The sequence below is a fragment of the Vicugna pacos genome, unplaced genomic scaffold, assembly GCF_048564905.1.
Source record: "Vicugna pacos unplaced genomic scaffold, VicPac4 SAC-SAT, whole genome shotgun sequence".
Classification (NCBI taxonomy): Eukaryota; Metazoa; Chordata; class Mammalia; order Artiodactyla; family Camelidae; genus Vicugna; species Vicugna pacos.
Genome location: NW_027328721.1, coordinates 8,896,593 through 9,176,743, shown reverse-complemented (window position 1 = coordinate 9,176,743; position 280,151 = coordinate 8,896,593).

Genomic DNA, 280,151 nt, shown 5'->3' with positions numbered 1-280,151 from the left:
CTGACAATGGTTCCGGAATCCTGAGCGTGGGGAGGTTCCACCAACGGTCGGCATCGCGTGGGTTCTAACGGAATTCCTAAGCTCGCCTCCCCTGAGGGTTTTCCTAATGTCTCTGTGCCAGGGAATGCTAGGGGGGTTTGCAGGAAGTCCCAAGGACAGAGGCTGCCTCCCCAAGTTCAGGGAAGCTATTTCTCGGTCTGCCCCAATCAGGGAAAACCTGTGACTGAAGAGAGCTGCGTGGAGTTGTCTCTCGAACTCCCCCACGCACTGACAATTTATCCGGAATCCTGAGCGTGGGGATGTTCCACCAACGGTCGGCAGCGCGTTGGTTCTAACGGAATGCCTAAGCTCGTCTCTCCTGAGGGTTTTCCTAATGTCTCTATGCCAGGGAATGCTAGGGGTGTTTGCAGGAAGTCCCAGGGACAGAGGCTGCCTCCCCAAGGTCAGGGAAGGTATTTCTCGGACTTCCCCGAAAAGGGACACCTGTGACTGAAGAGAGCTGCGTGGAGTTGTCTCTCGAGCTCCCCCACAAACTGACAATGGTTCGGGACTCATGAGCGTGGGGAGGTTCCCCCAACGGTCGGCAGCGCGTGGGTTCTAACGGAATGCCTAAGCTCGTCTCCCCTGAGGGTTTTCCTAATATCTCTGTGCCAGGGAATGCTAGGGGTGTTTGCAGGAAGTCCCAGGGACAGAGGCAGCATACTCAAGGTCAGGGAATTTATTTCTCGGACTTCGCCGAACAGGGAACACCTGTGAATGAAGAGCGCTGCGTGGAGTTGTCTATCGAACTCCCCCACGCACTGACAATGTTTCCGGAATCCTGAGCGTGGGGAGGTTCCACCAACGGTCGGCAGCGCGTGGGTTCTAACGGAATGCCTAAGCTCGTCTCCCCTGAGGGTTTTCCTAATGTCTGTGTGCCATGGAATGCTAGGGGGTTTTACAGGAAGTCCCAGTGACAGAGGCTGCCTCCCCAAGGTCAGGGAAGGTATTTCTCGGACTTCCCCGAACAGGGAAAACCTGTGACTGAAGAGAGCTGCGTGCAGTTGTCTCTCGAGCTCCCCCACGCACTGACAATGGTTCCGGAATCCTGAGCGTGGGGAGGATCCACCAACGGTCCGCAGCGCGTGGGTTCTTACGGAATGCCTTAGCTCGTCTCCCCTGAGGGTTTTCCTACTGTCTCTGTGCCAGGGAATGCTAGGGGGGTTTGCAGGAAGTCCCAGGGACAGAGGCTGCCTCCCCATGGTCAGGGAAGATATTTCTCAGACTTCCCCGAACAGGGAACACCTGTGACTTAAGAGCGCTCCGTAGAGTTGTCTCTCGAGCTCCCTCACGCACTGACAATGGTTCCGGAATCCTGAGCGTGGGGAGGTTCCACCAACGGTCGGCAGCGCGTGGGTTATAACGGAATGCCTAAGCTCGTCTCCCCTGAGGGTTTTCCTAATGTCTCTGTGCCAGGGAATGCTAGGGGGTATTGCAGGAATTCTCAGGGACAGAGGCTGCCTCCCCAAGGTCAGGGAAAGTATTTCTCGGACTTCCGCGAACAGGGAACACCTGTGACTGAAGAGAGCTGCGTGGAGTTGTCTCTCGAGCTCCCCCACGCACTGACAATGGTTCCGGAATCCTAAGCGTGGGGAGGTTCCACCAACGGTCGGCAGCGCGTGAGTTCTAACGGAATGCCTAACCTTGTCTCCCCTGATGGTTTTCCTAATGTCTCTGTGCCAGGGAATGCTAGGGGGGTTTGCAGGAATTCCCAGGGACAGAGGCTGCCTCCCCAAGGTCAGGGAAGGTATTTCTAAGACTTCCCCGAACAGGGAACACCTGTGACTGAAGAGAGCTGCGTGGAGTTGTCTCTCGAGCTCCCCCACGCACTGACAATTTTTCCGGAATCCTGAGCGTGGGGAAGTTCAACCAACCGTCGGCAGCGCATGGGTTATAACGGAATGCCAAAGCTCGTCTCCCCTGAGGGTTTTCCTAATGTCTCTGTGTCAGGGAATGCTTGGGGTGTTCGCAGGAAGTCCCAGGGACTGAGGCTGCCTCCCCAAGGTCAGGGAAGGTATTTCTCGGACTTCAGCGAACAGGGAACACCTGTGACTGAAGAGAGCTGCGTGGAGATGTCTCTCGAGCTCCCCCACGCACTGACAATGTTTCCGGAATCCTGAGCGTGGGGAGGTTCCACCAACGGTCGGCAGCGCGTGGGTTCTAACGGAATGCCTAAGCTCGTCTCCCCTGAGGTTTTTTCTAATTTCACTGTGCCAGGGAATGCTAGGGGGGTTTGCAGGAAGTCCCAGTGACAAAGGCTGCCTCCCCAAGGTCAGGGAAGGTATTTTTCGGACTTCAGCGAACAGGGAACACCTGTGAGTGAAGAGAGCTGCGTGGAGTTGTCTCTCGAGGTCCCCCACGCACTGACAATGGTTTCGGAATCCTGAGCGTGGGGAGGTTCCACCAACGGTCGGCAGCGCGTGGGTTCTAAAAGAATGCCTAAGCTCGACTACCCTGAGGGTTTTCCCAATGTCTCTGTGCCAGGGAATGCTAGGGGGGTTTTCAGGAAGTCCCAGGGACAGAGGCTGCCTCCCCAAGGTCAGGGAAGGTATTTCTCGGACTTCCCCGAACAGGGAACACCTGTGACTGAAGAGAGCTGCGTGGAGTTGTCTCTCGAGCTCCCCCACGCACTGACAATGCTTCCGGAATCCTGAGAGTTGGGAGGATCCACCAACGGTCGGCAGCGCGTGGGTTCAAACGGAATGCCTAAGCTCGTCTCCCCTGAGGGTTTTCCTAATGTCTCGGTGCCAGGGAATGCTAAGGGGGTTTGCAGGAAGTCCCAGGGACAGAGGCTGCCTCCCCAAGGTCAGGGAAGATATTTCTCGGACTTCCCCGAACAGGGAACACCTTGACTTAAGAGCGCTCCGTGGAGTTGTCTCTCGAGCTCCCTCACGCACTGACCATGGTTCCGGAATCCTGAGCGTGGGGAGGTTCCACCAACGGTCGGCAGCGCGTGGGTTATAACGGAATGCCTAAGCTCGTCTCCCTTGAGGGTTTTCCTAATGTCTCTGTTCCAGGGAATGCTAGGGGGTTTGCAGGAAGTCCCAGGGACAGAGTCTGCCTCCCCAATGTCAGGGAAAGTATTTCTCGGACTTCCCCGAACAGGGAACACCTGTGACTGAAGAGAGCTGCGTGGAGTTGTCTCTCGAGCTCCCCCACGCACTGACAATGGTTCCGGAATCCTCAGCGTGGGGAGGTTCCACGAACGGTCGGCAGCGCGTGGGTTCTAACGGAATGCCTAAGCTCGTCTCCCCTGAGGGTTTTCCTAATGTCTCTGTGCCAGAGAATGCTAGGGGTGTTTGCAGGAATTCCCAGGGACTGAGGCTGCCTCCCCAAGGTCAGGGATGGTATTTCTCGCACTTCCTCGAACAGGGAACACCTGTGAATGAAGAGAGCTTCGTGGAGTTGTCTCTCGAGCTCCCCCACGCACTGACAATGGTTCCGGAATCCTCAGCGTGGGGAGGTTCCACCAACGATCGGCAGCGCGTAGGTTTTAACGGAATGCCTAAGCTTGTCTCCCCTGAGGGATTTCCTAATTTCTCTGTGCCAGGGAATGCTAGGGGTGTTTGCAGGAAGTCCCAGGGACAGAGGCTGCCTCCCCAAGGTCAGGGAAGGTATTTCTAAAACTTCCCCGATCAGCAAACACCTGTGACTTAAGAGAGCTGCGTGGAGTTGTCTCTCGAGCTCCCCCATGCACTGACAATGGTTCCGGAATCCTTACCGTGGGGAGGTTCCACCAACGGTCGGCAGCGCGTGGGTTCTAACGGAGTGCCTAAGCTAGTCTCCCCTGAGGGTTTTGCTAATGTCTCTGTGCCAGGGAATGCTAGGGGGGTTTGCAGGAAGTCCCAGGGACAGAGGCTGCCTCCCCAAGGTCAGGGAAGTTATTTCTCGGTCTTCCCCGAACAGGGAACACCTGTGACTGAAGAGAGCTGCGTGGAGTTCTCTCTAGGGCTCCTCCACGCACTGACAATTTTTCCGGAATCCTGAGCGTGGGGAGGTTCCACCAACGGTCGGCAGCGAGTGGGTTCTAACTAAAAGCCTAAGCTCGTCTCCCCTGAGGGTTTTCCTAATATCTCTGTGCCAGGGAATGCTTGGGGGGTTTGCAGGAAGTCCCAGGGACAGAGGCTGCCTTCCCAAGTTCAGGGAAAGTATTTCCCGGACTTCCCCGAACAGGGAACACCTGTGACTGAAGAGAGCTGCGTGGAGTTGTCTCTCGAGCTCCCCCACGCACTGACAATGGTTCCGGAATCCTGAGCGTGGGGAGGTTCCACCAACGATCGGCAGCGCGTAGGTTCTAACGGAATGCCTAAGCTCGTCTCCCCTGAGGTATTTCCTAATTTCTCTGTGCCAGGGAATGCTAGGGGTGTTTGCAGGAAGTCCCAGGGACAGAGGCTGCCTCCCCAAGGTCAGGGAATGTATTTCTAAGACTTCCCCGATCAGCGAACACCTGTGACTGAAGAGAGCTGCGTGGAGTTGTCTCTCGAGCTCACCCACGCACTGACAATGGTTCCGGAATCCTTACCGTGGGGAGGTTCCACCAACGGTCGGCAGCGCGTGGGTTCTAACGGAATGCCTAAGCTCGTCTCCCCTGAGGGTTTTGCTAATGTCTCTGTGCCAGGGAATGCTAGGGGGGTTTGCAGGAAGTCCCAGGGACAGAGGCTGACTCCCCAAGGTCAGGGAAGTTATTTCTCGGTCTTCCCCGAACAGGGAACACCTGTGACTGAAGAGAGCTGCGTGGAGTTGTCTCTCGGGCTCCCCCACGCACTGACAATTTTTCCGGAATCCTGAGTGTGGGGAGGTTCCACCAACCGTCGGCAGCGCGTGGGTTCTAACGGAATGCCAAAGCTCGACTCCCCTGAGGGTTTTCCTAATGTCTCTGTGCCAGGGAATGCTAGGGGGGTTTGCAGGAAGTCCCAGGGACAGAGGCTAACTCCCCAAGGTCAGGGAAGTTATTTCTCGGACTTCCGGAACTGGGAACACCTGTGACTGAAGAGAGCTGCGTGGAGATGTCTCTCGAGCTCCCCCACGCACTGGCAATTTTTCCGGAATCCTGAGCGTGGGGAGGTTCCACCAACGGTCGCCAGCGCGTGGGTTCTAACGGAATGCCTAAGCTCGTCTCCCCTGAGGGTTTTCCTAATGTCTCTGTGCCAGGGAATGCTAGGGGGGTTTGCAGGAAGTCCCAGGGACAGAGGCTGACTCCCCAAGGTCAGGGAAGGTATTTCTCGGTCTTCCCCGAACAGGGAACACCTGTGACTGAAGAGAGCTGCGTGGAGTTGTCTCTCGAGCTCCCCCACGCATTGACAATGGTTCCGGAATCCTGAGCGTGGGGAGGTTCCACCAACGGTCGGCATCGCGTGGGTTCTAACGGAATTCCTAAGCTCGCCTCCCCTGAGGGTTTTCCTAATGTCTCTGTGCCAGGGAATGCTAGGGGGGTTTGCAGGAAGTCCCAAGGACAGAGGCTGCCTCCCCAAGGTCAGGGAAGCTATTTCTCGGTCTGCCCCAATCAGGGAAAACCTGTGACTGAAGAGAGCTGCGTGGAGTTGTCTCTCGAACTCCCCCACGCACTGACAATTGTTCCGGAATCCTGAGCGTGGGGAGGTTCCACCAACGGTCGGCAGCGCGTAGGTTCTAACGGAATGCCTAAGCTCGTCTCTCCTGAGGGTTTTCCTAATGTCTCTATGCCAGGGAATGCTTGGGGTGTTTGCAGGAAGTCCCAGGGACAGAGGCTGCCTCCCCAAGTTCAGGGAAGGTATTTCTCGGACTTCCCCGAAAAGGGACACCTGTGACTGAAGAGAGCTGCGTGGAGTTGTCTCTCGAGCTCCCCCACAAACTGACAATGGTTCGGGACTCATGAGCGTGGGGAGGTTCCCCCAACGGTCTGCAGCGCGTGGGTTCTAACGGAATGGCTAAGCTCGTCTCCCCTGAGTGTTTCCTAATGTCTCTGTGCCAAGGAATGCTAAGGGGGTTTGCAGGAATTCCCAGGGACAGAGGCTGCATCCCCAAGGTCAGGGAAGTTATTTCTCAAACTTCAGCGAACAGGGAACACCTGTGACTGAAGAGAGCTGCGTGGAGTTGTCTCTCGAGCTCCCCCACGCACTGACAATGGTTCCGGAATCCTGAGCGTGGGGAGGTTCCACCAACGGTCGGCAGCGCGTGGGTTCTAACGGAATTTCTAAGCTCGCCTCCCCTGAGGGTTTTCCTAATGTCTCTGCCCAGGGAATGCTAGGGGGGTTTGCAGGAAGTTCCAAGGACAGAGGCTGCCTCCCCAAGGTCAGGGAAGCTATTTCTCGGTCTGCCCCAATCAGGGAAAACCTGTGACTGAAGAGAGCTGCGTGGAGTTGTCTCTCGAACTCCCCCACGCACTGAGAATTGTTCCGGAATCCTGAGCGTGGGGAGGTTCCACCAACGGTCGGCAGCGCGTGGGTTCTAACGGAATGCCTAAGCTCGTCTCCCCTGAGGGTTTTCCTAATGTCTGTGTGCCATGGAATTCTAGGGGATTTTGCAGGAATTCCCAGTGACAGAGGCTGCCTCCCCAAGATCAGGGAAGGTATTTCTCGGACTTCCCCGAACAGGGAACACCTGTGACTGAAGAGAGCTGCGTGGAGTTGTCTCTCGAGCTCCCCCACGCACTGACAATGTTTCCGGAATCCTGAGCGTGGGGAGGTTCCACCAACGGTCGGCAGCGCGTGGGTTCTAACGGAATGCCTAAGCTCGTCTACCCTGAGGGTTTTCCTAATATCTCTGTGCCAGGGAATGCTAGGGGTTTTTGCAGGAAGTCCCAGGGACAGAGGCTGCCTCCCCAAGGTCAGGGAAGGTATTTCTCGGACTTCCCCTAACAGGGAACACCTGTGACTGAAGAGAGCTGCGTGGAGTTTTCTCTCGAGCTCCCCCACGCACTGACAATGGTTCCGGAATCCTGAGCGTGGGGAGGTTCCACCAACGGTCGGCAGCGCGTGGGTTCTAACGGAATGCCTAAGCTCGTCTCCCCTGAGGGTTTTCCTAATGTCTCTGTGGCAGGGAATGCTAGGGGTGTTTTCAGGAAGTCCCAGGGACAGAGGCTGCCTCCCCAAGGTCAGGGAAAATATTTCTCGGACTTCCACGAACAGGGAACACCTGTGACTGAAGAGAGCCGCGTGGAGTTGTCTCTCGAGCTCCCCCACGCACTGACAATGATTCCGGAATCCTGAGCGTGAGGAGGTTCCACCAAAGGTCGGCAGCGCGTGGGTTCTAACGGAATGCCTAAGCTCGTCTCCCCTGAGGGTTTTCCTAATGTCTCTGTGCCCGGGAATGCTAGGGGCGTTTGCAGGAAGTCCCAGTGACAGAGGCTGCATTCCCAAGGTAAGGGAAGGTATTTCTCGGACTTCCGCGAACAGGGAACACCTGTGACTGAAGAGAGCAGCGTGGAGTTGTCTCTCGAGCTCCCACACGCACTGACAATGGTTCCGGAATCCTGAACGTGGGGAGGTTCCACCAACGGTCGGCAGCGCGTGGGTTCTAACGGAATGCCTAAGCTCGTCTCCCCTGAGGGTTTTCCTAATGTCTCTGTGCCAGGGAATGCTAGGGGGGTTTGCAGGAATTCCCAGGGACAGAGGATGCCTCCCCAAGGTCAGGGAAGTTATTCCTAAGACTTCCCCGATCAGGGAACCTGTGACTGAAGAGAGCTGCGTGGAGTTGTCTCTCGAGTTCCCCCACAAACTGACAATGGTTCGGGACTCATGAGCGTGGGGAGGTTCCCCCAACGGTCGGCAGCGCGTGGGTTCTAACGGAATGGCTAAGCTCGTCTCCCCTGAGGGTTTTCCTAATGTCTCTGTGCCAAGGAATGCTAAGGGGGTTTGCAGGAATTCCCAGGGACAGAGGCTGCATCCCCAAGGTCAGGGAAGTTATTTCTCAAACTTCAGCGAACAGGGAACACCTGTGACTGAAGAGAGCTGCGTGGAGTTGTCTCTCGAGCTCCCCCACGCACTGACAATGGTTCCGGAATCATGAGCGTGGGGAGGTTCCACCAACGGTCGGCAGCGCGTGGGTTCTAACGGAATGCCTAAGCTCGTCTCCCCTGAGGGTTTTCCTTATGTCTCTGTGCCAGGGAATGCTAGGGGTGTTTGCAGGAAGTCCCAGGGAAAGAGGCAGCCTCCTCAAGGTCAGGGAAGTTTTTTCTCGGACTTCCCCAAACAGGGAAAACCTGTGACTGAAGTGAGCTGCGTGGAGTTGTCTCTCGAGCTCCCCCACGCACTGACAATTGTTCCGGAATCCTGAGCGTGGGGAGGTTCCACCAACGGTCGGCAGCGCGTGGGTTCTAACGGAATGCATAAGCTCGTCTACCCTGAGGGTTTTCCTAATGTCTCTGTGGCAGGGAATGCTAGGGGGGTTTGCAGGAAGTCCCAGGGACAGAGGCTGCCCCCGCAAGGTCAGGGAAGGTCTTTCTCGGGCTTCCCCGGACAGGGAAAACCTGTGACTGAAGAGAGCTGCGTGGAGTTGTCTCTCGAGCTCCCCCACGCACTGACAATTGTTCCGGAATCCTGAGTGTGGGGAGGTTCCACCAACGGTCGGCAGCGCGTGGGTTCTAACGGAAAGCCTAAGCTCGTCTCCCCTGAGTGTTTTCCTAATGTCTCTGTGCCAGGGAATGCTAGGGGGGTTTGCAGGAAATCCCAGGGACAGAGGCTGCCTCCCCAAGGTCAGGGAAGTTATTTCTCGGACTTCCCCGAACAGGGAACACCTGTGACTGAAGAGAGCTGCGTGGAGTTGTCTCTCTAGCTCCCCCACGCACTGACAATGGTTCCGGAATCCTGATCGTGTGTAGGTTCCACCAACGGTCGGCAGCGCGTGGGTTCTAACGGAATGCCTAAGGTCGTCTCCCCTGAGGGTTTTCCTAATGTCTCTGTGCCAGGGAATGCTAAGGAGGTTTGCAGGAATTCCCAGCTACAGAGGCTGCCTCCCCAAGTTCAGGGAAGTTATTTCTCGGACTTCCGGAAACAGGGAACACCTGTGACTGAAGAGAGCTGCGTGGAGTTGTCTCTCGAGCTCCCCCACGCACTGACAATGGTTCCGGAATCCTGAGTGTGGGGAGGTTCCACCAACGGTCGGCAGCGCGTGGGTTCTAACGGAATCCCTAAGCTCGTCTCCCCTGAGGGTTTCCCTAATGTCTCTGTGCCAGGGAATGCTAGGGATGTTTGCAGGAAGTCCCAGGGACAGAGGCTGCATCCCCAAGGTCAGGGAAGGTATTTCTCGGACTTCCCCAAACAGGGAACACCTGTGACTGAAGAGAGCTGCGTGGAGTTGTCTCTCGAGCTCCCCCACGCACTGAAAATGGTTCCGGAATCCTGAGCGTGGGGAGGTTCCACCAACGGTCGGCATCGCGTGGGTTCTAACGGAATTCCTAAGCTCGCCTCCCCTGAGGGTTTTCCTAATGTCTCTGTGCCAGGGAATGCTAGGGGTGTTTGCAGGAAGTCCCAAGGACAGAGGCTGCCTCCCCAAGGTCAGGGAAGCTATTTCTCGGTCTGCCCCAATCAGGGAAATCCTGTGACTGAAGAGAGCTGCGTAAGTTGTCTCTCGAACTCCCCCACGCACTGACAATTGTTCCGGAATCCTGAGCGTGGGGAGGTTCCACCAACGGTCGGCAGCGCGTGGGTTCTAACGGAATGCCTAAGCTCGTCTCTCCTGAGGGTTTTCCTAATGTCTCTATGCCAGGGAATGCTAGGGGTATTTGCAGGAAGTCCCAGGGACAGAGGCTGCCTCCCCAAGGTCAGGGAAGGTATTTCTCGGACTTCCCCGAAAAGGGACACCTGTGACTGAAGAGAGCTGCGTGGAGTTGTCTCTCGAGCTCCCCCACAAACTGACAATGTTTCGGGACTCATGAGCGATGGGGAGGTTCCCCCAACGGTCGGCAGCGCGTGGGTTCTAACGGAATGCCTAAGCTCGTCTCCCCTGAGGGTTTTCCTAATATCTCTGTGCCAGGGAATGCTTGGGGGGTTTGCAGGAAGTCCCAGGGACAGAGGCAGCATACTCAAGGTCAGGGAATTTATTTCTCGGACTTCCCCAAACAGGGAACACCTGTGACTGAAGAGCGCTGCGTGGAGTTGTCTATCGAACTCCCCCACGCACTGACAATGTTTCCGGAATCCTGAGCGTGGGGAGGTTCCACCAACGGTCGGCAGCGCGTGGGTTCTAACGGAATGCCTAAGCTCGTCTCCCCTGACGGTTTTCCTAATTTCTGTGTGCCATGGAATGCTAGGGGGTTTTGCAGGAAGTCCCAGTGACAGAGGCTGCCTCCCCAAGGTCAGGGAATGTATTTCTCGGACTTCCCCGAACAGGGAACACCTGTGACTGAAGAGAGCTGCGTGGAGTTGTCTCTCGAGCTCCCCCACGCACTGACAATGTTTCCGGAATCCTGAGCGTGGGGAGGTTCCACCAACGGTCGGCAGCGCGTGGGTTCTAACTGAATGCCTAAGCTCGTCTCCCCTGATGGTTTTCCTAATGTCTGTGTGCCAGGGAATGCTAGGGGTGTTTTCAGGAAGTCCCAGGGACAGAGGCTGCCTCCCCAAGGTCAGGGAAAATATTTCTCGGACTTCCACGAACAGGGAACACCTGTGACTGAAGAGAGCAGCGTGGAGTTGTCTCTCGAGCTCCCCCACGCACTGACAATGGTTTCGCATCCTGAGCGTGGGGAGGTTCCACCAACGGTCGGCAGCGCGTGGGTTCTAACGGAATGCCTAAGCTCGTCTCCCCTGAGGGTTTTCCTAATGTGTCTTTGCCAGGGAATGCTAGGGGGGTTTGCAGGAAGTCCCAGTGACAGAGGCTGCCTCACCAAGGTCAGGGAAGGTATTTCTCGGACTTCCCCGAACAGGGAACACCTGTGACTGAAGAGAGCTGCGTGGAGTTGTCTCTCGACCTCACCCACTCACTGACAATGTTTCCGGAATCCTGAGCGTGGGGACGTTCCACCAACGGTCGGCAGCGCGTGGGTTCTAACGGAATGCCTAAGCTCGTCTCCCCTGATGGTTTTCCTAATGTCTCTGTGCCAGGGAATGCTAGGGGGGTTTGCAGGAAGTCCCAGGGACAGAGGCTGCCTCCCCAAGGTCAGGGAAGGTATTTCTCGGACTTCCCCGAACAGGGAACACCTGTGACTGAAGAGAGCTGCGTGGAGTTGTCTCTCGAGTTCCCAGATGCACTGACAATGGTTGAGGAATCCTGAGCGTGGGGAGGTTCCACCAACAGTCGGCAGCGCGTGGATTCTAACGGAATGCCTAATCTAGTCTCCCCTGAGGTTTTTCCTAATGTCTCTGTGCCAGGGAATGCTAGGGGTGTTTGCAGGAATTCCCAGGAACAGAGGCTTCCGCCCCAAGGTCAGGGAAATTATTTCTCGGACTTCCTCGTACAGGGAACACCTGTAACTGAAGAGAGCTGCGTGGAGTTGTCTCTCGAGCTCCCCCACGCACTGACAATGGTTCCGGAATCCTGAGCGTGGGGAGGTTCCAACAAAGGTCGGCAGCGCGTGCGTTCTTACGGAATGCCTTGGCTCGTCTCCCCTGAGGGTTTTCCTAATGTCTCTGTGCCAGGGAATGCTAGGGGGGTTTGCAGGAAGTCCCAGTGACAGAGGCTGCCTCCCCAAGTTAAGGGAAGGTATTTCTCGGACTTCCCCGAACAGGGAACACCTGTGACTGAAGAGAGCTGCGTGGAGTTGTCTCTGCAGCTCCCCCACGCACTGACAATGGTTCCGGAATCCTGAGCGTGGGGAGGTTCCACCAACGGTCGGCAGCGCGTGGGTTCTAACGGAATGCCTAAGCTCGTCTCCCCTGAGGGTTTTCCTAATGTCTCTGTGCCAGGGAATGCTAGGGGTGTTTGCAGGAAGTCCCAGTGACATAGGCTGCCTCCCCAAGGTCAGGGAAGGTATTTCTAAGACTTCCCCGAACAGGGAACACCTGTGACTGAAGAGAGCTGTGTGGAGTTGTCTCTCGAGCTCCCCCACGCACTGACAATGTTTCCGGAATCCTGAGCGTGGGGAGGTTCCACCAACGGTCGGCAGCGCTTGGGTTCTAACGGAATGCCTAAGCTCGTCTCCCCTGAGGGTTTTCCTAATGTCTCTGTGCCAGGGAATGCTAGGGCAGTTTGTAGGAAGTCCCAGGGACAGAGGCTGCCTCCCCAATTTCAGGGAAGGTATTTCTCGGACTTCCCCGAACAGGGAACACCTGTGACTGAAGAGAGCTGCGTGGAGTTGTCTCTCGAGCTCCCCCACGCACTGACAATGGTTCCGGAATCCTGAGCGTGGGGAGGTTAGACCAACGGTCGGCAGCGCGTGGGTTCATACAGAATGCCTAAGCTCGTCTCCCATGAGGGTTTTCCTAATGTCTCTGTGCCAGGGAATGCTAGGGGGGTTTGCAGGAAGTCCCAGGGACAGAGGCTGCCTCCCCAAGGTCAGGGAAGGTATTTCTCGGACTTCCCCGAACAGGGAACACCTGTGACTGAAGAGAGCTGCGTGGAGTTGTCTCTCGAGCTCCCCCACGCACTGACAATGATTCCGGAATCCTGAGCGAGGGGAGGTTCCACCAAAGGTCGGCAGCGCGTCGGTTCTAACGGAATGCCTAAGCTCGTCTCCCCTGAGGGTTTTCCTAATGTCTCTGTGCCAGGGAATGCTAGGGGCGTTTGCAGGAAGTCCCAGTGACAGAGGCTGCCTTCCCAAGGTAAGGGAAGGTATTTCTCGGACTTCCGTGAACAGGGAACACCTGTGACTGAAGAGAGCAGCGTGGAGTTGTCTCTCGAGCTCCCCCACGCACTGACAATGGTTTCGCATCCTGAGCGTGGGGAGGTTCCACCAACGGTCGGCAGCGCGTGGGTACTAACGGAATGCCTAAGCTCGTCTCCCCTGAGGGTTTTCCTAATCTCTCTGTGCCAGGGAATGCTAGGGCACTTTGCAGGAAGTCCCACTGACAGAGGCTGCCTCCCGAAGTTCAGGGAAGTTATTTCTCGGACTTCCCCGAACAGGGAACACCTGTGACTGAAGAGAGCTGCGTGGAGTTGTCTCTCGAGCTCACCCACTCACTGACAATGGTTCCGGAATCCTGATCGTGGGGACGTTCCACCAACGGTCGGCAGCGCGTGGGTTCTAACGGAATGCCTAAGCTCGTCTCCCCTGAGTGTTTTCCTAATGTCTCTGTGCCAGGGAATGCTAGGGGGGTTTGCAGGAAGTCCCAGGGACAGAGGCTGCCTCCCCAAGGTCAGGGAAGGTATTTCTCGGACATCCCCGAACAGGGAACACCTGTGACTGAGGAGAGCTACGTGGAGTTGTCTCTCGAGGTCCCCCGTGCACTGACAATGGTTCCGGAATCCTGAGCGTGGGGAGGTTCCACCAAAAGTCGGCAGCGCGTGGGTTCTAACGGAATGCCTAATCTCGTCTCCCCTGAGGGTTTTCCTAATGTCTCTGTGCCAGGGAATGCTAGGGGGGTTTGCAGGAATTCCCAGGGACAGAGGCTTCCGCACCAAGGTCAGGGAAAGTATTTCTCGGACTTCCTCGTACAGGGAACACCTGTAACTGAAGAGAGCTGCGTGGAGTTGTCTCTCGAGCTCCCCCACGCACTGACAATGGTTCCGGAATCCTGAGCGTGGGGAGGTTCCACCAACGGTCGGCAGCGCGTGGGTTCTAACGGAATGCCTAAGCTCGTCTCCCCTGAGGGTTTTCCTAATGTCTCTGTTCCAGGCAATGCTAGGGCAGTTTGCAGGAAGTCCCACTGACACAGGCTGCCTCCCCAAGGTCAGGGAAGGTATTTCTCGTACTTCCCCGAACAGGGAACACCTGTGACTTAAGAGCGCTCCGTGGAGTTGTCTCTCGAGCTCCCTCACGCACTGACCATGGTTCCGGAATCCTGAGCGTGGGGAGTTTCCACCAACGGTCGGCAGCACGTGGGTTATAACGGAATGCCTAAGCTCGTCTCCCTTGAGGGTTTTCCTAATGTCTCTGTTCCAGGGAATGCTAGGGGGTTTGCAGGAAGTCCCAGGGACAGAGGCTTCCTCCCCAATGTCAGGGAAAGTATTTCTCGGACTTCCCCGATCAGGGAACACCTGTGACTGAAGAGAGCTGCGTGGAGTTGTCTCTCGAGCTCCCCCACGCACTGACAATGGTTCCGGAATCCTGAGGGTGGGGAGGTTCCACCAACGGTCGACAGCGCGTGGGTTCTAACAGAATGCCTAAGTTCGACTCCCCTGAGTGTTTTCCTAATGTCTCTGTGCCAGGGAATGCTAGTGGGGTTTGCAGGAAGTCCCAGGGACAGAGGCTGCCTCCCCAAGTTCAGGGAAGGTATTTCTCGGACTTCCCCGAACAGGGAACACCTGTGACTGAAGAGAGCTGCGTGGAGTTGTCTCTCGATCTCCCCCACGCACTGACAATGGTTCCGGAATCCTGAGCGTGGGGAGGTTGCACCAACGGTCCTCAGCGCGTGGGTTCTAACGGAATGCCTTAGCTCGTCTCCCCTGAGGGTTTTCCTAATGTCTCTGTGCCGGGGAATGCTAGGGGGGTTTGCAGGAAGTCCCAGTGACTGAGGCTGCCTCCCCAAGGTCAGGGAAGGTATTTCTCGGACTTCAGCGAACAGGGAACCCCTGTGACTGAAGAGAGCAGCGTGGAGTTATCTCTCGAGCTCCCCCACCCACTGACAATGGTTCCGGAATCCTGAGCGTGGGGAGGTTCCACGAACTGTCGGCAGCGCGTGGGTTCTAACGGAATGCCTAAGCTCGTCTCCCCTGAGGGTTTTCCTAATTTCTCTGTGCCAGGGAATGCTAGGGGTGTTTGCAGGAATTCCCAGGGACAGAGGCTGCCTCCCCAAGGTCAGGGAAGTTATTTCTAAGACTTCCCCGATCAGCGAACACCTGTGACTGAAGAGAGCTGCGTGGAGTTGTCTCTCGAGCTCCCCCACGCACTGACAATGGTTCCGGAATCCTTACCGTGGGGAGGTTCCACCAACGGTCGGCAGCGCGTGGGTTCTAACTAAAAGCCTAAGCTCGTCTCCCCTGAGGGTTTTCCTAATGTCTCTGTGCCAGGGAATGCTAGGGGGGTTTGCAGGAATTCCCAGGGACAGAGGCTGCCTTTCCAAGGTCAGGGAAAGTATTTCGCGGACTTCCCCGAACAGGGAACACCTGTGACTGAAGAGAGCTGCGTGGAGTTGTCTCTCGATCTCCCCCACGCACTGACAATTGTTCCGGAATCCTGAGCGTGGGGAGGTTCCACCAACGGTCGCCAGCGCGTGGGTTATAACGGAATGCCTAAGCTCGTCTCCCCTGAGGATTTTCCTAATTTCTCTGTGAAAGGGAATGCTAGGGGTGTTTGCAGGTAGTCCCAGGGACAGAGGCTGCCTCCCCAAAGTCTGGGAAGATATTTCTCGGACTTCCCCAAACAGGGAACACCTGTGACTGAAGAGAGCTGCGTGCAGTTGACTCTCGAGCTCCCCCACGCACTGACAATGTTACCGGAATCCTGAGCGTTGGGAGGTTCCACCAACGGTCGGCATCGCGTGGGTTCTAACGGAATGCCTAAGCTCGTCTCCCCTGAGGGTTTTCCTAATGTCTCTGTGCCAGGGAATGCTAGGGGGGTTTGCAGGAATTCCCAGGGACAGAGGCTGCCTCCCCAAGGTCAGGGAAGGTATTTCTAAGACTTCCCCGATCAGGGAACCTGTGACTGAAGAGAGCTGCGTGGAGTTGTCTCTCGAGCTCCCCCACGCACTGACAATGGTTCCGGAATCCTGAACGTGGGGAGGTTCCACCAACGGTCGGCAGCGCGTGGGTTCTAACGGAATGCCTAAGCTCGTCTCCCCTGAGGGTTTTCCTAATGTCTCTGTGCCAGGGAATGCTAGGGGGGTTTGCAGGAAGTCCCAGGGACAGAGGCTGCCTCCCCAAGGTCAGGGAAGGTATTTCTCGGTCTTCCCCGAACAGGGAACACCTGTGACTGAAGAGAGCTGCGTGGAGTTGTCTCTCGAGCTCCCCCACGCACTGACAATGGTTCCGGAATCCTGAGCGTGGGGAGGTTCCACCAACGGTCGGCAGCGCGTGGGTTCTAACGGAATGCCTAAGCTCGTCCCCCCTGAGGGTTTTCCTAATGTCTCTGTGCCAGGGAATGCTAGGAGGGTTTGCAGGAAGTCCCAAGGACAGAGGCTGCCTCCCCAAGGTCAGGGAAGCTATTTCTCGGTCTGCCCCAATCAGGGAAAACCTGTGACTGAAGAGAGCTGCGTGGAGTTGTCTCTCGAACTCCCCCACGCACTGACAATTGTTCCGGAATCCTGAGCGTGGGGAGGTTCCACCAACGGTCGGCAGCGCGTGGGTTCTAACGGAATGCCTAAGCTCGTCTCCCCTGAGGGTTTTCCTTATGTCTCTGTGCCAGGGAATGCTAGGGGTGTTTGCAGGAAGTCCCAGGGACAGAGGCTGCCTCCCCAAGGTCAGGGAAGGTATTTCTCGGACTTCCCCAAACAGGGAACACCTGTGACTGAAGAGAGCTGCGTGGAGTTGTCTCTCGAGCTCCCCCACGCATTGACAATGGTTCCGGAATCCTGAGCGTGGGGAGGTTCCACCAACGGTCGGCATCGCGTGGGTTCCAACGGAATTCCTAAGCTCGCCTCCCCTGAGGGTTTTCCTAATGTCTCTGTGCCAGGGAATGCTAGGGGGGTTTGCAGGAAGTCCCAAGGACAGAGGCTGCCTCCCCAAGTTCAGGGAAGCTATTTCTCGGTCTGCCGAATCAGGGAAAACCTGTGACTGAAGAGAGCTGCGTGGAGTTGTCTCTCGAACTCCCCCACGCACTGACAATTTATCCGGAATCCTGAGCGTGGGGAGGTTCCACCAACGGTCGGCAGCGCGTGGGTTCTAACGGAATGCCTAAGCTCGTCTCTCCTGAGGGTTTTCCTAATGTCTCTATGCCAGGGAATGCTAGGGGTGTTTGCAGGAAGTCCCAGGGACAGAGGCTGCCTCCCCAAGGTCAGGGAAGTTATTTCTCGGACTTCCCCGAAAAGGGACACCTGTGACTGAAGAGAGCTGCGTGGAGTTGTCTCTCGAGCTCCCCCACAAACTGACAATGGTTCGGGACTCATGAGCGTGGGGAGGATCCCCCAACTGTCGGCAGCGCGTGGGTTCTAACGGAATGCCTAAGCTCGTCTCCCCTGAGGGTTTTCCTAATGTCTCTGTGCCAGGGAATGCTAGGGGGGTTTGCAGGAAGTCCCAGGGACAGAGGCTGCCTCCCCATGGTCAGGGAAGATATTTCTCAGACTTCCCCGAACAGGGAACACCTGTGACTTAAGAGCGCTCCGTGGAGTTGTCTCTCGAGCTCCCTCACGCACTGACAATGGTTCCGGAATCCTAAGCGTGGGGAGGTTCCACCAACGGTCGGCAGCGCGTGAGTTCTGACGGAATGCCTAACCTTGTCTTCCCTGATGGTTTTCCTAATGTCTCTGTGCCAGGGAATGCTAGGGGGGTTTGCAGGAATTCCCAGGGACAGAGGCTGCCTCCCCAAGGTCAGGGAAGGTATTTCTAAGACTTCCCCGAACAGGGAACACCTGTGACTGAAGAGAGCTGCGTGGAGTTGTCTCTCGAGCTCCCCCACGCACTGACAATGGTCCCGGAATCCTGAGCGTGGGGAGGTTCCACCAACGGTCGGCAGCGCGTGGTTTCTAACGGAATGCCTATGCTCGTCTCCCCTGAGGGTTTTCCTAATGTCTCTGTGCCAGGGAATGCTAGGTTGTTTAGCAGGAAGTCCCAGGGACAGAGGCTGCCTCCCCAAGGTCAGGGAAGTTATTTCTCGGTCTTCCCCGAACAGGGAACACCTGTGACTGAAGAGAGCTGCGTGGAGTTGTCTCTCGAGCTCCCCCACTCACTGACAATTTTTCCGGAATCCTGAGCGTGGGGAAGTTCAACCAACCGTCGGCAGCGCATGGGTTATAACGGAATGCCAAAGCTCGTCTCCCCTGAGGGTTTTCCTAATGTCTCTGTGCCAGGGAATGCTTGGGGTGTTTGCAGGAAGTCCCAGGGACAGAGGCTGCCTCCCCAAGGTCAGGGAAGGTATTTCTCGGACTTCCCAGAACAGGGAACACCTGTGACTGAAGAGAGCTTCGTGGAGTTGTCTCTCGAGCTCCCCCACGCACTGACAATGGTTCCGGAATCCTAAGCGTGGGGAGGTTCCACCAACGGTCGGCAGCGCGTGGGTTCTAACGGAATGCCTAAGCTTGTCTCCCATGAGGGTTTTCCTAATTTCTCTGCGCCAGGGAATGCTAGGGGTGTTTGCAGGCAGTCCCAGGGACTGAGGCTGCCTCCCCAAGGTCAGGGAAGGTATTTCTCGGACTTCAGCGAACAGGGAACACCTGTGACTGAAGAGAGCTGCGTGGAGATGTCTCTCGAGCTCCCCCACGCACTGACAATGTTTCCGGAATCCTGAGCGTGGGGAGGTTCCACCAACGGTCGGCAGCGCGTGGGTTCTAACGGAATGCCTAAGCTCGTCTCCCCTGAGGTTTTTTCTAATTTCACTGTGCCAGGGAATGCTAGGGGGGTTTGCAGGAAGTCCCAGTGACAAAGGCTGCCTCCCCAAGGTCAGGGAAGGTATTTTTCGGACTTCAGCAAACAGGGAACACCTGTGACTGAAGAGAGCTGCGTGGAGTTGTCTCTCGAGCTCCCCCACTCACTGACAATTTTTCCGGAATCCTGAGCGTGGGGAAGTTCAACCAACCGTCGGCAGCGCATGGGTTATAACGGAATGCCAAAGCTCGTCTCCCCTGAGGGTTTTCCTAATGTCTCTGTGCCAGGGAATGCTTGGGGTGTTTGCAGGAAGTCCCAGGGACAGAGGCTGCCTCCCCAAGGTCAGGGAAGGTATTTCTCGGACTTCCCAGAACAGGGAACACCTGTGACTGAAGAGAGCTTCGTGGAGTTGTCTCTCGAGCTCCCCCACGCACTGACAATGGTTCCGGAATCCTAAGCGTGGGGAGGTTCCACCAACGGTCGGCAGCGCGTGGGTTCTAAAAGAATGCCTAAGCTCGTCTACCCTGAGGGTTTTCCCAATGTCTCTGTGCCAGGGAATGCTAGGGGGGTTTTCAGGAAGTCCCAGGGACAGAGGCTGCCTCCCCAAGGTCAGGGAAGGTATTTCTCGGACTTCCCCGTACAGGGAACACCTGTGACTGAAGAGAGCTGCGTGGAGTTGTCTCTCGAGCTCCCCCACGCACTGACAATGCTTCCGGAATCCTGAGAGTTGGGAGGATCCACCAACGGTCGGCAGCGCGTGGGTTCTAACGGAATGCCTAAGCTCGTCTCCCCTGAGGGTTTTCCTAATGTCTCAGTGCCAGGGAATGCTAAGGGGGTTTGCAGGAAGTCCCAGGGACAGAGGCTGCCTCCCCAAGGTCAGGGAAGATATTTCTCGGACTTCCCCGAACAGGGAACACCTTGACTTAAGAGCGCTCCGTGGAGTTGTCTCTCGAGCTCCCTCACGCACTGACCATGGTTCCGGAATCCTGAGCGTGGGGAGGTTCCACCAACGGTCTGCAGCGCGTGGGTTATAACGGAATGCCTAAGCTCGTCTCCCTTGAGTGTTTTCCTAATGTCTCTGTTCCAGGGAATGCTAGGGGGTTTGCAGGAAGTCCCAGGGACAGAGGCTGCCTCCCCAATGTCAGGGAAAGTATTTCTCGGACTTCCCCGAACAGGGAACACCTGTGACTGAAGAGAGCTGCGTGGAGTTGTCTCTCGAGCTCCCCCACGCACTGACAATGATTCCGGAATCCTGAGCGTGGGGAGGTTCCACCAACGGTCGACAGCGCGTGGGTTCTAACGGAATGCCTAAGCTCGTCTCCCCTGAGGGTTTTCCAAATGTCTCTGTGCCAGGGAATGCTAGGGGGGTTTGCAGGAAGTCCCAGGGACAGAGGCTGCCTTCCCAAGTTCAGGGAAAGTATTTCCCGGACTTCCCCGAACAGGGAACACCTGTGACTGAAGAGAGCTGCGTGGAGTTGTCTCTCGAGCTCCCCCACGCATTGACAATGGTTCCGGAATCCTGAGCGTGGGGAGGTTCCACCAACGGTCGGCATCGCGTGGGTTCTAACGGAATTCCTAAGCTCGCCTCCCCTGAGGGTTTTCCTAATGTCTCTGTGCCAGGGAATGCTAGGAGGGTTTGCAGGAAGTCCCAAGGACAGAGGCTGCCTCCCCAAGGTCAGGGAAGCTATTTCTCGGTCTGCCCCAATCAGGGAAAACCTGTGACTGAAGAGAGCTGCGTGGAGTTGTCCCTCGAACTCCCCCACGCACTGACAATTGTTCCGGAATCCTGAGCGTGGGGAGGTTCCACCAACGGTCGGCAGCGCGTGGGTTCTAACGGAATGCCTAAGCTCGTCTCCCCTGAGGGTTTTCCTTATGTCTCTGTGCCAGGGAATGCTAGGGGTGTTTGCAGGAAGTCCCAGGGACAGAGGCTGCCTCCCCAAGGTCAGGGAAGGTATTTCTCGGACTTCCCCAAACAGGGAACACCTGTGACTGAAGAGAGCTGCGTGGAGTTGTCTCTCGAGCTCCCCCACGCACTGACAATGGTTCCGGAATCCTGAGCGTGGGGAGGTTCCACCAACGGTCGGCATCGCGTGGGTTCTAACGGAATTCCTAAGCTCGCCTCCCCTCAGGGTTTTCCTAATGTCTCTGTGCCAGGGAATGCTAGGGGGGTTTGCAGGAAGTCCCAAGGACAGAGGCTGCCTCCCCAAGTTCAGGGAAGCTATTTCTCGGTCTGCCGAATCAGGGAAAACCTGTGACTGAAGAGAGCTGCGTGGAGTTGTCTCTCGAACTCCCCCACGCACTGACAATTTATCCGGAATCCTGAGCGTGGGGAGGTTCCACCAACGGTCGGCAGCGCGTTGGTTCTAACGGAATGCCTAAGCTCGTCTCTCCTGAGGGTTTTCCTAATGTCTCTATGCCAGGGAATGCTAGGGGTGTTTGCAGGAAGTCCCAGGGACAGAGGCTGCCTCCCCAAGGTCAGGGAAGGTATTTCTCGGACTTCCCCGAAAAGGGACACCTGTGACTGAAGAGAGCTGCGTGGAGTTGTCTCTCGAGCTCCCCCACAAACTGACAATGGTTCGGGACTCATGAGCGTGGGGAGGTTCCCCCAACGGTCGGCAGCGCGTGGGTTCTAACGGAATGCCTAAGCTCGTCTCCCCTGAGGGTTTTCCTAATATCTCTGTGCCATGGAATGCTAGGGGGTTTTGCAGGAAGTCCCAGTGACAGAGGCTGCCTCCCCAAGGTCAGGGAAGTTATTTCTCGGACTTCCCCGAACAGGGAACACCTGTGACTGAAGAGAGCTGCGTGCAGTTGTCTCTCGAGCTCCCCCACGCACTGACAATGGTTCCGGAATCCTGAGCGTGGGGAGGATCCACCAACGGTCCGCAGCGCGTGGGTTCTTACGGAATGCCTAAGCTCGTCTCCCCTGAGGGTTTTCCTAATGTCTCTGTGCCAGGGAATGCTAGGGGGGTTTGCAGGAAGTCCCAGGGACAGAGGCTGCCTCCCCATGGTCAGGGAAGATATTTCTCAGACTTCCCCGAACAGGGAACACCTGTGACTTAAGAGCGCTCCGTGGAGTTGTCTCTCGAGCTCCCTCACGCACTGACAATGGTTCCGGAATCCTGAGCTTGGGGAGGTTCCACCAACGGTCGGCAGCGCGTGGGTTATAACGGAATGCCTAAGCTCGTCTCCCCTGAGGGTTTTCCTAATGTCTCTGTGCCAGGGAATGCTAGGGGGTATTGCAGGAATTCTCAGGGACAGAGGCTGCCTCCCCAAGGTCAGGGAAAGTATTTCTCGGACTTCCCCGAACAGGGAACACCTGTGACTGAAGAGAGCTGCGTGGAGTTGTCTCTCGAGCTCCCCCACGCACTGACAATGGTTCCGGAATCCTAAGCGTGGGGAGGTTCCACCAACGGTCGGCAGCGCGTGAGTTCTAACGGAATGCCTAACCTTGTCTCCCCTGATGGTTTTCCTAATGTCTCTGTGCCAGGGAATGCTAGGGGGGTTTGCAGGAATTCCCAGGGACAGAGGCTGCCTCCCCAAGGTCAGGGAAGGTATTTCTAAGACTTCCCCGAACCCGGAACACCTGTGACTGAAGAGAGCTGCGTGGAGTTGTCTCTCGAGCTCCCCCACGCACTGACAATGGTCCCGGAATCCTGAGCGTGGGGAGGTTCCACCAACGGTCGGCAGCGCGTGGGTTCTAACGTAATGCCTAAGCTCGTCTCCCCTGAGGTTTTTTCTAATTTCACTGTGCCAGGGAATGCTTGGGGGGGTTTGCAGAAAGTCCCAGTGACAAAGGCTGCCTCCCCAAGGTCAGGGAAGGTATTTTTCGGACTTCAGCGAACAGGGAACACCTGTGACTGAAGAGAGCTGCGTGGAGTTGTCTCTCGAGGTCCCCCACGCACTGACAATGGTTTCGGAATCCTGAGCGTGGGGAGGTTCCACCAACGGTCGGCAGCGCGTGGGTTCTAAAAGAATGCCTAAGCTCGTCTACCCTGAGGGTTTTCCCAATGTCTCTGTGCCAGGGAATGCTAGGGGGGTTTTCAGGAAGTCCCAGGGACAGAGGCTGCCTCCCCAAGGTCAGGGAAGGTATTTCTCGGACTTCCCCGAACAGGGAACACCTGTGACTGAAGAGAGCTGCGTGGAGTTGTCTCTCGAGCTCCCCCACGCACTGACAATGCTTCCGGAATCCTGAGAGTTGGGAGGATCCACCAACGGTCGGCAGCGCGTGGGTTCTAACGGAATGCCTAAGCTCGTCTCCCCTGAGGGTTTTCCTAATGTCTCGGTGCCAGGGAATGCTAAGGGGGTTTGCAGGAAGTCCCAGGGACAGAGGCTGCCTCCCCAAGGTCAGGGAAGATATTTCTCGGACTTCCCCGAACAGGGAACACCTTGACTTAAGAGCGCTCCGTGGAGTTGTCTCTCGAGCTCCCTCACGCACTGACCATGGTTCCGGAATCCTGAGCGTGGGGAGGTTCCACCAACGGTCGGCAGCGCGTGGGTTATAACGGAATGCCTAAGCTCGTCTCCCTTGAGGGTTTTCCTAATGTCTCTGTTCCAGGGAATGCTAGGGGGTTTGCAGCAACTCCCAGGGACAGAGACTGCCTCCCCAAGGTCAGGGAAGATATTTCTCGGACTTCCCCGAACAGGGAACACCTGTGACTGAAGAGAGATGCGTGGAGTTGTCTCTCGAGCTCCCCCACGCACTGACAATGGTTACGGAATCCTGAGCGTGGGGAGGTTCCACCAACGGTCGGCATCACGTGGGTTCTAACGGAATGCCTAAGTTCGAATCCCCTGAGTGTTTTCCTAATGTCTCTGTGCCAGGGAATGCTAGTGGGGTTTGCAGGAAGTCCCAGGGACAGAGGCTGCCTCCCCAAGTTCAGGGAAGGTATTTCTCGCACTTCCCCGAACAGGGAACACCTGTGACTGAAGAGAGCTGCGTGGAGTTGTCTCTCGAGCTCCCCCACGCACTGACAATGCTTCCAGAATCCTGAGCGTGGGGAGGTTCCACCAACGGTCGGCAGCGCGTGGGTTCTAACGGAATGCCTAAGCTCGTCTCCCCTGAGGGTTTTCCTAATCTCTCTGTGCCGGGGAATGCTAGGGGGGTTTGTAGGAAGTCCCAGTGACTGAGGCTGCCTCCCCAAGTTCAGGGAAGGTATTTCTCGGACTTCCCCGAACAGGGAACACCTGTGACTGAAGAGAGCTGCGTGGAGTTGTCTCTCGAGCTCCCCCACGCACTGACAATGGTTCCGGAATCCTGAGCGTGGGGAGGTTCCACCAACGGTCGGCAGCGTTTGGGTTCTAACTGAATGCCTAAGCTCGTCTCCCCTGTGGGTTTTCCTAATGTCTCTGTGCCAGGGAATGCTAGGGGGGTTTGCAGGAAGTCCCAGTGACAGAGGCTGCCTCCCCAAGTTCAGGGCAGGTATTTCTCGGACTTCCCCGAACAGGGAACACCTGTGAATGAAGAGAGCTGCGTGGAGATGTCTCTCGTGCTCTCCCACGCTCTGACAATGTTTCCGGAATCCTCAGCGTGGGGAGGTTCCACCAACGGTCGGCAGCGCTTGAGTTCTAACGGAATGCCTAAGCTCGACTCCCCTGAGGGTTTTCCTAATGTCTCTGTGCCAGGGAATGTTAGGGGGGTTTGCAGGAAGTCCCAGGGACAGAGGCTGCCTCCCCAAGATCAGGGAAGGTATTTCTCGGACTTCCCCGAACAGGGAACACCTGTGACTGAAGAGAGCTGCGTGGAGTTGTCTCTCGAGCTCCCCCACGCACTGACAATGGTTCCAGAATCCTGAGCGTGGGGAGGTTCCACCAACGGTCGGCAGCGTGTGGGTTCTAACGGAATGCCTAAGCTCGTCTCCCCTGAGGGTTTTCCTAATGTCTCTGTGCCAGGGAATGCTAGGGGGGTTGCAGGAAGTCCTAGTGACAGAGGCTGCCTCCCCAAGGTCAGGGAAGTTATTTCTCGGACTTCCCAAGACAGGGAACACCTGTGAGTGAAGAGAGCTGCGTGGCGTTGTCTCTCGAGATCCCCTACGCACTGACCATGGTTCCGGAATCCTGAGCGTGGGGAGGTTCCACCAACGGTCGGCAGCGCGTGGGATTTAACGGAATTCCTAAGCTCGCCTCCCCTGAGGGTTTTCCTAATGTCTCTGTGCCAGGGAATGCTAGGGGGGTTTGCAGGAAGTCCCAAGGACAGAGGCTGCCTCCCCAAGTTCAGGGAAGCTATTTCTCGGTCTGCCGAATCAGGGAAAACCTGTGACTGAAGAGAGCTGCGTGGAGTTGTCTCTCGAACTCCCCCACGCACTGACAATTTATCCGGAATCCTGAGCGTGGGGAGGTTCCACCAACGGTCGGCAGCGCGTGGGTTCTAACGGAATGCCTAAGCTCGTCTCTCCTGAGGGTTTTCCTAATGTCTCTATGCCAGGGAATGCTAGGGGTGTTTGCAGGAAGTCCCAGGGACAGAGGCTGCCTCCCCAAGGTCAGGGAAGTTATTTCTCGGACTTCCCCGAAAAGGGACACCTGTGACTGAAGAGAGCTGCGTGGAGTTGTCTCTCGAGCTCCCCCACAAACTGACAATGGTTCGGGACTCATGAGCGTGGGGAGGATCCCCCAACTGTCGGCAGCGCGTGGGTTCTAACGGAATGCCTAAGCTCGTCTCCCCTGAGGGTTTTCCTAATGTCTCTGTGCCAGGGAATGCTAGGGGGGTTTGCAGGAAGTCCCAGGGACAGAGGCTGCCTCCCCATGGTCAGGGAAGATATTTCTCAGACTTCCCCGAACAGGGAACACCTGTGACTTAAGAGCGCTCCGTGGAGTTGTCTCTCGAGCTCCCTCACGCACTGACAATGGTTCCGGAATCCTAAGCGTGGGGAGGTTCCACCAACGGTCGGCAGCGCGTGAGTTCTAACGGAATGCCTAACCTTGTCTTCCCTGATGGTTTTCCTAATGTCTCTGTGCCAGGGAATGCTAGGGGGGTTTGCAGGAATTCCCAGGGACAGAGGCTGCCTCCCCAAGGTCAGGGAAGGTATTTCTAAGACTTCCCCGAACAGGGAACACCTGTGACTGAAGAGAGCTGCGTGGAGTTGTCTCTCGAGCTCCCCCACGCACTGACAATGGTCCCGGAATCCTGAGCGTGGGGAGGTTCCACCAACGGTCGGCAGCGCGTGGTTTCTAACGGAATGCCTATGCTCGTCTCCCCTGAGGGTTTTCCTAATGTCTCTGTGCCAGGGAATGCTAGGTTGTTTAGCAGGAAGTCCCAGGGACAGAGGCTGCCTCCCCAAGGTCAGGGAAGTTATTTCTCGGTCTTCCCCGAACAGGGAACACCTGTGACTGAAGAGAGCTGCGTGGAGTTGTCTCTCGAGCTCCCCCACTCACTGACAATTTTTCCGGAATCCTGAGCGTGGGGAAGTTCAACCAACCGTCGGCAGCGCATGGGTTATAACGGAATGCCAAAGCTCGTCTCCCCTGAGGGTTTTCCTAATGTCTCTGTGCCAGGGAATGCTTGGGGTGTTTGCAGGAAGTCCCAGGGACAGAGGCTGCCTCCCCAAGGTCAGGGAAGGTATTTCTCGGACTTCCCAGAACAGGGAACACCTGTGACTGAAGAGAGCTTCGTGGAGTTGTCTCTCGAGCTCCCCCACGCACTGACAATGGTTCCGGAATCCTAAGCGTGGGGAGGTTCCACCAACGGTCGGCAGCGCGTGGGTTCTAACGGAATGCCTAAGCTTGTCTCCCATGAGGGTTTTCCTAATTTCTCTGCGCCAGGGAATGCTAGGGGTGTTTGCAGGCAGTCCCAGGGACTGAGGCTGCCTCCCCAAGGTCAGGGAAGGTATTTCTCGGACTTCAGCGAACAGGGAACACCTGTGACTGAAGAGAGCTGCGTGGAGATGTCTCTCGAGCTCCCCCACGCACTGACAATGTTTCCGGAATCCTGAGCGTGGGGAGGTTCCACCAACGGTCGGCAGCGCGTGGGTTCTAAAAGAATGCCTAAGCTCGTCTACCCTGAGGGTTTTCCCAATGTCTCTGTGCCAGGGAATGCTAGGGGGGTTTTCAGGAAGTCCCAGGGACAGAGGCTGCCTCCCCAAGGTCAGGGAAGGTATTTCTCGGACTTCCCCGTACAGGGAACACCTGTGACTGAAGAGAGCTGCGTGGAGTTGTCTCTCGAGCTCCCCCACGCACTGACAATGCTTCCGGAATCCTGAGAGTTGGGAGGATCCACCAACGGTCGGCAGCGCGTGGGTTCTAACGGAATGCCTAAGCTCGTCTCCCCTGAGGGTTTTCCTAATGTCTCAGTGCCAGGGAATGCTAAGGGGGTTTGCAGGAAGTCCCAGGGACAGAGGCTGCCTCCCCAAGGTCAGGGAAGATATTTCTCGGACTTCCCCGAACAGGGAACACCTTGACTTAAGAGCGCTCCGTGGAGTTGTCTCTCGAGCTCCCTCACGCACTGACCATGGTTCCGGAATCCTGAGCGTGGGGAGGTTCCACCAACGGTCTGCAGCGCGTGGGTTATAACGGAATGCCTAAGCTCGTCTCCCTTGAGTGTTTTCCTAATGTCTCTGTTCCAGGGAATGCTAGGGGGTTTGCAGGAAGTCCCAGGGACAGAGGCTGCCTCCCCAATGTCAGGGAAAGTATTTCTCGGACTTCCCCGAACAGGGAACACCTGTGACTGAAGAGAGCTGCGTGGAGTTGTCTCTCGAGCTCCCCCACGCACTGACAATGATTCCGGAATCCTGAGCGTGGGGAGGTTCCACCAACGGTCGACAGCGCGTGGGTTCTAACGGAATGCCTAAGCTCGTCTCCCCTGAGGGTTTTCCTAATGTCTCTGTGCCAGGGAATGCTAGGGGGGTTTGCAGGAAGTCCCAGGGACAGAGGCTGCCTTCCCAAGTTCAGGGAAAGTATTTCCCGGACTTCCCCGAACAGGGAACACCTGTGACTGAAGAGAGCTGCGTGGAGTTGTCTCTCGAGCTCCCCCACGCATTGACAATGGTTCCGGAATCCTGAGCGTGGGGAGGTTCCACCAACGGTCGGCATCGCGTGGGTTCTAACGGAATTCCTAAGCTCGCCTCCCCTGAGGGTTTTCCTAATGTCTCTGTGCCAGGGAATGCTAGGAGGGTTTGCAGGAAGTCCCAAGGACAGAGGCTGCCTCCCCAAGGTCAGGGAAGCTATTTCTCGGTCTGCCCCAATCAGGGAAAACCTGTGACTGAAGAGAGCTGCGTGGAGTTGTCCCTCGAACTCCCCCACGCACTGACAATTGTTCCGGAATCCTGAGCGTGGGGAGGTTCCACCAACGGTCGGCAGCGCGTGGGTTCTAACGGAATGCCTAAGCTCGTCTCCCCTGAGGGTTTTCCTTATGTCTCTGTGCCAGGGAATGCTAGGGGTGTTTGCAGGAAGTCCCAGGGACAGAGGCTGCCTCCCCAAGGTCAGGGAAGGTATTTCTCGGACTTCCCCAAACAGGGAACACCTGTGACTGAAGAGAGCTGCGTGGAGTTGTCTCTCGAGCTCCCCCACGCACTGACAATGGTTCCGGAATCCTGAGCGTGGGGAGGTTCCACCAACGGTCGGCATCGCGTGGGTTCTAACGGAATTCCTAAGCTCGCCTCCCCTGAGGGTTTTCCTAATGTCTCTGTGCCAGGGAATGCTAGGGGGGTTTGCAGGAAGTCCCAAGGACAGAGGCTGCCTCCCCAAGTTCAGGGAAGCTATTTCTCGGTCTGCCGAATCAGGGAAAACCTGTGACTGAAGAGAGCTGCGTGGAGTTGTCTCTCGAACTCCCCCACGCACTGACAATTTATCCGGAATCCTGAGCGTGGGGAGGTTCCACCAACGGTCGGCAGCGCGTTGGTTCTAACGGAATGCCTAAGCTCGTCTCTCCTGAGGGTTTTCCTAATGTCTCTATGCCAGGGAATGCTAGGGGTGTTTGCAGGAAGTCCCAGGGACAGAGGCTGCCTCCCCAAGGTCAGGGAAGGTATTTCTCGGACTTCCCCGAAAAGGGACACCTGTGACTGAAGAGAGCTGCGTGGAGTTGTCTCTCGAGCTCCCCCACAAACTGACAATGGTTCGGGACTCATGAGCGTGGGGAGGTTCCCCCAACGGTCGGCAGCGCGTGGGTTCTAACGGAATGCCTAAACTCGTCTCCCCTGAGGGTTTTCCTAATATCTCTGTGCCATGGAATGCTAGGGGGTTTTGCAGGAAGTCCCAGTGACAGAGGCTGCCTCCCCAAGGTCAGGGAAGTTATTTCTCGGACTTCCCCGAACAGGGAACACCTGTGACTGAAGAGAGCTGCGTGCAGTTGTCTCTCGAGCTCCCCCACGCACTGACAATGGTTCCGGAATCCTGAGCGTGGGGAGGATCCACCAACGGTCCGCAGCGCGTGGGTTCTTACGGAATGCCTAAGCTCGTCTCCCCTGAGGGTTTTCCTAATGTCTCTGTGCCAGGGAATGCTAGGGGGGTTTGCAGGAAGTCCCAGGGACAGAGGCTGCCTCCCCATGGTCAGGGAAGATATTTCTCAGACTTCCCCGAACAGGGAACACCTGTGACTTAAGAGCGCTCCGTGGAGTTGTCTCTCGAGCTCCCTCACGCACTGACAATGGTTCCGGAATCCTGAGCTTGGGGAGGTTCCACCAACGGTCGGCAGCGCGTGGGTTATAACGGAATGCCTAAGCTCGTCTCCCCTGAGGGTTTTCCTAATGTCTCTGTGCCAGGGAATGCTAGGGGGTATTGCAGGAATTCTCAGGGACAGAGGCTGCCTCCCCAAGGTCAGGGAAAGTATTTCTCGGACTTCCCCGAACAGGGAACACCTGTGACTGAAGAGAGCTGCGTGGAGTTGTCTCTCGAGCTCCCCCACGCACTGACAATGGTTCCGGAATCCTAAGCGTGGGGAGGTTCCACCAACGGTCGGCAGCGCGTGAGTTCTAACGGAATGCCTAACCTTGTCTCCCCTGATGGTTTTCCTAATGTCTCTGTGCCAGGGAATGCTAGGGGGGTTTGCAGGAATTCCCAGGGACAGAGGCTGCCTCCCCAAGGTCAGGGAAGGTATTTCTAAGACTTCCCCGAACCCGGAACACCTGTGACTGAAGAGAGCTGCGTGGAGTTGTCTCTCGAGCTCCCCCACGCACTGACAATGGTCCCGGAATCCTGAGCGTGGGGAGGTTCCACCAACGGTCGGCAGCGCGTGGGTTCTAACGTAATGCCTAAGCTCGTCTCCCCTGAGGTTTTTTCTAATTTCACTGTGCCAGGGAATGCTTGGGGGGGTTTGCAGAAAGTCCCAGTGACAAAGGCTGCCTCCCCAAGGTCAGGGAAGGTATTTTTCGGACTTCAGCGAACAGGGAACACCTGTGACTGAAGAGAGCTGCGTGGAGTTGTCTCTCGAGGTCCCCCACGCACTGACAATGGTTTCGGAATCCTGAGCGTGGGGAGGTTCCACCAACGGTCGGCAGCGCGTGGGTTCTAAAAGAATGCCTAAGCTCGTCTACCCTGAGGGTTTTCCCAATGTCTCTGTGCCAGGGAATGCTAGGGGGGTTTTCAGGAAGTCCCAGGGACAGAGGCTGCCTCCCCAAGGTCAGGGAAGGTATTTCTCGGACTTCCCCGAACAGGGAACACCTGTGACTGAAGAGAGCTGCGTGGAGTTGTCTCTCGAGCTCCCCCACGCACTGACAATGCTTCCGGAATCCTGAGAGTTGGGAGGATCCACCAACGGTCGGCAGCGCGTGGGTTCTAACGGAATGCCTAAGCTCGTCTCCCCTGAGGGTTTTCCTAATGTCTCGGTGCCAGGGAATGCTAAGGGGGTTTGCAGGAAGTCCCAGGGACAGAGGCTGCCTCCCCAAGGTCAGGGAAGATATTTCTCGGACTTCCCCGAACAGGGAACACCTTGACTTAAGAGCGCTCCGTGGAGTTGTCTCTCGAGCTCCCTCACGCACTGACCATGGTTCCGGAATCCTGAGCGTGGGGAGGTTCCACCAACGGTCGGCAGCGCGTGGGTTATAACGGAATGCCTAAGCTCGTCTCCCTTGAGGGTTTTCCTAATGTCTCTGTTCCAGGGAATGCTAGGGGGTTTGCAGCAACTCCCAGGGACAGAGACTGCCTCCCCAAGGTCAGGGAAGATATTTCTCGGACTTCCCCGAACAGGGAACACCTGTGACTGAAGAGAGCTGCGTGGAGTTGTCTCTCGAGCTCCCCCACGCACTGACAATGGTTACGGAATCCTGAGCGTGGGGAGGTTCCACCAACGGTCGGCATCACGTGGGTTCTAACGGAATGCCTAAGTTCGAATCCCCTGAGTGTTTTCCTAATGTCTCTGTGCCAGGGAATGCTAGTGGGGTTTGCAGGAAGTCCCAGGGACAGAGGCTGCCTCCCCAAGTTCAGGGAAGGTATTTCTCGCACTTCCCCGAACAGGGAACACCTGTGACTGAAGAGAGCTGCGTGGAGTTGTCTCTCGAGCTCCCCCACGCACTGACAATGCTTCCAGAATCCTGAGCGTGGGGAGGTTCCACCAACGGTCGGCAGCGCGTGGGTTCTAACGGAATGCCTAAGCTCGTCTCCCCTGAGGGTTTTCCTAATCTCTCTGTGCCGGGGAATGCTAGGGGGGTTTGTAGGAAGTCCCAGTGACTGAGGCTGCCTCCCCAAGTTCAGGGAAGGTATTTCTCGGACTTCCCCGAACAGGGAACACCTGTGACTGAAGAGAGCTGCGTGGAGTTGTCTCTCGAGCTCCCCCACGCACTGACAATGGTTCCGGAATCCTGAGCGTGGGGAGGTTCCACCAACGGTCGGCAGCGTTTGGGTTCTAACTGAATGCCTAAGCTCGTCTCCCCTGTGGGTTTTCCTAATGTCTCTGTGCCAGGGAATGCTAGGGGGGTTTGCAGGAAGTCCCAGTGACAGAGGCTGCCTCCCCAAGTTCAGGGCAGGTATTTCTCGGACTTCCCCGAACAGGGAACACCTGTGAATGAAGAGAGCTGCGTGGAGATGTCTCTCGTGCTCTCCCACGCTCTGACAATGTTTCCGGAATCCTCAGCGTGGGGAGGTTCCACCAACGGTCGGCAGCGCTTGAGTTCTAACGGAATGCCTAAGCTCGACTCCCCTGAGGGTTTTCCTAATGTCTCTGTGCCAGGGAATGTTAGGGGGGTTTGCAGGAAGTCCCAGGGACAGAGGCTGCCTCCCCAAGATCAGGGAAGGTATTTCTCGGACTTCCCCGAACAGGGAACACCTGTGACTGAAGAGAGCTGCGTGGAGTTGTCTCTCGAGCTCCCCCACGCACTGACAATGGTTCCAGAATCCTGAGCGTGGGGAGGTTCCACCAACGGTCGGCAGCGTGTGGGTTCTAACGGAATGCCTAAGCTCGTCTCCCCTGAGGGTTTTCCTAATGTCTCTGTGCCAGGGAATGCTAGGGGGGTTGCAGGAAGTCCTAGTGACAGAGGCTGCCTCCCCAAGGTCAGGGAAGTTATTTCTCGGACTTCCCAAGACAGGGAACACCTGTGAGTGAAGAGAGCTGCGTGGCGTTGTCTCTCGAGATCCCCTACGCACTGACCATGGTTCCGGAATCCTGAGCGTGGGGAGGTTTCACCAACGGTCGGCAGCGCGTGGGATTTAACGGAATGCCTAAGCTCGCCTCCCCTGAGGCTTTTCCTAATGTCTCTGTGCCAGGGAATGCTAGGGGGGTTTGCAGGAATTCCCAGGGACAGAGGCTGCCTCCCCAAGGTCAGGGAAGGTATTTCTCGGACTTCCCCGAACAGGGAACACCTGTGACTGAAGAGAGCTTCGTGGAGTTGTCTCTCGAGCTCCCCCACGCACTGACAATGGTTCCGGAATCCTGAGCGTGGGGAGGTTCCACCAACGGTCGTCAGCGCGTGGGTTCTAACGGAATGCCAAAGATCGTATCCCATGAGTGTTTTCCTATTGTCTCTGTGCCATGGAATGCTAGGGGGGTTTGCAGAAAGTCCCAGGGACAGAGGCTGCACCCGCAAGATCAGGGAAGGTTTTTCTCGGGCTTCCCCGGACAGGGAACACCTGTGACTGAAGAGAGCTGCGTGGAGTTGTCTCTCGAGCTCCCCCACGCACTGACAATGGTTCCGGAATCCTGAGCGTGGGGAGGTTCCACCAACGGTCGGCAGCGCGTGGGTTCTAACGGAATGCATAAGCTCGTCTACCCTGAGGGTTTTCCTAATGTCTCTGTGGCAGGGAATGCTATGGGGGGTTTCCAGGAAGTCCCAGGGACAGAGGCTGCACCCGCAAGATCAGGGAAGGTGTTTCTCGGGCTTCCCCGGACAGGGAACACCTGTGACTGAAGAGAGCTGCGTGGAGTTGTCTCTCGAGCTCCCCCGCGCACTGACAATGGTTCCGGAATCCTGAGTGTGGGGAGGATCCTCCAACGGTCGGCAGCGCGTGGGTTCTAACGGAAAGCCTAAGCTCGTCTCCCCTGAGGGTTTTCCTAATGTCTCTGTGCCAGGGAATGCTAGGGGGGTTTGCAGGAAATCCCAGGGACAGAGGCTGCCTCCGCAAGGTCAGGGAAGGTATTTCTCGGACTTCCCCGAACAGGGAACACCTGTGACTGAAGAGAGCTGCGTGGAGTTGTCTCTCGAGCTCCCCCACGCACTGACAATGGTTCCGGAATCCTGAGCGTGTGTAGGTTCCACCAACGGTCGGCAGCGCGTGGGTTCTAACGGAATGCTTAAGGTCGTCTCCCCTGAGGGTTTTCCTAATGTCTCTGTGCCAGGGAATGCTAAGGAGGTTTGCAGGAATTCCCAGGGACAGAGGCTGCCTCCCCAAGGTCAGGGAAGTTATTTCTCGGGCTTCCGGAAACAGGGAACACCTGTGACTGAAGAGAGCTGCGTGGAGTTGTCTCTCGAGCTCCCCCACGCACTGACAATGGTTCCGGAATCCTGAGCGTGGGGAGGTTCCACCAACGGTCGGCAGCGCGTGGGTTCTAACGGAATCCCTAAGCTCGTCTCCCCTGAGGGTTTCCCTAATGTCTCTGTGCCAGGGAATGCTAGGGATGTTTGCAGGAAGTCCCAGGGACAGAGGCTGCCTCCCCAAGGTTAGGGAAGGTATTTCTCGGACTTCCCCAAACAGGGAACACCTGTGACTGAAGAGAGCTGCGTGGAGTTGTCTCTCGAGCTCCCCCACGCACTGACAATGGTTCCGGAATCCTGAGCGTGGGGAGGTTCCACCAACGGTCGGCATCGCGTGGGTTCTAACGGAATTTCTAAGCTCGCCTCCCCTGAGGGTTTTCCTAATGTCTCTGCCCAGGGAATGCTAGGGGGGTTTGCAGGAAGTTCCAAGGACAGAGGCTGCCTCCCCAAGGTCAGGGAAGCTATTTCTCGGTCTGCCCCAATCAGGGAAAACCTGTGACTGAAGAGAGCTGCGTGGAGTTGTCTCTCGAACTCCCCCACGCACTGACAATTGTTCCGGAATCCTGAGCGTGGGGAGGTTCCACCAACGGTCGGCAGCGCGTGGGTTCTAACGGAATGCCTAAGCTCGTCTCTCCTGAGGGTTTTCCTAATGTCTCTATGCCAGGGAATGCTAGGGGTGTTTGCAGGAAGTCCCAGGGACAGAGGCTGCCTCCCCAAGGTCAGGGAAGGTATTTCTCGGACTTCCCCGAAAAGGGACACCTGTGACTGTAGAGAGCTGCGTGGAGTTGTCTCTCGAGCTCCCCCACAAACTGACAATGGTTCGGGACTCATGAGCGTGGGGAGGTTCCCCCAACGGTCGGCAGCGCGTGGGGTCTAACGGAATGCCTAAGCTCGTCTCCCCTGAGGATTTTCCTAATATCTCTTTGCATGGGAATGCTAGGGGGGTTTGCAGGAAGTCCCAGGGACAGAGGCAGCATACTCAAGTTCAGGGAATTTATTTCTCGGACTTCCCCGAACAGGGAACACCTGTGACTGAAGAGCGCTGCGTGGAGTTGTCTATCGAGCTCCCCCACGCACTGACAATGTTTCTGGAATCCTGAGCGTGGGGAGGTTCCACCAACGGTCGGCAGCGCGTGGGTTCTAACGGAATGCCTAAGCTCGTCTCCCCTGAGGGTTTTCCTAATGTCTGTGTGCCATGGAATTCTAGGGGGTTTTGCAGGAATTCCCAGTGACAGAGGCTGCCTCCCCAAGATCAGGGAAGGTATTTCTCGGACTTCCCCGAACAGGGAACACCTGTGACTGAAGAGAGCTGCGTGGAGTTGTCTCTCGAGCTCCCCCACGCACTGACAATGTTTCCGGAATCCTGAGCGTGGGGAGGTTCCACCAACGGTCGGCAGCGCGTGGGTTCTAACGGAATGCCTAAGCTCGTCTACCCTGAGGGTTTTCCTAATATCTCTGTGCCAGGGAATGCTAGGGGTTTTTGCAGGAAGTCCCAGGGACAGAGGCTGCCTCCCCAAGGTCAGGGAAGGTATTTCTCGGACTTCCCCTAACAGGGAACACCTGTGACTGAAGAGAGCTGCGTGGAGTTTTCTCTCGAGCTCCCCCACGCACTGACAATGGTTCCGGAATCCTGAGCGTGGGGAGGTTCCACCAACGGTTGGCAGCGCGTGGGTTCTAACGGAATGCCTAAGCTCGTCTCCCCTGAGGGTTTTCCTAATGTCTCTGTGGCAGGGAATGCTAGGGGTGTTTTCAGGAAGTCCCAGGGACAGAGGCTGCCTCCCCAAGGTCAGGGAAAATATTTCTCGGACTTCCACGAACAGGGAACACCTGTGACTGAAGAGAGCCGCGTGGAGTTGTCTCTCGAGCTCCCCCAGGCACTGACAATGATTCCGGAATCCTGAGCGTGAGGAGGTTCCACCAAAGGTCGGCAGCGCGTGGGTTCTAACGGAATGCCTAAGCTCGTCTCCCCTGAGGGTTTTCCTAATGTCTCTGTGCCCGGGAATGCTAGGGGCGTTTGCAGGAAGTCCCAGTGACAGAGGCTGCATTCCCAAGGTAAGGGAAGGTATTTCTCGGACTTCCGCGAACAGGGAACACCTGTGACTGAAGAGAGCAGCGTGGAGTTGTCTCTCGAGCTCCCCCACGCACTGACAATGGTTCCGGAATCCTGAACGTGGGGAGGTTCCACCAACGGTCGGCAGCGCGTGGGTTCTAACGGAATGCCTAAGCTCGTCTCCCCTGAGGGTTTTCCTAATGTCTCTGTGCCAGGGAATGCTAGGGGGGTTTGCAGGAATTCCCAGGGACAGAGGATGCCTCCCCAAGGTCAGGGAAGTTATTCCTAAGACTTCCCCGATCAGGGAACCTGTGACTGAAGAGAGCTGCGTGGAGTTGTCTCTCGAGTTCCCCAAAAACTGACAATGGTTCGGGACTCATGAGCGTGGGGAGGTTCCCCCAACGGTCGGCAGCGCGTGGGTTCTAACGGAATGGCTAAGCTCGTCTCCCCTGAGGGTTTTCCTAATGTCTCTGTGCCAAGGAATGCTAAGGGGGTTTGCAGGAATTCCCAGGGACAGAGGCTGCATCCCCAAGGTCAGGGAAGTTATTTCTCAAACTTCAGCGAACAGGGAACACCTGTGACTGAAGAGAGCTGCGTGGAGTTGTCTCTCGAGCTCCCCCACGCACTGACAATGGTTCCGGAATCATGAGCGTGGGGAGGTTCCACCAACGGTCGGCAGCGCGTGGGTTCTAACGGAATGCCTAAGCTCGTCTCCCCTGAGGGTTTTCCTTATGTCTCTGTGCCAGGGAATGCTAGGGGTGTTTGCAGGAAGTCCCAGGGAAAGAGGCAGCCTCCTCAAGGTCAGGGAAGTTTTTTCTCGGACTTCCCCAAACAGGGAAAACCTGTGACTGAAGAGAGCTGCGTGGAGTTGTCTCTCGAGCTCCCCCACGCACTGACAATGGTTCCGGAATCCTGAGCGTGGGGAGGTTCCACCAACGGTCGGCAGCGCGTGGGTTCTAACGGAATGCATAAGCTCGTCTACCCTGAGGGTTTTCCTAATATCTCTGTGGCAGGGAATGATAGGGGGGTTTGCAGGAAGTCCCAGGGACAGAGGCTGCCCCCGCAAGGTCAGGGAAGGTGTTTCTCGGGCTTCCCCGGACAGGGAAAACCTGTGACTGAAGAGAGCTGCGTGGAGTTGTCTCTCGAGCTCCCCCACGCACTGACAATGGTTCCGGAATCCTGAGTGTGGGGAGGTTCCACCAACGGTCGGCAGCACGTGGGTTCTAACGGAAAGCCTAAGCTCGTCTCCCCTGAGGGTTTTCCTAATGTCTCTGTGCCAGGGAATGCTAGGGGGGTTTGCAGGAAATCCCAGGGACAGAGGCTGCCTCCCCAAGGTCAGGGAAGTTATTTCTCGGACTTCCCCGAACAGGGAACACCTGTGACTGAAGAGAGCTGCGTGGAGTTGTCTCTCGAGCTCCCCCACGCACTGACAATGGTTCCGGAATCCTGATCGTGTGTAGGTTCCACCAACGGTCGGCAGCGCGTGGGTTCTAACGGAATGCCTAAGGTCGTCTCCCCTGAGGGTTTTCCTAATGTCTCTGTGCCAGGGAATGCTAAGGAGGTTTGCAGGAATTCCCAGCTACAGAGGCTGCCTCCCCAAGTTCAGGGAAGTTATTTCTCGGACTTCCGGAAACAGGGAACACCTGTGACTGAAGAGAGCTGCGTGGAGTTGTCTCTCGAGCTCCCCCACGCACTGACAATGGTTCCGGAATCCTGAGTGTGGGGAGGTTCCACCAACGGTCGGCAGCGCGTGGGTTCTAACGGAATCCCTAAGCTCGTCTCCCCTGAGGGTTTCCCTAATGTCTCTGTGCCAGGGAATGCTAGGGATGTTTGCAGGAATTCCCAGGGACAGAGGCTGCATCCCCAAGGTCAGGGAAGGTATTTCTCGGACTTCCCCAAACAGGGAACACCTGTGACTGAAGAGAGCTGCGTGGAGTTGTCTCTCGAGCTCCCCCACGCACTGAAAATGGTTCCGGAATCCTGAGCGTGGGGAGGTTCCACCAACGGTCGGCATCGCGTGGGTTCTAACGGAATTCCTAAGCTCGCCTCCCCTGAGGGTTTTCCTAATGTCTCTGTGCCAGGGAATGCTAGGGGTGTTTGCAGGAAGTCCCAAGGACAGAGGCTGCCTCCCCAAGGTCAGGGAAGCTATTTCTCGGTCTGCCCCAATCAGGGAAATCCTGTGACTGAAGAGAGCTGCGTGGAGTTGTCTCTCGAACTCCCCCACGCACTGACAATTGTTCCGGAATCCTGAGCGTGGGGAGGTTCCACCAACGGTCGGCAGTGCGTGGGTTCTAACGGAATGCTTAAGCTCGTCTCTCCTGAGGGTTTTCCTAATGTCTCTATGCCAGGGAATGCTAGGGGTGTTTGCAGGAAGTCGCAGGGACAGAGGCTGCCTCCCCAAGGTCAGGGAAGGTATTTCTCGGACTTCCCCGAAAAGGGACACCTGTGACTGAAGAGAGCTGCGTGGAGTTGTCTCTCGAGCTCCCCCACAAACTGACAATGTTTCGGGACTCATGAGCGATGGGGAGGTTCCCCCTACGTTCGGCAGCGCGTGGGTTCTAACGGAATGCCTAAGCTCGTCTCCCCTGAGGGTTTTCCTAATATCTCTGTGCCAGGGAATGCTAGGGGGGTTTGCAGGAAGTCCCAGGGACAGAGGCAGCATACTCAAGGTCAGGGAATTTATTTCTCGGACTTCCCCAAACAGGGAACACCTGTGACTGAAGAGCGCTGCGTGGAGTTGTCTATCGAACTCCCCCACGCACTGACAATGTTTCCGGAATCCTGAGCGTGGGGAGGTTCCACCAACGGTCGGCAGCGCGTGGGTTCTAACGGAATGCCTAAGCTCGTCTCCCCTGACGGTTTTCCTAATGTCTGTGTGCCATGGAATGCTAGGGGTGTTTGCAGGAAGTCCCAGTGACAGAGGCTGCCTCCCCAAGGTCAGGGAATGTATTTCTCGGACTTCCCCGAACAGGGAACACCTGTGACTGAAGAGAGCTGCGTGGAGTTGTCTCTCGAGCTCCCCCACGCACTGACAATGTTTCCGGAATCCTGAGCGTAGGGAGGTTCCACCAACGGTAGGCAGCGCGTGGGTTCTAACGGAATGCCTAAGCTCGTCTCCCCTGATGGTTTTCCTAATGTCTGTGTGCCAGGGAATGCTAGGGGTGTTTTCAGGAAGTCCCAGGGACAGAGGCTGCCTCCCCAAGGTCAGGGAAAATATTTCTCGGACTTCCACGAACAGGGAACACCTGTGACTGAAGAGAGCCGCGTGGAGTTGTCTCTCGAGCTCCCCCACGCACTGACAATGATTCCGGAATCCTGAGCGTGGGGAGGTTCCACCAAAGGTCGGCAGTGCGTGGGTTCTAACGGAATGCCTAAGCTCGTCTCCCCTGAGGGTTTTCCTAATGTCTCTGTGCCAGGGAATGCTAGGGGCGTTTGCAGGAAGTCCCAGTGACAGAGGCTGCCTTCCCAAGGTAAGGGAAGGTATTTCTCGGACTTCCGCGAACAGGGAACACCTGTGACTGAAGAGAGCTGCGTGGAGTTGTCTCTCGAGCTCCCCCACGCACTGACAATGGTTTCGCATCCTGAGCGTGGGGAGGTTCCACCAACGGTCGGCAGCGCGTGGGTTCTAACGGAAAGCCTAAGCTCGTCTCCCCTGAGGGTTTTCCTAATGTCTCTGTGCCAGGGAATGCTTGGGGGGTTTGCAGGAATTCCCAGGGACAGAGGCTGCCTCCCCAAGGTCAGGGAAGGTATTTCTCGGACTTCCCCGAACAGGGAACACCTGTGACTGAAGAGAGCTGCGTGGAGTTGTCTCTCGAGCTCCCCCACGCACTGACAATGGTTCCGGAATCCTGAGCGTGTGTAGGTTCCACCAACGGTCGGCAGCGCGTGGGTTCTAACGGAATGCCTAAGGTCGTCTCCCCTGAGGGTTTTCCTAATGTCTCTGTGCCAGGGAATGCTAAGGAGGTTTGCAGGAATTCCCAGGGACAGAGGCTGCCTCCCCAAGGTCAGGGAAGTTATTTCTCGGACTTCCGGAAACAGGGAACACCTGTGACTGAAGAGAGCTGCGTGGAGTTGTCTCTCGAGCTCCCCCACGCACTGACAATGGTTCCGGAATCCTGAGCGTGGGGAGGTTCCACCAACGGTCGGCAGCGCGTGGGTTCTAACGGAATTTCTAAGCTCGCCTCCCCTGAGGGTTTTCCTAATGTCTCTGCCCAGGGAATGCTAGGGGGGTTTGCAGGAAGTTCCAAGGACAGAGGCTGCCTCCCCAAGGTCAGGGAAGCTATTTCTCGGTCTGCCCCAATCAGGGAAAACCTGTGACTGAAGAGAGCTGCGTGGAGTTGTCTCTCGAGCTCCCCCACAAACTGACAATGGTTCGGGACTCATGAGCGTGGGGAGGTTCCCCCAACGTTCGGCAGCGCGTGGGGTCTAACGGAATGCCTAAGCTCGTCTCCCCTGAGGATTTTCCTAATATCTCTTTGCCAGGGAATGCTAGGGGGGTTTGCAGGAAGTCCCAGGGACAGAGGCAGCATACTCAAGGTCAGGGAATTTATTTCTCGGACTTCCCCGAACAGGGAACACCTGTGACTGAAGAGAGCTGCGTGGAGTTGTCTCTCGAGCTCCCCCACGCACTGAAAATGGTTCCGGAATCCTGAGCGTGGGGAGGTTCCACCAACGGTCGGCATCGCGTGGGTTCTAACGGAATTCCTAAGCTCGCCTCCCCTGAGGGTTTTCCTAATGTCTCTGTGCCAGGGAATGCTAGGGGTGTTTGCAGGAAGTCCCAAGGACAGAGGCTGCCTCCCCAAGGTCAGGGAAGCTATTTCTCGGTCTGCCCCAATCAGGGAAATCCTGTGACTGAAGAGAGCTGCGTGGAGTTGTCTCTCGAACTCCCCCACGCACTGACAATTGTTCCGGAATCCTGAGCGTGGGGAGGTTCCACCAACGGTCGGCAGTGCGTGGGTTCTAACGGAATGCCTAAGCTCGTCTCTCCTGAGGGTTTTCCTAATGTCTCTATGCCAGGGAATGCTAGGGGTGTTTGCAGGAAGTCCCAGGGACAGAGGCTGCCTCCCCAAGGTCAGGGAAGGTATTTCTCGGACTTCCCCGAAAAGGGACACCTGTGACTGAAGAGAGCTGCGTGGAGTTGTCTCTCGAGCTCCCCCACAAACTGACAATGTTTCGGGACTCATGAGCGATGGGGAGGTTCCCCCTACGTTCGGCAGCGCGTGGGTTCTAACGGAATGCCTAAGCTCGTCTCCCCTGAGGGTTTTCCTAATATCTCTGTGCCAGGGAATGCTAGGGGGGTTTGCAGGAAGTCCCAGGGACAGAGGCAGCATACTCAAGGTCAGGGAATTTATTTCTCGGACTTCCCCAAACAGGGAACACCTGTGACTGAAGAGCGCTGCGTGGAGTTGTCTATCGAACTCCCCCACGCACTGACAATGTTTCCGGAATCCTGAGCGTGGGGAGGTTCCACCAAAGGTCGGCAGCGCGTGGGTTCTAACGGAATGCCTAAGCTCGTCTCCCCTGACGGTTTTCCTAATGTCTGTGTGCCATGGAATGCTAGGGGTGTTTGCAGGAAGTCCCAGTGACAGAGGCTGCCTCCCCAAGGTCAGGGAATGTATTTCTCGGACTTCCCCGAACAGGGAACACCTGTGACTGAAGAGAGCTGCGTGGAGTTGTCTCTCGAGCTCCCCCACGCACTGACAATGTTTCCGGAATCCTGAGCGTGGGGAGGTTCCACCAACGGTAGGCAGCGCGTGGGTTCTAACGGAATGCCTAAGCTCGTCTCCCCTGATGGTTTTCCTAATGTCTGTGTGCCAGGGAATGCTAGGGGTGTTTTCAGGAAGTCCCAGGGACAGAGGCTGCCTCCCCAAGGTCAGGGAAAATATTTCTCGGACTTCCACGAACAGGGAACACCTGTGACTGAAGAGAGCCGCGTGGAGTTGTCTCTCGAGCTCCCCCACGCACTGACAATGATTCCGGAATCCTGAGCGTGGGGAGGTTCCACCAAAGGTCGGCAGTGCGTGGGTTCTAACGGAATGCCTAAGCTCGTCTCCCCTGAGGGTTTTCCTAATGTCTCTGTGCCAGGGAATGCTAGGGGCGTTTGCAGGAAGTCCCAGTGACAGAGGCTGCCTTCCCAAGGTAAGGGAAGTTATTTCTCGGACTTCCGCGAACAGGGAACACCTGTGACTGAAGAGAGCTGCGTGGAGTTGTCTCTCGAGCTCCCCCACGCACTGACAATGGTTTCGCATCCTGAGCGTGGGGAGGTTCCACCAACGGTCGGCAGCGCGTGGGTTCTAACGGAAAGCCTAAGCTCGTCTCCCCTGAGGGTTTTCCTAATGTCTCTGTGCCAGGGAATGCTTGGGGTGTTTGCAGGAAATCCCAGGGACAGAGGCTGCCTCCCCAAGGTCAGGGAAGGTATTTCTCGGACTTCCCCGAACAGGGAACACCTGTGACTGAAGAGAGCTGCGTGGAGTTGTCTCTCGAGCTCCCCCACGCACTGACAATGGTTCCGGAATCCTGAGCGTGTGTAGGTTCCACCAACGGTCGGCAGCGCGTGGGTTCTAACGGAATGCCTAAGGTCGTCTCCCCTGAGGGTTTTCCTAATGTCTCTGTGCCAGGGAATGCTAAGGAGGTTTGCAGGAATTCCCAGGGACAGAGGCTGCCTCCCCAAGGTCAGGGAAGTTATTTCTCGGACTTCCGGAAACAGGGAACACCTGTGACTGAAGAGAGCTGCGTGGAGTTGTCTCTCGAGCTCCCCCACGCACTGACAATGGTTCCGGAATCCTGAGCGTGGGGAGGTTCCACCAACGGTCGGCAGCGCGTGGGTTCTAACGGAATTTCTAAGCTCGCCTCCCCTGAGGGTTTTCCTAATGTCTCTGCCCAGGGAATGCTAGGGGGGTTTGCAGGAAGTTCCAAGGACAGAGGCTGCCTCCCCAAGGTCAGGGAAGCTATTTCTCGGTCTGCCCCAATCAGGGAAAACCTGTGACTGAAGAGAGCTGCGTGGAGTTGTCTCTCGAGCTCCCCCACAAACTGACAATGGTTCGGGACTCATGAGCGTGGGGAGGTTCCCCCAACGGTCGGCAGAGCGTGGGGTCTAACGGAATGCCTAAGCTCGTCTCCCCTGAGGATTTTCCTAATATCTCTTTGCCAGGGAATGCTAGGGGGGTTTGCAGGAAGTCCCAGGGACAGAGGCAGCATACTCAAGGTCAGGGAATTTATTTCTCGGACTTCCCCGAACAGGGAACACCTGTGACTGAAGAGTGCTGCGTGGAGTTGTCTATCGAGCTCCCCCACGCACTGACAATGTTTCCGGAATCCTGAGCGTGGGGAGGTTCCACCAACGGTCGGCAGCGCGTGGGTTCTAACGGAATGCCTAAGCTCGTCTCCCCTGAGGGTTTTCCTAATGTCTGTGTGCCATGGAATTCTAGGGGGTTTTGCAGGAATTCCCAGTGACAGAGGCTGCCTCCCCAAGATCAGGGAAGGTATTTCTCGGACTTCCCCGAACAGGGAACACCTGTGACTGAAGAGAGCTGCGTGGAGTTGTCTCTCGAGCTCCCCCACGCACTGACAATGTTTCCGGAATCCTGAGCGTGGGGAGGTTCCACCAACGGTCGGCAGCGCGTGGGTTCTAACGGAATGCCTAAGCTCGTCTACCCTGAGGGTTTTCCTAATATCTCTGTGCCAGGGAATGCTAGGGGTTTTTGCAGGAAGTCCCAGGGACAGAGGCTGCCTCCCCAAGGTCAGGGAAGGTATTTCTCGGACTTCCCCTAACAGGGAACACCTGTGACTGAAGAGAGCTGCGTGGAGTTTTCTCTCGAGCTCCCCCACGCACTGACAATGGTTCCGGAATCCTGAGCGTGGGGAGGTTCCACCAACGGTCGGCAGCGCGTGGGTTCTAACGGAATGCCTAAGCTCGTCTCTCCTGAGGGTTTTCCTAATGTCTCTATGCCAGGGAATGCTAGGGGTGTTTGCAGGAAGTCCCAGGGACAGAGGCTGCCTCCCCAAGTTCAGGGAAGGTATTTCTCGGACTTCCCCGAAAAGGGACACCTGTGACTGAAGAGAGCTGCGTGGAGTTGTCTCTCGAGCTCCCCCACAAACTGACAATGTTTCGGGACTCATGAGCGATTGGGAGGTTCCCCCAACGGTCGGCAGCGTGTGGGTTCTAACGGAATGCCTAAGCTCGTCTCCCCTGAGGGTTTTCCTAATATCTCTGTGCCAGGGAATGCTTGGGGGGTTTGCAGGAAGTCCCAGGGACAGAGGCAGCATACTCAAGGTCAGGGAATTTATTTCTCGGACTTCCCCAAACAGGGAACACCTGTGACTGAAGAGCGCTGCGTGGAGTTGTCTCTCGAGCTCCCCCACGCACTGACAATGTTTCCGGAATCCTGAGCGTGGGGAGGTTCCACCAACGGTCGGCAGCGCGTGGGTTCTAACGGAATGCCTAAGCTCGTCTCCCCTGATGGTTTTCCTAATGTCTGTGTGCCAGGGAATGCTAGGGGTGTTTTCAGGAAGTCCCAGGGACAGAGGCTGCCTCCCCAAGGTCAGGGAAAATATTTCTCGGACTTCCACGAACAGGGAACACCTGTGACTGAAGAGAGCCGCGTGGAGTTGTCTCTCGAGCTCCCCCACGCACTGACAATGATTCCGGAATCCTGAGCGAGGGGAGGTTCCACCAAAGGTCGGCAGTGCGTGGGTTCTAACGGAATGCCTAAGCTCGTCTCCCCTGAGGGTTTTCCTAATGTCTCTGTGCCAGGGAATGCTAGGGGCGTTTGCAGGAAGTCCCAGTGACAGAGGCTGCCTTCCCAAGGTAAGGGAAGGTATTTCTCGGACTTCCGCGAACAGGGAACACCTGTGACTGAAGAGAGCAGCGTGGAGTTGTCTCTCGAGCTCCCCCACGCACTGACCATGGTTTCGCATCCTGAGCGTGGGGAGGTTCCACCAACGGTCGGCAGCGCGTGGGTTCTAACGGAATGCCTAAGCTCGTCTCCCCTGAGGGTTTTCCTAATTTGTCTTTGCCAGGGAATGCTAGGGGGGTTTGCAGGAAGTCCCAGTGACAGAGGCTGCCTCACCAAGGTCAGGGAAGGTATTTCTCGGACTTCCCCGAACAGGGAACACCTGTGACTGAAGAGAGCTGCGTGGAGTTGTCTCTCGAGCTCACCCACTCACTGACAATGTTTCCGGAATCCTGAGCGTGGGGACGTTCCACCAACGGTCGGCAGCGCGTGGGTTCTAACGGAATGCCTAAGCTCGTCTCCCCTGATGGTTTTCCTAATGTCTCTTTGCCAGGGAATGCTAGGGGGGTTTGCAGGAAGTCCCAGGGACAGAGGCTGCCTCCCCAAGGTCAGGGAAGGTATTTCTCGGACTTCCCCGAACAGGGAACACCTGTGACTGAAGAGAGCAGCGTGGAGTTGTCTCTCGAGTTCCCAGATGCACTGACAATGGTTGAGGAATCCTGAGCGTGGGGAGGTTCCACCAACAGTCGGCAGCGCGTGGATTCTAACGGAATGCCTAATCTAGTCTCCCCTGAGGTTTTTCCTAATGTCTCTGTGCCAGGGAATGCTAGGGGTGTTTGCAGGAATTCCCAGGAACAGAGGCTTCCGCCCCAAGGTCAGGGAAATTATTTCTCGGACTTCCTCGTACAGGGAACACCTGTAACTGAAGAGAGCTGCGTGGAGTTGTCTCTCGAGCTCCCCCACGCACTGACAATGGTTCCGGAATCCTGAGCGTGGGGAGGTTCCAACAAAGGTCGGCAGCGCGTGCGTTCTTACGGAATGCCTTGGCTCGTCTCCCCTGAGGGTTTTCCTAATGTCTCTGTGCCAGGGAATGCTAGGGGGGTTTGCAGGAAGTCCCAGTGACAGAGGCTGCCTCCCCAAGTTAAGGGAAGGTATTTCTCGGACTTCCCCGAACAGGGAACACCTGTGACTGAAGAGAGCTGCGTGGAGTTGTCTCTGCAGCTCCCCCACGCACTGACAATGGTTCCGGAATACTGAGCGTGGGGAGGTTCCACCAACGGTCGGGAGCGCGTGGGTTCTAACGGAATGCCTAAGCTCGTCTCCCCTGAGGGTTTTCCTAATGTCTCTGTGCCAGGGAATGCTAGGGGTGTTTGCAGGAAGTCCCAGTGACATAGGCTGCCTCCCCAAGGTCAGGGAAGTTATTTCTAAGACTTCCCCGAACAGGGAACACCTGTGACTGAAGAGAGCTGCGTGGAGTTGTCTCTCGAGCTCCCCCACGCACTGACAATGGTTCCGGAATCCTGAGCGTGGGGAGGTTCCACCAACGGTCGGCAGCGCGTGGGTTCTAACGGAATTTCTAAGCTCGCCTCCCCTGAGGGTTTTCCTAATGTCTCTGCCCAGGGAATGCTAGGGGGGTTTGCAGGAAGTTCCAAGGACAGAGGCTGCCTCCCCAAGGTCAGGGAAGCTATTTCTCGGTCTGCCCCAATCAGGGAAAACCTGTGACTGAAGAGAGCTGCGTGGAGTTGTCTCTCGAGCTCCCCCACAAACTGACAATGGTTCGGGACTCATGAGCGTGGGGAGGTTCCCCCAACGGTCGGCAGCGCGTGGGGTCTAACGGAATGCCTAAGCTCGTCTCCCCTGAGGATTTTCCTAATATCTCTTTGCCAGGGAATGCTAGGGGTGTTTGCAGGAAGTCCCAGGGACAGAGGCAGCATACTCAAGGTCAGGGAATTTATTTCTCGGACTTCCCCGAACAGGGAACACCTGTGACTGAAGAGTGCTGCGTGGAGTTGTCTATCGAGCTCCCCCACGCACTGACAATGTTTCCGGAATCCTGAGCGTGGGGAGGTTCCACCAACGGTCGGCAGCGCGTGGGTTCTAACGGAATGCCTAAGCTCGTCTCCCCTGAGTGTTTTCCTAATGTCTGTGTGCCATGGAATTCTAGGGGGTTTTGCAGGAATTCCCAGTGACAGAGGCTGCCTCCCCAAGATCAGGGAAGGTATTTCTCGGACTTCCCCGAACAGGGAACACCTGTGACTGAAGAGAGCTGCGTGGAGTTGTCTCTCGAGCTCCCCCACGCACTGACAATGTTTCCGGAATCCTGAGCGTGGGGAGGTTCCACCAACGGTCGGCAGCGCGTGGGTTCTAACGGAATGCCTAAGCTCGTCTACCCTGAGGGTTTTCCTAATATCTCTGTGCCAGGGAATGCTAGGGGTTTTTGCAGGAAGTCCCAGGGACAGAGGCTGCCTCCCCAAGGTCAGGGAAGGTATTTCTCGGACTTCCCCTAACAGGGAACACCTGTGACTGAAGAGAGCTGCGTGGAGTTTTCTCTCGAGCTCCCCCACGCACTGACAATGGTTCCGGAATCCTGAGCGTGGGGAGGTTCCACCAACGGTCGGCAGCGCGTGGGTTCTAACGGAATGCCTAAGCTCGTCTCCCCTGAGTGTTTTCCTAATGTCTCTGTGGCAGGGAATGCTAGGGGTGTTTTCAGGAAGTCCCAGGGACAGAGGCTGCCTCCCCAAGGTCAGGGAAAATATTTCTCGGACTTCCACGAACAGGGAACACCTGTGACTGAAGAGAGCCGCGTGGAGTTGTCTCTCGAGCTCCCCCCGCACTGACAATGATTCCGGAATCCTGAGAGTGAGGAGGTTCCACCAAAGGTCGGCAGCGCGTGGGTTCTAACGGAATGCCTAAGCTCGTCTCCCCTGAGGGTTTTCCTAATGTCTCTGTGCCCGGGAATGCTAGGGGCGTTTGCAGGAAGTCCCAGTGACAGAGGCTGCATTCCCAAGGTAAGGGAAGGTATTTCTCGGACTTCCGCGAACAGGGAACACCTGTGACTGAAGAGAGCAGCGTGGAGTTGTCTCTCGAGCTCCCCCACGCACTGACAATGGTTCCGGAATCCTGAACGTGGGGAGGTTCCACCAACGGTCGGCAGCGCGTGGGTTCTAACGGAATGCCTAAGCTCGTCTCCCCTGAGGGTTTTCCTAATGTCTCTGTGCCAGGGAATGCTAGGGGGGTTTGCAGGAAGTCCCAAGGACAGAGGCTGCCTCCCCAAGGTCAGGGAAGCTATTTCTCGGTCTGCCCCAATCAGGGAAAACCTGTGACTGAAGAGAGCTGCGTGGAGTTGTCTCTCGAGCTCCCCCACGCACTGACAATGGTTCCGGAATCATGAGCGTGGGGAGGTTCCACCAACGGTCGGCAGCGCGTGGGTTCTAACGGAATGCCTAAGCTCGTCTCCCCTGAGGGTTTTCCTTATGTCTCTGTGCCAGGGAATGCTAGGGGTGTTTGCAGGAAGTCCCAGGGAAAGAGGCAGCCTCCTCAAGGTCAGGGAAGTTTTTTCTCGGACTTCCCCAAACAGGGAAAACCTGTGACTGAAGAGAGCTGCGTGGAGTTGTCTCTCGAGCTCCCCCACGCACTGACAATGGTTCCGGAATCCTGAGCGTGGGGAGGTTCCACCAACGGTCGGCAGCGCGTGGGTTCTAACGGAATGCATAAGCTCGTCTACCCTGAGGGTTTTCCTAATGTCTCTGTGGCAGGGAATGCTAGGGGGGTTTGCAGGAAGTCCCAGGGACAGAGGCTGCCCCCGCAAGGTCAGGGAAGGTATTTCTCGGGCTTCCCCGGACAGGGAAAACCTGTGACTGAAGAGAGCTGCGTGGAGTTGTCTCTCGAGCTCCCCCACGCACTGACAATGGTTCCGGAATCCTGAGTGTGGGGAGGTTCCACCAACGGTCGGTAGCGCGTGGGTTCTAACGGAAAGCCTAAGCTCGTCTCCCCTGAGGGTTTTCCTAATGTCTCTGTGCCAGGGAATGCTAAGGAGGTTTGCAGGAATTCCCAGCTACAGAGGCTGCCTCCCCAAGTTCAGGGAAGTTATTTCTCGGACTTCCGGAAACAGGGAACACCTATGACTGAAGAGAGCTGCGTGGAGTTGTCTCTCGAGCTCCCCCACGCACTGACAATGGTTCCGGAATCCTGAGTGTGGGGAGGTTCCACCAACGGTCGGCAGCACGTGGGTTCTAACGGAATCCCTAAGCTCGTCTCCCCTGAGGGTTTCCCTAATGTCTCTGTGCCAGGGAATGCTAGGGATGTTTGCAGGAGGTCCCAGGGACAGAGGCTGCATCCCCAAGGTCAGGGAAGGTATTTCTCGGACTTCCCCAAACAGGGAACACCTGTGACTGAAGAGAGCTGCGTGGAGTTGTCTCTCGAGCTCCCCCACGCACTGAAAATGGTTCCGGAATCCTGAGCGTGGGGAGGTTCCACCAACGGTCGTCATCGCGTGGGTTCTAACGGAATTCCTAAGCTCGCCTCCCCTGAGGGTTTTCCTAATGTCTCTGTGCCAGGGAATGCTAGGGGTGTTTGCAGGAAGTCCCAAGGACAGAGGCTGCCTCCCCAAGGTCAGGGAAGCTATTTCTCGGTCTGCCCCTATCAGGGAAATCCTGTGACTGAAGAGAGCTGCGTGGAGTTGTCTCTCGAACTCCCCCACGCACTGACAATTGTTCCGGAATCCTGAGCGTGGGGAGGTTCCACCAACGGTCGGCAGCGCGTGGGTTGTAACGGAATGCCTAAGCTCGTCTCTCCTGAGGGTTTTCCTAATGTCTCTATGCCAGGGAATGCTAGGGGTGTTTGCAGGAAGTCCCAGGGACAGAGGCTGCCTCCCCAAGTTCAGGGAAGGTATTTCTCGGACTTCCCCGAAAAGGGACACCTGTGACTGAAGAGAGCTGCGTGGAGTTGTCTCTCGAGCTCCCCCACAAACTGACAATGTTTCGGGACTCATGAGCGATGGGGAGGTTCCCCCAACGGTCGGCAGCGCGTGGGTTCTAACGGAATGCCTAAGCTCGTCTCCCCTGAGGGTTTTCCTAATATCTCTGTGCCAGGGAATGCTTGGGGGGTTTGCAGGAAGTCCCAGGGACAGAGGCAGCATACTCAAGGTCAGGGAATTTATTTCTCGGACTTCCCCAAACAGGGAACACCTGTGACTGAAGAGCGCTGCGTGGAGTTGTCTATCGAACTCCCCCACGCACTGACAATGTTTCCGGAATCCTGAGCGTGGGGAGGTTCCACCAACGGTCGGCAGCGCGTGGGTTCTAACGGAATGCCTAAGCTCGTCTCCCCTGACGGTTTTCCTAATGTCTGTGTGCCATGGAATGCTAGGGGGTTTTGCAGGAAGTCCCAGTGACAGAGGCTGCCTCCCTAAGGTCAGGGAATGTATTTCTCGGACTTCCCCGAACAGGGAACACCTGTGACTGAAGAGAGCTGCGTGGAGTTGTCTCTCGAGCTCCCCCACGCACTGACAATGTTTCCGGAATCCTGAGCGTGGGGAGGTTCCACCAACGGTCGGCAGCGCGTGGGTTCTAACGGAATGCCTAAGCTCGTCTCCCCTGATGGTTTTCCTAATGTCTGTGTGCCAGGGAATGCTAGGGGTGTTTTCAGGAAGTCCCAGGGACAGAGGCTGCCTCCCCAAGGTCAGGGAAAATATTTCTCGGACTTCCACGAACAGGGAACACCTGTGACTGAAGAGAGCCGCGTGGAGTTGTCTCTCGAGCTCCCCCACGCACTGACAATGATTCCGGAATCCTGAGCGAGGGGAGGTTCCACCAAAGGTCGGCAGTGCGTGGGTTCTAACGGAATGCCTAAGCTCGTCTCCCCTGAGGGTTTTCCTAATGTCTCTGTGCCAGGGAATGCTAGGGGCGTTTGCAGGAAGTCCCAGTGACAGAGGCTGCCTTCCCAAGGTAAGGGAAGGTATTTCTCGGACTTCCGCGAACAGGGAACACCTGTGACTGAAGAGAGCAGCGTGGAGTTGTCTCTCGAGCTCCCCCACGCACTGACAATGGTTTCGCATCCTGAGCGTGGGGAGGTTCCACCAACGGTCGGCAGCGCGTGGGTTCTAACGGAATGCCTAAGCTCGTCTCCCCTGAGGGTTTTCCTAATGTGTCTTTGCCAGGGAATGCTAGGGGGGTTTGCAGGAAGTCCCAGTGACAGAGGCTGCCTCACCAAGGTCAGGGAAGGTATTTCTCGGACTTCCCCGAACAGGGAACACCTGTGACTGAAGAGAGCTGCGTGGAGTTGTCTCTCGAGCTCACCCACTCACTGACAATGTTTCCGGAATCCTGAGCGTGGGGACGTTCCACCAACGGTCGGCAGCGCGTGGGTTCTAACGGAATGCCTAAGCTCGTCTCCCCTGATGGTTTTCCTAATGTCTCTGTGCCAGGGAATGCTAGGGGGGTTTGCAGGAAGTCCCAGGGACAGAGGCTGCCTCCCCAAGTTCAGGGAAGGTATTTCTCGGACTTCCCCGAACAGGGAACACCTGTGACTGAAGAGAGCTGCGTGGAGTTGTCTCTCGAGTTCCCAGATGCACTGACAATGGTTGAGGAATCCTGAGCGTGGGGAGGTTCCACCAACAGTCGGCAGCGCGTGGATTCTAACGGAATGCCTAATCTAGTCTCCCCTGAGGTTTTTCCTAATGTCTCTGTGCCAGGGAATGCTAGGGGTGTTTGCAGGAATTCCCAGGAACAGAGGCTTCCGCCCCAAGGTCAGGGAAATTATTTCTCGGACTTCCTCGTACAGGGAACACCTGTAACTGAAGAGAGCTGCGTGGAGTTGTCTCTCGAGCTCCCCCACGCACTGACAATGGTTCCGGAATCCTGAGCGTGGGGAGGTTCCAACAAAGGTCGGCAGCGCGTGCGTTCTTACGGAATGCCTTGGCTCGTCTCCCCTGAGGGTTTTCCTAATGTCTCTGTGCCAGGGAATGCTAGGGGGGTTTGCAGGAAGTCCCAGTGACAGAGGCTGCCTCCCCAAGTTAAGGGAAGGTATTTCTCGGACTTCCCCGAACAGGGAACACCTGTGACTGAAGAGAGCTGCGTGGAGTTGTCTCTGCAGCTCCCCCACGCACTGACAATGGTTCCGGAATACTGAGCGTGGGGAGGTTCCACCAACGGTCGGCAGCGCGTGGGTTCTACCGGAATGCCTAAGCTCGTCTCCCCTGAGGGTTTTCCTAATGTCTCTGTGCCAGGGAATGCTAGGGGTGTTTGCAGGAAGTCCCAGTGACATAGGCTGCCTCCCCAAGGTAAGGGAAGGTATTTCTCGGACTTCCGTGAACAGGGAACACCTGTGACTGAAGAGAGCAGCGTGGAGTTGTCTCTCGAGCTCCCCCACGCACTGACAATGGTTTCGCATCCTGAGCGTGGGAAGGTTCCACCAACGGTCGGCAGCGCGTGGGTTCTAACGGAATGCCTAAGCTCGTCTCCCCTGAGGGTTTTCCTTATCTCTCTGTGCCAGGGAATGCTAGGGCACTTTGCAGGAAGTCCCACTGACAGAGGCTGCCTCCCGAAGGTCAGGGAAGTTATTTCTCGGACTTCCCCGAACAGGGAACACCTGTGACTGAAGAGAGCTGCGTGGAGTTGTCTCTCGAGCTCACCCACTCACTGACAATGGTTCCGGAATCCTGAGCGTGGGGACGTTCCACCAACGGTCGGCAGCGCGTGGGTTCTAACGGAATGCCTAAGCTCGTCTCCCCTGAGTGTTTTCCTAATGTCTCTGTGCCAGGGAATGCTAGGGGGGTTTGCAGGAAGTCCCAGGGACAGAGGCTGCCTCCCCAAGGTCAGGGAAGGTATTTCTCGGACATCCCCGAACAGGGAACACCTGTGACTGAGGAGAGCTACGTGGAGTTTTCTCTCGAGGTCCCCCGTGCACTGACAATGGTTCCGGAATCCTGAGCGTGGGGAGGTTCCACCAAAAGTCGGCAGCGCGTGGGTTCTAACGGAATGCCTAATCTCGTCTCCCCTGAGGGTTTTCCTAATGTCTCTGTGTCAGGGAATGCTAGGGGGGTTTGCAGGAAATCCCAGGGACAGAGGCTTCCGCCCCAAGGTCAGGGAAAGTATTTCTCGGACTTCCTCGTACAGGGAACACCTGTAACTGAAGAGAGCTGCGTGGAGTTGTCTCTCGAGCTCCCCCACGCACTGACAATGGTTCCGGAATCCTGAGCGTGGGGAGGTTCCACCAACGGTCGGCAGCGCGTGGGTTCTAACGGAATGCCTAAGCTCATCTCCCCTGAGGGTTTTCCTAATGTCTCTGTTCCAGGCAATGCTAGGGCAGTTTGCAGGAAGTCCCACTGACACAGGCTGCCTCCCCAAGGTCAGGGAAGGTATTTCTCGTACTTCCCCGAACAGGGAACACCTGTGACTTAAGAGCGCTCCGTGGAGTTGTCTATCGAGCTCCCTCACGCACTGACCATGGTTCCGGAATCCTGAGCGTGGGGAGTTTCCACCAACGGTCGGCAGCACGTGGGTTATAACGGAATGCCTAAGCTCGTCTCCCTTGAGGGTTTTCCTAATGTCTCTGTTCCAGGGAATGCTAGGGGGTTTGCAGGAAGTCCCAGGGACAGAGGCTGCCTCCCCAATGTCAGGGAAAGTATTTCTCGGACTTCCCCGATCAGGGAACACCTGTGACTGAAGAGAGCTGCGTGGAGTTGTCTCTCGAGCTCCCCCACGCACTGACAATGGTTCCGGAATCCTGAGGGTGGGGAGGTTCCACCAACGGTCGACAGCGCGTGGGTTCTAACAGAATGCCTAAGTTCGACTCCCCTGAGTGTTTTCCTAATGTCTCTGTGCCAGGGAATGCTAGTGGGGTTTGCAGGAAGTCCCAGGGACAGAGGCTGCCTCCCCAAGTTCAGGGAAGGTATTTCTCGGACTTCCCCGAACAGGGAACACCTGTGACTGAAGAGAGCTGCGTGGAGTTGTCTCTCGATCTCCCCCACGCACTGACAATGGTTCCGGAATCCTGAGCGTAGGGAGGTTCCACCAACGGTCGTCAGCGCGTGGGTTCTAACGGAATGCCTTAGCTCGTCTCCCCTGAGGGTTTTCCTAATGTCTCTGTGCCGGGGAATGCTAGGGGGGTTTGCAGGAAGTCCCAGTGACTGAGGCTGCCTCCCCAAGGTCAGGGAAGGTATTTCTCGGACTTCAGCGAACAGGGAACCCCTGTGACTGAAGAGAGCAGCGTGGAGTTATCTCTCGAGCTCCCCCACCCACTGACAATGGTTCCGGAATCCTGAGCGTGGGGAGGTTCCACGAACTGTCGGCAGCGCGTGGGTTCTAACGGAATGCCTAAGCTCGTCTCCCCTGAGGGTTTTCCTAATTTCTCTGTGCCAGGGAATGCTAGGGGTGTTTGCAGGAATTCCCAGGGACAGAGGCTGCCTCCCCAAGGTCAGGGAAGGTATTTCTAAGACTTCCCCGATCAGCGAACACCTGTGACTGAAGAGAGCTGCGTGGAGTTGTCTCTCGAGCTCCCCCACGCACTGACAATGGTTCCGGAATCCTTACCGTGGGGAGGTTCCACCAACGGTCGGCAGCGCGTGGGTTCTAACTAAAAGCCTAAGCTCGTCTCCCCTGAGGGTTTTCCTAATGTCTCTGTGCCAGGGAATGCTAGGGGGGTTTGCAGGAATTCCCAGGGACAGAGGCTGCCTTTCCAAGGTCAGGGAAAGTATTTCACGGACTTCCCCGAACAGGGAACACCTGTGACTGAAGAGAGCTGCGTGGAGTTGTCTCTCGATCTCCCCCACGCACTGACAATTGTTCCGGAATCCTGAGCGTGGGGAGGTTCCACCAACGGTCGCCAGCGCGTGGGTTATAACGGAATGTCTAAGCTCGTCTCCCCTGAGGATTTTCCTAATTTCTCTGTGAAAGGGAATGCTAGGGGTGTTTGCAGGTAGTCCCAGGGACAGAGGTTGCCTCCCCAAATTCTGGGAAGATATTTCTCGGACTTCCCCAAACAGGGAACACCTGTGACTGAAGAGAGCTGCGTGCAGTTGTCTCTCGAGCTCCCCCACGCACTGACAATAGTTCCGGAATCCTGAGCGTGGGGAGGTTCCACCAACGGTCGGCAGCGCGTGGGTTCTAACGGAATGCCTAAGCTCGTCTCCCCTGAGGGTTTTCCTTATGTCTCTGTGCCAGGGAATGCTAGGGGTGTTTGCAGGAAGTCCCAGGGACAGAGGCTGCCTCCCCAAGGTCAGGGAAGGTATTTCTCGGACTTCCCCAAACAGGGAACACCTGTGACTGAAGAGAGCTGCCGGAGTTGTCTCTCGAGCTCCCCCACGCACTGACAATGGTTCCGGAATCCTGAGCGTGGGGAGGTTCCACCAACGGTCGGCATCGCGTGGGTTCTAACGGAATTCCTAAGCTCGCCTCCCCTGAGGGTTTTCCTAATGTCTCTGTGCCAGGGAATGCTAGGGGGGTTTGCAGGAAGTCCCAAGGACAGAGGCTGCCTCCCCAAGTTCAGGGAAGCTATTTCTCGGTCTGCCGAATCAGGGAAAACCTGTGACTGAAGAGAGCTGCGTGGAGTTGTCTCTCGAACTCCCCCACGCACTGACAATTTATCCGGAATCCTGAGCGTGGGGAGGTTCCACCAACGGTCGGCAGCGCGTGGGTTCTAACGGAATGCCTAAGCTCGTCTCTCCTGAGGGTTTTCCTAATGTCTCTATGCCAGGGAATGCTAGGGGTGTTTGCAGGAAGTCCCAGGGACAGAGGCTGCCTCCCCAAGGTCAGGGAAGGTATTTCTCGGACTTCCCCGAAAAGGGACACCTGTGACTGAAGAGAGCTGCGTGGAGTTGTCTCTCGAGCTCCCCCACAAACTGACAATGGTTCGGGACTCATGAGCGTGGGGAGGTTCCCCCAACTGTCGGCAGCGCGTGGGTTCTAACGGAATGCCTAAGCTCGTCTCCCCTGAGGGTTTTCCTAATATCTCTGTGCCAGGGAATGCTAGGGGGGTTTGCAGGAAGTCCCAGGGACAGAGGCAGCATACTCAAGGTCAGGGAATTTATTTCTCGGACTTCGCCGAACAGGGAACACCTGTGAATGAAGAGCGCTGCGTGGAGTTGTCTATCGAGCTCCCCCACGCACTGACAATGTTTCCGGAATCCTGAGCGTGGGGAGGTTCCACCAACGGTCGGCAGCGTGTGGGTTCTAACGGAATGCCTAAGCTCGTCTCCCCTGAGGGTTTTCCTAATGTCTGTGTGCCATGGAATGCTAGGGGTTTTTGCAGGAAGTCCCAGTGACAGAGGCTGCCTCCCCAAGGTCAGGGAAGGTATTTCTCGGACTTCCCCGAACAGGGAACACCTGTGACTGAAGAGAGCTGCGTGCAGTTGTCTCTCGAGCTCCCCCACGCACTGACAATAGTTCCGGAATCCTGAGCGTGGGGAGGATCCACCAACGGTCCGCAGCGCGTGGGTTCTTACGGAATGCCTAAGCTCGTCTCCCCTGAGGGTTTTCCTAATGTCTCTGTGCCAGGGAATGCTAGGGGGGTTTGCAGGAAGTCCCAGGGACAGAGGCTGCCTCCCCATGGTCAGGGAAGATATTTCTCAGACTTCCCCGAACAGGGAACACCTGTGACTTAAGAGCGCTCCGTGGAGTTGTCTCTCGAGCTCCCTCACGCACTGACAATGGTTCCGGAATCCTAAGCGTGGGGAGGTTCCACCAACGGTCGGCAGCGCGTGAGTTCTAACGGAATGCCTAACCTTGTCTCCCCTGATGGTTTTCCTAATGTCTCTGTGCCAGGGAATGCTAGGGGGGTTTGCAGGAATTCCCAGGGACAGAGGCTGCCTCCACAAGTTCAGGGAAGGTATTTCTAAGACTTCCCCGAACAGGGAACACCTGTGACTGAAGAGAGCTGCGTGGAGTTGTCTCTCGAGCTCCCCCACGCACTGACAATGGTCCCGGAATCCTGAGCGTGGGGAGGTTCCACCAACGGTCGGCAGCGCGTGGTTTCTAACGGAATGCCTATGCTCGTCTCCCCTGAGGGTTTTCCTAATGTCTCTGTGCCAGGGAATGCTAGGTTGTTTAGCAGGAAGTCCCAGGGACAGAGGCTGCCTCCCCAAGGTCAGGGAAGTTATTTCTCGGTCTTCCCCGAACAGGGAACACCTGTGACTGAAGAGAGCTGCGTGGAGTTGTCTCTCGAGCTCCCCCACTCACTGACAATTTTTCCGGAATCCTGAGCGTGGGGAAGTTCAACCAACCGTCGGCAGCGCATGGGTTATAACGGAATGCCAAAGCTCGTCTCCCCTGAGGGTTTTCCTAATGTCTCTGTGCCAGGGAATGCTTGGGGTGTTTGCAGGAAGTCCCAGGGACAGAGGCTGCCTCCCCAAGGTCAGGGAAGGTATTTCTCGGACTTCCCAGAACAGGGAACACCTGTGACTGAAGAGAGCTTCGTGGAGTTGTCTCTCGAGCTCCCCCACGCACTGACAATGGTTCCGGAATCCTAAGCGTGGGGAGGTTCCACCAACGGTCGGCAGCGCGTGGGTTCTAACGGAATGCCTAAGCTTGTCTCCCATGAGGGTTTTCCTAATTTCTCTGCGCCAGGGAATGCTAGGGGTGTTTGCAGGAAGTCCCAGGGACTGAGGCTGCCTCCCCAAGGTCAGGGAAGGTATTTCTCGGACTTCAGCGAACAGGGAACACCTGTGACTGAAGAGAGCTGCGTGGAGATGTCTCTCGAGCTCCCCCACGCACTGACAATGTTTCCGGAATCCTGAGCGTGGGGAGGTTCCACCAACGGTCGGCAGCGCGTGGGTTCTAACGGAATGCCTAAGCTCGTCTCCCCTGAGGTTTTTTCTAATTTCACTGTGCCAGGGAATGCTAGGGGGGTTTGCAGGAAGTCCCAGTGACAAAGGCTGCCTCCCCAAGATCAGGGAAGGTATTTTTCGGACTTCAGCAAACAGGGAACACCTGTGACTGAAGAGAGCTGCGTGGATTTGTCTCTCGAGGTCCCCCACGCACTGACAATGGTTTCGGAATCCTGAGCGTGGGGAGGTTCCACCAACGGTCGGCAGCGCGTGGGTTCTAAAAGAATGCCTAAGCTCGTCTACCCTGAGGGTTTTCCCAATGTCTCTGTGCCAGGGAATGCTAGGGGGGTTTTCAGGAAGTCCCAGGGACAGAGGCTGCCTCCCCAAGGTCAGGGAAGGTATTTCTCGGACTTCCCCGTACAGGGAACACCTGTGACTGAAGAGAGCTACGTGGAGTTGTCTCTCGAGCTCCCCCACGCACTGACAATGCTTCCGGAATCCTGAGAGTTGGGAGGATCCACCAACGGTCGGCAGCGCGTGGGTTCTAACGGAATGCCTAAGCTCGTCTCCCCTGAGGGTTTTCCTAATGTCTCAGTGCCAGGGAATGCTAAGGGGGTTTGCAGGAAGTCCCAGGGACAGAGGCTGCCTCCCCAAGGTCAGGGAAGGTATTTCTCGGACTTCCCCAAACAGGGAACACCTGTGACTGAAGAGAGCTGCGTGGAGTTGTCTCTCGAGCTCCCCCACGCACTGACAATGGTTCCGGAATCCTGAGCGTGGGGAGGTTCCACCAACGGTCGGCATCGCGTGGGTTCTAACGGAATTCCTAAGCTCGCCTCCCCTGAGGGTTTTCCTAATGTCTCTGTGCCAGGGAATGCTAGGGGGGTTTGCAGGAAGTCCCAAGGACAGAGGCTGCCTCCCCAAGTTCAGGGAAGCTATTTCTCGGTCTGCCGAATCAGGGAAAACCTGTGACTGAAGAGAGCTGCGTGGAGTTGTCTCTCGAACTCCCCCACGCACTGACAATTTATCCGGAATCCTGAGCGTGGGGAGGTTCCACCAACGGTCGGCAGCGCGTTGGTTCTAACGGAATGCCTAAGCTCGTCTCTCCTGAGGGTTTTCCTAATGTCTCTATGCCAGGGAATGCTAGGGGTGTTTGCAGGAAGTCCCAGGGACAGAGGCTGCCTCCCCAAGGTCAGGGAAGGTATTTCTCGGACTTCCCCGAAAAGGGACACCTGTGACTTAAGAGAGCTGCGTGGAGTTGTCTCTCGAGCTCCCCCACAAACTGACAATGGTTCGGGACTCATGAGCGTGGGGAGGTTCCCCCAACGGTCGGCAGCGCGTGGGTTCTAACGGAATGCCTAAGCTCGTCTCCCCTGAGGGTTTTCCTAATATCTCTGTGCCAGGGAATGCTAGGGGGGTTTGCAGGAAGTCCCAGGGACAGAGGCAGCATACTCAAGGTCAGGGAATTTATTTCTCGGACTTCGCCGAACAGGGAACACCTGTGAATGAAGAGCGCTGCGTGGAGTTGTCTATCGAGCTCCCCCACGCACTGACAATGTTTCCGGAATCCTGAGCGTGGGGAGGTTCCACCAACGGTCGGCAGCGCGTGGGTTCTAACGGAATGCCTAAGCTCGTCTCCCCTGAGGGTTTTCCTAATGTCTGTGTGCCATGGAATGCTAGGGGGTTTTGCAGGAAGTCCCAGTGACAGAGGCTGCCTCCCCAAGGTCAGGGAAGTTATTTCTCGGACTTCCCCGAACAGGGAACACCTGTGATTGAAGAGAGCTGCGTGCAGTTGTCTCTCGAGCTCCCCCACGCACTGACAATGGTTCCGGAATCCTGAGCGTGGGGAGGATCCACCAACGGTCCGCAGCGCGTGGGTTCTTACGGAATGCCTAAGCTCGTCTCCCCTGAGGGTTTTCCTAATGTCTCTGTGCCAGGGAATGCTAGGGGGGTTTGCAGGAAGTCCCAGGGACAGAGGCTGCCTCCCCATGGTCAGGGAAGATATTTCTCAGACTTCCCCGAACAGGGAACACCTGTGACTTAAGAGCGCTCCGTGGAGTTGTCTCTCGAGCTCCCTCACGCACTGACAATGGTTCCGGAATCCTGAGCGTGGGGAGGTTCCACCAACGGTCGGCAGCGCGTGGGTTATAACGGAATGCCTAAGCTCGTCTCCCCTGAGGGTTTTCCTAATGTCTCTGTGCCAGGGAATGCTAGGGGGTATTGCAGGAATTCTCAGGGACAGAGGCTGCCTCCCCAAGGTCAGGGAAAGTATTTCTCGGACTTCCCCGAACAGGGAACACCTGTGACTGAAGAGAGCTGCGTGGAGTTGTCTCTCGAGCTCCCCCACGCACTGACAATGGTTCCGGAATCCTAAGCGTGGGGAGGTTCCACCAACGGTCGGCAGCGCGTGAGTTCTAACGGAATGCCTAACCTTGTCTCCCCTGATGGTTTTCCTAATGTCTCTGTGCCAGGGAATGCTAGGGGGGTTTGCAGGAATTCCCAGGGACAGAGGCTGCCTCCCCAAGGTCAGGGAAGGTATTTCTAAGACTTCCCCGAACAGGGAACACCTGTGACTGAAGAGAGCTGCGTGGAGTTTTCTCTCGAGCTCCCCCACGCACTGACAATGGTCCCGGAATCCTGAGCGTGGGGAGGTTCCACCAACGGTCGGCAGCGCGTGGTTTCTAATGGAATGCCTATGCTCGTCTCCCCTGAGGGTTTTCCTAATGTCTCTGTGCCAGGGAATGCTAGGTTGTTTAGCAGGAAGTCCCAGGGACAGAGGCTGCCTCCCCAAAGTCAGGGAAGTTATTTCTCGGTCTTCCCCGAACAGGGAACACCTGTGACTGAAGAGAGCTTCGTGGAGTTGTCTCTCGAGCTCCCCCACACACTGACAATTTTTCCGGAATCCTGAGCGTGGGGAAGTTCAACCAACCGTCGGCAGCGCATGGGTTATAACGGAATGCCAAAGCTCGTCTCCCCTGAGGGTTTTCCTAATGTCTCTGTTCCAGGGAATGCTTGGGGTGTTTGCAGGAAGTCCCAGGGACTGAGGCTGCCTCCCCAAGGTCAGGGAAGGTATTTTTCGGACTTCAGCGAACAGGGAACACCTGTGACTGAAGAGAGCTGCGTGGAGTTGTCTCTCGAGGTCCCCCACGCACTGACAATGGTTTCGGAATCCTGAGCGTGGGGAGGTTCCACCAACGGTCGGCAGCGCGTGGGTTCTAAAAGAATGCCTAAGCTCGTCTACCCTGAGGGTTTTCCCAATGTCTCTGTGCCAGGGAATGCTAGGGGGGTTTTCAGGAAGTCCCAGGGACAGAGGCTGCCTCCCCAAGGTCAGGGAAGGTATTTCTCGGACTTCCCCGAACAGGGAACACCTGTGACTGAAGAGAGCTGCGTGGAGTTGTCTCTCGAGCTCCCCCACGCACTGACAATGCTTCCGGAATCCTGAGAGTTGGGAGGATCCACCAACGGTCGGCAGCGCGTGGGTTCTAACGGAATGCCTAAGCTCGTCTCCCCTGAGGGTTTTCCTAATGTCTCGGTGCCAGGGAATGCTAAGGGGGTTTGCAGGAAGTCCCAGGGACAGAGGCTGCCTCCCCAAGGTCAGGGAAGATATTTCTCGGACTTCCCCGAACAGGGAACACCTTGACTTAAGAGCGCTCCGTGGAGTTGTCTCTCGAGCTCCCTCACGCACTGACCATGGTTCCGGAATCCTGAGCGTGGGGAGGTTCCACCAACGGTCGGCAGCGCGTGGGTTATAACGGAATGCCTAAGCTCGTCTCCCTTGAGGGTTTTCCTAATGTCTCTGTTCCAGGGAATGCTAGGGGGTTTGCAGCAACTCACAGGGACAGAGACTGCCTCCCCAAGGTCAGGGAAGATATTTCTCGGACTTCCCCGAACAGGGAACACCTGTGACTGAAGAGAGCTGCGTGGAGTTGTCTCTCGAGCTCCCCCACGCACTGACAATGGTTACGGAATCCTGAGCGTGGGGAGGTTCCACCAACGGTCGGCATCACGTGGGTTCTAACGGAATGCCTAAGTTCGACTCCCCTGAGTGTTTTCCTAATGTCTCTGTGCCAGGGAATGCTAGTGGGGTTTGCAGGAAGTCCCAGGGACAGAGGCTGACTCCCCAAGTTCAGGGAAGGTATTTCTCGCACTTCCCCGAACAGGGAACACCTGTGACTGAAGAGAGCTGCGTGGAGTTGTCTCTCGAGCTCCCCCACGCACTGACAATGCTTCCAGAATCCTGAGCGTGGGGAGGTTCCACCAACGGTCGGCAGCGCGTGGGTTCTAACGGAATGCCTAAGCTCGTCTCCCCTGAGGGTTTTCCTAATCTCTCTGTGCCGGGGAATGCTAGGGGGGTTTGCAGGAAGTCCCAGTGACTGAGGCTGCCTCCCCAAGTTCAGGGAAGGTATTTCTCGGACTTCCCCGAACAGGGAACACCTGTGACTGAAGAGAGCTGCGTGGAGTTGTCTCTCGAGCTCCCCCACGCACTGACAATGGTTCCGGAATTCTGAACGTGGGGAGGTTCCACGAACGGTCGGCAGCGCGTGGGTTCTAACGGAATGCCTAAGCTCGTCTCCCCTGAGGGTTTTCCTAATGTCTCTGTGCCAGAGAATGCTGGGGGTGTTTGCAGGAATTCCCAGGGACTGAGGCTGCCTCCCCAAGGTCAGGGATGGTATTTCTCGCACTTCCTCGAACAGGGAACACCTGTGAATGAAGAGAGCTTCGTGGAGTTGTCTCTCGAGCTCCCCCACGCACTGACAATGGTTCCGGAATCCTCAGCGTGGGGAGGTTCCACCAACGATCGGCAGCGCGTAGGTTTTAACGGAATGCCTAAGCTTGTCTCCCCTGAGGGATTTCCTAATTTCTCTGTGCCAGGGAATGCTAGGGGTGTTTGCAGGAAGTCCCAGGGACAGAGGCTGCCTCCCCAAGGTCAGGGAAGGTATTTCTAAAACTTCCCCGATCAGCAAACACCTGTGAATTAAGAGAGCTGCGTGGAGTTGTCTCTCGAGCTCCCCCACGCACTGACAATGGTTCCGGAATCCTTACCGTGGGGAGGTTCCACCAACGGTCGGCAGCGCGTGGGTTCTAACGGAGTGCCTAAGCTAGTCTCCCCTGAGGGTTTTGCTAATGTCTCTGTGCCAGGGAATGCTAGGGGGGTTTGCAGGAAGTCCCAGGGACAGAGGCTGCCTCCCCAAGGTCAGGGAAGTTATTTCTCGGTCTTCCCCGAACAGGGAACACCTGTGACTGAAGAGAGCTGCGTGGAGTTGTCTCTAGGGCTCCTCCACGCACTGACAATTTTTCCGGAATCCTGAGCGTGGGGAGGTTCCACCAACGGTCGGCAGCGCGTGGGTTCTAACTAAAAGCCTAATCTCGTCTCCCCTGAGGGTTTTCCTAATATCTCTGTGCCAGGGAATGCTAGGGGGGTTTGCAGGAAGTCCCAGGGACAGAGGCTGCCTTCCCAAGTTCAGGGAAAGTATTTCCCGGACTTCCCCGAACAGGGAACACCTGTGACTGAAGAGAGCTGCGTGGAGTTGTCTCTCGAGCTCCCCCACGCACTGACAATGGTTCCGGAATCCTGAGCGTGGGGAGATTCCACCAACGGTCGGCAGCGCGTGGGTTCTAACGGAATGCCTAAGCTCGTCTCCCCTGAGGGTTTTCCTAATATCTCTGTGCCAGGGAATGCTAGGGGGGTTTGCAGGAAGTCCCAGGGACAGAGGTTGCCTCCCCAAGGTCAGGGAAGGTATTTCTCAGACTTCCCCGAACAGGGAACACGTGTGACTGAAGAGAGCTGCGTGGAGATGTCTCTCGAGCTCCCCCACGCACTGACAATGGTTCCGGAATCCTGAGCGTGGGGAAGTTCCACCAACGGTCGGCAGCACGTGGGTTCTAACGGAATGCCTAAGCTCGTCTCCCCTGAGGGTTTTCCTAATATCTCTGTGCCAGGGAATGCTAGGGGGGTTTGCAGGAAGTCCCTGGGACAGAGGCTGCCTCCCCAAGGTCAGGGAAGGTATTTCTCGGACTTCCCCGAACAGGGAACACCTGTGACTGAAGAGAGCTGCATGGAGTTGTCTCTCGAGCTCCCCCACGCACTGACAATGGTTCCGGAATGCTGAGCGTGGGTAGGTTCCACCAACGGTCGTCAGCGCGTGGGTTCTAACGGATTGCCTAAGCTCATCTCCCCTTAGGGTTTTCATAATGTCTCTGTTCCAGGGAATGCTATGGGGGTTTGCAGGAAGTCCCTGGGACAGAGGCTGCGTTCCCAAGGTCAGGGAAAGTACTTCTCGGACTTTTCCGAACAGGGAACACCTGAGTCTGAAGAGAGCTGCGTGGAGTTGTCTCTCGAGCTCCCCCACGCATTGACAATGGTTCCGGAATCCTGAGCGTGGGGAGGTTCCACCAACGGTCGGCAGCGTTGGGTTCTAACTGAATGCCTAAGCTCGTCTCCCCTGTGGGTTTTCCTAATGTCTCTGTGCCAGGGAATGCTAGGGGGGTTTGCAGGAAGTCCCAGTGACAGAGGCTGCCTCCCCAAGTTCAGGGCAGGTATTTCTCGGACTTCCCCGAACAGGGAACACCTGTGAATGAAGAGAGCTGCGTGGAGATGTCTCTCGAGCTCTCCCACGCTCTGACAATGTTTCCGGAATCCTGAGCGTGGGGAGGTTCCACCAACGGTCGGCAGCGCTTGAGTTCTAACGGAATGCCTAAGCTCGTCTCCCCTGAGGGTTTTCCTAATGTCTCTGTGCCAGGGAATGTTAGGGGGGTTTGCAGGAAGTCCCAGGGACAGAGGCTGCCTCCCCAAGATCAGGGAAGGTATTTCTCGGACTTCCCCGAACAGGGAACACCTGTGACTGAAGAGAGCTGCGTGGAGTTGTCTCTCGAGCTCCCCCACGCACTGACAATGGTTCCGGAATCCTGAGCGTGGGGAGGTTCCACCAACGGTCGGCAGCGTGTGGGTTCTAACGGAATGCCTAAGCTCGTCTCCCCTGAGGGTTTTCCTAATGTCTCTGTGCCAGGGAATGCTAGGGGGGTTGCAGGAAGTCCTAGTGACAGAGGCTGCCTCCCCAAGGTCAGGGAAGTTATTTCTCGGACTTCCCAAGACAGGGAACACCTGTGAGTGAAGAGAGCTGCGTGGAGTTGTCTCTCGAGATCCCCTACGCACTGACAATGGTTCCGGAATCCTGAGCGTGGGGAGGTTCCACCAACGGTCGGCAGCGCGTGGGATTTAACGGAATGCCTAAGCTCGCCTCCCCTGATGCTTTTCCTAATGTCTCTGTGCCAGGGAATGCTAGGGGGGTTTGCAGGAATTCCCAGGGACAGAGGCTGCCTCCCCAAGGTCAGGGAAGGTATTTCTCGGACTTCCCCGAACAGGGAACACCTGTGACTGAAGAGAGCTTCGTGGAGTTGTCTCTCGAGCTCCCCCACGCACTGACAATTGTTCCGGAATCCTGAGCGTGGGGAGGTTCCACCAACGGTCGTCAGCGCGTGGGTTCTAACGGAATGCCAAAGATCGTATCCCATGAGTGTTTTCCTATTGTCTCTGTGCCAGGGAATGCTAGGGGGGTTTGCAGGAAGTCCCAGGGTCAGAGGATGCCTACCCAAGGTCAGGGAAGGTATTTCTCGGACTTCTCCGGAAAGGGAACACCTGTGAATTAAGAGAGCTGCATGGAGTTGTCTCTCGAGCTGCCCCAAGCACTGACAATGGTTCCGGAATCCTGAGCGTTTGGAGGTTCCACCAACGGTCGGTAGCGCGTGGGATCTTACGGAATGCCTAAGCTCTTCTCCCCTGAGGATTTACCTGATTTCTCTGTGCCAGGGAATGCTAGGGGTGTGTGCAGGAAGTCCCAGTGACAGAGGCTGCCTCCCCAAGGTCAGGGAAGATATTTCTCAGACTTCCCCGAACAGGGAACACCTGTGACTGAAGAGAGCTGCATGGAGTTGTCTCTCGAGCTCCCCCACGCAATGACAATGGTTCCGGAATCCTGAGCGTGTGGAGGTTCCACCAACGGTCGGCAGCGCGTGGGTTCTAACGGAATGCCAAAGATCGTATCCCATGAGGGTTTTCCTATTGTCTCTGTGCCAGGGAATGCTAGGGGGGTTTGCAGGAAGTCCCAGGGACAGAGGATGCCTCCCCAAGGTCAGGGAAGGTATTTCTCGGACTTCTCCGGAAAGGGAACACCTGTGAATTAAGAGAGCTGCATGGAGTTGTCTCTGGAGCTCCCCCACGCACTGACAATGGTTCCGGAATCCTGAGCGTTTGGAGGTTCCACCAACGGTCGGTAGCGCGTGGGATCTTACGGAATGCCTAAGCTCATCTCCCCTGAGGATTTACCTGATTTCTCTGTGCCATGGAATGCTAGGGGTGTGTGCAGGAAGTCCCAGTGACAGAGGCTGCGTTCCCAAGTTCAGCGAAGTTATTTCTCGGACTTCCCCGAACAGGGAACACCTGTGACTGAAGAGAGCTGCGTGGAGTTGTCTCTCGAGGTCCCCCACGCACTGACAATGATTTCGGAATCCTGAGCGTGGAGAGGTTTCACCAACGGTCGGCAGGGCGTTGGTTCTAACGGAATGCCTAAGCTCGTCTCCCCTGAGGGTTTTCCTAATGTCTCTGTGCCAGGGAATGCTAGGGGGGGTTGCAGGAAGTCCCAGTGACAGAGGCTGCCTCCCCAAGGTCAGGGAAGGTATTTCTCGGACTTCCCCGGACAGGGAACACCTGTGACTGAAGAGAGCTGCGTGGAGTTGTCTCTCGAGCTCCCCCACGCACTGACAATGGTTCCGGAAGCCTGAGCGTGGGGACGGTCCACCAACGGTCGGCAGCGCGTGGGTTCTAACGGAATGCCTAAGCTCGTCTCCCCTGAGGGTTTTCCTAATGTCTCTGTGCCAGCGAATGCTAGGGGCGTTTGCAGGAAATCCCAGTGACAGAGGCTGCCTCCCCAAGGTCAGGGAATGTTTTTCTCGGACTTCCCGGACAGGGAACACCTGTGACTGAAGAGAGCTGCGTGGAGTTGTCTCTTGTGCTCCCCCACGCACTGGCAATGATTCTGGAATCCTGAGCGTGTGGAGGTTCCACCAACGGTCGTCAGCGCGTGGGTTCTAACGGAATGCCTAAGTTCGACTCCCCTGAGGCTTTTCCAAATGTCTCTGTGCCAGGGAATGCTAGGGGGGTTTGCAGGAAGTCCCAGGGACAGAGGCTGCCTCCCCAAGATCAGGGAAGGTATTTCTCGGACTTCCCCGAACAGGGAACACCTGTGACTGAAGAGAGCTGCATGGAGTTGTCTCTCGAGCTCCCCCACGCACTGACAATGGTTCCGGAATGCTGAGCGTGGGTAGGTTCCACCAACGGTCGTCAGCGCGTGGGTTCTAACGGATTGCCTAAGCTCATCTCCCCTTAGGGTTTTCATAATGTCTCTGTACCAGGGAATGCTATGGGGGTTTGCAGGAAGTCCCTGGGACAGAGGCTGCGTTCCCAAGGTCAGGGAAAGTACTTCTCGGACTTTTCCGAACAGGGAACACCTGAGTCTGAAGAGAGCTGCGTGGAGATGTCTCTCGAGCTCCCCCACGCATTGAAAATGGTTCCGGAATCCTGAGCGTGGGGAGGTTCCACCAACGGTCGGCAGCGTTTGGGTTCTAACTGAATGCCTAAGCTCGTCTCCCCTGAGGGTTTTCCTAATGTCTCTGTGCCAGGGAATGCTAGGGGGGTTTGCAGGAAGTCCCAGTGACAGAGGCTTCCTCCCCAAGTTCAGGGCAGGTATTTCTCGGACTTCCCCGAACAGGGAACACCTGTGAATGAAGAGAGCTGCGTGGAGATGTCTCTCGAGCTCTCCCACGCTCTGACAATGTTTCCGGAATCCTGAGCGTGGGGAGGTTCCACCAACGGTCGGCAGCGCTTGAGTTCTAACGGAATGCCTAAGCTCGTCTCCCCTGAGGGTTTTCCTAATGTCTCTGTGCCAGGGAATGTTAGGGGGGTTTGCAGGAAGTCCCAGGGACAGAGGCTGCCTCCCCAAGATCAGGGAAGTTATTTCTCGGACTTCCCCGAACAGGGAACACCTGTGACTGAAGAGAGCTGCGTGGAGTTGTCTCTCGAGCTCCCCCACGCACTGACAATGGTTCCGGAATCCTGAGCGTGGGGAGGTTCCACCAACGGTCGGCAGCGTGTGGGTTCTAACGGAATGCCTAAGCTCGTCTCCCCTGAGGGTTTTCCTAATGTCTCTGTGCCAGGGAATGCTAGGGGGGTTGCAGGAAGTCCTAGTGACAGAGGCTGCCTCCCCAAGGTCAGGGAAGTTATTTCTCGGACTTCCCAAGACAGGGAACACCTGTGAGTGAAGAGAGCTGCGTGGAGTTGTCTCTCGAGATCCCCTACGCACTGACAATGGTTCCGGAATCCTGAGCGTGGGGAGGTTCCACCAACGGTCGGCAGCGCGTGGGATTTAACGGAATGCCTAAGCTCGCCTCCCCTGAGGCTTTTCCTAATGTCTCTGTGCCAGGGAATGCTAGGGGGGTTTGCAGGAAGTCCCAGGGACAGAGGCTGCCTCCCCAAGGTCAGGGAAGGTATTTCTCGGACTTCCCCGAACAGGGAACACCTGTGACTGAAGAGAGCTTCGTGGAGTTGTCTCTCGAGCTCCCCCACGCACTGACAATGGTTCCGGAATCCTGAGCGTGGGGAGGTTCCACCAACGGTCGTCAGCGCGTGGGTTCTAACGGAATGCCAAAGATCGTATCCCATGAGTGTTTTCCTATTGTCTCTGTGCCAGGGAATGCTAGGGGGTTTTGCAGGAAGTCCCAGGGTCAGAGGATGCCTACCCAAGGTCAGGGAAGGTATTTCTCGGACTTCTCCGGAAAGGGAACACCTGTGAATTAAGAGAGCTGCATGGAGTTGTCTCTCGAGCTCCCCCACGCAATGACAATGGTTCCGGAATCCTGAGCGTGTGGAGGTTCCACCAACGGTCGGCAGCGCGTGGGTTCTAACGGAATGCCTAACCTTGTCTCCCCTGAGGTATTTCCTAATGTCTCCGTGCCAGGGAATGCTAGGCGGGTTTGCAGGAAGTCCAAGGGACAGAGGCTGCCTCCCCAAGGTCAGGGAAGATATTTCTCGGACTTCCCCGTACAGGGAACACCTGTGACTGAAGACAGCTGCGTGGAGTTGGCTCTCTAGCTCCCCCACGCACTGACAATGGTTCCGGAATCCTGAGCGTGGGGAGGTTCCACCAACGGTCGTCAGCGCGTGGGTTCTAACGGAATGCCAAAGATCGTATCCCATGAGGGTTTTCCTATTGTCTCTGTGCCAGGGAATGCTAGGGGGGTTTGCAGGAAGTCCCAGGGACAGAGGATGCCTCCCCAAGGTCAGGGAAGGTATTTCTCGGACTTCTCCGGAAAGGGAACACCTGTGAATTAAGAGAGCTGCATGGAGTTGTCTCTGGAGCTCCCCCACGCACTGACAATGGTTCCGGAATCCTGAGCGTTTGGAGGTTCCACCAACGGTCGGTAGCGCGTGGGATCTTACGGAATGCCTAAGCTCATCTCCCCTGAGGATTTACCTGATTTCTCTGAGTCATGGAATGCTAGGGGTGTGTGCAGGAAGTCCCAGTGACAGAGGCTGCGTTCCCAAGTTCAGGGAAGGTATTTCTCGGACTTCCCCGAACAGGGAACACCTGTGACTGAAGAGAGCTGCGTGGAGTTGTCTCTCGAGGTCCCCCACGCACTGACAATGATTTCGGAATCCTGAGCGTGGAGAGGTTTCACCAACGGTCGGCAGGGCGTTGGTTCTAACGGAATGCCTAAGCTCGTCTCCCCTGAGGGTTTTCCTAATGTCTCTGTGCCAGGGAATGCTAGGGGGGGTTGCAGGAAGTCCCAGTGACAGAGGCTGCCTCCCCAAGGTCAGGGAAGGTATTTCTCGGACTTCCCCGGACAGGGAACACCTGTGACTGAAGAGAGCTGCGTGGAGTTGTCTCTCGAGCTCCCCCACGCACTGACAATGGTTCCGGAAGCCTGAGCGTGGGGACGGTCCACCAACGGTCGGCAGCGCGTGGGTTCTAACGGAATGCCTAAGCTCGTCTCCCCTGAGGGTTTTCCTAATGTCTCTGTGCCAGCGAATGCTAGGGGCGTTTGCAGGAAATCCCAGTGACAGAGGCTGCCTCCCCAAGGTCAGGGAAGGTTTTTCTCGGACTTCCCCGGACAGGGAACACCTGTGACTGAAGAGAGCTGCGTGGAGTTGTCTCTTGTGCTCCCCCACGCACTGGCAATGATTCTGGAATCCTGAGCGTGTGGAGGTTCCACCAACGGTCGTCAGCGCGTGGGTTCTAACGGAATGCCTAAGTTCGACTCCCCTGAGGCTTTTCCAAATGTCTCTGTTCCAGGGAATGCTAGGGGGGTTTGCAGGAAGTCCCAGGGACAGAGGCTGCCTCCCCAAGATCAGGGAAGGTATTTCTCGGACTTCCCCGAACAGGGAACACCTGTGACTGAAGAGCGCTGCGTGGAGTTGTCTCTCGAGCTCCCCCACGCACTGACAATGATTCCGGAATCCTGAGCGTGGGGAGGATTCACCAACGGTCGGCCGCGCGTGGGTCTAACGGAATGCCTAAGCTCGTCTCCCCTGAGGATTTTCTTAATGTCTCTGTGCCAGGGAATGCTAGGGCAGTTTGCAGGAAGTCCAACTGACACAGGCTGCCTCCCCAAGGTCAGGGAAGTTATTTCTCGGACTTCCCCGAACAGGGAACACCTGTGATTGAAGAGCGCTGCGTGGAGTTGTCTCTCGAGCTCCCCCACGCACTGACAATGGTTCCGGAATCCTGAGCGTGGGTAGGTTCCACCAACGGTCGGCAGCGCGTGGGTTCTAACGGAATGCCTAAGCCCGTCTTCCCTGAGGGTTTTCCTAATGTCTATGTGCCAGGGAATGCTAGGGCAGTTTGCAGGAAGTCCCAGGGACAAAGGCTGCCTCCACAAGGTCAGGGAAGGTATTTCTCGGACTTCCCGGAACAGGGAACACCTGTGACAGAAGAGCGCTGCGTGGAGTTGTCTCTCGAGCTCCCCCACGCACTGACAATGGTTCCGGAATCCTGAGCGTGTGGAGGTTCCACCAACGGTCGGCCGCGTGTGGGTTCTAATGGAATGCATAAGCTCGTCTCCCCTGAGGGTTTTCCTAATGTCTCTGTGCCAGGGAATGCTAGGGCAGTTTGCAGGAAGTCCCACTGACACAGGCTGCCTCCCCAAGGTCAGGGAAGTTATTTCTCGGACTTCCCCGAACAGGGAACCCCTGTGACTGAAGAGCGCTGCGTGGAGTTGTCTCTCGAGCTCCCCCACGCACTGACAGTGGTTCCGGAATCCTGAGCGTGGGTAGGTTCCACCAACGGTCGGCAGCGCGTGGGTTCTAACGGAATGCCTAAGCTCGTCTCCCCTGAGGGTTTTCCTAATGTCTCTGTGCCAGGGAATGCTAGGGGGGTTTGCAGAAAGTCCCAGGGACAGAGGCTGCCTCCCCAAGGTCAGGGAAATGTATTTCTCGGACTTCCCCGAACAGGGAACACCTGTGACTGAAGAGAGCTGCGTGGAGTTGTCTCTCGAGCTCCCCCACGCACTGACAATGGTTCCGGAATCCTGAGCGTGGGGAGGTTCCACCAACGGTCGGCAGCGCGTGGGTTCTAACGGAATGCCTAAGCTCGTCTCCCCTGAGGGTTTTCCTAATGTCTCTGTGCCAGGGACTGCTAGGGGGGTTTGCAGGAAATCCCAGTGACAGAGGCTGCCTCCCCAAGGTCAGGGAAGTTATTTCTCGGACTTCCCCGAGCAGGGAACACCTTTGACTGAAGAGAGCTGCGTGGAGTTCTCTCTCGAGCTCCCCCACGCACTGACAATGGTTCCGGAATCCTGAGCGTGGGGAGGTTCCACCAACGGTCGGCAGCGCGTGGGTTATAACGGAATGCCTAAGCTCGTCTCCCCTGAGGATTTTCCTAATATCTCTGTGCCAGGGAATGCTAGGGGGGTTTGCAGGAAGTCCCAGTGACAGAGGCTGCCACCCCAAGTTCAGGGAAGGTATGTCTCGGACTTCCCCGAGCTGGGAACACCTTTGACTGAAGAGAGCTGCGTGGAGTTGTCTCTCGAGCTCCCCCACGCACTGACAATGTTTCCGGAAACCTGAGCGTGGGGAGGTTCCACCAACGGTCGGCAGCGCGTGGGTTCTAACGGAATGCCTAAGCTCGACTCCCATGAGGGTTTTCCTAATGTCTCTGTGCCAGGGAATGCTAGGGGGGTTTGCAGGAAGTCCCAGTGGCAGAGGCTGCCTCCCCAAGTTCAGGGAAGTTATTTCTCGGACTTCCCTGAACAGGGAATACCTGTGACTGAAGAGCGCTGCGTGGAGTTTTCTCTCGAACTCCCCCACGCACTGACAATCGTTCCGGAATCCTGAGCGTGGGGAAGTTCCACCAACGGTCGGTCGCGCGTGGGTTCTAACGGAATGCATAAGCTCGTCTCCCCTGAGGGTTTTCCTAATGTCTCTGTGCCAGGGAATGCTAGGGCAGTTTCCAGGAAGTTCCACTGACACAGGCTGCCTCCCCAAGGTCAGGTAATTTATTTCTCGGACTTCCCCGAACAGGGAACACCTGTGACTGAAGAGCGCTGCGTGAAGTTGTCTCTCGAGATCCCCCACGCACTGACAATTGTTCCGAAATCCTGAGCGTGGGTAGGTTCCACCAACCGTCGTCAGCACGTGGGTTCTAACGGAATGCTTAAGCTCGTCTCCCCTGAGGGTTCTCCTAATTTCTCTGTGCCAGGGAATGCTAGGGGGGTTTGCAGGAAGTCCCAGTGACAGAGGCTCCCTCCCCAAGGTCAGGGAAGGTATTTCTCGGACTTCCCCGGACAGGGAATACCTGTGACTGAAGAGCGCTGCGTGGAGATGTCTCTCGAGCTCCCCCACGCACTGACAATGGTTCCGGAATCCTGAGCGTGGGGAAGTTCCACCAACGGTCGGCAGCACGTGGGTTCTAACGGAATGCCTAAGCTCGTCTCCCCTGAGGGTTTTCCTAATGTCTCTGTGCCAGGGAATGCTAGGGGGGTTTGCAGGAAGTCCCAGGGACAGAGGTTGCCTCCCCAAGGTCAGGGAAGGTATTTCTCAGACTTCCCCGAACAGGGAACTCGTGTGACTGAAGAGAGCTGCGTGGAGTTGTCTCTCGAGCTCCCCCACGCACTGACAATGGTTCCGGAATCCTGAGCGTGGGGAAGTTCCACCAACGGTCGGCAGCACGTGGGTTCTAACGGAATGCCTAAGCTCGTCTCCCCTGAGGGTTTTCCTAATATCTCTGTGCCAGGGAATACTAGGGTGGTTTGCAGGAAGTCCCAGTGACAGAGGCTGCCTCCCCAAGTTCAGGGAAGGTATGTCTCGGACTTCCCCGAGCTGGGAACCCCTGTGACTGAAGAGAGCTGCGTGGAGTTGTCTCTGGAGCTCCCCCACGCACTAACAATGGTTCCGGAATCCTGAGCGTGGGGAGGTTCCACCAACGGTCGGCAGCGCGTGGGTTCTAACGGAATGCCTAAGCTCGTCTCCCCTGAGGGTTTTCCTAATGTCTCTGTGCCAGGGACTGCTCGGGGGGTTTGCAGGAAATCCCAGTGACAGAGGCTGCCTCCCCAAGGTCAGGGAAGGTATTTCTCGGTCTTCCCCGAACAGGGAACACCTTTGACTGAAGAGAGCTGCGTGGAGTTCTCTCTCGAGCTCCCCCACGCACTGACAATGGTTCCGGAATCCTGAGCGTGGGGAGGTTCAACCAACGGTCGGCAGCGCGTGGGTTCTAACGGAATGCCTAAGCTCGTCTCCCCTGAGGGTTTTCCTAATATCTCTGTGCCAGGGAATGCTAGGGGGTTTTGCAGGAAGTCCCAGAGACAGAGGCTGCCTCCCCAAGTTCAGGGAAGGTATGTCTCGGACTTCCCCGAGCTGGGAACACCTGTGACTGAAGAGAGCTGCGTGGAGTTGTCTCTCGAGCTCCCCCACGCACTGACAATGGTTCCGGAATCCTGAGCGTGGGGAAGTTCCACCAACGGTCGGTCGCGCGTGGGTTCTAACGGAATGCATCAGCCCGTCTCCCCTGAGGGTTTTCCTAATGTCTCTGTGCCAGGGAAAGCTAGGGCAGTTTCCAGGAAGTTCCACTGACACAGGCTGCCTCCCCAAGGTCAGGGAAGTTATTTCTCGGACTTCCCCGAACAGGGAACACCTGTGACTGAAGAGCGCTGCGTGAAGTTGTCTCTCGAGCTCCCCCACGCACTGACAATTGTTCCGAAATCCTGAGCGTGGGTAGGTTCCACCAACGGTCGGCAGCACGTTGGTTCTAACGGAATGCTTAAGCTCGTCTCCCCTGAGGGTTCTCCTAATGTCTCTGTGCCAGGGAATGCTAGGGGGGTTTGCAGGAAGTCCCAGTGACAGAGGCTCCCTCCCCAAGGTCAGGGAAGGTATTTCTCGGACTTCCCCGGACAGGGAATACCTGTGACTGAAGAGCGCTGCGTGGAGTTGTGTCTCGAGCTCCCCCACGCATTGACAATGTTTCCGGAATCCTGAGCGTGGGGAGGTTCCACCAACGGTCGGCAGCGCTTGAGTTCTAACGGAATGCCTAAGCTCGTCTCCCCTGAGGGTTTTCCTAATGTCTCTGTGCCAGGGAATGTTACGGGGGTTTGCAGGAAGTCCCAGGGACAGAGGCTGCCTCCCCAAGATCAGGGAAGTTATTTCTCGGACTTCCCCGAAAAGGGAACACCTGTGACTGAAGAGAGCTGCGTGGAGTTGTCTCTCGAGCTCCCCCACGCACTGACAATGGTTCCGGAATCCTGAGCGTGGGGAGGTTCCACCAACGGTCGGCAGCGTGTGGGTTCTAACGGAATGCCTAAGCTCGTCTCCCCTGAGGGTTTTCCTAATGTCTCTGTGCCAGGGAATGCTAGGGGGGTTGCAGGAAGTCCTAGTGACAGAGGCTGCCTCCCCAAGGTCAGGGAAGTTATTTCTCGGACTTCCCAAGACAGGGAACACCTGTGAGTGAAGAGAGCTGCGTGGAGTTGTCTCTCGAGATCCCCCACGCACTGACAATGGTTCCGGAATCTTGAGCGTGGGGAGGTTCCACCAACGGTCGGCAGCGCGTGGGATTTAACGGAATGCCTAAGCTCGCCTCCCCTGAGGCTTTTCCTAATGTCTCTGTGCCAGGGAATGCTAGGGGGGTTTGCAGGAAGTCCCAGGGACAGAGGCTGCCTCCCCAAGGTCAGGGAAGGTATTTCTCGGACTTCCCCGAACAGGGAACACCTGTGACTGAAGAGAGCTTCGTGGAGTTGTCTCTCGAGCTCCCCCACGCACTGACAATGGTTCCGGAATCCTGAGCGTGGGGAGGTTCCACCAAAGGTCGTCAGCGCGTGGGTTCTAACGGAATGCCAAAGATCGTATCCCATGAGTGTTTTCCTAATGTCTCTGTGCCAGGGAATGCTAGGGGGGTTTGCAGGAAGTCCCAGGGACAGAGGATGCCTACCCAAGGTCAGGGAAGGTATTTCTCGGACTTCTCCGGAAAGGGAACACCTGTGAATTAAGAGAGCTGCATGGAGTTGTCTCTCGAGCTGCCCCACGCACTGACAATGGTTCCGGAATCCTGAGCGTTTGGAGGTTCCACCAACGGTCGGTAGCGCGTGGGATCTTACGGAATGCCTAAGCTCTTCTCCCCTGAGGATTTACCTGATTTCTCTGTGCCAGGGAATGCTAGGGGTGTGTGCAGGAAGTCCCAGTGACAGAGGCTGCCTCCCCAAAGTCAGGGAAGATATTTCTCAGACTTCCCCGAACAGGGAACACCTGTGACTGAAGAGAGCTGCATGGAGTTGTCTCTCGAGCTCCCCCACGCAATGACAATGGTTCCGGAATCCTGAGCGTGTGGAGGTTCCACCAACGGTCGGCAGCGCGTGGGTTCTAACGGAATGCCTAACCTCGTCTCCCCTGAGGTATTTCCTAATGTCTCTGTGCCAGGGAATGCTAGGCGGGTTTGCAGGAAGTCCAAGGGACAGAGGCTGCCTCCCCAAGGTCAGGGAAGATATTTCTCGGACTTCCCCGTACAGGGAACACCTGTGACTGAAGACAGCTGCGTGGAGTTGTCTCTCTAGCTCCCCCACGCACTGACAATGGTTCCGGAATCCTGAGCGTGGGGAGGTTCCACCAACGGTCGTCAGCGCGTGGGTTCTAACGGAATGCCAAAGATCGTATCCCATGAGGGTTTTCCTATTGTCTCTGTGCCAGGGAATGCTAGGGGGGTTTGCAGGAAGTCCCAGTGACAGAGGCTGCCTCCCCAATGTCAGGGAAGGTATTTCTCGCACTTCCCCGAGCAGGGAACACCTGTGACTGAAGAGAGCTGCGTGGAGTTGTCTCTCGAGCTCCCCCACGCACTGACAATGGTTCCGGAATCCTGAGCGTGGGGATGTTCCACCAACGGTCGGCCGCGCGTGGGTTCTAATGGAATGCCTAAGCTCGTCTCCCCTGAGGGTTTTCCTAATGTCTCTGTGCCAGGGAATGCTAGGGCAGATTGCAGGAAGTCCCAGGGACAGAGGCTGCCTCCCCAAGGTCAGGGAAGTTATTTCTCGGACTTCCCCGAACAGGGAACCCCTGTGACTGAAGAGAGCTGCGTGGAGTTGTCTCTCGAGCTCCCCCACGCACTGACAATGTTTCCGGAAACCTGAGCGTGGGGAGGTTCCACCAACGGTCGTCAGCGCGTGGGTTCCAACGGAATGCCTCAGCTGGTCTCCCCTGAGGGTTTTCCTAATGTCTCTGTGCCAGGGAATGCTAGGGGGGTTTGCAGGAAATCCCAGGGACAGAGGATGCCTACCCAAGGTCAGGGAAGGTATTTCTCGGACTTCTCCGGAAAGGGAGCACCTGTGAATTAAGAGAGCTGCATGGAGTTGTCTCTCGAGCTGCCCCACGCACTGACAATGGTTCCGGAATCCTGAGCGTTTGGAGGTTCCACCAACGGTCGGTAGCGCGTGGGATCTTACGGAATGCCTAAGCTCTTCTCCCCTGAGGTATTTCCTAATGTCTCTGTGCCAGGGAATGCTAGGCGGGTTTGCAGGAAGTCCAAGGGACAGAGGCTGCCTCCCCAAGGTCAGGGAAGATATTTCTCGGACATCCCCGTACAGGGAACACCTGTGACTGAAGACAGCTGCGTGGAGTTGTCTCTCTAGCTCCCCCACGCACTGACAATGGTTCCGGAATCCTGAGCGTGGGGAGGTTCCACCAACGGTCGTCAGCGCGTGGGTTCTAACGGAATGCCAAAGATCGTATCCCATGAGGGTTTTCCTATTGTCTCTGTGCCAGGGAATGCTAGGGGGGTTTGCAGGAAGTCCCAGGGACAGAGGATGCCTCCCCAAGGCCAGGGAAGGTATTTCTCGGACTTCCCCGAACAGGGAACACCTGTGACTGAAGAGAGCTGCGTGGAGTTGTCTCTCGAGGTCCCCCACGCACTGACAATGATTTCGGAATCCTGAGCGTGGAGAAGATTCACCAACGGTCGGCAGGGCGTTGGTTCTAACGGAATGCATAAGCTCGTCTCCCCTGAGGGTTTTCCTAATGTCTCTGTGCCAGGGAATGCTAGGGGGGGTTGCAGGAAGTCCCAGTGACAGAGGCTGCCTCCCCAAGGTCAGGGAAGGTATTTCTCGGACTTCCCCGGACAGGGAACACCTGTGACTGAAGAGAGCTGCGTGGAGTTGTCTCTCGAGCTCCCCCATGCACTGACAATGGTTCCGGAAGCCTGAGCGTGGGGACGGTCCACCAACGGTCGGCAGCGCGTGGGTTCTAACGGAATGCCTAAGCTCGTCTCCCCTGAGGGTTTTCCTAATGTCTCTGTGCCAGGGAATGCTAGGGGGGTTTGCAGGAAATCCCTGTGACAGAGGCTGCCTCCCCAAGGTCAGGGAAGGTATTTCTCGGACTTCCCCGGACAGGGAACTCCTGTGCCTGAAGAGAGCTTCGTGGAGGTGTCTCTCGAGCTCCCCCACGCACTGACAATGCTTCCAGAACCCTGAGCGTGGGGAGGTTCCACCAACGGTCGGCAGCGCGTGGGTTCCAACGGAATGCCTGAGCTGGTCTCCCCTGAGGGTTTTCCTAATGTCTCTGTGCCAGGGAATGCTAGGGGGGTTTGCAGGAAATCCCAGTGACAGAGGTTGCCTCCCCAAGGACAGGGAAGTTATTTCTCGGACTTCCCCGGACAGGGAACACATGTGCCTGAAGAGCGCTGCGTGGAGGTGTCTCTCGAGCTCCCCCACGCACTGACAATGCTTCCGGAACCCTGAGCGTGGGGAGGTTCCACCAACGGTCGGCAGCGCGTGGGTTCCAACGGAATGCCTGAGCTGGTCTCCCCTGAGGTTTTTCCTAATGTCTCTGTGCCAGGGGATGATAGGGGGTTTTGCAGGAAATCCCAGTGACAGAGGCTGCCTCCCCAAGTTCAGGGAAGGTATTTCTCGGACTTCCCCGGACAGGGAACTCCTGTGCCTGAAGAGAGCTTCGTGGAGGTGTCTCTCGAGCTCCCCCACGCACTGACAATGCTTCCAGAACCCTGAGCGTGGGGAGGTTCCACCAACGGTCGGCAGCGCGTGGGTTCCAACGGAATGCCTGAGCTGGTCTCCCCTGAGGGTTTTCCTAATGTCTCTGTGCCAGGGAATGCTAGGGGGGTTTGCAGGAAATCCCAGTGACAGAGGCTGCCTCCCCAAAGTCAGGGAAGGTATTTCTCGGACTTCCCCGGACAGGGAACACCTGTGCCTGAAGAGAGCTGCGTGGAGGTGTCTCTCGAGCTCCCCCACGCACTGACAATGCTTCCTTAACCCTGAGCGTGGGGAGGTTCCACCAACGGTCGGCAGCGCGTGGGTTCCAACGGAATGCCTCAGCTGGTCTCCCCTGATGGTTTTCCTAATGTCTCTGTGCCAGGGAATGCTAGGGGTGTTTGCAGGAAATCCCAGGGACAGAGGATGCCTCCCCAAGGTCAGGGAAGGTATTTCTCGGACTTCCCCGGACAGGGAACACCTGTGCCTGAAGAGAGCTTCGTGGAGGTGTCTCTCGAGCTACCCCACGCACTGACATTGCTTCCGGAACCCTGAGCGTGGGGAGGTTCCACCTACGGTCGGCAGCGCGTGGGTTCCAACGGAATGCCTGAGCTGGTCTCCCCTGAGGGTTTCCCTAATGTCTCTGTGCCAGGGAATGCTAGGGGTGTTTGCAGGAAATCCCAGTGACAGAGGCTGCCTCCCCAAGGTCAGGGAAGGTATTTCTCAGACTTCCCCGGACAGGGAACACCTGTGACTGAAGAGAGCTGCGTGGAGTTGTCTCTCGAGCTCCCCCACACACTGACAATGCTTCCGGAACCCTGAGCGTGGGGAGGTTCCACCAACGCACGGCAGCGCGTGGGTTCCAACGGAATGCCTGAGCTGGTCTCCCCTGAGGGTTTTCCTAATGTCTCTGTGCCAGGGAATGCTAGGGGGGTTTGCAGGAAATCCCTGTGACAGAGGCTGCCTCCCCAAGGTCATTGAAGGTATTTCTCGGACTTCCCCGGACAGGGAACTCCTGTGCCTGAAGAGAGCTTCGTGGAGGTGTCTCTCGAGCTCCCCCACGCACTGACAATGCTTCCAGAACCCTGAGCGTGGGGAGGTTCCACCAACGGTCGGCAGCGCGTGGGTTCCAACGGAATGCCTGAGCTGGTCTCCCCTGAGGGTTTTCCTAATGTCTCTGTGCCAGGGAATGCTAGGGGGGTTTGCAGGAAATCCCAGTGACAGAGGCTGCCTCCCCAAGGTCAGGGAAGTTATTTCTCGGACTTCCCCGAAAAGGGACACCTGTGACTGAAGAGAGCTGCGTGGAGTTGTCTCTCGAGCTCCCCCACAAACTGACAATGTTTCGGGACTCATGAGCGATGGGGAGGTTCCCCCAACGGTCGGCAGCGCGTGGGTTCTAACGGAATGCCTAAGCTCGTCTCCCCTGAGGGTTTTCCTAATATCTCTGTGCCAGGGAATGCTAGGGGGGTTTGCAGGAAGTCCCAGGGACAGAGGCAGCATACTCAAGGTCAGGGAATTTATTTCTCGGACTTCCCCAAACAGGGAACACCTGTGACTGAAGAGCGCTGCGTGGAGTTGTCTATCGAACTCCCCCACGCACTGACAATGTTTCCGGAATCCTGAGCGTGGGGAGGTTCCACCAACGGTCGGCAGCGCGTGGGTTCTAACGGAATGCCTAAGCTCGTCTCCCCTGACGGTTTTCCTAATGTCTGTGTGCCATGGAATGCTAGGGGGTTTTGCAGGAAGTCCCAGTGACAGAGGCTGCCTCCCCAAGGTCAGGGAATGTGTTTCTCGGACTTCCCCGAACAGGGAACACCTGTGACTGAAGAGAGCTGCGTGGAGTTGTCTCTCGAGCTCCCCCACGCAGTGACAATGTTTCCGGAATCCTGAGCGTGGGGAGGTTCCACCAACGGTCGGCAGCGCGTGGGTTCTAACGGAATGCCTAAGCTCGTCTCCCCTGAGGGTTTTCCTAATGTCTGTGTGCCAGGGAATGCTAGGGGTGTTTTAAGGAAGTCCCAGGGACAGAGGCTGCCTCCCCAAGGTCAGGGAAAATATTTCTCGGACTTCCACGAACAGGGAACACCTGTGACTGAAGAGAGCCGCGTGGAGTTGTCTCTCGAGCTCCCCCACGCACTGACAATGATTCCGGAATCCTGAGCGTGGGGAGGTTCCACCAAAGGTCGGCAGTGCGTGGGTTCTAACGGAATGCCTAAGCTCGTCTCCCCTGAGGGTTTTCCTAATGTCTCTGTGCCAGGGAATGCTAGGGGCGTTTGCAGGAAGTCCCAGTGACAGAGGCTGCCTTCCCAAGGTAAGGGAAGGTATTTCTCGGACTTCCGCGAACAGGGAACACCTGTGACTGAAGAGAGCAGCGTGGAGTTGTCTCTCGGGCTCCCCCACGCACTGACAATGGTTTCGCATCCTGAGCGTGGGGAGGTTCCACCAACGGTCGGCAGCGCGTGGGTTCTAACGGAATGCCTAAGCTCGTCTCCCCTGAGGGTTTTCCTAATGTGTCTTTGCCAGGGAATGCTAGGGGGGTTTGCAGGAAGTCCCAGTGACAGAGGCTGCCTCACCAAGGTCAGGGAAGGTATTTCTCGGACTTCCCCGAACAGGGAACACCTGTGACTGAAGAGAGCTGCGTGGAGTTGTCTCTCGAGCTCACCCACTCACTGACAATGTTTCCGGAATCCTGAGAGTGGGGACGTTCCACCAACGGTCGGCAGCGCGTGGGTTCTAACGGAATGCCTAAGCTCGTCTCCCCTGATGGTTTTCCTAATGTCTCTGTGCCAGGGAATGCTAGGGGGGTTTGCAGGAAGTCCCAGGGACAGAGGCTGCCTCCCCAAGGTCAGGGAAGGTATTTCTCGGACTTCCCCGAACAGGGAACACCTGTGACTGAAGAGAGCTGCGTGGAGTTGTCTCTCGAGTTCCCAGATGCACTGACAATGGTTGAGGAATCCTGAGCGTGGGGAGGTTCCACCAACAGTCGGCAGCGCGTGGATTCTAACGGAATGCCTAATCTAGTCTCCCCTGAGGTTTTTCCTAATGTCTCTGTGCCAGGGAATGCTAGGGGGGTTTGCAGGAATTCCCAGGAACAGAGGCTTCCGCCCCAAGGTCAGGGAAATTATTTCTCGGACTTCCTCGTACAGGGAACACCTGTAACTGAAGAGAGCTGCGTGGAGTTGTCTATCGAGCTCCCCCACGCACTGACAATTGTTCCGGAATCCTGAGCGTGGGGAGGTTCCAACAAAGGTCGGCAGCGCGTGCGTTCTTACGGAATGCCTTGGCTCGTCTCCCCTGAGGGTTTTCCTAATGTCTCTGTGCCAGGGAATGCTAGGGGGGTTTGCAGGAAGTCCCAGTGACAGAGGCTGCCTCCCCAAGTTAAGGGAAGGTATTTCTCGGACTACCCCGAACAGGGAACACCTGTGACTGAAGAGAGCTGCGTGGAGTTGTCTCTGCAGCTCCCCCACGCACTGACAATGGTTCCGGAATCCTGAGCGTGGGGAGGTTCCACCAACGGTCGGCAGCGCGTGGGTTCTAACGGAATGCCTAAGCTCGTCTCCCCTGAGGGTTTTCCTAATGTCTCTGTGCCAGGGAATGCTAGGGGTGTTTGCAGGAAGTCCCAGTGACATAGGCTGCCTCCCCAAGGTCAGGGAAGGTATTTCTAAGACTTCCCCGAATAGGGAACACCTGTGACTGAAGAGAGCTGTGTGGAGTTGTCTCTCGAGCTCCCCCACGCACTGACAATGTTTCCGGAATCCTGAGCGTGGGGAGGTTCCACCAACGGTCGGCAGCGCTTGGGTTCTAACGGAATGCCTAAGCTCGTCTCCCCTGAGTGTTTTCCTAATGTCTCTGTGCCAGGGAATGCTAGGGAAGTTTGTAGGAAGTCCCAGGGACAGAGGCTGCCTCCCCAATTTCAGGGAAGGTATTTCTCGGACTTCCCCGAACAGGGAACACCTGTGACTGAAGAGAGCTGCGTGGAGTTGTCTCTCGAGCTCCCCCACGCACTGACAATGGTTCCGGAATCCTGAGCGTGGGGAGGTTCCACCAATGGTCGGCAGCGCGTGGGTTCATACAGAATGCCTAAGCTCGTCTCCCATGAGGGTTTTCCTAATGTCTCTGTGCCAGGGAATGCTAGGGGGGTTTGCAGGTAGTCCCAGGGACAGAGGCTGCCTCCCCAAGGTCAGGGAAGGTATTTCTCGGACTTCCCCGAACAGGGAACACCTGTGACTGAAGAGAGCTGCGTGGAGTTGTCTCTCGAGCTCCCCCACGCACTGACAATGATTCCGGAATCCTGAGCGTGGGGAGGTTCCACCAAAGGTCGGCAGCGCGTCGGTTCTAACGGAATGCCTAAGCTCGTCTCCCCTGAGGGTTTTCCTAATGTCTCTGTGCCAGGGAATGCTAGGGGCGTTTGCAGGAAGTCCCAGTGACAGAGGCTGCCTTCCCAAGGTAAGGGAAGGTATTTCTCGGACTTCCGTGAACAGGGAACACCTGTGACTGAAGAGAGCAGCGTGGAGTTGTCTCTCGAGCTCCCCCACGCACTGACAATAGTTTCGCATCCTGAGCGTGGGGAGGTTCCACCAACGGTCGGCAGCGCGTGGGTTCTAACGGAATGCCTAAGCTCGTCTCCCCTGAGGGTTTTCCTAATCTCTCTGTGCCAGGGAATGCTAGGGCACTTTGCAGGAAGTCCCAATGACAGAGGCTGCCTCCCGAAGGTCAGGGAAGTTATTTCTCGGACTTCCCCGAACAGGGAACACCTGTGACTGAAGAGAGCTGCGTGGAGTTGTCTCTCGAGCTCACCCACTCACTGACAATGGTTCCGGAATCCTGAGCGTGGGGACGTTCCACCAACGGTCGGCAGCGCGTGGGTTCTAACGGAATGCCTAAGCTCGTCTCCCCTGAGTGTTTTCCTAATGTCTCTGTGCCAGGGAATGCTAGGGGGGTTTGCAGGAAGTCCCAGGGACAGAGGCTGCCTCCCCAAGGTCAGGGAAGGTATTTCTCGGACATCCCCGAACAGGGAACACCTGTGACTGAGGAGAGCTACGTGGAGTTGTCTCTCGAGGTCCCCCGTGCACTGACAATGGTTCCGGAATCCTGAGCGTGGGGAGGTTCCACCAAAAGTCGGCTGCGCGTGGGTTCTAACGGAATGCCTAATCTCGTCTCCCCTGAGGGTTTTCCTAATGTCTCTGTGCCAGGGAATGCTAGGGGGGTTTGCAGGAATTCCCAGGGACAGAGGCTTCCGCCCCAAGGTCAGGGAAAGTATTTCTCGGACTTCCTCTTACAGGGAACACCTGTAACTGAAGAGAGCTGCGTGGAGTTGTCTCTCGAGCTCCCCCACGCACTGACAATGGTTCCGGAATCCTGAGCGTGGGGAGGTTCCACCAACGGTCGGCAGCGCGTGGGTTCTAACGGAATGCCTAAGCTCGTCTCCCCTGAGGGTTTTCCTAATGTCTCTGTTCCAGGCAATGCTAGGGCAGTTTGCAGGAAGTCCCACTGACACAGGCTGCCTCCCCAAGGTCAGGGAAGGTATTTCTCGGACTTCCCCGAACAGGGAACACCTGTGACTTAAGAGCGCTCCGTGGAGTTGTCTCTCGAGCTCCCTCACGCACTGACCATGGTTCCGGAATCCTGAGCGTGGGGAGTTTCCACCAACGGTCGGCAGCACGTGGGTTATAACGGAATGCCTAAGCTCGTCTCCCTTGAGGGTTTTCCTAATGTCTCTGTTCCAGGGAATGCTAGGGGGTTTGCAGGAAGTCCCAGGGACAGAGGCTGCCTCCCCAATGTCAGGGAAAGTATTTCTCGGACTTCCCCGATCAGGGAACACCTGTGACTGAAGAGAGCTGCGTGGAGTTGTCTCTCGAGCTCCCCCACGCACTGACAATTGTTCCGGAATCCTGAGGGTGGGGAGGTTCCACCAACGGTCGACAGCGCGTGGGTTCTAACGGAATGCCTAAGCTCGTCTCCCCTGAGGGTTTTCCTAATGTCTCTGTGCCAGGGAATGCTAGGGGGGTTTGCAGCAAGTCCCAGGGACAGAGACTGCCTCCCCAAGGTCAGGGAAGATATTTCTCGGACTTCCCCGAACAGGGAACACCTGTGACTGAAGAGAGCTGCGTGGAGTTGTCTCTCGAGCTCCCCCACGCACTGACAATGGTTCCGGAATCCTGAGCGTGGGTAGGTTCCACCAACGGTCGGCATCACGTGGGTTCTAACAGAATGCCTAAGTTCGACTCCCCTGAGTGTTTTCCTAATGTCTCTGTGCCAGGGAATGCTAGTGGGGTTTGCAGGAAGTCCCAGGGACAGAGGCTGCCTCCCCAAGTTCATGGAAGGTATTTCTCGGACTTCCCCGAACAGGGAACACCTGTGACTGAAGAGAGCTGCGTGGAGTTGTCTCTCGATCTCCACCACGCACTGACAATGGTTCCGGAATCCTGAGCGTGGGGAGGTTCCACCAACGGTCGTCAGCGCGTGGGTTCTAACGGAATGCCTTAGCTCGTCTCCCCTGAGGGTTTTCCTAATGTCTCTGTGCCGGGGAATGCTAGGGGGGTTTGCAGGAAGTCCCAGTGACTGAGGCTGCCTCCCCAAGGTCAGGGAAGGTATTTCTCGGACTTCAGCGAACAGGGAACCCCTGTGACTGAAGAGAGCAGCGTGGAGTTATCTCTCGAGCTCCCCCACGCACTGACAATGGTTCCGGAATCCTGAGCGTGGGGAGGTTCCACGAACTGTCGGCAGCGCGTGGGTTCTAACGGAATGCCTAAGCTCGTCTCCCCTGAGGGTTTTCCTAATTTCTCTGTGCCAGGGAATGCTAGGGGTGTTTGCAGGAATTCCCAGGGACAGAGGCTGCCTCCCCAAGGTCAGGGAAGGTATTTCTAAGACTTCCCCGATCAGCGAACACCTGTGACTGAAGAGAGCTGCGTGGAGTTGTCTCTCGAGCTCCCCCACGCACTGACAATGGTTCCGGAATCCTTACCGTGGGGAGGTTCCACCAACGGTCGGCAGCGCGTGGGTTCTAACTAAAAGCCTAAGCTCGTCTCCCCTGAGGGTTTTCCTAATGTCTCTGTGCCAGGGAATGCTAGGGGGGTTTGCAGGAATTCCCAGGGACAGAGGCTGCCTTTCCAAGGTCAGGGAAAGTATTTCGCGGACTTCCCCGAACAGGGAACACCTGTGACTGAAGAGAGCTGCGTGGAGTTGTCTCTCGATCTCCCCCACGCACTGACAATTGTTCCGGAATCCTGAGCGTGGGGAGGTTCCACCAACGGTCGCCAGCGCGTGGGTTATAACGGAATGCCTAAGCTCGTCTCCCCTGAGGGTTTTCCTAATTTCTCTGTGAAAGGGAATGCTAGGGGTGTTTGCAGGAAGTCCCAGGGACAGAGGCTGCCTCCCCAAAGTCTGGGAAGATATTTCTCGGACTTCCCCAAACAGGGAACACCTGTGACTGAAGAGAGCTGCGTGGAGTTGACTCTCGAGCTCCCCCACGCACTGACAATGTTACCGGAATCCTGAGCGTGGGGAGGTTCCACTAACGGTCGGCATCGCGTGGGTTCTAACGGAATGCCTAAGCTCGTCTCCCCTGAGGGTTTTCCTAATGTCTCTGTGCCAGGGAATACTAGGGGGGTTTGCAGGAATTCCCAGGGACAGAGGCTGCCTCCCCAAGGTCAGGGAAGGTATTTCTAAGACTTCCCCGATCAGGGAACCTGTGACTGAAGAGAGCTGCGTGGAGTTGTCTCTCGAGCTCCCCCACGCACTGACAATGGTTCCGGAATCCTGAACGTGGGGAGGTTCCACCAACGGTCGGCAGCGCGTGGGTTCTAACGGAATGCCTAAGCTCGTCTCCCCTGAGGGTTTTCCTAATGTCTCTGTGCCAGGGAATGCTAGGGGGGTTTGCAGGAAGTCCCAGGGACAGAGGCTGCCTCCCCAAGGTCAGGGAAGGTATTTCTCGGTCTTCCCCGAACAGGGAACACCTGTGACTGAAGAGAGCTGCGTGGAGTTGTCTCTCGAGCTCCCCCACGCATTGACAATGGTTCCGGAATCCTGAGCGTGGGGAGGTTCCACCAACGGTCGGCATCGCGTGGGTTCTAACGGAATTCCTAAGCTCGCCTCCCCTGAGGGTTTTCCTAATGTCTCTGTGCCAGGGAATGCTTGGAGGGTTTGCAGGAATTCCCAAGGACAGAGGCTGCCTCCCCAAGGTCAGGGAAGCTATTTCTCGGTCTGCCCCAATCAGGGAAATCCTGTGACTGAAGAGAGCTGCGTGGAGTTGTCTCTCGAGCTCCCCCACAAACTGACAATGTTTCGGGACTCATGAGCGTGGGGAGGTTCCCCCAACGGTCGGCAGCGCGTGGGTTCTAACGGAATGCCTAAGCTCGTCTCCCCTGAGGGTTTTCCTAATATCTCTGTGCCAGGGAATGCTAGGGGGGTTTGCAGGAAGTCCCAGGGACAGAGGCAGCATACTCAAGGTCAGGGAATTTATTTCTCGGACTTCGCCGAACAGGGAACACCTGTGAATGAAGAGCGCTGCGTGGAGTTGTCTATCGAGCTCCCCCACGCACTGACAATGTTTCCGGATTCCTGAGCGTGGGGAGGTTCCACCAACGGTCGGCAGCGCGTGGGTTCTAACGGAATGCCTAAGCTCGTCTCCCCTGAGGGTTTTCCTAATGTCTGTGTGCCATGGAATGCTAGGGGGTTTTGTAGGAAGTCCCAGTGACAGAGGCTGCCTCCCCAAGGTCAGGGAAGGTATTTCTCGGACTTCCCCGAACAGGGAACACCTGTGACTGAAGAGAGCTGCGTGCAGTTGTCTCTCGAGCTCCCCCACGCACTGACAATAGTTCCGGAATCCTGAGCGTGGGGAGGATCCACCAACGGTCCGCAGCGCGTGGGTTCTTACGGAATGCCTAAGCTCGTCTCCCCTGAGGGTTTTCCTAATGTCTCTGTGCCAGGGAATGCTAGGGGGGTTTGCAGGAAGTCCCAGGGACAGAGGCTGCCTCCCCATGGTCAGGGAAGATATTTCTCAGACTTCCCCGAACAGGGAACACCTGTGAATTAAGAGCGCTCCGTGGAGTTGTCTCTCGAGCTCCCTCACGCACTGACAATGGTTCCGGAATCCTAAGCGTGGGGAGGTTCCACCAACGGTCGGCAGCGCGTGAGTTCTAACGGAATGCCTAACCTTGTCTCCCCTGATGGTTTTCCTAATGTCTCTGTGCCAGGGAATGCTAGGGGGGTTTGCAGGAATTCCCAGGGACAGAGGCTGCCTCCCCAAGGTCAGGGAAGTTATTTCTAAGACTTCCCCGAACAGGGAACACCTGTGACTGAAGAGAGCTGCGTGGAGTTGTCTCTCGAGCTCCCCCACGCACTGACAATGGTCCCGGAATCCTGAGCGTGGGGAGGTTCCACCAACGGTCGGCAGCGCGTGGTTTCTAACGGAATGCCTATGCTCGTCTCCCCTGAGGGTTTTCCTAATGTCTCTGTGCCAGGGAATGCTAGGTTGTTTAGCAGGAAGTCCCAGGGACAGAGGCTGCCTCCCCAAGGTCAGGGAAGGTATTTGTCGGACTTCCCAGAACAGGGAACACCTGTGACTGAAGAGAGCTTCGTGGAGTTGTCTCTCGAGCTCCCCCATGCACTGACAATGGTTCCGGAATCCTAAGCGTGGGGAGGTTCCACCAACGGTCGGCAGCGCGTGGGTTCTAACGGAATGCCTAAGCTTGTCTCCCATGAGGGTTTTCCTAATTTCTCTGCGCCAGGGAATGCTAGGGGTGTCTGCAGGAATTCCCAGGGACTGAGGCTGCCTCCCCAAGGTCAGGGAAGGTATTTCTCGGACTTCAGCGAACAGGGAACACCTGTGACTGAAGAGAGCTGCGTGGAGATGTCTCTCGAGCTCCCCCACGCACTGACAATGTTTCCGGAATCCTGAGCGTGGGGAGGTTCCACCAACGGTCGGCAGCGCGTGGGTTCTAACGGAATGCCTAAGCTCGTCTCCCCTGAGGTTTTTTCTAATTTCACTGTGCCAGGGAATGCTAGGGGGGTTTGCAGGAAGTCCCAGTGACAAAGGCTGCCTCCCCAAGGTCAGGGAAGTTATTTTTCGGACTTCAGCAAACAGGGAACACCTGTGACTGAAGAGAGCTGCGTGGAGTTGTCTCTCGAGGTCCCCCACGCACTGACAATGTTTTCGGAATCCTGAGCGTGGGGAGGTTCCACCAACGGTCGGCAGCGCGTGGGTTCTAAAAGAATGCCTAAGCTCGTCTACCCTGAGGGTTTTCCCAATGTCTCTGTGCCAGGGAATGCTAGGGGGGTTTTCAGGAAGTCCCAGGGACAGAGGCTGCCTCCCCAAGGTCAGGGAAGGTATTTCTCGGACTTCCCCGAACAGGGAACACCTGTGACTGAAGAGAGCTGCGTGCAGTTGTCTCTCGAGCTCCCCCACGCACTGACAATGCTTCCGGAATCCTGAGAGTTGGGAGGATCCACCAACGGTCGGCAGCGCGTGGGTTCTAACGGAATGCCTAAGCTCGTCTCCCCTGAGGGTTTTCCTAATGTCTCAGTGCCAGGGAATGCTAAGGGGGTTTGCAGGAAGTCCCAGGGACAGAGGCTGCCTCCCCAAGGTCAGGGAAGATATTTCTCGGACTTCCCCGAACAGGGAACACCTTGACTTAAGAGCGCTCCGTGGAGTTGTCTCTCGAGCTCCCTCACGCACTGACCATGGTTCCGGAATCCTGAGCGTGGGGAGGTTCCACCAACGGTCGGCAGCGCGTGGGTTATAACGGAATGCCTAAGCTCGTCTCCCTTGAGGGTTTTCCTAATGTCTCTGTACCAGGGAATGCTAGGGGGTTTGCAGGAAGTCCCAGGGACAGAGGCTGCCTCCCCAATGTCAGGGAAAGTATTTCTCGGACTTCCCCGAACAGGGAACACCTGTGACTGAAGAGAGCTGGGTGGAGTTGTCTCTCGAGCTCCCCCACGCACTGACAATGATTCCGGAATCCTGAGCGTGGGGAGGTTCCACCAACGGTCGACAGCGCGTGGGTTCTAACGGAATGCCTAAGCTCGTCTCCCCTGAGGGTTTTCCTAATGTCTCTGTGCCAGGGAATGCTAGGGGGGTTTGCAGGAAGTCCCAGGGACAGAGGCTGCCTTCCCAAGTTCAGGGAAAGTATTTCCCGGACTTCCCCGAACAGGGAACACCTGTGACTGAAGAGAGCTGCGTGGAGTTGTCTCTCGAGCTCCCCCACGCATTGACAATGGTTCCGGAATCCTGAGCGTGGGGAGGTTCCACCAACGGTCGGCAGCGCGTGGGTTCTAACGGAATTCCTAAGCTCGCCTCCCCTGAGGGTTTTCCTAATGTCTCTGTGCCAGGGAATGCTAGGAGGGTTTGCAGGAAGTCCCAAGGACAGAGGCTGCCTCCCCAAGGTCAGGGAAGCTATTTCTCGGTCTGCCCCAATCAGGGAAAACCTGTGACTGAAGAGAGCTGCGTGGAGTTGTCTCTCGAACTCCCCCACGCACTGACAATTGTTCCGGAATCCTGAGCGTGGGGAGGTTCCACCAACGGTCGGCAGCGCGTGGGTTCTAACGGAATGCCTAAGCTCGTCTCCCCTGAGGGTTTTCCTTATGTCTCTGTGCCAGGGAATGCTAGGGGTGTTTGCAGGAAGTCCCAGGGACAGAGGCTGCCTCCCCAAGGTCAGGGAAGTTATTTCTCGGACTTCCCCTAACAGGGAACACCTGTGACTGAAGAGAGCTGCGTGGAGTTGTCTCTCGAGCTCCCCCACGCACTGACAATGGTTCCGGAATCCTGAGCGTGGGGAGGTTCCACCAACGGTCGGCATCGCGTGGGTTCTAACGGAATTCCTAAGCTCGCCTCCCCTGAGGGTTTTCCTAATGTCTCTGTGCCAGGGAATGCTAGGGGGGTTTGCAGGAAGTCCCAAGGACAGAGGCTGCCTCCCCAAGTTCAGGGAAGCTATTTCTCGGTCTGCCGAATCAGGGAAAACCTGTGACTGAAGAGAGCTGCGTGGAGTTGTCTCTCGAACTCCCCCACGCACTGACAATTTATCCGGAATCCTGAGCGTGGGGAGGTTCCACCAACGGTCGGCAGCGCGTGGGTTCTAACGGAATGCCTAAGCTCGTCTCTCCTGGGGGTTTTCCTAATGTCTCTATGCCAGGGAATGCTAGGGGTGTTTGCAGGAAGTCCCAGGGACAGAGGCTGCCTCCCCAAGGTCAGGGAAGGTATTTCTCGGACTTCCCCGAAAAGGGACACCTGTGACTGAAGAGAGCTGCGTGGAGTTGTCTCTCGAGCTCCCCCACGCACTGACAATGGTCCCGGAATCCTGAGCGTGGGGAGGTTCCACCAACGGTCGGCAGCGCGTGGTTTCTAATGGAATGCCTATGCTCGTCTCCCCTGAGGGTTTTCCTAATGTCTCTGTGCCAGGGAATGCTAGGTTGTTTAGCAGGAAGTCCCAGGGACAGAGGCTGCCTCCCCAAGGTCAGGGAAGTTATTTCTCGGTCTTCCCCGAACAGGGAACACCTGTGACTGAAGAGAGCTGCGTGGAGTTGTCTCTCGAGCTCCCCCACTCACTGACAATTTTTCCGGAATCCTGAGCGTGGGGAAGTTCAACCAACCGTCGGCAGCGCATGGGTTATAACGGAATGCCAAAGCTCGTCTCCCCTGAGGGTTTTCCTAATGTCTCTGTGCCAGGGAATGTTAGGGGGGTTTGCAGGAAGTCCCAGGGACAGAGGCTGCCTCCCCAAGATCAGGGAAGTTATTTCTCGGACTTCCCCGAACAGGGAACACCTGTGACTGAAGAGAGCTGCGTGGAGTTGTCTCTCGAGCTCCCCCACGCACTGACAATGGTTCCGGAATCCTGAGCGTGGGGAGGTTCCACCAACGGTCGGCAGCGTGTGGGTTCTAACGGAATGCCTAAGCTCGTCTCCCCTGAGGGTTTTCCTAATGTCTCTGTGCCAGGGAATGCTAGGGGGGTTGCAGGAAGTCCTAGTGACAGAGGCTGCCTCCCCAAGGTCAGGGAAGTTATTTCTCGGACTTCCCAAGACAGGGAACACCTGTGAGTGAAGAGAGCTGCGTGGAGTTGTCTCTCGAGATCCCCTACGCACTGACAATGGTTCCGGAATCCTGAGCGTGGGGAGGTTCCACCAACGGTCGGCAGCGCGTGGGATTTAACGGAATGCCTAAGCTCGCCTCCCCTGAGGCTTTTCCTAATGTCTCTGTGCCAGGGAATGCTAGGGGGGTTTGCAGGAAGTCCCAGGGACAGAGGCTGCCTCCCCAAGGTCAGGGAAGGTATTTCTCGGACTTCCCCGAACAGGGAACACCTGTGACTGAAGAGAGCTTCGTGGAGTTGTCTCTCGAGCTCCCCCACGCACTGACAATGGTTCCGGAATCCTGAGCGTGGGGAGGTTCCACCAACGGTCGTCAGCGCGTGGGTTCTAACGGAATGCCAAAGATCGTATCCCATGAGTGTTTTCCTATTGTCTCTGTGCCAGGGAATGCTAGGGGGTTTTGCAGGAAGTCCCAGGGTCAGAGGATGCCTACCCAAGGTCAGGGAAGGTATTTCTCGGACTTCTCCGGAAAGGGAACACCTGTGAATTAAGAGAGCTGCATGGAGTTGTCTCTCGAGCTCCCCCACGCAATGACAATGGTTCCGGAATCCTGAGCGTGTGGAGGTTCCACCAACGGTCGGCAGCGCGTGGGTTCTAACGGAATGCCTAACCTCGTCTCCCCTGAGGTATTTCCTAATGTCTCCGTGCCAGGGAATGCTAGGCGGGTTTGCAGGAAGTCCAAGGGACAGAGGCTGCCTCCCCAAGGTCAGGGAAGATATTTCTCGGACTTCCCCGTACAGGGAACACCTGTGACTGAAGACAGCTGCGTGGAGTTGGCTCTCTAGCTCCCCCACGCACTGACAATGGTTCCGGAATCCTGAGCGTGGGGAGGTTCCACCAACGGTCGTCAGCGCGTGGGTTCTAACGGAATGCCAAAGATCGTATCCCATGAGGGTTTTCCTATTGTCTCTGTGCCAGGGAATGCTAGGGGGGTTTGCAGGAAGTCCCAGGGACAGAGGATGCCTCCCCAAGGTCAGGGAAGGTATTTCTCGGACTTCTCCGGAAAGGGAACACCTGTGAATTAAGAGAGCTGCATGGAGTTGTCTCTGGAGCTCCCCCACGCACTGACAATGGTTCCGGAATCCTGAGCGTTTGGAGGTTCCACCAACGGTCGGTAGCGCGTGGGATCTTACGGAATGCCTAAGCTCATCTCCCCTGAGGATTTACCTGATTTCTCTGAGTCATGGAATGCTAGGGGTGTGTGCAGGAAGTCCCAGTGACAGAGGCTGCGTTCCCAAGTTCAGGGAAGGTATTTCTCGGACTTCCCCGAACAGGGAACACCTGTGACTGAAGAGAGCTGCGTGGAGTTGTCTCTCGAGGTCCCCCACGCACTGACAATGATTTCGGAATCCTGAGCGTGGAGAGGTTTCACCAACGGTCGGCAGGGCGTTGGTTCTAACGGAATGCCTAAGCTCGTCTCCCCTGAGGGTTTTCCTAATGTCTCTGTGCCAGGGAATGCTAGGGGGGGTTGCAGGAAGTCCCAGTGACAGAGGCTGCCTCCCCAAGGTCAGGGAAGGTATTTCTCGGACTTCCCCGGACAGGGAACACCTGTGACTGAAGAGAGCTGCGTGGAGTTGTCTCTCGAGCTCCCCCACGCACTGACAATGGTTCCGGAAGCCTGAGCGTGGGGACGGTCCACCAACGGTCGGCAGCGCGTGGGTTCTAACGGAATGCCTAAGCTCGTCTCCCCTGAGGGTTTTCCTAATGTCTCTGTGCCAGCGAATGCTAGGGGCGTTTGCAGGAAATCCCAGTGACAGAGGCTGCCTCCCCAAGGTCAGGGAAGGTTTTTCTCGGACTTCCCCGGACAGGGAACACCTGTGACTGAAGAGAGCTGCGTGGAGTTGTCTCTTGTGCTCCCCCACGCACTGGCAATGATTCTGGAATCCTGAGCGTGTGGAGGTTCCACCAACGGTCGTCAGCGCGTGGGTTCTAACGGAATGCCTAAGTTCGACTCCCCTGAGGCTTTTCCAAATGTCTCTGTTCCAGGGAATGCTAGGGGGGTTTGCAGGAAGTCCCAGGGACAGAGGCTGCCTCCCCAAGATCAGGGAAGGTATTTCTCGGACTTCCCCGAACAGGGAACACCTGTGACTGAAGAGCGCTGCGTGGAGTTGTCTCTCGAGCTCCCCCACGCACTGACAATGATTCCGGAATCCTGAGCGTGGGGAGGATTCACCAACGGTCGGCCGCGCGTGGGTCTAACGGAATGCCTAAGCTCGTCTCCCCTGAGGATTTTCTTAATGTCTCTGTGCCAGGGAATGCTAGGGCAGTTTGCAGGAAGTCCAACTGACACAGGCTGCCTCCCCAAGGTCAGGGAAGTTATTTCTCGGACTTCCCCGAACAGGGAACACCTGTGATTGAAGAGCGCTGCGTGGAGTTGTCTCTCGAGCTCCCCCACGCACTGACAATGGTTCCGGAATCCTGAGCGTGGGTAGGTTCCACCAACGGTCGGCAGCGCGTGGGTTCTAACGGAATGCCTAAGCCCGTCTTCCCTGAGGGTTTTCCTAATGTCTATGTGCCAGGGAATGCTAGGGCAGTTTGCAGGAAGTCCCAGGGACAAAGGCTGCCTCCACAAGGTCAGGGAAGGTATTTCTCGGACTTCCCGGAACAGGGAACACCTGTGACAGAAGAGCGCTGCGTGGAGTTGTCTCTCGAGCTCCCCCACGCACTGACAATGGTTCCGGAATCCTGAGCGTGTGGAGGTTCCACCAACGGTCGGCCGCGTGTGGGTTCTAATGGAATGCATAAGCTCGTCTCCCCTGAGGGTTTTCCTAATGTCTCTGTGCCAGGGAATGCTAGGGCAGTTTGCAGGAAGTCCCACTGACACAGGCTGCCTCCCCAAGGTCAGGGAAGTTATTTCTCGGACTTCCCCGAACAGGGAACCCCTGTGACTGAAGAGCGCTGCGTGGAGTTGTCTCTCGAGCTCCCCCACGCACTGACAGTGGTTCCGGAATCCTGAGCGTGGGTAGGTTCCACCAACGGTCGGCAGCGCGTGGGTTCTAACGGAATGCCTAAGCTCGTCTCCCCTGAGGGTTTTCCTAATGTCTCTGTGCCAGGGAATGCTAGGGGGGTTTGCAGAAAGTCCCAGGGACAGAGGCTGCCTCCCCAAGGTCAGGGAAATGTATTTCTCGGACTTCCCCGAACAGGGAACACCTGTGACTGAAGAGAGCTGCGTGGAGTTGTCTCTCGAGCTCCCCCACGCACTGACAATGGTTCCGGAATCCTGAGCGTGGGGAGGTTCCACCAACGGTCGGCAGCGCGTGGGTTCTAACGGAATGCCTAAGCTCGTCTCCCCTGAGGGTTTTCCTAATGTCTCTGTGCCAGGGACTGCTAGGGGGGTTTGCAGGAAATCCCAGTGACAGAGGCTGCCTCCCCAAGGTCAGGGAAGTTATTTCTCGGACTTCCCCGAGCAGGGAACACCTTTGACTGAAGAGAGCTGCGTGGAGTTCTCTCTCGAGCTCCCCCACGCACTGACAATGGTTCCGGAATCCTGAGCGTGGGGAGGTTCCACCAACGGTCGGCAGCGCGTGGGTTATAACGGAATGCCTAAGCTCGTCTCCCCTGAGGATTTTCCTAATATCTCTGTGCCAGGGAATGCTAGGGGGGTTTGCAGGAAGTCCCAGTGACAGAGGCTGCCACCCCAAGTTCAGGGAAGGTATGTCTCGGACTTCCCCGAGCTGGGAACACCTTTGACTGAAGAGAGCTGCGTGGAGTTGTCTCTCGAGCTCCCCCACGCACTGACAATGTTTCCGGAAACCTGAGCGTGGGGAGGTTCCACCAACGGTCGGCAGCGCGTGGGTTCTAACGGAATGCCTAAGCTCGACTCCCATGAGGGTTTTCCTAATGTCTCTGTGCCAGGGAATGCTAGGGGGGTTTGCAGGAAGTCCCAGTGGCAGAGGCTGCCTCCCCAAGTTCAGGGAAGTTATTTCTCGGACTTCCCTGAACAGGGAATACCTGTGACTGAAGAGCGCTGCGTGGAGTTTTCTCTCGAACTCCCCCACGCACTGACAATCGTTCCGGAATCCTGAGCGTGGGGAAGTTCCACCAACGGTCGGTCGCGCGTGGGTTCTAACGGAATGCATAAGCTCGTCTCCCCTGAGGGTTTTCCTAATGTCTCTGTGCCAGGGAATGCTAGGGCAGTTTCCAGGAAGTTCCACTGACACAGGCTGCCTCCCCAAGGTCAGGTAATTTATTTCTCGGACTTCCCCGAACAGGGAACACCTGTGACTGAAGAGCGCTGCGTGAAGTTGTCTCTCGAGATCCCCCACGCACTGACAATTGTTCCGAAATCCTGAGCGTGGGTAGGTTCCACCAACCGTCGTCAGCACGTGGGTTCTAACGGAATGCTTAAGCTCGTCTCCCCTGAGGGTTCTCCTAATTTCTCTGTGCCAGGGAATGCTAGGGGGGTTTGCAGGAAGTCCCAGTGACAGAGGCTCCCTCCCCAAGGTCAGGGAAGGTATTTCTCGGACTTCCCCGGACAGGGAATACCTGTGACTGAAGAGCGCTGCGTGGAGATGTCTCTCGAGCTCCCCCACGCACTGACAATGGTTCCGGAATCCTGAGCGTGGGGAAGTTCCACCAACGGTCGGCAGCACGTGGGTTCTAACGGAATGCCTAAGCTCGTCTCCCCTGAGGGTTTTCCTAATGTCTCTGTGCCAGGGAATGCTAGGGGGGTTTGCAGGAAGTCCCAGGGACAGAGGTTGCCTCCCCAAGGTCAGGGAAGGTATTTCTCAGACTTCCCCGAACAGGGAACTCGTGTGACTGAAGAGAGCTGCGTGGAGTTGTCTCTCGAGCTCCCCCACGCACTGACAATGGTTCCGGAATCCTGAGCGTGGGGAAGTTCCACCAACGGTCGGCAGCACGTGGGTTCTAACGGAATGCCTAAGCTCGTCTCCCCTGAGGGTTTTCCTAATATCTCTGTGCCAGGGAATACTAGGGTGGTTTGCAGGAAGTCCCAGTGACAGAGGCTGCCTCCCCAAGTTCAGGGAAGGTATGTCTCGGACTTCCCCGAGCTGGGAACCCCTGTGACTGAAGAGAGCTGCGTGGAGTTGTCTCTGGAGCTCCCCCACGCACTAACAATGGTTCCGGAATCCTGAGCGTGGGGAGGTTCCACCAACGGTCGGCAGCGCGTGGGTTCTAACGGAATGCCTAAGCTCGTCTCCCCTGAGGGTTTTCCTAATGTCTCTGTGCCAGGGACTGCTCGGGGGGTTTGCAGGAAATCCCAGTGACAGAGGCTGCCTCCCCAAGGTCAGGGAAGGTATTTCTCGGTCTTCCCCGAACAGGGAACACCTTTGACTGAAGAGAGCTGCGTGGAGTTCTCTCTCGAGCTCCCCCACGCACTGACAATGGTTCCGGAATCCTGAGCGTGGGGAGGTTCAACCAACGGTCGGCAGCGCGTGGGTTCTAACGGAATGCCTAAGCTCGTCTCCCCTGAGGGTTTTCCTAATATCTCTGTGCCAGGGAATGCTAGGGGGTTTTGCAGGAAGTCCCAGAGACAGAGGCTGCCTCCCCAAGTTCAGGGAAGGTATGTCTCGGACTTCCCCGAGCTGGGAACACCTGTGACTGAAGAGAGCTGCGTGGAGTTGTCTCTCGAGCTCCCCCACGCACTGACAATGGTTCCGGAATCCTGAGCGTGGGGAAGTTCCACCAACGGTCGGTCGCGCGTGGGTTCTAACGGAATGCATCAGCCCGTCTCCCCTGAGGGTTTTCCTAATGTCTCTGTGCCAGGGAAAGCTAGGGCAGTTTCCAGGAAGTTCCACTGACACAGGCTGCCTCCCCAAGGTCAGGGAAGTTATTTCTCGGACTTCCCCGAACAGGGAACACCTGTGACTGAAGAGCGCTGCGTGAAGTTGTCTCTCGAGCTCCCCCACGCACTGACAATTGTTCCGAAATCCTGAGCGTGGGTAGGTTCCACCAACGGTCGGCAGCACGTTGGTTCTAACGGAATGCTTAAGCTCGTCTCCCCTGAGGGTTCTCCTAATGTCTCTGTGCCAGGGAATGCTAGGGGGGTTTGCAGGAAGTCCCAGTGACAGAGGCTCCCTCCCCAAGGTCAGGGAAGGTATTTCTCGGACTTCCCCGGACAGGGAATACCTGTGACTGAAGAGCGCTGCGTGGAGTTGTGTCTCGAGCTCCCCCACGCATTGACAATGTTTCCGGAATCCTGAGCGTGGGGAGGTTCCACCAACGGTCGGCAGCGCTTGAGTTCTAACGGAATGCCTAAGCTCGTCTCCCCTGAGGGTTTTCCTAATGTCTCTGTGCCAGGGAATGTTACGGGGGTTTGCAGGAAGTCCCAGGGACAGAGGCTGCCTCCCCAAGATCAGGGAAGTTATTTCTCGGACTTCCCCGAAAAGGGAACACCTGTGACTGAAGAGAGCTGCGTGGAGTTGTCTCTCGAGCTCCCCCACGCACTGACAATGGTTCCGGAATCCTGAGCGTGGGGAGGTTCCACCAACGGTCGGCAGCGTGTGGGTTCTAACGGAATGCCTAAGCTCGTCTCCCCTGAGGGTTTTCCTAATGTCTCTGTGCCAGGGAATGCTAGGGGGGTTGCAGGAAGTCCTAGTGACAGAGGCTGCCTCCCCAAGGTCAGGGAAGTTATTTCTCGGACTTCCCAAGACAGGGAACACCTGTGAGTGAAGAGAGCTGCGTGGAGTTGTCTCTCGAGATCCCCCACGCACTGACAATGGTTCCGGAATCTTGAGCGTGGGGAGGTTCCACCAACGGTCGGCAGCGCGTGGGATTTAACGGAATGCCTAAGCTCGCCTCCCCTGAGGCTTTTCCTAATGTCTCTGTGCCAGGGAATGCTAGGGGGGTTTGCAGGAAGTCCCAGGGACAGAGGCTGCCTCCCCAAGGTCAGGGAAGGTATTTCTCGGACTTCCCCGAACAGGGAACACCTGTGACTGAAGAGAGCTTCGTGGAGTTGTCTCTCGAGCTCCCCCACGCACTGACAATGGTTCCGGAATCCTGAGCGTGGGGAGGTTCCACCAAAGGTCGTCAGCGCGTGGGTTCTAACGGAATGCCAAAGATCGTATCCCATGAGTGTTTTCCTAATGTCTCTGTGCCAGGGAATGCTAGGGGGGTTTGCAGGAAGTCCCAGGGACAGAGGATGCCTACCCAAGGTCAGGGAAGGTATTTCTCGGACTTCTCCGGAAAGGGAACACCTGTGAATTAAGAGAGCTGCATGGAGTTGTCTCTCGAGCTGCCCCACGCACTGACAATGGTTCCGGAATCCTGAGCGTTTGGAGGTTCCACCAACGGTCGGTAGCGCGTGGGATCTTACGGAATGCCTAAGCTCTTCTCCCCTGAGGATTTACCTGATTTCTCTGTGCCAGGGAATGCTAGGGGTGTGTGCAGGAAGTCCCAGTGACAGAGGCTGCCTCCCCAAAGTCAGGGAAGATATTTCTCAGACTTCCCCGAACAGGGAACACCTGTGACTGAAGAGAGCTGCATGGAGTTGTCTCTCGAGCTCCCCCACGCAATGACAATGGTTCCGGAATCCTGAGCGTGTGGAGGTTCCACCAACGGTCGGCAGCGCGTGGGTTCTAACGGAATGCCTAACCTCGTCTCCCCTGAGGTATTTCCTAATGTCTCTGTGCCAGGGAATGCTAGGCGGGTTTGCAGGAAGTCCAAGGGACAGAGGCTGCCTCCCCAAGGTCAGGGAAGATATTTCTCGGACTTCCCCGTACAGGGAACACCTGTGACTGAAGACAGCTGCGTGGAGTTGTCTCTCTAGCTCCCCCACGCACTGACAATGGTTCCGGAATCCTGAGCGTGGGGAGGTTCCACCAACGGTCGTCAGCGCGTGGGTTCTAACGGAATGCCAAAGATCGTATCCCATGAGGGTTTTCCTATTGTCTCTGTGCCAGGGAATGCTAGGGGGGTTTGCAGGAAGTCCCAGTGACAGAGGCTGCCTCCCCAATGTCAGGGAAGGTATTTCTCGCACTTCCCCGAGCAGGGAACACCTGTGACTGAAGAGAGCTGCGTGGAGTTGTCTCTCGAGCTCCCCCACGCACTGACAATGGTTCCGGAATCCTGAGCGTGGGGATGTTCCACCAACGGTCGGCCGCGCGTGGGTTCTAATGGAATGCCTAAGCTCGTCTCCCCTGAGGGTTTTCCTAATGTCTCTGTGCCAGGGAATGCTAGGGCAGATTGCAGGAAGTCCCAGGGACAGAGGCTGCCTCCCCAAGGTCAGGGAAGTTATTTCTCGGACTTCCCCGAACAGGGAACCCCTGTGACTGAAGAGAGCTGCGTGGAGTTGTCTCTCGAGCTCCCCCACGCACTGACAATGTTTCCGGAAACCTGAGCGTGGGGAGGTTCCACCAACGGTCGTCAGCGCGTGGGTTCCAACGGAATGCCTCAGCTGGTCTCCCCTGAGGGTTTTCCTAATGTCTCTGTGCCAGGGAATGCTAGGGGGGTTTGCAGGAAATCCCAGGGACAGAGGATGCCTACCCAAGGTCAGGGAAGGTATTTCTCGGACTTCTCCGGAAAGGGAGCACCTGTGAATTAAGAGAGCTGCATGGAGTTGTCTCTCGAGCTGCCCCACGCACTGACAATGGTTCCGGAATCCTGAGCGTTTGGAGGTTCCACCAACGGTCGGTAGCGCGTGGGATCTTACGGAATGCCTAAGCTCTTCTCCCCTGAGGTATTTCCTAATGTCTCTGTGCCAGGGAATGCTAGGCGGGTTTGCAGGAAGTCCAAGGGACAGAGGCTGCCTCCCCAAGGTCAGGGAAGATATTTCTCGGACATCCCCGTACAGGGAACACCTGTGACTGAAGACAGCTGCGTGGAGTTGTCTCTCTAGCTCCCCCACGCACTGACAATGGTTCCGGAATCCTGAGCGTGGGGAGGTTCCACCAACGGTCGTCAGCGCGTGGGTTCTAACGGAATGCCAAAGATCGTATCCCATGAGGGTTTTCCTATTGTCTCTGTGCCAGGGAATGCTAGGGGGGTTTGCAGGAAGTCCCAGGGACAGAGGATGCCTCCCCAAGGCCAGGGAAGGTATTTCTCGGACTTCCCCGAACAGGGAACACCTGTGACTGAAGAGAGCTGCGTGGAGTTGTCTCTCGAGGTCCCCCACGCACTGACAATGATTTCGGAATCCTGAGCGTGGAGAAGATTCACCAACGGTCGGCAGGGCGTTGGTTCTAACGGAATGCATAAGCTCGTCTCCCCTGAGGGTTTTCCTAATGTCTCTGTGCCAGGGAATGCTAGGGGGGGTTGCAGGAAGTCCCAGTGACAGAGGCTGCCTCCCCAAGGTCAGGGAAGGTATTTCTCGGACTTCCCCGGACAGGGAACACCTGTGACTGAAGAGAGCTGCGTGGAGTTGTCTCTCGAGCTCCCCCATGCACTGACAATGGTTCCGGAAGCCTGAGCGTGGGGACGGTCCACCAACGGTCGGCAGCGCGTGGGTTCTAACGGAATGCCTAAGCTCGTCTCCCCTGAGGGTTTTCCTAATGTCTCTGTGCCAGGGAATGCTAGGGGGGTTTGCAGGAAATCCCTGTGACAGAGGCTGCCTCCCCAAGGTCAGGGAAGGTATTTCTCGGACTTCCCCGGACAGGGAACTCCTGTGCCTGAAGAGAGCTTCGTGGAGGTGTCTCTCGAGCTCCCCCACGCACTGACAATGCTTCCAGAACCCTGAGCGTGGGGAGGTTCCACCAACGGTCGGCAGCGCGTGGGTTCCAACGGAATGCCTGAGCTGGTCTCCCCTGAGGGTTTTCCTAATGTCTCTGTGCCAGGGAATGCTAGGGGGGTTTGCAGGAAATCCCAGTGACAGAGGTTGCCTCCCCAAGGACAGGGAAGTTATTTCTCGGACTTCCCCGGACAGGGAACACATGTGCCTGAAGAGCGCTGCGTGGAGGTGTCTCTCGAGCTCCCCCACGCACTGACAATGCTTCCGGAACCCTGAGCGTGGGGAGGTTCCACCAACGGTCGGCAGCGCGTGGGTTCCAACGGAATGCCTGAGCTGGTCTCCCCTGAGGTTTTTCCTAATGTCTCTGTGCCAGGGGATGATAGGGGGTTTTGCAGGAAATCCCAGTGACAGAGGCTGCCTCCCCAAGTTCAGGGAAGGTATTTCTCGGACTTCCCCGGACAGGGAACTCCTGTGCCTGAAGAGAGCTTCGTGGAGGTGTCTCTCGAGCTCCCCCACGCACTGACAATGCTTCCAGAACCCTGAGCGTGGGGAGGTTCCACCAACGGTCGGCAGCGCGTGGGTTCCAACGGAATGCCTGAGCTGGTCTCCCCTGAGGGTTTTCCTAATGTCTCTGTGCCAGGGAATGCTAGGGGGGTTTGCAGGAAATCCCAGTGACAGAGGCTGCCTCCCCAAAGTCAGGGAAGGTATTTCTCGGACTTCCCCGGACAGGGAACACCTGTGCCTGAAGAGAGCTGCGTGGAGGTGTCTCTCGAGCTCCCCCACGCACTGACAATGCTTCCTTAACCCTGAGCGTGGGGAGGTTCCACCAACGGTCGGCAGCGCGTGGGTTCCAACGGAATGCCTCAGCTGGTCTCCCCTGATGGTTTTCCTAATGTCTCTGTGCCAGGGAATGCTAGGGGTGTTTGCAGGAAATCCCAGGGACAGAGGATGCCTCCCCAAGGTCAGGGAAGGTATTTCTCGGACTTCCCCGGACAGGGAACACCTGTGCCTGAAGAGAGCTTCGTGGAGGTGTCTCTCGAGCTACCCCACGCACTGACATTGCTTCCGGAACCCTGAGCGTGGGGAGGTTCCACCTACGGTCGGCAGCGCGTGGGTTCCAACGGAATGCCTGAGCTGGTCTCCCCTGAGGGTTTCCCTAATGTCTCTGTGCCAGGGAATGCTAGGGGTGTTTGCAGGAAATCCCAGTGACAGAGGCTGCCTCCCCAAGGTCAGGGAAGGTATTTCTCAGACTTCCCCGGACAGGGAACACCTGTGACTGAAGAGAGCTGCGTGGAGTTGTCTCTCGAGCTCCCCCACACACTGACAATGCTTCCGGAACCCTGAGCGTGGGGAGGTTCCACCAACGCACGGCAGCGCGTGGGTTCCAACGGAATGCCTGAGCTGGTCTCCCCTGAGGGTTTTCCTAATGTCTCTGTGCCAGGGAATGCTAGGGGGGTTTGCAGGAAATCCCTGTGACAGAGGCTGCCTCCCCAAGGTCATTGAAGGTATTTCTCGGACTTCCCCGGACAGGGAACTCCTGTGCCTGAAGAGAGCTTCGTGGAGGTGTCTCTCGAGCTCCCCCACGCACTGACAATGCTTCCAGAACCCTGAGCGTGGGGAGGTTCCACCAACGGTCGGCAGCGCGTGGGTTCCAACGGAATGCCTGAGCTGGTCTCCCCTGAGGGTTTTCCTAATGTCTCTGTGCCAGGGAATGCTAGGGGGGTTTGCAGGAAATCCCAGTGACAGAGGCTGCCTCCCCAAGGTCAGGGAAGTTATTTCTCGGACTTCCCCGAAAAGGGACACCTGTGACTGAAGAGAGCTGCGTGGAGTTGTCTCTCGAGCTCCCCCACAAACTGACAATGTTTCGGGACTCATGAGCGATGGGGAGGTTCCCCCAACGGTCGGCAGCGCGTGGGTTCTAACGGAATGCCTAAGCTCGTCTCCCCTGAGGGTTTTCCTAATATCTCTGTGCCAGGGAATGCTAGGGGGGTTTGCAGGAAGTCCCAGGGACAGAGGCAGCATACTCAAGGTCAGGGAATTTATTTCTCGGACTTCCCCAAACAGGGAACACCTGTGACTGAAGAGCGCTGCGTGGAGTTGTCTATCGAACTCCCCCACGCACTGACAATGTTTCCGGAATCCTGAGCGTGGGGAGGTTCCACCAACGGTCGGCAGCGCGTGGGTTCTAACGGAATGCCTAAGCTCGTCTCCCCTGACGGTTTTCCTAATGTCTGTGTGCCATGGAATGCTAGGGGGTTTTGCAGGAAGTCCCAGTGACAGAGGCTGCCTCCCCAAGGTCAGGGAATGTGTTTCTCGGACTTCCCCGAACAGGGAACACCTGTGACTGAAGAGAGCTGCGTGGAGTTGTCTCTCGAGCTCCCCCACGCAGTGACAATGTTTCCGGAATCCTGAGCGTGGGGAGGTTCCACCAACGGTCGGCAGCGCGTGGGTTCTAACGGAATGCCTAAGCTCGTCTCCCCTGAGGGTTTTCCTAATGTCTGTGTGCCAGGGAATGCTAGGGGTGTTTTAAGGAAGTCCCAGGGACAGAGGCTGCCTCCCCAAGGTCAGGGAAAATATTTCTCGGACTTCCACGAACAGGGAACACCTGTGACTGAAGAGAGCCGCGTGGAGTTGTCTCTCGAGCTCCCCCACGCACTGACAATGATTCCGGAATCCTGAGCGTGGGGAGGTTCCACCAAAGGTCGGCAGTGCGTGGGTTCTAACGGAATGCCTAAGCTCGTCTCCCCTGAGGGTTTTCCTAATGTCTCTGTGCCAGGGAATGCTAGGGGCGTTTGCAGGAAGTCCCAGTGACAGAGGCTGCCTTCCCAAGGTAAGGGAAGGTATTTCTCGGACTTCCGCGAACAGGGAACACCTGTGACTGAAGAGAGCAGCGTGGAGTTGTCTCTCGGGCTCCCCCACGCACTGACAATGGTTTCGCATCCTGAGCGTGGGGAGGTTCCACCAACGGTCGGCAGCGCGTGGGTTCTAACGGAATGCCTAAGCTCGTCTCCCCTGAGGGTTTTCCTAATGTGTCTTTGCCAGGGAATGCTAGGGGGGTTTGCAGGAAGTCCCAGTGACAGAGGCTGCCTCACCAAGGTCAGGGAAGGTATTTCTCGGACTTCCCCGAACAGGGAACACCTGTGACTGAAGAGAGCTGCGTGGAGTTGTCTCTCGAGCTCACCCACTCACTGACAATGTTTCCGGAATCCTGAGAGTGGGGACGTTCCACCAACGGTCGGCAGCGCGTGGGTTCTAACGGAATGCCTAAGCTCGTCTCCCCTGATGGTTTTCCTAATGTCTCTGTGCCAGGGAATGCTAGGGGGGTTTGCAGGAAGTCCCAGGGACAGAGGCTGCCTCCCCAAGGTCAGGGAAGGTATTTCTCGGACTTCCCCGAACAGGGAACACCTGTGACTGAAGAGAGCTGCGTGGAGTTGTCTCTCGAGTTCCCAGATGCACTGACAATGGTTGAGGAATCCTGAGCGTGGGGAGGTTCCACCAACAGTCGGCAGCGCGTGGATTCTAACGGAATGCCTAATCTAGTCTCCCCTGAGGTTTTTCCTAATGTCTCTGTGCCAGGGAATGCTAGGGGGGTTTGCAGGAATTCCCAGGAACAGAGGCTTCCGCCCCAAGGTCAGGGAAATTATTTCTCGGACTTCCTCGTACAGGGAACACCTGTAACTGAAGAGAGCTGCGTGGAGTTGTCTATCGAGCTCCCCCACGCACTGACAATTGTTCCGGAATCCTGAGCGTGGGGAGGTTCCAACAAAGGTCGGCAGCGCGTGCGTTCTTACGGAATGCCTTGGCTCGTCTCCCCTGAGGGTTTTCCTAATGTCTCTGTGCCAGGGAATGCTAGGGGGGTTTGCAGGAAGTCCCAGTGACAGAGGCTGCCTCCCCAAGTTAAGGGAAGGTATTTCTCGGACTACCCCGAACAGGGAACACCTGTGACTGAAGAGAGCTGCGTGGAGTTGTCTCTGCAGCTCCCCCACGCACTGACAATGGTTCCGGAATCCTGAGCGTGGGGAGGTTCCACCAACGGTCGGCAGCGCGTGGGTTCTAACGGAATGCCTAAGCTCGTCTCCCCTGAGGGTTTTCCTAATGTCTCTGTGCCAGGGAATGCTAGGGGTGTTTGCAGGAAGTCCCAGTGACATAGGCTGCCTCCCCAAGGTCAGGGAAGGTATTTCTAAGACTTCCCCGAATAGGGAACACCTGTGACTGAAGAGAGCTGTGTGGAGTTGTCTCTCGAGCTCCCCCACGCACTGACAATGTTTCCGGAATCCTGAGCGTGGGGAGGTTCCACCAACGGTCGGCAGCGCTTGGGTTCTAACGGAATGCCTAAGCTCGTCTCCCCTGAGTGTTTTCCTAATGTCTCTGTGCCAGGGAATGCTAGGGAAGTTTGTAGGAAGTCCCAGGGACAGAGGCTGCCTCCCCAATTTCAGGGAAGGTATTTCTCGGACTTCCCCGAACAGGGAACACCTGTGACTGAAGAGAGCTGCGTGGAGTTGTCTCTCGAGCTCCCCCACGCACTGACAATGGTTCCGGAATCCTGAGCGTGGGGAGGTTCCACCAATGGTCGGCAGCGCGTGGGTTCATACAGAATGCCTAAGCTCGTCTCCCATGAGGGTTTTCCTAATGTCTCTGTGCCAGGGAATGCTAGGGGGGTTTGCAGGTAGTCCCAGGGACAGAGGCTGCCTCCCCAAGGTCAGGGAAGGTATTTCTCGGACTTCCCCGAACAGGGAACACCTGTGACTGAAGAGAGCTGCGTGGAGTTGTCTCTCGAGCTCCCCCACGCACTGACAATGATTCCGGAATCCTGAGCGTGGGGAGGTTCCACCAAAGGTCGGCAGCGCGTCGGTTCTAACGGAATGCCTAAGCTCGTCTCCCCTGAGGGTTTTCCTAATGTCTCTGTGCCAGGGAATGCTAGGGGCGTTTGCAGGAAGTCCCAGTGACAGAGGCTGCCTTCCCAAGGTAAGGGAAGGTATTTCTCGGACTTCCGTGAACAGGGAACACCTGTGACTGAAGAGAGCAGCGTGGAGTTGTCTCTCGAGCTCCCCCACGCACTGACAATAGTTTCGCATCCTGAGCGTGGGGAGGTTCCACCAACGGTCGGCAGCGCGTGGGTTCTAACGGAATGCCTAAGCTCGTCTCCCCTGAGGGTTTTCCTAATCTCTCTGTGCCAGGGAATGCTAGGGCACTTTGCAGGAAGTCCCAATGACAGAGGCTGCCTCCCGAAGGTCAGGGAAGTTATTTCTCGGACTTCCCCGAACAGGGAACACCTGTGACTGAAGAGAGCTGCGTGGAGTTGTCTCTCGAGCTCACCCACTCACTGACAATGGTTCCGGAATCCTGAGCGTGGGGACGTTCCACCAACGGTCGGCAGCGCGTGGGTTCTAACGGAATGCCTAAGCTCGTCTCCCCTGAGTGTTTTCCTAATGTCTCTGTGCCAGGGAATGCTAGGGGGGTTTGCAGGAAGTCCCAGGGACAGAGGCTGCCTCCCCAAGGTCAGGGAAGGTATTTCTCGGACATCCCCGAACAGGGAACACCTGTGACTGAGGAGAGCTACGTGGAGTTGTCTCTCGAGGTCCCCCGTGCACTGACAATGGTTCCGGAATCCTGAGCGTGGGGAGGTTCCACCAAAAGTCGGCTGCGCGTGGGTTCTAACGGAATGCCTAATCTCGTCTCCCCTGAGGGTTTTCCTAATGTCTCTGTGCCAGGGAATGCTAGGGGGGTTTGCAGGAATTCCCAGGGACAGAGGCTTCCGCCCCAAGGTCAGGGAAAGTATTTCTCGGACTTCCTCTTACAGGGAACACCTGTAACTGAAGAGAGCTGCGTGGAGTTGTCTCTCGAGCTCCCCCACGCACTGACAATGGTTCCGGAATCCTGAGCGTGGGGAGGTTCCACCAACGGTCGGCAGCGCGTGGGTTCTAACGGAATGCCTAAGCTCGTCTCCCCTGAGGGTTTTCCTAATGTCTCTGTTCCAGGCAATGCTAGGGCAGTTTGCAGGAAGTCCCACTGACACAGGCTGCCTCCCCAAGGTCAGGGAAGGTATTTCTCGGACTTCCCCGAACAGGGAACACCTGTGACTTAAGAGCGCTCCGTGGAGTTGTCTCTCGAGCTCCCTCACGCACTGACCATGGTTCCGGAATCCTGAGCGTGGGGAGTTTCCACCAACGGTCGGCAGCACGTGGGTTATAACGGAATGCCTAAGCTCGTCTCCCTTGAGGGTTTTCCTAATGTCTCTGTTCCAGGGAATGCTAGGGGGTTTGCAGGAAGTCCCAGGGACAGAGGCTGCCTCCCCAATGTCAGGGAAAGTATTTCTCGGACTTCCCCGATCAGGGAACACCTGTGACTGAAGAGAGCTGCGTGGAGTTGTCTCTCAAGCTCCCCCACGCACTGACAATTGTTCCGGAATCCTGAGGGTGGGGAGGTTCCACCAACGGTCGACAGCGCGTGGGTTCTAACGGAATGCCTAAGCTCGTCTCCCCTGAGGGTTTTCCTAATGTCTCTGTGCCAGGGAATGCTAGGGGGGTTTGCAGCAAGTCCCAGGGACAGAGACTGCCTCCCCAAGGTCAGGGAAGATATTTCTCGGACTTCCCCGAACAGGGAACACCTGTGACTGAAGAGAGCTGCGTGGAGTTGTCTCTCGAGCTCCCCCACGCACTGACAATGGTTCCGGAATCCTGAGCGTGGGTAGGTTCCACCAACGGTCGGCATCACGTGGGTTCTAACAGAATGCCTAAGTTCGACTCCCCTGAGTGTTTTCCTAATGTCTCTGTGCCAGGGAATGCTAGTGGGGTTTGCAGGAAGTCCCAGGGACAGAGGCTGCCTCCCCAAGTTCATGGAAGGTATTTCTCGGACTTCCCCGAACAGGGAACACCTGTGACTGAAGAGAGCTGCGTGGAGTTGTCTCTCGATCTCCACCACGCACTGACAATGGTTCCGGAATCCTGAGCGTGGGGAGGTTCCACCAACGGTCGTCAGCGCGTGGGTTCTAACGGAATGCCTTAGCTCGTCTCCCCTGAGGGTTTTCCTAATGTCTCTGTGCCGGGGAATGCTAGGGGGGTTTGCAGGAAGTCCCAGTGACTGAGGCTGCCTCCCCAAGGTCAGGGAAGGTATTTCTCGGACTTCAGCGAACAGGGAACCCCTGTGACTGAAGAGAGCAGCGTGGAGTTATCTCTCGAGCTCCCCCACGCACTGACAATGGTTCCGGAATCCTGAGCGTGGGGAGGTTCCACGAACTGTCGGCAGCGCGTGGGTTCTAACGGAATGCCTAAGCTCGTCTCCCCTGAGGGTTTTCCTAATTTCTCTGTGCCAGGGAATGCTAGGGGTGTTTGCAGGAATTCCCAGGGACAGAGGCTGCCTCCCCAAGGTCAGGGAAGGTATTTCTAAGACTTCCCCGATCAGCGAACACCTGTGACTGAAGAGAGCTGCGTGGAGTTGTCTCTCGAGCTCCCCCACGCACTGACAATGGTTCCGGAATCCTTACCGTGGGGAGGTTCCACCAACGGTCGGCAGCGCGTGGGTTCTAACTAAAAGCCTAAGCTCGTCTCCCCTGAGGGTTTTCCTAATGTCTCTGTGCCAGGGAATGCTAGGGGGGTTTGCAGGAATTCCCAGGGACAGAGGCTGCCTTTCCAAGGTCAGGGAAAGTATTTCGCGGACTTCCCCGAACAGGGAACACCTGTGACTGAAGAGAGCTGCGTGGAGTTGTCTCTCGATCTCCCCCACGCACTGACAATTGTTCCGGAATCCTGAGCGTGGGGAGGTTCCACCAACGGTCGCCAGCGCGTGGGTTATAACGGAATGCCTAAGCTCGTCTCCCCTGAGGGTTTTCCTAATTTCTCTGTGAAAGGGAATGCTAGGGGTGTTTGCAGGAAGTCCCAGGGACAGAGGCTGCCTCCCCAAAGTCTGGGAAGATATTTCTCGGACTTCCCCAAACAGGGAACACCTGTGACTGAAGAGAGCTGCGTGGAGTTGACTCTCGAGCTCCCCCACGCACTGACAATGTTACCGGAATCCTGAGCGTGGGGAGGTTCCACTAACGGTCGGCATCGCGTGGGTTCTAACGGAATGCCTAAGCTCGTCTCCCCTGAGGGTTTTCCTAATGTCTCTGTGCCAGGGAATACTAGGGGGGTTTGCAGGAATTCCCAGGGACAGAGGCTGCCTCCCCAAGGTCAGGGAAGGTATTTCTAAGACTTCCCCGATCAGGGAACCTGTGACTGAAGAGAGCTGCGTGGAGTTGTCTCTCGAGCTCCCCCACGCACTGACAATGGTTCCGGAATCCTGAACGTGGGGAGGTTCCACCAACGGTCGGCAGCGCGTGGGTTCTAACGGAATGCCTAAGCTCGTCTCCCCTGAGGGTTTTCCTAATGTCTCTGTGCCAGGGAATGCTAGGGGGGTTTGCAGGAAGTCCCAGGGACAGAGGCTGCCTCCCCAAGGTCAGGGAAGGTATTTCTCGGTCTTCCCCGAACAGGGAACACCTGTGACTGAAGAGAGCTGCGTGGAGTTGTCTCTCGAGCTCCCCCACGCATTGACAATGGTTCCGGAATCCTGAGCGTGGGGAGGTTCCACCAACGGTCGGCATCGCGTGGGTTCTAACGGAATTCCTAAGCTCGCCTCCCCTGAGGGTTTTCCTAATGTCTCTGTGCCAGGGAATGCTTGGAGGGTTTGCAGGAATTCCCAAGGACAGAGGCTGCCTCCCCAAGGTCAGGGAAGCTATTTCTCGGTCTGCCCCAATCAGGGAAATCCTGTGACTGAAGAGAGCTGCGTGGAGTTGTCTCTCGAGCTCCCCCACAAACTGACAATGTTTCGGGACTCATGAGCGTGGGGAGGTTCCCCCAACGGTCGGCAGCGCGTGGGTTCTAACGGAATGCCTAAGCTCGTCTCCCCTGAGGGTTTTCCTAATATCTCTGTGCCAGGGAATGCTAGGGGGGTTTGCAGGAAGTCCCAGGGACAGAGGCAGCATACTCAAGGTCAGGGAATTTATTTCTCGGACTTCGCCGAACAGGGAACACCTGTGAATGAAGAGCGCTGCGTGGAGTTGTCTATCGAGCTCCCCCACGCACTGACAATGTTTCCGGATTCCTGAGCGTGGGGAGGTTCCACCAACGGTCGGCAGCGCGTGGGTTCTAACGGAATGCCTAAGCTCGTCTCCCCTGAGGGTTTTCCTAATGTCTGTGTGCCATGGAATGCTAGGGGGTTTTGTAGGAAGTCCCAGTGACAGAGGCTGCCTCCCCAAGGTCAGGGAAGGTATTTCTCGGACTTCCCCGAACAGGGAACACCTGTGACTGAAGAGAGCTGCGTGCAGTTGTCTCTCGAGCTCCCCCACGCACTGACAATAGTTCCGGAATCCTGAGCGTGGGGAGGATCCACCAACGGTCCGCAGCGCGTGGGTTCTTACGGAATGCCTAAGCTCGTCTCCCCTGAGGGTTTTCCTAATGTCTCTGTGCCAGGGAATGCTAGGGGGGTTTGCAGGAAGTCCCAGGGACAGAGGCTGCCTCCCCATGGTCAGGGAAGATATTTCTCAGACTTCCCCGAACAGGGAACACCTGTGAATTAAGAGCGCTCCGTGGAGTTGTCTCTCGAGCTCCCTCACGCACTGACAATGGTTCCGGAATCCTAAGCGTGGGGAGGTTCCACCAACGGTCGGCAGCGCGTGAGTTCTAACGGAATGCCTAACCTTGTCTCCCCTGATGGTTTTCCTAATGTCTCTGTGCCAGGGAATGCTAGGGGGGTTTGCAGGAATTCCCAGGGACAGAGGCTGCCTCCCCAAGGTCAGGGAAGTTATTTCTAAGACTTCCCCGAACAGGGAACACCTGTGACTGAAGAGAGCTGCGTGGAGTTGTCTCTCGAGCTCCCCCACGCACTGACAATGGTCCCGGAATCCTGAGCGTGGGGAGGTTCCACCAACGGTCGGCAGCGCGTGGTTTCTAACGGAATGCCTATGCTCGTCTCCCCTGAGGGTTTTCCTAATGTCTCTGTGCCAGGGAATGCTAGGTTGTTTAGCAGGAAGTCCCAGGGACAGAGGCTGCCTCCCCAAGGTCAGGGAAGGTATTTGTCGGACTTCCCAGAACAGGGAACACCTGTGACTGAAGAGAGCTTCGTGGAGTTGTCTCTCGAGCTCCCCCATGCACTGACAATGGTTCCGGAATCCTAAGCGTGGGGAGGTTCCACCAACGGTCGGCAGCGCGTGGGTTCTAACGGAATGCCTAAGCTTGTCTCCCATGAGGGTTTTCCTAATTTCTCTGCGCCAGGGAATGCTAGGGGTGTCTGCAGGAATTCCCAGGGACTGAGGCTGCCTCCCCAAGGTCAGGGAAGGTATTTCTCGGACTTCAGCGAACAGGGAACACCTGTGACTGAAGAGAGCTGCGTGGAGATGTCTCTCGAGCTCCCCCACGCACTGACAATGTTTCCGGAATCCTGAGCGTGGGGAGGTTCCACCAACGGTCGGCAGCGCGTGGGTTCTAACGGAATGCCTAAGCTCGTCTCCCCTGAGGTTTTTTCTAATTTCACTGTGCCAGGGAATGCTAGGGGGGTTTGCAGGAAGTCCCAGTGACAAAGGCTGCCTCCCCAAGGTCAGGGAAGTTATTTTTCGGACTTCAGCAAACAGGGAACACCTGTGACTGAAGAGAGCTGCGTGGAGTTGTCTCTCGAGGTCCCCCACGCACTGACAATGTTTTCGGAATCCTGAGCGTGGGGAGGTTCCACCAACGGTCGGCAGCGCGTGGGTTCTAAAAGAATGCCTAAGCTCGTCTACCCTGAGGGTTTTCCCAATGTCTCTGTGCCAGGGAATGCTAGGGGGGTTTTCAGGAAGTCCCAGGGACAGAGGCTGCCTCCCCAAGGTCAGGGAAGGTATTTCTCGGACTTCCCCGAACAGGGAACACCTGTGACTGAAGAGAGCTGCGTGCAGTTGTCTCTCGAGCTCCCCCACGCACTGACAATGCTTCCGGAATCCTGAGAGTTGGGAGGATCCACCAACGGTCGGCAGCGCGTGGGTTCTAACGGAATGCCTAAGCTCGTCTCCCCTGAGGGTTTTCCTAATGTCTCAGTGCCAGGGAATGCTAAGGGGGTTTGCAGGAAGTCCCAGGGACAGAGGCTGCCTCCCCAAGGTCAGGGAAGATATTTCTCGGACTTCCCCGAACAGGGAACACCTTGACTTAAGAGCGCTCCGTGGAGTTGTCTCTCGAGCTCCCTCACGCACTGACCATGGTTCCGGAATCCTGAGCGTGGGGAGGTTCCACCAACGGTCGGCAGCGCGTGGGTTATAACGGAATGCCTAAGCTCGTCTCCCTTGAGGGTTTTCCTAATGTCTCTGTACCAGGGAATGCTAGGGGGTTTGCAGGAAGTCCCAGGGACAGAGGCTGCCTCCCCAATGTCAGGGAAAGTATTTCTCGGACTTCCCCGAACAGGGAACACCTGTGACTGAAGAGAGCTGGGTGGAGTTGTCTCTCGAGCTCCCCCACGCACTGACAATGATTCCGGAATCCTGAGCGTGGGGAGGTTCCACCAACGGTCGACAGCGCGTGGGTTCTAACGGAATGCCTAAGCTCGTCTCCCCTGAGGGTTTTCCTAATGTCTCTGTGCCAGGGAATGCTAGGGGGGTTTGCAGGAAGTCCCAGGGACAGAGGCTGCCTTCCCAAGTTCAGGGAAAGTATTTCCCGGACTTCCCCGAACAGGGAACACCTGTGACTGAAGAGAGCTGCGTGGAGTTGTCTCTCGAGCTCCCCCACGCATTGACAATGGTTCCGGAATCCTGAGCGTGGGGAGGTTCCACCAACGGTCGGCAGCGCGTGGGTTCTAACGGAATTCCTAAGCTCGCCTCCCCTGAGGGTTTTCCTAATGTCTCTGTGCCAGGGAATGCTAGGAGGGTTTGCAGGAAGTCCCAAGGACAGAGGCTGCCTCCCCAAGGTCAGGGAAGCTATTTCTCGGTCTGCCCCAATCAGGGAAAACCTGTGACTGAAGAGAGCTGCGTGGAGTTGTCTCTCGAACTCCCCCACGCACTGACAATTGTTCCGGAATCCTGAGCGTGGGGAGGTTCCACCAACGGTCGGCAGCGCGTGGGTTCTAACGGAATGCCTAAGCTCGTCTCCCCTGAGGGTTTTCCTTATGTCTCTGTGCCAGGGAATGCTAGGGGTGTTTGCAGGAAGTCCCAGGGACAGAGGCTGCCTCCCCAAGGTCAGGGAAGTTATTTCTCGGACTTCCCCTAACAGGGAACACCTGTGACTGAAGAGAGCTGCGTGGAGTTGTCTCTCGAGCTCCCCCACGCACTGACAATGGTTCCGGAATCCTGAGCGTGGGGAGGTTCCACCAACGGTCGGCATCGCGTGGGTTCTAACGGAATTCCTAAGCTCGCCTCCCCTGAGGGTTTTCCTAATGTCTCTGTGCCAGGGAATGCTAGGGGGGTTTGCAGGAAGTCCCAAGGACAGAGGCTGCCTCCCCAAGTTCAGGGAAGCTATTTCTCGGTCTGCCGAATCAGGGAAAACCTGTGACTGAAGAGAGCTGCGTGGAGTTGTCTCTCGAACTCCCCCACGCACTGACAATTTATCCGGAATCCTGAGCGTGGGGAGGTTCCACCAACGGTCGGCAGCGCGTGGGTTCTAACGGAATGCCTAAGCTCGTCTCTCCTGGGGGTTTTCCTAATGTCTCTATGCCAGGGAATGCTAGGGGTGTTTGCAGGAAGTCCCAGGGACAGAGGCTGCCTCCCCAAGGTCAGGGAAGGTATTTCTCGGACTTCCCCGAAAAGGGACACCTGTGACTGAAGAGAGCTGCGTGGAGTTGTCTCTCGAGCTCCCCCACGCACTGACAATGGTCCCGGAATCCTGAGCGTGGGGAGGTTCCACCAACGGTCGGCAGCGCGTGGTTTCTAATGGAATGCCTATGCTCGTCTCCCCTGAGGGTTTTCCTAATGTCTCTGTGCCAGGGAATGCTAGGTTGTTTAGCAGGAAGTCCCAGGGACAGAGGCTGCCTCCCCAAGGTCAGGGAAGTTATTTCTCGGTCTTCCCCGAACAGGGAACACCTGTGACTGAAGAGAGCTGCGTGGAGTTGTCTCTCGAGCTCCCCCACTCACTGACAATTTTTCCGGAATCCTGAGCGTGGGGAAGTTCAACCAACCGTCGGCAGCGCATGGGTTATAACGGAATGCCAAAGCTCGTCTCCCCTGAGGGTTTTCCTAATGTCTCTGTGCCAGGGAATGCTTGGGGTGTTTGCAGGAAGTCCCAGGGACTGAGGCTGCCTCCCCAAGGTCAGGGAAGGTATTTCTCGGACTTCAGCGAACAGGGAACACCTGTGACTGAAGAGAGCTGCGTGGAGATGTCTCTCGAGCTCCCCCACGCACTGACAATGTTTCCGGAATCCTGAGCGTGGGGAGGTTCCACCAACGGTCGGCAGCGCGTGGGTTCTAACGGAATGCCTAAGCTCGTCTCCCCTGAGGTTTTTTCTAATTTCACTGTGCCAGGGAATGCTAGGGGGGTTTGCAGGAAGTCCCAGTGACAAAGGCTGCCTCCCCAAGGTCAGGGAAGGTATTTTTCGGACTTCAGCGAACAGGGAACACCTGTGACTGAAGAGAGCTGCGTGGAGTTGTCTCTCGAGCTCCCCCACGCACTGACAATGCTTCCGGAATCCTGAGAGTTGGGAGGATCCACCAACGGTCGGCAGCGCGTGGGTTCTAACGGAATGCCTAAGCTCGTCTCCCCTGAGGGTTTTCCTAATGTCTCGGTGCCAGGGAATGCTAAGGGGGTTTGCAGGAAGTCCCAGGGACAGAGGCTGCCTCCCCAAGGTCAGGGAAGATATTTCTCGGACTTCCCCGAACAGGGAACACCTTGACTTAAGAGCGCTCCGTGGAGTTGTCTCTCGAGCTCCCTCACGCACTGACCATGGTTCCGGAATCCTGAGCGTGGGGAGGTTCCACCAACGGTCGGCAGCGCGTGGGTTATAACGGAATGCCTAAGCTCGTCTCCCTTGAGGGTTTTCCTAATGTCTCTGTTCCAGGGAATGCTAGGGGGTTTGCAGGAAGTCCCAGGGACAGAGGCTGCCTCCACAATGTCAGGGAAAGTATTTCTCGGACTTCCCCGAACAGGGAACACCTGTGACTGAAGAGAGCTGCGTGGAGTTGTCTCTCGAGCTCCCCCACGCACTGACAATGATTCCGGAATCCTGAGCGTGGGGAGGTTCCACCAACGGTCGACAGCGCGTGGGTTCTAACGGAATGCCTAAGCTCGTCTCCCCTGAGGGTTTTCCTAATGTCTCTGTGCCAGGGAATGCTAGGGGGGTTTGCAGCAACTCCCAGGGACAGAGACTGCCTCCCCAAGGTCAGGGAAGATATTTCTCGGACTTCCCCGAACAGGGAACACCTGTGACTGAAGAGAGCTGCGTGGAGTTGTCTCTCGAGCTCCCCCACGCACTGACAATGGTTCCGGAATCCTGAGCGTGGGGAGGTTCCACCAACGGTCGGCATCACGTGGGTTCTAACGGAATGCCTAAGTTCGACTCCCCTGAGTGTTTTCCTAATGTCTCTGTGCCAGGGAATGCTAGTGGGGTTTGCAGGAAGTCCCAGGGACAGAGGCTGCCTCCCCAAGTTCAGGGAAGGTATTTCTCGCACTTCTCCGAACAGGGAACACCTGTGACTGAAGAGAGCTGCGTGGAGTTGTCTCTCGAGCTCCCCCACGCACTGACAATGCTTCCGGAATCCTGAGCGTGGGGAGGTTCCACCAACGGTCGGCAGCGCGTCGGTTCTAACGGAATGCCTAAGCTCGTCTCCCCTGAGGGTTTTTCTAATCTCTCTGTGCCGGGGAATCCTAGGGGGGTTTGCAGGAAGTCCCAGTGACTGAGGCTGCCTCCCCAAGTTCAGGGAAGGTATTTCTCGGACTTCCCCGAACAGGGAACACCTGTGACTGAAGAGAGCTGCGTGGAGATGTCTCTCGAGCTCCCCCACGCACTGACAATGGTTCCGGAATCCTGAGCGTGGGGAGTTTCCACGAACGGTCGGCAGCGCGTGGGTTCTAACGGAATGCCTAAGCTCGTCTCCCCTGAGGGTTTTCCTAATGTCTCTGTGCCAGAGAATGCTGGGGGTGTTTGCAGGAATTCCCAGGGACTGAGGCTGCCTCCCCAAGGTCAGGGATGGTATTTCTCGCACTTCCTCGAACAGGGAACACCTGTGAATGAAGAGAGCTTCGTAGAGTTGTCTCTCGAGCTCCCCCACGCACTGACAATGGTTCCGGAATCCTCAGCGTGGGGAGGTTCCACCAACGATCGGCAGCGCGTAGGTTTTAACGGAATGCCTAAGCTTGTCTCCCCTGAGGGATTTCCTAATTTCTCTGTGCCAGGGAATGCTAGGGGTGTTTGCAGGAAGTCCCAGGGACAGAGGCTGCCTCCCCAAGGTCAGGGAAGGTATTTCTAAAACTTCCCCGATCAGCAAACACCTGTGACTTAAGAGAGCTGCGTGGAGTTGTCTCTCGAGCTCCCCCACGCACTGACAATGGTTCCGGAATCCTTACCGTGGGGAGGTTCCACCAACGGTCGGCAGCGCGTGGGTTCTAACGGAGTGCCTAAGCTAGCCTCCCCTGAGGGTTTTGCTAATGTCTCTGTGCCAGGGAATGCTAGGGGGCTTTGCAGGAAGTCCCAGGGACAGAGGCTGCCTCCCCAAGGTCAGGGAAGTTATTTCTCGGTCTTCCCCGAACAGGGAACACCTGTGACTGAAGAGAGCTGCGTGGAGTTGTCTCTAGGGCTCCTCCACGCACTGACAATTTTTCCGGAATCCTGAGCGTGGGGAGGTTCCACCAACGGTCGGCAGCGCGTGGGTTCTAACTAAAAGCCTAAGCTCGTCTCCCCTGAGGGTTTTCCTAATATCTCTGTGCCAGGGAATGCTAGGGGGGTTTGCAGGAAGTCCCAGGGACAGAGGCTGCCTTCCCAAGTTCAGGGAAAGTATTTCCCGGACTTCCCCGAACAGGGAACACCTGTGACTGAAGAGAGCTGCGTGGAGTTGTCTCTCGAGCTCCCCCACGCACTGACAATGGTTCCGGAATCCTGAGCGTGGGGAGATTCCACCAACGGTCGGCAGCGCGTGGGTTCTAACGGAATGCCTAAGCTCGTCTCCCCTGAGGGTTTTCCTAATATCTCTGTGCCAGGGAATGCTAGGGGGGTTTGCAGGAAGTCCCAGGGACAGAGGTTGCCTCCCCAAGGTCAGGGAAGGTATTTCTCAGACTTCCCCGAACAGGGAACACGTGTGACTGAAGAGAGCTGCGTGGAGATGTCTCTCGAGCTCCCCCACGCACTGACAATGGTTCCGGAATCCTGAGCGTGGGGAAGTTCCACCAACGGTCGGCAGCACGTGGGTTCTAACGGAATGCCTAAGCTCGTCTCCCCTGAGGTTTTTCCAAAGTCTCTGTGCCAGGGAATGCTAGGGGGGTTTGCAGGAAGTCCCAGGGACAGAGGCTGCCTCCCCAAGGTCAGGGAAGGTATTTCTCGGACTTCCCCGAACAGGGAACACCTGTGACTGAAGAGAGCTGCATGGAGTTGTCTCTCGAGCTCCCCCACGCACTGACAATGGTTCCGGAATGCTGAGCGTGGGTAGGTTCCACCAACGGTCGTCAGCGCGTGGGTTCTAACGGATTGCCTAAGCTCATCTCCCCTTAGGGTTTTCATAATGTCTCTGTTCCAGGGAATGCTATGGGGGTTTGCAGGAAGTCCCTGGGACAGAGGCTGCGTTCCCAAGGTCAGGGAAAGTACTTCTCGGACTTTTCCGAACAGGGAACACCTGAGTCTGAAGAGAGCTGCGTGGAGTTGTCTCTCGAGCTCCCCCACGCATTGACAATGGTTCCGGAATCCTGAGCGTGGGGAGGTTCCACCAACGGTCGGCAGCGTTTGGGTTCTAACTGAATGCCTAATCTCGTCTCCCCTGAGGGTTTTCCTAATGTCTCTGTGCCAGGGAATGCTAGGGGGGTTTGCAGGAAGTCCCAGTGACAGAGGCTGCCTCCCCAAGTTCAGGGCAGGTATTTCTCGGACTTCCCCGAACAGGGAACACCTGTGAATGAAGAGAGCTGCGTGGAGATGTCTCTCGAGCTCTCCCACGCTCTGACAATGTTTCCGGAATCCTGAGCGTGGGGAGGTTCCACCAACGGTCGGCAGCGCTTGAGTTCTAACGGAATGCCTAAGCTCGTCTCCCCTGAGGGTTTTCCTAATGTCTCTGTGCCAGGGAATGTTAGGGGGGTTTGCAAGAAGTCCCAGGGACAGAGGCTGCCTCCCCAAGATCAGGGAAGGTATTTCTCGGACTTCCCCGAACAGGGAACACCTGTGACTGAAGAGAGCTGCGTGGAGTTGTCTCTCGAGCTCCCCCACGCACTGACAATGGTTCCGGAATCCTGAGCGTGGGGAGGTTCCACCAACGGTCGGCAGCGTGTGGGTTCTAACGGAATGCCTAAGCTCGTCTCCCCTGAGGGTTTTCCTAATGTCTCTGTGCCAGGGAATGCTAGGGGGGTTGCAGGAAGTCCTAGTGACAGAGGCTGCCTCCCCAAGGTCAGGGAAGTTATTTCTCGGACTTCCCAAGACAGGGAACACCTGTGAGTGAAGAGAGCTGCGTGGAGTTGTCTCTCGAGATCCCCTACGCACTGACAATGGTTCCGGAATCCTGAGCGTGGGGAGGTTCCACCAACGGTCGGCAGCGCGTGGGATTTAACGGAATGCCTAAGCTCGCCTCCCCTGAGGCTTTTCCTAATGTCTCTGTGCCAGGGAATGCTAGGGGGGTTTGCAGGAAGTCCCAGGGACAGAGGCTGCCTCCCCAAGGTCAGGGAAGGTATTTCTCGGACTTCCCCGAACAGGGAACACCTGTGAATGAAGAGAGCTGCGTGGAGTTGTCTCTCGAGCTCCCCCACGCACTGACAATGGTTCCGGAATCCTGAGCGTGGGGAGGTTCCACCAACGGTCGTCAGCGCGTGGGTTCTAACGGAATGCCAAAGATCGTATCCCATGAGTGTTTTCCTATTGTCTCTGTGCCAGGGAATGCTAGGGGGGTTTGCAGGAAGTCCCAGGGTCAGAGGATGCCTACCCCAGGTCAGGGAAGGTATTTCTCGGACTTCCCTGAAAGGGAACACCTGTGAATTAAGAGAGCTGCATGGAGTTGTCTCTCGAGCTGCCCCACGCACTGACAATGGTTCCGGAATCCTGAGCGTTTGGAGGTTCCACCAACGGTCGGTAGCGCGTGGGATCTTACGGAATGCCTAAGCTCTTCTCCCCTGAGGATTTACCTGATTTCTCTGTGCCAGGGAATGCTAGGGGTGTGTGCAGGAAGTCCCAGTGACAGAGGCTGCCTCCCCAAGGTCAGGGAAGATATTTCTCAGACTTCCCCGAACAGGGAACACCTGTGACTGAAGAGAGCTGCATGGAGTTGTCTCTCGAGCTCCCCCACGCAATGACAATGGTTCCGGAATCCTGAGCGTGTGGAGGTTCCACCAACGGTCGGCAGCGCGTGGGTTCTAACGGAATGCCTAACCTCGTCTCCCCTGAGGTATTTCCTAATGTCTCTGTGCCAGGGAATGCTAGGCGGGTTTGCAGGAAGTCCAAGGGACAGAGGCTGCCTCCCCAAGGTCAGGGAAGATATTTCTCGGACTTCCCCGTACAGGGAACACCTGTGACTGAAGACAGCTGCGTGGAGTTGTCTCTCTAGCTCCCCCACGCACTGACAATGGTTCCGGAATCCTGAGCGTGGGGAGGTTCCACCAACGGTCGTCAGCGCGTGGGTTCTAACGGAATGCCAAAGATCGTATCCCATGAGGGTTTTCCTATTGTCTCTGTGCCAGGGAATGCTAGGGGGGTTTGCAGGAAGTCCCAGGGACAGAGGATGCCTCCCCAAGGTCAGGGAAGGTATTTCTCGGACTTCTCCGGAAAGGGAACACCTGTGAATTAAGAGAGCTGCATGGAGTTGTCTCTGGAGCTCCCCCACGCACTGACAATGGTTCCGGAATCCTGAGCGTTTGGAGGTTCCACCAACGGTCGGTAGCGCGTGGGATCTTACGGAATGCCTAAGCTCATCTCCCCTGAGGATTTACCTGATTTCTCTGTGCCATGGAATGCTAGGGGTGTGTGCAGGAAGTCCCAGTGACAGAGGCTGCGTTCCCAAGTTCAGGGAAGGTATTTCTCGGACTTCCCCGAACAGGGAACACCTGTGACTGAAGAGAGCTGCGTGGAGTTGTCTCTCGAGGTCCCCCACGCACTGACAATGATTTCGGAATCCTGAGCGTGGAGAGGTTTCACCAACGGTCGGCAGGGCGTTGGTTCTAACGGAATGCCTAAGCTCGTCTCCCCTGAGGGTTTTCCTAATGTCTCTGTGCCAGGGAATGCTAGGGGGGGTTGCAGGAAGTCCCAGTGACAGAGGCTGCCTCCCCAAGGTCAGGGAAGGTATTTCTCGGACTTCCCCGGACAGGGAACACCTGTGACTGAAGAGAGCTGCGTGGAGTTGTCTCTCGAGCTCCCCCACGCACTGACAATGGTTCCGGAAGCCTGAGCGTGGGGACGGTCCACCAACGGTCGGCAGCGCGTGGGTTCTAACGGAATGCCTAAGCTCGTCTCCCCTGAGGGTTTTCCTAATGTCTCTGTGCCAGCGAATGCTAGGGGCGTTTGCAGGAAATCCCAGTGACAGAGGCTGCCTCCCCAAGGTCAGGGAAGGTTTTTCTCGGACTTCCCCGGACAGGGAACACCTGTGACTGAAGAGAGCTGCGTGGAGTTGTCTCTTGTGCTCCCCCACGCACTGGCAATGATTCTGGAATCCTGAGCGTGTGGAGGTTCCACCAACGGTCGTCAGCGCGTGGGTTCTAACGGAATGCCTAAGTTCGACTCCCCTGAGGCTTTTCCAAATGTCTCTGTGCCAGGGAATGCTAGGGGGGTTTGCAGGAAGTCCCAGGGACAGAGGCTGCCTCCCCAAGGTCAGGGAAGGTATTTCTCGGACTTCCCCGAACAGGGAACACCTGTGACTGAAGAGCGCTGCGTGGAGTTGTCTCTCGAGCTCCCCCACGCACTGACAATGATTCCGGAATCCTGAGCGTGGGGAGGATCCACCAACGGTCGGCCGCGCGTGGGTCTAACGGAATGCCTAAGCTCGTCTCCCCTGAGGATTTTCTTAATGTCTCTGTGCCAGGGAATGCTAGGGCAGTTTGCAGGAAGTCCAAATGACACAGGCTGCCTCCCCAAGGTCAGGGAAGTTATTTCTCGGACTTCCCCGAACAGGGAACACCTGTGACTGAAGAGCGCTGCGTGGAGTTGTCTCTCGAGCTCCCCCACGCACTGACAATGGTTCCGGAATCCTGAGCGTGGGTAGGTTCCACCAACCGTCGGCAGCGCGTGGGTTCTAACGGAATGCCTAAGCCCGTCTTCCCTGAGGGTTTTCCTAATGTCTATGTGCCAGGGAATGCTAGGGCAGTTTGCAGGAAGTCCCAGGGACAAAGGCTGCCTCCACAAGTTCAGGGAAGGTATTTCTCGGACTTCCCTGAACAGGGAACACCTGTGACAGAAGAGCGCTGCGTGGAGTTGTCTCTCGAGCTCCCCCACGCACTGACAATGGTTCCGGAATCCTGAGCGTGGGGAGGTTCCACCAACGGTCGGCCGCGCGTGGGTTCTAATGGAATGCCAAAGCTCGTCACCCCTGAGGGTTTTCCTAATGTCTCTGTGCCAGGGAATGCTAGGGCAGATTGCAGGAAGTCCCACTGACACAGGCTGCCTCCCCAAGGTCAGGGAAGTTATTTCTCGGACTTCCCCGAACAGGGAACCCCTGTGACTGAAGAGCGCTGCGTGGAGTTGTCTCTCGAGCTCCCCCACGCACTGACAGTGGTTCCGGAATCCTGAGCGTGGGTAGGTTCCACCAACGGTCGGCAGCGCGTGGGTTCTAACGGAATGCCTAAGCTCGTCTCCCCTGAGGGTTTTCCTAATGTCTCTGTGCCAGGGAATGCTAGGGGGGTTTGCAGAAAGTCCCAGTGACAGAGGCTGCCTCCCCAAGGTCAGGGAAATGTATTTCTCGGACTTCCCCGAACAGGGAACACCTGTGACTGAAGAGAGCTGCGTGGAGTTGTCTCTCGAGCTCCCCCACGCACTGACAATGGTTCCGGAATCCTGAGCGTGGGGAGGTTCCACCAACGGTCGGCAGCGCGTGGGTTCTAACGGAATGCCTAAGCTCGTCTCCCCTGAGGGTTTTCCTAATGTCTCTGTGCCAGGGACTGCTAGGGGGGTTTGCAGGAAATCCCAGTGACAGAGGCTGCCTCCCCAAGGTCAGGGAAGTTAATTCTCGGACTTCCCCGAGCAGGGAACACCTTTGACTGAAGAGAGCTGCGTGGAGTTCTCTCTCGAGCTCCCCCACGCACTGACAATGGTTCCGGAATCCTGAGCGTGGGGAGGTTCCACCAACGGTCGGCAGCGCGTGGGTTCTAACGGAATGCCTAAGCTCGTCTCCCCTGAGGGTTTTCCTAATGTCTCTGTGCCAGGGAATGCTAGGGGGGTTTGCAGGAAGTCCCAGTGACAGAGGCTGCCACCCCAAGTTCAGGGAAGGTATGTCTCGGACTTCCCCGAGCTGGGAACACCTTTGACTGAAGAGAGCTGCGTGGAGTTGTCTCTCGAGCTCCCCCACGCACTGACAATGGTTCCGGAAACCTGAGCGTGGGGAGGTTCCACCAACGGTCGGCAGCGCGTGGGTTCTAACGGAATGCCTAAGCTCGACTCCCATGAGGGTTTTCCTAATGTCTCTGTGCCAGGGAATGCTAGGGGGGTTTGCAGGAAGTCCCAGTGGCAGAGGCTGCCTCCCCAAGGTCAGGGAAGGTATTTCTCGGACTTCCCTGAACAGGGAATACCTGTGACTGAATAACGCTGCGTGGAGTTTTCTCTCGAGCTCCCCCACGCACTGACAATGGTTCCGGAATCCTGAGCGTGGGGAAGTTCCACCAACGGTCGGTCGCGCGTGGGTTCTAACGGAATGCATAAGCTCGTCTCCCCTGAGGGTTTTCCTAATGTCTCTGTGCCAGGGAATGCTAGGGCAGTTTCCAGGAAGTTCCACTGGCACAGGCTGCCTCCCCAAGGTCAGGGAAGTTATTTCTCGGACTTCCCCGAACAGGGAACACCTGTGACTGAACAGCGCTGCGTGAAGTTGTCTCTCGAGCTCCCCCACGCACTGACAATTGTTCCGAAATCCTGAGCGTGGGTAGGTTCCACCAACGGTCGTCAGCACGTGGGTTCTAACGGAATGCTTAAGCTCGTCTCCCCTGAGGGTTCTCCTAATTTCTCTGTGCCAGGGAATGCTAGGGGGGTTTGCAGGAAGTCCCAGTGACAGAGGCTCCCTCCCCAAGGTCAGGGAAGCTATTTCTCGGACTTCCCCGGACAGGGAATACCTGTGACTGAAGAGCGCTGCGTGGAGATGTCTCTCGAGCTCCCCCACGCACTGACAATGGTTCCGGAATCCTGAGCGTGGGGAAGTTCCACCAACGGTCGGCAGCACGTGGGTTCTAACGGAATGCCTAAGCTCGTCTCCCCTGAGGGTTTTCCTAATGTCTCTGTGCCAGGGAATGCTAGGGGGGTTTGCAGGAAGTCCCAGGGACAGAGGTTGCCTCCCCAAGGTCAGGGAAGGTATTTCTCAGACTTCCCCGAACAGGGAACTCGTCTGACTGAAGAGAGCTGCGTGGAGTTGTCTCTCGAGCTCCCCCACGCACTGACAATGGTTCCGGAATCCTGAGCGTGGGGAAGTTCCACCAACGGTCGGCAGCACGTGGGTTCTAACGGAATGCCTAAGCTCGTCTCCCCTGAGGGTTTTCCTAATATCTCTGTGCCAGGGAATGCTAGGGGGGTTTGCAGGAAGTCCCAGTGACAGAGGCTGCCTCCCCAAGTTCAGGGAAGGTATGTCTCGGACTTCCCCGAGCTGGGAACACCTGTGACTGAAGAGAGCTGCGTGGAGTTGTCTCTCGAGCTCCCCCACGCACTGACAATGTTTCCGGAAACCTGAGCGTGGGGAGGTTCCACCAACGGTCGGCAGCTCGTGGGTTCTAACGGAATGCCTAAGCTCGACTCCCATGAGGGTTTTCCTAATGTCTCTGTGCCAGGGAATGCTAGGGGGGTTTGCAGGAAGTCCCAGTGGCAGAGGCTGCCTCCCCAAGTTCAGGGAAGGTATTTCTCGGACTTCCCTGAACAGGGAATACCTGTGACTGAAGAGCGCTGCGTGGAGATTTCTCTCCAACTCCCCCACGCACTGACAATGGTTCCGGAATCCTGAGCGTGCGGAAGTTCCACCAACGGTCGGTCGCGCGTGGGTTCTAACGGAATGCATAAGCTCTTCTCCCCTGAGGATTTTCCTAATGTCTCTGTGCCAGGGAATGCTAGGGGGGTTTGCAGGAAGTCCCAGTGACAGAGGCTGCCTCCCCAAGTTCAGGGCAGGTATTTCTCGGACTTCCCTGAACAGGGAACACCTGTGAATGAAGAGAGCTGCGTGGAGATGTCTCTCGAGTTCTCCCACGCTCTGACAATGGTTCCGGAATCCTGAGCGTGGGGAGGTTCCACCAACGGTCGGCAGCGCTTGAGTTCTAACGGAATGCCTAAGCTCGTCTCCCCTGAGTGTTTTCCTAATGTCTCTGTGCCAGGGAATGCTAGGGGGGTTTGCAGGAAGTCCCAGGGACAGAGGCTGCCTCCCCAAGATCAGGGAAAGTATTTCTCGGACTTCCCCGAACAGGGAACACCTGTGACTGAAGAGAGCTGCGTGGAGTTGTCTCTCGAGCTCCCCCACGCACTGACAATGGTTCCGGAATCCTGAGCGTGGGGAGGTTCCACCAACGGTCGGCAGCGCGTGGGTTCTAACGGAATGCCTAAGTTCGTCACCCCTGAGGGTTTTCCTAATGTCTCTGTGCCAGGGAATGCTACGGGTGTTTGCAGGAAGTCCCAGGGTCAGAGGCTGCCTCCCCAAGGTCAGGGAAGGTATTTCTCGGACTTCTCCGGAAAGGGAACACCTGTGAATTAAGAGAGCTGCATGGAGTTGTCTCTCGAGCTCCCCCACGCACTAACAATGGTTCCGGAATCCTGAGCGTTTGGAGGTTCCACCAACTGTCGGTAGCGCGTGTGATCTTACGGAATGCCTAAGCTCGTCTCCCCTGCTGATTTACCTGATTTCTCTGTGCCAGGGATTGCTAGGGGTGTTTGCAGGAAGTCCCAGTGACAGAGGCTGCCTCCCCAAGGTCTGGGAAGATATTTCTCGGACTTCCCCGAACAGGGAACACCTGTGACTGAAGAGATCTGCGTGGAGTTGTCTCTCGAGCTCCCCCACGCACTGACAATGGTTCCGGAATCCTGACCGTGGGGAGGTTCCACCAACGGTCGGCAGCGCGTGGGTTCTAACGGAATGCCTAAGTTCGTCTCCCCTGAATGTTTTCCTAATGTCTCTGTGCCAGGGAATGCTAGGGCAGATTGCAGGAATTCCAAGGGACAGAGGCTGCCTCCCCAAGGTCAGGGTAGGTATTTCTCGGACTTCCCCGAACAGGGAACACCTGTGACTGAAGAGAGCTGCGTGGAGTTGTCTCTCGAGCTCCCCCACGCAATGACAATGGTTCCGGAATCCTGAGCGTGTGGAGGTTCCACCAACGGTCGGCAGCGCGTGGGTTCTAACGGAATGCCTAACCTCGTCTCCCCTGAGGTATTTCCTAATGTCTCTGTGCCAGGGAATGCTAGGCGTTTTTGCAGGAAGTCCAAGGGACAGAGGCTGCCTCCCCAAGGTCAGGGAAGATATTTCTCGGACTTCCCCGTACAGGGAACACCTGTGACTGAAGAGAGCTGCGTGGACTTGTCTCTCGAGCTCCCCCACGCACTGACAATGGTTCCGGAATCCTGAGCGTGGGGAGGTTCCACCAACGGTCGTCAGCGCGTGGGTTCTAACGGAATGCCTAAGATCGTCTCCCATGAGGGTTTTCCTAATGTCTCTGTGCCAGGGAATGCTAGGGGGGTTTGCAGCAAGTCCCAGGGACAGAGGATGCCTCCCCAAGGTCAGGGAAGGTATTTCTCGGACTTCTCCGGAAAGGGAACACCTGTGAATTAAGAGAGCTGCATGGAGTTGTCTCTCGAGCTCCCCCACGCACTGACAATGGTTCCGGAATCCTGAGCGTTTGGAGGTTTCACCAACAGTCGGTAGCGCGTGGGTTCTTACGGAATGCCTAAGCTCGTCTCACCTGAGGGTTTACCTGATTTCTCTGTGCCAGGGAATGCTAGGGTTGTCTGCAGGAAGTCCCAGTGACAGAGGCTGTGTTCCCAAGGTCAGGGAAGGTATTTCTCGGAGTTCCCCGAACAGGGAACACCTGTGCCTGAAGAGAGCTGCGTGGAGTTGTCTGTCGAGCTCCCCCACGCACTGACAATGGTTTCGGAATCCTGAGCGTGGAGAGGTTTCACCAACGGTCGGCAGGGCGTTGGTTCTAACGGAATGCCTAAGCTCGTCTCCCCTGAGGGTTTTCCTAATGTCTCTGTGCCAGGGAATGCTAGGGGGGGTTGCAGGAAGTCCCAGTGACAGAGGCAGCCTCCCCAAGGTCAGGGAAGGTATTTCTCAGACTTCCCCGGACAGGGAACACCTGTGACTGAAGAGAGCTGCGTGGAGTTGTCTCTTGTGCTCCCCCACGCACTGGCAATGATTCTGGAATCCTGAGCGTGGGGAGGTTCCACCAACGGTCGTCAGCGCGTGGGTTCTAACGGAATGCCTAAGTTCGACTCCCCTGAGGCTTTTCCTAATGTCTCTGTGCCAGGGAATGCTAGGGGGGTTTGCAGGAAGTCCCAGGGACAGAGGCTGCCTCCCCAAGGTCAGGGAAGGTATTTCTCGGACTTCCCCGAACAGGGAAAACCTGTGACTGAAGAGAGCTGCGTGGAGATATCTCTCCACCTCCCCGACGCACTGACAATGGTTCCGGAATCCTGACGGTCGGGAGGTCCCACTAACGGTGGGCAGCGAGTGGGTTCTAACGGAATTGCAAAGCTCGTCTCCCCTGAGGGTTTTCCAAGTGTCTCTATGCCCGGGAAGGCTAGGGGGGTTTGCAGGAAGTCCCAGGGACAGAGGTTGCCTCCCAAGGTCAGGGAAGGTATTTCTCGGACTTCCCCGAACAGGGAACACCTGTGACTGAAGAGAGCTGCGTGGAGTTGTCTCTCGAGCTCCCCCACGCGCTAACAATGGTTCCGGAATCCTGAGCGTGGGGAGGTTCCACCAACGGTCGGCAGCGCGTGGGTTCTAACGGAATGCCTAAGCTCGTCTCCCCTGAATGTTTTCCTAATATCTCTGTGCCAGGGAATGCTAGGGGGGTTTGCAGGAAGTTCCAGGGACAAAGGCTGCCTCCACAAGGTCAGGGAAGGTATTTCTCGGACTTCCCCGAATAGGGAACACCTGTGACTGAAGAGAGCTGCGTGGAGTTGTCTCTCGAGCTCCCCCAAGCACTGACAATGGTTCCGGAATTCTGAGCGTGGGGAGGTTCCACCAACGGTCGGCAGCGCGTGGGTTCTAACAGAAAGCCTAAGCTCATCTCCCCTGAGGGTTTTCCTAATGTCTCTGTGCCAGGGAATGCTAGGGGGGTTGCAGGAAGTCCTAGTGACAGAGTCTGCCTCCCCAAGGTCAGGGAAGTTATTTCTCGGACTTCCCCAGACAGGGAACACCTGTGAGTGAAGAGAGCTGCGTGGAGTTGTCTCTCGAGATCCCCCATGCACTGACAATGGTTCCGGAATCCTGAGCGTGGGGAGGTTCCACCAATGGTCGGCAGCGCGTGGGATTTAACGGAATGCCTAAGCTCGCCTCCCATGAGGGTTTTCCTAATGTCTCTGTGCCAGGGAATGCTAGGGGTTTGTGCAGGAAGTCCCAGTGAAAGAGGCTGCCTCCCAAAGCTGAGGGAAGTTATTTCTCGTAATTCCCCGAACAGGGAACACCTGTGACTGAAGAGAGCTGCGTGGAGTTTTCTCTCGAGCTCCCCCACGCACTGACAATGGTTTCGGAATCCTGAGCGTGGAGAGGTTTCACCAACGGTCGGCAGGGCGTCGGTTCTAACGGAATGCCTAAGCTCGTCTCCCCTGAGGGTTTTCCTAATGTCTCTGTGCCAGGGAATGCTACGGGGGTTTGCAGGAAGTCCCAGGGTCAGAGGCTGCCTCCCCAACGTCAGGGAAGGTATTTCTCGGACTTCTCCGGAAAGGGAACACCTGTGAATTAAGAGAGCTGCATGGAGTTGTCTCTCGAGCTCCCCCACGCACTGACAATGGTTCCGGAATCCTGAGCGTTTGGAGGCTCCACCAACGGTCGGTAGCGCGTGGGATCTTACGGAAGGCCTAAGCTCATCTCCCCTGCTGATTTACCTGATTTCTCTGTGCCAGGGAATGCTAGGGGTGTTTGCAGGAAGTCCCAGTGACAGAGGCTGCCTCCCCAAGGTCAGGGAAGATATTTCTCTGACTTCCCCGAACAGGGAACACCTGTGACTGAAGAGAGCTGCGTGGAGTTGTCTCTCGAGCTCCCCCATGCACTGACAATGGTTCCGGAATCCTGAGCGTGGGGAGGTTCCACCAACGGTCGGCAGCGCGTGGGTTCTAACGGAATGCTTAAGTTCGTCTCCCCTGAGGGTTTTCCTAATGTCTCTGTGCCAGGGAATGCTAGGGGGGTTTGCAGGAATTCCAAGGGACAGAGGCTGCCGCCCCAAGGTCAGGGTAGGTATTTCTCGGACTTCCCCGAACAGGGAACACCTGTGACTGAAGAGAGCTGCGTGGAGTTGTCTCTCGAGCTCCCCCACGCAATGACAATGGTTCCGGAATCCTGAGCGTGTGGAGGTTCCACCAACGGTCGGCAGCGCGTGGGTTCTAACGGAATGCCTAACCTCGTCTCCCCTGAGGTATTTCCTAATGTCTCTGTGCCAGGGAATGCTAGGGGTGTTTGCAGGAAGTCCCAGGGACAGAGGCTGCCTCCCCAAGGTCAGGGAAGGTATTTCTCGGACTTCCCCGAACAGGGAACACCTGTGACTAAAGAGAGCTGCGTGAAGTTGTCTCTCCACCTACCCGACACACTGACAATGGTTCCGGAATCCTGACGGTGGGGAGGTCCCACCAAAGGTAGGCAGCGAGTGGGTTCTAACGGAATTGCAAAGCTCGTCTCCCATGAGGGTTTTCCAAGTGTCTCTATGCCCGGGAAGGCTAGGGGGGTTTGCAGGAAGTCCCAGGGATAGAGGTTGCCTCCCAAGGTCAGGGAAGGTATTTCTCGGACTTCCCCGAACAGGGAAGACCTGTGACTGAAGAGAGCTGCGTGGAGTTGTCTCTCGAGCTCCCCCACGCGCTAACAATGGTTCCGGAATCCTGAGCGTGGGGAGGTTCCACCAACGGTCGGCAGCGCGTGGGTTCTAACGGAATGCCTAAGCTCGTCTCCCCTGAATGTTTTCCTAATATCTCTGTGCCAGGGATTGCTAGGGGGGTTTGCAGGAAGTTCCAGGGACAAAGGCTGCCTCCACAAGGTCAGGGAAGGTATTTCTCGGACTTCCCCGAATAGGGAACACCTGTGACTGAAGAGAGCTGCGTGGAGTTGTCTCTCGAGCTCCCCCACGCACTGACAATGGTTCCGGAATTCTGAGCGTGGGGAGGTCCCACCAACGGTCGGCAGCGCGTGGGTTCTAACAGAAAGCCTAAGCTCATCTCCCCTGAGGGTTTTCCTAATGTCTCTCTGCCAGGGAATGCTAGGGGGGATTTAAGGAATTCCCAGTGGCAGAGGCTGCATCCCCATGGTCAGGAAAGGTATTTCTCGGACTTCCCCGGACAGGGAACACCAGTTACTGAAGAGAGCTGCGTGGAGTTGTCTCTCGAACTCCCCCACGCAATGATAAAGTTTCCGGAATCCTTACCGTGTGTAGGTACCTCCATTGGTCGGCAGCGCGTGGGTTCTAACGGAATGCCTATGCTCGTCTCCCCTGAGAATTTTCCTAATGTCTCTGTGCCAGGGAAATCTTGGGGGATTTGCAGGAATTCCCAGTGTCAGAGGCTGCCTCCACAAGGTCAGGGATTTATTTCTCGGACTTCCCCGAACAGGGAACACCTGTGACTGAAGAGAGCTGCGTGGAGTTGTCTGTCGATCTCCCCTACGCACTGAAAATGTTTCTGGAATCCTGAGCGTAGGGAGGTTCCACCAACGGTCGGCAGCGCGTGGGTTCTAACGGAATGCCTAAGCTCGTCTCCCCTGAGGGTTTTCCTAATGTCTCTGTGCCAGGGAATGCTAGGGTTTTTGCAGGAATTCCCAGGGACAGAGGCTGCCTCCCCAAGGTCAGGGAAGTTATTTCTCTGACTTTCCCGAACAGGGAACACCTGTGACTGAAGAGAGCTGCGTGGAGTTGTCTCTCGAGCTCCCCCACGCACTGACAATGGTTCCGGAATCCTGAGCGAGGGGAGGTACCACCAACGGTCGGCAGCGCGTGGGTTCTAACGGAATGCCTAAGCTCGTCTCCCCTGAGGGTTTTCCTAATGTCTCTGTGCCAGGGAATGCTAGGGGGGTTTGCAGGAAATCCCAGGGACAGAGGCTGCCTCTCCATGGTCAGGAAAGTTATTTCTCGGACTTCCCCGAACAGGGAACACCTGTGACTGAAGAGAGCTGCGTGGAGCTGTCTGTCGATCTCCCCTACGCACTGAAAATGTTTCTGGAATCCTGAGCGTCTGGAGGTTCCACCAACGGTCGGCAGCGCGTGGGATCTAACGGAATTGCAATGCTCGTCTCCCCTGAGGGTTTTCCTAATGTCTCTGTGCCAGGGAATGCTAGGGGGGTTTGAGGGAAGTCCCAGTGGCAGAGGCTGCCTCCCCAAGGTCAGGAAAATTATTTCTCGGACTTCCCCGGTCAGGGAACACCTGTGACTGAGGAGAGCTTCGTGGAGTTGTCTCTCGAGCTCCCCCACGCACTGACAATGTTTCCGGAATCCTGAGCGTGGGGAGGTTCCACCAACGGTCGGCAGCGCGTGGGTTCTAACGGAATACCTAAGCTCGCCTCCCCTGAGGGTTTTCCTAATGTCTCTGTGCCAGGGAATGCTAGGGGGGTTTGCAGGAAATCCCACGGACAGAGGCTGCCTCCCCAAGGTCAGGGAAGGTATTTCTCGGACTTCCCCGAACAGGGAACACCTGTGACTGAAGAGCTGCGTGGAGTTGTCTCTCCAGCTCCCCGACCCACTGACAATGGTTCCGGAGTCCTGACGGTGGGGAGGTTCCACCAACGGTGGGCAGCGAGTGGGTTCTAACGGAATTGCAAAGCTCGTCTCCCCTGAGGGTTTTCCAAGTGTCTCTATGCCCGGGAAGTCTACGGGGGTTTGCAGGAAGTCCCAGGGACAGAGGTTGCCTCCCACGGTCAGGGAAGGTATTTCTCGGACTTCCCCGAACAGGGAACACCTGTGACTGAAGAGAGCTGCGTGGAGTTGTCTCTCCACCTCCCCGATGCACTGACAATGGTTCCGGAATCCTTACCGTGTGGAGATACCTCCATTGGTCGGCAGCGCGTGGGTTCTAACGGAATGCCTAAGCTCGTCTCCCCTGAGAATTTTCCTAATGTCTCTGTGCCAGGGAAGGCTAGGGGGGTTTGCAGGAAGTCCCAGGGGCAGAGGCTGCCTCCCCAAGTTCAGGGAAGTTATTTCTCAGACTTGCCTGAGCATTGAACACTTGTGACTGAAGAGAGCTGCGTGGAGTTGTCTCTCGAGCTCCCCCACGCACTGACAATGGTTCCGGAATCCTGAGCGTGGGGAGGTTCCACCAACGGTCGGCAGCGCGTGGGTTCTAACGGAATGCCTAAGCTCGTCTCCCCTGAGGGTTTTCCTAATGTCTCTGTGCCAGGGAATGCTAGGGGGGTTTGCAGGTAGTCCCAGGGACAGAGGCTGCCTCCCCAAGGTCAGGGAAGGTTTTTCTCGGACTTGCCAGAACAGGGAACACCTGTGACTGAAGAGAGCTGCGTGGATTTGTCTCTCCACCTCCCCGACGCACTGACAATGGTTCCGGAATCCTGCTGGTGGGGAGGTTCCAGCAACGGTCGGCAGCGTGTGGGTTCTAACAGAATTGCAAAGCTCGTCTCCCCTGAGGGTTTCCCAAGTGTCTCTATGCCCGGGAAGGCTAGGGGGGTTTGCAGGACGTCCCAGGGTCAGAGGTTGCCTCCCAAGGTCAGGGAAGGTATTTCTCGGACTTATCCGAACAGGGAACACCTGTGACTGAAGAGAGCTGCGTGGAGTTGTCTCTCGAGCTCCCCTACGCGCTGACAATGGTTCCGGAATCCTGAGGTGGGGAGGTTCCACCAACGGTCGGCAGCGCATGGGATCTAACGGAATGCCTTAGCTCGACTCCCTTGAGTGTTTTCCTAATGTCTCTGTGCCAGGGAATGCTCGGGGGGTTTGCAGGAAGTCCCAGTGGCAGAGGCTGCCTCCCCAAGTTCAGGGAAGTTATTTCTCGGACTTCCCCGAACAGGGAACACCTGTGACTGAAGAGAGCTGCGTGGAGATTTCTCTCGAGCTCCCCCACGCATTGACAATGGTTCCGAAATCCTGAGCGTGGGGAGGTTCCACCAAAGTCGGCAGGGCGTGGGTTCTAACGGAATGCCTAAGCTCGTCTCCCCTGAGGGTTTTCCTAAAGTCTCTGGGCCAGGGAATGCTAGGGGGGTTTGCAGGAAGTCCCAGGGGCAGAGGCTGCCTCCCCAAGGTCAGGGAAGGTATTTCTCGGACTTCCCCGAACAGGGAACACCTGTGACTGAAGAGAGCTGCGTGGAGTTGTCTCTCCACCTCCCCGACGAACTGACAATGGTTCCGGAATCCTGATGTTGGGGAGGTTCCACCAACGGTCGGCAGCGAGTGGGTTCTAACAGAATTGCAAAGCTCGTCTCCCCTGAGGGTTTTCCAAGTGTCTCTATGCCCGGGAAGGCTACGGGGGTTTGCAGGAAGTCCCAGGGTCAGAGGTTGCCTCCCAAGGTCAGGGAAGGTATTTCTCGGACTTCCCCGAACAGGGAACATCTGTGACTGAAGAGAGATGCGTGGAGTTGTCTCTCGAGCTCCCCCACGCGCTGACAATGGTTCCGGAATCCTGAGCGTGGGGAGGTTCCACCAACGGTCGGCAGCGCGAAGGATCTAACAGAATTGCAAAGCTCGTCTCCCCTGAGGTTTTTCCTAATGTCTCTGTGCCAGGGAATGCTAGGGGGGTTTGCAGGAAATCCCAGGGACAGAGGCTGCCTCCCAAATCTCAAGGAAGGTATTTCTCGGACTTCCCCGAACAGGGAACACCTGTGACTGAAGAGAGATGCGTGGAGTTGTCTCTCAAGCTCCCCAACGCGCTGACAATGGTTCCGGAATCCTGAGCGTGGGGAGGTTCCACCAACGGTCGGCAGCACGTGGGATCTAACGGAATTGCAAAGCTCGTCTCCCCTGAGGGTTTTCCTAATGTCTCTGTGCCAGGGAATGCTAGGGGGGTTTGCAGGAATTCCCAGTGACAGAGGCTGCATCCCCAAGGTCAGGGAAGGTATTTCTCGGACTTCCCCGTGCAGGGAACATCTGTGACTGAAGAGGACTGCGTGGAGTTGTCTCTCGAGCTCCCCCACGCACTGACAATGGTTCCGGAATCCTGAGCGTGGGGAGGTTCCACCAACGGTCGGCAGCGCGTGGGTTCTAACGGAATGCCTAAGCTCGTCTCCCCTGAGGGTTTTCCTAATGTCTGTGTGCCAGGGAAATCTAGGGGGGTTTGCAGGAAATCCCAGGGAGAGAGGATGCTTCCCAAATGTCAAGGAAGTTATTTCTCGGACTTCCCCGATCAGGGAACACCTATGACTGAAGAGGGCTGCGTGGAGTTGTCTCTCGATCTCGCCCACGCACTGACAATGGTTCCGGAATCCTTACCGTGGGGAGGTACCTCCATTGGTCGGCAGCGCGTGGGTTCTAACGGAATGCCTAAGCTAGTCTCCCCTGAGAATTTTCCTAATGTCTCTGTGCCAGGGAAAGCTTGGGGGATTTGCAGGAAGTCCCAGGGACAGAGGCTGCCTCCCCAAGGTCAGGGAAGATATTTCTCGGATTTCCCCGAACAGGGAACTCCTGTGACTGAAGAGCTGCGTGGAGTTGTCTCTCCACCTCCCCGACCCACTGACAATGGTTCCGGAGTCCTGACGGTGGGGAGGTTCCACCAACGGTGGGCAGCGAGTGGGTTCTAACAGAATTGCAAAGCTCGTCTCCCCTGAGGGTTTTCCAAGTGTCTCTATGCCCGGGAAGTCTACGGGGGTTTGCAGGAAGTCCCAGGGACAGAGGTTGCCTCCCACGGTCAGGGAAGGTATTTCTCGGACTTCCCCGAACAGGGAACACCTGTGACTGAAGAGAGCTGCGTGGAGTTGTCTCTCCACCTCCCCGACGCACTGACAATGGTTCCGGAATCCTTACCGTGTGGAGGTACCTCCATTGGTCGGCAGCGCGTGGGTTCTAACGCAATGCTTAAGCTCGTCTCCCCTGAGAATTTTCCTAATGTCTCTGTGCCAGGGAAGGCTAGGGGGGTTTGCAGGAAGTCCCAGGGGCAGAGGCTGCCTCCCCAAGATCAGGGAAGTTATTTCTCAGACTTGCCTGAGCATTGAACACTTGTGACTGAAGAGAGCTGCGTGGAGTTGTCTCTCGAGCTCCCCCACGCACTGACAATGGTTCCGGAATCCTGAGCGTGGGGAGGTTCCACCAACGGTCGGCAGCGTGTGGGTTCTAACGGAATGCCTAAGCTCGTCTCCCCTGAGGGTTTTCCTAATGTCTCTGTGCCAGGGAATGCTAGGGGCGTTTGCAGGTAGTCCCAGGGACAGAGGCTGCCTCCCCAAGGTCAGGGAAGTTATTTCTCGGACTTCCCCGAACAGGGAACACCTGTGAATGAAGAGAGCTGCGTGGAGTTGTCTCTCGAGGTCCCCCACGCACTGACAATGGTTCCGGAATCCTGATGTTGGGGAGGTTCCACCAACGGTCGGCAGCGAGTGGGTTCTAACAGAATTGCAAACTCGTCTCCCCTGAGGGTTTTCCAAGTGTCTGTATGCCCGGGAAGTCTACGGGGGTTTGCAGGAAGTCCCAGGGTCACAGGTTGCCTCCCAAGGTCAGGGAAGGTATTCCTCGTACTTCCCCGAACAGGGAACATCTGTGACTAAAGAGAGCTGCGTGGAGTTGTCTCTCGAGCTCCCCCACGCGCTGACAATGGTTCCGGAATCCTGAGCGTGGGGAGGTTCCACCAACGGTCGGCATCGCGTGGGTTCTAACGGAATGCCTTAGCTCGTCTCCCCTGAGGGTTTTCCTAATTTCTCTGTGCCAGGGAGTGCTAGGGGGGTTTGCAGGAAGTCCCAGGGACAGAGGCTGCCTCCCCAAGGTCAGCGAAGATTTTTCTCGGACTTCCCCGAACAGGGAACACCTGTGACTGAAGAGAGATGCGTGGAGTTGTCTCTCGAGCTCCCCCACGCACTGACAATGGTTCCGGAATCCTGAGCTTGGGGAGGTTCCACCAACGGTCGGCAGCGTGTTGGTTCTAACGGAATGCCTAAGCTCGTCTCCCCTGAGGGTTTTCCTAATATCTCTGTGCCAGGGAATACTAGGGGTGTTTGCAGGAAATCCCAGGGACAGAGGCTGCCTCCACAAGGTCAGGGAAGGTATTTCTCGGACTTCCCCGAACAGGGAACACCTGTGAATGAAGAGAGCTGCGTAGAGTTTTCTCTCGAGCTCCCCCACGCACTGACAATGGTTCCGGAATCCTGAGCGTGGGGAGGTTCCACCAACGGTCGGCAGCGCGTGGGATCTAACGGAATTGCAAAGCTCGTCTCCCCTGAGGGTTTTCCAAATGTCTCTGTGCCAGGGAATGCTAGGGGGGTTTGAAGGAAGTCCCAGTGGCAGAGGCTGCCTCCCCATGGTAAGGAAAGATATTTCTCGGGCTTCCCCGGACAGGGAACACCTGTGACTGAAGAGAGCTGCGTGGAGTTGTCTCTCGAGCTCCCCCACGCAATGATAATGGTTCCGGAATCCTTACCGTGGTGAGGTAACTCCATTGGTCGGCAGCGCGTGGGTTCTAACGGAATGCCTAAGCTCATCTCCTCTGAGAATTTTCCTAATGTCTCTGTGCCAGGGAATGCTAGGGGGGTTTGCAGGAAGTCCCACGGACACAGGCTGCCTCCTCAAGGTCAGGGAAGGTATTTCTCGGACTTCCCCGAACAGGGAACACCTGTGAATGAAGAGAGCTGCGTGGAGTTGTCTCTCGAGCTCCCCCACGCGCTGACAATGGTTCCGGAATCCTGAGGTGGGGAGGTTCCACCAACGGTCGGCAGCGCATGGGATCTAACGGAATGCCTTAGCTCGACTCCCTTGAGGGTTTTCCTAATGTCTCTGTGCCAGGGAATGCTCGGGGGGTTTGCAGGAAGTCCCAGTGGCAGAGGCTGCCTCCCCAAGGTCAGGGAAGTTATTTCTCGGACTTCCCCGAACAGGGAACACCTGTGACTGAAGAGAGCTGCGTGGAGTTTTCTCTCGAGCTCCCCCACGCATTGACAATGCTTCCGGAATCCTGAGCGTGGGGAGGTTCCACCAAAGGTCGGCAGCGCGTGGGTTCTAACGGAATGCCTAAGCTCGTCTCCCTGAGGGTTTTCCTAAAGTCTCTGTGCCAGGGAATGCTAGGGGGGTTTGCAGGAAGTCCCAGGGACAGAGGCTGCCTCCCCAAGGTCAGGGAAGGTATTTCTCGGACTTCCCCGAACAGGGAACACCTGTGACTGAAGAGAGCTGTGTGGAGTTGTCTCTCCACCTCCCCGACGAACTGACAATGATTCCGGAATCCTGATGTTGGGGAGGTTCCACCAACTGTCGGCAGCGAGTGTGTTCTAACAGAATTGCAAAGCTCGTCTCCCCTAAGGGTTTTCCTAATATCTCTGTGCCAGGAAAGGCTAGGGGGGTTTGCAGGAAGTCCCAGTGACAGAGGCTACCTCCCCAAGGTCAGGGAAGTTATTTCTCGGACTTCCCTGAGCATTGAACACCTGTGACTAAAGAGAGCTGCGTGGAGTTGTCTCTCGAGCTCCCCCACGCACTGACAATTGTTCCGGAATCCTGAGCGTGGGGAGGTTCCACCAACGGTCGGCAGCGCGTTGGTTCTAACAGAATGCCTAAGTTCGTCTCCCCTGAGGGTTTTCCTAATGTCTCTGTGCCAGGGAATGCTAGGGGGATTTGCAGGAAATCCCAGGGACAGAGGCTGCCTCCCCAAGGTCAGGGAAGGTATTTCTCGGACTTCCCCGAACAGGGAACACCTGTGACTCAAGAGAGCTGCGTGGAGTTGTCTCTCCACCTCCCCGACGAACTGACAATGGTTCCGGAATCCTGATGTTGGGGAGGTTCCACCAACGGTCGGCAGCGAGTGGGTTCTAACAGAATTGCAAAGCTCGTCTCCCCTGATGGTTTTCCAAGTGTCTCTATGCCCGGGAAGGCTACGGGGGTTTGCAGGAAGTCCCAGGGTCAGAGGTTGCCTCCCAAGGTCAGGGAAGGTATTTCTCGGACTTCCCCGAACAGGGAACATCTGTGACTGAAGAGAGCTGCGTGGAGTTGTCTCTCGAGCTCCCCCACGCGCTGACAATGGTTCCGGATTCCTGAGCGTGGGGAGGTTCCACCAACGGTCGGCAGCGCGAGGGATCTAACGGAATTGCAAAGCTCGTCTCCCCTGAGATTTTTCCTAATGTCTCTGTGCCAGGGAATGCTATGGGGGTTTGCAGGAAATCCCAGGGACAGAGGCTGCCTCCCAAATCTCAAGGAAGGTATTTCTCGGACTTCCCCGAACAGGGAACACCTGTGACTGAAGAGAGATGCGTGGAGTTGTCTCTCGAGCTCCCCCACGCGCTGACAATTGTTCCGGAATCCTGAGCGTGGGGAGGTTCCACCAACGGTCGGCAGCGCGTGGGTTCTAACGGAATGCCTAAGTTCGTCTCCCCTGAGGGTTTTCCTAATGTCTCTGTGCCAGGGAATGCTAGGGGGTTTTGCAGGAAGTCCCAGGGACAGAGGCTGCCCCCCAAGGTCAGGGAAGGTATTTCTCAGACTTCCCCGAACAGGGAACACCTGTGACTGAAGAGAGCTCCGTGGAGTTGTCTCTCCACCTCCCCGACGAACTGACAATGGTTCCGGAATCCTGAGCGTGGGGAGGTTCCACCAATGGTCGGCAGCACGTGGGATCTAACGGAATTGCAAAGCTCGTCTCCCCTGAAGGTTTTCATAATGTCTCTGTGCCAGGGAAATCTAGGGGGGTTTGCAGGAAATCCCAGGGAGAGAGGCTGCTTCCCAAATGTCAGGAAGGTATTTCTCGGACTTCCCCGATCAGGGAACACCTATGACTGAAGAGGGCTGCGTGGAGTTGTCTCTCGATCTCCCCCACGCACTGACAATGGTTCCGGAATCCTTACCGTGGGGAGGTACCTCCATTGGTCGGCAGCGCGTGGGTTCTAACGGAATGCCTAAGCTAGTCTCCCCTGAGGGTTTTCCTAATGTCTGTGTGCCAGGGAAATCTAGGGGGGTTTGCACTAAATCCCAGGGAGAGAGGCTGCTTCCCAAATGTCAAGGAAGGTATTTCTCGGACTTCCCCGATCAGGGAACACCTATGACTGAAGAGGGCTGCGTGGAGTTGTCTCTCGATCTCTCCCACGCACTGACAATGGTTCCGGAATCCTTACCGTGGGGAGGTACCTCCATTGGTCGGCAGCGCGTGGGTTCTAACGGAATGCCTAAGCTAGTCTCCCCTGAGAATTTTCCTAATGTCTCTGTGCCAGGGAAAGCTTGGGGGATTTGCAGGAATTCCCAGTGACAGAGGCTGCCTCCCCAAGGTCAGGGAAGGTATTTCTCGGACTTCCCCGAGCAGGGAACACCTGTGACTGAAGAGAGCTGCGTGGAGTTGTCTCTCGAGCTCCCCCACGCAATGATAATGGTTCCGGAATCCTTACCGTGGTGAGGTAACTCCATTGGTCGGCAGCGCGTGGGTTCTAACGGAATGCCTAAGCTCATCTCCTCTGAGAATTTTCCTAATGTCTCTGTGCCAGGGAATGCTAGGGGGGTTTGCAGGAAGTCCCAGGGACACAGGCTGCCTCCTCAAGGTCAGGGAAGGTATTTCTCGGACTTCCCCGAACAGGGAACACCTGTGAATGAAGAGAGCTGCGTGGAGTTGTCTCTCGAGCTCCCCCACGCGCTGACAATGGTTCCGGAATCCTGAGGTGGGGAGGTTCCACCAACGGTCGGCAGCGCATGGGATCTAACGGAATGCCTTAGCTCGACTCCCTTGAGGGTTTTCCTAATGTCTCTGTGCCAGGGAATGCTCGGGGGGTTTGCAGGAAGTCCCAGTGGCAGAGGCTGCCTCCCCAAGGTCAGGGAAGTTATTTCTCGGACTTCCCCGAACAGGGAACACCTGTGACTGAAGAGAGCTGCGTGGAGTTTTCTCTCGAGCTCCCCCACGCATTGACAATGCTTCCGGAATCCTGAGCGTGGGGAGGTTCCACCAAAGGTCGGCAGCGCGTGGGTTCTAACGGAATGCCTAAGCTCGTCTCCCTGAGGGTTTTCCTAAAGTCTCTGTGCCAGGGAATGCTAGGGGGGTTTGCAGGAAGTCCCAGGGACAGAGGCTGCCTCCCCAAGGTCAGGGAAGGTATTTCTCGGACTTCCCCGAACAGGGAACACCTGTGACTGAAGAGAGCTGTGTGGAGTTGTCTCTCCACCTCCCCGACGAACTGACAATGGTTCCGGAATCCTGATGTTGGGGAGGTTCCACCAACTGTCGGCAGCGAGTGGGTTCTAACAGAATTGCAAAGCTCGTCTCCCCTAAGGGTTTTCCTAATATCTCTGTGCCAGGAAAGGCTAGGGGGGTTTGCAGGAAGTCCCAGTGACAGAGGCTACCTCCCCAAGGTCAGGGAAGTTATTTCTCGGACTTCCCTGAGCATTGAACACCTGTGACTAAAGAGAGCTGCGTGGAGTTGTCTCTCGAGCTCCCCCACGCACTGACAATTGTTCCGGAATCCTGAGCGTGGGGAGGTTCCACCAACGGTCGGCAGCGCGTTGGTTCTAACAGAATGCCTAAGTTCGTCTCCCCTGAGGGTTTTCCTAATGTCTCTGTGCCAGGGAATGCTAGGGGGATTTGCAGGAAATCCCAGGGACAGAGGCTGCCTCCCCAAGGTCAGGGAAGGTATTTCTCGGACTTCCCCGAACAGGGAACACCTGTGACTGAAGAGAGCTGCGTGGAGTTGTCTCTCCACCTCCCCGACGAACTGACAATGGTTCCGGAATCCTGATGTTGGGGAGGTTCCACCAACGGTCGGCAGCGAGTGGGTTCTAACAGAATTGCAGAGCTCGTCTCCCCTGATGGTTTTCCAAGTGTCTCTATGCCCGGGAAGGCTACGGGGGTTTGCAGGAAGTCCCAGGGTCAGAGGTTGCCTCCCAAGGTCAGGGAAGGTATTTCTCGGACTTCCCCGAACAGGGAACATCTGTGACTGAAGAGAGCTGCGTGGAGTTGTCTCTCGAGCTCCCCCACGCGCTGACAATGGTTCCGGATTCCTGAGCGTGGGGAGGTTCCACCAACGGTCGGCAGCGCGAGGGATCTAACGGAATTGCAAAGCTCGTCTCCCCTGAGATTTTTCCTAATGTCTCTGTGCCAGGGAATGCTATGGGGGTTTGCAGGAAATCCCAGGGACAGAGGCTGCCTCCCAAATCTCAAGGAAGGTATTTCTCGGACTTCCCCGAACAGGGAACACCTGTGACTGAAGAGAGATGCGTGGAGTTGTCTCTCGAGCTCCCCCACGCGCTGACAATTGTTCCGGAATCCTGAGCGTGGGGAGGTTCCACCAACGGTCGGCAGCGCGTGGGTTCTAACGGAATGCCTAAGTTCGTCTCCCCTGAGGGTTTTCCTAATGTCTCTGTGCCAGGGAATGCTAGGGGGTTTTGCAGGAAGTCCCAGGGACAGAGGCTGCCCCCCAAGGTCAGGGAAGGTATTTCTCAGACTTCCCCGAACAGGGAACACCTGTGACTGAAGAGAGCTCCGTGGAGTTGTCTCTCCACCTCCCCGACGAACTGACAATGGTTCCGGAATCCTGAGCGTGGGGAGGTTCCACCAATGGTCGGCAGCACGTGGGATCTAACGGAATTGCAAAGCTCGTCTCCCCTGAAGGTTTTCATAATGTCTCTGTGCCAGGGAAATCTAGGGGGGTTTGCAGGAAATCCCAGGGAGAGAGGCTGCTTCCCAAATGTCAGGAAGGTATTTCTCGGACTTCCCCGATCAGGGAACACCTATGACTGAAGAGGGCTGCGTGGAGTTGTCTCTCGATCTCCCCCACGCACTGACAATGGTTCCGGAATCCTTACCGTGGGGAGGTACCTCCATTGGTCGGCAGCGCGTGGGTTCTAACGGAATGCCTAAGCTAGTCTCCCCTGAGGGTTTTCGTAATGTCTGTGTGCCAGGGAAATCTAGGGGGGTTTGCACTAAATCCCAGGGAGAGAGGCTGCTTCCCAAATGTCAAGGAAGGTATTTCTCGGACTTCCCCGATCAGGGAACACCTATGACTGAAGAGGGCTTCGTGGAGTTGTCTCTCGATCTCCCCCACGCACTGACAATGGTTCCGGAATCCTTACCGTGGGGAGGTACCTCCATTGGTCGGCAGCGCGTGGGTTCTAACGGAATGCCTAAGCTAGTCTCCCCTGAGAATTTTCCTAATGTCTCAGTGCCAGGGAAAGCTTGGGGGATTTGCAGGAATTCCCAGTGACAGAGGCTGCCTCCCCAAGGTCAGGGAAGGTATTTCTCGGACTTCCCCGAGCAGGGAACACCTGTGACTGAAGAGAGCTGCGTGGAGTTGTCTCTCGAGCTCCCCCACGCGCTGACAATATTTCCGGAATCCTGAGCGTGGGGAGGTTCCACCAATGGTCGGCAGCGCATGGGTTCTAACGGAATGCCTTAGCTCGTCTCCCCTGAGGGTTTCTCTAATATCTCTGTGCCAGGGAATGCTAGGGGGTTTGCAGGAAGTCCCAGGGACAGAGGCTGCCTCCTCAAGGTCAGGGAAGATTTTTCTCGGACTTCCCCGAACAGGGAACACCTGTGACTGAAGAAAGCTGCGTGGAGTTGTTTCTCGAGCTCCCCCACGCACTGACAATGTTTCCGGAATCCTGAGCGTGGGGAGGTTCCACCAACGGTCGGCAGCGCGTGGGTTCTAACGGAATACCTAAGCTCGCCTCCCCTGAGGGTTTTCCTAATGTCTCTGTGCCAGGGAATGCTAGGGGGGTTTGCAGGAAATCCCAGGGACAGAGGCTGCCTCCCCAAGGTCAGGGAAGGTATTTCTCGGACTTCCCCGAACAGGGAACACCTGTGACTGAAGAGCTGCGTGGAGTTGTCTCTCCACCTCCCCGACCCACTGACAATGGTTCCGGAGTCCTGACGGTGGGGAGGTTCCACCAACGGTGGGCAGCGAGTGGGTTCTAACGGAATTGCAAAGCTCGTCTCCCCTGAGGGTTTTCCAAGTGTCTCTATGCCCGGGAAGTCTACGGGGGTTTGCAGGAAGTCCCAGGGACAGAGGTTGCCTCCCACGGTCAGGGAAGGTATTTCTCGGACTTCCCCGAACAGGGAACACCTGTGACTGAAGAGAGCTGCGTGGAGTTGTCTCTCCACCTCCCCGACGCACTGACAATGATTCCGGAATCCTTACCGTGTGGAGGTACCTCCATTGGTCGGCAGCACGTGGGTTCTAACGGAATGCCTAAGCTCGTCTCCCCTGAGAATTTTCCTAATGTCTCTGTGCCAGGGAAGGCTAGGGGGGTTTGCAGGAAGTCCCAGGGGCAGAGGCTGCCTCCCCAAGGTCAGGGAAGGTATTTCTCAGACTTGCCTGAGCATTGAACACTTGTGACTGAAGAGAGCTGCGTGGAGTTGTCTCTCGAGCTCCCCCACGCGCTGACAATGGTTCCGGAATCCTGAAGTGGGGAGGTTCCACCAACGGTCGGCAGCGCATGGGATCTAACGGAATGCCTTAGCTCGACTCCCCTGAGGGTTTTCCTAATGTCTCTGTGCCAGGGAATGATCGGGGGGTTTGCAGGAAGTCCCAGTGGCAGAGGCTGCCTCCCCAAGGTCAGGGAAGTTATTTCTCGGACTTCCCCGAACAGGGAACTCCTGTGACTGAAGAGAGCTGCGTGGAGTTTTCTCTCGAGCTCCCCCAGGCATTGACAATGGTTCCGGAATCCTGAGCGTGGGGAGGTTCCACCAACGGTCGGCAGCGCGTGGGTTCTAACGGAATGCCTAAGCTCGTCTCCCCTGAGGGTTTTCCTAAAGTCTCTGTGCCAGGGAATGCTAGGGGGGTTTGCAGGAAGTCCCAGTGGCAGAGGCTGCCTCCCCATGGTAAGGAAAGGTATTACTCGGGCTTCCCCGGACAGGGAACACCTGTGACTGTAGAGAGCTGCGTGGAGTTGTCTCTCGAGCTCCCCCACGCAGTGATAATGGTTCCGGAATCCTTACCGTGGGGAGGTAACTCCATTGGTCGGCAGCGCGTGGGTTCTAACGGAATGCCTAAGCTCGTCTCCTTTGAGAATTTTCCTAATGTCTCTGTGCCAGGGAATGCTAGGGGGGTTTGCAGGAAGTCCCAGGGACAGAGGCTGCCTCCCCAAGGTCAGGGAAGTTATTTCTCGGACTTCCCCGAACAAGGAACAACTGTGAATGAAGAGAGCTGCGTGAAGTTGTCTCTCCAACTCCCCGACGCACTGACAATGGTTCCGGAATCCTGAGCGTGGGGAGGTTCCACCAACGGTCGGCAGCGTGTGGGTTCTAACAGAATTGCAAAGCTCGTCTCCCCTAAGGTTTTTCCTAATATCTCTGTGCCAGGAAAGGCTAGGGGGGTTTGCAGGAAGTCCCAGTGACAGAGACTGCCTCTCCAAGGTCAGGGAAGTTATTTCTCGGACTTCCCTGAGCATTGAAGACCTGTGATTAAAGAGAGCTGCGTGGAGTTGTCTCTCGAGCTCCCCCACGCAATGACAATGGTTCCGGAATCCTGAGCGTGGGGAGGTTCCACCAACGGTCGGCAGATCGTGGGTTCTAACGGAATGCCTAAGCTCGTCTCCTATGAGGGTTTTCCTAATGTCTCTGTGCCAGGGAATGCTAGGGGTGTTTGCAGGAAGTCCCAGGGACAGAGGCTGCCTCCCCAAGGTCAGGGAAGTTATTTCTCGGACTTCCACGAACAGGGAACACCTGTGACTGAAGAGAGCTGCGTGGAGTTGTCTCTCGAGCTCCCCCACGCACTGACAATGGTTCCGGAATCCTGAGCGTGGGGAGGTTCCACCAACTGTCGACAGCGCGTGGGTTCTAACGGAATGCCTAAGCTCGTTTCCCCTAAGGGTTTTCCTAATGTCTCTGTGCCAGGGAATGCTAGGGGGGTTTTCAGGAAGTCCCAGGGACAGAGGCTGCCTCCCCAAGGTCAGGGAAGGTATTTCTCGGACTTCCCCGAACAAGGAACACCTGTGAATGAAGAGAGCTGCGTGGAGTTGTCTCTCCACCTCCCCGACGCACTGACAATGGTTCCGGAATCCTGAGCGTGGGGAGGTTCCACCAACGGTCGGCAGCGAGTGGGTTCTAACAGAATTGCAAAGCTCGTCTCCCCTAAGGATTTTCCTAATATCTCTGTGCCAGGAAAGGCTAGGGTGGTTTGCAGGAAGTCCCAGTGACAGAGGCTGCCTCCCCAAGGTCAGGGAAGTTATTTCTCGGACTTCCCTGAGCATTGAACACCTGTGACTAAAGAGAGCTGCGTGGAGTTGTTTCTCGAGCTCCCCCACGCACTGACAATGGTTCCGGAATCCTGAGCGTGGGGAGGTTCCACCAACGGTCGGCAGCGCGTGGGATCTAACGGAATTGCAATGCTCGTCTCCCCTGAGGGTTTTCCTAATGTCTCTGTGCCAGGGAATGCTAGGGGGTTTTGAAGGAAGTCCCAGTGGCAGAGGCTGCCTCCCCCAGGTCAGGAAATGTATTTCTCGGACTTCCCCGGTCAGGGAACACCTGTGACTGAGGAGAGCTGCGTGGAGTTGTCTCTCGAGCTCCCCCACGCACTGACAATGTTTCCGGAATCCTGAGCGTGGGGAGGTTCCACCAACGGTCGGCAGCGCGTGGGTTCTAACGGAATACCTAAGCTCGCCTCCCCTGAGGGTTTTCCTAATGTCTCTGTGCCAGGGAATGCTAGGGGGGTTTGCAGGAAATCCCAAGGACAGAGGCTGCCTCCCCAAGGTCAGGGAAGGTATTTCTCGGACTTCCCCGAACAGGGAACACCTGTGACTGAAGAGCTGCGTGGAGTTGTCTCTCCACCTCCCCGACGCACTGACAATGATTCCGGAATCCTTACCGTGTGGAGGTACCTCCATTGGTCGGCAGCGCGTGGGTTCTAACGGAATGCCTAAGCTCGTCTCCCCTGAGAATTTTCCTAATGTCTCTGTGCCAGGGAAGGCTAGGGGGGTTTGCAGGAAGTCCCAGGGGCAGAGGCTGCCTCGCCAAGGTCAGGGAAGGTATTTCTCAGACTTGCCTGAGCATTGAACACTTGTGACTGAAGAGAGCTGCGTGGAGTTGTCTCTCGTGCTCCCCCACGCACTGACAATGTTTCCGGAATCCTGAGCGTGGGGAGGTTCCACCAACGGTCGGCAGCGTGTGGGTTCTAACGGAATGCCTAAGCTCGTCTCCCCTGAGGGTTTTCCTAATGTCTCGGTGCCAGGGAATGCTAGGGGCGTTTGCAGGTAGTCCCAGGGACAGAGGCTACCTCCCCAAGGTCAGGGAAGGTATTTCTCGGACTTCCCCGAACAGGGAACACCTGTGACAGAAGAGAGCTGCATGGAGTTGTCTCTCGAGCTCCCCCACGCGCTGACAATGGTTCCGGAATCCTGAAGTGGGGAGGTTCCACCAACGGTCGGCAGCGCATGGGATCTAACGGAATGCCTTAGCTCGACTCCCCTGAGGGTTTTCCTAATGTCTCTGTGCCAGGGAATGCTCGGGGGGTTTGCAGGAATTCCCAGTGGCAGAGGCTGCCTCCCCAAGGTCAGGGAAGTTATTTCTCGGACTTCCCCGAACAGGGAACTCCTGTGACTGAAGAGAGCTGCGTGGAGTTTTCTCTCGAGCTCCCCCAGGCATTGACAATGGTTCCGGAATCCTGAGCGTGGGGAGGTTCCACCAACGGTCGGCAGTGCGTGGGTTATAACGGAATGCCTAAGCTCGTCTCCCCTGAGGGTTTTCCTAAAGTCTCTGTGCCAGGGAATGCTATGGGGGGTTTGCAGGAAGTCCCAGTGGCAGAGGCTGCCTCCCCATGGTAAGGAAAGGTATTTCTCGGGCTTCCCCGGACAGGGAACACCTGTGACTGAAGAGAGCTGCGTGGAGTTGTCTCTCGAGCTCCCCCACGCACTGACAATGGTTCCGGAATCATGAGCGTGGGGAGGTTCCACCAACGGTCGGCAGCGAGTGGGATCTAACGGAATTGGAAAGCTCGTCTCCCCTGGGGGTTTTCCTAATATCTCTGTACCAGGGAATGCTACGGGGGTTTGAAGGAAGTCCCAGTGGCAGAGGCTGCCTCCCCAAGGTAACGAAAGGTATTTCTCGGGCTTTCCCGGACAGGGAACACCTGTGACTGAAGAGAGCTGCGTGGAGTTGTCTCTCGAGCTCCCCACGCAATGATAATTGTTCCGGAATTCTGAGCGTGGGGAGGTTCCACTAAGAGTCGGCAGTGCGTGGGTTCTAATGGAATGCCTAAGCTCGTCTCCCCTGAGGGTTTTCCTAATATGTCTGTGCCAGGGAATGCTAGGTGGGTTTGCAGGAAGTCCCAGGGACAGAGGCTGCCTCCCCAAGATCAGGGAAGGTATTTCTCGGACTTCCCCGAGAAGGGAACACCTGTGACTGAAGAGAGCTGCGTGGAGTTGTCTCTCGAGCTCCCCCACGCACTGACAATGGTTCCGGAATCCTGAGCGTGGGGAGGTTCCACCAACGGTCGGCAGCGCGTGGGTTCTAACGGAATGCCTTAGCTCGTCTCCCCTGAGGGTTTTCCTAATGTCTCTCTGCCAGGGAATGCTAGGGTGGTTTGCAGGAAGTCCCAGGGACAGAGGCTGCCTCCCCAAGGTCAGGGAAGGTATTTCTCGGACTTCCCCGAACAGGGAACACCTGTGAATGAAGAGAGCTGCGTGGAGTTTTCTCTCGAGCTCCTACACACACTGACAATGGTTCCGGAACCCTGAGCGTGGGGAGGTTCCACCAACGGTCGGCAGCGCGTGGGTTCTAACGGAATGCCTAAGCTCGTCTCCCCTGAGGGTTTTCCTAATTTCTCTGTGCCAGGGAATTCTAGGGGTGTTTGCAGGAAGTCCCAGGGACAGAGGCTGCCTCCCCAAGGTCAGGGAAGGTATTTCTCTGACTTCCCCAAACAGGGAACACCTGTGACTGAAGAGAGCTGCGTGGAGTTGTCTCTCGAGCTCCCCCACGCGCTGACAATGGTTCCGGAATCCTGAGCGTGGGGAGGTTCCACCAACGGTCAGCAGCGCGTGGGTTCAAATGGAATGCCTAAGCTCGTCTCCCCTGAGGGTTTTCCTAATGTCTCTGTGCCAGGGAATGCTAGGGGGGTTTGCAGGAAGTCCCAGGGACAGAGGCTGCCTCCCCAACATCAGGGAAGATTTTTCTCGGACTTCCCCGAACAGGGAACACCTGTGACAGAAGAGAGCTGCGTGGAGTTGTCTCTCGAGCTCCCCCACGCACTGACAATGGTTCCGGAATCCTGAGCGTGGGGAGGTTCCACCAACGGTCGGCAGCGCGTGGGTTCTAACGGAATGCCTTAGCTCGTCTCCCCTGAGGGTTTTCCTAATGTCTCTGTGCCAGGGAATGCTAGGGGGGTTTGCAGTAAGTCCCAGGGACAGAGGCTGCCTCCCCAAGGTCAGGGAAGGTATTTCTCGGACTTCCCCGAACAGGGAACACCTGTGAATGAAGAGAGCTGCGTGGAGTTTTCTCTCGAGCTCCCCCACGAACTGACAATGTTTCCGGAATCCTGAGCGTGGGGAGGTTCCTCCAACGGTCGGCAGCGCGTGGGTTCTAACGGAATGCTTAAGCTCGTCTCCCCTGAGGGTTTTCCTAATTTCTCTGTGCCAGGGAATTCTAGGGGTGTTTGCAGGAAGTCCCAGGGACAGAGGCTGCCTCCCCAAGGTAAGGGAAGGTATTTCTCGGACTTCCCCGAACAGGGAACACCTGTGAATGAAGAGAGCTGCGTGGAGTTTTCTCTCGAGCTCCTACACACACTGACAATGGTTCCGGAATCCTGAGCGTGGGGAGGTTCCACCAACGGTCGGCAGCGCGTGGGTTCTAACGGAATGCCTAAGCTCGTCTCCCCTGAGGATTTTCCTAATTTCTCTGTGCCAGGGAATTCTAGGGGTGTTTGCAGTCAGTCCCAGGGACAGAGGCTGCCTCCCCAAGGTCAGGGAAGGTATTTCTCTGACTTCCCCAAACAGGGAACACCTGTGACTGAAGAGAGCTGCGTGGAGTTGTCTGTCGATCTCCCCTACGCACTGACAATAGTTCCGGAATCCTGAGCGTGGGGAGGTTCCACCATCGGTCGGCAGCGCGTGGGTTCTAACGGAATGCCTAAGCTCGTATCCCCTGAGGGTTTTCCAAGTGTCTCTATGCCCGGGAAGGCTAGGGGGGTTTTCAGGAAGTCCCAGGGACAGAGGGTGCCTCCCAAGGTAAGGGAAGGTTTTTCTCTGACTTCCCCGAACAGGGAACACCTGTGACTGAAGAGAGCTGCGTGGAGTTGTCTCTCGAGCTCCCCCACGCGCTGACAATGGTTCCGGAATCCTGAGCGTGGGGACGTTCCACCAACGGTCAGCAGCGCGTGGGTTCAAATGGAATGCCTAAGCTCGTCTCCCCTGAGGGTTTTCCTAATGTCTCTGTGCCAGGGAATGCTAGGGGGGTTTGCAGGAAGTCCCAGGGACAGAGGCTGCCTCCCCAACATCAGGGAAGATTTTTCTCGGACTTCCCCGAACAGGGAACACCTGTGACTGACGAGAGCTGCGTGGAGTTGTCTCTCGAGCTCCCCCACGCACTGACAATGGTTCCGGAATCCTGAAGTTGGGGAGGTTCCACCAAAGGTCGGCAGCGTGTGGGTTCTAACAGAATTGCAAAGCTCGTCTCCCCTGAGGTTTTTCCAAGTGTCTCTATGCCCGGGAAGGCTAGGGGGGTTTGCAGGACGTCCCAGGGTCAGAGGTTGCCTCCCAAGGTCAGGGAAGGTATTTGTCGGACTTCCCCGAACAGGGAACACCTGTGACTGAAGAGAGCTGCGTGGAGTTGTCTCTCGAGCTCCCCCACGCGCTGACAAGGGTTCCGGAATCCTGAGCGTGGGGAGGTTCCACCAACGGTCGGCAGCGCGTGGGTTCTAACGGAATGCCTTAGCTCGTCTCCCCTGAGGGTTTTCCTAATTTCTCTGTGCCAGGGAATGCTAGGGGGGTTTGCAGGAAGTCCCAGGGACAGAGGCTGCCTCCCCAAGGTCAGCGAAGATTTTTCTCGGACTTCCCCGAACAGGGAACACCTGTGACTGAAGAGAGATGCGTGGAGTTGTCTCTCGAGCTCCCCCACGCACTGACAATGGTTCCGGAATCCTGAGCTTGGGGAGGTTCCACCAACGGTCGGCAGCGCGTGGGTTCTAACGGAATGCCTAAGCTCGTCTCCCCTGAGGGTTTTCCTAATATCTCTGTGCCAGGGAATACTAGGGGTGTTTGCAGGAATTCCCAGGGACAGAGGCTGCCTCCACAAGGTCAGGGAAGGTATTTCTCGGACTTCCCCAAACAGGGAACACCTGTGAATGAGGAGAGCTGCGTGGAGTTTTCTCTCGAGCTCCCCCACGCACTGACAATGGTTCCGGAATCCTGAGAGTGGGGAGGTTCCACCAACGGTCGGTAGCGCGTGGGATCTAACGGAATTGCAAAGCTCGTCTCCCCTGAGGGTTTTCCAAATGTCTCTGTGCCAGGGAATGCTAGGGGGGTTTGAAGGAAGTCCCAGTTGCAGAGACTGCCTCCCCATGGTAAGGAAAGGTATTTCTCGGGCTTCCCCGGACAGGGAACAACTGTGAATGAAGAGAGCTGCGTGGAGTTGTCTCTCCAACTCCCCGACGCACTGACAATGGTTCCGGAATCCTGAGCGTGGGGAGGTTCCACCAACGGTCGGCAGCGTGTGGGTTCTATCAGAATTGCAAAGCTCGTCTCCCCTAAGGGTTTTCCTAATATCTCTGTGCCAGGAAAGGCTAGGGGGGTTTGCAGGAAGTCCCAGTGACAGAGGCTACCTCCCCAAGGTCAGGGAAGTTATTTCTCGGACTTCCCTGAGCATTGAACACCTGTGACTGAAGAGAGCTGCGTGGAGTTGTCTCTCGAGCTCCCCCACGCACTGACAATGGTTCCAGAATCCTGAGCTTGGGGAGGTTCCACCAACGGTCGGCAGCGCGTGGGTTCTAACGGAATGCCTAAGTTCGTCTCCCCTGAGGATTTTCCTAATATCTCTGTGCCAGGGAATGCTAGGGGGTTTTGCAGGAAGTCCCAGGGACAGAGGCTGCCTCCCCATGTTCAGGGAAGGTATTTCTCGGACTTCCCCGAACAGGGAACACCTGTGACTGAAGAGAGCTGCGTGGAGTTGTCTGTCGATCTCCCCCACGCGCTGACAATGGTTCCGGAATCCTGAGCGTGGGGAGGTTCCACCAACGGTCGGCAGCGCTTGGGTTCCAACGGAATGCCTAAGCTCGTCTCCCCTGAGGTTTTTCCTAATGTCTCTGTGCCAGGGAATACTACGGGGGTTTGCAGGAAGTCCCAGGGACAGAGGCTGCCTCCCCAAGGTCAGGGAAGGTATTTCTCGGACTTCCCCGAACAGGGAACACCTGTGACTGAAGAGAGCTGCGTAGAGTTGTCTCTCCACCTCCCCGACGAACTGACAATGATTCCGGAATCCTGATGTTGGGGAGGTTCCACCAACGGTCGGCAGCGAGTGGGTTCTAACAGAATTGCAAAGCTCGTCTCCCCTGAGGGTTTTCCAAGTGTCTCTATGCCCGGGAAGGCTACGGGGGTTTGCAGGAAGTCCCAGGGTCAGAGGTTGCCTCCCAAGGTCAGGGAAGGTATTTCTCGGACTTCCCCGAACAGGGAACATCTGTGACTGAAGAGAGCTGCGTGGAGTTGTCTCTCGAGATCCCCCACGCGCTGACAAGGGTTCCGGAATCCTGAGCGTGGGGAGGTTCCACCAACTGTCGGCAGCGCGTGGGTTCTAACGGAATGCCTTAGCTCGTCTCCCCTGAGGGTTTTCCTAATTTCTCTGTGCCAGGGAATGCTAGGGGGGTTTGCAGGAAGTCCCAGGGACAGAGGCTGCCTCCCAAAGGTCAGCGAAGATTTTTCTCAGACTTCCCCGAACAGGGAACACCTGTGACTGAAGAGAGATGCGTGAAGTTGTCTCTCGAGCTCCCCCACGCACTGACAATGGTTCCGGAATCCTGAGCTTGGGGAGGTTCCACCAACGGTCGGCAGCACGTGGGTTCTAACGGAATGCCTAAGCTCGTCTCCCCTGAGGGTTTTCCTAATATCTCTGTGCCAGGGAATACTAGGGGTGTTTGCAGGAATTCCCAGGGACAGAGGCTGCCTCCACAAGGTCAGGGAAGGTATTTCTCGGACTTCCCCAAACAGGGAACACCTGTGAATGAGGAGAGCTGCGTGGAGTTTTCTCTCGAGCTCCCCCACGCACTGACAATGGTTCCGGAATCCTGAGCGTGGGGAGGTTCCACCAACGGTCGGTAGCGCGTGGGATCTAACGGAATTGCAAAGCTCGTCTCCCCTGAGGTTTTTCCAAATGTCTCTGTGCCAGGGAATGCTAGGGGGGTTTGAAGGAAGTCCCAGTGGCAGAGACTGCCTCCCCATGGTAAGGAAAGGTATTTCTCGGGCTTCCCCGGACAGGGAACAACTGTGAATGAAGAGAGCTGCGTGGAGTTGTCTCTCCAACTCCCCGACGCACTGACAATGGTTCCGGAATCCTGAGCGTGGGGAGGTTCCACCAACGGTCGGCAGCGTGTGGGTTCTAACAGAATTGCAAAGCTCGTGTCCCCTAAGGGTTTTCCTAATATCTCTGTGCCAGGAAAGGCTAGGGGGGTTTGCAGGAAGTCCCAGTGTCAGAGACTGCCTCCCCAAGGTCAGGGAAGTTATTTCTCGTACTTCCGCGAAAAAGGAAAACCTGTGACTGAAGAGAGCTGCTTGGAGTTGTCTCTCGAGATCCCCCACGCACTGACAATGTTTCCGGAATCCTGAGCGTGTGGAGGTTCCACCAACGGTCGTCAGCGCGTGGGTTCAAACGGAATCCCTAAGCTCGTCTTCCCTGAGAGTTTTCCTAATGTCTCTGTGCCAGGGAAAACTAGGGGGGTTTGCAGGAATTCTCAGGGACAGAGGCTGCCTCCCCAAGGTCAGGGAAGGTATTTCTCAGACTTCCCCAAACAGGGAACACCTGTGACTGAAGACAGCTGCGTGGAGTTGTCTCTCGAGCTCCCCCACGCACTGACAATGGTTCCGGAATCCTGAGCGTGGGGCGGTTCCACCAACGGTCGGCAGCGCGTGGGTTCTAACGGAATGCCTAAGCTCGTCTACCCTGAGGGTTTTCCTAATGTCTCTGTGCCAGGGAATGCTAGGGGGGTTTGCAGGAAGTCCCAGGGACAGAGGCTGCCTCCCCAAGGTCAGGGAAGGTTTTTCTCGGACTTCCCCGGACAGGGAACACCTGTGACTGAAGAGAGCTGCGTGGAGTTGTCTCTCGAGCTCCCACACGCACTGACAATGTTTCCGGAATCCTGACCGTGGGGAGGTTCCACCAACCGTCGGCAGCGCGTGGGTTCTAACGGAATGCCAAAGCTCGACTCCCCTGAGGGTTTTCCTAATGTCTCTGTGCCAGAGAATGCTAGTGGTGTTTGCAGGAAGTCCCAGGGACAGAGGCTACCTCCCCAATGTCAGGGAAGTTATTTTTCGGACTTCCGGAAACAGGGAACATCTGTGACTGAAGAGAGCTGCGTGGAGTTGTCTCTCGAGATCCCCCACACACTGACAATGGTTCGGGACTCATGAGCGTGGGGAGGTTCCCCCAACGGTCGGCAGCGCGTGGGTTCTAACGGAATGCCTAAGCTCGTCTCCCCTGAGGGTTTTCCTAATATCTCTGTGCCAGGGAATGCTAGGGGGGTTTGCAGGAATTCCCAGGGACAGAGGCAGCATACCCAAGGTCAGGGAATTTATTTCTCGGACTTCCCCGAACAGGGAACACCTGTGACTGAAGAGCGCTGCGTGGAGTTTTCTCTCGAGCTCCCCCACGCACTGACAATGTTTCCGGAATCCTGAGCGTGGGGAGGTTCCACCAACGGTCGGCAGCGCGTGGGTTCTAACGGAATGCCTAAGCTCGTCTCCCCTGAGTGATTTCCTAATGTCTGTGTGCCATGGAATACTAGGGGTGTTTGCAGGAAGTCCCAGTGACAGAGGCTGCCTCCCCAAGGTCAGGGAAGGTATTTCTCGGACTTCCCCGAACAGGGAACACCTGTGACTGAAGAGAGCTGCATGGTGTTGTCTCTCGAGCTCCCCAACGCACTGACAATGTTTCCGGAATCCTGAGCGTGGGGAGGTTCCACCAAAGGTCGGCAGAGCGTGGGTTCTAACGGAATGCCTAAGCTCGTCTCCCCTGACGGTTTTCCTAATGTCTCTGTGCCAGGGAATGCTAGGGGTGTTTGCAGGAATTCCCAGGGACAGAGGCTGCCTCCCCAATGTCAGGGATGGTATTTCTCGTACTTATCCGAACAGGGAACACCTGTGACTGAAGAGAGCTGCGTGGAAATGTCTCTCGAGCTCCCCCACGCACTGACAATGGTTCCGGAATCCTGAGCGTGGGGAGGTTCCACCAACGGTCGGCATCACGTGGGTTCTAACGGAATGCCTAAGCTCGACTCCCCTGAGGGTTTTCCTAATGTCTCTGTGCCAGGGAATGCTAGGGGGGTTTGCAGGAAGTCCCAGGGACAGAGGCTGCCTTCCCAAGGTCAGGGAAGATATTTCTCGGACTTCCCCGAACAGGGAACACCTGTGACTGAAGAGAGCTGCGTGGAGTTGTCTCTCGAGCTCCCCCACGCACTGACAATGGTTCCGGAATCCTGAGCGTGGGGAGGTTCCACCAACGGTCGGCAGCGCGTGGGTTCTAACGGAATGCCTGAGCTCGTCTCCCCTGTGGGTTTTCCTAATGTCTCTGTGCCAGGGAATGCTAGGGGGGTTTACAGGAAGTCCCAGTGACATAGGCTGCCTCCCCAAGTTCCGGGAAAGTATTTCTAAGACTTCCCCGAACAGGGAACACCTGTGACTGAAGAGAGCTGTGTGGAGTTGTCTCTCGAGCTCCCCGACGCACTGACAATGTTTCCGGAATCCTGAGCGTGGGGAGGTTCCACCAACAGTCGGCAGCGCGTGGGTTCTAACGGAATGCCTAAGCTCGTCTCCCCTGAGGGTTTTCCTAATGTCTCTGTGCCAGGGAATGCTAGGGCAGTTTGCAGGAATTCCCACTGACTCAGGCTGCCTCCCCAATTTCAGGGAAGGTATTTCTCGGACTTCCCCGAACAGGGAACACCTGTGACTGAAGAGCGCTGCGTGGAGTTGTCTCTCGAGCTCCCCCACGCACTGACAATGATTCCGGAATCCTGAGCGTGGGGAGGATCCACCAACGGACGGCCGCGCGTGGGTTCTAACGGAATGCCTAAGCTCGTCTCCCCTGAGGGTTTTCCTAATGTCTCTGTGCCAGGGAATGCTAGGGCAGTTTGCAGGAAGTCCCACTGACACAAGCTGCCTCCCCAAGGTCAGGGAAGTTTTTTCTCGGACTTCCCCGAACAGGGAACACCTGTGACTGAAGAGCCCTGCGTGGAGTTGTCTCTCGAGCTCCCCCACGCACTGACAATGGTTCCAGAATCCTGAGCGTGGGTAGGTCCCACCAACGGTCGGCAGCGCGTGGGTTCTAACGGAATGCCTAAGCTCGTCTTCCCTGAGGGTTTTCCTAATGTCTCTGTGCCAGGGAATGCTAGGGCAGTTTGCAGGAAGTCCCAGAGACAAAGGCTGCCTCCACAAGGTCAGGGAAGGTATTTCTCAGACTTCCCTGAACAGGGAACACCTGTGAATGAAGAGCGCTGCGTGGAGTTGTCTCTCGAGCTCCCCCACGCACTGACAATGGTTCCGGAATCCTGAGCGTGGGTAGGTTCCACCAACGGTCGGCAGCGCTTGGGTTCTAACGGAATGCCTAAGCTCGTCTCCCCTGAGGGTTCTCCTAATGTCTCTGTGCCAGGGAATGCTAGGGGGGTTTGCAGTAAGTCCCAGTGACAGAGGCTGCATCCCCATGGTCAGGGAAGGTATTTCTCGGACTTCCCCGAACAGGGAACACCTGTGACTGAAGAGAGCTGCGTGGAGTTGTCTCTCGAGCTCCCCCACGCACTGACAATGGTTCCGGAATCCTGAGCGTGGGGAGGTTCCACCAACGGTCGGCAGCGCGTGGGTTCTAACGGAATGCTTAAGCTCGTCTCCCCTGAGGGTTTTCCTAATGTCTCTGTGCCAGAGAATGCTAGGGGGGTTTGCAGAAAGTCCCATGAAAGAGGCTGCCTCCCCAAGGTCACGGAAATTTATTTCTCGGACTTCCCCGAACAGGGAACACCTGTGACTGAAGAGAGCTGCGTGGAGTTGTCTCTCGAGCTCCCCCACGCACTGACAATGTTTCCGGAAACCTGAGCGTGGGGAGGTTCCACCAACGGTCGGCAGCGCGTGGGTTCTTACGGAATGCCTTAGCTCGACTCCCATGAGGGTTTTCCTAATGTCTCTGTGCCAGCGAATGCTAGGGGCGTTTGCAGGAAGTCCCAGGGACAGAGGCTGCGTTCCCAAAGTCAGGGAAGGTACTTCTCGGACTTTTCCGAACAGGGAACACCTATGTGTGAAGAGAGCTGCGTGATGTTGTCTCTCGAGCTCCCCCACGCATTGAAAATGGTTCCGGAATCCTGAGCGTGGGGAGGTTCCACCAACGGTCGGCAGCGTGTGGGTTCTAACTGAATGCCTAAGCTCGTCTCCCCTGAGGGTTTTCCTAATGTCTCTGTGCCAGCGAATGCTAGGGGCGTTTGCAGGAAATCCCATTGACAGAGGCTGCCTCCCCAAGGTCAGGGAAGGTTTTTCTCGGACTTCCCCGAACAGGGAACACCTGTGACTTAAGAGAGCTGCGTGGAGTTGTCTCTTGTGCTCCCCCACGCACTGGCAATGATTCTGGAATCCTGACGTTGGGGAGGTCCCACCAACGGTGGGCAGCGAGTGGGATCTAACGGAATTGCAAAGCTCGTCTCCCCTGAGGGTTTTCCAAGTGTCTCTATGCCCGGGAATGCTAGGGGGGTTTGCAGGAAGTCCCAGGGACAGAGGTTGCCTCCCAAGGTCAGGGAAGGTATTTCTCGGACTTCCCCGAACAGGGAACACCTGTGACTGAAGAGAGCTGCGTGGAGTTGTCTCTCGAGCTCCCCCACGCACTGACAATGGTTCCGGAATCCTGACCGTGGGGAGGTTCCACCAACGGTCGGCAGCGCGTGGGTTCTAACGGAATGCCTAATTTCGTCTCCCCTGAGGGTTTTCCTAATGTCTCTGTGCCAGGGAATGCTAGGGTGGTTTGCAGGAATTCCAAGGGACAGAGGCTGCCTCCCCAAGGTCAGGGTAGGTATTTCTCGGACTTCCCCGAACAGGGAACACCTGTGACTGAAGAGAGCTGCGTGGAGTTGTCTCTCGAGCTCCCCCACGCAATGACAATGGTTTCGGAATCCTGAGCGTGGAGAGGTTTCACCAACGGTCGGCAGGGCGTCGGTTCTAACGGAATGCCTAAGCTCGTCTCCCCTGAGGGTTTTCCTAATGTCTCTGTGCCAGGGAATGCTAGGGGGGGTTGCAGGAAGTCCCAGGGACAGAGGCTGCCTCCCCAAGGTCAGGGAAGGTGTTTCTCGGACTTCCCCGGACAGAGGAGACCTGTGACTGAAGAGAGCTGCGTGGAGTTGTCTCTCGAGCTCCCCCACGCACTGACAATGGTTCCAGAATCCTGAACGTGGGGAGGTTCCACCAACGGTCGGTAGCGCGTGGGATCTTACGGAATGCCTAAGCTCGTCTCCCCTGCTGATTTACCTGATTTCTCTGTGCCAGGGAATGATAGGGGTGTTTGCAGGAAGTCCCACTGACACAGGCTGACTCCCCAAGGTCAGGGAAGTTATTTCTCGGACTTCCCCGAACAGGGAACCCCTGTGACTGAAGAGCGCTGCGTGGAGTTGTCTCTCGAGCTCCCCCACGCACTGACAATGGTTCCGGAATCCTGAGCGTGGGTAGGTTCCACCAACGGTCGGCAGCGCTTGGGTTCTAACGGAATGCCTAAGCTCGTCTCCCCTGAGGGTTCTCCTAATGTCTCTGTGCCAGGGAATGCTAGGGGGGTTTGCAGGAAGTCCCAGTGACAGAGGCTGCATCCCCAAGGTCAGGGAAGGTATGTCTCGGACTTCCCCGAGCTGGGAACACCTGTGACTGAAGAGAGCTGCGTGGAGTTGTCTCTCGAGCTCCCCCACGCACTGACAATGTTTCCGGAAACCTGAGCGTGGGGAGGTTCCACCAACGGTCGGCAGCGCGTGGGTTCTTACGGAATGCCTAAGCTCGTCTCCCCTGAGGGTTTTCCTAATGTCTCTGTGCCAGGGAATGCTAGGGGGGTTTGCAGGAAGTCCCAGTGGCAGAGGCTGCCTCCCCAAGGTCAGGGAAGGTATTTCTCGGACTTCCCTGAACAGGGAATACCTGTGACTGAAGAGCGCTGCGTGGAGTTGTCTCTCGAGCTCCCCCACGCACTGACAATGGTTCCGGAATCCTGAGCGTGGGTAGGTTCCACCAACGGTCGGCAGCGCGTTGGTTCTAACCGAATGCCTTAGCTCATCTCCCCTGAGGGTTCTCCTAATGTCTCTGTACCAGGGAATGCTAGGCGGGTTTGCAGGAAGTCCCAGTGACAGAGGCTGCCTCCCCAAGGTCAGGGAAGGTGTTTCTCGGACTTCCCCGAACAGGGAACAACTGTGACTGAAGAGAGCTGCGTGGAGTTGTCTCTCGAGCTCCCCCACGCACTGACAATGGTTCCGGAATCCTGAGCGTGGGGAGGTTCCACCAACGGTCGGCAGCGCGTGGGTTCTAACGGAATGCCTAAGCTCGTCTCCCCTGAGGGTTTTCCTAATGTCTCTGTGCCAGGGAATGCTAGGGGGGTTTGCAGGAAGTCCCAGGGTAAGAGGCTGCCTCCCCAAGGTCAGGGAAGTTATGTCTCGGACTTCCCCGAGCTGGGAACACCTGTGACTGAAGAGAGCTGCGTGGAGTTGTCTCTCGATCTCCCCCACGCACTGAAAATGGTTCCGGAATCCTGAGCGTGGGGAGGTTCCACCAACGGTCGGCAGCGCGTGGGTTATAACGGAATGCCTAAGCTCGTCTCCCCTGAGGGTTTTCCTAATGTCTCTGTTCCAGGGAATGCTAGGGGGGTTTGCAGGAAGTCCCAGTGACAGAGGCTGCCTCCCCAAGGTCAGGGAAGTTATTTCTCGGACTTCCCCGAACAGGGAACACCTGTGACTGAAGAGAGCTGCGTGGAGTTGTCTCTCGAGCTCCCCCACGCACTGACAATGGTTCCGGAATCCTGAGGGTGGAGAGGTTCCACCAACGGTCGGCAGCGCGTGGGTTCTAACGAAATGCCTAAGCTCGTCTCCCCTGAGTGTTTTCCTAATGTCTCTGTGCCAGGGAATGCTAGCGGGGTTTGTAGGAATTCCCAGTGACAGAGGCTGCCTCCCCAAGGTCAGGAAAGTTATTTCACAGACTTCCCCGCAAGGGAACACCTGTGACTGAAGAGAGCTGTGTGGAGTTGTCTCTCGAGCTCCCCCACGCACTGACAATGGTTCCGGAATCCTGAGCGTGGGGAGGTTCCACCAACGGTCGGCAGCGCGTGGGTTCTAACGGAATGCATAAGTTCGTCTGCCCTGAGGGTTTTCCTAATGTTTCTGTGCCAGGGAATGCTAGGGGGGCTGCAGGAAGTCCTAGTGACAGAGGCTGCCTCCCCAAGTTCAGGGAAGTTATTTCTCGGACTTCCCCAGACAGGGAATACCTGTGAGTGAAGAGAGCTGCGTGGAGTTGTCTCTCGAGATCCCCCACGCACTGACAATGGTTCCGGAATCCTGAGCGTGGGGAGGTTCCACCAACGGTCGGCAGCGCGTGGGTTCTAACGGAATGCCTAAGCTCGTCTCCCCTGAGGGTTTTCCTAATGTCTCTGTGCCAGGGAATGCTAGGGGGGTTGCAGGAAGTTCTAGTGACAGAGGCTGCCTCCCCAAGTCAGGGAAATTATTTCTCGGACTTCCCCAGACAGGGAACACCTGTGAGTGAAGAGAGCTGCGTGGAGTTGTCTCTCGAGATCCCCCACGCACTGACAATGGTTCCGGAATCCTGAGCGTGGGGAGGTTCCACCAACGGTCGGCAGCGCGTGGGATTTAACGGAATGCCTAAGCTCGCCTCCCCTGAGGGTTTTCCTAATGTCTCTGTGCCAGGGAATGCCAGAGATTTGTGCAGGAAATCCCAGTGACAGAGGCTGACTCCCCAAGCTGAGGGAAGTTATTTCTCGTAATTCCCCGAACAGGGAACACCTGTGACTGAAGAGAGCTGCGTGGAGTTGTCTCTCGAGCTCCCCCACGCACTGACAATGATTTCGGAATCCTGAGCGTGGAGAGGTTCCACCAACGGTCGGCAGCGCGTGGGTTCTAACGGAATGCGTAAGCTCATCTCCCCTTAGGGTTTTCCTAATGTCTTTTTTCCAGGGAATGCTAAGGGTGTTTGCAGGAAGTCCCAGGGACAGAGGCTGCGTTCCCAAAGTCAGGGAAGGTACTTCTCGGACTTTTCCGAACAGGGAACACCTATGTGTGAAGAGAGCTGCGTGAAGTTGTCTCTCGAGCTCCCCCACGCATTGAAAATGGTTCCGGAATCCTGAGCGTGGGGAGGTTCCACCAACGGTCGGCAGCGTGTGGGTTCTAACTGAATGCCTAAGCTCGTCTCCCCTGAGGGTTTTCCTAATGTCTCTGTGCCAGGGAATGCTAGGGGGGGTTGCAGGAAGTCCCAGGGACAGAGGCTGCCTCCCCAAAGCCAGGGAAGGTGTTTCTCGGACTTCCCCGGACAGGGAAGACCTGTGACTGAAGAGAGCTGCGTGGAGTTGTCTCTCGAGCTCCCCCACGCACTGACAATGGTTCCAGAATCCTGAACGTGGGGAGGTTGCACCAACGTTCGGCAGCGCGTGGGTTCTAACGGAATGCCTAAGCTCGTCTCCCCTGAGGGTTTTCCTAATGTCTCTGTGCCAGGGAATGCTACGGGGGTTTGCAGGAAGTCCCAGGGTCAGAGGCTGCCTCCCCAAGGTCAGGGAAGGTATTTCTCGGACTTCTCCGGAAAGGGAACACCTGTGAATTAAGAGAGCTGCGTGGAGTTGTCTCTCGAGCTCCCCCACGCACTGACAATGTTTCCGGAATCCTGAGCGTTTGGAGGTTCCACCAACGGTCGGTAGCGCGTGGGATCTTACGGAATGCCTAAGCTCGTCTCCCCTGAGTGTTTACCTAATGTCTCTGTGCCAGCGAATGCTAGGGGCGTTTGCAGGAAATCCCATTGACAGAGGCTGCCTCCCCAAGGTCAGGGAAGGTTTTTCTCGGACTTCCCCGAACAGGGAACACCTGTGACTTAAGAGAGCTGCGTGGAGTTGTCTCTTGTGCTCCCCCACGCACTGGCAATGATTCTGGAATCCTGAGCGTGGGGAGGTTCCACCAACGGTCGTCAGCGCGTGGGTTCTAACGGAATGCCTAAGTTCGACTCCCTTGAGGCTTTTCCTAAAGTCTCTGTGCCAGGGAATGCTAGGGGGGTTTGCAGGAAGTCCCAGGGACAGAGGCTGCCTCCCCAAGGTCAGGGAAGGTATTTCTCGGACATCCCCGAACAGGGAACACCTGTGACTGAAGAGAGCTGCGTGGAGTTGTCTCTCCACCTCCCCGACGCACTGACAATGGTTCCGGAATCCTGACGTTGGGGAGGTCCCACCAACGGTGGGCAGTGAGTGGGATCTAACGGAATTGCAAAGCTCGTCTCCCCTGAGGGTTTTCCAAGTGTCTCTATGCCCGGGAATGCTAGGGGGGTTTGCAGGAATTCCCAGGGACAGAGGTTGCCTCCCAAGGTCAGGGAAGGTATTTCTCGGACTTCCCCGAACAGGGAACACCTGTGACTGAAGAGAGCTGCGTGGAGTTGTCTCTCGAGCTCCCCCATGCACTGACAATGGTTCCGGAATCCTGACCGTGGGGAGGTTCCACCAACGGTCGGCAGCGCGTGGGTTCTAACGGAATGCCTAATTTCTTCTCCCCTGAGTGTTTTCCTAATGTCTCTGTGCCAGGGAATGCTAGGGTGCTTTGCAGGAATTCCAAGGGACAGAGGCTGCCTCCCCAAGGTCAGGGTAGTTATTTCTCGGACTTCCCCGAACAGGGAACACCTGTGACTGAAGAGAGCTGCGTGGAGTTGTCTCTCGAGCTCCCCCACGCAATGACAATGGTTTCGGAATCCTGAGCGTGGAGAAGTTTCACCAACGGTCGGCAGGGCGTCGGTTCTAACGGAATGCCTAAGCTCGTCTCCCCTGAGGGTTTTCCTAATGTCTCTGTGCCAGGGAATGCTAGGGGGGGTTGCAGGAAGTCCCAGGGACAGAGGCTGCCTCCCCAAGATCAGGGAAGGTGTTTCTCGGACTTCCCCGGACAGGGGAGACCTGTGACTGAAGAGAGCTGCGTGGAGTTGTCTCTCGAGCTCCCCCACGCACTGACAATGGTTCCAGTATCCTGAACGTGGGGAGGTTGCACCAACGTTCGGCAGCCCGTGGGTTCTAACGGAATGCCTAAGCTCGTCTCCCCTGAGGGTTTTCCTAATGTCTCTGTGCCAGGGAATGCTACGGGTGTTAGCAGGAAGTCCCAGGGTCAGAGGCTGCCTCCCCAAGGTCAGGGAAGGTATTTCTCGGACTTCTCCGGAAAGGGAACACCTGTGAATTAAGAGAGCTGCATGGAGTTGTCTCTCGAGCTCCCCCACGCACTGACAATGGTTCCGGAATCCTGAGCGTTTGGAGGTTCCACCAACGGTCGGTAGCGCGTGGGATCTTACGGAATGCCTAAGCTCGTCTCCCCTGCTGATTTACCTGATTTCTCGGTGCCAGGGAATGCTAGGGGTGTTTGCAGGAAGTCCCAGTGACAGAGGCTGTGTTCCCAAGGTCAGGGAAGGTTTTTCTCGGACTTCCCCGAACAGGGAACACCTGTGAGTGAAGAGAGCTGCGTGGAGTTGTCTCTCGAGCTCCCCCACGCACTGACAATGGTTTCGGAATCCTGAGCGTGGAGAGGTTTCACCAAGGGTCGGCAGGGCGTTGGTTCTAACGGAATGCCTAAGCTCGTCTCCCCTGAGGGTTTTCCTAATGTCTCTGTGCCAGGGAATGCTAGGGGGGGTTGCAGGAAGTCCCAGTGACAGAGGCAGCCTCCCCAAGTCAGGGAAGGTATTTCTCGGACTTCCCCGGACAGGGAACACCTGTGACTTAAGAGAGCTTCGTGGAGGTGTCTCTCGAGCTCCCCCACGCACTGACAATGCTTCCAGAACCCTGAGCGTGGGGAGGTTCCACCAACGGTCGGCAGCGCGTGGGTTCCAACGGAATGCCTTAGATGGTCTCCCCTGAGGGTTTTCCTAATGTCTCTGTGCCAGGGAATGCTAGGGGTGTTTGCAGGAAATCCCAGTGACAGAGGCTGCCTCCCCAAGGTCAGGGAAGGTATTTCTCGGACTTCCCCGGACAGGGAACACCTGTGCCTGAAGAGAGCTGCGTGGAGGTGTCTCTCGAGCTCCCCCACGCACTGACAATGCTTCCGGAACCCTGAGCGTGGGGAGGTTCCACCAACGGTCGGCAGCGCGTGGGTTCCAACGGAATGCCTGAGCTGGTCTCCCCTGAGGGTTTTCCTAATGTCTCTGTGCCAGGGAATGCTAGGGGGGTTTGCAGGAAATCCCAGTGACAGAGGCTGCCTCCCCAAGGTCAGGGAAGGTATTTCTCGGACTTCCCCGGACAGGGAACACCTGTGCCTGAAGAGAGCTGCGTGGAGGTGTCTCTCGAGCTCCCCCACGCACTGACAATGCTTCCGGAACCCTGAGCGTGGGGAGGTTCCACCAACGGTCGGCAGCGCGTGGGTTCCAACGGAATGCCTGAGCAGGTCTCCCCTGAGGGTTTTCCTAATGTCTCTGTGCCAGGGAATGCTAGGGGTGTTTGCAGGAAATCCCAGTGACAGAGGCTGCCTCCCCAAGGTCAGGGAAGTTATTTCTCGGACTTCCCCGGACAGGGAACACCTGTGCCTGAAGAGAGCTGCGTGGAGGTGTCGCTCGAGCTCCCCCACGCACTGACAATGCTTCCGGAACCCTGAGCGTGGCGAGGTTCCACCAAATTTCGGCAGCACGTGGGTTCCAACGGAATGCCTGAGCTGGCCTCCCCTGAGGGTTTTCCTAATGTCTCTGTGCCAGGGAATGCTAGGGGGGTTTGCAGGAATTCCCAGGGACAGAGGCTGCCTCCCCAAGGTCAGGGAAGGTATTTCTCGGACTTCTCCGGACAGGGAACACCAGTGACTTAAGAGAGCTGCATGGAGTTGTCTCTCGAGCTCCCCCACGCACTGACAATGTTTCCGGAATCCTGAGCGTTTGGAGGTTCCACCAACGGTCGGCAGCGCGTGGGTTCTAACGGAATGCCTAATTTCTTCTCCCCTGAGTGTTTTCCTAATGTCTCTGTGCCAGGGAATGCTAGGGTGCTTTGCAGGAATTCCAAGGGACAGAGGCTGCCTCCCCAAGGTCAGGGTAGTTATTTCTCGGACTTCCCCGAACAGGGAACACCTGTGACTGAAGAGAGCTGCGTGGAGTTGTCTCTCGAGCTCCCCCACGCAATGACAATGGTTTCGGAATCCTGAGCGTGGAGAAGTTTCACCAACGGTCGGCAGGGCGTCGGTTCTAACGGAATGCCTAAGCTCGTCTCCCCTGAGGGTTTTCCTAATGTCTCTGTGCCAGGGAATGCTAGGGGGGGTTGCAGGAAGTCCCAGGGACAGAGGCTGCCTCCCCAAGATCAGGGAAGGTGTTTCTCGGACTTCCCCGGACAGGGGAGACCTGTGACTGAAGAGAGCTGCGTGGAGTTGTCTCTCGAGCTCCCCCACGCACTGACAATGGTTCCAGTATCCTGAACGTGGGGAGGTTGCACCAACGTTCGGCAGCCCGTGGGTTCTAACGGAATGCCTAAGCTCGTCTCCCCTGAGGGTTTTCCTAATGTCTCTGTGCCAGGGAATGCTACGGGTGTTAGCAGGAAGTCCCAGGGTCAGAGGCTGCCTCCCCAAGGTCAGGGAAGGTATTTCTCGGACTTCTCCGGAAAGGGAACACCTGTGAATTAAGAGAGCTGCATGGAGTTGTCTCTCGAGCTCCCCCACGCACTGACAATGGTTCCGGAATCCTGAGCGTTTGGAGGTTCCACCAACGGTCGGTAGCGCGTGGGATCTTACGGAATGCCTAAGCTCGTCTCCCCTGCTGATTTACCTGATTTCTCGGTGCCAGGGAATGCTAGGGGTGTTTGCAGGAAGTCCCAGTGACAGAGGCTGTGTTCCCAAGGTCAGGGAAGGTATTTCTCGGACTTCCCCGAACAGGGAACACCTGTGAGTGAAGAGAGCTGCGTGGAGTTGTCTCTCGAGCTCCCCCACGCACTGACAATGGTTTCGGAATCCTGAGCGTGGAGAGGTTTCACCAAGGGTCGGCAGGGCGTTGGTTCTAACGGAATGCCTAAGCTCGTCTCCCCTGAGGGTTTTCCTAATGTCTCTGTGCCAGGGAATGCTAGGGGGGGTTGCAGGAAGTCCCAGTGACAGAGGCAGCCTCCCCAAGTCAGGGAAGGTATTTCTCGGACTTCCCCGGACAGGGAACACCTGTGACTTAAGAGAGCTTCGTGGAGGTGTCTCTCGAGCTCCCCCACGCACTGACAATGCTTCCAGAACCCTGAGCGTGGGGAGGTTCCACCAACGGTCGGCAGCGCGTGGGTTCCAACGGAATGCCTTAGATGGTCTCCCCTGAGGGTTTTCCTAATGTCTCTGTGCCAGGGAATGCTAGGGGTGTTTGCAGGAAATCCCAGTGACAGAGGCTGCCTCCCCAAGGTCAGGGAAGGTATTTCTCGGACTTCCCCGGACAGGGAACACCTGTGCCTGAAGAGAGCTGCGTGGAGGTGTCTCTCGAGCTCCCCCACGCACTGACAATGCTTCCGGAACCCTGAGCGTGGGGAGGTTCCACCAACGGTCGGCAGCGCGTGGGTTCCAACGGAATGCCTGAGCTGGTCTCCCCTGAGGGTTTTCCTAATGTCTCTGTGCCAGGGAATGCTAGGGGGGTTTGCAGGAAATCCCAGTGACAGAGGCTGCCTCCCCAAGGTCAGGGAAGGTATTTCTCGGACTTCCCCGGACAGGGAACACCTGTGCCTGAAGAGAGCTGCGTGGAGGTGTCTCTCGAGCTCCCCCACGCACTGACAATGCTTCCGGAACCCTGAGCGTGGGGAGGTTCCACCAACGGTCGGCAGCGCGTGGGTTCCAACGGAATGCCTGAGCAGGTCTCCCCTGAGGGTTTTCCTAATGTCTCTGTGCCAGGGAATGCTAGGGGTGTTTGCAGGAAATCCCAGTGACAGAGGCTGCCTCCCCAAGGTCAGGGAAGTTATTTCTCGGACTTCCCCGGACAGGGAACACCTGTGCCTGAAGAGAGCTGCGTGGAGGTGTCGCTCGAGCTCCCCCACGCACTGACAATGCTTCCGGAACCCTGAGCGTGGCGAGGTTCCACCAAATTTCGGCAGCACGTGGGTTCCAACGGAATGCCTGAGCTGGCCTCCCCTGAGGGTTTTCCTAATGTCTCTGTGCCAGGGAATGCTAGGGGGGTTTGCAGGAATTCCCAGGGACAGAGGCTGCCTCCCCAAGGTCAGGGAAGGTATTTCTCGGACTTCTCCGGACAGGGAACACCAGTGACTTAAGAGAGCTGCATGGAGTTGTCTCTCGAGCTCCCCCACGCACTGACAATGTTTCCGGAATCCTGAGCGTTTGGAGGTTCCACCAACGGTCGGTAGCGCGTGGGATCTTACGGAATGCCTAAGCTCGTCTCCCCTGAGGGTTTACCTAATGTCTCTTTGCCAGCGAATGCTAGGGGCGTTTGCAGGAAATCCCAGTGACAGAGGCTGCCTCCCCAAGGTCAGGGAAGGTTTTTCTCGGACTTCCCCGAACAGGGAACACCTGTGACTGAAGAGAGCTGCGTGGAGTTGTCTCTTGTGCTCCCCCACGCACTGGCAATGATTCTGGAATCCTGAGCGTGGGGAGGTTCCACCAACGGTCGTCAGCGCGTGGGTTCTAACGGAATGCCTATGTTCGACTGCCTTGAGGCTTTTCCTAATGTCTCTGTGCCAGGGAATGCTAGGGGGGTTTGCAGGAAGTCCCAGGGACAGAGGCTGCCTCCCCAAGGTCAGGGAAGGTATTTCTCGGACATCCCCGAACAGGGAACACCTGTGACTGAAGAGAGCTGCGTGGAGTTGTCTCTCCACCTCCCCGACGCACTGACAATGGTTCCGGAATCCTGACGGTGGGGAGGTCCCACCAACGGTGGGCAGCGAGTGGGATCTAACGGAATTGCAAAGCTCGTCTCCCCCTGAGGGTTTTCCAAGTGTCTCTATGCCCGGGAAGGCTAGGGGGGTTTGCAGGAAGTCCCAGGGACAGAGGTAGCCTCCCAAGGTCAGGGAAGGTATTTCTCGGACTTCCCCGAACAGGGAACACCTGTGACTGAAGAGAGCTGCGTGGAGTTGTCTCTCGAGCTCCCCCATGCACTGACAATGGTTCCGGAATCCTGACCGTGGGGAGGTTCCACCAACGGTCGGCAGCGCGTGGGTTCTAACGGAATGCCTAAGTTCGTCTCCCCTGAGGGTTTTCCTAATGTCTCTGTGCCAGGGAATGCTAGGGTGGTTTGCAGGAAGTCCCAGGGACAGAGGCTGCATCCCCAAGGTCAGGGAAGGTGTTTCTCGGACTTCCCCGGACAGTGGAGACCTGTGACTGAAGAGAGCTGCGTGGAGTTGTCTCTCGAGCTCCCCCACGCACTGACAATGGTTCCAGAATCCTGAACGTGGGGAGGTTGCACCAACGTTCGGCAGCGCGTGGGTTCTAACGGAATGCCTAAGCTCGTCTCCCCTGAGGGTTTTCCTAATGTCTCTGTGCCAGGGAATGCTACGGGTGTTTGCAGGAAGTCCCAGGGTCAGAGGCTGCCTCCCCAAGGTCAGGGAAGGTATTTCTCGGACTTCTCCGGAAAGGGAAAACCTGTGAATTAAGAGAGCTGCATGGAGTTGTCTCTCGAGCTCCCACTGACAATGGTTCCGGAATCCTGAGCGTTTGGAGGTTCCACCAACGGTCGGAAGCGCGTGGGATCTTACGGAATGCCTAAGCTCGTCTCCCCTGCTGATTTACCTGATTTCTCTGTGCCAGGGAATGCTAGGGGTGTTTGCAGGAAGTCCCAGTGACAGAGGCTGCCTCCCCAAGGTCAGGGAAGATTTTTCTCGGACTTCCCCGAACAGGGAACACCTGTGACTGAAGAGAGCTGCGTGGAGTTGTCTCTCGAGCTCCCCCATGCACTGACAATGGTTCCGGAATCCTGACCGTGGGGAGGTTCCACCAACGGTCGGCAGCGCGTGGGTTCTAACGGAATGCCTAATTTCGTCTCCCCTGAGGGTTTTCCTAATGTCTCTGTGCCAGGGAATGCTAGGGTGGTTTGCAGGAATTCCAAGGGACAGAGGCTGCCTCCCCAAGTTCAGGGAAGGTTTTTCTCGGACTTCCCCGAACAGGGAACACCTGTGAATTAAGAGAGCTGCGTGGAGTTGTCTCTTGTGCTCCCCCACGCACTGGCAATGATTCTGGAATCCTGAGCGTGGGGAGGTTCCACCAACGGTCGTCAGCGCGTGGGTTTTAACGGAATGCCTAAGTTCGACTCCCTTGAGGCTTTTCCTAATGTCTCTGTGCTAGGGAATGCTTGGGGGGTTTGCAGGAAGTCCCAGGGACAGAGGCTGCCTCCCCAAGGTCTGGGAAGGTATTTCTCGGACATCCCCGAACAGGGAACACCTGTGAATGAAGAGAGCTGCGTGGAGTTGTCTCTCCACCTCCCCGACGCACTGACAATGGTTCCGGAATCCTGAGCGTGGGGAGGTCCCACCAACGGTGGGCAGCGAGTGGGATCTAACTGAATTGCAAAGCTCGTCTCCCCTGAGGTTTTTCCAAGTGTCTCTATGCCCGGGAATGCTAGGGGGGTTTGCAGGAAGTCCCAGGGACAGAGGTTGCCTCCCAAGGTCAGGGAAGGTATTTCTCGGACTTCCCCGAACAGGGAACACCTGTGACTGAAGAGAGCTGCGTGGAGTTGTCTCTCGAGCTCCCCCATGCACTGAAAATTGTTCCGGAATCCTGAGCGTTTGGAGGTTCCACCAACGGTCGGAAGCGCGTGGGATCTTACGGAATGCCTAAGCTCGTCTCCCCTGCTGATTTACCTGATTTCTCTGTGCCAGGGAATGCTAGGGGTGTTTGCAGGAAGTCCCAGTGACAGAGGCTGGCTCCCCAAGGTCAGGGAAGATATTTCTCGGACTTCCCCGAACAGGGAACACCTGTGACTGAAGAGAGCTGCGTGGAGTTGTCTCTCGAGCTCCCCCATGCACTGACAATGGTTCCGGAATCCTGAACGGGGGAGGTTCCACCAACGGTCGGCAGCGCGTGGGTTCTAACGGAATGCCTAATTTCGTCTCCCCTGAGGGTTTTCCTAATGTCTCTGTGCCAGGGAATGCTAGGGTGGTTTGCAGGAATTCCAAGGGACAGAGGCTGCCTCCCCAAGGTCAGGGTAGGTATTTCTCGGACTTCCCCGAACAGGGAACACCTGTGACTGAAGAGAGCTGCGTGGAGTTGTCTCTCGAGCTCCCCCATGCACTGACAATGGTTCCGGAATCCTGAGCGTTTGGAGGTTCCACCAACGGTCGGTAGCGCGTGGGATCTTACGGAATGCCTAAGCTCGTCTCCCCTGCTGATTTACCTGATTTCTCTGTGCCAGGGAATGCTAGGGGTGTTTGCAGGAAGTCCCAGTGACAGAGGCTGTGTTCCCAAGGTCAGGGAAGGTATTTCTCGGACTTCCCCGAACAGGGAACACCTGTGACTGAAGAGAGCTGCGTGGAGTTGTCTCTCGAGCTATCCCACGCACTGACAATGGTTTCGGAATCCTGAGCGTGGAGAGGTTTCACCAAGGGTCGGCAGGGCGTTGGTTCTAACGGAATGCCTAAGCTCGTCTCCCCTGAGGGTTTTCCTAATATCTCTGTGCCAGGGAATGCTAGGGGGGGTTGCAGGAAGTCCCAGTGACAGAGGCAGCCTCCCCAAGGTCAGGGAAGGTATTTCTCGGACTTCCCCGGACAGGGAACACCTGTGACTTAAGAGAGCTTCGTGGAGGTGTCTCTCGAGCTCCCCCACGCACTGACAATGCTTCCGGAACCCTGAGCGTGGGGAGGTTCCACCAACGGTCGGCAGCGCGTGGATTCCAAAGGAATGCCTTAGATGGTCTCCCCTGAGGGTTTTCCTAATGTCTCTGTGCCAGGGAATGCTAGGGGTGTTTGCAGGAAATCCCAGTGACAGAGGCTGCCTCCCCAAGGTCAGGGAAGGTATTTCTCGGACTTCCCCGGACAGGGAACACCTGTGCCTGAAGAGAGCTGCGTGGAGGTGTCTCTCGAGCTCCCCCACGCACTGACAATGCTTCCGGAACCCTGAGCGTGGGGAGGTTCCACCAAAGGTCGGCAGCGCGTGGGTTCCAACGGAATGCCTGAGCTGGTCTCCCCTGAGGGTTTTCCTAATGTCTCTGTGCCAGGGAATGCTAGGGGTGTTTGCAGGAAATCCCAGTGACAGAGGCTGCCTCCCCAAGGTCAGGGAAGGTATTTCTCGGACTTCCCCGGACAGGGAACACCTGTGCCTGAAGAGAGCTGCGTGGAGGTGTCTCTCGAGCTCCCCCACGCACTGACAATGCTTCCGGAACCCTGAGCGTGGGGAGGTTCCACCAATGGTCGGCAGCGCGTGGGTTCCAACGGAATGCCTGAGCTGGTCTCCCCTGAGGGTTTTCCTAATGTCTCTGTGCCAGGGAATGCTAGGGGGGTTTGCAGGAAATCCCAGTGACAGAGGCTGCCTCCCCAAAGTCAGGGAAGGTATTTCTCGGACTTCCCCGGACAGGGAACACCTGTGCCTGAAGAGAGCTGCGTGGAGGTGTCTCTCGAGCTCCCCCACGCACTGACAATGCTTCCGGAACCCTGAGCGTGGGGAGGTTCCACCAACGGTCGGCAGCGCGTGGGTTCCAACGGAATGCCTGAGCTGGTCTCCCCTGAGGGTTTTCCTAATGTCTCTGTGCCAGGGAATGCTAGGGGGGTTTGCAGGAAATCCCAGTGACAGAGGCTGCCTCCCCAAGGTCAGGGAAGGTATTTCTCGGACTTCCCCGGACAGGGAACACCTGTGCCTGAAGAGAGCTGCGTGGAGGTGTCTCTCGAGCTCCCCCACGCACTGACAATGCTTCCGGAACCCTGAGCATGGGGAGGTTCCACCAACGGTCGGCAGCGCGTGGGTTCCAACGGAATGCCTGAGCTGGTCTCCTCTGAGGGTTTTCCTAATGTCTCTGTGCCAGGGAATGCTAGGGGGGTTTGCAGAAAATCCCAGAGAGAGAGGCGGCCTCCCCAAGGTCAGGGAAGTTATTTCTCGGGCTTCCCCGGACAGGGAACACCTGTGCCTGAAGAGAGCTGCGTGGAGGTGTCTCTCGATCTCCCCCACGCACTGACAATGCTTCCGGAACCCTGATCGTGGGGAGGTTCCACCAACGGTCGGCAGCGCGTGGGTTCCAACGGAATGCCTGAGCTGGTCTCCCCTGAGGGTTTTCCTAATCTCTCTGTGCCAGGGAATGCTAGGGGTGTTTGCAGGAAATCCCAGTGACAGAGGCTGCCTCCCCAAGGTCAGGGAAGTTATTTCTCGACTTCCCCGGACAGGGAACACCTGTGCCTGAAGAGAGCTGCGTGGAGGTGTCTCTCGAGCTCCCCCACGCACTGACAATGCTTCCGGAACCCTGAGCGTGGCGAGGTTCCACCAAATTTCGGCAGCACGTGGGTTCCAACGGAATGCCTGAGCTGGTCTCCCCTGAGGGTTTTCCTAATGTCTCTGTGCCAGGGAATGCTAGGGGGGTTTGCAGGAATTCCCAGGGTCAGAGGCTGCCTCCCCAAGGTCAGGGAAGTTATTTCTCGGACTTCTCCGGACAGGGAACACCAGTGACTTAAGAGAGCTTCGTGGAGGTGTCTCTCGAGCTCCCCCACGCACTGACAATGCTTCCGGAACCCTGAGCGTGGGGAGGTTCCACCAACGGTCGGCAGCGCGTGGGTTCCAACGGAATGCCTTAGATGGTCTCCCCTGAGGGTTTTCCTAATGTCTCTGTGCCAGGGAATGCTAGGGGGGTTTGCAGGAAATCCCAGTGACAGAGGCTGCCTCCCCAAGGTCAGGGAAGGTATTTCTCGGACTTCCCCGTACAGGGAACACCTGTGCCTGAAGAGAGCTGCGTGGAGGTGTCTCTCGAGCTCCCCCTCGCACTGACAATGCTTCCGGAACCCTGAGCGTGGGGAGGTTCCACCAACGGTAGGTAGCGCGTGGGTTCCAACGGAATGCTTGAGCTGGCCTCCTCTGAGGGTTTTCCTAATATCTCTGTGCCAGGGAATGCTAGGGGGGTTTGCAGGAAATCCCAGTGACAGAGGCTGCCTCCCCAAGGTCAGGGAAGGTATTTCTCGGACTTCCCCGGACAGGGAACACCTGTGCCTGAAGAGAGCTGCGTGGAGGTGTCTCTCGAGCTCCCCCACGCACTGACAATGCTTCCGGAACCCTGAGCGTGGGGAGGTTCCACCAACGGTCGGCAGCGCGTGGGTTCCAACGGAATGCCTGAGCTGGTCTCCCCTGAGGGTTTTCCTAATCTCTCTGTGCCAGGGAATGCTAGGGGTGTTTGCAGGAAATCCCAGTGACAGAGGCTGCCTCCCCAAGGTCAGGGAAGTTATTTCTCGACTTCCCCGGACAGGGAACACCTGTGCCTGAAGAGAGCTGCGTGGAGGTGTCTCTCGAGCTCCCCCACGCACTGACAATGCTTCCGGAACCCTGAGCGTGGCGAGGTTCCACCAAATTTCGGCAGCACGTGGGTTCCAACGGAATGCCTGAGCTGGTCTCCCCTGAGGGTTTTCCTAATGTCTCTGTGCCAGGGAATGCTAGGGGGGTTTGCAGGAATTCCCATTGTCAGAGGCTGCCTCCCCAAGGTCAGGGAAGGTATTTCTCGGACTTCCCCGGACAGGGAACACCTGTGCCTGAAGAGAGCTTCGTGGAGGTGTCTCTCGAGCTCCCCCACGCACTGACAATGCTTCCGGAACCCTGAGCGTGGGGAGGTTCCACCAACGGTCGGCAGCGCGTGGGTTCCAACGGAATGCCTTAGATGGTCTCCCCTGAGGGTTTTCCTAATGTCTCTGTGCCAGGGAATGCTAGCCGGGTTTGCAGGAAATCCCAGTGAGAGAGGCTGCCTCCCCAAGGTCAGGGAAGGTATTTCTCGGACTTCCCCGGACAGGGAACACCTGTGCCTGAAGAGAGCTGCGTGGAGGTGTCTCTCGAGCTCCCCCACGCACTGACAATGCTTCCGGAACCCTGAGCGTGGGGAGGTTCCATCAACGGTCGGCAGCGCGTGGGTTCCAACGGAATGCCTGAGCTGGTATCCCCTGAGGGTTTTCCTAATGTCTCTGTGCCAGGGGATGCTAGGGGGGTTTGCAGGAAATCCCAGTGACAGAGGCTGCCTCCCCAAGGTCAGGGAAGGTACTTCTCGGACTTCCCCGGACAGGGAACACCTGTGCCTGAAGAGAGCTGCGTGGAGGTGTCTCTCGAGCTCCCCCACGCACTGACAATGTTTCCGGAATCCTGAGCGTTTGGAGGTTCCACCAACGGTCGGTAGCGCGTGGGATCTTACGGAATGCCTAAGCTCGTCTCCCCTGAGGGTTTACCTAATGTCTCTGTGCCAGCGAATGCTAGGGGCGTTTGCAGGAAATCCCAGTGACAGAGGCTGCCTCCCCAAGGTCAGGGAAGGTTTTTCTCGGACTTCCCCGAACAGGGAACACCTGTGACTGAAGAGAGCTGCGTGGAGTTGTCTCTTGTGCTCCCCCACGCACTGGCAATGATTCTGGAATCCTGAGCGTGGGGAGGTTCCACCAACGGTCGTCAGCGCGTGGGTTCTAACGGAATGCCTAAGTTCGACTCCCTTGAGGCTTTTCCTAATGTCTCTGTGCCAGGGAATGCTAGGGGGGTTTGCAGGAAATCCCAGGGACAGAGGCTGCCTCCCCAAGGTCAGGGAAGGTATTTCTCGGACATCCCCGAACAGGGAACACCTGTGACTGAAGAGAGCTGCGTGGAGATGTCTCTCCACCTCCCCGACGCACTGACAATGGTTCCGGAATCCTGACGGTGGGGAGGTCCCACCAACGGTGGGCAGCGAGTGGGATCTAACGGAATTGCAAAGCTCGTCTCCCCTGAGGGTTTTCCAAGTGTCTCTATGCCCGGGAATGCTAGGGGGGTTTGCAGGAAGTCCCAGGGACAGAGGTTGCCTCCCAAGGTCAGGGAAGGTATTTCTCGGACTTCCCCGAACAGGGAACACCTGTGACTGAAGAGAGCTGTGTGGAGTTGTCTCTCGAGCTCCCCCATGCACTGACAATGGTTCCGGAATCCTGACCATGGGGAGGTTCCACCAACGGTCGGCAGCGCGTGGGTTCTAACGGAATGCCTAAGTTCGTCTCCCCTGAGGGTTTTCCTAATGTCTCTGTGCCAGGGAATGCTAGGGTGGTTTGCAGGAAGTCCCAGGGACAGAGGCTGCATCCCCAAGGTCAGGGAAGGTGTTTCTCGGACTTCCCCGTACAGGGAACACCTGTGAATTAAGAGAGCTGCATGGAGTTGTCTTTCGAGCTCCCCCACGCACTGACAATGTTTCCGGAATCCTGAGCGTTTGGAGGTTCCACCAACGGTCGGTAGCGCGTGGGATCTTACGGAATGCCTAAGCTCGTCTCCCCTGAGGGTTTACCTAATGTCTCTGTGCCAGCGAATGCTAGGGGCGTTTGCAGGAAATCCCAGTGACAGAGGCTGCCTCCCCAAGGTCAGGGAAGGTTTTTCTCGGACTTCCCCGAACAGGGAACACCTGTGACTGAAGAGAGCTGCGTGGAGTTGTCTCTTGTGCTCCCCCACGCACTGGCAATGATTCTGGAATCCTGAGCGTGGGGAGGTTCCACCAACGGTCGTCAGCGCGTGGGTTCTAACGGAATGCCTAAGTTCGACTCCCTTGAGGCTTTTCCTAATGTCTCTGTGCCAGGGAATGCTAGGGGGGTTTGCAGGAAATCCCAGGGACAGAGGCTGCCTCCCCAAGGTCAGGGAAGGTATTTCTCGGACATCCCCGAACAGGGAACACCTGTGACTGAAGAGAGCTGCGTGGAGATGTCTCTCCACCTCCCCGACGCACTGACAATGGTTCCGGAATCCTGACGGTGGGGAGGTCCCACCAACGGTGGGCAGCGAGTGGGATCTAACGGAATTGCAAAGCTCGTCTCCCCTGAGGGTTTTCCAAGTGTCTCTATGCCCGGGAATGCTAGGGGGGTTTGCAGGAAGTCCCAGGGACAGAGGTTGCCTCCCAAGGTCAGGGAAGGTATTTCTCGGACTTCCCCGAACAGGGAACACCTGTGACTGAAGAGAGCTGTGTGGAGTTGTCTCTCGAGCTCCCCCATGCACTGACAATGGTTCCGGAATCCTGACCATGGGGAGGTTCCACCAACGGTCGGCAGCGCGTGGGTTCTAACGGAATGCCTAAGTTCGTCTCCCCTGAGGGTTTTCCTAATGTCTCTGTGCCAGGGAATGCTAGGGTGGTTTGCAGGAAGTCCCAGGGACAGAGGCTGCATCCCCAAGGTCAGGGAAGGTGTTTCTCGGACTTCCCCGGACAGGGGAGACCTGTGACTGAAGAGAGCTGCGTGGAGTTGTCTCTCGAGCTCCCCCACGCACTGACAATTTTTCCAGAATCCTGAACGTGGGGAGGTTGCACCAACGTTCGGCAGCGCGTGGGTTCTAACGGAATGCCTAAGCTCGTCTCCCCTGAGGGTTTTCCTAATATCTCTGTGCCAGGGAATGCTACGGGTGTTTGCAGGAAGTCCCAGGGTCAGAGGCTGCCTCCCCAAGGTCAGGGAAGGTATTTCTCGGACTTCTCCGGAAAGGGAACACCTGTGAATTAATAGAGCTGCATGGAGTTGTCTCTCGAGCTCCCCCACGCACTGACAATGGTTCCGGAATCCTGAGCGTTTGGAGGTTCCACCAACGGTCGGAAGCGCGTGGGATCTTACGGAATGCCTAAGCTCGTCTCCCCTGCTGATTTACCTGATTTCTCTGTGCCAGGGTATGCTAGGGGTGTTTGCAGGAAGTCCCAGTGACAGAGGCTGCCTCCCCAAGGTCAGGGAAGATATTTCTCGGACTTCCCCGAACAGGGAACACCTGTGACTGAAGAGAGCTGCGTGGAGTTGTCTCTCGAGCTCCCCCATGCACTGACAATGGTTCCGGAATCCTGACCGTGGGGAGGTTCCACCAACGGTCGGCAGCGCGTGGGTTCTAACGGAATGCCTAATTTCGTCTCCCCTGAGTGTTTTCCTAATGTCTCTGTGCCAGGGAATGCTAGGGTGGTTTGCAGGAATTCCAAGGGACAGAGGCTGCCTCCCCAAGGTCAGGGTAGGTATTTCTCGGACTTCCCCTAACAGGGAACACCTGTGACTGAAGAGAGCTGCGTGGAGTTGTCTCTCGAGCTCCCCCACGCAATGACAATGGTTTCGGAATCCTGAGCATGGAGAGGTTTCACCAACGGTCGGCAGGGCGTCGGTTCTAACGGAATGCCTAAGCTCGTTTCCCCTGAGGGTTTTCCTAATGTCTCTGTGCCAGGGAATGCTAGGGGGGTTGCAAGAAGTCCCAGGGACAGAGGCTGCCTCCCCAAGGTCAGGGAAGGTATTTCTCGGACTTCTCCGGAAAGGGAACACCTGTGAATTAAGAGAGCTGCATGGAGTTGTCTCTCGAGCTCCCCCACGCACTGACAATGGTTCCGGAATCCTGAGCGTTTGGAGGTTCCACCAACGGTCGGTAGCGCGTGGGATCTTACGGAATGCCTAAGCTCGTCTCCCCTGCTGATTTACCTGATTTCTCTGTGCCAGGGAATGCTAGGGGTGTTTGCAGGAAGTCCCAGTGACAGAGGCTGTGTTCCCAAGGTCAGGGAAGTTATTTCTCGGACTTCCACGAACAGGGAACACCTGTGACTGAAGAGAGCTGCGTGGAGTTGTCTCTCGAGCTCCCCCACGCACTGACAATGGTTTCGGAATCCTGAGCGTGGAGAGGTTTCACCAAGGGTCGGCAGGGCGTTGGTTCTAACGGAATGCCTTAGCTCGTCTCCCCTGAGGGTTTTCCTAATGTCTCTGTGCCAGGGAATGCTAGGGGGGGTTGCAGGAAGTCCCAGTGACAGAGGCAGCCTCCCCAAGGTCAGGGAAGGTATTTCTCGGACTTCCCCGGACAGGGAACACCTGTGACTTAAGAGAGCTTCGTGGAGGTGTCTCTCGAGCTCCCCCACGCACTGACAATGCTTCCGGAACCCTGAGCGTGGGGAGTTTCCACCAACGGTCGGCAACGCGTGGTTTCCAACGGAATGCCTTAGATGGTCTCCCCTGTGGGTTTTCCTAATGTCTCTGTGCCAGGGAATGCTAGGGGTGTTTGCAGGAAATCCCAGTGACAGAGGCTGCCTCCCCAAGGTCAGGGAAGGTATTTCTCGGACTTCCCCGGACAGGGAACACCTGTGAATTAAGAGAGCTGCGTGGAGGTGTCTCTCGAGCTCCCCCACGCACTGACAATGCTTCAGGAACCCTGAGCGTGGGGAGGTTCCACCAACGGTCGGCAGCGCGTGGGTTCCAACGGAATGCCTGAGCTGGTCTCCCCTGAGGGTTTTCCTAATGTCTCTGTGCCAGGGAATGCTAGGGGGGTTTGCAGGAAATCCCAGTGACAGAGGCTGCCTCCCCAAGGTCAGGGAAGGTATTTCTCGGACTTCCCCGGACAGGGAACACCTGTGCCTGAAGAGAGCTGCGTGGAGGTGTCTCTCGAGCTCCCCCACGCACTGACAATGCTTCCGGAACCCTGAGCGTGGGGAGGTTCCACCAACGGTCGGCAGCGCGTGGGTTCCAACGGAATGCCTGAGCTGGTCTCCCCTGAGGGTTTTCCTAATGTCTCTGTGCCAGGGAATGCTAGGGGGGTTTGCAGGAAATCCCAGTGACAGAGGCTGCCTCCCCAAAGTCAGGGAAGGTATTTCTCGGACTTCCCCGGACAGGGAACACCTGTGCCTGAAGAGAGCTGCTTGGAGGTGTCTCTCGAGCTCTCCCACGCACTGACAATGCTTCCGGAACCCTGAGCGTGGGGAGGTTCCACCAACGGTCGGCAGCGCGTGGGTTCCAACGGAATGCCTCAGCTGGTCTCCCCTGAGGGTTTTCCTAATGTCTCTGTGCCAGGGAATGCTAGGGGGGTTTGCAGGAAATCCCAGTGACAGAGGCTGCCTCCCCAAGGTCAGGGAAGGTATTTCTCGGACTTCCCCGGACAGGGAACACCTGTGCCTGAAGAGAGCTGCGTGGAGGTGTCTCTCGAGCTCCCCCAAGCACTGACAATGCTTCCGGAACCCTGAGCGTGGGGAGGTTCCAACAACGGTCGGCAGCGCGTGGGTTCCAGCGGAATGCCTGAGCTGTTCGCCCCTGAGCGTTTTCCTAATGTCTCTGTGCCAGGGAATGCTAGGGGTGTTTGCAGGAAATCCCAGTGACAGAGGCTGCCTCCCCAAGGTCAGGGAAGGTATTTCTCGGACTTCCCCGGACAGGGAACACCTGTGCCTGAAGAGAGCTGCGTGGAGGTGTCTCTCGAGCTCCCCCACGCACTGACAATGCTTCCGGAACCCTGAGCGTGGGGAGGTTCCACCAACGGTCGGCAGCGCGTGGGTTCCAACGGAATGCCTGAGCTGGTCTCCCCTGAGCGTTTTCCTAATGTCTCTGTGCCAGGGAATGCTAGGGGTGTTTGCAGGAAATCCCAGTGACAGAGGCTGCCTCCCCAAGGTCAGGGAAGGTATTTCTCGGACTTCCCCGGACAGGGAACACCTGTGCCTGAAGAGAGCTGCGTGGAGGTGTCTCTCGAGCTCCCCCACGCACTGACAATGCTTCCGGAACCCTGAGCGTGGGGAGGTTCCACCAACGGTCGGCAGCGCGTGGGTTCTAACGGAATGCCTAATTTCGTCTCCCCTGAGGGTTTTCCTAATGTCTCTGTGCCAGGGAATGCTAGGGTGGTTTGCAGGAATTCCAAGGGACAGAGGCTGCCTCCCCAAGTCAGGGTAGGTATTTCTCGGACTTCCCCTAACAGGGAACACCTGTGACTGAAGAGAGCTGCGTGGAGTTGACTCTCGAGCTCCCCCACGCAATGACAATGGTTTCGGAATCCTGAGCGTGGAGAGGTTTCACCAACGGTCGGCAGGGCGTCGGTTCTAACGGAATGCCTAAGCTCGTTTCCCCTGAGGGTTTTCCTAATGTCTCTGTGCCAGGGAATGCTAGGGGGGTTGCAACATGTCCCAGGGACAGAGGCTGCCTCCCCAAGGTCAGGGAAGGTATTTCTCGGACTTCTCCGGAAAGGGAACACCTGTGAATTAAGAGAGCTGCATGGAGTTGTCTCTCGAGCTCCCCCACGCACTGACAATGGTTCCGGAATCCTGAGCGTTTGGAGGTTCCACCAACGGTCGGTAGCGCGTGGGATCTTACGGAATGCCTAAGCTCGTCTCCCCTGCTGATTTACCTGATTTCTCTGTGCCAGGGATTGCTAGGGGTGTTTGCAGGAAGTCCCAGTGACAGAGGCTGTGTTCCCAAGGTCAGGGAAGTTATTTCTCGGACTTCCACGAACAGGGAACACCTGTGACTGAAGAGAGCTGCGTGGAGTTGTCTCTCGAGCTCCCCCACGCACTGACAATGGTTTCGGAATCCTGAGCGTGGAGAGGTTTCACCAAGGGTCGGCAGGGCGTTGGTTCTAACGGAATGCCTTAGCTCGTCTCCCCTGAGGGTTTTCCTAATGTCTCTGTGCCAGGGAATGCTAGGGGGGGTTGCAGGAAGTCCCAGTGACAGAGGCAGCCTCCCCAAGGTCAGGGAAGGTATTTCTCGGACTTCCCCGGACAGGGAACACCTGTGACTTAAGAGAGCTTCGTGGAGGTGTCTCTCGAGCTCCCCCACGCACTGACAATGCTTCCGGAACCCTGAGCGTGGGGAGTTTCCACCAACGGTCGGCAACGCGTGGTTTCCAACGGAATGCCTTAGATGGTCTCCCCTGTGGGTTTTCCTAATGTCTCTGTGCCAGGGAATGCTAGGGGTGTTTGCAGGAAATCCCAGTGACAGAGGCTGCCTCCCCAAGGTCAGGGAAGGTATTTCTCGGACTTCCCCGGACAGGGAACACCTGTGAATTAAGAGAGCTGCGTGGAGGTGTCTCTCGAGCTCCCCCACGCACTGACAATGCTTCAGGAACCCTGAGCGTGGGGAGGTTCCACCAACGGTCGGCAGCGCGTGGGTTCCAACGGAATGCCTGAGCTGGTCTCCCCTGAGGGTTTTCCTAATGTCTCTGTGCCAGGGAATGCTAGGGGGGTTTGCAGGAAATCCCAGTGACAGAGGCTGCCTCCCCAAGGTCAGGGAAGGTATTTCTCGGACTTCCCCGGACAGGGAACACCTGTGCCTGAAGAGAGCTGCGTGGAGGTGTCTCTCGAGCTCCCCCACGCACTGACAATGCTTCCGGAACCCTGAGCGTGGGGAGGTTCCACCAACGGTCGGCAGCGCGTGGGTTCCAACGGAATGCCTGAGCTGGTCTCCCCTGAGGGTTTTCCTAATGTCTCTGTGCCAGGGAATGCTAGGGGGGTTTGCAGGAAATCCCAGTGACAGAGGCTGCCTCCCCAAAGTCAGGGAAGGTATTTCTCGGACTTCCCCGGACAGGGAACACCTGTGCCTGAAGAGAGCTGCTTGGAGGTGTCTCTCGAGCTCTCCCACGCACTGACAATGCTTCCGGAACCCTGAGCGTGGGGAGGTTCCACCAACGGTCGGCAGCGCGTGGGTTCCAACGGAATGCCTCAGCTGGTCTCCCCTGAGGGTTTTCCTAATGTCTCTGTGCCAGGGAATGCTAGGGGGGTTTGCAGGAAATCCCAGTGACAGAGGCTGCCTCCCCAAGGTCAGGGAAGGTATTTCTCGGACTTCCCCGGACAGGGAACACCTGTGCCTGAAGAGAGCTGCGTGGAGGTGTCTCTCGAGCTCCCCCACGCACTGACAATGCTTCCGGAACCCTGAGCGTGGGGAGGTTCCAACAACGGTCGGCAGCGCGTGGGTTCCAACGGAATGCCTGAGCTGTTCGCCCCTGAGCGTTTTCCTAATGTCTCTGTGCCAGGGAATGCTAGGGGTGTTTGCAGGAAATCCCAGTGACAGAGGCTGCCTCCCCAAGGTCAGGGAAGGTATTTCTCGGACTTCCCCGGACAGGGAACACCTGTGCCTGAAGAGAGCTGCGTGGAGGTGTCTCTCGAGCTCCCCCACGCACTGACAATGCTTCCGGAACCCTGAGCGTGGGGAGGTTCCACCAACGGTCGGCAGCGCGTGGGTTCCAACGGAATGCCTGAGCTGGTCTCCCCTGAGCGTTTTCCTAATGTCTCTGTGCCAGGGAATGCTAGGGGTGTTTGCAGGAAATCCCAGTGACAGAGGCTGCCTCCCCAAGGTCAGGGAAGGTATTTCTCGGACTTCCCCGGACAGGGAACACCTGTGCCTGAAGAGAGCTGCGTGGAGGTGTCTCTCGAGCTCCCCCACGCACTGACAATGCTTCCGGAACCCTGAGCGTGGGGAGGTTCCACCAACGGTCGGCAGCGCGTGGGTTCCAACGGAATGCCTGAGCTGGTCTCCCCTGAGGGTTTTCCTAATGTCTCTGTGCCAGGGAATGCTAGGGGTGTTTGCAGGAAATCCCAGTGACAGAGGCTGCCTCCCCAAGGTCAGGGAAGGTATTTCTCGGACTTCTCCGGAAAGGGAACACCTGTGAATTAAGAGAGCTGCATGGAGTTGTCTCTCGAGCTCCCCCACGCACTGACAATGTTTCCGGAATCCTGAGCGTTTGGAGGTTCCACCAACGGTCGGTAGCGCGTGGGATCTTACGGAATGCCTAAGCTCGTCTCCCCTGAGGGTTTACCTAATGTCTCTGTGCCAGCGAATGCTAGGGGCGTTTGCAGGAAATCCCAGTGACAGAGGCTGCCTCCCCAAGGTCAGGGAAGGTTTTTCTCGGACTTCCCCGAACAGGGAACACCTGTGACTGAAGAGAGCTGCGTGGAGTTGTCTCTTGTGCTCCCCCACGCACTGGCAATGATTCTGGAATCCTGAGCGTGGGGAGGATCCACCAACGGTCGTCAGCGCGTGGGTTCTAACGGAATGCCTAAGTTCGACTCCCTTGAGGCTTTTCCTAATGTCTCTGTGCCAGGGAATGCTAGGGGGGTTTGCAGGAAATCCCAGGGACAGAGGCTGCCTCCCCAAGGTCAGGGAAGGTATTTCTCGGACATCCCCGAACAGGGAACACCTGTGACTGAAGAGAGCTGCGTGGAGATGTCTCTCCACCTCCCCGACGCACTGACAATGGTTCCGGAATCCTGACGGTGGGGAGGTCCCACCAACGGTGGGCAGCGAGTGGGATCTAACGGAATTGCAAAGCTCGTCTCCCCTGAGGGTTTTCCAAGTGTCTCTATGCCCGGGAATGCTAGGGGGGTTTGCAGGAAGTCCCAGGGACAGAGGTTGCCTCCCAAGGTCAGGGAAGGTATTTCTCGGACTTCCCCGAACAGGGAACACCTGTGACTGAAGAGAGCTCTGTGGAGTTGTCTCTCGAGCTCCCCCATGCACTGACAATGGTTCCGGAATCCTGACCGTGGGGAGGTTCCACCAACGGTCGGCAGCGCGTGGGTTCTAACGGAATGCCTAAGTTCGTCTCCCCTGAGGGTTTTCCTAATGTCTCTGTGCCAGGGAATGCTAGGGTGGTTTGCAGGAAGTCCCAGGGACAGAGGCTGCATCCCCAAGGTCAGGGAAGCTGTTTCTCGGACTTCCCCGGACAGGGGAGACCTGTGACTGAAGAGAGCTGCGTGGAGTTGTCTCTCGAGCTCCCCCACGCACTGACAATGGTTCCAGAATCCTGAACGTGGGGAGGTTGCACCAACGTTCGGCAGCGCGTGGGTTCTAACGGAATGCCTAAGCTCGTCTCCCCTGAGGGTTTTCCTAATGTCTCTGTGCCAGGGAATGCTACGGGTGTTTGCAGGAAGTCCCAGGGTCAGAGGCTGCCTCCCCAAGGTCAGGGAAGGTATTTCTCGGACTTCTCCGGAAAGGGAACACCTGTGAATTAATAGAGCTGCATGGAGTTGTCTCTCGAGCTCCCCCACGCACTGACAATGGTTCCGGAATCCTGAGCGTTTGGAGGTTCCACCAACGGTCGGAAGCGCGTGGGATCTTACGGAATGCCTAAGCTCGTCTCCCCTGCTGATTTACCTGATTTCTCTGTGCCAGGGAATGCTAGGGGTGTTTGCAGGAAGTCCCAGTGACAGAGGCTGCCTCCCCAAGGTCAGGGAAGATATTTCTCGGACTTCCCCGAACAGGGAACACCTGTGACTGAAGAGAGCTGCGTGGAGTTGTCTCTCGAGCTCCCCCATGCACTGACAATGGTTCCGGAATCCTGACCGTGGGGAGGTTCCACCAACGGTCGGCAGCGCGTGGGTTCTAACGGAATGCCTAATTTCGTCTCCCCTGAGGGTTTTCCTAATGTCTCTGTGCCAGGGAATGCTAGGGTGGTTTGCAGGAATTCCAAGGGACAGAGGCTGCCTCCCCAAGGTCAGGGTAGGTATTTCTCGGACTTCCCCTAACAGGGAACACCTGTGACTGAAGAGAGCTGCGTGGAGTTGTCTCTCGAGCTCCCCCACGCAATGACAATGGTTTCGGAATCCTGAGCGTGGAGAGGTTTCACCAACGGTCGGCAGGGCGTCGGTTCTAACGGAATGCCTAAGCTCGTTTCCCCTGAGGGTTTTCCTAATATCTCTGTGCCAGGGAATGCTAGGGGGGTTGCAAGAAGTCCCAGGGACAGAGGCTGCCTCCCCAAGATCAGGGAAGGTTTTTCTCGGACTTCCCCGGACAGGGGAGACCTGTGACTGAAGAGAGCTGCGTGGAGTTGTCTCTCGAGATCCCCCACGCACTGACAATGTTTCCAGAATCCTGAACGTGTGGAGGTTGCACCAACGTTCGGCAGCGCGTGGGTTCTAACGGAATGCCTAAGCTCGTCTCCCCTGAGGGTTTTCCTAATGTCTCTGTGCCAGGGAATGCTACGGGTGTTAGCAGGAAGTCCCAGGGTCAGAGGCTGCCTCCCCAAGGTCAGGGAAGGTATTTCTCGGACTTCTCCGGAAAGGGAACACCTGTGAATTAAGAGAGCTGCATGGAGTTGTCTCTCGAGCTCCCCCACGCACTGACAATGGTTCCGGAATCCTGAGCGTTTGGAGGTTCCACCAACGGTCGGTAGCGCGTGGGATCTTACGGAATGCCAAAGCTCGTCTCCCCTGATGATTTACCTGATTTCTCTGTGCCAGGGAATGCTAGGGGTGTTTGCAGGAAGTCCCAGTGACAGAGGCTGTGTTCCCAAGGTCAGGGAAGTTATTTCTCGGACTTCCACGAACAGGGAACACCTGTGACTGAAGAGAGCTGCGTGGAGTTGTCTCTCGAGCTCCCCCACGCACTGACAATGGTTTCGGAATCCTGAGCGTGGAGAGGTTTCACCAAGGGTCGGCAGGGCGTTGGTTCTAACGGAATGCCTTAGCTCGTCTCCCCTGAGGGTTTTCCTAATGTCTCTGTGCCAGGGAATGCTAGGGGGGGTTGCAGGAAGTCCCAGTGACAGAGGCAGCCTCCCCAAGGTCAGGGAAGGTATTTCTCGGACTTCCCCGGACAGGGAACACCTGTGACTTAAGAGAGCTTCGTGGAGGTGTCTCTCGAGCTCCCCCACGCACTGACAATGCTTCCGGAACCCTGAGCGTGGGGAGTTTCCACCAACGGTCGGCAACGCGTGGTTTCCAACGGAATGCCTTAGATGGTCTCCCCTGTGGGTTTTCCTAATGTCTCTGTGCCAGGGAATGCTAGGGGTGTTTGCAGGAAATCCCAGTGACAGAGGCTGCCTCCCCAAGGTCAGGGAAGGTATTTCTCGGACTTCCCCGGACAGGGAACACCTGTGCCTGAAGAGAGCTGCGTGGAGGTGTCTCTCGAGCTCCCCCACGCACTGACAATGCTTCCGGAACCCTGAGCGTGGGGAGGTTCCACCAACGGTCGGCAGCGCGTGGGTTCCAACGGAATGCCTGAGCTGGTCTCCCCTGAGGGTTTTCGTAATGTCTCTGTGCCAGGGAATGCTAGGGGGGTTTGCAGGAAATCCCAGTGACAGAGGCTGCCTCCCCAAAGTCAGGGAAGGTATTTCTCGGACTTCCCCGGACAGGGAACACCTGTGCCTGAAGAGAGCTGCTTGGAGGTGTCTCTCGAGCTCCCCCACGCACTGACAATGCTTCCGGAACCCTGAGCGTGGGGAGGTTCCACCAACGGTCGGCAGCGCGTGGGTTCCAACGGAATGCCTCAGCTGGTCTCCCCTGAGGGTTTTCCTAATGTCTCTGTGCCAGGGAATGCTAGGGGGGTTTGCAGGAAATCCCAGTGACAGAGGCTGCCTCCCCAAGGTCAGGGAAGGTATTTCTCGGACTTCCCCGGACAGGGAACACCTGTGCCTGAAGAGAGCTGCTTGGAAGTGTCTCTCGAGCTCCCCCACGCACTGACAATGCTTCCGGAACCCTGAGCATGGGGAGGTTCCACCAACGGTCGGCAGCGCGTGGGTTCCAAAGGAATGCCTGAGCTGGTCTCCTCTGAAGGTTTTCCTAATGTCTCTGTGCCAGGGAATGCTAGGGGGGTTTGCAGAAAATCCCAGTGAGAGAGGCGGCCTCCCCAAGGTCAGGGAAATTATTTCTCGGACTTCCCCGGACAGGGAACACCTGTGCCTGAAGAGAGCTGCGTGGAGGTGTCTCTCGAGCTCCCCCACGCACAGACAATGCTTCCGGAACCCTGATCGTGGGGAGGTTCCACCAACGGTCGGCAGCGCGTGGGTTCCAACGGAATGCCTGAGCTGGTCTCCCCTGAGGGTTTTCCTAATGTCTCTGTGCCAGGGAATGCTAGGGGGGTTTGCAGGAAATCCCAGTGACAGAGGCTGCCTCCCCAAGGTCAGGGAAGGTATTTCTCGGACTTCCCCGGACAGGGAACACCTGTGCCTGAAGAGAGCTGCGTGGAGGTGTCTCTCGAGCTCCCCCACGCACTGACAATGCTTCCGGAACCCTGAGCGTGGGGAGGTTCCACCAACGGTCGGCAGCGCGTGGGTTCCAACGGAATGCCTGAGCTGGTCTCCCCTGAGGGTTTTCCTAATGTCTCTGTGCCAGGGAATGCTAGGGGGGTTTGCAGGAAATCCCAGTGACAGAGGCTGCCTCCCCAAGGTCAGGGAAGGTATTTCTCGGACTTCCCCGGACAGGGAACACCTGTGCCTGAAGAGAGCTGCGTGGAGGTGTCTCTCGAGCTCCCCCACGCACTGACAATGCTTCCGGAACCCTGAGCGTGGGGAGGTTCCACCAACGGTCGGCAGCGCGTGGGTTCCAACGGAATGCCTGAGCTGGTCTCCCCTGAGGGTTTTCCTAATGTCTCTGTGCCAGGGAATGCTAGGGGGGTTTGCAGGAAATCCCAGTGATAGAGGCTGCCTCCACAAAGTCAGGGAAGGTATTTCTCGGACTTCCCCGGACAGGGAACACCTGTGCCTGAAGAGAGCTGCTTGGAGGTGTCTCTCGAGCTCCCCCACGCACTGACAATGCTTCCGGAACCCTGAGCGTGGGGAGGTTCCACCAACGGTCGGCAGCGCGTGGGTTCCAACGGAATGCCTGAGCTGGTCTCCGCTGAGGGTTTTCCTAATGTCTCTGTGCCAGGGAATGCTAGGGGGGTTTGCAGGAAATCCCAGTGACAGAGGCTGCCTCCCCAAGGTCAGGGAAGGTATTTCTCGGACTTCCCCGGACAGGGAACACCTGTGCCTGAAGAGAGCTGCGTGGAGGTGTCTCTCGAGCTCCCCCACGCACTGACAATTCTTCCGGAACCCTGAGCATGGGGAGGTTCCACCAACGGTCGGCAGCGCGTGGGTTCCAACGGAATGCCTGAGCTGGTCTCCTCTGAGGGTTTTCCTAATGTCTCTGTGCCAGGGAATGCTGGGGGGGTTTGCAGAAAATCCCAGTGAGAGAGGCGGCCTCCCCAAGGTCAGGGAAATTATTTCTCGGACTTCCCCGGACAGGGAACACCTGTGCCTGAAGAGAGCTGCGTGGAGGTGTCTCTCGAGCTCCCCCACGCACTGACAATGCTTCCGGAACCCTGATCGTGGGGAGGTTCCACCAACGGTCGGCAGCGCGTGGGTTCCAACGGAATGCCTGAGCTGGTCTCCCCTGAGGGTTTTCCTAATGTCTCTGTGCCAGGGAATGCTAGGGGGGTTTGCAGGAAATCCCAGTGACAGAGGCTGCCTCCCCAAGGTCAGGGAAGGTATTTCTCGGACTTCCCCGGACAGGGAACACCTGTGCCTGAAGAGAGCTGCGTGGAGGTGTCTCTCGAGCTCCCCCACGCACTGACAATGCTTCCGGAACCCTGAGCGTGGCGAGGTTGCACCAACGTTCGGCAGCGCGTGGGTTCTAACGGAATGCCTAAGCTCGTCTCCCCTGAGGGTTTTCCTAATGTCTCTGTGCCAGGGAATGCTACGGGTGTTTGCAGGAAGTCCCAGGGTCAGAGGCTGCCTCCCCAAGGTCAGGGAAGGTATTTCTCGGACTTCTCCGGAAAGGGAACACCTGTGAATTAATAGAGCTGCATGGAGTTGTCTCTCGAGCTCCCCCACGCACTGACAATGGTTCCGGAATCCTGAGCGTTTGGAGGTTCCACCAACGGTCGGAAGCGCGTGGGATCTTACGGAATGCCTAAGCTCGTCTCCCCTGCTGATTTACCTGATTTCTCTGTGCCAGGGAATGCTAGGGGTGTTTGCAGGAAGTCCCAGTGACAGAGGCTGCCTCCCCAAGGTCAGGGAAGATATTTCTCGGACTTCCCCGAACAGGGAACACCTGTGACTGAAGAGAGCTGCGTGGAGTTGTCTCTCGAGCTCCCCCATGCACTGACAATGGTTCCGGAATCCTGACCGTGGGGAGGTTCCACCAACGGTCGGCAGCGCGTGGGTTCTAACGGAATGCCTAATTTCGTCTCCCCTGAGGGTTTTCCTAATGTCTCTGTGCCAGGGAATGCTAGGGTGGTTTGCAGGAATTCCAAGGGACAGAGGCTGCCTCCCCAAGGTCAGGGTAGGTATTTCTCGGACTTCCCCTAACAGGGAACACCTGTGACTGAAGAGAGCTGCGTGGAGTTGTCTCTCGAGCTCCCCCACGCAATGACAATGGTTTCGGAATCCTGAGCGTGGAGAGGTTTCACCAACGGTCGGCAGGGCGTCGGTTCTAACGGAATGCCTAAGCTCGTTTCCCCTGAGGGTTTTCCTAATGTCTCTGTGCCAGGGAATGCTAGGGGGGTTGCAAGAAGTCCCAGGGACAGAGGCTGCCTCCCCAAGATCAGGGAAGGTTTTTCTCGGACTTCCCCGGACAGGGGAGACCTGTGACTGAAGAGAGCTGCGTGGAGTTGTCTCTCGAGATCCCCCACGCACTGACAATGTTTCCAGAATCCTGAACGTGGGGAGGTTGCACCAACGTTCGGCAGCGCGTGGGTTCTAACGGAATGCCTAAGCTCGTCTCCCCTGAGGGTTTTCCTAATGTCTCTGTGCCAGGGAATGCTACGGGTGTTAGCAGGAAGTCCCAGGGTCAGAGGCTGCCTCCCCAAGGTCAGGGAAGGTATTTCTCGGACTTCTCCGGAAAGGGAACACCTGTGAATTAAGAGAGCTGCATGGAGTTGTCTCTCGAGCTCCCCCACGCACTGACAATGGTTCCGGAATCCTGAGCGTTTGGAGGTTCCACCAACGGTCGGTAGCGCGTGGGATCTTACGGAATGCCAAAGCTCGTCTCCCCTGATGATTTACCTGATTTCTCTGTGCCAGGGAATGCTAGGGGTGTTTGCAGGAAGTCCCAGTGACAGAGGCTGTGTTCCCAAGGTCAGGGAAGTTATTTCTCGGACTTCCACGAACAGGGAACACCTGTGACTGAAGAGAGCTGCGTGGAGTTGTCTCTCGAGCTCCCCCACGCACTGACAATGGTTTCGGAATCCTGAGCGTGGAGAGGTTTCACCAAGGGTCGGCAGGGCGTTGGTTCTAACGGAATGCCTTAGCTCGTCTCCCCTGAGGGTTTTCCTAATGTCTCTGTGCCAGGGAATGCTAGGGGGGGTTGCAGGAAGTCCCAGTGACAGAGGCAGCCTCCCCAAGGTCAGGGAAGGTATTTCTCGGACTTCCCCGGACAGGGAACACCTGTGACTTAAGAGAGCTTCGTGGAGGTGTCTCTCGAGCTCCCCCACGCACTGACAATGCTTCCGGAACCCTGAGCGTGGGGAGTTTCCACCAACGGTCGGCAACGCGTGGTTTCCAACGGAATGCCTTAGATGGTCTCCCCTGTGGGTTTTCCTAATGTCTCTGTGCCAGGGAATGCTAGGGGTGTTTGCAGGAAATCCCAGTGACAGAGGCTGCCTCCCCAAGGTCAGGGAAGGTATTTCTCGGACTTCCCCGGACAGGGAACACCTGTGCCTGAAGAGAGCTGCGTGGAGGTGTCTCTCGAGCTCCCCCACGCACTGACAATGCTTCAGGAACCCTGAGCGTGGGGAGGTTCCACCAACGGTCGGCAGCGCGTGGGTTCCAACGGAATGCCTGAGCTGGTCTCCCCTGAGGGTTTTCCTAATGTCTCTGTGCCAGGGAATGCTAGGGGGGTTTGCAGGAAATCCCAGTGACAGAGGCTGCCTCCCCAAGGTCAGGGAAGGTATTTCTCGGACTTCCCCGGACAGGGAACACCTGTGCCTGAAGAGAGCTGCGTGGAGGTGTCTCTCGAGCTCCCCCACGCACTGACAATGCTTCCGGAACCCTGAGCGTGGGGAGGTTCCACCAACGGTCGGCAGCGCGTGGGTTCCAACGGAATGCCTGAGCTGGTCTCCCCTGAGGGTTTTCGTAATGTCTCTGTGCCAGGGAATGCTAGGGGGGTTTGCAGGAAATCCCAGTGACAGAGGCTGCCTCCCCAAAGTCAGGGAAGGTATTTCTCGGACTTCCCCGGACAGGGAACACCTGTGCCTGAAGAGAGCTGCTTGGAGGTGTCTCTCGAGCTCCCCCACGCACTGACAATGCTTCCGGAACCCTGAGCGTGGGGAGGTTCCACCAACGGTCGGCAGCGCGTGGGTTCCAACGGAATGCCTCAGCTGGTCTCCCCTGAGGGTTTTCCTAATGTCTCTGTGCCAGGGAATGCTAGGGGGGTTTGCAGGAAATCCCAGTGACAGAGGCTGCCTCCCCAAGGTCAGGGAAGGTATTTCTCGGACTTCCCCGGACAGGGAACACCTGTGCCTGAAGAGAGCTGCTTGGAGGTGTCTCTCGAGCTCCCCCACGCACTGACAATGCTTCCGGAACCCTGAGCATGGGGAGGTTCCACCAACGGTCGGCAGCGCGTGGGTTCCAAAGGAATGCCTGAGCTGGTCTCCTCTGAAGGTTTTCCTAATGTCTCTGTGCCAGGGAATGCTAGGGGGGTTTGCAGAAAATCCCAGTGAGAGAGGCGGCCTCCCCAAGGTCAGGGAAATTATTTCTCGGACTTCCCCGGACAGGGAACACCTGTGCCTGAAGAGAGCTGCGTGGAGGTGTCTCTCGAGCTCCCCCACGCACAGACAATGCTTCCGGAACCCTGATCGTGGGGAGGTTCCACCAACGGTCGGCAGCGCGTGGGTTCCAACGGAATGCCTGAGCTGGTCTCCCCTGAGGGTTTTCCTAATGTCTCTGTGCCAGGGAATGCTAGGGGGGTTTGCAGGAAATCCCAGTGACAGAGGCTGCCTCCCCAAGGTCAGGGAAGGTATTTCTCGGACTTCCCCGGACAGGGAACACCTGTGCCTGAAGAGAGCTGCGTGGAGGTGTCTCTCGAGCTCCCCCACGCACTGACAATGCTTCCGGAACCCTGAGCGTGGGGAGGTTCCACCAACGGTCGGCAGCGCGTGGGTTCCAACGGAATGCCTGAGCTGGTCACCCCTGAGGGTTTTCCTAATGTCTCTGTGCCAGGGAATGCTAGGGGGGTTTGCAGGAAATCCCAGTGACAGAGGCTGCCTCCCCAAGGTCAGGGAAGGTATTTCTCGGACTTCTCCGGAAAGGGAACACCTGTGAATTAAGAGAGCTGCATGGAGTTGTCTCTCGAGCTCCCCCACGCACTGACAATGGTTCCGGAATCCTGAGCGTTTGGAGGTTCCACCAACGGTCGGTAGCGCGTGGGATCTTACGGAATGCCAAAGCTCGTCTCCCCTGATGATTTACCTGATTTCTCTGTGCCAGGGAATGCTAGGGGTGTTTGCAGGAAGTCCCAGTGACAGAGGCTGTGTTCCCAAGGTCAGGGAAGTTATTTCTCGGACTTCCACGAACAGGGAACACCTGTGACTGAAGAGAGCTGCTTGGAGGTGTCTCTCGAGCTCCCCCACGCACTGACAATGCTTCCGGAACCCTGAGCGTGGGGAGGTTCCACCAACGGTCGGCAGCGCGTGGGTTCCAACGGAATGCCTGAGCTGGTCTCCGCTGAGGGTTTTCCTAATGTCTCTGTGCCAGGGAATGCTAGGGGGGTTTGCAGGAAATCCCAGTGACAGAGGCTGCCTCCCCAAGGTCAGGGAAGGTATTTCTCGGACTTCCCCGGACAGGGAACACCTGTGCCTGAAGAGAGCTGCGTGGAGGTGTCTCTCGAGCTCCCCCACGCACTGACAATTCTTCCGGAACCCTGAGCATGGGGAGGTTCCACCAACGGTCGGCAGCGCGTGGGTTCCAACGGAATGCCTGAGCTGGTCTCCTCTGAGGGTTTTCCTAATGTCTCTGTGCCAGGGAATGCTGGGGGGGTTTGCAGAAAATCCCAGTGAGAGAGGCGGCCTCCCCAAGGTCAGGGAAATTATTTCTCGGACTTCCCCGGACAGGGAACACCTGTGCCTGAAGAGAGCTGCGTGGAGGTGTCTCTCGAGCTCCCCCACGCACTGACAATGCTTCCGGAACCCTGATCGTGGGGAGGTTCCACCAACGGTCGGCAGCGCGTGGGTTCCAACGGAATGCCTGAGCTGGTCTCCCCTGAGGGTTTTCCTAATGTCTCTGTGCCAGGGAATGCTAGGGGGGTTTGCAGGAAATCCCAGTGACAGAGGCTGCCTCCCCAAGGTCAGGGAAGGTATTTCTCGGACTTCCCCGGACAGGGAACACCTGTGCCTGAAGAGAGCTGCGTGGAGGTGTCTCTCGAGCTCCCCCACGCACTGACAATGCTTCCGGAACCCTGAGCGTGGCGAGGTTCCACCAAAGTTCGGCAGCACGTGGGTTCCAACGGAATGCCTGAGCTGGTCTCCCCTGAGGGTTTTCCTAATGTCTCTGTGCCAGGGAATGCTAGGGGGGTTTGCAGGAATTCCCAGGGACAGAGGCTGCCTCCCCAAGGTCAGGGAAGGTATTTCTCGGACTTCTCCGGACAGGGAACACCAGTGACTTAAGAGAGCTTCGTGGAGGTGTCTCTCGAGCTCCCCCACGCACTGACAATGCTTCCGGAACCCTGAGCGTGGGGAGGTTCCACCAACGGTCGGCAGCGCGTGGGTTCCAACGGAATGCCTTAGATGGTCTCCCCTGAGGGTTTTCCTAATGTCTCTGTGCCAGGGAATGCTAGGGGGGTTTGCAGGAAATCCCAGTGACAGAGGCTGCCTCCCCAAGGTCAGGGAAGGTATTTCTCGGACTTCCCCGGACAGGGAACACCTGTGCCTGAAGAGAGCTGCGTGGAGGTGTCTCTCGAGCTCCCCCTCGCACTGACAATGCTTCCGGAACCCTGAGCGTGGGGAGGTTCCACCAACGGTCGGCAGCGCGTGGGTTCCAACTGAATGCCTGAGCTGGTCTCCCCTGAGGGTTTTCCTAATGTCTCTGTGCCAGGGAATGCTAGGGGAGTTTGCAGGAAATCCCAGTGACAGAGGCTGCCTCCCCAAGGTCAGGGAAGGTATTTTTCGGACTTCCCCAGAAAGGGAACACCTGTGCCTGAAGAGAGCTGCGTGGAGGTGTCTCTCGAGCTCCCCCACGCACTGACTATGCTTCCGGAACCCTGAGCGTGGGGAGGTTCCACCAACGGTCGGCAGCGCGTGGGTTCCAACGGTATGCCTGAGCTGGTCTCTCCTGAGGGTTTTCCTAATGTCTCTGTGCCAGGGAATGCTACGGGGGTTTGCAGAAAATCCCAGTGACAGAGGCTGCCTCCCCAAGGTCAGGGAAGGTATTTCTCGGACTTCCCCGTACAGGGAACAACTGTGCCTGAAGAGAGCTGCGTGGAGTTGTCTCTCGAGCTCCCCCACGCACTGACAATGCTTCCGGAACCCTGAGCGTGGGGAGGTTCCACCAACGGTCGGCAGCGCGTGGGTTCCAACGGAATGCCTGAGCTGGTCTCCCCTGAGGGTTTTCCTAATGTCTCTGTGCCAGGGAATGCTAGGGGGGTTTGCAGGAAATCCCAGTGTCAGAGGCTGCCTCCCCAAGGTCAGGGAAGGTATTTCTCGGACCTCCCCGGACAGGGAACACCTGTGCCTGAAGAGAGCTGCGTGGAGATGTCTCTCGAGCTCCCCCACGCACTGACAATTCTTCCGCAACCCTGAGCGTGGGGAGGTTCCACCAACGGTCGGCAGCGCGTGGGTTTCAACGGAATGCCTGAGCTGGCCTCCCCTGAGGGTTTTCCTAATGTCTCTGTGCCAGGGAATGCTACGGGGGTTTGCAGGAAATCCCAGTGACAGAGGCTGCCTCCCCAAGGTCAGGGAAAGTATTTCTCGGACTTCCCCGGACAGGGAACAACCGTGCCTGAAGAGAGCTGCGTGGAGGTGTCTCTCGAGCTCCCCCACACACTGACAATGCTTCCGGAACCCTGAGCGTGGGTAGGTTCCACCAACGGTCGGCAGCGCGTGGGTTCCAACGGAATGCCTGAGCTGTTCTCCCCTGAGCGTTTTCCTAATGTCTCTGTGCCAGGGAATGCTAGGGTTGTTTGCAGGAAATCCCAGTGACAGAGGCTGCCTCCCCAAGGTCAGGGAAGGTATTTCTCGGACTTCCCCGGACAGGGAACACCTGTGCCTGAAGAGAGCTGCGTGGAGGTGTCTCTCGAGCTCCCCCACGCACTGACAATGCTTCCGGAACCCTGAGCGTGAGGAGGTTCCACCAACGGTCGGCAGCGCGTGGGTTCCAACGGAATGCCTGAGCTGGTCTCCCCTGAGGGTTTTCCTAATGTCTCTGTGCCAGGGAATGCTAGGGGGGTTTGCAGGAAATCCCAGTGACAGAGGCTGCCTCCCCAAGGTCAGGGAAGGTATTTCTCGGACTTCCCCGGACAGGGAACACCTGTGCCTGAAGAGAGCTGCGTGGAGGTGTCTCTCGAGCTCCCCCACGCACTGACAATGCTTCCGGAACCCTGAGCGTGGGGAGGTTCCACCAACGGTCGGCAGCGCGTGGGTTCCAACGGAATGCCTGAGCTGGTCTCCCCTGAGGGTTTTCCTAATGTCTCTGTGCCAGGGAATGCTAGGGGTGTTTGCAGGAAATCCCAGTGACAGAGGCTGCCTCCCTAAGGTCAGGGAAGGTATTTCTCGGACTTCCCCGGACAGGGAACACCTGTGCCTGAAGAGAGCTGCGTGGAGGTGTCTCTCGAGCTCCCCCACGCACTGACAATGCTTCCGGAACCCTGAGCGTGGGGAGGTTCCACCAACGGTCGGCAGCGCGTGGGTTCCAACGGAATGCCTGAGCTGGTCTCCCCTGAGGGTTTTCCTAATGTCTCTGTGCCAGGGAATGCTAGGCGGTTTGCAGGAAATCCCAGTGACAGAGGCTGCCTCCCCAAGGTCAGGGAAGGTATTTCTCGGACTTCCCCGGACAGGGAACACCTGTGCCTGAAGAGAGCTGCGTGGAGATGTCTCTCGAGCTCCCCCACGCACTGACAATGCTTCCGGAACCCTGAGCGTGGGGAGGTTCCACCAACGGTCGGCAGCGCGTGGGTTTCAACGGAATGCCTGAGCTGGTCTCCCCTGAGGGTTTTCCTAATGTCTCTGTGCCAGGGAATGCTACGGGGGTTTGCAGAAAATCCCAGTGACAGAGGCTGCCTCCCCAAGGTCAGGGAAGGTATTTCTCGGACTTCCCCGGACAGGGAACAACTGTGCCTGAAGAGAGCTGCGTGGAGGTGTCTCTCGAGCTCCCCCACACAATGACAATGCTTCCGGAACCCTGAGCGTGGGGAGGTTCCACCAACGGTCGGCAGCGCGTGGGTTCCAACGGAATGCCTGAGCTGGTCTCCCCTGAGGGTTTTCCTAATGTCTCTGTGCCAAGGAATGCTAGGGGTGTTTGCAGGAAATCCCAGTGACAGAGGCTGCCTCCCCAAGGTCAGGGAAGGTATTTCTCGGACTTCCCCGGACAGGGAACACCTGTGCCTGAAGAGAGCTGCGTGGAGGTGTCTCTCGAGCTACCCCACGCACTGACAATGCTTCCGGAACCCTGAGCGTGGGGAGGTTCCACCAGCGGTCGGCAGCGCGTGGGTTCCAACGGAATGCCTGAGCTGGTCTCCCCTGATGGTTTTCCTAATATCTCTGTGCCAGGGAATGCTAGGGGGGTTTGCAGGAATTCCCAGTGACAGAGGCTGCCTCCCCAAAGTCAGGGAAGGTATTTCTCGGACTTCCCCGGACAGGGAACACCTGTGCCTGAAGAGAGCTGCGTGGAGGTGTCTCTCGAGCTCCCCCACGCACTGACAATGCTTCCGGAACCCTGAGCGTGGGGAGGTTCCACCAACGGTCGGCAGCGCGTGGGTACCAACGGAATGCCTGAGCTGGTCTCCCCTGAGGGTTTTCCTAATTTCTCTGTGCCAGGGAATGCTAGGGGTGTTTGCAGGAAATCCCAGTGACAGAGGCTGCCTCCCCAAGGTCAGGGAAGGTGTTTCTCGGATCTCCCCGGACAGGGAACACCTGTGCCTGAAGAGAGCTGCGTGGAGGTGTCTCTCGAGCTCCCCCACGCACTGACAATGCTTCCGGAACCCTGAGCGTGGGGAGGTTCCACCAACGGTCGGCAGCGCGTGGGTTCCAACGGAATGCCTGAGCTGTTCTCCCCTGAGCGTTTTCCTAATGTCTCTGTGCCAGGGAATGCTAGGGTTGTTTGCAGGAAATCCCAGTGACAGAGGCTGCCTCCCCAAGGTCAGGGAAGTTATTTCTCGGACTTCCCCGGACAGGGAACACCTGTGCCTGAAGAGAGCTGCGTGGAGGTGTCTCTCGAGCTCCCCCACGCACTGACAATGCTTCCGGAACCCTGAGCGTGGGGAGGTTCCACCAACGGTCGGCAGCGCGTGGGTTCCAACGGAATGCCTGAGCTGGTCTCCCCTGAGGGTTTTCCTAATGTCTCTGTGCCAGGGAATGCTAGGGGTGTTTGCAGGAAATCCCAGTGACAGAGGCTGCCTCCCCAAGGTCAGGGAAGGTATTTCTCGGACTTCCCCGGACAGGGAACACCTGTGCCTGAAGAGAGCTGCGTGGAGATGTCTCTCGAGCTCCCCCACGCACTGACAATGCTTCCGGAACCCTGAGCGTGGGGAGGTTCCACCAACGGTCGGCAGCGCGTGGGTTTCAACGGAATGCCTGAGCTGGTCTCCCCTGAGGGTTTTCCTAATGTCTCTGTGCCAGGGAATGCTACGGGGGTTTGCAGGAAATCCCAGTGACAGAGGCTGTCTCCCCAAGGTCAGGGAAGGTATTTCTCGGACTTCCCCGGACAGGGAACAACTGTGCCTGAAGAGAGCTGCGTGGAGGTGTCTCTCGAGCTCCCCCACACAATGACAATGCTTCCGGAACCCTGAGCGTGGGGAGGTTCCACCAACGGTCGGCAGCGCGTGGGTTCCAACGGAATGCCTGAGCTGGTCTCCCCTGAGGGTTTTCCTAATGTCTCTGTGCCAAGGAATGCTAGGGGTGTTTGCAGGAAATCCCAGTGACAGAGGCTGCCTCCCCAAGGTCAGGGAAGGTATTTCTCGGACTTCCCCGGACAGGGAACACCTGTGCCTGAAGAGAGCTGCGTGGAGGTGTCTCTCGAGCTACCCCACGCACTGACAATGCTTCCGGAACCCTGAGCGTGGGGAGGTTCCACCAGCGGTCGGCAGCGCGTGGGTTCCAACGGAATGCCTGAGCTGGTCTCCCCTGATGGTTTTCCTAATATCTCTGTGCCAGGGAATGCTAGGGGGGTTTGCAGGAATTCCCAGTGACAGAGGCTGCCTCCCCAAAGTCAGGGAAGGTATTTCTCGGACTTCCCCGGACAGGGAACACCTGTGCCTGAAGAGAGCTGCGTGGAGGTGTCTCTCGAGCTCCCCCACGCACTGACAATGCTTCCGGAACCCTGAGCGTGGGGAGGTTCCACCAACGGTCGGCAGCGCGTGGGTACCAACGGAATGCCTGAGCTGGTCTCCCCTGAGGGTTTTCCTAATTTCTCTGTGCCAGGGAATGCTAGGGGTGTTTGCAGGAAATCCCAGTGACAGAGGCTGCCTCCCCAAGGTCAGGGAAGGTGTTTCTCGGATCTCCCCGGACAGGGAACACCTGTGCCTGAAGAGAGCTGCGTGGAGGTGTCTCTCGAGCTCCCCCACGCACTGACAATGCTTCCGGAACCCTGAGCGTGGGGAGGTTCCACCAACAGTCGGCAGCACGTGGGTTCTAACGAAATGCCTAAGCTCGTCTCCCCTGAGTGTTTTCCTAATGTCTCTGTGCCAGGGAATGCTAGGGGGGTTGGCAAGATATCCCAGCGACAGAGGCTACATAACCAAGGTGAAGGAAATGGTTTCTCAGACTTCCCCGTATAGGGAACACCTGTGACTGATGAGAGCTGCGTGGAGATATCTCTCGAGCTCCCCCACGCACTGACAATGAATCCGGAATCCTGAGCGTGGGGAGGTTCCACCAACGGTCGGCAGATCGTGGGTTCTAACGGAATGCCTAAGCTCGTCTCCCCTGAGGGTTTTCCTAATATCTCTGGCTAGGGAATGCTAGGGGTGTTTGCAGGATATCCCAGTGATTGAGGATGTCTCCCCAAGGTCAGGGAAGGTATTTCTCAGACTTCCCCTAACAGGGAACACATGTGACTGAAGAGAGCTGCGTGGAGTTGTCTCTTGAACTCCCCCAAGCACTGACAAATGTTCCGGAATCCTGAGCGTGGGGAGGTTCCACCAACGGTCGCCAGCGCGTGGGTTCTAACGGAATGCCTAAGCTTGCCTCCCCTGAGGGTTTTCCTAATGTCTCTGTGCCAGGGAATGCTAGGGGGGTTTGCAGGATATCCCAGTGACAGAGGCTAGTTCCCCAAGTTCAAGGAAGTGATTTCTCGGACTTCCCCGAATAGGGAACACCTGTGACTGAAGAGAGCTGTGTGGAGTTGTCTCTCGTGCTCCCCCACGCTCTGACAATCGTTTCGGAATCCTGAGACTGGGGAGGTTCCACCAACGGTCGGCAAAGCGTTAGTTCTAACGGAATGCCTAAGCTCGTCTTCCCTGAGGTTTTTCCTAATGTCTTTGTGCCAGGGAATGCTAGGGGTGATTGGAGGATATCCCAGTGACAGAGGCTGCCTCCCCAAGGTCAGGGAAGTTATTTGTCGGACTTCCCAAACAGGGAACACCTGTGACTGAAGAGAGCTGCGTGGAGATGTCCCTCGAGCTCCCCCACGCACTGACAATGGTTCCGGAATACTGAGTGTGGGGAGGTTCCACCAACGGTCGGAAGCGCGTGGGTTCTAAAGGAATGCCTAAGCTCGTATCCCGTAAGGGTTTTCCTAATATCTCTGTGCCAGGGAATGCTAGTTGTGATTGCAGGATATCCCAGTGTCAGAGGCTGCCTCCCCAAGTTCAGGGAAGGTATTTCTCGGACTTCCCCGAACAGGGAACACCTGTGACTGAAGAGAGCTGCGTGGAGTTGTCTCTCGAGCTCCCGCAGGCACTGACAATTGTTCCGGAATCCGGAGCCTGGGGATGTTCCACCAAAGGTCGGCAGCGCTTGGGTTCTAACGGAATGCCTAAGCTCGTCTCCACTGAGGGTTTTCCTTATATCTCTGTGCCAGGGAATGCTAGGGGGGTTTGCAGGATATCCCAGTGACAGAGGCTGCCTCCCCAAGGTCAGGGAAAGTTTTTCGTGGACTTCCCCGAACAGGGAACACCTGTGACTGAAGAGAGCTGCGTGGAGTTGTCTCTCGAGCTCCCCCACGCACTGACAATGGTTCCGGAATCCTGAGCGTAGGGAGGTTCCACCAAAGGTCGGCAGCGCTTGGGTTCTAACGGAATGCCTAAGCTAGTCTCCCCTGAGGGTTTTCCTAATTTCTCTTTGCCGGGGAATGCTAGGGGTGATTGCAGGATATCCCAGTGTCAGAGGCTGCTTCCCCAAGTTCATGGAAGTTATTTCTCGGACTTCCCCGAACAGGGAACACCTGTGACTGAAGAGAGCTGCGTGGAGTTGTCTCTCGAGCTCCCCCACGCACTGACAATGGTTCCGGAATACTGAGCCTGGGGAGGTTCCACCAACGGTCGGCTGCACTTGGGTTCGAACGGAATGCATAAGCTCGTCTCCCCTGAGTTTTTTCCTAATGTCTCTGTGCCAGGGAAAGCTAGGGGGGTTTGCAGGATATCCCAGTGACAGAGGCTGCCTCCCCAAGGTCAGGGAAGCTATTTCTTGGACTTCCCCTAACAGGGAACACCTGTGACTGAAGAGAGCTGTTTGGTTTCCCAAATGTCTCTGTGCCAGCGTATGCTAGGTGTGATTGCAGGATATCCCAGTGTCAGAGGCTGACTCCCCAAGGTCAGGGAAGTTATTTCTCGGACTTCCGCGAACAGAGAACACCTGTGACTGAAGAGAGCTATGTGGAGTTGTCTCTCGAGCTCCACCAAGCACTGACAATGGTTCCGGAATCCTGAGCGTGGGGGGGTTCCACCAACGGTCGGCAGCGCGTGTGTTCTAACATAATGCCTAAGCTCGTCTCCCCTGACGGTTTTCCTAATTTCGCTCTGCCATGGAATGCTAGGGGCGTTTGCAGGATATCCCAGTGACAGAGGCTGCCACCCCACGGTCAGGGAAGGTATTTCTCAGACTTCCCCGATCAGGGAACACCTGTGACTGAAGAGACCTGCGTGGAGTTGTCTCTCCTACTCCCCCAGCACTGACAATGTTTCCGGAATCCTGAGCCATGGGAGGTTCCAACAAATGTCGGCAGCGCGTGGGTTCTAACGGAATGCCAAAGCTCGTCTCCCCTGAGGATTTTCCTAATGTCTCTGTGCCAGGGAATGCTAGGGGGGATTGCAAGGTATCCCAGTGACAGAGGCGACCTCCCCAAGGTCAAGGAAGTGATTTCTCGGACTTCCCCGTATAGGGAACACCTGTGACTGAAGAGAGCTGCGTGGAGTTGTCTCTCGTGCTCCCCACTCTCTGACAATCGTTTCGGAATCCTGAGAGTGGGGAGGTTCCACCAACGGTCGGCAAAGCGTTAGTTCTAACGGAATGCCTAAGCTCGTCTTCCCTGAGGGTTTTCCTAATGTCTTTGTGCCAGGGAATGCTAGGGGTGATTGCAGGATATCCCAGTGTCAGAGGCTGCCTCCACAAGGTTAGCGAAATTATTTCTCGGACTTTCCCGAACAAGGAACAACTGTGACTGAAGAGAGCTGCGTGGAGTTGTCTCTCGTGCTCCCCCACGCTCTGACAATCGTTTCGGAATCCTGAGAGTGGGGAGGTTCCACCAACGGTCGGCAGCGCGTGGGTTCAAACGGAATGCCTAAACTCGACTCCCCTGAGGTTTTTCTTAATGTCTCTGTGCCAGGGAATGCTTGGGGGTTTTGCAGTATATCCCAGTGACAGAGGCTGCCTCCCCAAGTTCAGAGAAGGTATTTCTCGGACTTCCCTGAACAGGGAACACCTGTGACTGAAGAGAGCTGCGTGGAGTTGTCTCTCGAGCTCCCCCAAGCACTGACAATGTTTCCGGAATCCTGAGCGTGGGGAGGTTCCACCAACGGTCGGAAGCGCGTGGGTTCTAACGGAATGCCTCAGCTCGTCTCCCCTGAGTGTTTTCCTAATGTCTCTGTGCCAGGGAATGCTAGGGGGTTTGCAGGGTATCCCAGTGACAAAGGCTGCCTCCCCAAGGTCAGGGAAGTTATTTCTCGGACTTCCTCGAATAGGGATCACCTGTGACTAAAGAGAGCTGCGTGGAGTTTTCTCTCGAGCTCCCCCACACACTGACAATGGTTCCGGAATCCTGAGAGTGAGGACGTTCCACCAACGTTTGGCAGCGCGTGGGATAAAACGGAATGCCTCAGCTCGTCTCCCCTGAGGGTTTTCCTAATGTCTCTGTGCCAGGGAATGCTAGGGGTGTTTGCAGGATATCCCAGTGACAGAGGCTGCCTCCCCAAGTCAGGGAATTTATTTGTCGGACTTCCCGAACATGGAACACCTGTGACTGAAGAGAGCTGCGTGGAGATGTCTCTAGAGCTCCCCCACGCACTGACAATGGTTCCGGAATACTGAGTGTGGGGAAGTTCCACCAACGGTCGGAAGCGCGTGGGTTCTAACGGAATGCCTAGGCTCGTATCCCATAAGGGTTTTCCTAATGTCTCTGTGCCAGGGAATGCTAGTTGTGATTGCAGGATATCCCAGTGTCAGAGGCTGCTTCCCCAAGGTCAGGGAAGGTATTTCTCGGACTTCCCCGAACAGGGAACACTTGTGACTGAAGAGAGCTGCGTGGAGTTGTCTCTCGAGCTCCCGCAGGCACTGACAATTTTTCCGGAATCCGGAGCCTGGGGAGGTTCCACCAAAGGTCGGCAGCGCTTTTGTTCAAACGGAATGCCTAAGCTCGTCTCCACTGAGGGTTTTCCTTATGTCTCTGTGCCAGGGAATGCTTGGGGGTTTTGCAGTATATCCCAGTGACAGAGGCTGCCTCCCCAAGTTCATAGAAGGTATTTCTCGGACTTCCCTGAACAGGGAATACCTGTGACTGAAGATAGGTGCGTGGAGTTGTCTCTCGAGCTCCCCCAAGCACTGACAATGTTTCCGGAATCCTGAGCGTGGGGAGGTTCCACCAACGGTCGGAAGCGCGTGGGTTCTAACGGAATGCCTTAGCTCGTCTCCCCTGAGTGTTTTCCTAATGTCTCTGTGCCAGGGAATGCTAGGGGGTTTGCAGGGTATCCCAGTGACAAAGGCTGCCTCCCCAAGGTCAGGGAAGTTATTTCTCGGACTTCCTCGAATAGGGAACAACTGTGACTAAAGAGAGCTGCGTGGAGTTGTCTCTCGAGCTCCCCCACGCACTGACAATGGTTCCGGAATCCTGAGCTTGGGGAGGTTCCACCAACGGTCGGCAGCACGTGGGTTTTATCGGAATGCCTAAGCTTGTCTCCCCTGAGCATTTTCCTTATGTCTCTGTGCCAGGGAATGCTAGGAGGGTTTGCAAGATATCCCAGTGGCAGAGGCTACCTAAACAAGGTCAAGGAAATGATTTCTCAGACTTCCCCTAATAGGGAACACCTGTGACTGATGAGAGCTGCGTGGAGTTGTCTCTCGAGCTCCCCCACGCTCTGACAATGATTCCGGAATCCTGAGCGTGGGGACGTTCCATCAACGTTTTGCAGCGCATGGGTTCAAACGGAATGCCTCAGCTCGTCTCCCCTGAGGGTTTTCCTAATGTCTCTGTGCCAGGGAATGCTAGGGGGGTTCGCAGGATATCCCAGTGACTGAGGCTGCCTCCCCAAGGTCAGGGAAGTTATTTGTCGGACTTCGCGAACAGGGAACACCTGTGACTGAAGAGAGCTGCGTGGAGTTGTCTCTCGAGCTCCCCCACGCACTGACAATGGTTCCGGAATACTGAGTGTGGGGAGGTTCTACCAACGGTCGGAAGCGCATGGGTTGTAACGGAATGCCTAAGCTCGTATCCCATAAGGGTTTTCCTCATGTCTCTGTGCCAGGGAATGCTAGTTGTGATTGCAGGATATCCCAGTGTCAGAGGCTGACTCCCCAAGGTCAGGGAAGGTATTTCTCGGACTTTCCCGAACAGGGAACACCTGTGACTGAAGAGAGCTGCGTGGAGTTGTCTCTCGAGCTCCCCCACGCACTGACAATGGTTCCGGAATACTGAGCCTGGGGAGGTTCCACCAACGGTCGCCTGCGTTTGGGTTCTAACGGAATGTATAAGCTCGTCTCCCCTGAGTGTTTTCCTAATGTCTCTGTGCCAGGGAATGCTAGGGGGGTTTGCAGGATATCCCAGTGACAGAGGCTGCCTCCCCAAGGTCAGGGAAGCTATTTCTTGGACTTCCCCGAACAGGGAACACCTGTGACTGAAGAGAGCTGCGTGGAGTTGTCTCTCGAGCTCCCCCACTCACTGACAGTTGTTCCGAATTCTGAGCGTGGGGAGGTTCCACCAACGGTCGGCAGCGTGTTGGTTCTAATGGAATACATAAGCTTGTCTCCCCTGAGGGTTTTACTAATGTCTCTGTGCCAGGGAATGCTAGGGGGGTTTGCAGGATATCCCAGTGACAGAGGCTGCCTCCCCAAGTTCAGAGAAGGTATTTCTCGGTCTTCCCCGAAAAGGGAACACCTGTGACTGAAGAGAGCTGCGTGGAGTTGTCTCTCGAGCTCCCCCACGCACTGACAATGTTTCCGGAATCCTGAGCCTGGGGAGGTTCCACCAACGGTCGGCAGTGCGTGGGTTCTGACGGATTGCCTAAGCTCGTCTCCCCTGAGGGTTTTCCTAATGTCTCTGTGCCAGGGAATGCTAGGGGTGTTTGCAGGATATCCCAGTGACAAAAGCTGCCTCCCCAAGGTCAGGGAAGATATTTCTCGGACTTCCCCGAACAGGGAACACCTGTGACTGAAGAGAGCTGCGTGGAGTTGTCTCTCGAGCTTCCCCACCCACTAACAATGGTTCCGGAATCCTGAGTGTGGGGAGGTTGCACCAACTGTCGGCAGCGTCTGGGTTCTTACGGAATGCCTAAGCTCGTCTCCCCTGAGGGTTTTCCTAATGTCTCTGGGCCAGGGAATGCTAGGTGGGTTTGCAGGATATCCCAGTGACAGAGGCTGCCACCCCAAGGACAGGGAATTTATTTTTCTTTCTTCCCCGAACAGGGAACACTTGTGACTGAAGAGAGCTGCGTGGACTTGTCTCTCGAGCTCCCCCACGCACTGACAATGGTTCCAGAATCCTGAGCGTGGGGAGGTTCCACCAACAGTCGGCAGCACGTGGGTTCTAACGAAATGCCTAAGCTCGTCTCCCCTGAGTGTTTTCCTAATGTCTCTGTGCCAGGGAATGCTAGGGGGGTTTGCAAGATATCCCAGCGACAGAGGCTACATAACCAAGGTGAAAGAAATGATTTCTCAGACTTCCCCGTATAGGGAACACCTGTGACTGATGAGAGCTGCGTGGAGTTGTCTCTCGAGCTCCCCCACGCACTGACAATGATTCCGGAATCCTGAGCGTGGGGACGTTCCACCAACGTTTGGCAGCGCGTGGGTTCAAACGGAATGCCTCAGCTCGTCTCCCCTGAGGGTTTTCCTAATGTCTCTGTGCCAGGGAATGCTAGGGGTGGTTGCAGGATATCCCAGTGACAGAGGCTGCCTCCCCAAGGTCAGGGAAGTTATTTGTCGGACTTCCCGAACAGGGAACACCTGTGACTGAAGAGAGCTGCGTGGAGTTGTCTCTCGAGCTTCCCCACGCACTGACAATGGTTCCGGAATACTGAGTGTGGGAAGGTTCCACCAACGGTCGGAAGCGCGTGGGTTCTAACGGAATGCCTAAGCTCGTCTCCCCTGAAAGTTTTCCTAATGTCTCTGTGCCAGGGAATGCTAGGGGGGTTTGCAGGTTATCCCAGTGACAGAGGCTGCCTCCCCAAGGTCAGGGAAAATTTTCGTGGACTTCCCCGAACAGGGAACACCTGTGACTGAAGAGAGCTGCGTGGAGTTGTCTCTCGAGCTCCCGCAGGCACTGACAATTGTTCCGGAATCCGGAGCCTGGGGAGGTTCCACCAAAGTTCGGCAGCGCTTGGGTTCTAACGGAATGCCTAAGCTCGTCTCCACTGAGGGTTTTCCTTATGTGTCTGTGCCAGGGAATGCTAGGGGGGTTTGCAGGATATCCCAGTGACAGAGGCTGCATCCACAAAGTCAGGGAAGGTATTTCTCGGACTACCCCAAACACGGAACACCTGTGACTGAAGAGAGCTGCGTGGTTTCCCTAATGTCTCTTTGCCAGGATATGCTAGGTTTGATTGCAGGATATCCCAGTGTCAGAGGCTGCCTCCCCAAGGTCAGGGAAGGTATTTCTCGGACTTCCCCGAACAGGGAACACCTGTGACTGAAGAGAGCTCCGTGGAGTTGTCTCTCGAGCTCCCCCATGCACTGACAATGGTTCCGGAATCCTGAGCGTGGGGAGGATCCACCAAAGGACGGTAGCGCGTGGGTTCAAACGGAATGACTAAGCACATCTACCCTGAGGATTTTCCTACTGTCTCTGGGCCAGGGAATGCTAGGGGGAATTGCAGGATATCCCAGTGACAGAGGCTGCCTCCCCAAGGTCAGGGAAGGTATTTCTCTGACTTCCCCGAACAGGGAACACCTGTGACTGAAGAGAGCTGCGTGGAGTTGTCTCTCGATCTCCCCCAAGCACTGACAATTGTTCCGGAATCCTGAGCGTGGGGAGGTTCCACCAACGGTCGGCAGCGCGTGGGTTCTAACGGTTTGCCTAAGCACGTCTACCCTGAGGGTTTTCCTAATGTCTCTGTGCCAGGGAAAGCTAGGTGTGTTTGTAGGATATCCCAGTGTCAGAGGCTGCCTCCACAAGGTCAGGGAAGTTATTTCTCGGACTACCCCGAACAGGGAACTCCTGTGACTGAAGAGAGCTGAGTGGTGTCCCTAATGTCTCTTTGCCAGGGTATGCTAGGTGTGATTGCAGGATATCCCAAGGTCAGAGGCTGCCTCCCCAAGGTCAGGAAAGGTATTCCTCGGACTTCCCCGAACACGGAACTCCTGTAACTTAAGAGAGATTCGTGGAGTTGTCTCTCGAGCTTCCCCACGCACTGACAATGGTTCCGGAATACTGAGCGTGGGGAGGTTCCACCAACGGTCGGCAGCGCGTGGGTTCTGACGGAATGCCTAAGCTCTTCTCCCCTGAGGGTTTTCCTAATGTCTCTATGCCAGGGAATGCTAGGGAGGTTTGCAGGATATCCCAGTGACAGAGACTGCCTCCCCAAGGTCAGGGAAGTTTTTTCACGGACTTCCCCGAACAGGGAACACCTGTGACTGAAGAGAGCTGCGTGGAGTTGTCTCTCGAGATCCCCCACGCACTGACAATGTTTCCGGAATCCTGAGCGTGGGGAGGTTCCACCAACGGTCGGCAGCACGTGGGTTCTAACGGAATGCCTAAGCTCGTATCCCCTGAGGTTTTTCCAAATGTCTCTTTGTCAGGGAATGCTAGGGGTGTTTGCAGGATATCCCAGTGACAGAGGCTGCCTCCCCAAGGTCAGGGAAGGTATTTCTAGGACTTCCCCGAACAGGGAACACCTGTGACTGAAGAGAGCTGCGTGAAGTTGTCTCTCGAGCTCCCACACGCATTGACAATTGTTCCGGAATCCTGAGCGTGGGGAGGTTCCACCAACGGTAGGCAGCGCGTGGGTTCAAACGGAATGCCTAAGCTCATCTACCCTGAGGATTTTCCAACTCTCTCTGTGCCAGGGAATGCTTGGGGGGTTTGCAGGATATCCCAGTGACAGAGGCTGCCTCCCCAAGTTCATGGAATGTATTTCTCGGACTTCCCCGAATAGGGAACACCTGTGACTGAAGAGAGCTGCGTGGAGTTGTCTCTCGAGCTCCCCCACGCACTGACAATGGTTCCAGACTCCTGAGCGTGGGGAGGTTCCACCAACGGTCGGCAGCGCATGGGTTCTAACGGAATGACTATGCTCTTCTCCCCTGAGGGTTTTCCTAATGCCTCTGGGCCAGGGAAACCTAGGGGGGTTTGCAGGATATCCCAGTGACAGAGGCTGCCTCCGCAAGGTCAGGGAATGTATTTCTCGGACTTCCCCGAACAGGGAACAACTGTGACTGAAGATAGCTGCGTGGAGTTGCCTCTCGAGCTCCAACACGCACTGACAATTGTTCCGGAATCCTGAGTGTGGGGAGGTTCCAACAACGGTCGGCAGCACGTGGGTTCTAACGGAATGCCTAAGCTCGTCTCCCCTGAGGGTTTTCCTAATGTCTCTATGCCAGGGAATGCTACGGGTGTTTGCAGGATATCCCAGTGACAGAGGCTGCCTCCCCAAGGTCAGGGAAGCTATTTCTCGGACTTCCCCGAACAGGGAACACCTGTGACTGAAGAGAGCTGCGTGGAGTTGTCTCTCGAGATCCCCCACGCACTGACAATGGTTCCGGAATCCTGAGCGTGGGGAGGTTCCACCAACGGTCAGCAGCGCGTGGGTTCTAACGGAACGCCTAAGCTCGTCTCCCCTGAGTGTTTTCCTAATGTCTCTGTGCCAGGGAATGCTAGGGGGGTTTGCATGATATCCCAGTGACAGAGGCTGCCTCCCCAAGATCAGGGAAGCTATTTCTCGGACTTCCCCGAACAGGGAACACCTGTGACTGAAGAGAGCTGCTTGGAGTTGTCTCTCGAGCTCCCCCACGCACTGACAATTGTTATGGTATACTGAGCGTGGGGAGGTTCCACCAACGGTCGGCAGCGCGTGGGTTCTTACGGAATGCCTAAGCTCATCTCCCCTGAGGGTTTTCCTAATGCCTCTGTGCCAGGGAATGCTAGGGGGGTTTTCAGGATATCCAAGTGACAGAGGCTGCCTCACCAAGGTCAGGGAAGCTCTTTCTCGGACTTCCCCGAACAGGGAACACCTCTGACTGAAGAGAGCTGCGTGGAGTTGTCTCTCGACATCCCCCACGCACTGACAATGGTTCCGGAATGCTGAGCGTGGGGAGGTTCCACCAACGGTCACTAGCGCGTGGGTTCTAACGGAATACCTAAGCTCGTCCCCCATGATGGTTTTCCTAATATCTCTGTGCCAGGGAATGCTAGGGTTGATTGCAGGATATCCCAGTGTCAGAGGCTGCCTGCACAAGGTCAGCGAAGTTATTTCTCGGACTTCCCCGAACAAAGACAACTGTGACGGAAGATAGCTGCGTGGAGTTGTCTCTCGTGCTCCCCCACGCTCTGACAATCGTTACGGAATCCTGAGAGGGCGGAGGTTCCTCAAACTGTCGGCAACGCGTTGGCTCTAACGGAATTCCTAATCTCGTCTTCCCTGAGGGTTTTCCTAATTTCTTTGTGCCAGGGAATGCTAGGGGTGATTACAGGATATCCCAGTGTCAGAGGCTGCCTCCCCAAGGTCAGGGAAGTTATTTCTCGGACTTCCCCGAACAGGGAACAACTGTGACTGAAGAGAGCTGCGTGGAGTTGTCTCTCGAGATCCCCCACGCACTGACAATGGTTCCGGAATCCTGAGCGTGGGGAGGTTCCACCAACTGTCGGCAGCGCGTGGGTTCTAACGGAATGCCTAAGCTCGTCTCCCCTGAGGGTTTTCCTAATGTCTCTGTGCCAGGGAATGCTAGGGGTGTTTGCATGATATCCCAGTGACAGAGGCTGCCTCCCCAAGGTCAGGGAAGCTATTTCTCGGACTTCCCCGAACAGGGAACACCTGTGACTGAAGAGAGCTGCGTGGAATTGTCTCTCGAGCTCCCCCACGCACTGACAATGGTTCCGGTATCCTTAGCGTGGGGAGGTTCCACCAACGGTCGACAGCGCATGGGTTCTTACGGAATGCTTAAGCTCGTCTCCCCTGAGGGTTTTCCTAATGTCTCTGTGCCTGCGAATGCTAGGAGGGTTTGCAGGATATCCCAGTGACAGAGACTGCCTCCCCAAGGTCAGGGAAGGTATTTCTCGGACTTCCCCGAACAGGGAACCCCTGTGACTGAAGAGAGCTTCGTGGAGTTATCTCTCGAGCTCCCCCACGCACTGACAATTTTTCCGAAATCCTGAGCGTGGGGAGGTTCCACCAACGGTCGGCAGCGCGTGGGTTCTAACGGAATGCCTAAGCTCATCTCCCCTTAGGGTTTTCCTAATGTCTCTCTGCCAGGGAATGATAGGGAGGTTTGCAGGATATCCCTGTGACAGAGGCTGCCTCCCCAAGGTCAGGGAAGTTATTTCTCGGACTTCACCGAACAGGGAACACCTGTGACTGAAGAGAGCTCCGTGAAGTTCTCTCTCGAGCTCCCCCATGCAATGACAATGGTTCCGGAATCCTCAGCGTGGGGAAGTTCCACCAACAGTCGGCAGCGCGTGGGTTCAAACGGAATGCCTAAGCATATCTACCCTGAGGATTATCCTACTGTCTCTGGGCCAGGGAATGCTAGGGTGGTTTGCAGGATATCCCAGTGACAGAGGCTGCCTACCCAAGGTCAGGGAAGGTATTTCTCTGACTTCCCCGAGCAGGGAACACCTGTGACTGAAGGGAGCTGCGTGGAGTTGTCTCTCGAGCTCCCCCAAGCACTGACAATTGTTCCGGAATCCTGAGCGTGGGGAGGTTCCACCAACGGTCGGCAGCGCGTGGGTTCTAACGGAATGCCTAAGCTCGTCTCCCCTGAGGGTTTTCCTAATGTCTCTGTGCCAGGGAATGCTAGGGCGGTTTGCAGGGTATCAAAGTGACAGAGGCTGCCTCCGCAACGTCAGGGAATGTATTTGTCGGACTTCCCCGTACAGGGATCACCTGTGACTGAAGAGAGCTGCGTGGAGTTGTCTCTCGAGCTCCCCCACGCACTGACAATTGTTCCGGAATACTGAGCGTGGAGAGGTTCCACCAACGGTCGGCAGTGCGTGGGTTCTAACGGAATGCCTAATCTTGTCTCCCATGAGGGTTTTCCCAATGTCTCTGTGCCAGGAAATGCTTGGGGTAATTGCAGGATATCCCAGTGTCAGAGGCTGCCTCCACAAGGTCAGCGAAGGTATTTCTCGGACTTCCCCAATCAAGGACAACTGTGATTGAAGAGAGCTGCGTGGAGTTGTCTCTCGTGCTCCCCCACGCTCTGACAATCATTCCGGAATCCTGAGCGTGGGGAGGTTCCACCAACGGTCGGCAGCGCGTGGGTTCTAACAGAAGGCCTAAGCTCGTCTCCCCTGAGGGTTTTCCTAATGTCTCTGTGCCAGGGAATGCTAGGGGGGCTGGCAGGATATCCCAGTGACAGGGGCTGCCTCCCCACGGTCAGGGAAGTTATTTCTCGGACTTCCCCGAACAGGGAACACTTGTGACTGAAGAGAGCTGCGTGAAATTGTCTCTCGAGCTCCCACACGCATTGACAATTGTTCCGGAATCCTGAGCGTGGGGAGGTTCCACCAACGGTCGGCAGCGCGTGGGTTCAAACGGAGTGCCTAAGCTCATCTATCCTGAGGATTTTCCAACTCTCTCTGTGCCAGGGAATGCTAGGGGGGTTTGCAGGATATCCCAGTGACAGAGGCTGCCTCCCCAAGGTCATGGAATGTATTTCTCGGACTTCCCTGAATAGGGAACACCTGTGACTGAAGAGAGCTGCGTGGAGTTGTCTCTCGAGATCCCCCACGCACTGACAATGGTTCCAGACTCCTGAGCGTGGGGAGGTTCCACCAACGGTCGGCAGCGCATGGGTTCTAACGGAATGAATATGCTCTTCTCCCCTGAGGGTTTTCCGAATGTCTCTGGGCCACGGAAACCTAGGGGGGTTTGCAGGATATCCCAGTGACAGAGGCTGCCTCCCCAAGGTCAGGGAAGGTATTTCTCGGACTTCCCCGAACAGGGAACACCTGTGACTGAAGAGAGCTGCGTGGAGTTGTCTCTCGATCTCCCCCAAGCACTGACAATTGTTCCGGAATCCTGAGCGTGGGGAGGTTCCACCAACGGTCGGCAGCGCTTGGGTTCTAACGGATTGCCTAAGCACGTCTCCCCTGAGGGTTTTCCTAATGTCTCTGTGCCAGGGAAACCTAGGTGTGTTTGTAGGATATCCCAGTGTCAGAGGGTGCCTCCACAAGGTCAGGGAAGTTATTTCTCGGACTACCCCGAACAGGGAACTCCTGTGACTGAAGAGAGCTGCGTGGTGTCCCTAATGTCTCTTTGCCAGGGTATGCTAGGTGTGATTGCAGGATATCCCAAGGTCAGAGGCTGCCTCCCCAAGGTCAGGTAAGGTATTCCTAGGACTTCCCCGAACACGGAACTCCTGTAACTTAAGAGAGATTCGTGGAGTTGTCTCTCGAGCTTCCCCACGCACTGACAATGATTCCGGAATACTGAGCGTGGGGAGGTTCCACCAACGGTCGGCAGCACGTGGGTTCTAACGGAATGCCTAAGCTCTTCTCCCCTGAGTGTTTTCCTAATTTCTCTATGCCAGGGAATGCTAGGGAGGTTTGCAGGATATCCCAGTGACAGAGGCTGCCTCCCCAAGTTCAGGGAAGGTTTTTCACGGACTTCCCCGAACAGGGAACACCTGTGACTGAAGAGAGCTGCGTGGAGTTGTCTCTCGAGCTCCCCCACGCACTGACAATGTTTCCGGAATCCTGAGCGTGGGGAGGTTCCACCAACGGTCGGCAGCACGTGGGTTCTAACGGAATGCCTAAGCTCGTCTCCCCTGAGGGTTTTCCAAATGTCTCTTTGTCAGGGAATGCTAGGGGTGTTTGCAGGATATCCCAGTGACAGAGACTGCCTCCCGAAGTTCAGGGAAGGTATTTCTCGGACTTCCCCGAACAGGGAACTCCTGTGATTGAAGAGAGCTCCATGGAGTTGTCTCTCGAGCTCCCTCAAGCTCTGACAATGGTTCCGGAATCCTGAGTGTCGGGAGGTTCCACTAATGGTCGGCAGCACGTGGGTTCAAACGGAATACCTAAGTTCATATACCCTGAGGATTTACCTACTGTCTCTGTGCCAGGGAATGCTAGGGGGTTTTGCAGGATATCCCAGTGACAGAGGCTGCCTCCCCAAGTTCAGTGAAGGTTTTTCTCAGTCTTCCCCGAACAGGGAACACCTGTGACTGAAGAGAGCTGCGTGGAGTTGTCTCTCGAGCTCCCCCACGCACTGACAATGGTTCCGGAATCCTGAGCGTGGGGAGGTTCCACCAACGGTCGGCAGCGCGTGGGTTCAAACAGAAGGCCTAAGCTCGTCTCCCCTGAGGGTTTTCCTAATGTCTCTGTGCCAGGGAATGCTAGGGGGGTTTGCAGGATATCCCAGTGACAGAGGCTGCCTCCCCAAGGTCAGGGAAGGTATTTCTCGGACTTCCCCGAATAGGGAACACCTGTGACTGAAGAGAGCTGCGTGGAGTTGTCTCTCGAGCTCCCCCACGCACTGACAATGGTTCCAGACTCCTGAGCGTGGGGAGGTTCCACCAACGGTCGGCAGCGCATAGGTTCTAACGGAATGACTATGCTCTTCTCCCCTGAGGGTTTTCCTAATGTCTCTGGGCCAGGGAAACCTAGGGGGGTTTGCAGGATATCCCAGTGACAGAGGCTGCCTCCCCAAGGTCAGGGAAGGTATTTCTCGGACTTCCCCGAACAGGGAACACCTGTGAATGAAGAGAGCTGCGTGAAGTTGTCTCTCGAGCTCCCACACGCATTGACAATTTTTCCGGAATCCTGAGCGTTGGGAGGTTCCACCAACGGTCGGCAGCACGTGGGTTCTAACGGAATACCTAAGCTCGTCTCCCCTGAGAGTTTTCCTAATGTCTCTCTGCCAGGGAATGATAGGGGGGTTTGCAGGATATCCCTGTGACAGAGGCTGCCTCCCCAAGGTCAGGGAAGTTATTTCTCGGACTTCCCCGAACAGGGAACACCTGTGACTGAAGAGAGCTCCGTGGAGTTCTCTCTCGAGCTCCCCCATGCAATGACAATGGTTCCGGAATCCTCAGCGTGGGGAAGTTCCACCAACAGTCGGCAGCGCGTGGGTTCAAACGGAATGCCTAAGCATATCTACCCTGAGGATTATCCTACTCTCTCTGGGCCAGGGAATGCTAGGGTGGTTTGCAGGATATCCCAGTGACAGAGGCTGCCTACCCAAGGTCAGGGAAGGTATTTCTCTGACTTCCCCGAGCAGGGAACACCTGTGACTGAAGGGAGCTGCGTGGAGTTGTCTCTCGAGCTCCCCCAAGCACTGACAATTGTTCCGGAATCCTGAGCGTGGGGAGGTTCCACCAACGGTCGGCAGCGCGTGGGTTCTAACGGATTGCCTAAGCTCGTCTCCCCTGAGGGTTTTCCTAATGTCTCTGTGCCAGGGAATGCTAGGGCGGTTTGCAGGGTATCAAAGTGACAGAGGCTGCCTCCGCAACGTCAGGGAATGTATTTGTCGGACTTCCCCGTACAGGGATCACCTGTGACTGCAGAGAGCTGCGTGGAGTTGTCTCTCGAGCTCCCCCACGCACTGACAATTGTTCCGGAATACTGAGCGTGGAGAGGTTCCACCAACGGTCGGCAGTGCGTGGGTTCTAACGGAATGCCTAATCTTGTCTCCCATGAGGGTTTTCCCAATGTCTCTGTGCCAGGAAATGCTTGGGGTAATTGCACGATATCCCAGTGTCAGAGGCTGCCTCCACAAGGTCAGCGAAGGTATTTCTTGGACTTCCCCAATCAAGGACAACTGTGATTGAAGAGAGCTGCGTGGAGTTGTCTCTCGTGCTTCCCCACGCTCTGACAATCATTACGGAATCCTGAGAGTGGGGAGGTTCCACCAACGGTCGGCAACGCTTTGGTTATAACGGAATGTCTAAGCTCGTGTTCCCTGAGGATTTTCCTAATGTCTTTGTGCCAGGGAATGCTAGGAGTGATTGCAGGATATCCCACTGTCAGAGGCTGCCTCCCCAAGGTCAGGGAAGGTATTTCTCGCACTTCCCCAAAAGGGAACACCTGTGGCTGAAGAGAGCTGCGTCGAGTTGTCTCTCGAGCTCCCCCACGCACTGACAATGGTTCCGGAATCCTGAGCATGGGGAGGTTCCACCAACGGTCGGCAGCGCGTGGGTTCTAACGGAATGCCTAAGCTCCTCTCCCCTGAGGGTTTTCCTAATGTCTCTGTGCCAGGGAATGCTAGGGGGGTTTGCAGGATATCCCAGTGACAGAGGCTGACTCCCCAAGTTCAGTGAAGGTTTTTCTCAGTCTTCCCCGAACAGGGAACACCTGTGACTGAAGAGAGCTGCGTGGAGTTGTCTCTCGAGCTCCCCCGAGCACTGACAATGGTTCCGGAATCCTGAGCGTGGGGAGGTTCCACCAACGGTCGGCAGCGCTTGGGTTCTAACAGAAGGCCTAAGCTCGTCTCCCCTGAGGGTTTTCCTAATGTCTCTGTGCCAGGGAATGCTAGGGGGGCTGGCAGGATATCCCAGTGACAGAGGCTGCCTCCCCAAGGTCAGGGAAGGTATTTCTCGGACTTCCCCGAACAGGGAACACCTGTGACTGAAGAGAGCTGCGTGAAATTGTCTCTCGAGCTCCCACACGCATTGACAATTGTTCCGGAATCCTGAGCGTGGGGAGGTTCCACCAACGGTCGGCAGCGCGTGGGTTCAAACGGAGTGCCTAAGCTCATCTACCCTGAGGATTTTCCAACTCTCTCTGTGCCAGGGAATGCTAGGGGGGTTTGCAGGATATCCCAGTGACAGAGCCTGCCTCCCCAAGGTCATGGAATGTATTTCTCGGACTTCCCCGAATAGGGAACACCTGTGACTGAAGAGAGCTGCGTGGAGTTGTCTCTCGAGATCCCCCACGCACTGACAATGGTTCCAGACTCCTGAGCGTGGGGAGGTTCCACCAACGGTCAGCAGCGCATGGGTTCTAACGGAATGAATATGCTCTTCTCCCCTGAGGGTTTTCCGAATGTCTCTGGGCCACGGAAACCTAGGGGGGTTTGCAGGATATCCCAGTGACAGAGGCTGCCTCCCCAAGGTCAGGGAAGGTATTTCTCGGACTTCCCCGAACAGGGAACACCTGTGACTGAAGAGAGCTGCGTGGAGTTGTCTCTCGATCTCCCCCAAGCACTGACAATTGTTCCGGAATCCTGAGCGTGGGGAGGTTCCACCAACGGTCGGCAGCGCGTGGGTTCTAACGGATTGCCTAAGCACGTCTCCCCTGAGGGTTTTCCTAATGTCTCTGTGCCAGGGAAACCTAGGTGTGTTTGTAGGATATCCCAGTGTCAGAGGGTGCCTCCACAAGGTCAGGGAAGTTATTTCTCAGACTACCCCGAACAGGGAACTCCTGTGACTGAAGAGAGCTGCGTGGTGTCCCTAACGTCTCTTTGCCAGGGTATGCTAGGTGTGATTGTAGGATATCCCAAGGTCAGAGGCTGCCTCCCCAAGGTCAGGTAAGGTATTCCTAGGACTTCCCCGAACACGGAACTCCTGTAACTTAAGAGAGATTCGTGGAGTTGTCTCTCGAGCTTCCCCACGCACTGACAATGATTCCGGAATACTGAGCGTGGGGAGGTTCCACCAACGGTCGGCAGCGCGTGGGTTCTAACGGAATGCCTAAGCTCTTCTCCCCTGAGGTTTTTCCTTATGTCTCTATGCCAGGGAATGCTAGGGAGGTTTGCAGGATATCCCAGTGACAGAGGCTGCCTCCCCAAGTTCAGGGAAGGTTTTTCACGGACTTCCCCGAACAGGGAACACCTGTGACTGAAGAGAGCTGCGTGGAGTTGTCTCTCGAGCTCCCCCACGCACTGACAATATTTCCGGAATCCTGAGCGTGGGGAGGTTCCACCAACGGTCGGCAGCACTTGGGTTCTAACGGAATGCCTAAGCTCGTCTCCCCTGAGGGTTTTCCAAATGTCTCTTTGTCAGGGAATGCTAGGGGTGTTTGCAGGATATCCCAGTGACAGAGACTGCCTCCGGAAGGTCAGGGAAGGTATTTCTCGGACTTCCCCGAACATGGAACTCCTGTGATTGAAGAGAGCTCCATGGAGTTGTCTCTCGAGCTCCCTCAAGCACTGACAATGGTTCCGGAATCCTGAGTGTCGGGAGGTTCCACCAATGGTCGGCAGCACGTGGGTTCAAACGGAATGCCTAAGCTCATATACCCTGAGGATTTTCCTACTGTCTCTGTGCCAGGGAATGCTAGGGGGTTTTGCAGGATATCCCAGTGACAGAGGCTGCCTCCCCAAGTTCAGTGAAGGTTTTTCTCAGTCTTCCCCGAACAGGGAACACCTGTGACTGAAGAGAGCTGCGTGGAGTTTTCTCTCGACCTCCCCCACGCACTGACAATGGTTCCGGAATGCTGAGCGTAGGGAGGTTCCACCAACGGTCGCTAGCGCGTGGGTTCTAACGGAATACCTAATCTCGTCCCCCATGAGGGTTTTCCTAATGTCTCTGTGCCAGGGAATGCTAGGGTTGATTACAGGATATCCCAGTGTCAGACGCTGCCTCCACAAGGTCAGCGAAATTATTTCTCGAACTTCCCCGAACAAGGACAACTGTGACTGAAGAGAGCTGCGTGGAGTTGTCTCTCGTGCTCCCCCACGCTCTGACAATCGTTACGGAATCCTGAGAGGGGGGAGGTTCCAAAAACTGTCGGCAACGCGTTGGCTCTAACGGAATGCCTAATCTCGTCTTCCCGGGGGGTTTTCCTAAATTCTTTCTGTCAGGGAATGCTAGGGGTGATTGCAGGATATCCCAGTGTCAGAGGCTACCTCCCCAAGTTCAGGGAAGGTATTTCTCGGACTTCCCCGAACAGGGAACACCTGTGACTGAGGAGAGCTGCGTGGAGTTGTCTCTCGAACTCCCCCACGCACTGACAATGGTTCCAGGAATCCTGAGCGTGGGGAGGTTCCACCAACGGTCGGCAGCGCGTGGGTTCTAACGGAATGCCTAAGCTTGTCTCTCCTGAGGCTTTTCCTAATGTCTCTGTGCCAGGGAATGCTAGGGGGGTTTGCAGGTTATCCCTGTTACAGAGGCTGCCTCCCCAAGGTCAGGGAAGTTATTTCGCGGACTTCCCCGATCAGGGAACACCTGTGACTGAAGAGAGCTGCGTGGAGTTGTCTCTCGAGCTCCTCCACGCACTGACAATGGTTCCTGAATACTGAGCGTAGGGAGATTCCACCAACGGTCGGAAGCGCGTGGGTTCTAACGGAATGCCTAAGCTCGTCCCCCGTGAGGGTTTTCCTAATGTCTCTGTGTCAGGGAATGCTAGGGTTGATTGCAGGATATCCCAGTGTCAGAGGCTGCCTCCACAAGGTCAGCGAAATTATTTCTCGGACTTCCCCGAACAAGGACAACTGTGACTGAAGGGAGCTGCCTGGAGTTGTCTCTCATGCTCCCCCACGCTCGGACAATCGTTACGGAATCCTGAGAAGGGGGAGGTTCCAAAAACTGTCGGCAACGCGTTGGCTCTAACGGAATGCCTAAGCACATCTACCCTGAGGATTTTCCTCCTGTCTCTGTTCCAGGGAATGCAAGGGGTCTTTGTAGGATATCCCAGTGACAAAGGCTGCCTCCACAAGGTCAGGGAAGATATTTCTCGGACTTCCCCGAACAGGGAACACCTGTGACTGAAGAGAGCTGCGTGGTTTTCCTAATGTCTCTGTGCCAGGGAATGGTAGGTGGGTTTGCAGGGCATCCCAGTGACAGAGGCTGCCTCCCCATGGTCAGGGAAGTGATTTCTCAGACTTCCCCGAACACGGAACTCCTGTAACTGAAGAGAGATGCGTTTAGTTGTCTCTCGAGCTTGCCAACGCACTGACAATTGTTCCGGAATCATGAGCGTGGGGATATTCCACCAACGGTCGGCAGCGCGTGGCTTCAAAGGGAATGCCTAAGCTCGTCTCCCCTGAGGGTTTTCCTAATATCTCTGTGGCAGGGAATGCTAGGGGGGTTTGCAGGATATCCCACTGACAAAGGCTGCCTCCCCAAGGTCAGGGAAGGTATTTCCCGGACTTCCCCAAACAGGGAACACCTGTGACTGAAGAGAGCTCCGTGGAGTTGTCTCTCGAGCTCCCCCACGCTGACAATGGTTCCGGAATCCTGAGCGTGGGGAGGTTCCACCAACAGTCGGCAGCGCGTGGGTTCAAACGGAATGCCTAAGCTCATGTACCCTGAGGATTTTCCTACTGTCGTGGGCCAGGGAATGCTAGGGGGGTTTGCAGGATATCCCAGTGTCAGAGGCTGCCTCCACAAGGTCAGCGATTTTATTTCTTGGACTTCCCTGAACAAGGACAACTGTGACTGAAGAGAGCTGCGTGGAGTTGTCTCTCGTGCTCCCTCACGCTCTGACAATCGTTACGGAATCCTGAGAGGGGGGAGGTTCCAAAAACTGTCGGCAACGCGTTGGCTCTAACGGAATGCCTAATCTCGTCTTCCCGGGGGGTTTTCCTAAATTCTTTCTGCCAGGGAATGCTAGGGGTGATTGCAGGATATCCCAGTGTCAGAGGCTGCCTCCCCAAGGTCAGGGAAGGTATTTCTCGGACTTCCCCGAACAGGGAACACCTGTGACTGAGGAGAGCTGCGTGGAGTTGTCTCTCGAACTCCCCCACGCACTGACAATGGTTCCAGGAATCCTGAGCGTGGGGAGGTTCCACCAACGGTCGGCAGCGCGTGGGTTCTAACGGAATGCATAAGCTCATCTTCCCTGAGGGATTTACTAATGTCTTTGTGCCAGGGAATGCTAGGGGTGATTGCAGGATATCCCAGTGTCAAAGGATGCCTCCCCAAGTTCAGAGAAGGTATTTCTCAGTCTTCCCCGAACAGGGAACACCTGTGACTGAAGAGAGCTCCGTGGAGTTCTCTCTCGAGCTCCCCCACGCACTGACAATGTTTCCGGAATCCTGAGCATGGGGAGGTTCCACCAACGGTCGGCAGCTCGTGGGTTCTAACGGACTGCGTAAGCTCGTCTCCCCTGAGGGTTTTCCTAATGTCTCTGTGCCAGGGAATGCTGAGGGGTTTGCAGGATATCCCAGTGACAGAGGCTGCCTCCCCAAGGTCAGGGAAGTTATTTCTCTGACTTCCCCGAACAGGGAACACCTGTGACTGAAGAGAGCTGCGTGGAGTTGTCTCTCGAGCTCCCCCAAGCACTGACAATTGTTCCGGAATCTTGAGCGTGGGGAGGTTCCACCAACGGTCGGCAGCGCGTGGGTTCTAACGGATTGCCTACGCTCGTCTCCCCTGAGGGTTTTCCTAATGTCTCTGTGCCAGGGAATGCTAGGTGTGTTTGCAGGATATCCCAGTGACAGACGCTGCCTCCCCAAGGTCAGGGAAGATATTTCTCGGACTTCCCCGAACAGGGAACACCTGTGACTGAAGAGAGCTGCGTGGAGTTGTCTCTCGTGCTCCCCCACGCACTGACAATGTTTCCGGAATCTTGAGCCTGGGGAGCTTCCACCAACGGTCGGCAGTGCGTGGGTTCAAACGGATTGCCTAAGCTCGTCTCCCCTTAGGGTTTTCCTAATATCTCTGTGCCAGGGAATGCTAAGGCGGTTTGCAGGGTATCCCAGTGACAGAGGCTTCCTCCCCACGGTCAGGGAATGTATTTGACGGGCTTCACCGTACTTGGATCACCTGTGACTGAAGAGAGCTGCGTGGAGTTGTCTCTCGAGCTCCTCCACGCACTGACAATGGTTCCTGAATACTGAGCGTAGGGAGATTCCACCAACGGTCGGAAGCGCGTGGGTTCTAACGGAATGCATAAGCTCGTCCCCCATGAGGGTTTTCCTTATGTCTCTGTGTCAGGGAATGCTAGGGTTGATTGCAGGATATCCCAGTGTCAGAGGCTGCCTCCACAAGGTCAGCGAAATTATTTCTCGGACTTCCCCGAACAAGGACAACTGTGACTGAAGGGAGCTGCCTGGAGTTGTCTCTCGTGCTCCCCCACGCTCGGACAATCGTTACGGAATCCTGAGAGGTGGGAGGTTCCAAAAACTGTCGGCAACGCGTTGGCTCTAACGGAATGCCTAAGCACATCTACCCTGAGGATTTTCCTCCTGTCTCTGTTCCAGGGAATGCAAGGGGGCTTTGTAGGATATCCCAGTGACAAAGGCTGCCTCCACAAGGTCAGGGAAGGTATTTCTCGGACTTCCCCGAACAGGGAACACCTGTGACTGAAGAGAGCTGCGTGGTTTTCCTAATGTCTCTGTGCCAGGGAATGGTAGGTTGGTTTGCAGGGCATCCCAGTGACAGAGGCTGCCTCCCCATGGTCAGGGAAGTGATTTCTCAGACTTCCCCGAACACGGAACTCCTGTAACTGAAGAGAGATGCGTGGAGTTGTCTCTCGAGCTTGCCCACGCACTGACAATTGTTCCGGAATCATGAGCGTGGGGATATTCCACCAACGGTCGGCAGCGCGTGGCTTCAAAGGGAATGCCTAAGCTCGTCTCCCCTGAGGGTTTTCCTAATATCTCTGTGGCAGGGAATGCTAGGGTAGTTTGCAGGATATCCCACTGACAAAGGCTGCCTCCCCAAGGTCAGGAAGGTATTTCTCGGCTTCCCCGAACAGGGAACACCTGTGACTGAATAGAGCTGCGTGGAGTTGTCTCTCGAGCTCCCCCAAGCACTGACAATGGTTCCGGAATCCTGAGCGTGGGGAGCTTCCACCAACGGTCGGCAGCGGGTGGGTTCAAACGGAATGCCTAACCTCATGTACCCTGAGGATTTTCCTACTGTCGTGGGCCAGGGAATGCTAGGGGGGTTTGCAGGATATATCAGTGTCAGAGGCTGCCTCCACAAGGTCAGCGAATTTATTTCTTGGACTTCCCCGAACAAGGACAACTGTGACTGAAGAAAGCTGCGTGGAGTTGTCTCGCGTGCTCCCCCACGCTCTGAAAATTGTTACGGAATCCTGAGAGTTGGGAGGTTCCACCAAATGTCGGCAACGCGTTGGTTCTAACGGAATGCATAAGCTCGTCTTCCCTGAGGGATTTACTAATGTCTTTGTGCCAGGGAATGCTAGGGGTGATTGCAGGATATCCCAGTGTCAAAGGATGCCTCCCCAAGTTCAGAGAAGGTATTTCTCAGTCTTCCCCGAACAGGGAAAACCTGTGACTGAAGAGAGCTCCGTGGAGTTCTCTCTCGAGCTACCCCACGCACTGACAATGTTTCCGGAATCCTGAGCATGGGGAGGTTCCACCAACGGTCGGCAGCTCGTGGGTTCTAACGGACTGCGTAAGCTCGTCTCCCCTGAGGGTTTTCCTAATGTCTCTGTGCCAGGGAATGCTGAGGGGTTTGCAGGATATCCCAGTGACAGAGGCTGCCTCCCCAAGATCAGGGAAGTTATTTCTCTGACTTCCCCGAACAGGGAACACCTGTGACTGAAGAGAGCTGCGTGGAGTTGTCTCTCGAGCTCCCCCAAGCACTGACAATTGTTCCGGAATCTTGAGCGTGGGGAGGTTCCACCAACGGTCGGCAGCGCGTGGGTTCTAACGGATTGCCTACGCTCGTCTCCCCTGAGGGTTTTCCTAATGTCTCTGTGCCAGGGAATGCTAGGTGTGTTTGCAGGATATCCCAGTGACAGACGCTGCCTCCCCAAGGTCAGGGAAGATATTTGTCGGACTTCCCCGTATAGGGATCACCTGTGACTGAAGAGAGCTTCGTGGAGTTGTCTCTCGACCTCCCCCACCCACTGACAATGGTTCCGGAATGCTGAGCGTGGGGAGGTTCCTCCAACGGTGGGAAGCGCGTGGGTTCTAACGAATGCCTAAGCTCGTCCCCCATGAGGGTTTTCCTAATATCTCTGTGCCAGGGAATGCTAGGGTTGATTGCAGGATATCCCAGTGTCAGAGGCTGCCTCCACAAGGTCAGCGAATTTATTTCTCGAACTTCCCCGAACAAGGACAACTGTGACTGAAGAGAGCTGCGTGGAGTTGTCTCTCGTGCTCCCCCACTCTCTGACAATCGTTACGGAATCCTGAGAGGGGGGAGGTTCCAAAAACTGTCGGCAACGCGTTGGCTCTAATGGAATGCCTAATCTCGTCTTCCCGGAGGTTTTTCCGAAATTCTTTCTGCCAGGGAATGCTAGGGGTGATTGCAGGATATCCCAGTGTCAGAGGCTGCCTCCCCAAGGTCAGGGAAGGTATTTCTCGGACTTCCCCGAACAAGGAACACCTGTGACTGAGGAGAGCTGCGTGGAGTTGTCTCTCGAACTCCCCCACGCACTGACAATGGTTCCAGGAATCCTGAGCGTGGGGAGGTTCCACCAACGGTCGGCAGCGCGTGGGTTCTAACGGAATGCCTAAGCTTGTCTCTCCTGAGGCTTTTCCTAATGTCTCTGTGCCAGGGAATGCTAGGGGGGTTTGCAGGATATCCCTGTGACAGAGTCTGCCTCCCCAAGGTCAGGGAAGGTATTTCTCGGACTTCCCCGATCAGGGAACACCTGTGACTGAAGAGAGCTGCGTGGAGTTGTCTCTCGAGCTCCCCCACGCACTGACAATGGTTCCGGAATCCTGAGCGTGCGGAGGTTCCACCAACGGTCGGCAGCGCGTGGGTTCAAACGGAATGCCTAAGCTCATCTACCCTGAGGATTTTCCTACTGTCTCTGTGCCAGGGAATGCTAGGGGGGTTTGCAGGATATCCCAGTGACAAAGGCTGCCTCCCCAAGGTCAGGGAAGATATTTCTCGGACTTCCCCGAACAGGGAACACCTGTGACTGAAGAGAGCTGCGTGGAGTTGTCTCTCGTGCTCCCCCACGCACTGACAATGTTTCCGGAATCTTGAGCCTGGGGAGCTTCCACCAACTGTCGGCAGTGCGTGGGTTCAAACGGATTGCCTAAGCTCGTCTCCCCTTAGGGTTTTCCTAATATCTCTGTGCCAGGGAATGCTAAGTCGGTTTGCAGGGTATCCCAGTGACAGAGGCTTCCTCCCCACGGTCAGGGAATGTATTTGACGGGCTTCCCCGTACTTGGATCACCTGTGACTGAAGAGAGCTGCGTGGAGTTGTCTCTCGAGCTCCTCCACGCACTGACAATGGTTCCTGAATACTGAGCGTAGGGAGATTCCACCAACGGTCGGAAGCGCGTGGGTTCTAACGGAATGCCTAAGCTCGTCCCCCATGAGGGTTTTCCTAATGTCTCTGTGTCAGGGAATGCTAGGGTTGATTGCAGGATATCCCAGTGTCAGAGGCTGCCTCCACAAGGTCAGCGAAATTATTTCTCGGACTTCCCCGAACAAGGACAACTGTGACTGAAGGGAGCTGCCTGGAGTTGTCTCTCGTGCTCCCCCACGCTCGGACAATCGTTACGGAATCCTGAGAGGTGGGAGGTTCCAAAAACTGTCGGCAACGCGTTGGCTCTAACGGAATGCCTAAGCACATCTACCCTGAGGATTTTCCTCCTGTCTCTGTTCCAGGGAATGCAAGGGGGCTTTGTAGGATATCCCAGTGACAAAGGCTGCCTCCACAAGGTCAGGGAAGGTATTTCTCGGACTTCCCCGAACAGGGAACACCTGTGACTGAAGAGAGCTGCGTGGTTTTCCTAATGTCTCTGTGCCAGGGAATGGTAGGTGGGTTTGCAGGGCATCCCAGTGACAGAGGCTGCCTCCCCATGTTCAGGGAAGTGATTTCTCAGACTTCCCCGAACACGGAACTCCTGTAACTGAAGAGAGATGCGTGGAGTTGTCTCTCGAGCTTGCCCACGCACTGACAATTGTTCCGGAATCATGAGCGTGGGGATATTCCACCAACGGTCGGCAGCGCGTGGCTTCAAAGGGAATGCCTAAGCTCGTCTCCCCTGAGGGTTTTCCTAATATCTCTGTGGCAGGGAATGCTAGGGGGTTTTGCAGGATATCCCACTGACAAAGGCTGCCTCCCCAAGGTCAGGAAGGTATTTCTCGGCTTCCCCGAACAGGGAACACCTGTGACTGAAGAGAGCTGCGTGGAGTTGTCTCTCGAGCTCCCCAAGCACTGACAATGGTTCCGGAATCCTGAGCGTGGGGAGCTTCCACCAACGGTCGGCCTCGGGTGGGTTCAAACGGAATGCCTAAGCTCATGTACCCTGTGGATTTTCCTACTGTCGTGGGCCAGGGAATGCTAGGGGGGTTTGCAGGATATATCAGTGTCAGAGGCTGCCTCCACAAGGTCAGCGAATTTATTTCTTGGACTTCCCCGAACAAGGACAACTGTGACTGAAGAAAGCTGCGTGGAGTTGTCTCGCGTGCTCCCCCACGCTCTGAAAATTGTTACGGAATCCTGAGAGTGGGGAGGTTCCACCAAAGTCGGCAACGCGTTGGTTCTAACGGAATGCATAAGCTCGTCTTCACTGAGGTATTTACTAATGTCTTTGTGCCAGGGAATGCTAGGGGTGATTGCAGGATATCCCAGTGTCAAAGGATGCCTCCCCAAGTTCAGAGAAGGTATTTCTCAGTCTTCCCCGAACAGGGAACACCTGTGACTGAAGAGAGCTCCGTGGAGTTCTCTCTCGAGCTCCCCCACGCACTGACAATGTTTCCGGAATCCTGAGCATGGGGAGGTTCCACCAACGGTCGGCAGCTCGTGGGTTCTAACGGACTGCGTAAGCTCGTCTCCCCTGAGGGTTTTCCTAATGTCTCTGTGCCAGGGAATGCTGAGGGGTTTGCAGGATATCCCAGTGACAGAGGCTGCCTCCCCAAGGTCAGGGAAGTTATTTCTCTGACTTCCCCGAACAGGGAACACCTGTGACTGAAGAGAGCTGCGTGGAGTTGTCTCTCGAGCTCCCCCAAGCACTGACAATTGTTCCGGAATCTTGAGCGTGGGGAGGTTCCACCAACGGTCGGCAGCGCGTGGGTTCTAACGGATTGCCTACGCTCGTCTCCCCTGAGGGTTTTCCTAATGTCTCTGTGCTAGGGAATGCTAGGTGTGTTTGCAGGATATCCCAGTGACAGACGCTGCCTCCCCAAGGTCAGGGAAGATATTTGTCGGACTTCCCCGTATAGGGATCACCTGTGACTGAAGAGAGCTTCGTGGAGTTGTCTCTCGACCTCCCCCACCCACTGACAATGGTTCCGGAATGCTGAGCGTGGGGAGGTTCCTCCAACGGTCGGAAGCGCGTGGGTTCTAACGGAATGCCTAAGCTCGTCCCCCATGAGGGTTTTCCTAATATCTCTGTGCCAGGGAATGCTAGGGTTGATTGCAGGATATCCCAGTGTCAGAGGCTGCCTCCACAAGGTCAGCGAAGTTATTTCTCGAACTTCCCCGAACAAGGACAACTGTGACTGAAGAGAGCTGCGTGGAGTTGTCTCTCGTGCTCCCCCACTCTCTGACAATCGTTACGGAATCCTGAGAGGGGGGAGGTTCCAAAAACTGTCGGCAACGCGTTGGCTCTAACGGAATGCCTAATCTCGTCTTCCCGGAGGTTTTTCCTAAATTCTTTCTGCCAGGGAATGCTAGGTTTGATTGCAGGATATCCCAAGGTCAGAGGCTGCCTCACCAAGGTCAGGGAAGGTATTTCTCGCACTTCCCCGAACAGGGAACAACTGTGGCTGAAGAGAGCTGCGTCGAGTTGTCTCTCGAGCTCCCCCATGCACTGAAAATGGTTCCGGAATCATGAGCATGGGGAGGTTCCACCAACGGTCGGCAGCGCGTGGGTTCTAACGGAATGCCTAAGCTCCTCTCCCCTGAGGTTTTTCCTAATGTCTCTGTGCCAGGGAATGCTAGGGGGGTTTGCAGGATATCCCAGTGACAGAGGCTGCCTCCCCAAGTTCAGTGAAGGTTTTTCTCAGTCTTCCCCGAACAGGGAACACCTGTGACTGAAGAGAGCTGCGTGGAGTTGTCTCTCGAGCTCCCCCACGCACTGACAATGGTTCCGGAATCCTGAGCGTGGGGAGGTTCCACCAACGGTCGGCAGCGCGTGGGTTCAAACGGAATGCCTAAGCTCATCTACCCTGAGGATTTTCCAACTCTCTCCTTGCCAGGGAAAGCTAGGTGTGTTTGTAGGATATCCCAGTGTCAGAGGCTGCCTGCACAAGGTCAGCGAAGTTATTTCTCGGACTACCCCGAACAGGGAACTCCTGTGACTGAAGAGAGCTGCGTGGTGTCCCTAATGTCTCTTTGCCAGGGTATGCTAGGTGTGATTGCAGGATATCCCAAGGTCAGAGGCTGCCTCCCCAAGGTCAGGTAAGGTATTCCTAGGACTTACCCGAAAACGGAACTCCTGTAACTTAAGAGAGATTCGTGGAGTTGTCTCTCGAGCTTCCCCACGCACTGACAATGGTTCCGGAATACTGAGCGTGGGGAGGTTCCACCAACGGTCGGCAGCGCGTGGGTTCTAACGGAATGCCTAAGCTCGTCTCCCCTGAGGGTTTTCCTGATGTCTTTGTGCCAGGAAATGCTAGGGGGGTTTGCATGATATCCCAGTGTCAGAGGCTGCCTCCCCAAGGTCAGGGAAGCTATTTCTCGGACTTCCCCGAACAGGGAACACATGTGACTGAAGAGAGCTGCGTGGAGTTGTCTCTCGAGATCCCCCACGCACTGACAATGGTTCCGGAATCCTGAGCGTGGGGAGGTTCCACCAACGGTCGGCAGCGCGTGGGTTCTAACGGAATGCCTAAGCTCGTCTCCCCTGAGGGTTTTCCTAATGTCTCTGTGCCAGGGAATGCTAGGGGGGCTGGCATGATATCCCAGTGACAGAGGCTGCCTCACCAAAGTCAGGGAAGCTCTTTCTCGGACTTCCCCGAACAGGGAACACCTGTGACTGAAGAGAGCTGCGTGGAGTTGTCTCTCGAGCTACCCCACGCACTGACAATGGTTCCGGAATCCTTAGCGTGGGGAGGTTCCACCAACGGTCGACAGCGCATGGGTTCTAACGGAATGCTTAAGCTCGTCTCCCCTGAGGGTTTTCATAATGTCTCTGTGCCAAGGAATGCTAGGAGGCTTTGCAGGATATCCCAGTGACAGAGACTGCCTCCCCAAGGTCAGGGAAGGTATTTCTCGGACTTCCCCGAACAGGGAACACCTGTGACTGAAGAGAGCTTCGTGGAGTTGTCTCTCGAGCTCCCCCACGCACTGACAATGTTTCCGGAATCCTGAGCGTGGGGAGGTTCCACCAACGGTCGGCAGCACGTGGGTTCTAACGGAATACCTAAGCTCGTCCCCCATGATGGTTTTCCTAATATCTCTGTGCCAGGGAATGCTAGGGTTGATTGCAGGATATCCCAGTGTCAGAGGCTGCCTGCACAAGGTCAGCGAAGTTATTTCTCGGACTTCCCCGAACAAGGACAACTGTGACTGAAGAGAGCTGCGTGGAGTTGTCTCTCGTGCTCCCCCACGCTCTGACAATCGTTACGGAATCCTGAGAGGGCGGAGGTTCCTCAAACTGTCGGCAACGCGTTTGCTCTAACGGAATTCCTAATCTCGTCTTCCCTGAGGGTTTTCCTAATTTCTTTGTGCCAGGGAATGCTAGGGGTGATTACAGGATATCCCAGTGTCAGAGGCTGCCTCCCCAAGGTCAGGGAAGTTATTTCTCGGACTTCCCTGAACAGGGAACAACTGTGACTGAAGAGAGCTGCGTGGAGTTGTCTCTCGAGCTCCCCCAGGCACTGACAATGGTTCCGGAATCCTTAGCGTGGGGAGGTTCCACCAACGGTCGACAGCGCGTGGGTTCTAACGGAATGCCTAAGCTCGTCTCCCCTGAGATTTTTCCTAATGTCTCTGTGCCAGGGAATGCTAGGGGGATTTGCAGGATATCCCAGTGACAGAGGCTGCCTCCCCAAGGTCAGGGAAGCTATTTCTCGGACTTCCCTGAAATGGGAACACCTGTGACTGAAGAGAGCTGCGTGGAATTGTCTCTCGAGCTCCCCCACGCACTGACAATGGTTCCGGAATCCTTAGCGTGGGGAGGTTCCACCAACGGTCGACAGCGCATGGGTTCTTTCGGAATGCTTAAGCTCGTCTTCCCTGAGGGTTTTCCTAATGTCTCTGTGCCAGGGAATGCTAGGAGGGTTTGCAGGATATCCCAGTGACAGAGACTGCCTCCCCAAGTCAGGGAAGGTATTTCTCGGACTTCCCCGAACACGGAACACCTGTGACTGAAGAGAGCTTCGTGGAGTTATCTCTCGAGCTCCACCACGCACTGAAAATATTTCCGAAATCCTGAGCGTGGGGAGGTTCCACCAACGGTCGGCAGCGCGTGGGTTCTAACGGAATGCCTAAGCTCGTCTACCCTGAGAGTTTTCCTAATGTCTCTGTGCCAGGGAATGCTAGGGGGGTTTGCAGGATATCCCTGTGACAGAGGCTGCCTCCCCAAGGTCAGGGAAGGTATTTCTCGGACTTCCCCGAACAGGGAACACCTGTGACTGAAGAGAGCTCCGTGGAGTTCTCTCTCGAGCTCCCCCACGCACTGACAATGGTTCCGGAATCCTGGGCGTGGGGAGGATCCACCAAATGTCGGTAGCGCGTGGGTTCTAACGGAATGCCTAAGCTCGTCTCCCCTGAGGGTTTTCCTAATGTCTCTGTGCCAGGGAATGCTAGGGGGGTTTGCAGGATATCCCAGTGACAGAGGCTGCCTCCCCAAGGTCAGGGAAGGTATTTCTCGGACTTCCCCGAACAGGGAACACCTGTGACTGAAGAGAGCTGCGTGGAGTTGTCTCTCGAGCTCCCCCACGCACTGACAATGGTTCCGGAATCCTGAGCGTGGGGAGGATCCACCAAAGGTCGGTAGCGCGTGGGGTCTAACGAAATGCCTAAGCTCGTCTCCCCTGAGGGTTTTCCTAATGTCTCTGTGCCAGGGAATGCTAGGGGGGTTTGCAGGATATCCCAGTGACAGAGGCTGCCTCCCCAAGTTCAGTGAAGGTTTTTGTCAGTCTTCCCCGAACAGGGAACACCTGTGACTGAAGAGAGCTGCGTGGAGTTGTCTCTCGAGCTCCCCCACGCACTGACAATGGTTCCGGAATCCTGAGCGTGGGGAGGTTCCACCAACGGTCGGCAGCGCGTGGGTTCTAACAGAAGGCCTAAGCTCGTCTCCCCTGAGGGTTTTCCTAATGTCTCTGTGCCAGGGAATGCTAGGGGGGTTTGCAGGATATCCCAGTGACAGAGGCTGCCTCCCCAAGTTCAGGGAAGGTATTTCTCGGACTTCCCCGAACAGGGAACACCTGTGACTGAAGAGAGCTGCGTGAAGTTGTCTCTCGAGTTCCCACACGCATTGACAATTGTTCCGGAATCCTGAGCGTGGGGAGGTTCCACCAACGTTCGGCAGCGCGTGGGTTCAAAAGAAATGCCTAAGCTCATCTACCCTGAGGATTTTCCAACTCTCTCTGTGCCAGGGAATGCTAGGGGGGTTTGCAGGATATCCCAGTGACAGAGGCTGCCTCCCCAAGGTCATGGAATGTATTTCCCGGACTTCCCTGAACAGGGAACACCTGTGACTGAAGAGAGCTGCGTGGAATTGTCTCTCCAGCTCCCCCACGCACTGACAATGGTTCCGGAATCCTTAGCGTGGGGAGGTTCCAACAACGGTCGACAGCGCGTGAGTTCTAACGGAATGCCTAAGCTCGTCTCCCCTGATATTTTTCCTAATGTCTCTGTGCCAGGGAATGCTAGGGGGATTTGCAGGATATCCCAGTGACAGAGGCTGCCTCCCCAAGTTCAGGGAAGCTATTTCTCGGACTTCCCTGAACAGGGAACACCTGTGACTGAAGAGAGCTGCGTGGAGTTGTCTCTCGTGCTCCCCCACGCTCTGACAATCGTTACGGAATCCTGAGAGGGGGGAGGTTCCAAAAACTGTCGGCAACGCGTTGGCTCTAACGGAATGCCTAATCTCGTCTTCCCGGGGGGTTTTCCTAAATTCTTTCTGCCAGGGAATGCTAGGGGTGATTGCAGGATATCCCAGTGTCAGAGGCTGCCTCCCCAAGGTCAGGGAAGGTATTTCTCGGACTTCCCTGAACAGGGAACACCTGTGACTGAGGAGAGCTGCGTGGAGTTGTCTCTCGAACTCCCCCACGCACTGATAATGGTTCCAGGAATCCTGAGCTTGGGGAGGTTCCACCAAAGGTCGGCAGCGCGTGGGTTCTAACGGAATGCCTAAGATTGTCTCTCCTGAGGCTTTTCCTAATGTCTCTGTGCCAGGGAATGCTAGGGGGGTTTGCAGGATATCCCTGTGACAGAGGCTTCCTCCCCACGGTCAGGGAATGTATTTGACGGGCTTCCCTGTACTTGGATCACCTGTGACTGAAGGGAGCTGCGTGGAGTTGTCTCTCGAGCTCCTCCATGCACTGACAATGGTTCCTGAATACTGAGCGTAGGGAGATTCCACCAACGGTCGGAAGCGCGTGGGTTCTAACGGAATGCATAAGCTCGTCCCCCGTGAGGGTTTTCCTAATGTCTCTGTGTCAGGGAATGCTAGGGTTGATTGCAGGATATCCCAGTGTCATAGGCTGCCTCCACAAGGTCAGCGAAATTATTTCTCGGACTTCCCCGAACAAGGACAACTGTGACTGAAGGGAGCTGCCTGGAGTTGTCTCTCGTGCTCCCCCACGCTCGGACAATCGTTACGGAATCCTGAGAGTGGGGAGGTTCCAAAAACTGTCGGCAACGCGTTGGCTCTAACGGAATGCCTAAGCACATCTACCCTGAGGATTTTCCTCCTGTCTCTGTTCCAGGGAATGCAAGGGGGCTTTGTAGGATATCCCAGTGACAAAGGCTGCCTCCACAAGGTCAGGGAAGGTATTTTTCGGACTTCCCCGAACAGGGAACACCTGTGACTGAAGAGAGCTGCGTGGTTTTCCTAATGTCTCTGTGCCAGGGAATGGTAGGTGGGTTTGCAGGGCATCCCAGTGACAGAGGCTGCCTCCCCATGGTCAGGGAAGTGATTTCTCAGACTTCCCTGAACACGGAACTCCTGTAACTGAAGAGAGATGCGTGGAGTTGTCTCTCGAGCTTGCCCACGCACTGACAATTGTTCCGGAATCATGAGCGTGGGGATATTCCACCAACGGTCGGCAGCGCGTGGCTTCAAAGGGAATGCCTAAGCTCGTCTTCCCTGAGGGATTTACTAATGTCTTTGTGCCAGGGAATGCTAGGGGTGATTGCAGGATATCCCAGTGTCAAAGGCTGCCTGCCCAAGTTCAGAGAAGGTATTTCTCAGTCTTCCCCGAACAGGGAACACCTGTGACTGAAGAGAGCTCCGTGGATTTGTCTCTCGAGCTCCCCCACGCACTGACAATGTTTCCGGAATCCTGAGCATGGGGAGGTTCCACCAACGGTCGGCAGCGCGTGGGTTCTAACGGACTGCGTAAGCTCGTCTCCCCTGAGGGTTTTCCTAATGTCTCTGTGCCAGGGAATGCTGAGGGGTTTGCAGGATATCCCAGTGACAGAGGCTGCCTCCCCAAGGTCAGGGAAGGTATTTCTCTGACTTCCCCGAACAGGGAACACCTGTGACTGAAGAGAGCTGCGTGGAGTTGTCTCTCGAGCTCCCCCAAGCACTGAGAATTGTTCCGGAATCTTGAGCGTGGGGAGGTTCCACCAACGGTCGGCAGCGAGTGGGTTCTAACGGATTGCCTACGCTCGTCTCCCCTGAGGGTTTTCCTAATGTCTCTGTGCCAGGGAATGCTAGGTGTGTTTGCAGGATATCCCAGTGACAGAGGCTGCCTCCCCAAGGTCAGGGAAGATATTTGTCGGACTTCCCCGTATAGGGATCACCTGTGAGTGAAGAGAGCTGCGTGGAGTTGTCTCTCGACCTCCCCCACCCACTGAGAATGGTTCCGGAATGCTGAGCGTGGGGAGGTTCCTCCAACGGTCGGAAGCGCTTGGGTTCTAACGGAATGCCTAAGCTCGTCCCCCATGAGGGTTTTCCTAATGTCTCTGTGCCAGGGAATGCTATGGTTGATTGCAGGATATCCCAGTGTCAGAGGCTGCCTCCACAAGGTCAGCGAAGTTATTTCTCGAACTTCCCCGAACAAGGACAACTGTGACTGAAGAGAGCTGCGTGAAGTTGTCTCTCGTGCTCCCCCACTCTCTGACAATCGTTACGGAATCCTGAGAGGGGGGAGGTTCCAAAAACTGTCGGCAACGCGTGGGTTCTAACGGAATGCCTAATCTCGTCTTCCCGGAGGGTTTTCCTAAATTCTTTCTGCCAGGGAATGCTAGGGGTGATTGCAGGATATCCCAGTGTCAGAGGCTGCCTCCCCAAGTTCAGGGAAGGTATTTCTCGGACTTCCCTGAACAGGGAACACCTGTGACTGAAGAGAGCTGCGTGGAGTTGTCTCTCGAGCTCCCCCACGCACTGACAATGTTTCCGGAATCCTGAGCGTGGGGAGGATCCCCCAAAGGTCGGTAGAGCGTGGGTTCTAACGGAATGCCTAAGCTCGTCTCCCCTGAGGGTTTTCCTAATGTCTCTGTGCCAGGGAATGCTAGGGGGGTTTGCAGGATATCCCAGTGACAGAGGCTGCCTCCCCAAGGTCAGGGAAGGTATTTCTCGGACTTCCCCGAACAGGGAACACCTGTGACTGAGGAGAGCTGCGTGGAGTTTTCTCTCGAGTTCCCCACGCACTGACAATGGTTCCAGGAATCCTGAGCGTGGGGAGGTTCCACCAACGGTCGGCAGCGCGTGGGTTCAAACGGAATGCCTAAGCTCATCTACCCTGAGGATTTTCCTACTGTCTCTGTGCCAGGGAATGCTAGGGGGGTTTGCAGGATATCCCAGTGACAAAGGCTGCCTCCCCAAGTTCAGGGAAGATATTTCTCGGACTTCCTCGAATAGGGAACACCTGTGACTGAAGAGAGCTGCGTGGAGTTGTCTCTCGAGCTCCCCCACGCACTGACAATTGTTCCGGAATCTTGAGCCTGGGGAGCTTCCAACAACGGTCGACAGTGCGTGGGTTCAAACGGAATGCCTAAGCTCATCTACCCTGAGAATTTTCCTACTGTCTCTGGGCCAGGGAATGCTAGGGGGATTTGCAGGATATCCCAGTGACATAGGCTGACTCCCCAAGTTTAGGGAAGTTATTTCTCTGACTTCCCCGAAAAGGGAACACTTGTGACTGGAGAGAGCTGCGTGGAGTTGTCTGTCGAGCTCCCCCAAGCACTGACAATTGTTCCGGAATCCTGAGCTTGGGGAGGTTCCAACAACGTTCGGCAGCGCGTGTGTTCTTACGGATTGCCTAAGCTCGTCTCAACTTAGGGTTTTCCTAATGTCTCTGTGCCAGGGAATGCTAAGGCGGTTTGCAGGGTATCCCAGTGACAGAGGTTTCCTCCCCAAGGTCAGGGAATGTATTTGACGGGCTTCCCCGTACTTGGATCACCTGTGACTGAAGAGAGCTGCGTGGAGTTGTCTCTCGAGCTCCTCCACGCACTGACAATGGTTCCGGAATACTGAGCGTAGGGATGTTCCACCAACGGTCGGAAGCGCGTGGGTTCTAACGGAATGCCTAAGCTCGTCCCCCGTGAGTGTTTTCCTAATGTCTCTGTGCCAGGAAATGCTAGGGTTGATTGCAGGATATCCCAGTGTCAGAGGCTGCCTCCACAAGGTCAGCGAAATTATTTCTCGGACTTCCCCGAACAAGGACAACTGTGACTGAAGAGAGCTGCCTGGAATTGTCTCTCGTGCTCCCCCACGCTCGGACAATCGTCACGGAATCCTGAGAGGGGGGAGGTTCCAAAAACTGTCGGCAACGCGTTGGCTCTAACGGAATGCCTAAGCACATCTACCCTGAGGATTTTCCTAAATTCTTTCTGCCAGGGAATGCTAGGGGTTATTGCAGGATATCCCATTGTCAGAGGCTGCCTACCCAAGGTCAGGGAAGGTATTTCTCGGACTTCCCCGAACAGGGAACACCTGTGACTGAAGAGAGCTGCGTGGAGTTGTCTCTCGAGCTCCCCCACGCACTGACAATGGTTCCGGAATCCTGAGCGTGGGGAGGATCCACCAAAGGTCGGTAGCGCGTGGGTTCTAAAGGAATGCCTAAGCTCGTCTCCCCTGAGGGTTTTCCTAATGTCTCTGTGCCAGGGAATGCTAGGGGTGTTTGCAGGATATCCCAGTGACAGAGGCTACCTCCCCAAGGTCAGGGAAGGTGTTTCTCGGACTTCCCCGAACAGGGAACACCTGTGACTGAAGAGAGCTGCGTGGAGTTGTCTCTCGACCTCCCCCACGCACTGACAATGGTTCCGGAATCCTGAGCCTGGGGAGCTTCCACCAACGGTCGGCAGTGCGTGGGTTCAAATGGAATGCCTAATTTAATCTACCCTGAGGATTTTCCTACTGTCTCTGGGCCAGGGAATGCTAGGGGGGTTTGCAGGATATCCCAGTGACATAGGCTGACTCCCCAAGGTAAGGGAAGGTATTTCTCAGACTTCCCCGAACAGGGAACACTTGTGACTGGAGAGAGTTGCGTGGAGTTGTCTCTCGAGCTCCCCCAAGCACTGACAATTGTTCCGGAATCCTGAGAGTGGGGAGGTTCCAAAAACTGTCGGCAACGCGTTGGCTCTAACGGAATGCCTAAGCACATCTACCCTGAGGATTTTCCTACTGTCTCTGTGCCAGGGAATGCAAGGGGGCTTTGCAGGATATCCCAGTGACAAAGGCTGCCTCCACAAGGTCAGGGAAGGTATTTATCGGACTTCCCAGAACAGGGAACACCTGTGACTGAAGAGAGCTGCGTGGTTTTCCTAATGTCTCTGTGCCAGGGAATGCTAGGTGGGTTTGCAGGGTATCCCAGTGACAGAGGCTGCCTCCCCATGGTCAGGGAAGTGATTTCTCAGACTTCCCCGAACACGGAACTCCTGTAACTGAAGGGAGATGCGTGGAGTTGTCTCTCGAGCTTGCCCACGCACTGACAATTGTTCCGGAATCATGAGCGTGGGGATATTCCACCAACGGTCGGCAGTGCGTGGCTTCAAAGGGAATGCCAAAGCTCGTCTCCCCTGAGGGTTTTCCTAATGTCTCTGTGCCAGGGAATGCTAGGGGTGTTTGCAGGATATCCCACTGACAAAGGCTGCCTCCCCAAGGTCAAGAAGGTATGTCTCGGACTTCCCCGAACAGGGAACACCTGTGACAGAAGAGAGCTGCGTGGAGTTGTCTCTCGAGCTCCCCCAAGCACTGACAATGGTTCCGGAATCCTGAGCGTGGGGAGCTTCCACCAACGGTCGGCAGCGGGTGGGTTAAAACGGAATGCCTAAGCTCATGTACCCTGAGGATTTTCCTACTGTCTTGGGCCAGGGAATGCTAGGGGGGTTTGCAGGATATCCCAGTGTCAGAGGCTGCCTCCACAAGGTCAGCGAAGTTATTTCTTGGACTTCCCCGAACAAGGACAACTGTGACTGAAGAAAGCTGCGTGGAGTTGTCTCGCGTGCTCCCCCACGCTCTGACAATCGTTACGGAATCCTGAGAGTGGGGAGGTTCCACCAAAGTTCGGCAACGCGTTGGTTCAAACGGAATGCCTAAGCTCGTCTTCCCTGAGGGATTCCTAATGTCTATGTGCCAGGGAATGCTAGGGGTGATTGCAGGATATCCCAGTGTCAAAGGCTGCCTCCCCAAGTTCAGAGAAGGTATTTCTCGGACTTCCTCGAACAGGGAACACCTGTGACTGAAGAGAGCTGCGTGGAGTAGTCTCTCGACCTCCCCCACGCACTGACAATGGTTCCGGAATCCTGAGCGTGGGGAGGTTCCACCAACGGTCGGCAGCGCGTGGGTTCTAACGGAATGACTAAGCTCGTATCCCCTGAGGGTTTTCCTAATCTCTCTGAGCCAGGGAAAGCTAGGGGTGATTGCAGGATATCCCAGTGTCAGAGGCTGCCTCCCCAAGTTCAAGGAATGTATTTCTCGGACTTCCCCGAACAGGGAACACCTGTGACCTAAGAGAGCTGCGTGGAGTTTCTCTCGAGCTCCACCACGCACTGACAATGGTTCCGGAATCCTGAGCGTGGGGAGGTTCCACCAACGGTCGGCAGCGCGTGGGTTCTAACGGAATGCCTAAGCTCGTCTCCCCTGAGTGTTTTCCTAATGTCTCTCTGCCAGGGAATGCTAGGGGTGTTTGCAGGATATCCCCGTGACAGAGACTGCCTCCCCAAGTTCAGGGAAGGTATTTCTCAGACTTCCCTAAACAGGGAACACCTGTGACTGAAGAGAGCTGCGTGGAGTTTTCCCTCATGCTCCCCCACGCTCTGACAAACGTTTCGGAATCCTGAGAGAGAGGAGGTTCCACCAACGGTCGGCAAAGCGTTGGTTCTAACGGAATGCCTAAGCTTACCTTCCCTGAGGGTTTTCCTAATTTCTTTGTGCCAGGGAATGCTAGGGGTGATTGCAGAATATCCCAGTGTCAGAGGCTGCCTCCCCATGGACAGGGAAGGTAATTCTCGGACTTCCCCGAACAGGCAACACCTGTGACTGAAGAGAGCAGCGTGGACTTTTCTCTCATGCTCCCCACGCACTCACAATGTTTCCGGAATCCTGAGCGTGGGGAGGTTCCACCAACATTCGGAGGAGCGTGGGTTCAAACGGAATGCCTAAGCACATCTACCCTGAGGATTTTCCTACTGTCTCTGTGCCAGGGAATGCAAGGGGTCTTTGCAGGATATCCCAGTGACAAAGGCTGCCTCCCCACGATCAGGGAAGGTATTTCTCGGACTTCCCCGAACAGGGAACACCTGTGAATGAAGAGAGCTGCGTGGAGTTGTCTCTCGAGCTCCCCCGAACACTGACAATGTTTCCGGAATCCTGAGCGTGGGGAGGTTCCACCAACGGTCGACAGCACGTGGGTTCTAACGGAATGCCTAAGCTCGTCTCCCCTGAGGGTTTTCCTAATGTCTCTGTGCCAGGGAATGCTAGGGGTGTTTGCAGGATATCCCAGTGACAGAGACTGCCTCCCCAAGTTCAGGGAAGGTATTTCTCGGACTTCCCCGAACAGGGAACACAAGTGACTGAAGAGAGCTTCGTGGAGTTGTCTCTCGAGCTCCCCCACGCAGTGACAATGTTTCCGGAATCCTGAGCGTGGGGAGGTTCCACAAACGGTCGGCAGCGCGTGGGTTCTAACGGAATGCCTAAGCTCGTCTCCCCTGAGAGTTTTCCTAATGTCTCTGTGCCAGGGAATGCTATGGGGGTTTGCAGGATATCCCTGTGACAGAGGCTGCCTCCCTAAGGTCAGGGAAGCTATTTCCCGGACTTCCCCGAACAGGGAACACCTGTGACTGAAGAGAGCTCCGTAGAGTTGTCTCTCGAGCTCCCCCACGCTACAATTGTTCCAGAATCCTGAGCGTGGGGAGGTTGCACCTACAGTCGGCAGCACTTGGGTTCAAACGGAATGCCTAAGCACATATACCCTGAGGATTTTCCTACTGTCTCTGTGCCAGGGAATGCAAGGGGGCTTTGCAGGATATCCCAGTGACAAAGGCTGCCTCCACAAGGTCAGGGAAGGTATTTCTCGGACTTCCCCGAACAGGGAACACCTGTGACTGAAGACAGCTGCGTGGCTTTCCTAATTTCTCTGTGCCAGAGAATACTAGGGGGGTTTGCAGGGTATCCCAGTGACAGAGGCTACCTCCCCATGGTCAGGGAAGTGATTTCTCGGACTTCCCCGAACACGGAACTCCTGTAACTGAAGAGAGATGCGTGGAGTTGTCTCTCGAGCTTGCCCACGCACTGACAATTGTTCCGGAATCCTGAGCGTGGTGATATTCCACCAACGGTCGGCATCGCGTGGCTTAAAATGGAATGCCTAAGCTCGTCTCCCCTGAGGGTTTTCCTAATGTCTCTGTGCCAGCGAATGCTAGGGGGTTTGCAGGATATCACAGTGACAAAGGCTGCCTCCCCAAGGTCAGGAAGGTATTTCTCGGACTTCCCCGAACAGGGAACACCTGTGACTGAAGAGAGCTGCGTGGAGTTGTCTCTCGAGCTCCCCCACGCACTGACAATTTTTCCGGAATCCTGAGCGTGGAGAGGTTCCACCAACGGTCGACAGCACGTGAGTTCTAACGGAATGCCTAAGCTCGTCTCCCCTGACGGTTTTCCTAATGTCTCTGTGCCGGGGAATGCTAGGGGTGTTTGCAGGATATCCCAGTGACAGAGACTGCCTCCCCAAGGTCAGAGAAGGTATTTCTCGGACTTCCCCGAACAGGGAACACCTGTGACTGAAGAGAGCTGCGTGGAGTTGTCTCTCGAGCTCCCCCACGCACTGACAATGGTTCCGGAATCCTGAGCGTGGGGAGGTTCCACCAACGGTCGGCAGCGCGTGGGTTCTAACGGAAAGCCTAAGCTCGTCTCCCCTGAGGATTTTCCTATTGTCTCTGTGCCGGTGAATGCTAGGGGTGTTTGCAGGATATCCCAGTGACAAAGACTGCCTCCCCAAGGTCAGGGAAGTTATTTCTCGGACTTCCCCAAACAGGGAACACCTGTGACTTAAGAGAGCTCCGTGGAGTTTTCTCTCGAGCTCCCCCAGTCACTGACAATGGTTCCGGAATCCTGAGCGTGGGGAGGTTCCACCAACGGTCGGCAGCGCGTGGGTTCTAACGGAATGCCTAAGCTCGTCTCCCCTGAATATTTTCCTAATATCTCTGGCCAGGGAATGCTAGGGGGGTTTGCAGGATATCCCAGTGACAGAGGTTGTCTCCCCAAGGTCAGGGAAGCTATTTCTCGGACTTCCTCGATCAGGGAACACCTGTGACTGAAGAGAGCTGCGTGGAGTTGTCTCTCGCGCTCCCCCACGCACTGACAATGGTTCCGGAATCCTGAGCGTGGGGAGGTTCCAGCAACGGTCGACAGCGCCTGGGTTCAAACGGAATGCCTAAGCTCGTCTCCCCTGAGGGTTTTCCTAATGTCTCTGTGCCAGGGAATGCTAGGGGTGTTTGCAGGATATCCCTGTGACAGAGGCTGCCTCCCCAAAGTCAGGGAAGCTATTTCCCGGACTTCCCCAAACAGGGAACACCTGTGACTGAAGAGAGTTCCGTGGAGTTGTCTCTCGAGCTCCCCCACGCTGACAATGGTTCCGGAATCCTGAGCGTGGGGAGGTTCCACCCACAGTCGGCAGCGCGTGGGATCAAACGGAATGCCTAAGCACATCTACCCTGAGGATTTTCCTACTCTCCCTGTGCCAGGGAATGCAAGGGGGCTTTGCAGGATATCCCAGTGCCAAAGGCTGCCTCCCCACGGTCAGGGAAGGTATTTCTCGGACTTCCCCGAACAGGGAACACCTGTGACTGAAGAGAGCTGCGTGGAGTTGTCTCTCGAGTTCCCCTGAGCACTGACAATTTTTCCGGAATCATGAGAGTGGGAAGGTTCCACCAACGATCGGCAGCGCGTGGGTTCTAACGGAATGCCTAAGCTCGTCTCCCCTGACGGTTTTCCTAATGCCTCTGTGCCAGGGAAAGCTAGGGGGGTTTGCAGGATATCCCAGTGACAGAGGCTGCCTCCCCAAGGTCAGGGAAGCTATTTCTCGGACTTCCCCGAAGAGGGAACACCTGTGACTGAAGAGAGCTTCTTGAAGTTGTCTCTCGAGCTCCCCCACGCACTGACAATGGTTCCGGAATCCTGAGCGTGGGGAGGTTCCAACAACGGTGGACAGCGCGTGGGTTCTAACGGAATGCTTAAGCTCGTCTCCCCTGAGGGTTTTCCTAATGTCTCTGTGCCAGGGAATGCTAGGGGTGTTTGCAGGATATCCCAGTGACAGAGACTGCCTCCCCAAGGTCAGGGAAGGTTTTTCTCGGACTTCCCCAAACAGGGAACACCTGTGACTGAAGAGAGCTGCGTGGAGTTTTCTCTCGAGCTCCCCCACGCACTGACAATGTTTCCGGAATCCTGAGCATGGGGAGGTTCCCCCAACTGTCGGCAGCGCGTGGGTTGTAACGGAATGCCTAAGCTCGTCTCCCCTGAGAGTTTTCCTAATGTCTCTGTGCCAGGGAATGCTCGGGGGGTTTGCAGGATATCCCTGTGACAGAGGCTGCCTCCCCAAGGTCAGGGAAGCTATTTCCCGGACTTCCCCGATCAGGGAACACCTGTGACTGAAGAGAGCTCCGTGGAGTTGTCTCTCGAGCTCCCCCACGCTGACAATGGTTCCGGAATCCTGAGCGTGGGGAGGTTCCACCAACTGTTGTCAGCGCGTGGGTTGTAACGGAATGCCTAAGCTCGTCTCCCCTGAGAGTTTTCCTACTGTCTCTGTGCCAGGGAATGCAAGGGGGCTTTGCAGGATATCCCAGTGACAAAGGCTGCCTCCACAAGTTCAGGGAAGTTATTTCACTGACTTCCCCGAACAGGGAACACCTGTGCCTGAAGAGAACTGCGTGGTTTTCCTAATGTCTCTGTGCAAGGGAATGCTAGGGGGGTTTGCAGGGTATCCCAGTGACAGAGGCTGCCTCCCGATGGTCAGGGAAGTGATTTCTCGGACTTCCCCGAACACGGAACTCCTGTAACTGAAGAGAGATGCGTGGAATTGTCTCTCGAGCTCCCCCACGCTGACAATGGTTCCGGAATCCTGAGCGTGGGGAGGTTCCACCAACAGTCGTCAGCGCGTGGGTTCAAACGGAATGCCTAAGCAAATCTACCCTGAGGGTTTTCCTACTGTCTCTGTGCCAGGGAATGCAAGGGGGCTTTGCAGGATATCCCAGTGACAAAGGCTGCATCTACAAGTTCAGGGAAGGTATTTCACGGAATTCCCCGAACAGGGAACACCTGTGACTGAAGAGAGCTGCGTGGTTTTCCTAATGTCTCTGTGCCAGGGAATGCTAGGGGGGTTTGCAGGGTATCCCAGTGACAGAGGCTGCCTCCCCATGGTCAGGGAAGTGATTTCTCGGACTTCCCCGAACACGGAACTCCTGTAACTGAAGAGAGATGCGTTTAGTTGTCTCTCGAGCTTGCCCACGCACTGACAATTGTTCCGGAATCCTGAGCGTGGGGATATTCCACCAACGGTCGGCAGCGTGTGGCTTCAAAGGGAATGCCTAAGCTCGTCTCCCCTGAGGGTTTTCCAAATGTCTCTGTGCCAGGGAATGCTAGGGGGGTTTGCAGGATATCCCAGTGACAGAGGCTGTCTCCCCAAGGTCAGGGAAGATTTTTCTCGGACTTCCCTGAACAGGGAACAGCTGTGACTGAAGAGAGCTGCGTGGAGTTTTCTCTCGAGCTCCCCCACGCACTGACAATGGTTCCGGAATCCTGAGCGTGGGGAGGTTCCACCAACGGTCGGCAGCGCGTGGGTTCTAACGGAATGCCTAAGCTCGTCTCCCCTGAGGGTTTTCCTAATGTCTCTGTGCCAGGGAATGCTAGGGGTGTTTGCAGGATATCCCAGTGACAGAGGCTGTCTGCCCAAGGTCAGGGAAGCTATTTCTCGGACTTCCTCGATCAGGGAACACCTGTGACTGAAGAGAGCTGCGTGGAGTTGTCTCTCGCGCTCCCCAACGCACTGACAATGGTTCCGGAATCCTGAGCGTGGGGAGGTTCCAGCAACGGTCGACAGCGCCTGGGTTCAAACGGAATGCCTAAGCTCGTCTCCCCTGAGGGTTTTCCTAATGTCTCTGTGCCAGGGAATGCTAGGGGTGTTTGCAGGATATCCCTGTGACAGAGGCTGCCTCCCCAATGTCAGGGAAGCTATTTCCCGGACTTCCCCGAACAGGGAACACCTGTGACTGAAGAGAGCTCCGTGGAGTTGTCTCTCGAGCTCCCCCACGCTGACAATGGTTCCGGAATCCTGAGCGTGGGGAGGTTCCACCAACTGTTGTCAGCCCGTGGGTTCAAACGGAATGCCTAAGCAAATCTACCCTGAGGGTTTTCCTACTGTCTCTGTGCCAGGGAATGCAAGGGGGCTTTGCAGGATATCCCAGTGACAAAGGCTGCCTCCACAAGTTCAGGGAAGGTATTTCACTGACTTCCCCGAACAGGGAACACCTGTGTCTGAAGAGAGCTGCGTGGTTTTCCTAATGTCTCTGTGCGAGGGAATGCTAGGGGGTTTGCAGGGTATCCCAGTGACAGAGGCTGCCTCCCGATGGTCAGGGAAGTGATTTCTCGGACTTCCCCGAACACGGAACTCCTGTAACTGAAGAGAGATGCGTGGAATTGTTTCTCGAGCTCCCCCACGCTGACAATTGTTCCGGAATCCTGAGCGTGGGGAGGTTCCACCAACAGTCGTCAGCGCGTGGGTTCAAACGGAATGCCTAAGCAAATCTACCCTGAGGGTTTCCCTACTGTGTCTGTGCCAGGGAATGCAAGGGGGCTTTGCAGGATATCCCTGTGACAGAGGCTGCCTCCACAAAGTCAGGGAAGCTATTTCCCGGACTTCCCAGAACAGGGAACACCTGTGACTGAAGAGAGTTCCGTGGAGTTGTCTCTCGAGCTCCCCCACGCTGACAATGTTTCCGGAATCCTGAGCGTGGGGAGGTTCCACCCACAGTCGGCAGCGCGTGGGATCAAACGGAATGCCTAAGCACATCTACCCTGAGGATTTTCCTACTCTCCCTGTGCCAGGGAATGCAAGGGGGCTTTGCAGGATATCCCAGTGCCAAAGGCTGCCTCCCCACGGTCAGGGAAGTTATTTCTCGGACTTCCCCGAACAGGGAACACCTGTGACTGAAGAGAGCTGCGTGGAGTTGTCTCTCGAGCTCCCCTGAGCACTGACAATGGTTCCGGAATCCTGAGAGTGGGAAGGTTCCACCGAAGGTCGGCAGCGCGTGGGTTCTAACGGAATGCCTAAGCTCGTCTCCCCTGACGGTTTTCCTAATGCCTCTGTGCCAGGGAAAGCTAGGGGGGTTTGCAGGATATCCCAGTGACAGAGGCTGCCTCCCCAAGGTCAGGGAAGCTATTTCTCGGACTTCCCCGAACAGGGAACACCTGTGACTGAAGAGAGCTTCTTGGAGTTGTCTCTCGAGCTCCCCCACGCACTGACAATGGTTCCGGAATCCTGAGCGTGGGGAGGTTCCAACAACGGTCGACAGCGCGTGGGTTCTAACGGAATGCTTAAGCTCGTCTCCCCTGTGGGTTTTCCTAATGTCTCTGTGCCAGGGAATGCTAGGGATGTTTGCAGGATATCCCAGTGACAGAGACTGCCTCCCCAAGGTCAGGGAAGGTATTTCTCGGACTTCCCCAAACAGGGAACACCTGTGACTGAAGAGAGCTGCGTGGAGTTGTCTCTCGAGCTCCCCCACGCACTGACAATGTTTCCGGAATCCTGAGTATGGCGAGGTTCCACCAACGGTCGGCAGCGCGTGGGTTGTAACGGAATGCCTAAGCTCGTCTCCCCTGAGAGTTTTCCTAATGTCTCTGTGCCAGGGAATGCTCGGGGTGTTTGCAGGATATCCCTGTGACAGAGGCTGCCTCCCCAAGGTCAGGGAAGCTATTTCCCGGACTTCCCCGATCAGGGAACACCTGTGACTGAAGAGAGCTCCGTGGAGTTGTCTCTCGAGCTCCCCCACGCTGACACTGGTTCCGGAATCCTGAGCGTGGGGAGGTTCCACCAACAGTCGTCAGCGCGTGGGTTCAAACGGAATGCCTAAGCAAATCTACCCTGAGGGTTTTCCTACTGTCTCTGTGCCAGGGAATGCAAGGGGGCTTTGCAGGATATCCGAGTGACAAAGGCTGCCTCAACAAGTTCAGGGAAGGTATTTCACTGACTTCCCCGAACAGGGAACACCTATGCCTGAAGAGAACTGCGTGGTTTTCCTAATGTCTCTGTGCCAGGGAATGCTAGGGGGGTTTGCAGGGTATCCCAGTGACATAGGCAGCCTCCCCATGGTCAGGGAAGTGATTTCTCGGACTTCCCCGAACACGGAACTCCTGTAACTGAACAGAGATGCGTGGAGTTGTCTCTCGATCTCCCCCACGCTGACAATGGTTTCGGAATCCTGAGCGTGGGGAGGTTCCACCAACAGTCGTCAGCGCGTGGGTTCAAGCGGAATGCCTAAGCAAATCTACCCTGAGGGTTTCCTACTGTCTCTGTGCCAGGGAATGCAAGGGGGCTTTGCAGGATATCCCAGTGACAAAGGCTGCCTCCACAAGTTCAGGGAAGGTATTTCACGGACTTCCCCGAACAGGGAACACCTGTGACTGAAGAGAGCTGCGTGGTTTTCCTAATGTCTCTGTGCCAGGGAATGCTAGGGGTGTTTGCAGGGTATCCCAGTGACAGAGGCTGCCTCCCCATGGTCAGGGAAGTGATTTCTCGGACTTCCCCGAACACAGAACTCCTGTAACTGAAGAGAGATGCGTGGAGTTGTCTCTCGAGCTTGCCCACGCACTGACAATTGTTCCGGAATCCTGAGAGTGGGGATATTCCACCAACGGTCGGCAGCGTGTGGCTTCAAAGGGAATGCCTAAGCTCGTCTCCCCTGAGGGTTTTGCAAATGTCTCTCTGCCAGGGAATGCTAGGGGGGTTTGCAGGATATCCCAGTGACAGAGTCTGTCTCCCCAAAGTCAGGGAAGCTTTTTCTCGGACTTCCCCGAACAGGGAACAGCTGTGACTGAAGAGAGCTGCGTGGAGTTTTCTCTCGAGCTCCCCCACGCACTGACAATGGTTCCGGAATCCTGAGCGTGGGGAGGTTCCACCAACGGTCGGCAGCGCGTGGGTTCTAACGGAATGCCTAAGCTCGTCTCCCCTGAGGGTTTTCCTAATGTCTCTCTGCCAGGGAATTCTAGGGGTGTTTGCAGGATATCCCAGTGACAGAGACTGCCTCCCCAAGGTCAGGGAAGGTATTTCTCAGACTTCCCTAAACAGGGAACACCTGTTTCTGAAGAGAGCTGCGTGGAGTTGTCTCTCGTGCTCCCCCACGCTCTCACAATCGTTTCGGAATCCTGAGAGAGAGGAGGTTCCACCAACGGTCAGCAAAGCGTTGGTTCTAACGGAATGCCTAAGCTCGTCTTCCCTGAGGGTTTTCCTAATGTCTTTGTGCCAGTAAATGCTAGGGGTGATTGCAGAATATCCCAGTGTCAGAGGCTGCCTCCCCAAGGACAGGGAAGTTATTTCTCGTACTTCCCCGAACAGGGAACACCTGTGACTGAAGAGAGCTGCGTGGAGTTGTCTCTCGATCTCCCTACGCACTCACAATGGTTTCGGAATCCTGAGCGTAGGGAGGTTCCACCAACGATCAGCAGCGCGTGGGTTCTAACGGAATGCCTAAGCTCGTCTCCCCTGAGGGTTTTCCTAATGTCTCTGTGCCAGGGAATGCTAGGGGGGTTTGCAGGATTTCCCAGTGACAGAAGCTGCCTCCCCAAGTTCAGGGAAGTTATTTCTCGGACTTCCCCGAACAGGGAACACCTGTGACTGAAGAGAGCTGCGTGGAGTTGTCTCTCGAGCTCCCCCACGCACTGACAATGGTTCCGGAATCCTGAGCGTGGGGAGGTTAACCAACGGTCGGCAGCGCGTGGGTTATAACGGAATGCCTACGCTCGTCTCCCCTGAGGGTTTTCCAAATTTCTCTGTGCCAGGGAATGCTAGGGGAGTTTGCATGATATCCCAGTGACAGAGGCTGTCTCCCAAAGGTCAGGGAAGCTTTTTCTCGGACTTCCCCGAACAGGGAACACCTGTGACTGAAGAGAGCTGCGTGGAGTTTTCTCTCGAGCTCCCCTACGCAGTGACAATGGTTCCGGAATCATGAGCGTGGGGAGGTTCCACCAACGGTCGGCAGCGCGTGGGTTCTAACGGAATGCCTAAGCTCGTCTCCCCTGAGGGTTTTCCTAATGTCTCTCTGCCAGGGAATGCTAGGGGTGTTTGCAGGATATCCCAGTGACAGAGACTGCCTCCCCAAGGTCAGGGAAGATATTTCTCAGACTTCCCCAAACAGGGAACACCTGTGACTGAAGAGAGCTGCGTGGAGTTGTCTCTCGTGCTCGCCCACGCTCTGACAAACGTTTCGGAATCCTGAGAGAGAGGAGGTTCCACCAACGGTCGGCAAAGCGTTGGTTCTAACGGTATGCCAAAGCTCGTCTTCCCTGGGGGTTTTCCTAATGTCTCTGTGCCAGGGAATGCTAGGGGTGTTTGCAGGATATCCCAGTGACAGAGACTGTCTCCCCAAAGTCAGGGAAGGTATTTCTCGGACTTCCCCGAACAGGGAACACCTGTGAGTGAAGAGAGCTGCGTGGAGTTGTCTCTCGAGCTCCCCCACGCACTGACAATGTTTCCAGAATCCTGAGAGTGGGAAGGTTCCACCAACAGTCGGAGGCGCGTGGGTTCAAACGGAATGCCTAAGCACATCTACCCTGTGGATTTTCCTACTTTCTCTGTGCCAGGGAATGCAAGGGGGCTATGCACGATATCCCAGTGACAAAGGCTGCCTCCACAAGTTCAGGGAAGGTATTTCACGGACTTCCCCGAACAGGGAACACCTGTGACTGAAGAGAGCTGCGTGGTTTTCCTAATGTCTCTGTGCCAGGGAATGCTAGGGGGGTTTGCAGGGTATCCCAGTGACAGAGGCTGCCTCCCCATGGTCAGGGAAGTGATTTCTCGGACTTCCCCGAACACAGAACTCCTGTAACTGAAGAGAGATGCGTGGAGTTGTCTCTCGAGCTTGCCCACGCACTGACAATTGTTCCGGAATCCTGAGAGTGGGGATATTCCACCAACGGTCGGCAGCGTGTGGCTTCAAAGGGAATGCCTAAGCTCGTCTCCCCTGAGGGTTTTGCAAATGTCTCTGTGCCAGGGAATGCTAGGGGGGTTTGCAGGATATCCCAGTGACAGAGGCTGTCTCCCCAAAGTCAGGGAAGCTTTTTCTCGGACTTCCCCGAACAGGGAACAGCTGTGACTGAAGAGAGCTGCGTGGAGTTTTCTCTCGAGCTCCCCCACGCACTGACAATGGTTCCGGAATCCTGAGCGTGGGGAGGTTCCACCAACGGTCAGCAGCGCGTGGGTTCTAACGGAATGCCTAAGCTCGTCTCCCCTGAGGGTTTTCCTAATGTCTCTCTGCCAGGGAATTCTAGGGGTGTTTGCAGGATATCCCAGTGACAGAGACTGCCTCCCCAAGGTCAGGGAAGTTATTTCTCAGACTTCCCTAAACAGGGAACACCTGTTTCTGAAGAGAGCTGCGTGGAGTTGTCTCTCGTGCTCCCCCACGCTCTCACAATCGTTTCGGAATCCTGAGAGAGAGGAGGTTCCACCAACGGTCAGCAAAGCGTTGGTTCTAACGGAATGCCTAAGCTCGTCTTCCCTGAGGGTTTTCCTAATGTCTTTGTGCCAGTAAATGCTAGGGGTGATTGCAGAATATCCCAGTGTCAGAGGCTGCCTCCCCAAGGACAGGGAAGTTATTTCTCGGACTTCCCCGAACAGGGAACACCTGTGACTGAAGAGAGCTGCGTGGAGTTGTCTCTCGATCTCCCTACGCACTCACAATGGTTTCGGAATCCTGAGCGTAGGGAGGTTCCACCAACGATCAGCAGCGCGTGGGTTCTAACGGAATGCCTAAGCTCGTCTCCCCTGAGGGTTTTCCTAATGTCTCTGTGCCAGGGAATGCTAGGGGGGTTTGCAGGATTTCCCAGTGACAGAAGCTGCCTCCCCAAGTTCAGGGAAGTTATTTCTCGGACTTCCCCGAACAGGGAACACCTGTGACTGAAGAGAGCTGCGTGGAGTTGTCTCTCGAGCTCCCCCACGCACTGACAATGGTTCCGGAATCCTGAGCGTGGGGAGGTTAACCAACGGTCGGCAGCGCGTGGGTTATAACGGAATGCCTACGCTCGTCTCCCCTGAGGGTTTTCCAAATTTCTCTGTGCCAGGGAATGCTAGGGGAGTTTGCATGATATCCCAGTGACAGAGGCTGTCTCCCAAAGGTCAGGGAAGCTTTTTCTCGGACTTCCCCGAACAGGGAACACCTGTGACTGAAGAGAGCTGCGTGGAGTTTTCTCTCGAGCTCCCCTACGCAGTGACAATGGTTCCGGAATCATGAGCGTGGGGAGGTTCCACCAACGGTCGGCAGCGCGTGGGTTCTAACGGAATGCCTAAGCTCGTCTCCCCTGAGGGTTTTCCTAATGTCTCTCTGCCAGGGAATGCTAGGGGTGTTTGCAGGATATCCCAGTGACAGAGACTGCCTCCCCAAGGTCAGGGAAGATATTTCTCAGACTTCCCCAAACAGGGAACACCTGTGACTGAAGAGAGCTGCGTGGAGTTGTCTCTCGTGCTCGCCCACGCTCTGACAAACGTTTCGGAATCCTGAGAGAGAGGAGGTTCCACCAACGGTCGGCAAAGCGTTGGTTCTAACGGAATGCCAAAGCTCGTCTTCCCTGGGGGTTTTCCTAATGTCTCTGTGCCAGGGAATGCTAGGGGTGTTTGCAGGATATCCCAGTGACAGAGACTGTCTCCCCAAAGTCAGGGAAGGTATTTCTCGGACTTCCCCGAACAGGGAACACCTGTGAGTGAAGAGAGCTGCGTGGAGTTGTCTCTCGAGCTCCCCCACGCACTGACAATGTTTCCGGAATCCTGAGCGTGGGAAGGTTCCACCAACAGTCGGAGGCGCGTGGGTTCAAACGGAATGCCTAAGCACATCTACCCTGTGGATTTTCCTACTTTCTCTGTGCCAGGGAATGCAAGGGGGCTATGCAGGATATCCCAGTGACAAAGGCTGCCTCCCCACGATCAGGGAAGTTATTTCTCGGACTTCCCCGAACAGGGATCACCTGTTACTGAAGAGAGCTGCGTGGAGTTGTCTGTCGAGCTCCCCCAGGCACTGACAATTTTTCCGGAATCCTGAGCGTGGGGAGGTTCCACCAACGTTCGACAGCGCGTGGGTTCTAACGGAATGAATAAGCTCGTCTCCGCTGAGGGTTTTCCTAATGCCTCTGTGCCAGGGAAAGCTAGGGGGGTTTGCAGCATATCCTAGTGACAGAGGCTGCCACCCCAAGGTCAGGGAAGCTATTTCTCTGACTTCCCCGAAGACGGAACACCTGTGACTGAAGAGAGCTTCGTGGAGTTGTCTCTCGAGCTCCCCCACGCACTGACAATGTTTCCGGAATCCTGAGCGTGGGGAGGTTAAACCAACGGTCGACAGCGCGTGGGTTCTAACGGAATGCTTAAGCTCGTCTCCCCTGAGGGTTTTCCTAATGTCTCTGTGCCAGGGAATGCTAGGGGTGTTTGCAGGATATCCCAGTGACAGAGACTGCCTCCCCAAGATCAGGGAAGGTATCTCTCGGACTTCCCCAAACAGGGAAAACCTGTGACTGAAGAGAGCTGCGTGGAGTTGTCTCTCGAGCTCCCCCACGCACTGAAAATGTTTCCGGAATCCTGAGCATGGGGAGGTTCCACCAACGGTCGGCAGCACGTGGGTTGGAACGGAATGCCTAAGCAAATCTACCCTGAGGGTTTTCCTACTGTCTCTGTGCCAGGGAATGCAAGGGAGCTTTGCAGGTTATCCCAGTGAAAAAGGCTGCCTCCACAAGTTCAGGGAAGTTATTTCACGGACGTCCCCGAACAGGGAACACCTGTGCCTGAAGAGAGCTGCGTGTTTTTCCTAATGTCTCTGTGCCAGGGAATGCTAGGGGGGTTTGCAGGGTATCCCAGTGACAGAGGCTGCCTCCCCATGGTCAGGGAAGTGATTTCTCGGACTTCCCCGAACACGGAAATCATGTAACTGAAGAGAGATGCGTGGAGTTTTCTCTCGAGCTTGCCCACGCACTGACAATTTTTCCGGAATCATGAGCGTGGGGATATTCCACCAACGGTCGGCATCGTGTGGCTTCAAAGGGAATGCCTAAGCTCGTCTCCCCTGAGGGTTTTCCTATTGTCTCTGTGCCAGGGAATGCTAGGGGGGTTTGCAGGATATCCCAGTGACAGAGGCTGCCTTCCCAAGTTCAGAGAAGATATTTCTCGGACTTCCCCGAACAGGGAACACCTGTGACTGAAGAGAGCTGCGTGGAGTTGTCTCTCGTGCTCCCCCACGCTCTGACAAACGTTTCAGAATCCTGAGAGAGAGGAGGTTCCACCAACGGTCGGCAAAGCGTTGGTTCTAACGGAATGCCTAAGCTCGTCTGCCCTGAGGGTTTTCCTAATGTCTTTGTGCCAGGGAATGCTAGGGATGATTGCAGAATATCCCAGTGTCAGAGGCTGCCTCCCCAAGGACAGGGAAGGTATTTTTCGGACTTCCCCGAACACGGAACACCTGTGACTGAAGAGAGCTGCGTGGAGTTGTCTCTCGAGCTCCCCACGCACTCACAATGGTTTCGGAATCCTGACCGTAGGGAGGTTAAACCAACGATCGGCTGCGCGTGGGTTCTAACGGAATGCCTAAGCTCGTCTCCCCTGAGGGTTTTCCTAATGTCTCTGTGCCAGGGAATGCTAGGGGTGTTTGCAGGATATCCCAGTGACAGAGGCTGCTTCCCCAAAGTCAGGGAAGCTATTTCTCGGACTTCCCCGAACAGGGAACACCTGTGACTGAAGAGAGCTGCGTGGAGTTGTCTCTCGAGCTCCCCCACGCACTGACAATGGTTCCGGAATCCTAAGCGTGGGGAGGTTCCACCAACGGTCGGCAGCGCGTGGGTTCTAACGGAATGCCTAAGCTCGTCTCCCCTGAGGGTTTTCCTAATGTCTCTCTGCCAGGGAATGCTAGGGGTGTTTGCAGGATATCCCAGTGACAGAGACTGCCTCCCCAAGGTCAGGGAAGATATTTCTCAGACTTCCCCAAACAGGGAACACCTGTGACTGAAGAGAGCTGCGTGGAGTTGTCTCTCGTGCTCGCCCACGCTCTGACAAACGTTTCGGAATCCTGAGAGAGAGGAGGTTCCACCAACGGTCGGCAAAGCGTTGGTTCTAACGGAATGCCAAAGCTCGTCTTCCCTGGGGGTTTTCCTAATGTCTCTGTGCCAGGGAATGCTAGGGGTGTTTGCAGGATATCCCAGTGACAGAGACTGTCTCCCCAAAGTCAGGGAAGGTATTTCTCGGACTTCCCCGAACAGGGAACACCTGTGAGTGAAGAGAGCTGCGTGGAGTTGTCTCTCGAGCTCCCCCACGCACTGACAATGTTTCCGGAATCCTGAGCGTGGGAAGGTTCCACCAACAGTCGGAGGCGCGTGGGTTCAAACGGAATGCCTAAGCACATCTACCCTGAGGATTTTCCTACTGTCTCTGTGCCAGGGAATGCAAGGGGGCTATGCAGGATATCCCAGTGACAAAGGCTGCCTCCCCACGATCAGGGAAGTTATTTCTCGGACTTCCCCGAACAGGGATCACCTGTTACTGAAGAGAGCTGCGTGGAGTTGTCTGTCGAGTTCCCCTAGGCACTGACAATTTTTCCGGAATCCTGAGCGTGGGGAGGTTCCACCAACGTTCGACAGCGCGTGGGTTCTAACGGAATGAATAAGCTCGTCTCCGCTGAGGGTTTTCCTAATGCCTCTGTGCCAGGGAAAGCTAGGGGGGTTTGCAGCATATCCTAGTGACAAAGGCTGCCACCCCAAGGTCAGGGAAGCTATTTCTCTGACTTCCCCGAAGACGGAACACCTGTGACTGAAGAGAGCTTCGTGGAGTTGTCTCTCGAGCTCCCCCACGCACTGACAATGGTTCCGGAATCCTGAGCGTGGGGAGGTTAAACCAACGGTCGACAGCGCGTGGGTTCTAACGGAATGCTTAAGCTCGTCTCCCCTGAGGGTTTTCCTAATGTCTCTGTGCCAGGGAATGCTAGGGGTGTTTGCAGGATATCCCAGTGACAGAGACTGCCTCCCCAAGGTCAGGGAAGGTATCTCTCGGACTTCCCCAAACAGGGAAAACCTGTGAATGAAGAGAGCTGCGTGGAGTTGTCTCTCGAGCTCCCCCACGCACTGAAAATGTTTCCGGAATCCTGAGCATGGGGAGGTTCCACCAACGGTCGGCAGCGCGTGGGTTGGAACGGAATGCCTAAGCAAACCTACCCTGAGGGTTTTCCTACTGTCTCTGTGCCAGGGAATGCAAGGGAGCTTTGCAGGATATCCCAGTGAAAAAGGCTGCCTCCACAAGTTCAGGGAAGGTATTTCACGGACTTCCCCGAACAGGGAACACCTGTGCCTGAAGAGAGCTGCGTGTTTTTCCTAATGTCTCTGTGCCAGGGAATGCTAGGGGGGTTTGCAGGGTATCCCAGTGACAGAGGCTGCCTCCCCATGGTCAGGGAAGTGATTTCTCGGACTTCCCCGAACACGGAAATCATGTAACTGAAGAGAGATGCGTGGAGTTTTCTCTCGAGCTTGCCCACGCACTGACAATATTTCCGGAATCATGAGCGTGGGGATATTCCACCAACGGTCGGCAGCGTGTGGCTTCAAAGGGAATGCCTAAGCTCGTCTCCCCTGAGGGTTTTCCTATTGTCTCTGTGCCAGGGAATGCTAGGGGGGTTTGCAGGATATCCCAGTGACAGAGGCTGCCTTCCCAAGTTCAGAGAAGATATTTCTCGGACTTCCCCGAACAGGGAACACCTGTGACTGAAGAGAGCTGCGTGGAGTTGTCTCTCGTGCTCCCCCACGCTCTGACAAACGTTTCGGAATCCTGAGAGAGAGGAGGTTCCACCAACGGTCGGCAAAGCGTTGGTTCTAACGGAATGCCTAAGCTCGTCTGCCCTGAGGGTTTTCCTAATGTCTTTGTGCCAGGGAATGCCTGGGGTGATTGCAGAATATCCCAGTGTCAGAGGCTGCCTCCCCAAGGACAGGGAAGGTATTTTTCGGACTTCCCCGAACACGGAACACCTGTGACTGAAGAGAGCTGCGTGGAGTTGTCTCTCGAGCTCCCCCACGCTACAATGGTTCCAGAATCCTGAGCGTGGGGAGGTTCCACCAACAGTCGGAAGCACGTGGGTTCAAACGGAATGCCTAAGCACATATACCCTGAGGATTTTCCTACTGTCTCTGTGCCAGGAAATACAAGGGGGCTTTGCAGGATATCCCAGTGACAAAGGCTGCCTCCACAAGGTCAGGGAAGGTATTTCTCGGACTTCCCCGAACAGGGAACACCTGTGACTGAAGAGAGCTGCGTGGTTTTCCTAATGTCTCTGTGCCAGGGAATGCTAGTGGGGTTTGCAGGGTATCCCAGTGACAGAGGCTGCCTCCCCATGGTCACGAAGTGAATTCTCGGACTTCCCCGAACTCGGAACTCCTGTAACTGAAGAGAGATGCGTGGAGTTGTCTCTCGAGCTTGCCCACGCACTGACAATTTTTCCGGAATCCTGAGCGTGGGGATATGCCACCAACGGTCGGCAGCGCGTGGCTTAAAAGGGAATGCCTAAGCTCGTCTCCCCTGAGGGTTTTCCTAATGTCTCTGTGCCAGGGAATGCTAGGGGGTTTGCAGGATATCCCAGTGACAAAGGCTGCCTCCCCAAGGTCAGGTAGGTATTTCTCGGACTTCCCCGAACACGGAACACCTGTGCCTGAAGAGAGCTGCGTGGAGTTGTCTCTCGAGCTCCCCCAAGCACTGACAATGGTTCCGGAATCCTGAGCGTGGGGAGCTTCCACCAACGGTCGGCAGCGCGTGGGTTCAATCGGAATGCCTAAGCTCATGTACCTTGAGGATTTTCCTACTGTCTCTGGGCCAGGGAATGCTAGGGGGGTTTGCAGGACATCCCAGTGTCAGAGGCTGCCTCCACAAGGTCAGCGAAGTTATTTCTGGGACTTCCCCGAACAAGGACAACTGTGACTGAAGAAAGCTGCGTGGAGTTGTCTCGCGTGCTCCCCCACGCTCTGACAATCGTTACGGAATCCAGAGAGTGGGGAGGTTCCAACAACGGTCGGCAACGCGTTGGTTCTAACGGAATGCCTAAGCTCGTCTTCCCTGAGGGATTTCCTAATGTCTTTGTGCCAGGGAATGCTAGGGGTGATTGCAGGATATCCCAGTGTCAAAGGCTGCCTCCCCAAGTCCAGAGAAATTATTTCTCGGTCTTCCCCGAACAGGGAACACCTGTGACTGAAGAGAGCTCCGTGGAGTTGTCTCTCGAGCTTCCCCACGCTGACAATGGTTAAGGAATCCTGAGCGTGGGGAGGTTCCACCAACAGTCGGCAGCGCGTGGGTTCAAACGGAATGCCTAAGCACATCAACCCTGAGGATTTTCCTACTCTCTCTGTGCCAGGGAATGCAAGGGGGCTTTGCAGGATATCCCAGTGCCAAAGGCTGCCTCCCCACGGTCAGGGAAGGTATTTCTCGAACTTCCCCGAACAGGGAACACCTGTGACTGAAGAGAGCTGCGTGGTTTTCCTAATGTCTCTGTGCCAGGGAATGCTAGGGGGGTTTGCAGGATATCCCTGTGACAGAGGCTGCCTCCCTAAGGTCAGGGAAGCTATTTCCCGGACTTCCCCCATCAGGGAACACCTGTGACTGAAGAGAGCTCCGTGGAGTTGTCTCTCGAGCTCCCCCACGCTGACAATGGTTCCGGAATCCTGAGCGTGGGGAGGTTCCAACAACAGTCGTCAGCGCGTGGGTTCAAACGGAATGCCTAAGCAAATCTACCCTGAGAGTTTTCCTACTGTCTCTGTGCCAGGGAATGCAAGGGGGCTTTGCAGGATATCCCAGTGACAAAGGCTGCCTCCACAAGTTCAGGGAAGGTATTTCACGGACTTCCCCGAACAGGGAACACATGTGACTGAAGAGAGCTGCGTGGTTTTTCTAATGTCTCTGTGCCAGGGAATGCTAGGGGGGTTTGCAAGGTATCCCAGTGACAGAGGCTGCCTCCCCATGGTCAGGGAAGTGATTTCTCGGACTTCCCCGAACACGGAACTCCTGTAACTGAAGAGAGATGCGTGGAGTTGTCTCTCGAGCTTGCCCACGCACTGACAATTGTTCCGGAATCCTGAGCGTGGGGATATTCCACCAACGGTCGGCAGCGTGTGGCTTCAAAGGGAATGCCTAAGCTCGTCTCCCCTGAGGGTTTTGCTAATGTCTCTGTGCCAGGGAATGCTAGGGGTGATTGCAGAATATCCCAGTGTCTGAGGCTGCCTCCCCAAGGTCAGTGAAGGTATTTCTCGGACTTCCCCGAACAGGGAACACCTGTGACTGAAGAGAGCTGCGTGGAGTTGTCTCTCGAGCTCCCCACGCACTCACAATGGTTCCGGAATCCTGAGCGTGGGGAGGTTCCACCAACGATCGGCAGCGCGTGTCTTCCAACGGAATGCCTAAGCTCGTCTCCCCTGAGGGTTTTCCTAATGTCTCTGTGCCAGGGAATGCTAGGGGTTTTGCAGGATATCCCTGTGACCGAGGCTGCCTCCCTAAGGTCAGGGAAGCTATTTACCGGACTTCTCCGGACAGGGAACACCTGTGACTGAAGAGAGCTCCGTTGAATGGTCTCTCGAGCTCCCCCACGCTGACAATGGTTCCGGAATCCTGAGCGTGGGGAGGTTCCACCAACAGTCGACAGCGCGTTGGTTCAAACGGAATGCCTAAGCACATCTACCCTGAGGATTTTCCTACTGTCTCTGTGCCAGGGAGTGCATGGGGGCTTTGCAGGATATCCCAGTGACAAAGGCTGCCTCCCCACTGTTAGGGAAGTTATTTCTCGGACTTCCCCGAACAGGGAACACCTGTGACTGAAGAGAGCTGCGTGGAGTTGTCTCTCGAGATCCCCCGAGCACTGACAATGTTTCCGGAATCCTGAGCGTGGGGAGGTTCCACCAACTGTCGGCAGCGCGTGGGTTCTAACAGAATGCCTAAGCACATTTACCCTGAGGATTTTCCTACTGTCTCTGTGCCAGGGAATGCATGGGGGCTTTGCAGGATATCCCAGTGACAGAGGCTGCCTCCCCAAAGTCAGGGAAGCTATTACTCGGACTTCCCCGAACAGGGAACACCTGTGACTGAAGAGAGCTTCGTGGAGTTGTCTCTCGAGCTCCCCCACGCACTGACAATGGTTCCGGAATCCTGAGCGTGGGGAGGTTCCACCAACGGTCGGTAGCGCGTGGGTTCTAACGGAATGCCTAAGCTCGTCTCCCCTGAGTGTTTTCCTAATGTCTCTGTGCCAGGGAATGCTAGGGGTGTTTGCAGGATATCCCAGTGACAGAGACTGTCTCCCCAAAGTCAGGGAAGGTATTTCTCGGACTTCCCCGAACAGGGAACACCTGTGAGTGAAGAGAGCTGCGTGGAGTTGTCTCTCGAGCTCCCCCACGCACTGACAATGTTTCCAGAATCCTGAGAGTGGGAAGGTTCCACCAACAGTCGGAGGCGCGTGGGTTCAAACGGAATGCCTAAGCACATCTACCCTGTGGATTTTCCTACTTTCTCTGTGCCAGGGAATGCAAGGGGGCTATGCACGATATCCCAGTGACAAAGGCTGCCTCCACAAGTTCAGGGAAGGTATTTCACGGACTTCCCCGAACAGGGAACACCTGTGACTGAAGAGAGCTGCGTGGTTTTCCTAATGTCTCTGTGCCAGGGAATGCTAGGGGGGTTTGCAGGGTATCCCAGTGACAGAGGCTGCCTCCCCATGGTCAGGGAAGTGATTTCTCGGACTTCCCCGAACACAGAACTCCTGTAACTGAAGAGAGATGCGTGGAGTTGTCTCTCGAGCTTGCCCACGCACTGACAATTGTTCCGGAATCCTGAGAGTGGGGATATTCCACCAACGGTCGGCAGCGTGTGGCTTCAAAGGGAATGCCTAAGCTCGTCTCCCCTGAGGGTTTTGCAAATGTCTCTGTGCCAGGGAATGCTAGGGGGGTTTGCAGGATATCCCAGTGACAGAGGCTGTCTCCCCAAAGTCAGGGAAGCTTTTTCTCGGACTTCCCCGAACAGGGAACAGCTGTGACTGAAGAGAGCTGCGTGGAGTTTTCTCTCGAGCTCCCCCACGCACTGACAATGGTTCCGGAATCCTGAGCGTGGGGAGGTTCCACCAACGGTCGGCAGCGCGTGGGTTCTAACGGAATGCCTAAGCTCGTCTCCCCTGAGGGTTTTCCTAATGTCTCTCTGCCAGGGAATTCTAGGGGTGTTTGCAGGATATCCCAGTGACAGAGACTGCCTCCCCAAGGTCAGGGAAGGTATTTCTCAGACTTCCCTAAACAGGGAACACCTGTTTCTGAAGAGAGCTGCGTGGAGTTGTCTCTCGTGCTCCCCCACGCTCTCACAATCGTTTCGGAATCCTGAGAGAGAGGAGGTTCCACCAACGGTCAGCAAAGCGTTGGTTCTAACGGAATGCCTAAGCTCGTCTTCCCTGAGGGTTTTCCTAATGTCTTTGTGCCAGTAAATGCTAGGGGTGATTGCAGAATATCCCAGTGTCAGAGGCTGCCTCCCCAAGGACAGGGAAGTTATTTCTCGGACTTCCCCGAACAGGGAACACCTGTGACTGAAGAGAGCTGCGTGGAGTTGTCTCTCGATCTCCCTACGCACTCACAATGGTTTCGGAATCCTGAGCGTAGGGAGGTTCCACCAACGATCAGCAGCGCGTGGGTTCTAACGGAATGCCTAAGCTCGTCTCCCCTGAGGGTTTTCCTAATGTCTCTGTGCCAGGGAATGCTAGGGGGGTTTGCAGGATTTCCCAGTGACAGAAGCTGCCTCCCCAAGTTCAGGGAAGTTATTTCTCGGACTTCCCCGAACAGGGAACACCTGTGACTGAAGAGAGCTGCGTGGAGTTGTCTCTCGAGCTCCCCCACGCACTGACAATGGTTCCGGAATCCTGAGCGTGGGGAGGTTAACCAACGGTCGGCAGCGCGTGGGTTATAACGGAATGCCTACGCTCGTCTCCCCTGAGGGTTTTCCAAATTTCTCTGTGCCAGGGAATGCTAGGGGAGTTTGCATGATATCCCAGTGACAGAGGCTGTCTCCCAAAGGTCAGGGAAGCTTTTTCTCGGACTTCCCCGAACAGGGAACACCTGTGACTGAAGAGAGCTGCGTGGAGTTTTCTCTCGAGCTCCCCTACGCAGTGACAATGGTTCCGGAATCATGAGCGTGGGGAGGTTCCACCAACGGTCGGCAGCGCGTGGGTTCTAACGGAATGCCTAAGCTCGTCTCCCCTGAGGGTTTTCCTAATGTCTCTCTGCCAGGGAATGCTAGGGGTGTTTGCAGGATATCCCAGTGACAGAGACTGCCTCCCCAAGGTCAGGGAAGATATTTCTCAGACTTCCCCAAACAGGGAACACCTGTGACTGAAGAGAGCTGCGTGGAGTTGTCTCTCGTGCTCGCCCACGCTCTGACAAACGTTTCGGAATCCTGAGAGAGAGGAGGTTCCACCAACGGTCGGCAAAGCGTTGCTTCTAACGGAATGCCAAAGCTCGTCTTCCCTGGGGGTTTTCCTAATGTCTCTGTGCCAGGGAATGCTAGGGGTGTTTGCAGGATATCCCAGTGACAGAGACTGTCTCCCCAAAGTCAGGGAAGGTATTTCTCGGACTTCCCCGAACAGGGAACACCTGTGAGTGAAGAGAGCTGCGTGGAGTTGTCTCTCGAGCTCCCCCACGCACTGACAATGTTTCCGGAATCCTGAGCGTGGGAAGGTTCCACCAACAGTCGGAGGCGCGTGGGTTCAAACGGAATGCCTAAGCACATCTACCCTGTGGATTTTCCTACTTTCTCTGTGCCAGGGAATGCAAGGGGGCTATGCAGGATATCCCAGTGACAAAGGCTGCCTCCCCACGATCAGGGAAGTTATTTCTCGGACTTCCCCGAACAGGGATCACCTGTTACTGAAGAGAGCTGCGTGGAGTTGTCTGTCGAGCTCCCCCAGGCACTGACAATTTTTCCGGAATCCTGAGCGTGGGGAGGTTCCACCAACGTTCGACAGCGCGTGGGTTCTAACGGAATGAATAAGCTCGTCTCCGCTGAGGGTTTTCCTAATGCCTCTGTGCCAGGGAAAGCTAGGGGGGTTTGCAGCATATCCTAGTGACAGAGGCTGCCACCCCAAGGTCAGGGAAGCTATTTCTCTGACTTCCCCGAAGACGGAACACCTGTGACTGAAGAGAGCTTCGTGGAGTTGTCTCTCGAGCTCCCCCACGCACTGACAATGTTTCCGGAATCCTGAGCGTGGGGAGGTTAAACCAACGGTCGACAGCGCGTGGGTTCTAACGGAATGCTTAAGCTCGTCTCCCCTGAGGGTTTTCCTAATGTCTCTGTGCCAGGGAATGCTAGGGGTGTTTGCAGGATATCCCAGTGACAGAGACTGCCTCCCCAAGATCAGGGAAGGTATCTCTCGGACTTCCCCAAACAGGGAAAACCTGTGACTGAAGAGAGCTGCGTGGAGTTGTCTCTCGAGCTCCCCCACGCACTGAAAATGTTTCCGGAATCCTGAGCATGGGGAGGTTCCACCAACGGTCGGCAGCACGTGGGTTGGAACGGAATGCCTAAGCAAATCTACCCTGAGGGTTTTCCTACTGTCTCTGTGCCAGGGAATGCAAGGGAGCTTTGCAGGATATCCCAGTGAAAAAGGCTGCCTCCACAAGTTCAGGGAAGTTATTTCACGGACGTCCCCGAACAGGGAACACCTGTGCCTGAAGAGAGCTGCGTGTTTTTCCTAATGTCTCTGTGCCAGGGAATGCTAGGGGGGTTTGCAGGGTATCCCAGTGACAGAGGCTGCCTCCCCATGGTCAGGGAAGTGATTTCTCGGACTTCCCCGAACACGGAAATCATGTAACTGAAGAGAGATGCGTGGAGTTTTCTCTCGAGCTTGCCCACGCACTGACAATTTTTCCGGAATCATGAGCGTGGGGATATTCCACCAACGGTCGGCATCGTGTGGCTTCAAAGGGAATGCCTAAGCTCGTCTCCCCTGAGGGTTTTCCTATTGTCTCTGTGCCAGGGAATGCTAGGGGGGTTTGCAGGATATCCCAGTGACAGAGGCTGCCTTCCCAAGTTCAGAGAAGATATTTCTCGGACTTCCCCGAACAGGGAACACCTGTGACTGAAGAGAGCTGCGTGGAGTTGTCTCTCGTGCTCCCCCACGCTCTGACAAACGTTTCAGAATCCTGAGAGAGAGGAGGTTCCACCAACGGTCGGCAAAGCGTTGGTTCTAACGGAATGCCTAAGCTCGTCTGCCCTGAGGGTTTTCCTAATGTCTTTGTGCCAGGGAATGCTAGGGATGATTGCAGAATATCCCAGTGTCAGAGGCTGCCTCCCCAAAGACAGGGAAGGTATTTTTCGGACTTCCCCGAACACGGAACACCTGTGACTGAAGAGAGCTGCGTGGAGTTGTCTCTCGAGCTCCCCACGCACTCACAATGGTTTCGGAATCCTGACCGTAGGGAGGTTAAACCAACGATCGGCTGCGCGTGGGTTCTAACGGAATGCCTAAGCTCGTCTCCCCTGAGGGTTTTCCTAATGTCTCTGTGCCAGGGAATGCTAGGGGTGTTTGCAGGATATCCCAGTGACAGAGGCTGCCTCCCCAAAGTCAGGGAAGCTATTTCTCGGACTTCCCCGAACAGGGAACACCTGTGACTGAAGAGAGCTGCGTGGAGTTGTCTCTCGAGCTCCCCCACGCACTGACAATGGTTCCGGAATCCTGAGCGTGGGGAGGTTCCACCAACGGTCGGCAGCGCGTGGGTTCTAACGGAATGCCTAAGCTCGTCTCCCCTGAGGGTTTTCCTAATGTCTCTCTGCCAGGGAATGCTAGGGGTGTTTGCAGGATATCCCAGTGACAGAGACTGCCTCCCCAAGGTCAGGGAAGATATTTCTCAGACTTCCCCAAACAGGGAACACCTGTGACTGAAGAGAGCTGCGTGGAGTTGTCTCTCGTGCTCGCCCACGCTCTGACAAACGTTTCGGAATCCTGAGAGAGAGGAGGTTCCACCAACGGTCGGCAAAGCGTTGGTTCTAACGGAATGCCAAAGCTCGTCTTCCCTGGGGGTTTTCCTAATGTCTCTGTGCCAGGGAATGCTAGGGGTGTTTGCAGGATATCCCAGTGACAGAGACTGTCTCCCCAAAGTCAGGGAAGGTATTTCTCGGACTTCCCCGAACAGGGAACACCTGTGAGTGAAGAGAGCTGCGTGGAGTTGTCTCTCGAGCTCCCCCACGCACTGACAATGTTTCCGGAATCCTGAGCGTGGGAAGGTTCCACCAACAGTCGGAGGCGCGTGGGTTCAAAAGGAATGCCTAAGCACATCTACCCTGAGGATTTTCCTACTGTCTCTGTGCCAGGGAATGCAAGGGGGCTATGCAGGATATCCCAGTGACAAAGGCTGCCTCCCCACGATCAGGGAAGTTATTTCTCGGACTTCCCCGAACAGGGATCACCTGTTACTGAAGAGAGCTGCGTGGAGTTGTCTGTCGAGTTCCCCTAGGCACTGACAATTTTTCCGGAATCCTGAGCGTGGGGAGGTTCCACCAACGTTCGACAGCGCGTGGGTTCTAACGGAATGAATAAGCTCGTCTCCGCTGAGGGTTTTCCTAATGCCTCTGTGCCAGGGAAAGCTAGGGGGGTTTGCAGCATATCCTAGTGACAAAGGCTGCCACCCCAAGGTCAGGGAAGCTATTTCTCTGACTTCCCCGAAGACGGAACACCTGTGACTGAAGAGAGCTTCGTGGAGTTGTCTCTCGAGCTCCCCCACGCACTGACAATGGTTCCGGAATCCTGAGCGTGGGGAGGTTAAACCAACGGTCGACAGCGCGTGGGTTCTAACGGAATGCTTAAGCTCGTCTCCCCTGAGGGTTTTCCTAATGTCTCTGTGCCAGGGAATGCTAGGGGTGTTTGCAGGATATCCCAGTGACAGAGACTGCCTCCCCAAGGTCAGGGAAGGTATCTCTCGGACTTCCCCAAACAGGGAAAACCTGTGAATGAAGAGAGCTGCGTGGAGTTGTCTCTCGAGCTCCCCCACGCACTGAAAATGTTTCCGGAATCCTGAGCATGGGGAGGTTCCACCAACGGTCGGCAGCGCGTGGGTTGGAACGGAATGCCTAAGCAAACCTACCCTGAGGGTTTTCCTACTGTCTCTGTGCCAGGGAATGCAAGGGAGCTTTGCAGGATATCCCAGTGAAAAAGGCTGCCTCCACAAGTTCAGGGAAGGTATTTCACGGACTTCCCCGAACAGGGAACACCTGTGCCTGAAGAGAGCTGCGTGTTTTTCCTAATGTCTCTGTGCCAGGGAATGCTAGGGGGGTTTGCAGGGTATCCCAGTGACAGAGGCTGCCTCCCCATGGTCAGGGAAGTGATTTCTCGGACTTCCCCGAACACGGAAATCATGTAACTGAAGAGAGATGCGTGGAGTTTTCTCTCGAGCTTGCCCACGCACTGACAATATTTCCGGAATCATGAGCGTGGGGATATTCCACCAACGGTCGGCAGCGTGTGGCTTCAAAGGGAATGCCTAAGCTCGTCTCCCCTGAGGGTTTTCCTATTGTCTCTGTGCCAGGGAATGCTAGGGGGGTTTGCAGGATATCCCAGTGACAGAGGCTGCCTTCCCAAGTTCAGAGAAGATATTTCTCGGACTTCCCCGAACAGGGAACACCTGTGACTGAAGAGAGCTGCGTGGAGTTGTCTCTCGTGCTCCCCCACGCTCTGACAAACGTTTCGGAATCCTGAGAGAGAGGAGGTTCCACCAACGGTCGGCAAAGCGTTGGTTCTAACGGAATGCCTAAGCTCGTCTGCCCTGAGGGTTTTCCTAATGTCTTTGTGCCAGGGAATGCCTGGGGTGATTGCAGAATATCCCAGTGTCAGAGGCTGCCTCCCCAAGGACAGGGAAGGTATTTTTCGGACTTCCCCGAACACGGAACACCTGTGACTGAAGAGAGCTGCGTGGAGTTGTCTCTCGAGCTCCCCCACGCTACAATGGTTCCAGAATCCTGAGCGTGGGGAGGTTCCACCAACAGTCGGAAGCACGTGGGTTCAAACGGAATGCCTAAGCACATATACCCTGAGGATTTTCCTACTGTCTCTGTGCCAGGAAATACAAGGGGGCTTTGCAGGATATCCCAGTGACAAAGGCTGCCTCCACAAGGTCAGGGAAGGTATTTCTCGGACTTCCCCGAACAGGGAACACCTGTGACTGAAGAGAGCTGCGTGGTTTTCCTAATGTCTCTGTGCCAGGGAATGCTAGTGGGGTTTGCAGGGTATCCCAGTGACAGAGGCTGCCTCCCCATGGTCACGAAGTGAATTCTCGGACTTCCCCGAACTCGGAACTCCTGTAACTGAAGAGAGATGCGTGGAGTTGTCTCTCGAGCTTGCCCACGCACTGACAATTTTTCCGGAATCCTGAGCGTGGGGATATGCCACCAACGGTCGGCAGCGCGTGGCTTAAAAGGGAATGCCTAAGCTCGTCTCCCCTGAGGGTTTTCCTAATGTCTCTGTGCCAGGGAATGCTAGGGGGTTTGCAGGATATCCCAGTGACAAAGGCTGCCTCCCCAAGGTCAGGTAGGTATTTCTCGGACTTCCCCGAACACGGAACACCTGTGCCTGAAGAGAGCTGCGTGGAGTTGTCTCTCGAGCTCCCCCAAGCACTGACAATGGTTCCGGAATCCTGAGCGTGGGGAGCTTCCACCAACGGTCGGCAGCGCGTGGGTTCAATCGGAATGCCTAAGCTCATGTACCTTGAGGATTTTCCTACTGTCTCTGGGCCAGGGAATGCTAGGGGGGTTTGCAGGACATCCCAGTGTCAGAGGCTGCCTCCACAAGGTCAGCGAAGTTATTTCTGGGACTTCCCCGAACAAGGACAACTGTGACTGAAGAAAGCTGCGTGGAGTTGTCTCGCGTGCTCCCCCACGCTCTGACAATCGTTACGGAATCCAGAGAGTGGGGAGGTTCCAACAACGGTCGGCAACGCGTTGGTTCTAACGGAATGCCTAAGCTCGTCTTCCCTGAGGGATTTCCTAATGTCTTTGTGCCAGGGAATGCTAGGGGTGATTGCAGGATATCCCAGTGTCAAAGGCTGCCTCCCCAAGTCCAGAGAAATTATTTCTCGGTCTTCCCCGAACAGGGAACACCTGTGACTGAAGAGAGCTCCGTGGAGTTGTCTCTCGAGCTTCCCCACGCTGACAATGGTTAAGGAATCCTGAGCGTGGGGAGGTTCCACCAACAGTCGGCAGCGCGTGGGTTCAAACGGAATGCCTAAGCACATCAACCCTGAGGATTTTCCTACTCTCTCTGTGCCAGGGAATGCAAGGGGGCTTTGCAGGATATCCCAGTGCCAAAGGCTGCCTCCCCACGGTCAGGGAAGGTATTTCTCGAACTTCCCCGAACAGGGAACACCTGTGACTGAAGAGAGCTGCGTGGTTTTCCTAATGTCTCTGTGCCAGGGAATGCTAGGGGGGTTTGCAGGATATCCCTGTGACAGAGGCTGCCTCCCTAAGGTCAGGGAAGCTATTTCCCGGACTTCCCCCATCAGGGAACACCTGTGACTGAAGAGAGCTCCGTGGAGTTGTCTCTCGAGCTCCCCCACGCTGACAATGGTTCCGGAATCCTGAGCGTGGGGAGGTTCCAACAACAGTCGTCAGCGCGTGGGTTCAAACGGAATGCCTAAGCAAATCTACCCTGAGAGTTTTCCTACTGTCTCTGTGCCAGGGAATGCAAGGGGGCTTTGCAGGATATCCCAGTGACAAAGGCTGCCTCCACAAGTTCAGGGAAGGTATTTCACGGACTTCCCCGAACAGGGAACACATGTGACTGAAGAGAGCTGCGTGGTTTTTCTAATGTCTCTGTGCCAGGGAATGCTAGGGGGGTTTGCAAGGTATCCCAGTGACAGAGGCTGCCTCCCCATGGTCAGGGAAGTGATTTCTCGGACTTCCCCGAACACGGAACTCCTGTAACTGAAGAGAGATGCGTGGAGTTGTCTCTCGAGCTTGCCCACGCACTGACAATTGTTCCGGAATCCTGAGCGTGGGGATATTCCACCAACGGTCGGCAGCGTGTGGCTTCAAAGGGAATGCCTAAGCTCGTCTCCCCTGAGGGTTTTGCTAATGTCTCTGTGCCAGGGAATGCTAGGGGTGATTGCAGAATATCCCAGTGTCTGAGGCTGCCTCCCCAAGGTCAGTGAAGGTATTTCTCGGACTTCCCCGAACAGGGAACACCTGTGACTGAAGAGAGCTGCGTGGAGTTGTCTCTCGAGCTCCCCACGCACTCACAATGGTTCCGGAATCCTGAGCGTGGGGAGGTTCCACCAACGATCGGCAGCGCGTGTCTTCCAACGGAATGCCTAAGCTCGTCTCCCCTGAGGGTTTTCCTAATGTCTCTGTGCCAGGGAATGCTAGGGGTTTTGCAGGATATCCCTGTGACCGAGGCTGCCTCCCTAAGGTCAGGGAAGCTATTTACCGGACTTCTCCGGACAGGGAACACCTGTGACTGAAGAGAGCTCCGTTGAATGGTCTCTCGAGCTCCCCCACGCTGACAATGGTTCCGGAATCCTGAGCGTGGGGAGGTTCCACCAACAGTCGACAGCGCGTTGGTTCAAACGGAATGCCTAAGCACATCTACCCTGAGGATTTTCCTACTGTCTCTGTGCCAGGGAGTGCATGGGGGCTTTGCAGGATATCCCAGTGACAAAGGCTGCCTCCCCACTGTTAGGGAAGTTATTTCTCGGACTTCCCCGAACAGGGAACACCTGTGACTGAAGAGAGCTGCGTGGAGTTGTCTCTCGAGATCCCCCGAGCACTGACAATGTTTCCGGAATCCTGAGCGTGGGGAGGTTCCACCAACTGTCGGCAGCGCGTGGGTTCTAACAGAATGCCTAAGCACATTTACCCTGAGGATTTTCCTACTGTCTCTGTGCCAGGGAATGCATGGGGGCTTTGCAGGATATCCCAGTGACAGAGGCTGCCTCCCCAAAGTCAGGGAAGCTATTACTCGGACTTCCCCGAACAGGGAACACCTGTGACTGAAGAGAGCTTCGTGGAGTTGTCTCTCGAGCTCCCCCACGCACTGACAATGGTTCCGGAATCCTGAGCGTGGGGAGGTTCCACCAACGGTCGGTAGCGCGTGGGTTCTAACGGAATGCCTAAGCTCGTCTCCCCTGAGTGTTTTCCTAATGTCTCTGTGCCAGGGAATGCTAGGGGTGTTTGCAGGATATCCCAGTGACAGAGACTGTCTCCCCAAAGTCAGGGAAGGTATTTCTCGGACTTCCCCGAACAGGGAACACCTGTGAGTGAAGAGAGCTGCGTGGAGTTGTCTCTCGAGCTCCCCCACGCACTGACAATGTTTCCAGAATCCTGAGAGTGGGAAGGTTCCACCAACAGTCGGAGGCGCGTGGGTTCAAACGGAATGCCTAAGCACATCTACCCTGTGGATTTTCCTACTTTCTCTGTGCCAGGGAATGCAAGGGGGCTATGCACGATATCCCAGTGACAAAGGCTGCCTCCACAAGTTCAGGGAAGGTATTTCACGGACTTCCCCGAACAGGGAACACCTGTGACTGAAGAGAGCTGCGTGGTTTTCCTAATGTCTCTGTGCCAGGGAATGCTAGGGGGGTTTGCAGGGTATCCCAGTGACAGAGGCTGCCTCCCCATGGTCAGGGAAGTGATTTCTCGGACTTCCCCGAACACAGAACTCCTGTAACTGAAGAGAGATGCGTGGAGTTGTCTCTCGAGCTTGCCCACGCACTGACAATTGTTCCGGAATCCTGAGAGTGGGGATATTCCACCAACGGTCGGCAGCGTGTGGCTTCAAAGGGAATGCCTAAGCTCGTCTCCCCTGAGGGTTTTGCAAATGTCTCTGTGCCAGGGAATGCTAGGGGGGTTTGCAGGATATCCCAGTGACAGAGGCTGTCTCCCCAAAGTCAGGGAAGCTTTTTCTCGGACTTCCCCGAACAGGGAACAGCTGTGACTGAAGAGAGCTGCGTGGAGTTTTCTCTCGAGCTCCCCCACGCACTGACAATGGTTCCGGAATCCTGAGCGTGGGGAGGTTCCACCAACGGTCGGCAGCGCGTGGGTTCTAACGGAATGCCTAAGCTCGTCTCCCCTGAGGGTTTTCCTAATGTCTCTCTGCCAGGGAATTCTAGGGGTGTTTGCAGGATATCCCAGTGACAGAGACTGCCTCCCCAAGGTCAGGGAAGGTATTTCTCAGACTTCCCTAAACAGGGAACACCTGTTTCTGAAGAGAGCTGCGTGGAGTTGTCTCTCGTGCTCCCCCACGCTCTCACAATCGTTTCGGAATCCTGAGAGAGAGGAGGTTCCACCAACGGTCAGCAAAGCGTTGGTTCTAACGGAATGCCTAAGCTCGTCTTCCCTGAGGGTTTTCCTAATGTCTTTGTGCCAGTAAATGCTAGGGGTGATTGCAGAATATCCCAGTGTCAGAGGCTGCCTCCCCAAGGACAGGGAAGTTATTTCTCGGACTTCCCCGAACAGGGAACACCTGTGACTGAAGAGAGCTGCGTGGAGTTGTCTCTCGATCTCCCTACGCACTCACAATGGTTTCGGAATCCTGAGCGTAGGGAGGTTCCACCAACGATCAGCAGCGCGTGGGTTCTAACGGAATGCCTAAGCTCGTCTCCCCTGAGGGTTTTCCTAATGTCTCTGTGCCAGGGAATGCTAGGGGGGTTTGCAGGATTTCCCAGTGACAGAAGCTGCCTCCCCAAGTTCAGGGAAGTTATTTCTCGGACTTCCCCGAACAGGGAACACCTGTGACTGAAGAGAGCTGCGTGGAGTTGTCTCTCGAGCTCCCCCACGCACTGACAATGGTTCCGGAATCCTGAGCGTGGGGAGGTTAACCAACGGTCGGCAGCGCGTGGGTTATAACGGAATGCCTACGCTCGTCTCCCCTGAGGGTTTTCCAAATTTCTCTGTGCCAGGGAATGCTAGGGGAGTTTGCATGATATCCCAGTGACAGAGGCTGTCTCCCAAAGGTCAGGGAAGCTTTTTCTCGGACTTCCCCGAACAGGGAACACCTGTGACTGAAGAGAGCTGCGTGGAGTTTTCTCTCGAGCTCCCCTACGCAGTGACAATGGTTCCGGAATCATGAGCGTGGGGAGGTTCCACCAACGGTCGGCAGCGCGTGGGTTCTAACGGAATGCCTAAGCTCGTCTCCCCTGAGGGTTTTCCTAATGTCTCTCTGCCAGGGAATGCTAGGGGTGTTTGCAGGATATCCCAGTGACAGAGACTGCCTCCCCAAGGTCAGGGAAGATATTTCTCAGACTTCCCCAAACAGGGAACACCTGTGACTGAAGAGAGCTGCGTGGAGTTGTCTCTCGTGCTCGCCCACGCTCTGACAAACGTTTCGGAATCCTGAGAGAGAGGAGGTTCCACCAACGGTCGGCAAAGCGTTGCTTCTAACGGAATGCCAAAGCTCGTCTTCCCTGGGGGTTTTCCTAATGTCTCTGTGCCAGGGAATGCTAGGGGTGTTTGCAGGATATCCCAGTGACAGAGACTGTCTCCCCAAAGTCAGGGAAGGTATTTCTCGGACTTCCCCGAACAGGGAACACCTGTGAGTGAAGAGAGCTGCGTGGAGTTGTCTCTCGAGCTCCCCCACGCACTGACAATGTTTCCGGAATCCTGAGCGTGGGAAGGTTCCACCAACAGTCGGAGGCGCGTGGGTTCAAACGGAATGCCTAAGCACATCTACCCTGTGGATTTTCCTACTTTCTCTGTGCCAGGGAATGCAAGGGGGCTATGCAGGATATCCCAGTGACAAAGGCTGCCTCCCCACGATCAGGGAAGTTATTTCTCGGACTTCCCCGAACAGGGATCACCTGTTACTGAAGAGAGCTGCGTGGAGTTGTCTGTCGAGCTCCCCCAGGCACTGACAATTTTTCCGGAATCCTGAGCGTGGGGAGGTTCCACCAACGTTCGACAGCGCGTGGGTTCTAACGGAATGAATAAGCTCGTCTCCGCTGAGGGTTTTCCTAATGCCTCTGTGCCAGGGAAAGCTAGGGGGGTTTGCAGCATATCCTAGTGACAGAGGCTGCCACCCCAAGGTCAGGGAAGCTATTTCTCTGACTTCCCCGAAGACGGAACACCTGTGACTGAAGAGAGCTTCGTGGAGTTGTCTCTCGAGCTCCCCCACGCACTGACAATGTTTCCGGAATCCTGAGCGTGGGGAGGTTAAACCAACGGTCGACAGCGCGTGGGTTCTAACGGAATGCTTAAGCTCGTCTCCCCTGAGGGTTTTCCTAATGTCTCTGTGCCAGGGAATGCTAGGGGTGTTTGCAGGATATCCCAGTGACAGAGACTGCCTCCCCAAGATCAGGGAAGGTATCTCTCGGACTTCCCCAAACAGGGAAAACCTGTGACTGAAGAGAGCTGCGTGGAGTTGTCTCTCGAGCTCCCCCACGCACTGAAAATGTTTCCGGAATCCTGAGCATGGGGAGGTTCCACCAACGGTCGGCAGCACGTGGGTTGGAACGGAATGCCTAAGCAAATCTACCCTGAGGGTTTTCCTACTGTCTCTGTGCCAGGGAATGCAAGGGAGCTTTGCAGGATATCCCAGTGAAAAAGGCTGCCTCCACAAGTTCAGGGAAGTTATTTCACGGACGTCCCCGAACAGGGAACACCTGTGCCTGAAGAGAGCTGCGTGTTTTTCCTAATGTCTCTGTGCCAGGGAATGCTAGGGGGGTTTGCAGGGTATCCCAGTGACAGAGGCTGCCTCCCCATGGTCAGGGAAGTGATTTCTCGGACTTCCCCGAACACGGAAATCATGTAACTGAAGAGAGATGCGTGGAGTTTTCTCTCGAGCTTGCCCACGCACTGACAATTTTTCCGGAATCATGAGCGTGGGGATATTCCACCAACGGTCGGCATCGTGTGGCTTCAAAGGGAATGCCTAAGCTCGTCTCCCCTGAGGGTTTTCCTATTGTCTCTGTGCCAGGGAATGCTAGGGGGGTTTGCAGGATATCCCAGTGACAGAGGCTGCCTTCCCAAGTTCAGAGAAGATATTTCTCGGACTTCCCCGAACAGGGAACACCTGTGACTGAAGAGAGCTGCGTGGAGTTGTCTCTCGTGCTCCCCCACGCTCTGACAAACGTTTCAGAATCCTGAGAGAGAGGAGGTTCCACCAACGGTCGGCAAAGCGTTGGTTCTAACGGAATGCCTAAGCTCGTCTGCCCTGAGGGTTTTCCTAATGTCTTTCTGCCAGGGAATGCTAGGGATGATTGCAGAATATCCCAGTGTCAGAGGCTGCCTCCCCAAAGACAGGGAAGGTATTTTTCGGACTTCCCCGAACACGGAACACCTGTGACTGAAGAGAGCTGCGTGGAGTTGTCTCTCGAGCTCCCCACGCACTCACAATGGTTTCGGAATCCTGACCGTAGGGAGGTTAAACCAACGATCGGCTGCGCGTGGGTTCTAACGGAATGCCTAAGCTCGTCTCCCCTGAGGGTTTTCCTAATGTCTCTGTGCCAGGGAATGCTAGGGGTGTTTGCAGGATATCCCAGTGACAGAGGCTGCCTCCCCAAAGTCAGGGAAGCTATTTCTCGGACTTCCCCGAACAGGGAACACCTGTGACTGAAGAGAGCTGCGTGGAGTTGTCTCTCGAGCTCCCCCACGCACTGACAATGGTTCCGGAATCCTGAGCGTGGGGAGGTTCCACCAACGGTCGGCAGCGCGTGGGTTCTAACGGAATGCCTAAGCTCGTCTCCCCTGAGGGTTTTCCTAATGTCTCTCTGCCAGGGAATGCTAGGGGTGTTTGCAGGATATCCCAGTGACAGAGACTGCCTCCCCAAGGTCAGGGAAGATATTTCTCAGACTTCCCCAAACAGGGAACACCTGTGACTGAAGAGAGCTGCGTGGAGTTGTCTCTCGTGCTCGCCCACGCTCTGACAAACGTTTCGGAATCCTGAGAGAGAGGAGGTTCCACCAACGGTCGGCAAAGCGTTGGTTCTAACGGAATGCCAAAGCTCGTCTTCCCTGGGGGTTTTCCTAATGTCTCTGTGCCAGGGAATGCTAGGGGTGTTTGCAGGATATCCCAGTGACAGAGACTGTCTCCCCAAAGTCAGGGAAGGTATTTCTCGGACTTCCCCGAACAGGGAACACCTGTGAGTGAAGAGAGCTGCGTGGAGTTGTCTCTCGAGCTCCCCCACGCACTGACAATGTTTCCGGAATCCTGAGCGTGGGAAGGTTCCACCAACAGTCGGAGGCGCGTGGGTTCAAAAGGAATGCCTAAGCACATCTACCCTGAGGATTTTCCTACTGTCTCTGTGCCAGGGAATGCAAGGGGGCTATGCAGGATATCCCAGTGACAAAGGCTGCCTCCCCACGATCAGGGAAGTTATTTCTCGGACTTCCCCGAACAGGGATCACCTGTTACTGAAGAGAGCTGCGTGGAGTTGTCTGTCGAGTTCCCCTAGGCACTGACAATTTTTCCGGAATCCTGAGCGTGGGGAGGTTCCACCAACGTTCGACAGCGCGTGGGTTCTAACGGAATGAATAAGCTCGTCTCCGCTGAGGGTTTTCCTAATGCCTCTGTGCCAGGGAAAGCTAGGGGGGTTTGCAGCATATCCTAGTGACAAAGGCTGCCACCCCAAGGTCAGGGAAGCTATTTCTCTGACTTCCCCGAAGACGGAACACCTGTGACTGAAGAGAGCTTCGTGGAGTTGTCTCTCGAGCTCCCCCACGCACTGACAATGGTTCCGGAATCCTGAGCGTGGGGAGGTTAAACCAACGGTCGACAGCGCGTGGGTTCTAACGGAATGCTTAAGCTCGTCTCCCCTGAGGGTTTTCCTAATGTCTCTGTGCCAGGGAATGCTAGGGGTGTTTGCAGGATATCCCAGTGACAGAGACTGCCTCCCCAAGGTCAGGGAAGGTATCTCTCGGACTTCCCCAAACAGGGAAAACCTGTGAATGAAGAGAGCTGCGTGGAGTTGTCTCTCGAGCTCCCCCACGCACTGAAAATGTTTCCGGAATCCTGAGCATGGGGAGGTTCCACCAACGGTCGGCAGCGCGTGGGTTGGAACGGAATGCCTAAGCAAACCTACCCTGAGGGTTTTCCTACTGTCTCTGTGCCAGGGAATGCAAGGGAGCTTTGCAGGATATCCCAGTGAAAAAGGCTGCCTCCACAAGTTCAGGGAAGGTATTTCACGGACTTCCCCGAACAGGGAACACCTGTGCCTGAAGAGAGCTGCGTGTTTTTCCTAATGTCTCTGTGCCAGGGAATGCTAGGGGGGTTTGCAGGGTATCCCAGTGACAGAGGCTGCCTCCCCATGGTCAGGGAAGTGATTTCTCGGACTTCCCCGAACACGGAAATCATGTAACTGAAGAGAGATGCGTGGAGTTTTCTCTCGAGCTTGCCCACGCACTGACAATATTTCCGGAATCATGAGCGTGGGGATATTCCACCAACGGTCGGCAGCGTGTGGCTTCAAAGGGAATGCCTAAGCTCGTCTCCCCTGAGGGTTTTCCTATTGTCTCTGTGCCAGGGAATGCTAGGGGGGTTTGCAGGATATCCCAGTGACAGAGGCTGCCTTCCCAAGTTCAGAGAAGATATTTCTCGGACTTCCCCGAACAGGGAACACCTGTGACTGAAGAGAGCTGCGTGGAGTTGTCTCTCGTGCTCCCCCACGCTCTGACAAACGTTTCGGAATCCTGAGAGAGAGGAGGTTCCACCAACGGTCGGCAAAGCGTTGGTTCTAACGGAATGCCTAAGCTCGTCTGCCCTGAGGGTTTTCCTAATGTCTTTGTGCCAGGGAATGCCTGGGGTGATTGCAGAATATCCCAGTGTCAGAGGCTGCCTCCCCAAGGACAGGGAAGGTATTTTTCGGACTTCCCCGAACACGGAACACCTGTGACTGAAGAGAGCTGCGTGGAGTTGTCTCTCGAGCTTCCCACGCACTCACAATGGTTTCGGAATCCTGACCGTAGGGAGGTTAAACCACGATCGGCTGCGCGTGGGTTCTAACGGAATGCCTAAGCTCGTCTCCCCTGAGGGTTTTCCTAATGTCTCTGTGCCAGGGAATGCTAGGGGTGTTTGCAGGATATCCCAGTGACAGAGGCTGCCTCCCCAAAGTCAGGGAAGCTATTTCTCGGACTTCCCCGAACAGGGAACACCTGTGACTGAAGAGAGCTGCGTGGAGTTGTCTCTCGAGCTCCCCCACGCACTGACAATGGTTCCGGAATCCTGAGCGTGGGGAGGTTCCACCAACGGTCGACAGCGCCTGGGTTCAAACGGAATGCTTAAGCTCGTCTCCCCTGAGGGTTTTCCTAATGTCTCTGTGCCAGGGAATGCTAGGGGTGTTTGCAGGATATCCCAGTGACAGAGACTGCCTCCCCAAAGTCAGGGAAGTTATTTCTCGGACTTCCCCGAACAGGGAACACCTGTGACTGAAGAGAGCTGGGTGGAGTTGTCTCTCGATCTCCCCCACGCACTGACAATGTTTCCGGAATCCTGAGCATGGGGAGGTTCCACCAACAGTCGGAGGCGCGTGGGTTCAAACGGAATGCCTAAGCACATCTACCCTGAGGATTTACCTACTGTCTCTGTGCCAGGGAATGCAAGGGGGCTTTGCAGTATATCCCAGTGACAAAGGCTGCCTCCCCACGATCAGGGAAGGTATTTCTCGGACTTCCTCGAACAGGGAACACCTGTGACTGAAGAGAGCTGCGTGGAGTTGTCTCTCGAGCTCCCACGAGCACTGACAATGGTTCCGGAATCCTGAGCGTGGGGAGTTTCCACCAACGGTCGGCAGCGCGTGGGTTCTAACGGAATGCCTAAGCTCGTCTCCCCTGACGGTTTTCCTAATGCCTCTGTGCCAGGGAATGCTAGGGGTGTTTGCAGGATATCCCAGTGACAGAGGCTGCCTCCCCAAGATCAGGGAAGCTATTTCTCGGACTTCCCCTAACAGGGAACACCTGTGACTGAAGAGAGCTTCGTGGAGTTGTCTCTCGAGCTCCCCCACGCTACAATGGTTCCAGAATCCTGAGCGTGGGGAGGTTCCACCAACAGTCGGAAGCACGTGGGTTCAAACGGAATGCCTAAGCACATATACCCTGAGGATTTTCCTACTGTCTCTGTGCCAGGAAATACAAGGGGGCTTTGCAGGATATCCCAGTGACAAAGGCTGCCTCCACAAGGTCAGGGAAGGTATTTCTCGGACTTCCCCGAACAGGGAACACCTGTGACTGAAGAGAGCTGCGTGGTTTTCCTAATGTCTCTGTGCCAGGGAATGCTAGTGGGGTTTGCAGGGTATCCCAGTGACAGAGGCTGCCTCCCCATGGTCACGAAGTGATTTCTCGGACTTCCCCGAACTCGGAACTCCTGTAACTGAAGAGAGATGCGTGGAGTTGTCTCTCGAGCTTGCCCACGCACTGACAATTTTTCCGGAATCCTGAGCGTGGGGATATGCCACCAACGGTCGGCAGCGCGTGGCTTAAAAGGGAATGCCTAAGCTCGTCTCCCCTGAGGGTTTTCCTAATGTCTCTGTGCCAGGGAATGCTAGGGGGTTTGCAGGATATCCCAGTGACAAAGGCTGCCTCCCCAAGGTCAGGTAGGTATTTCTCGGACTTCCCCGAACACGGAACACCTGTGCCTGAAGAGAGCTGCGTGGAGTTGTCTCTCGAGCTCCCCCAAGCACTGACAATGGTTCCGGAATCCTGAGCGTGGGGAGCTTCCACCAACGGTCGGCAGCGCGTGGGTTCAATCGGAATGCCTAAGCTCATGTACCTTGAGGATTTTCCTACTGTCTCTGGGCCAGGGAATGCTAGGGGGGTTTGCAGGACATCCCAGTGTCAGAGGCTGCCTCCACAAGGTCAGCGAAGTTATTTCTGGGACTTCCCCGAACAAGGACAACTGTGACTGAAGAAAGCTGCGTGGAGTTGTCTCGCGTGCTCCCCCACGCTCTGACAATCGTTACGGAATCCAGAGAGTGGGGAGGTTCCAACAACGGTCGGCAACGCGTTGGTTCTAACGGAATGCCTAAGCTCGTCTTCCCTGAGGGATTTCCTAATGTCTTTGTGCCAGGGAATGCTAGGGGTGATTGCAGGATATCCCAGTGTCAAAGGCTGCCTCCCCAAGTCCAGAGAAATTATTTCTCGGTCTTCCCCGAACAGGGAACACCTGTGACTGAAGAGAGCTCCGTGGAGTTGTCTCTCGAGCTTCCCCACGCTGACAATGGTTAAGGAATCCTGAGCGTGGGGAGGTTCCACCAACAGTCGGCAGCGCGTGGGTTCAAACGGAATGCCTAAGCACATCAACCCTGAGGATTTTCCTACTCTCTCTGTGCCAGGGAATGCAAGGGGGCTTTGCAGGATATCCCAGTGCCAAAGGCTGCCTCCCCACGGTCAGGGAAGGTATTTCTCGAACTTCCCCGAACAGGGAACACCTGTGACTGAAGAGAGCTGCGTGGTTTTCCTAATGTCTCTGTGCCAGGGAATGCTAGGGGGGTTTGCAGGATATCCCTGTGACAGAGGCTGCCTCCCTAAGGTCAGGGAAGCTATTTCCCGGACTTCCCCCATCAGGGAACACCTGTGACTGAAGAGAGCTCCGTGGAGTTGTCTCTCGAGCTCCCCCACGCTGACAATGGTTCCGGAATCCTGAGCGTGGGGAGGTTCCAACAACAGTCGTCAGCGCGTGGGTTCAAACGGAATGCCTAAGCAAATCTACCCTGAGAGTTTTCCTACTGTCTCTGTGCCAGGGAATGCAAGGGGGCTTTGCAGGATATCCCAGTGACAAAGGCTGCCTCCACAAGTTCAGGGAAGGTATTTCACGGACTTCCCCAAACAGGGAACACCTGTGACTGAAGAGAGCTCCGTGGAGTTGTCTCTCGAGCTCCCCCACGCACTGACAATGGTTCCAGAATCCTGAGCTTGGGGAGGTTCCACCAACGGTCGGCAGCGCGTGGGTTATAACGGAATGCCTAAGCTCGTCTCCCCTGAGGGTTTTCCAAATGTCTCTGTGCCAGGGAATGCTAGGGGGGTTTGCAGGATATCCCTGTGACAGAGGCTGCCTCCCTAAGGTCAGGGAAGCTATTTCCCGGACCTCCCCGATCAGGGAACACCTGTGACTGAAGAGAGCTCCGTGGAGTTGTCTCTCGAGCTCCCCCACGCTGACAATGGTTCCGGAATCCTGAGCGTGGGGAGGTTCCAACAACAGTCGTCAGCGCGTGGGTTCAAACGGAATGCCTAAGCAAATCTACCCTGAGGGTTTTCCTACTGTCTCTGTGCCAGGGAATGCAAGGGGGCTTTGCAGGATATCCCAGTGACAAAGGCTGCCTCCACAAGTTCAGGGAAGGTATTTCACGGACTTCCCCGTACAGGGAACACATGTGACTGAAGAGAGCTGCGTGGTTTTTCTAATGTCTCTGTGCCAGGGAATGCTAGGGTGTTTTGCAAGGTATCCCAGTGACAGAGGCTGCCTCCCCATGGTCAGGGAAGTGATTTCTCGGACTTCCCCGAACACGGAACTCCTGTAACTGAAGAGAGATGCGTGGAGTTGTCTCTCGAGCTTGCCCACGCACTGACAATTGTTCCGGAATCCTGAGCGTGGGGATATTCCACCAACGGTCGGCAGCGTGTGGTTTCAAAGGGAATGCCTAAGCTCGTCTCCCCTGAGGGTTTTGCTAATGTCTCTGTGCCAGGGAATGCTAGGGGTGATTGCAGAATATCCCAGTGTCTGAGGCTGCCTCCCCAAGGTCAGGGAAGGTATTTCTCGGACTTCCCCGAACAGGGAACACCTGTGACTGAAGAGAGCTGCGTGGAGTTGTCTCTCGAGCTCCCCACGCACTCACAATGGTTCCGGAATCCTGAGCGTGGGGAGGTTCCACCAACGATCGGCAGCGCGTGTCTTCCAACGGAATGCCTAAGCTCGTCTCCCCTGAGGGTTTTCCTAATGTCTCTGTGCCAGGGAATGCTAGGGGTTTTGCAGGATATCCCTGTGACCGAGGCTGCCTCCCTAAGGTCAGGGAAGCTATTTCCCGGACTTCTCCGGACAGGGAACACCTGTGACTGAAGAGAGCTCCGTTGAATGGTCTCTCGAGCTCCCCCACGCTGACAATGGTTCCGGAATCCTGAGCGTGGGGAGGTTCCACCAACAGTCGACAGCGCGTGGGTTCAAACGGAATGCCTAAGCACATCTACCCTGAGGATTTTCCTACTCTCTCTGTGCCAGGGAGTGCATGGGGGCTTTGCAGGATATCCCAGTGACAAAGGCTGCCTCCCCACTGTTAGGGAAGTTATTTCTCGGACTTCCCCGAACAGGGAACACCTGTGACTGAAGAGAGCTGCGTGGAGTTGTCTCTCGAGTTCCCCCGAGCACTGACAATGTTTCCGGAATCCTGAGCGTGGGGAGGTTCCACCAACTGTCGGCAGCGCGTGGGTTCTAACAGAATGCCTAAGCACATTTACCCTGAGGATTTTCCTACTGTCTCTGTGCCAGGGAATGCATGGGGGCTTTGCAGGATACCCCAGTGACAGAGGCTGCCTCCCCAAAGTCAGGGAAGCTATTACTCGGACTTCCCCGAACAGGGAACACCTGTGACTGAAGAGAGCTTCGTGGAGTTGTCTCTCGAGCTCCCCCACGCACTGACAATGGTTCCGGAATCCTGAGCGTGGGGAGGTTCCACCAACGGTCGGTAGCGCGTGGGTTCTAACGGAATGCCTAAGCTCGTCTCCCCTGAGTATTTTCCTAATGTCTCTGTGCCAGGGAATGCTAGGGGGGTTTGCAGGATATCCCCGTGACAGAGGCTGCCTCCCCAAGGTTAGGGAAGGTATTTCCCGGACTTCCCCAAACAGGGAACACCTGTGACTGAAGAGAGCTCCGTGGAGTTGTCTCTCGAGCTCCCCCACGCACTGACAATGGTTCCAGAATCCTGAGCTTGGGGAGGTTCCACCAACGGTCGGCAGCGCGTGGGTTATAACGGAATGCCTAAGCTCGTCTCCCCTGAGGGTTTTCCAAATGTCTCTGTTCCAGGGAATGCTAGGGGGTTTTGCAGGATATCCCAGTGACAGAGGCTGTCTCCCCAAGTTCAGGGAAGCTATTTCTCGGACTTCCCCGAACAGGGAACACCTGTGACTAAAGAGAGCTGCGTGGAGTTGTCTCTCGAGCTCCCCCACGCACTGACAATGGTTCCGGAATGCTGAGAGTGGGGAGGTTCCACCAAAGGTCGGCAGCGCGTGGGTTCTAACGGAATGCCTTAGCTCGTCTCCCCTGAGGGTTTTCCTAATGCCTCTGAGCCAGGGAAAGCTAGGGGTGTTTGCAGGATATCCCAGTGACAGAGGCTGCCTCCCCAAGGTCAGGGAAGCTATTTCTCGGACTTTCCCGAAGAGGGAACACCTGTGACTGAAGAGAGCTCCGTGGAGTTGTCTCTCGAGCTCCCCCACGCTGACAATGGTTCCGGAATCCTGAGCGTGGGGAGGTTCCAACAACAGTCGTCAGCGCGTGGGTTCAAACGGAATGCCTAAGCAAATCTACCCTGAGGGTTTTCCTACTGTCTCTGTGCCAGGGAATGCAAGGGGGCTTTGCAGGATATCCCAGTGACAAAGGCTGCCTCCACAAGTTCAGGGAAGGTATTTCACGGACTTCCCCGAACAGGGAACACATGTGACTGAAGAGAGCTGCGTGGTTTTTCTAATGTCTCTGTGCCAGGGAATGCTAGGGGGGTTTGCAAGGTATCCCAGTGACAGAGGCTGCCTCCCCATGGTCAGGGAAGTGATTTCTCGGACTTCCCCGAACACGGAACTCCTGTAACTGAAGAGAGATGCGTGGAGTTGTCTCTCGAGCTTGCCCACGCACTGACAATTGTTCCGGAATCCTGAGCGTGGGGATATTCCACCAACGGTCGGCAGGTTGTGGCTTCAAAGGGAATGCCTAAGCTCGTCTCCCCTGAGGGTTTTGCTAATGTCTCTGTGCCAGGGAATGCTAGGGGTGATTGCAGAATATCCCAGTGTCTGAGGCTGCCTCCCCAAGGTCAGGGAAGCTATTTCTCGGACTTCCCCGAACAGGGAACACCTGTGACTTAAGAGAGCTGCGTGGAGATGTCTCTCGAGCTCCCCACGCACTGACAATGTTTCCGGAATCCTGAGCTTTGGGAGGTTCCAACAACGGTCGGCAGCGCGTGGGTTCGAACGGAATGCCTAAGCTCGTCTCCCCTGAGAGTTTTCCTAATGTCTCTGTGCCAGGGAATGCTAGGGGTTTTGCAGGATATCCCTGTGACCGAAGCTGCCTCCCTAAGTTCAGGGAAGCTATTTCCCGGACTTCCCCGGACAGGGAACACCTGTGACTGAAGAGAGCTCCGTTGAATGGTCTCTCGAGCTCCCCCACGCTGACAATGGTTCCGGAATCCTGAGCGTGGGGAGGTTCCACCAACAGTCGACAGCGCGTGGGTTCAAACGGAATGCCTAAGCACATCTACCCTGAGGATTTTCCTACTGTCTCTGTGCCAGGGAATGCATGGGGGCTTTGCAGGATATCCCAGTGACAAAGGCTGCCTCCCCACTGTTAGGGAAGTTATTTCTCGGACTTCCCCGAACAGGGAACACCTGTGACTGAAGAGAGCTGCGTGGAGTTGTCTCTCGAGTTCCCCCAAGCACTGACAATGTTTCCGGAATCCTGAGCGTGGGGAGGTTCCACCAACGGTCGGCAGCGCGTGGGTTCTAACAGAATGCCTAAGCACATTTACCCTGAGGATTTTCCTACTGTCTCTGTGCCAGGGAATTCATGGGGGCTTTGCAGGATATCCCAGTGACAGAGGCTGCCTCCCCAAAGTCAGGGAAGCTATTACTCGGACTTCCCCGAACAGGGAACACCTGTGACTGAAGAGAGCTTCGTGGAGTTGTCTCTCGAGCTCCCCCACGCACTGACAATGGTTCCGGAATCCTGAGCGTGGGGAGGTTCCACCAACGGTCGGTAGCGCGTGGGTTCTAACGGAATGCCTAAGCTCGTCTCCCCTGAGTATTTTCCTAATCTCTCTGTGCCAGGGAATGCTAGGGGGGTTTGCAGGATATCCCCGTGACAGAGGCTGCCTCCCCAAGGTTAGGGAAGGTATTTCCCGGACTTCCCCAAACAGGGAACACCTGTGACTGAAGAGAGCTCCGTGGAGTTGTCTCTCGAGCTCCCCCACGCACTGACAATGGTTCCAGAATCCTGAGCTTGGGGAGGTTCCACCAACGGTCGGCAGCGCGTGGGTTCTAACGGAATGCCTAAGCTCGTCTCCCCTGAGAGTTTTCCTAATGTCTCTGTGCCAGGGAATGCTAGGGGGGCTTGCAGGATATCTCTGTGACAGAGGCTGCCTCCCCAAGGTCAGGGAAGCTATTTCCCGGACTTCCCCGAACAGGGAACACCTGTGACTGAAGAGAGCTCCGTGGAGTTCTCTCTCGAGCTCCCCCACGCTGACAATGTTTCCAGAATCGTGAGCGTGGGGAGGTTCCACCAACAGTCCGCAGCGCGTGGGTTCAAACGGAATGCCTAAGCACATCTACCCTGAGGATTTTCCTACTGTCTCTGTGCCAGGGAATGCAAGGGGGCTTTGCAGGATATCCCAGTGACAAAGGCTGCCTCCACAAGGTCATTGAAGGTATTTTTCGGACTTCCCCGAACAGGGAACACCTATGACTGAAGAGAGCTGCGTGGTTTTCCTAATGTCTCTGTGCCAGGGAATGCTAGGTGGGTTTGCAGTGTATCCCAGTGACAGAGGCTGCCTCCCCATGGTCAGGGAAGTGATTTCTCGGACTTCCCCGAACACGGAACTCTTGTAACTGAAGAGAGATGCGTGGAGTTGTCTCTCGAACTTGCCCACGCACTGACAATTCTTCCGGAATACTGAGCGTGGGGATATTCCACCAACGGTCGGCAGCGCGTGGCTTCAAAGGGAATGCCTAAGCTCGTCTCCCCTGAAGGTTTTCCTAATGTCTCTGTGCCAAGGAATGCTAGGGGGTTTGCAGGATATCCCAGTGACAAAGGCTGCCTCCCCAAGGTCAGGAAGGTATTTCTCGGACTTCCCCGAACAAGGAACACCTGTGACTGAAGAGAGATGCGTGGAGTTGTCTCTCGTGCTTGCCCACGCACTGACAATTGTTCCGGAATACTGAGCGTGGGGATATTCCACCAACGGTCGGCAGCGCGTGGCTTCAAACGGAATGCCTAAGCTCATGTACCCTGAGGATTTTCCTACTGTCTCTCGGCCAGGGAATGCTAGAGGGGTTTGCAGGATATCCCAGTGTCAGAGGCTGCCTCCACAAGGTCAGCGAAGTTATTCCTTGGACTTCCCCGAACAAGGACAACTGAGACTGAACAAAGCTGCGTGGAGTTGTATCGCGTGCTCCCCCACGCTCTGACAATCGTTACGGAATCCTGAGAGTGGGGAGGTTCCACCAACTGTCGGCAACGCTTTGGTTCTAACGGAATGCCTAAGCTCGTCTTCCCTAAGGGATTTCCTAATGTCTTTGTGCCAGGGAATGCAAGGGGGCTTTGCAGGATATTCCAGTGACAAAGGCTGCCTCCACAAGTTCAGGGAAGTTATTTCTCGGACTTCCCCGAACAGGGAACACCTGTGACTGAAGAGAGCTGCGTGGTTTTCCTAATGTCTCTGTGACAGGGAATGCTAGGGGGGTTTGCAGGGAACCCCAGTGACAGAGGCTGCCTCCCCATGGTCAGGGAAGTGATTTCTCGGACTTCCCCGAACAGGGAACACCTGTGACTGAAGAGAGCTGCGTGGAGTTGTCTCTCGAGCTCCCCCACGCACTGACAATGGTTCCGGAATCCTGAGCGTGGGGAGGTTCCACCAAAGGTCGGTAGCGCGTGGGTTCTAACGGAATGCCTAAGCTCGTCTCCCCTGAGTGTTTTCCTAATGTCTCTGTGCCAGGGAATGCTAGGGGGGTTTGCAGGATATCCCCGTGACAGAGGCTGCCTCCCCAAGGTCAGGGAAGGTATTTCCCGGACTTCCCCAAACAGGGAACACCTGTGACTGAAGAGAGCTCCGTGGAGTTGTCTCTCGAGCTCCCCCACGCTGACAATGGTTCCGGAATCCTGAGCGTGGGGAGGTTCCACCAACAGTCGGCAGCGCGTGGGTTCAAACGGAATGCCTAAGCACATCTACCCTGAGGATTTTCCTACTGTAGCTGTGCCAGGGAATGCAAGGGGGCTTTGCAGGATATCCCAGTGACAAAAGCTGCCGCCACAAGTTCAGGGAAGATATTTCTCGGACTTCCCCGAACAGGGAACACCTGTGACTGAAGAGAGCTGCGTGGTTTTCCTAATTTCTCTGTGCCAGGG